Source organism: Lagopus muta, chromosome 1 (genome assembly GCF_023343835.1).
Source record: "Lagopus muta isolate bLagMut1 chromosome 1, bLagMut1 primary, whole genome shotgun sequence".
NCBI classification, from domain to species: Eukaryota; Metazoa; Chordata; class Aves; order Galliformes; family Phasianidae; genus Lagopus; species Lagopus muta.
The window spans coordinates 180,425,718-180,714,075 of record NC_064433.1 but is presented as its reverse complement, the minus strand read 5'-3'; the positions used below and the strand labels follow the sequence as shown (position 1 = coordinate 180,714,075).

At 38.4% G+C, this 288,358-nt stretch overlaps 4 protein-coding genes and 1 long non-coding RNA gene across 14 annotated transcripts; 1 reads left to right on the top strand and 4 right to left on the bottom strand.

Annotated features, from left to right (window-relative positions):
* Window positions 1–7,161: 7,161 nt before the first annotated feature.
* LOC125695535 (stromelysin-1-like) lies at window positions 7,162–13,514 on the bottom strand. Its single transcript, XM_048950160.1, has 10 exons — window positions 13,380–13,514; window positions 12,982–13,226; window positions 12,399–12,547; window positions 12,172–12,303; window positions 11,179–11,340; window positions 10,399–10,609; window positions 9,183–9,316; window positions 8,492–8,651; window positions 7,562–7,665; window positions 7,162–7,366 (listed from the first exon to the last, which is right to left on the bottom strand). Exons 1-10 carry the CDS (start codon window positions 13,482–13,484, stop codon window positions 7,266–7,268), a joined length of 1,503 nt encoding a protein of 500 aa, XP_048806117.1. The 5' UTR covers window positions 13,485–13,514; the 3' UTR covers window positions 7,162–7,265.
* A 27,916-nt stretch (window positions 13,515–41,430) lies between these two features.
* On the bottom strand, window positions 41,431–52,154 carry LOC125695520 (collagenase 3-like). Of its 4 annotated transcripts, none has more exons than XM_048950100.1 (13): window positions 52,067–52,154; window positions 50,254–50,874; window positions 49,689–49,833; window positions 48,553–48,879; window positions 48,219–48,460; window positions 47,111–47,259; window positions 46,891–47,016; window positions 44,889–45,050; window positions 44,165–44,282; window positions 43,596–43,729; window positions 43,083–43,242; window positions 42,245–42,348; window positions 41,431–41,951 (listed from the first exon to the last, which is right to left on the bottom strand). In XM_048950100.1, exons 4-13 carry the CDS (start codon window positions 48,661–48,663, stop codon window positions 41,851–41,853), a joined length of 1,407 nt encoding a protein of 468 aa, XP_048806057.1. In that variant the 5' UTR covers window positions 48,664–48,879; window positions 49,689–49,833; window positions 50,254–50,874; window positions 52,067–52,154; the 3' UTR covers window positions 41,431–41,850. The 4 variants fall into 4 exon arrangements, with proteins under 4 accessions (XP_048806057.1, XP_048806066.1, XP_048806047.1 ...); XM_048950109.1 differs by having other exon boundaries at window positions 50,809–50,874; XM_048950090.1 differs by having other exon boundaries at window positions 49,689–50,874.
* An 11-nt stretch (window positions 52,155–52,165) lies between these two features.
* Window positions 52,166–64,560, bottom strand: LOC125695537 (uncharacterized). 2 transcript variants are annotated; one of them, XR_007377985.1, is made up of 5 exons: window positions 64,323–64,560; window positions 64,089–64,158; window positions 56,482–56,610; window positions 55,647–55,763; window positions 52,166–52,217 (listed from the first exon to the last, which is right to left on the bottom strand). It is a non-coding gene; the product is annotated as an uncharacterized LOC125695537 (long non-coding RNA). The 2 variants fall into 2 exon arrangements; XR_007377982.1 differs by lacking the exon at window positions 56,482–56,610.
* Window positions 64,561–88,079: 23,519 nt separating this feature from the next.
* Window positions 88,080–103,773, bottom strand: DCUN1D5 (defective in cullin neddylation 1 domain containing 5). 2 transcript variants are annotated; one of them, XM_048950134.1, is made up of 8 exons: window positions 103,393–103,773; window positions 100,435–100,526; window positions 98,296–98,366; window positions 98,014–98,105; window positions 92,222–92,330; window positions 92,025–92,129; window positions 91,109–91,211; window positions 88,080–90,337 (listed from the first exon to the last, which is right to left on the bottom strand). In XM_048950134.1, the coding sequence occupies exons 1-8, from the start codon at window positions 103,470–103,472 to the stop codon at window positions 90,282–90,284; spliced, it is 708 nt and encodes a 235-aa protein (XP_048806091.1). In that variant the 5' UTR covers window positions 103,473–103,773; the 3' UTR covers window positions 88,080–90,281. The 2 variants fall into 2 exon arrangements, with proteins under 2 accessions (XP_048806091.1, XP_048806101.1); XM_048950144.1 differs by lacking the exons at window positions 98,014–98,105; window positions 98,296–98,366; window positions 100,435–100,526.
* Window positions 103,774–103,880: 107 nt separating this feature from the next.
* On the top strand, window positions 103,881–241,427 carry DYNC2H1 (dynein cytoplasmic 2 heavy chain 1). 5 transcript variants are annotated; one of them, XM_048936129.1, is made up of 89 exons: window positions 103,881–104,140; window positions 106,126–106,296; window positions 106,853–106,988; window positions 107,378–107,496; window positions 108,012–108,156; window positions 109,491–109,723; window positions 110,008–110,142; window positions 110,238–110,351; window positions 110,503–110,614; window positions 110,787–110,911; window positions 111,706–111,881; window positions 114,099–114,294; window positions 114,765–114,860; window positions 115,505–115,657; window positions 115,754–115,852; window positions 118,231–118,370; window positions 118,477–118,705; window positions 119,469–119,596; window positions 120,879–120,994; window positions 121,875–122,002; window positions 123,169–123,318; window positions 124,502–124,707; window positions 125,523–125,678; window positions 125,771–125,885; window positions 126,250–126,420; window positions 126,640–127,022; window positions 127,320–127,452; window positions 127,544–127,661; window positions 127,831–127,943; window positions 128,052–128,171; window positions 129,171–129,321; window positions 130,554–130,756; window positions 131,254–131,436; window positions 131,652–131,834; window positions 131,962–132,185; window positions 132,936–133,051; window positions 133,372–133,571; window positions 134,230–134,494; window positions 134,869–135,076; window positions 135,437–135,566; window positions 136,220–136,375; window positions 137,418–137,677; window positions 138,335–138,581; window positions 139,417–139,568; window positions 140,466–140,610; window positions 141,333–141,435; window positions 142,452–142,598; window positions 142,728–142,852; window positions 143,982–144,230; window positions 144,837–144,945; window positions 145,436–145,549; window positions 146,367–146,509; window positions 148,583–148,661; window positions 150,659–150,813; window positions 152,621–152,758; window positions 155,113–155,226; window positions 156,390–156,550; window positions 156,704–156,827; window positions 157,315–157,436; window positions 158,157–158,243; window positions 159,236–159,362; window positions 160,766–160,907; window positions 161,261–161,370; window positions 162,967–163,065; window positions 164,264–164,387; window positions 166,162–166,325; window positions 167,175–167,294; window positions 171,321–171,455; window positions 172,223–172,366; window positions 174,127–174,216; window positions 175,220–175,285; window positions 179,269–179,319; window positions 182,167–182,244; window positions 183,296–183,427; window positions 184,693–184,765; window positions 186,141–186,301; window positions 187,734–187,859; window positions 189,829–189,939; window positions 190,773–190,928; window positions 192,471–192,546; window positions 193,642–193,853; window positions 195,708–195,812; window positions 207,753–207,869; window positions 214,994–215,203; window positions 218,236–218,325; window positions 232,500–232,609; window positions 232,920–233,001; window positions 237,041–237,157; window positions 240,773–241,427. In XM_048936129.1, exons 1-89 carry the CDS (start codon window positions 103,952–103,954, stop codon window positions 240,929–240,931), a joined length of 12,885 nt encoding a protein of 4,294 aa, XP_048792086.1. In that variant the 5' UTR covers window positions 103,881–103,951; the 3' UTR covers window positions 240,932–241,427. The 5 variants fall into 5 exon arrangements, with proteins under 5 accessions (XP_048792086.1, XP_048792075.1, XP_048792097.1 ...); XM_048936118.1 differs by having other exon boundaries at window positions 142,431–142,598; XM_048936140.1 differs by lacking the exons at window positions 232,500–232,609; window positions 232,920–233,001; window positions 237,041–237,157; window positions 240,773–241,427 and adding an exon at window positions 220,396–222,329 and having other exon boundaries at window positions 142,431–142,598.
* The last annotated feature ends 46,931 nt before the right edge of the window (window positions 241,428–288,358 follow it).

Here is a 288,358-nt window from a genome sequence, read left to right as displayed (position 1 = left end):
CGTATTTGCCTTCTCCTCCTTGGCAGCACAGTGATCTCCCTGATGCAGAATCACAGAATTGTAGGGGCTGGAAGGGACCTCTCGAGACGATCGATTTTTGCCAAAGCAGGCTCCGTAGACCAGGTTGCACAGGTTGGCGTCCAGGCAGGTCTTGGACATCTCCAGACAAGGAGACTCCACAGCCTCCCTTGGCAGGAGTTCCAGTGCTCTGTCGTCCTCTCTGTGAGGAGTTTCTTCTGCACGTTTGTGCAGGACTTCCTACTTTGGCCATTGTCCTATCAGCACGCACGGCTGCAAAGAGCTTGGCCTTGTATTTTGGCCGCCGTCACCCCATAGGTACAGACATTGATCAGGTCCCCTCCGAGTCTTCTTTTCTCAAGGCTGAACAGAGCCAGGTCGCTCAGCCTTTCCTCGTAAGAGAGGTGCTCCAGGCCCTTGATCATCTTCGTGGCCCTCCGCTGGACTCTTTCCAGGAGATGGCGGCCTTTTCTTGTACCGGGGAGCCCAGAACCGGACGCCATAGTCCTGGTGAGGCCTGACCAGGGCAGAGTGGAGGGAGAGGATCACCTCCCTTGACCTGCCGGCCACGCTCCTTTTAATGCCCTGTGGGATCCCACTGGCCTTCTTGGCCACCAGGGCACCCTGCTGGCTCATGGCCAACCTGTTGTCCACCTGGAGCCCCCGGTTCCTCACCGCAGAGCTCCTCTCCAGCAGGTCGGGTCCCAGCCTGTACTGATACTTGCGGCTGTTCCTTCCGAGGTGCAAGACTCTGCGCTTGCTTTTGGCAAACCTCATCTGTGTTCTTAATCTTGCATCCCGCTGGCATACTCAGAAAATTAGTGTACTCAGAAAATCATTGTTTTCTCCCTTAGCTCGTTCCCGTTGTTTTGTTGTTAGGCCCATCTCCCTACCTTTTCACCCCCTCCCTTGCCCCTTTCCTGGTTCGTGGGTTCGCTTGTCCCTCCACCCCATTAGTCACAGCGCAGGGCTGGAGCCGTGACAGCGCGCCAGTGCCCCAAAGTCCCGTTTGACAGCCCACAGGCTTCTCTCAGCAACTTCATGGCTGCCGGCCTGAGCTACCAGTCAGCAGTAATAAGCAGAAGGACGAAACGGGCCAGGGAGTCTGAGCCGCCGTGCCGCAGGGCCTCCCTCCCTTCCCCAGCAGATCGTGCTGTGGTGCTTTGCCGCCGTTTTCCCTTTCTGGGAAGGCTCCCTTGCTGCGAGCCTCCTCTGTGAAGGTGATGCGCACGGGATCCTGGCAGAACTGGCCCAGCTGAGGATTCCCAGTGTGCTCTGGATGCTTCCTAGCCTGCTGGAGACTCACGGGACCTCCCCGTGCACTCTGGGGGACGCTGCATGACCCCACTGGGACGTAGGTTCCCGCTCAATATGTGCTGTCTCCCCTGGGGCATGGCTGTCTCTGGACACTTCACAGCCACCGATGCCTCTTTTATCCCTGGCCCACCGCCCTTCCTCCCGCCTAGGAACATGCCCCCAGTCCCCGAACAGCAGCGCTGTCCTGCACCAATGCCTTTAGTGCTGCCGCTGTCCCGGACGCACTGCCACCACAATGACACAGGCTGTGGAAATGATGATGTTATTTATTTGATGACTGATGGAAAATGGAGGTGATGATCTGGGGGAGGTTGGTGTGCCCCCAGTAGAAGATGTTGTTGTCATCGCAGGTGCCTTCAGCGCCACCTTTGGTCACCATTTGACCCACAGGCTGCCAGATGGACAGAAGCGCCTTGTGGAAATCACTCTGTTCGCGTTCTGAAGCTGAGGCCGTTTGTTCCGTTCCCTGGAAATGACAGAGCATGAGCGCAGAGAAAGGGATGCAGGCTCGTTTTGCAGAGCATCGCCCTGCAGGGCTCTGATTCTTGCGCCGCTTTTCCAGCGTCCCAGGACAGCTCGGGGCAGCCCGTGGGGCCCACGGCACCTCCGGCAGGCCCCGTTTTGCATGGGAGTCTCGGCTGGCTGTCAGCCCTAGGGCCGGGCAAGTCTCTGGGGAGAGCTGATGGACCTCTGGAGGTCTGCTTTGCTTGGAAGCCCTCACAGACCAGACCTTTGCGGTTCCCTGCTCCCCACCCTCAGACCCTTCTGTGCAGTATGAATCCCGAGGCTTACGTGTGCCTGATGTCTTCACATATCTCTCCAGAGCTGGTAGGCAACCCACAGCAGCCGGAACAGATAGCAGTTTCCCCACAAATCCAGAATGACGCAGATTATCAGGGCTGGCGTTATTAAGTCCTTGAAGTTGCTGAGGATGTCAGGCACGCTGAAGGCGTCTTGCTCGGTGTCCTACTGTCCCTTGTTCCCACTGTCCACACTCGTAAATAGACGCAAACAGAGGTCCGGTGCTCCCCTCCCATGCTTTTGAGCCCTTCACTCCAACAGCAATGAATATTGGATTAATTTCCTTTATTTATACGTCGGAAAGAAAATAAAAGAATAGATGATAGCAACCTACGTATTTCCAGCATTTACTGAACTTGTCTCTTCCTGCAGGGCATTGTGGAGAGCATTCTGAAAAACAGAATGCAAATGGAATGCAGACAGATCCTGGACTGGGTGGAAGCAAGAGGGCAGCTTGTGGGGCTCAGCAGGGGAGACTGGTCACTGAGGGCTGAATTCCTGCCCTGACAGCAGACACCTAATTGGAACGTTCACATCAGTGTCAAAGACCTCCTACTCAGTCCTGGGAGGAGATGGACATAGTCTGGATATGACGCTGAACTGGGACTACTGAGCTGCATTTGGGCAGAGAACCACAAGAGATCTTGTATCTTTTGGCATCTTTTGATAATTCTGCTCTTATTCTGCTAGGTGTGTCTCACTGGGTGGGTGAGATGAGTCTATAAATTGAGTGTGATGTTCTCCTGTGCAGCTTACACGCCCACGATATCACTTGTAGAAATAGCTTCTTGTACTTGCAAACTAACTCACTGAAGCCTTGCAACTTTTTTTCACTTCCCACATGAGATGCAACTTCTTACCAAGTGTTCAGTGTGTCTCTGTGTGCATGGTGTCCCATGGCCCCAGCGCACAGAAGTAACTTTCTGACCTGTAAAACTTGGACAAATATTCCTCACTATTCTTTCTATCTAATGGGCGGGCTGCTAGAGGAGGTTGAGATGATCTGGAGGGGTATTGGTGAAATTTACGCAATCTTCTGTTTGGCATCCTTCTCAAATACATCCTGTTGCTATTCTGACAACATTTTCTCACTCTTCACCATTTCCCACAAAAGATCTATCACCAAATCAAACATTTTTTAATTATCTAGAATAGGTCTTATGAAGAAAAATCCACACCAATCTCCTTTGAAGGTGTCTTTTGAGGCGACTTCATCCAGAAGTAGTACAACATATGAAGAAAATCATGTATTCTGGCTTAAAGAAGTGAGTGTGAAAGTTATGTTCTCTTCCTTTTAACACTTCAAAAAGGACAGTCTTTCAAGATTGGCCCTTTTTTCCCCTCTTTCAGAGTCAGTTTTCTGCCTAGGATGGTTCTAATCTGCCTCAGCCCCTGCTGATGTTGAGCAGTGCTTACCTCCTGCCTAGCTCTGCTGCAAACCCTGTGCTGTCTCAAAAATAACATATTACTGGTAAAGATGCATGTGAGACCAGCTTCTGCTTTATATATATATATATATATATATATATATATATATTACAGTCACCTGTTTTTATCACAGTAATGCTGATTCACCAGCAGGACTCCTCCTGTCACGGTCAGCTTTCACACAGGTCACCCTTCCTGTCCAGTGCTGAGTCAGAGCCTCCTTACTGCATAATTCAACTTCATTTTCTCCATGATTTTAGCAGTGCTGTCTGTATGTGAGTCGAGACTTGCTTTATATGGAAAACCTGCCCAGGAAGATCTCAAATCCTAGCCACAGAGAACAGCATTAGACAGATATTTCCATACTCCCCACTGCAACCATAACAACAATGTTGAAAATCAAACTTCCTCAAGAAGGGAAAAAGCAGTTCTGCCGTGGGAAGATCCTTGTCACAACATCTCCAAAGACTTCTGTGTGACAGAGTCTTTTCCCTTCCCCAAAAGCAACATATGGCAGCTACTGCTGGTAACACTAAACCAATCCACCAGCTGTAGACTAAGTCCGTGTGAGAGAGCTGCCTGATGTCTGGGACTGGAGCCCACTGCTTTCCTGTAGCATTTACCACTTGTTCTTTTTGTGTCAGTGTGCACTGTTATTGGCTCGTTCACCTCATCCTGTTTAAGAGCCTTATAAAGTTGCCACTAAAGTCATTAAGATATTTTTGCATGAGTTTTGATGTGCAATAGGTTGTGTCTGGGATGACAGTTGTACAGTCAAGAATTTGAGAGATGATGTTTCTGTGCATCTCTGTTTTTACATGCCTGTTCTCAGACTCCAGAGAAAGTCCATACACTTAGAAATTCTTATTGAAATTATATTTATGAGCAAATTTTGTATGCTGGCATTAATGCCCTTAACTCTAGTAACCATTTATGAGTTATAAAGAAATCATAGCAACAAGAAAGTTCCACTTGGTCAGTAAGTGCCAACAGGCAGTTTCGGTGCTCCTGTTTCCAAAACAATCAGAGTTACTTATTATTATATCATTTTCCAGGAATTTTCTTGCTTTGCTCAATTCAATTTTTTTTTTGGCCAAAATTTAGGACATTGAGAAAGCAGAAATATGGATGGAAAATCCACAGTTAACACTACTGACCAGCTCCTGTGTAAGGGTAAAATTCATTCCTTGTCTTCTTCCATTTGTAGTCTTGATCAGATGAAAAACCAGAGAACTTTCTGGATTACATTTACAGCAAAGTAATTACCATTCATTTTTCAGATGCAAGCAGTTTAAGCTAACAGCTGAGGCCAGTATTTTACTTTCAGTTAGCTGTCTTGTTGAGGTGATAACTCAGTACCAGTCTTATCTTAAAGCATTTTCTGTATGTTATATACATTATTCGTATATAATGGTAACGGTGAGTCAACACTATCCGTGCTCTGTCCCACCATTGCTGATGTGCTCTTTTTGGTTTCCCTTTCATCGCTTTCAGTACTCAGCCAACAAACAGGGCCTAAAGGCCTGATTCCTGAAGGTAACCTGGGCATGCAAGTAGGCGTCTCATTAGGATATCAAAGTGTGTAGGCATTTTCAAAATGAAAGGGAGTGCACAAGAAGCATTCATGAGAGCCCTACTTCACCCTGGAGGCACCTAATGTCCTTGGACAGAAGTTTCTTGTGTACAGGCTGTGTACACAGCACGAACGTTTGAGGAAGGTAATGAGAGACGTTGAGGCAGCATCAGCTGCACTGTGTCTCTGCCCTCCCTAGGCTCCTGCCAGGTGAGCTCACCCACTTGTCAGCTCATGACTTCACTCTGGTGCACCACAGCCTTTGTGGGGATGCTGAGCCAGTCAGTCCCTAATAGGCTTTTAAAGCAGGCTGAGATTAACAGCTCAGTTTCTCCCCTGGCATATTTTATTGTCCTGTGCAGCACTGCTCACTTAGCATTACGCATTGCTCGCACAGGGAGCAGAACATGGCAGATGAGAGATTTTGAGCAGCAACAACTGGAAAAATGTCCTCATCAGCCATTCCCGTCCACTCCTGCTGCCTTTGCCAGCGCTGTGAGAGGAAAAGGAGCAGAAAAGGAGCAGTTCAGAAGAGTTGACTTCCTCACACAATCATGCAATCAGATCAGTGTTAGAGGAGATGAGATCAAATCCCTTCAAGAGGAAGATGAATATCAGCCAAGCTTTCTTACAGTCAAACAGGTATTCTAGCCACTGAGATATCACTCAACAGCAATGTGTGTATATTATGATATGCTCAGTTATATAATGAGGCCTTTAGCACAGCTCCACTACTGTGCTGAGGCCTATTGTATGTCAGGGATGTCTTTCTTCAGCAAGCTGGATTTTCACAGTCTCACTCAGTGATGCAGAGGAATCAGGCTGACCTGATGGCTCTTTACACAGCGCGGATTCAGGACACGAGGGGAAAAATGGCATAATAGCACTGGTTTCTTGCTGGCTGATTGAATAGCCCAGTACCTTACTAGTTTGGACTGGCAGAGGGGGAGGGTTATGACTCTTGCATTAACTCTGAGAATTAAGGAAATTTGCAGTCTGACTTGACTGTTTCACTTGTACGTACACTGCAAATTGATCACAGTACGTGTTCATGGGTGTCAGTGTATTTGCCAAGGGAATGCATGTCGTGACATGATGGACTGCATAGTGCAGGAGACTACGAGGAGGTGCATGCTGCAGCCCAAACAAGAGGAGGAAGTGCGTGTGCTTTTGTTTGTGCCTTACTGCTCTTCCTCCAGAGGAGTCATCTGCAGTGGTTACATGGAAACCCTGTTTTTTGTCTTATAACTTCGACTTTTTTGCTATGGGAAGTGGTTATTGCAGTGGTTCCTGTCCAGCCTGGGAGCATAGCACATGGTCACAACTCAGCAGGAATAATCCCCTTGCTCCCTAGTGATTACCCCGTGACAATACTACCATCTCTTCTCATCCTGTCTGCAGGCTGTCTCTATTCCCAAACATGTTACCCAGCTCTTCTCTCCAGTTACTTTAATCCTGCCATACCAACCTCCCAACTCTGCCCACCCCAAAGAGGCACAAAAGCATGTGTCCTCTTAACTCATTGTCATGTTCCCCTTCCACCAGTAGGGATCCATCTCCATTCCTGCCCTCACCTCTTTTCCTTCATGCTGTGAGATCAAGGTAGGTGAGGACATAGCTACCAGAATCTTTACCAGTGCTGCTGCTTGGATTCTCCTTCTGTAGGATCTGTTTCTCCTTCTGTCCCCCACGACTTTCCTGAGTGCATTCCTTTCCCCTGTCTGTCCCTCAGATCATTTCTCATGCCTCAAAACAGCCCAGAAGCTTCAGATTCTATTTAACTTCCCTGCTACAGACACTGAGCACTTCTGAAAATGGCAGTGGGGTCCTGGCTCTGTTCAGGTTTGTGTGCATTGTCACCAGAGAAATGAACCAGAACACACAAGCGCTACTATTCTCCAGCAAAATACTTTTATTACTCAAAACTAGTTAGATTAATAAATACTTGGAAAAATAAATTAAAACTGTACATTAAGTTTTACATTATTAAAATTTTAAATTAGATTCTTCAAAGACCGTAATTGCAGTCTCAAATGCACAGTAACAGCTGAGTGATATTGGTTAAGCCAAGGAACATGAGAAAAACATTTCTGGAGCAAATGCAAACTTGCATTATTGTTTGAGATTTCTAGCAATCAAACCAGCTGTTGCTCTTCATTTTACGAACAAGTTTCTTGTTCTTGATGTCAACCTCATACTGGTTGGATCCACGGAAAAAGTAGAAATGTCCTGGAATTAGGACAAAGTAATAGCAAATTAGTATTTAATTTTTGTTTACTTATTGATCTGTAATTTCTATTTTCCTGGATGATTAAAAAAAATGTTTCATATCCATATATATTTGAAACATACATATATATACTTTTTGTTGTTTGCATCAGTTGATGGTCTATTCTGTTTTTACTTCCATTTTTATTTACTTACCATTTTTCTGAAGGGCAGCATCAACAGTGTGACCAATCCCTTGGAAGTCAGCTGCTATTTTTCTTGGATATCCTCTTTCCATTGATTGGGTATTTTCATCAAAACTGCATAAAGAAATTAATGAAAAGAAGAAAGTGTAATATATAATGGTAAAAACAGGTGAATTTTTTACTAGATAAGCCTACTCTTATGAAGAATTAATCGAACATATTTGTATAGAGAACTCACTGAACTGTATAAATCCTGTGTAAAATTCCTATCTTTACTGTCATGAGCAAGGCTGTTTTCAGAGCATCAGACTAAACAGTTCAACTCTACTCCCCGAGTTTGACAACAAGGCAGGTCAGTGTCCATACTGAGTAATAAGCTTTATTCATTTGATTAATTCACTTCTACAGTATCCGCCTAAAGAACTGACTTCATGATTGGATGTAAATTTTGGTGTAAGGGTAAATATTACTGCTTCACTGAACCGTTTCTTTAAAAATTCAATATTTTGATCTCCTTTCATAGCTTTCTTGATAGGTCCTTTGCTTACAAATTTCAGAGAGTGCATCCTTACAAGATCCTGAGTGAAAGAAATGATGTCAAAGCCTACTCATGTTGGCTTGTTGTACTAAATTTTGTACTAATTTCATGTAAATAAAACTGTACATTAATTAATTTCATGTAATAATGCTTTTTAACAGATAAATAGTGCTATTGCTTGTGTTTCTTAATCACACATTGACAACAGCAAATTGATGTCTACTTTATCTTTGCAAACTTTTTGCTATAATATATATGAATAATTGCTTTTGATTTTGGCACTATATTGGCTAAAAAGAATGATAAGAGGCCACAGATTTACTATACAAGTTCTTATGTAGTTTGATTGTTAAAAAACAGCTGAATTGATTATCTGCTGCACAAGATAGGAATTAGCCTTACCTCCAGTACTTCTTGCCTACAAAGATATAGGTTTTCTTGGTATTTTGATCATGAACAGCAGCATCTATTTTCCTAACACCTCTGGGAAAGCCCAGGTTCTGAATAGGCTTGGGGAAACCTGGCTCTATTCTGTAGCCACTGACAGCCCAGTACTGGTTGTCTGTCAAGAAAAACAGAAAATATTAGTAGGAATCCCTGAAGAGGCTGAATTTTCATCAGAGTCCCAGAACATCCCATCAGAGTTTTCTGAGTAGTGAAGCAACACACATATCTAGATGAGAAGATGTCCTTTTAGAACAAACACAACTTTGAATTATTCAGATACTGAATGTTGCATTTTTCATTTTTAACACTCATTATGACATTATAACACTCAGTGGCTAAAGTTCAGCATGTTTTTAGGTGTATTAGGCACCTTTAAAAATATATTTAAGTAGCAATGCAGGTAATGAGTTTTGTCTCAGTTCTGATCTCTCTCAGTAGCAACAGTAATATCACATTGTAAAGGGCTGCTGGGATGACATTAATAACATTTAGAAAGTGAAAGTGGGTTTAAATATTAAGAATATATATTGTTATTATTGTATTACTTCCATTATTATCTTATAACATACACAAATATACAGGCTACTAGTACTACAACAACTTTATTAATTCATAAAAAGAACAGAAGGAAATGTAAGAGAAATACCTTTAAAAAAGATCACTCGATCCTTCTTGTCAATCTCATAAGCGGCGTCAAAGCCAGCTGCCAGTGATGGCCAGAATGTGGAGACGGTGTCGTGCTCGATTTGTGAGAAGTAGGGACTTTTGCGCCAGACGTAGCTGATAGAAACAAGATCAGCAGTGTTTCACTGTCCATATTTCACTATGAGATCAGTGGCACAGAATTATATTTAACATGCTACTGTCTGGATGCTGAAGCCAGTTCTCACTACTGGGCAATGCCATCACCCTTCTGGGATGGAATGCTTCACTTAGCCCTGCTCTCTCAGACATTTCCCCTTCACTACTGGTTACTCTGGTATCACAGAATGGTTAAGTGAAGGAATGTCTGGAGGTGGTCTTGTACAACATCTTTGCTCAAACAGTGCCACTTAGAGCTGCTTGCACTACAGACTACCACACCAAGACTCCAATGGCTCAGCCATCAACACATGATGCCTGTAGTAATGCTGATGACTACAGCTTTGTCTTCACCATGTACCACATGGGCTGGCACAGCTCTGTTCTTAATTTCAATTTGGTTACCAAGATTCAATAAACATCCTTGGAAAATACATTAAAATTCAAAGTAAGGAGGAATTCTCCCTTCCTCTCCTTCCCTAGAATGTTTTTAAGCTACAATTCTTCATCACATGCTTTAGAAGATGAATCAGACCAATTTCATCAAAGGAAGTTTATTCAATTAAAACACAGTCACCAACTCGAGAAATGAATGAAAACCTAGGTCTGACATGCTGTCCCCTTTCTCTAGAGTGGAAGCACACTGCCAACCCCCTGTTACAGTGCTGTGTCAGAACATACAGAAACAGCAGGGCATCTGCTGCCAAAAGACACCAGTAGCAATTCCCACAGCTCCATGACCCACACCTGGACTGGTGTGCTGAGCAAAGTGCTGTATATGACCTAGCTGCAGGCTGAGGAGTGATGCTGAGATTATTCAGCCTTGCACAACTGTAACAGTGATGATGGATGATGGCTTGCCACAGTTTACTCACCTGTCAGTAAACCGTGTTACTCACCCAACTCTTGCTGGACTAGTAAAAATTTGCAAAGCTGTCTTAATACTTCCAGAAAGAAATATTTTTCCTTGTAATCAAAGGAAGATAAATTCCTTGAAATAGCATTATGTTCTACCTTTGTGAGCCTCAGAAGCAGGTGCTGGTAGAAATGAAATCACTTACCTGCCTTTGAAGAACAGAATTTCCCCACGGAGAGTAGTGATAGCATCAAAAGTCAAATGAGGGTCACAGTCTTCTGGTCTCTGTGTAGGTGCCATTTCTGTTGGTTTTTCCCAGGGTGACATTTGAGTTGGTTCTTCCGTAGGTGACATTTCAGTTGGTTCTTGTGGGAGAAATGCTTTTGTTGGAAATGCAGGAGATTCCCTTGGGGGTCCTTTGGGAAACAGATAAGTGTGAAATTGGATGGTGGAATAGAGTTTTGCATTGCAGAGCTTCAGAGTGTACCCTACTGAGCATAATGCACAGGTGAGTTTATAACTCAGCTGGTAAGCTAATGCCAGTGGAAATTGGGCAATTTAAGTTGGCTGCCTGTGTTGATTAGTCTCTTGCATGGCTTTACTTTGACAAGTTATTGCTAGCTCAAACTGCATTTGCTCAGGGATTAATGTAGAGCAAAACCAATTTTCAAATAGCAGTCGTGCAAATGAACATCCTTTTATGGATGGTAAGAGAATTAATACTACCATTACAGGCTGTAACTTCTTCCTCTGGTAGCTTTAAGGATGTTTTACTGGCATGGACACAGCCCACAGATTTCATGTTGCAAATTTTGTCTTATAGCCACAAAGAGACTGAGAGATTTGCACAAAATGTAATCAGGAAATTAAATCTTAATATCCTTCCTGAAGTAGAAATAAGTACTTTTTAGCTTGTACTTTAGTTGAGTAAAATTTATTGTAAATTCTTTTCCATTGGCTAACAAAAATTATGCTTCTTGCTTACCATAGAGGGCCTGAATGCCATTGATATCATCCTGATGAAGCCTGTAGTTTCTTGTATCCTTGGCCATATATATGGGATACATCAAAGCACCAAAGACATTGGAATGAGCAAGACCCAGTGAGTGGCCCAACTCATGAGCAGCAACAAGGAATAAATTGTACCCTAAAACACAGCACAGAGAACAAACACTAAAAATTTCTTCTTGACAGTGGGATGCACATTTTAACTTCTCATTATATATTATTCATGTGTTAATAAAACAGGAAATTTTAACTGTCCCAGTTAAGAGGTTCTCTAAAATCTTGGAAAAGAAATGAGTTTCCAATTATAAATGTTTGTTGCTCGCAGGGGAGCCAGTTGGGGAACTTTGCTTGCTCATGCTGCAGAAATTTTCCTGCCAACAAAGAATCAAGGATTCTTTAATGTTAACAAAGACTGAAAATCAGATAAGAATGTTTTAATAATCTGGTTGTATTTTAGGCATCGCAAGTGGCATGGAATTCAGTTGGTGACTACTGCAGGAGGGCTGATAGCATGTGAGCTCTGATATCACCCCCGAACATTGCTGGACACCAGAAAATCTCAAAATTATGCTTACCAACAAATTCATGGCCCTTTTATTTCTTTGCAGAATTTAAATGTTTAAATAATTTTATTTAAAAAAAAAAAAAAGAGCTTACTATTAAAAATTTTAAGGTCATTTCTGATGGCCAAAATTCCCTGCTTTACAATGTCATGTTTACCCAATTGCTATTTCTTGTTAATCTCATCTTCTTCACTGGAGCTGCAGTTACAGTGTATGAATTAACTCCTGAGAACTGTCATGTCTGCAGCACAGATCAGAATATGCACAATCATTTTACTAAGTTACTCTGACATTTTACATCTCAGCAAATGTGGGAATTTTTGCCACTGTACCTTTTACTTCTCAGTGTCTTCAAGACCAACACTATCTAACAAAAAACAAGCAATGCAATTTTTAAGGCAACTTGCCACTATAGGTGGTAAACTTGGTCCAGTTTTCATCTTCATCAAAGTGGGCATCTCCTCCTATCCCTCTGTTGGGGGGGTAGGCATGAGCCAGCGTTCCTCCTGGACCGTCGAAGGAATAGAAGTCACCATGAACTAAAATAAAGAAGTAAAAACAAGTGAAACTTTCCATCAGCTCGGCAAGAAAAATTGACAATTAATTATCATTCCCCAGCAAGGGGGTCCCTTACATCCAGAAGCAAAGGAGATCATTATATCTGCATCACCGCTGTATAGCCTGGTGAACCTCAAAGGGGTGACGCTGCTCCAGAGCTGGAATGCTTTTGCAATTGCTTCGTCCACATCAGTTTGCAGCATGTCAGGAGTGTAGTTCAAAATCCTGTAAAACAAGGCAGAAGGGATTAAAAGCAACCAGAACTATGTCTAGGGCACATAGTACTGAGGTCAAATATTTTAAGCACTGATTGTTATTATTTATATGTTGGGTTGTTTATTTTCCAGTTATCTGCTTATTTAATAGGAGAAGATTTCAAAGTTTTCTCTCAGACCTTTCAGAAATCCCAGCAGTTACTCTCAGTATACCTCCACTAATTAAATTATTTAGTATGCTCTCAATAAACCAATGTAGGCTCCTATTCTGGTCTCTTTTATTAGTATTTGGAGGTCTAATGCAAAAGACACAAATGCTCCCTGCCACCCTGAAAGAGGTTCTTGCAAGAATGCGGGAGTAAGTAGTAAAGAATCTGCTGGCATTATATCTGCCTGGCAGACACAAAACTGATGTGCAGGGAAAAGTGCTTTAATGTATGTTACCGATACGTCACATCTTCCTTCCTCCATCTAGGGTTCTGTGGGAAGGTGCTGTATGAGCGGACATCTGGTATTCCGCATCTGGGCTGCTTCATCATGTCCAACGTCTTACGGTTCAGCTCCCCGGTCACCTCCAGCCCAAAGAACGACTGCATTTCTCGGATTTTCTCAGCCATGTGAGCGTGATTTGTTGATCTAAATAAAGATCTTTTATCTTCTTTAAAATCATAAAAGTTTTCCAGATATTTCTGTTGGGAAGGAAACATAACAGTTTAGAGCATAAATATTTCTTTTCAAAGGCAAAGAGTTGTTAGAGAAATATTCTGCATCACTAACACAGCATCATTATCTTCATTTTTTTCTTAGTAAATTGTTTTCTACATTTTGTCTATAGAATTTACCTGAGCAAATTGCATATCTTCATTTTCAGTTTCTGGAGCCACTGGAAAAGCATAAGAGCATGAAACACACAGTAAACCCAGGAAAGCAAGCATCTTCCTTTCCATCTCTGCCTCTCTGTCCTTGGACAGAGCCCTCTTAAGAAGACCTCTCAACCACTTCTTCTGTCCAAGGCTCACTGGTGCTTCTCTATTTATATCATTTGCTTGCTTGCTAAAGTCAACAGCTGCATGACTCAGTTAATAACATCCTCTGATTTCCCACAGAAACACAGAAAACAAATTTCATTTTGGAAGCAGGCTAACACATGACCGTTTACCTTCCCTGAAAGCCCATGATTTTGCAATCATATTACCGGACAGTATTCTTCTTTTCCATTCATTCCTAAGCTGGACCAGTATTTTAAGCCTGCAAGTATCTATCTCTATAACTGATCACCTGGATAAAAGTTACCTCGTTTTTCAGAGGTGCTGAAGGGACCTGGTCTTTGTGAGGGACACCAGTCTATGATTCCTTGGGGCACCTGACAGGAAACCTACAGAAAACAGCCTTCACCTTTCACAGTGTGGGACCTGTGCAGTACCTGAGCACCTCAGGAATGAACCCCTTCCTTTAGCCTCATAATTATAGTGATATAGTTGATAATACAAATGATCCATTTATTTTCACCTCTTGAGCAGCCCTAGCACTCCAGCACAGTAGCAGAATCATCACCTGTGCTGCTGCCTGGCCCATGGAATCACAATTTTATGGCTGCCTTCTTTTTCTCCCATATTCACCCTGGTAAACCCACACATCACAATGTAAAGGTCTCAGTAAAGCAGCCCAGATCATATCTGGGTTCATGCAGAACATCAGCCAAGGGTATTCTCACACCACAGAAGAAATGGTGGAAATTGCCCTAGAGACTACTTGGGGGTACGTAGTCTTCAAAAAAAAAAAAAAAAAAAAGAAAGAAAAAAAGAAAAAAATGTAATGCATCTCCAAAATTAAATGGAAGATGACAATGATTTTAATTATATATTTCAAGTTCTCAGATTTGCTGGAAGTTCTACTTTTTTTTTCTCAGTTCTTTTTCTGGATGTGGTGCATTACACTTTATACAGATGCAGCAGAACAGCCATCACACAGTGACTTCTTTCTCACTGTCTTTTGAAGCAAAAGTCCCGTGTGTTGACTTAGTGCCTAAATGTAAGTTCAAAAGGAGAAAACTGACCTAAAAATAATCTGCTTGGTTTTGATCATGAGAAAAAGAAGGTTAAAAAAGCCCACTTTTCCAGCAAAAGCAAACTTATTGGAAGCTTCAAAAACCAACCGTGGCACCGCAGCAGCTGAGCTCTGCAGTCTGCGAGGTGGCCCAGGGAGAGGGCATGGCCTCCTTCCAAAGGCAACTGGAGCTGAACTGATGGGCTGGAGAAGGCTGCACTGCATGCCTGACCCAGGTCAAAGCCCTGAACTGCTGAGCCAAGGCACCGATGTTTGTGTCTGAGGCTGCAGTGGGATGAGTGCGGCTCTGCCAAGAGCCCACCGCTGTTGTAAAGGTGTGCTCCTGCTCCTCCCATCCTGGCCAGCATTCCTGCTCTTTCCCCATGCCCTCTCACATCAAGTGAACCCTTGGGGCAACTGGTTCAAAGGGCTGAAGCCACAGAAAAGTACCCCACAAAAATGAATTGTATTTGTTTTCTTTTGGTTTCCTATGGCATGAGCAGAGCACCAGTACAAAGGAGGGCTGGGACAGCACAGATGGGAATGGGGAAGCAGGGAGTCAGCCAGGCATGAAGATGGGATGCTGGACCCTCTCCTATTGGCAGCAACAAGCTAAACATTTGTCTCAGTTTGTTGTGGGACAGCACCCCAAACTGCATTTGTAGCGTGCAGTGTTTGTATTTCTGAAAAGAAATTCAGATGTGAAGCATGAACATTGTAAATGCAATGTTTGTATCTCTTTGCACCTAGCAGCAGCAGTTAGCATATGGAAGTTATCCTCTTTGATTTCAGCTACATGTTTTGTCAACATTCTGCTTGCTGCACCCAAGAGATCTGGAATGAAGCACTTAGATGTAGCAAACTCAAACTCAAACCTTTTAGTAAGCCCCCTCTAATATTTAGCAAACTATTTTTTCTTGCTGACTTTTGCAGGGCTGCTGATGGGTAGGTTTGCTACAGCTCCTCTGTAGCTGTTGTGCTGTTTCCATGCTTGAGCTGACATTTTTGGAGTGGCATTTGAGCGCCGGGGAAGGGCTGGCTGTTGCCTTCTCAGTGCATTTGGCAGCACAAGCGGGGAAAATTCACAGTGAGGCATCCTGCATGACTGAGGCGTGTGAGCAAGCCTTTGCTTTTCCCCTGCATGCAGATCCAGGAAAGGACCTGCCTTCTTTGTGCTGCCCCCAGAGACCTTTGTAGCTTTAGGGTTCAAATGAAGGAGAGCTCTTAGGTACCACAGAATGTGAGTAGGAACTGTTTTCTGGCTTTAATCAAAAGCTTAGTATGCTTGACAATCACATGGCCATTGGACATGGTGGAGATACATCAACAAAGGCACATCTGTGACTTACATGGGGTGATCTGAACTGAAGAAATGACCTCCCACAGTGCTTTCTGCCCTGCATGGGTTCTTGAGATCCCAGAACCTCTTTACTCTTGACAAGGCTGAGCAAGTCAGTGCCTTTTTCATGTGCTGGCCCTACAGTAAAACCCAATGAGACACGGACCTTGCCCTCTGCCCTCAGAGGCAGCTTCCTTTGGTGAGCTTGGAGGTGGCTGTTGCCCACTGACTGCCCTGGAGATCACACAGTGGTGATGCTTACACAGCAGCAAAGCAGCCAGGATGAATTCGAGAACACTGCTCATTTCTTCCCTCACCCCATCTGCTCTCAGACTCATACATCACCTATCACCAGTGCGTGCCTTAATCATTGCATTAAGGGACTTGTGTGGGTACTTTCCCAGGAAGACCACTGCAGTGGGACTGAGCATTTGCCGCCACAGAACTGCTTGTTCTCTGACAGCATAATTCACATCATCTTATGAGGGCTAGCCCAAGTGCCAGGATTTTAGTAGATCTGTCAAAATTTTAGCTGGGAATTTTGCCACTTCTTATTTTTATGTGGTTGAAATTCCACTCAGAGGTGTCATGCCAGTTTTGTTTGGCAGTTTTTACTTGTGGAAAGAAGTGGAAGTACACTTAAAGAACTCATACACACAGTTGCCATTAACTGTATAAACAACGGCCCATTAAATCAAAGGAAGCTTGAAGAAACTAGACATATATACACTATGATTTCACCCCTTACATTTATTGAAGGAACTGTAGATATCTTCTCTCCCACCTCTTCCTCCCTCATACTGCTTCTAAACTCTCCCCAGCTAGTGCCAAAAAAGCAGGATAGACTACGAAGATCTTGGATGTATTCAGGCATGAAAGAAGGATTTTCACTGCATCCTTCAGGATGCTGCTTTTTTTTTTCCACGTGAAGAGATCTGCAAGATAAATCCACAGGAGAGGTTCTGAGGTTTGAGGAGCAATAACTTAGCAAGGAATGACAAAAACCCTTTGTATCATTATATAAGCCACAGTGTTAGCTAGGTAACAACTGGAAAAAAGCAAGGAAGTGATTGGGGTAGGTACACAAACAGAAAATTTAACAGAGCCTCGCATGTTCATTTAGATATTCCCAAAGAGTAATTGCTTGTGTTGTAAATGAGGTTCAGTAAATAGTTTTACAGAAATTGAATATATTCTGAATAACTCAAGGACATTGTGCTCTACCTTCTGGGTTTTCTAACTTACTCATTGGGTTTGTGTTATCTTACTTCTTAAAATAGTTTGGGGAATTACATTTTAGAAATGACTGGGGTTTCTGTCTTTGCCATGTGGAAACAAAAGAAATAGGTTTGCTATTAAAAGTCAGTGAAATCAAAGAACACTGACTGAAAAATGAAATACTTTGTCTCTGGATGACAGTATTTTGAGACTACTGAAAATAAGCCTGAAGTAAGTATTGAGTTGAATAGCACAGTTTTGTCTGGTATTTGTTTATCTCCTATACTTCTGTTCATTAGCTGAGATTTTTCATCCTAGTTTTATTACATCCAACATTTTTTTTTCTTCAGCTGGGCATTTTGTCCAGATTTCATTGGAAACTGAGAGACAGCACGTAGAGATAATTTTTATTATTTTAATTAACTGATTTTAATTAACTGATTTTAATTAACTAGGAATTCAGATATATTTTTGTATTGGTATTCTGTCCGTAAGTATCATGTACAATAACAAAACTGAAATCATTTACGCATTTCTATTTAACTTATTTATATAAACAAGCATCGTAAGCTGCATGTCATTTCCTCTCACTGAATTCTGGCTTATTTTTTCATGAAGATATTCACAAAGTGATTGGGATTCACTGATGTTATGTCATCAGTCATTAAACAAGAAGTCCAGAATGCCACATAATTTTGAGGTTTGCAGTAAAAAATTGGAATAAAAATTTTGAAATTTGGCACCTTATATGTGACCTCTCATTTCATAAGTGGCGATTTACTAGGGCTATAATCTGAAGTTAGATGTGGCCTTGAGCAATGGGTGAGGCAGGAAGCACTGTGGTTGTGAGACACAATTAATTCACTGTTTCCTCTTTGCCATGCTGGCTGCTAATAGCTTCAGACTGTGCCAGTGTCCCAGCACAGCAAGCCTTAGAAGAAACTGAAATGTGTTCATGATCATTTACCTTCTTGCTGAAAAGGTTGGTAAATGCACCCCTTTCCTCTCCCACAACACTCACTTTCATGGATAAGGAACCAGCTTGTTTGATTCTTATTCCATTATTAAGTCTATCAGCAAGCTACCACATCTTTAGGGGGGCAGTTAAGGTGATGATCATTTAGCCCCTAGAAAGTATACTAAAGCTTCTTGTTTTTTTAGGACAGAAGACAAATCCATATTGTATGGTTGATCATCATATCTCTTAACAACAGCTAAAGTATTTGACTTGTTCAATTAGATGATTTGATAAATCATGTCATTAATATTATTCTGTTATTTCATCCACTGTAATGAATATCAGTATTACAACGGAGTGATTAAGAAGAGGTAGAGAAGAAGAGGGAGAGGTGAAGAGCATGGTCCTTCAAAGAGTCTCTAAGTTCTGAAATTCTTTTTTGTGCTGACTGGAAAAAGCATACAGCTTTGGTAATTTGACTTTGATATTCAGCCAACATAGTATACCACACTGAAGCTCAAGGCACCTCTTTTAGAAGCCTGAGCTTTCTGATTCTTTTGGATATGAACAGGGAGAGCAGGGATGTACTCTGGGAAGCTGCTTGTCATTCTGATGTAATTGTTGTATGTAATTGTTACCATTTGAAAATTTAGGCAATCAGCAGTAGGCAGTCTTGGTCTTCATTTCATGTTACATGCTATCTTTCACGTGTAGATCACGTGTAAAACATGGTTTCTGAATCAATTCTTCTTAAGAAGAAAATATTTTGGATGCAGATGACTTGTGGCAGGTGCGATGTATTTAGCTATTCAGGTGCAGAGACTTGAATAACAATTTTAAACACTGTAATGCACTTGGCCTGTGATTGACACAGCCTTAAGCTCTATGTGACTGTGGTGGTAGCAGTCCATTTTTTGGAGGTGTTTGACATTAATAAACTTGGAGTTCTTTGACATCTTTATATTTTCTTGTCCTTTCTATTTATCTATATATGACCACCACTTTTTGTAGCAATTTACAATGACCGTTAGCCAGCTATTATGACTTGACTAAGGGCAAATAGTGCCTGAAAAACGTGGTGGCCTTTACAAGCGAATTACATCAAAGGAACACAAGGGTACTCTTAGTCACTAAGCATGCCTCGAGTACAGGAAAGACATTGAGCCCTGGAGCGTGTCCAGAGAAGGGCAAAAGAAACTGGTGAGGAGTCTGGAGCACAAGACTTATGAAGAGTGGCTGAGGGAGCTGGGATTGTTCAGTGTGGAGAAGAGGAGGCTCAGGGGAGACCTCATTGCTCTCTATAACTTCCTGAAGGGAGGTTGTGGTGAAGAGGGGTTTGGCCTCTTCTCCCAGGCAACGAACAGAACCTGGGGAAATGGCCACAAGTTGTATCAGAGGAGATTTAGGTTGGATATTAGGAGACACTTTTTCTCTCAGAGAGTGGTCAGGCACTGGAATGGCTGCCCAGGGAGGTGGTGGAGTCGCCGTCCCTGGCAGTGTTCAAGAGGTGTCTGGATGAGGAGCTGCGAGATATGGCTTAGTGCTTGTGGTGGCAACGGTGATGAGGAAACGGTTGGATGATTCTATGATTCTATGCCAGGGAGGCATCAGCTACAGAACAGAGGAACTGTTAAGTAACTGTTAAGCAGCAGTTTCTTAAGCTGGCACTACTGGTTCAATAATAAGAAATAACAATTTTTTTTTTTCAGGTATTATTTTTTTTCATGCTAAATATCAGAGTCATGACTTGTTTGGAAGGGATTATTTGGTGCTTTATTTACTGATAGTAGCCTACAGCTAATCGAAAAAACATGAAGCAAGCTCATCAGGATGTTGCTTCACTGTAGTTTTGTAAGATTTGATCACAGTATTTTCTCACCAAAACCTTTTGGAATGATACTTCAGATACTAGAGACCTCATAAACTGTTCTCAGAGTTGTTAAAAGAAGTTCGGCTGAAAGTGGACAGGACAAAGTTCTGTGGGTATTCACAGAGTTTGAGGAATGAAACAATAGGTAGCTGTGTAGTTCTTAAGGACTCATTTTTCCCTGGATTGTGCCTTTACAATACGCATAAAGTTTGTCAGCACATGTTCTCTGTCTACCATAATCACCTCCTAATAAAATCATTCTGACCTCCAGTCCTACATGTCTTTCTGGAAATGAAATACATCATCCACTGTACCACACTCTCTCAATGGCTGTGTAGCATGAACTCTTTCAAAGATGAACTGGAAGCAGTCACATGGCTGTGCTGGATACCAAAAACCACAGATTCAACTTACTAGTATGGTACTAGGGAAAATTTTATTTCCCCACAGAAATAATGACTAGCCTTACCTGTTTCTTATTAATTATTAAATTGTTATAAATGATTTGACTGATCTTTGGATTTGCAGTGCGAAGCATGGGCTTATGACTATCTCAGGCAATACAGGAATATCCTTTCTTGATGCCCGTATTCTTAAATAGGTTCACTGCAGGGAATTGCGAAGAAAAAATAAAGTGCTAAGCTCAGGTGCTTATCTCTCATAGTGTATCTTCATCAGAACTACATCTGTAATTCTGGTGAAGATACACTATGAGAGATAAGCACAGAGAGTAGACCATGTACAGATGGGAGAACACCCCACAGAAGAAGCTCAGTGCACATACTCTGTTTCTCATACTGCTCTCCAACAGAGGCTATCATGGCAGTCTGGAGATGGAACTGGGTCTTGTTCTCGTTCAGTGCAGCGCTTTTGGTCTTCCTACTAGGAAGCTCCTGTCACAGGATCACAAAGGTGGAGGCTGGTAGGGATCTCTGTGTCCACGTGGCCCAATGCCTGCGTCAGCAGGGACACCCAGAGCAGGGTGCCCAGGGCCACGTCCAGGCGGCTTTGGGAGATCTCCAAGGAAACTCCACAGCCTCTGGGCTGTTCTCAGCATTCTTTTCAATGTTCCTCCCTCTCTTAATTCATTAACTAATGATGTTCTTTCCTTTTTACACTGGTCTTCTTATCTTCAGTTCTATGTCTTGTGAGGAGGTAAAATATGCTTTTGTTAGGACTATTTGTGTGAACTTTAGATTCACTCCAAGAAGGTCTCTGTTGCCTTATTTGTATATCATCTTATTACTGACTTACACAAAAAGATTGAAATGTACTTGAAACTAAAAGTAAATGGAAAAGGACTCTTTTGACAAAAGCTTCTTCATAAATTCTAGGGGGAAATAATATTGTGCATTTTGATGTTATACTGAGGGACATGGTTTAGTGGGAAATGTTGGTGATAAGTGGACAGTTGGACTGGATGATCTTGGAGGTCTTTTCCAACCATGGTGATTCTATAATTCTATGATTCTTTGATCCATTAGAGCAGGGGAGCAATGCATAAAGCTTAATGCATGTGGTTTCATTCTATAATAGCTAGCAGAAAGAACTTAAACACAATCTGATGGGACAGACTGTGAGGAAGAAGAGTTGGACTACTACAATAATTACTTACATAGCTTGGCTTATTCTGTCTGTCCTAAATCTTCCTCAAAAGGAATTTAATGGGATTGATGGATGTCTCTTGACTTTGGAGAGGAGATAATTTTGATAATTTTCAGGTGAAGGGAGCAGAACAGGTAGTACAGTACAGTACAGTACAGTACAGTACAGTAGTAGAGCTTGAAGGAAGAAGAACACAAAGGGATATCTTTATGCAGACAAACTTCTTTAGAGGACTAGAAATAGTCATTAGAGCTGTGCATTAGTGCTAAAAATCCAGAAGATTAAGGATGGAGTTAACCTAAAAGCTATTATTTCTAAAAAGACGTGAGTCTATTTTTTTAATAGTTTAGTTCCCGTTACTGTAAAAACTGTAAGAGGAGTCTAGGGAGAGCAATTTAATCAAACTGCCTGAAATAACTCCTTTAACAAGGAGCTAACCAACTCCTGATTTCCTCAGTTTCTTCATTACCATAGAGAGAAATCCTTCCACAAGAGACAACATTTTAGTGCAGCTGTACAAATATTTCTGTATTTTTCCTTTTAGTAAAAGCGCCAAAACCAACTGGCTGTCATGTTAACTGCTGAATCACTAGTATGGAGAATGGCAAACATGGACAGGAGCATGTTCTGCTCACAAGCAATTTAGGGGAGACTCAATCTGCTCAATTAAAATTAATGGTATTTTTATTGTTACAGATAGTGAAAAGAAAATGAAAAGACTGTTGGATGGTGCTGTTTAACAAAGATATTTGCAGAAACAGCAAAGATACATGCAGAAAGTGCAGTGGGATTTTCATCATCCTGTATCATCCTATTCCTATGACAATAAAAGAAACACATTTAGTTAATTTTTCTGGGAAGTTTTCTAGAAAAAATCTCCAGCGCTACGGAATTGGGCAGAGTACGCCAATGAGGGAGACATTTCAGGAATAAAGAACATATCCTTAGCTGTACTGCAGGAAAAGGAGTTTGACTCAGTAATTCATATCAGTTTTCTTGGATTATTTCTTTCTTAAGAGCATCAAAATGATGCATGACTCAAGTGTTTACAGATTATTTAGCAGAATGATTCAATTATTAGTATCTGCTTGAGGCCTAATTCCTGAGCAAAGAGTGCTGGAAGTATTTGCATCTCACTGCGGGAATCACGTAGCCACTTCTGTACCTGCAGAATTATTCAGATAGGGTCTGAACATATGTCCAGAAGATACAAGTCTATAAGAATGGGAAAGCAAATTAAGATGAAGGAATATTCTGAAAAATCACATGTATTTAATGAAAAGTTAGACACTGATCCTTCCTGAGTAGTGTCTGAGACCAACAGTGGTTGCAAGGAATTTCCTTGAAAAAATTCAGATGAGAGATCCCCCAATCCAAGGTACATCTTCGTGTTTGAATAATGACATTGGTACCAGTGCAGGTGAGACAGCATAGACCTTACTGGCAGAAATCCACTTGGTGCATCATTTAGACAAAGTCTCTGACACCCAGTATGTAAAGAGGTTCAAGAACTGGTCCTGGAGAGCATGGTGCGACTCATACTACCCTGCTTGCTCTCTTTATCCCTTATCTTTTCTTGACGCTGATGACAGGAGTGCGTGGACGTGCACAGAAGCATTGCTTGGAGGATGCTAAGTAGCACAGGTTTGAACCCCAAGAAAAAACCCCACCTGTCCAGCAGTCCATACTGGTCCCACCACACTCAGCACTATCCCCTTCTTCTCCTCAGGCCATGCCTGAACATGGGAGTTAGACCCAGAAACTAATGTGGGGGTTACTGATGTCTCATAATCTGGCACAGAATATTTTACCAGTGGATTTGAGCATCTTTTTATTTAGCAGGCACTTCTGTAGAAGAAGCACCAATCCTAAGGCCAACATGTAATAAACATGAAATAAAAGCTGCCAATTACCTATTTGTAAATATGAATTTATTCCACATGCAACACCTATCTGTTTCGGCTGATTCACTGCTTTGTAACAGCAATAGCTATGATGATAGAGATGGAATTGAATAATCCCTTTCCAAGACCTGCCTTTCCTTTTTAGCTCCCTGGATACCAACAACAAGCAAGAATTTGGCTTTCTTCTGTCTTTTCTCACACTCTTACGTTATGTGTCCAAGGGTGTTAGTGACCACAGAGGCTTCCTGAATCTTTCTATATCAACTTTTTTCTGTGCTCAAATACAGTTTGCAAACATACATACAAGGGAGATTTTCTTACTCAATCAAGTGCTTACAAGTAAACATTTCTTCCTTTTGATTATTTTACTTTATTTATCTTATTCTTTCTCACCAACTCTTCTGTTTAACTTTTTGTCTGTGTGTGTGTCTGTGTCCGTGTGGAGCACTTTTGAATTTTAACTCTGAATCTTGTAACTCAGTTCATCTTTAATTCTGGCTATAAAGAGAAGCATTTAAATGCTGAACACTTTTAAATATGATAGATAGTATCTCAGAACAAGAATGCAAGGACAACTAGCAATAACATGACAGAACAATAAGGGTGAGTAGTACATAATTACTGAAACATGTGCACTGTGGGTGGAAGGGAAAAGGAGGAAAAAGAGGTCAATTAGACATAGCATTATGATGAGATCAGGTGAAAAATAGTGAGTTATTTCAAATAAGAAAATATCTTTCTGATTGAAAATTACACACGGCTGAGTACCTGACTGAGACCCTGGGTATATTCGGAAGATACTATTTGTGATGCTTTTAAAGAAATGAACAGGAGTGAAATGAATTTCTCTTAATGTTGGATGTCTGCCTTTAAAGGGTATCTGTATGGAGAATATGATTCATTTCATCCTAAAGGTAGACACTTACATTGATCACACGTATAAGGCTTAAAAAGAAAACTGTATCTTTTCTTTAACTATAACATGGGACTAAAAATGATGATCACAGGTTTAAAATTTTTCACCAGCTGGGTCTCAACTTCCTAACAAATACTATTAGCAGTTTCATGGACCAGATGAACATAATATTATAATCGACTGTGTTTACTCATAGTCATTGACTCCATATGAAGTACTGCTATTTTGGCCTTGGCTTTGCTAAGAACAAGGATATTATGGAAAAGCTGACTACTACAATTGCATTGACAGACAAGAAATAGTGTCATGACTTACAAATCAAAGGAATCAGATAGAAGGCAGCTGGAGTAAAAAACTGAAGGCACTTGGATGAGAAGAGATCCACAGTTTCTGTGAGTCAAATGAAAAAAAATATTTCACCAAGCAAAAAAAAAAGCTTTTTTTTTTTTTTTTTTTTTTTTTTTTTTTTTTTTCAGAAAGCTTTTCAGCATATTACAGTAATAATTTAATTTAAAATAAAAGTAAAGGTGATAAATGCAAGGGCTAGAGAACAGGTCAAATCTAAGATAAATCTGTCATAAATGTAGATTCTTAATTAATTTATCTAAGTTAAGAACGTAGTCATTCAGTTTCCTTATTATGGTAAAGGGAGAAAAACAGATGTCTTTACACAAAAGTTAATAGTGGGTCAAGGCACTTTCTGGTGCCTCTCTCAATCCATTGAGGATATGAGAAGCAGAGAATAATTGTACATCTGGCTTAGCATTTCATTTGGAGGCCTGAAGCTTAGGGAAAGAATACAGTCATTTAAAAAGGCTCTAATTTAGAGATTAGGAAATGTAGGGATAAAGTGAAAGCTGTCAAATGAAATTAGAACATGAAATGAAAACTTAATAGCAAGAAAGCTGTCAATTGCGCACAGAGATTGAAAAAAGTAGAAAAGAGCAAGACATTGTGTGTATATGGGTTGAGTTTTAAGATATTCTAGGAATGGCTTAGAAGCAAAATTGATGCCTTGCTATTCATAGGAGCACTGGCACAGAATGTGTGATCAAATATCAGATGAAAACCACATTTTCAAGCTGAAGTGTAATTCAGAGCAAAACATATTAACTAAAATCTCTGAAAAAAGTCAGTAAGCTCGTCTGGAAGAAGTTTGTTGAAAAGGAATGGCATAAAATTGCTAAAATTAAGTAAATGTAAGGCCCATATTGGATGTGGTGGAACACTGATTCAGAGAGGAGAAAGCTTGTTAATCCAAGCATACTAAGCATGTAAAACAGTAAGTAAATTTGAAGATAAGGAAATCCAGCATGGAATCTAATAGAATATGAGATACATATGGCACAGACTAAATAAATTAATATGATAAATGAACTTACTGTCTACCTTTGCTTGAGGAAATGCTTTACTAGGCAATGAAAATGGGTTAGATCATGTTTTCTTTGGTTTCCCTAAAGCTTTTGAAGCAATATCAAAGGAAAAATAGTTAAACATAGAATATGATGATTAGAAGTAAACCAGTACAGAGAACAAAGAATTAACTATAAAGAATATAGCTACGTAATATGCTTAGAGAGGAATAGAAGAGCTTCAGAGACCTACTTTAGAAGTTTAACTAAAAGTTTGGACTCAAAAAAAATAACATTGAGTTGGGAGGAAAATCAACCTTGTATTTCACAGACCTCATAAAAAATGATCACACAAACATCCTTTGTGAATCGAAAATATTTTCTTGCTTTTTCCAAGCCAGCCACTGAGCAGAACAAAACGTTCTGGTCAAGTTGTTCTCATAGGGAAAATACGCTAAGCTCAAAATGATAATGTCTGGGGAAAGAGTAAAGTGAATCTCCCTTCCTAACAATCCAACTAGCCTCTACTTCCAGAAACTGATTATTAAGCCACTGAATTTTTCATGCATATTAACAATTATTGTAAAACAGTTCATTCTTTAACCAGAATTGCTTACATTTTTTACTACAGAGTAATTCATTTTTTTTCCAAAGTTAGTTGGTTCTTCTTGCAAGACACATCACATCTTAAACACTGACTGAAATGAGGTGCATGATGTCTCTGTTATTTGAACTTAATAAACCCTGGTTCATTTAATAAAATTTAAAAAAGAGAGAGAGCATTAATTCAGAATTGATTAGAGGAACAGAAGATTTATTGACTATTAGAAGTAATTACTCTAATGTGCTTCCTCTGCCATTTGTCTCACACTTAAGTTCATAAAAAGGAGTTCTACAATTCACCTTGCAGTTCTGTGGTACTTTGCTTATCTCTGTTATATACATATGTTATTTGATTAATTTTTCCGTAACACAACAGAAGCATTTCATCTATTCTACAGAAACAATTTTCTTATATAAGTGCATGTTGTTTTCTGTGTTTGTCCTTTCTTGTACAGCCCTGAAGGTTATCCTGTATCTTCCTTCATTGAACAAATTCTGTTTTGCAACCACCTTTTCCAGGAAATGAGTGTCTTCTGCTTCAATCATCTGCTGTCACATGTTTAGACCTGTTCACTGTCAGATAGTTTAGGGCCAAGACTGTAACTGAGAAATGTTTTATAACATCCCAGGACATTATACTGTATCTCCTCACCTGCAGGGTGTTTTCCACTGGATAATACTTGAATACTATAACTTTGAAATTGAACAACATGAAAGACTTCAAGGCTTCAGGGCTGTGAGGAAGGGAGAGAGGAATAAAATGAGATGCTTAATTCATGTTTCTGACGCGACAGCAGTGTCCAGGGGATCTAGCCAGGATGGGCATCCTGCTTGCTTGGATGACATCCCAATGGCTACAAAAGTCTTATACAAGCACTTTAGTGGGATGTGGTGAAGAGTTGTTCTTTCAACTCTAAATCAAACCCTATTAACTTTCACACAAGTCCTAGCAAGAACAATTTCCTGTCACATAACGCACCACAGCCGTGCACATTTGTTATTTGCAGAATGTATGAAGTCTCACCATATCTCAGCTCTCTGAGTGCCTGACACAAAAAATGAGAAGAAACTGTGCTAACACAAGGACATGAGAGCCAAACTGAAACTGTGCAAGATGTTTGATGGAAATATCTCATGATTCAAAGCGAGGAAGCAGACTAGTCGCCTGGATTGTTCTAGACAAGTGCTACACCTACACATCAGACCAGGGATATTCCCAATTAAAAAAAGTAACAACAGTGGCTTATGATGATCTCCAGTATCAGAAACAACTGGAAGTCTTGCCTGAGCAACATACAACAATAAGTCATTTTCTCAGGTCTCCCCAGAAAATTATTTTGAATTTGAATACGTTCAGTGCCACTACGAATGGATCCATTGGCCCCCACTGAAAGGTGATACCCCTAAACTTATCCCATGATTATCATTATCTTTTTGCTGACTTAATACTTTACTTATACTACTTATACAATGGAATTTCCCAAGAAAATACCTTTGTGATAAACTCAGGAATCTGGTAATTACAGCTCTCTCTCTAGGAAATGGTTTGTAAGTGTTCAGATTTCTTAGGAAAAAGAAAGGGATTTTGAACCTGGATGTTTTGTATTACGCATAAGCAATCTGACAGAAATCAAGTGAGATAAATGCTGTCCCTCATCAGCCTTTATGGGTTTTCTCTGAGGACTGACTTGTCTAGACCACAGCTACTACATAAGGAGACAAAGTCAATTGTGTTGAGGAATGTGTGGCACAACCGGTGAGTGTCGTAAGGTGCAGTAAGCTGCTTGCATGGCTCACCCCTTATGCAGTTCTGGCCGTACTTGGCATCAAAAATATCAAGTGCCTTGGACTTGCAGAGTGAGCTGGGAGCACTGAAAGTGCAGCTGACATTTAAATGCACAATCACCACTTAAAATCACTTAGCTGCCACTTAAACATAGTCCCAGATGCTTTAGAAATGTAGTATTTTTGTGTCATTAAAAGCTGTGGGTGTAATTGCAGTGATTCTGCCTGTAAGCACGCATCTCTGGCATTTCTATGCTACCACTGATACATGTATTCTCTCTTTGCTCACTTATCACAGTACTCAGAAGGGCAGAAAATAATGTGACAACCCCAAGCAGCTTCTTATTTGACCGTACTTGAGGGATCCCTTGACATTACTGAGTAGCAAAAAAAATTGGCTTTTTTTTTTAAAAGATGTCATTTCAAACTTAACACAAAGTCCCAGTAAATCTCTGCCTTCAATAAAGCAGGGAATGCAGGATTTGGTAAAACAACTCGTGGAAAATATTTACTGTTTACATAAAAACAAACCATCCTTCTTCCTCTGACTCTTCAAACAGGAAGAGTTCAGCCTGACTCCAAAACAATCCTGAGTGAATAAACAGGCAGGCTTGCAAGCCTTATGTCTGCCCAATGCTGGGTATGTCTATTGTTTTCTTAACTAAAGACCCGGTACAGACCAATCTCTAAAAGAGCTCTTCCATCAAGAACTGACAATGTTTAAATATAATATAGATAAAATGTTGAGCCACGCCATTGTGATCAGCAGGTCATAGGAGGTGATCCTGCCCCTCTGCTCTGTGCTGGTGAGACTTTACCTGGAGTACTGTGTCCACATGTGGAGTCCTCAGTACAGGAGAGACATGGACCTGTTGGAGTGCATTCAGAGGAGGGCCACAAAAATGATCCAAGGGTTGGAGCACTCCTCTTACATGAATGCTCTGGGGAGACTGGTAGCAGACTTTCAGTACCTAAAAGGAGCTACAAGAAAGAAGTGGACAGACTCTTCAGAATCTGCTGCAACAGAAGAAGGGGAAATGGTTTCAAACTAAAATGAGAGATTTTGATATCAGACAAAGTTTTTTATGATAAGGGTGATGAAGCATTGGCACAGGTTATCCAGAGATGTGATGGACGTCCTATCCTTGGGGACACTCAAGGTCAGACTGAATGGGGCTCTGAGCAATGTGACTGAGCTGTAGGTGTCCCTGATCATTGCAGGCAAGTTGGATTAGATGACCTTTAAAGGTCCCTTCCAACTCAAATGATTCTATGATTCTGTGTTTCATTCAATGTCTTCTGAAAGAAATTCAGGGCATTGAAGTGCCCTCTCTGGATGTGGACAATGGGATCTGGGAGTCCATCCCAGCTCATGGGCCTCAGTGTGCTCCTCCCTGGCATCATTTCAGTTCCCGATGGGAAGCAGGTCAAGAAAAAGCGATCAACCCTATGCTCTGGATTCCACAGAATGAAACCAGGTGGCAAAGAACCAGTGTGTCCCCACTGAGTTACAGCACTGACCTGCCTCACAGGCCAGAGTTCGTCTGCAACAATCATTCCACATACCCTTTACACTTCCCCTCCTCATCTCTCCCATTTTCTTTGCTTCTTTCCAGGTCCTCTCTGCAGCTGTCCTTCTCTCTTCTTTTTAATGCTGTTTAATGGCTGCTCCAGCTGGAAAATCATCACTTCATTGTGGGGAAAACAAACAAACCATGGTGGGCTCTGGTACCCTCAGAGCAGGACTCTGCTCACACATGGCCATGGATACACCTTCCCACTCGTGTGCATTGTACTTACCTGACACATAAGCTCTTTGGAGGAGGAGTTGATCCTCATCCCAAAAAGGAGTTATGAAGACTACTCTCATCTGATCCACAAACAGTGCTTGTACCAAAACAAAGCATTTCACCTTAAGCTGTTTGACCTCCTACATCTTGCCTCTGTTTCTTTCCCAGTATTTCAGAAGAAGTGTGAATCCCCTGGATCATTCTCAATGTGAGTAATTAGTGGTACAGTAAGTCTCATATCATATAACTATACAGTTTCTGTCCTGACTAGGTAGGTATGCAGCATGTTGTAGTTTAGTCATCAAACAAAGAGGAAGTGAGGCTAATTATGTCATTGCAACATTTTTAAAAATAGACAGTTTACATGTGCACTATTTTCAGTAACAAGTTACATTATTGGAAATACAAGAGTTGTTTTGGTTATATCATCTCACCAAAACCTAGTCTTACCTGGTCTGAGCCTAAACACATCTGTGCCACCTCCACAGCTGCAGCTGTGATAATGTCAGGGGAAAGAGGGTGTAACTACACCTCCACAAATCTGTAGCCTGGTCTGCAATGATGCATGATTTAATCTCCCTGTGTATTTCCATATGTGATCCAATGTGTGGGTTTCACATATTTATCAAAGTTGGCTTGACAGTTCTTGCACCTGGAAGTTTTGCCTTTATGCATATTGCCTTTTAAGGACTGCCAGCATTGGCAGAATTTACTGGTAATGACAACTTTCTCCTTTTCCTGATATCTCTGTTCTAGGTCTGCACCCCAAAGTTCGCACTTCACACATTCATTAGACTTGTCTCCTTTCATAAACTAGATCTCTGACTTCAGAAAAGAGTTTTTGCAGGCTGAATTTCTTTCATTTTGCTGTTTTTTTTGAACCTACTCCCTAAAACATGGCATCATAAGATTGGCACAATAATCTGATCTCTAAGCACCCTGACAGGAGTTTATCCACAGTTTGTCTTACATCAGAGGAAGTAAAACAAACTGTGGTTTCATGCAAGTTCCTGGTGCTGTCTAAGCTAATATGTATCCATTACCATGGTCCTGAGTGGTTCCGTTATAACAGGGTGGCTGGGTTTTTTTGTGATTCATTATTCGCAGCAACTGTTGGCTCATAGTGTGTTTGCAGTTTATTCTGTTTGTTTGTGATCTTTTTGAGTAGCTTACACAAATCCTCTTATCTTTAATAAGCACAGAGTAAATGGTAAATTGTAGATAGCTAATCACTGATGATGCCCTTCAAGTTTCCTTTTTTGTTCATTATTTTCTTTGGATTCTTGAGCTTGTCTTCACTTAATGGTAATTCTGATAAGAGAATGGTAGTTCTGATAACAGCAGTTGAAGTAAATATCTTAAAATGTACCTGTCTATAAAGAACTAGGTAAAGAACAAGGAAGTTTAAAGTAAGATACTTGAGAAAGAGATTGATTCACTTTGACCAGAGCATTGTGCCTAGTTCTGGTCATATGAAATTACAAAGCAGTAACCAAAAATAAAAGTCTGCCAAAATTGCCAGGGGGATTAAACAACACTGTTCACATCAAAGGGCAGAAAATGGTCACACCGGTTTAACAACTGAAATAAGATATCTGCTAAGGACACTAGAGAAGCATCTTACAGAAAGTAGGTTGTCTTACTTATTTTTCCTTAACATAAGAACAATGACATGTTCAGTGATGTAGGACAATAGTTTACAATTAGGTAATAGGGAAGTACTCTTTCTTATGGAGTGCAAAAAAATCCCTGAGGTTTACTGTACTATTTTAAATCTGAGATTTTAGTGAGAATGCAGATATTAAGAACATCTGTATCTATGCAAGACAGAACTAAAGAAAAGCAATGTAAAAATCACTAAACAGGAACAAAGAAGAGATCTTTGCTCTGAGTAACAGCTCCTGAAATAGTCCATGATGGTATTTTGTTTACTCCTCATTACCATTAGGGATAGACAGAAATAGGGCAGTCCAAAAGGATGTCTGATTTGGTCAGCTGAGCCATTCTGATGTTCTGCAACTGTAATCATTACATCTAAGAGAAACTTCACACGTTAAGCATACAGCAATATTACACAAGTCGTTCCTTGGAGTGCCATGAAAAATCCAATGCAGAGAGCTATGAGCAGAGCAAGAGGATCCATAAAAAATAACATTTCCAATGTTTACGTAAGGCTGCATGCACAGTACTGCGTGTGTGAGCCTGAACTTCCTACAAGTAAGTGTTCACCCTCCGGAGCTGATGCTTGTGCAGCCCCACACAGGGGCAGTGAGCCCACATCCGATATTTACTTTGCGCATCAAGTGACTCAGTTTCAGAGCGTGTAACTCATACTCTAAGTCCCATGAACATAATTTGGGAAAATTCCCGAATGTGAAGGCCTGAGCTGTGTGCTTCCTGCTTGGCACCCAGAAGAAAGCTGCCACAGGGCTTTGGCTTTCAACTGGCAGAAACGCTTGCATGGCACCAAGGTCAGGTGTTCATCCAACACCATGCACGGATGTTTGCATTTTCTTTCAAGTCACTGTTTGTGCAGAAGGAATAAATCTTCCACGTAGTGCCTGCGCAGCAGCTGTTATCTGGGCAATTGCTTCCTGAACCAAAGCCAAGTGAAGTCAGTACTGAGTCTTCTGTTATGTTGATTGAATTGAACTTGATTAATTGAACTGAGAGTAGGAACTAGATGATCTTTGAATTCCCTTCCAACTCAAGACATTCTATTATTCTACGCATTTTGATTCAAATCTTTATGATTCCATTAATTCTGATTCAAATCCAAGCAACTCTCCTTATTAATTCTGTACTCACACTCTAGGTACTCATAGTAGTTGTAGAAGTTAAGTAATTGTAAATAAAGTGATGTTATCACTTCCTTTGCATTTCCTAACATACCATGATTCTACTGTTATACCTCTTCCTTTTGTATTACTACCCTGTTGTTTCACCATTTTGCATCACCATAGATAGAGCTGATTGCATATGATTTTTTTAAAAAATGCTGGGATCCCATCTTTTACTACTGGTTGAAGTGAATTTGCACCAAGATTTCCAACCAAGTTGTAAACAGGATACTTTGGGGCTGCAAATGGCAGCTTCATTTCATTTTGCTTCTCCTCATTTGGAAATCCATCCACATAAACATAATAATTTTTGGATTGATGAACATATTTAAGCTTTTCTTTTATTTTGGAACAGAATCTCCACACTGAAGCTGAGAAATATTCTCAAAGCATATTGTCAATAAAATTTCCTGCAAAATAATTAGCGTGGCACAAGCTAATATTCCATGAGAAAGGTTCTAAAGATGATTCCAAGAAACTGCAGCTGGACTCATGATTGGAATTTGAAAACTGAAAATTTTAGTGAAGTAGGAAAAGTGCCCTACCGTAAAAGCATCATCTTATAGTTCTGAAATCCACACTCATTTTCTTGCACTGTCATGGATGTTCTGGATTACTTGGGTTAAATCTTTGAGCGCTAAAACATCTGAGGGACTGAAACTGATCATCCAGCTCAGCTCCTTGAAGCATCCAGTTGCACAGTTAGAGCGTAAAGGTATTTGTGCCCTGCCTTGTCATCAGCTAAGTTTCTGCTGGTATGGACTATGTGGGGGCACAAACTAATCTACCACCTTGCTTCTAAGCTTTGTCAGAATCATAAAAGTACAGATTTTCTTTACAACTTTGTAGGATCATATGTAGCAGACTAATAGATCAAAGCATGGAAGGGGAGCACGCATTTTACCAAGGAAATGGGTTGGTTTTTCCAGTTGCTTGACCACATCCTCACCATCTTGCTGAGTCACATCACTGGGTGATTCCTTGTTTGAAGCTGCACTCCACAGCACTGCAGACATGTGCTGATTGTTTGGGGGTACCTGTACTGCAGTCTGCTTACTGTACCCTCAGATATCTTATTTCATGGGCATTTGCAGCTTTCCATGACAAATTTTTTCTGTCATTTGTCTTACTCCAACTTCTCTTCACCATTGAGGTCTTTTGACCCCCTCTTGCAGCTCTGTATGATTCACTTGCTGTTATCCACACATGTACTATAGCAGAACAGATGGTTTGGACCAGAGGTAAGACTTCTGATTTACCAGCTTACTATGGCCAGCACATGTGCCAGAACATGGAGGCCTGTGTAAGGTTAGAGATTTGATTTCAAATCTCTCAGACTAGGCCTCAGTGAGTGGTGACATCTCCTCTTCAGAACTCTGTGGCCCAAGCTTCACAGTGTGCTTCAGTTCTTCTGTGATACTTCTGTGACCCTTGCCCAAAGGCCTGCATACCTTCTTTTACTGAAGTACTCTGTAGGCCCAGGCCAAAATAGCTGAGCTCAAGAATACTCAGCCACAGCCAGTGGTAAACGTGTGAAGAAAGATTATTCTTTGGCTAGAATGAAAGGAGAAGAAGAGAAGCCTTCTGGAACTAAGTCCCGTGGATCAGTAGTCATAATGCAAACAGCACACTTTCAATCATTTTCATTTCAAATGTAAACTGTACCAGTAATGTTAGCATACCATTGCTCTTAGTATGAAGAATAAGCCCCAGTCATCTGTGTAAGGAAGAGCACTTCCTGCACTTTCAAGTCCCTGCTAGAAGGGACTTTATCTCTTCATCTGCTTAGGAAAACCCTGAAATTGTGCATTTAATGTATATGCATAGTAGACTAATAGATCAAAGCATGGAAGGGGAGCACGCATTTTACCAAGGAAATGGGTTGGTTTTTCCAGTTGCTTGACCACATCCTCACCATCTTGCTGAGTCACATCATTGGGTGATGCAGACCCCCAGCCTTGCCTGCTGGGGTCTGCATGATGGTTGTCTGCTGAATCCACCTACGTTACCTTGATTCCTCCACCGACTCCACTGACTCCACTGAATCCACTAGCCATAGCTGCAGCCAGCAGTGTCCTCCTGCCTGAGACTCAGGGATGTCGGCGTGAATCACCTGGGGGGCACCAATGAGCTACACAGGCAAAAGCACACCCAGAAATGGGGGGTGCTTCATACTACTCACTGTTTCTAGTATTACCTAACTGTAGCTGCATGCTGTTCCTGCATGGCAGACATTAATAGCCCTTGGACTATTTATCCTCTCAAAATGGGGCACTGTGGGGGACATGGCTTTGGTGACAGCCTAGCACATGTCTGAAAAGTTTCTTTTTTTGAGTAAATACATAGAAAGGATGCTGTGAACTCCAAACCCTTCTGATCCAAGTGGTTCCTGAAGGTTCCCCAGGTTCCTCAGAGGACTGCAGGTCATTACAGTCATTTTATTTTCCTGTGAAAACTATATTCAGATGATGTAAGCTTTGGTTAGAAAAGGAAGTTTTCTTCTTTAAGAGCAGAACAAGACCATGTGATGTCCATTGCAGACTACACAGTATAAATGAGATAATTCTCAGGATGCTACTCCATGAAGCAGATCCTACCACTTGGCAGCAGGCTCTCAGAGCAGTTCATACAGAGGTAAAGATACAACCTGAGTGGTTCACTCACATGCACACAGAACTGCATCATGCGTTGCTACTATGGCAGTAACATGTTTATTATGAAAGTGAGAAGGCAGTATCTATTTCTCTACTGCTAGAAAGATATTTCTTAGACGATAATGCTCCCTCTTTCAGTTTCTCTGAGAAAGACAGAGCGGGGCAGACAGCACAGTACACAGGAGATAAGGGCACATGACATTACAGAGGTACCTATTGTGAGTGCCAGAGGCATTCCTGAACAATGCTGGCTGGAAATGCATACTGTAGTATGCAGTTGAAGAGCTGTGAGCAAAAAGGATGTTCCAGCCACAGAACAATGGTGTCGTGTGGGAAAGGGGAAGTTGCCAGTGCAGAATGCAGTCTCTGTGAGCTTTGAACCGCTGTCAGGGAGAACTGCTGGGATCATCTCTTGAAATGCTGTTTTCCCCTACAAGCAGTAGATTCATCTCATCAAACCCCAAAATTTGTGTGGACTTACAGTGTGTGTAGTCAGACCATCTTGTATAAAGAAAAGAATCATGACTGACATCATGGCTTGATCTTACATTCCATGAGCTTTCTGATCAGTAGCAGCCATTTTTTCCAAAGAGTGCTGTATTGTATTTGAAGAGCAAACACCTTCAGCAAAAAAAATGTAAATAAACTCACCACATCATAAGTGATCATGCAGCTCTTTCATCTAGAAGACTGAAGATTGAGGTCCAGACCTTTTTTTAAATTAGGCTGAGAAATGGCTCTGGTGAGACTGCACTTCAAGTACTGTGCCCAGTTTTGGGCCCCTCACTGCAAGAAAGACATTGAGGCCCTGGAGCAGGTTCAAAGGAGGGCAACAAAGCTGGTGAGGGGTCTGGAACACAGGGCTTATGAGGAGTGCCTGAAGGAGCTGGGAATGTTCAGCCTGGAGAAGAGGAGGCTCAGGGGAGACCTCACTGCTCTCTATAACTACCTGAAGGGAGGTTGTAGTGAGCTGGGGGTCGGCCTCTTCTCTTGTGTAACTGGTGATAGGAGTAGAAGGAATGGCTTCAAGCTGCGCCAGGGGAGATTCAGGCTGGATGTTAGCAAATACTGCTTCTCTGAAAGAGTGGTCAGGCAGTGGAATGGGCTGCCCAGGGAGGTGGTGGAGTCACCGACCCTGGAGATGTTTAAGGAATGTTTGGATTTTGTGTTGAAGGACATGGTGTAGTGAGAACTATTGATGATATGTGGATGGTTGAACTGGGTGATCTTGTAGGTCTTTCCCAACCTTGGTGTTTCTGTGATTTCAGTGATTCTATCAAATCGAGAGCTTGTGGGTTAAAATCAAGGATCAGTCCAGTAAAGGGCATCTGGTGGTTGGGGTCTGCTACAGGCCACCTGATCAGGGGGAGCCTGTTGATGAGACCTTCTTGCTTCAGCTTCAGGAGGTGTCGTGCTCTTGTCCTGATGGGGGATTTCAACCACCTGCTGGGTTATCTGCTGGGATAGCAGCATGGTGGGTGGTAGACAGTACAGGAGATTCCTGGAGTTTGTTGATGAGATGGATTTGATCTACCTGGACTTCTGCAAAGCCTTTGACATGGTCCCTCACCACATCATTCTCTCTAAATTGGAGAGTCATGAATTTGGAGGATGGACTGTTTGATGGATTAGGAATTGGCTGTCTGGATGCAGCCAAAGGGTTGTGATTAATGGTTCTGTGTCAGGGTGGAGGCCGGTCACAAGCGGTGTCCTTCAGGGGTTGGTCTAGGGACTGGTGCTCTTCAACATCTTCATCAGTGACATAGATGATGGCATGGAGTGCACCCTCAGCAAGTTTGTGGATGACACCAAGCTGAGCGGTGCAGTCGATGCACTGAAAGGAAGGGAAGCTATCCAGAGGGACCTGGACAGGCTGGAGAAGTGGGCCCATGAAAACCTAATGAGGTTCAACAAGAAACTTGGCCTTCCAAGTGCAAGGTGTTGCACCTGGGCTGGGGCAATGCCAGGTATTTATACAAACTGGGGAAGATCTCCTTGAGAGCAGCCCTGCAGAGAAGGACTTGGGGATACTCATGGACGACAAGCTGGACATGAGACAGCAATGCGTGCTTGCAGCCCTGAAGGGCTGTGTTCTGGGCTGCATTAAAAAAGGGGTGGCCAGCAGGGAGAGGGAGGTGATTGTCCCCCTCTACTCGGCTCTTGTGAGGCCCCATCTGCAGAACTGTGTCCAGGCCTGGGGCCCCCAGTACAAGAAGGACGTGGAGCTCTTGGAGCGTGTCCAGAGGAGGGCCACCAAGATGATCAGAGGGCTGGAGCACCTCTCCTATGAGGAAAGGTTGAGGGAACCGGGCTTGTTTAGCATGGAAAAGAGAAGGCTCGGGGCAGACCTCAGTGTGGCCTTCCAGTACTTGAAGGGAGAGTATAAACAAGAGGGGGAATGGCTTTTTACAAGGGTGGGTAGTGATAGGACAAGGGGAAATGGTCTTAAACTGACGGGGAGGTTTAGGTTAGATAGTAGGAGGAAGTTTTTCACACAGAGGGTGGTGACGCACTGGAACAGATTGCCCAAGGAGGCTGTGGATGCCCCATCCCAGGAGGCATTCAAGGCCAGGCTGGATGTGGCTCTGGGCAGCCTGGTCTGGTGATTGGCGACCCTGCACATAGCAGGGAGATTGAAACTAGATGATAAATTGTGGTCCTTTTCAACAAAATATAATCATTTTATTCTATTTATTGGTGCTGTTTGTTTGATATATTTTCACTAACTGTAAGACTTTGCCATAAGTAGCTGTAGCTTCCTCACCCATCCTATTATTTTTGTCCTGCCCCCTGTGGCTGAGGGTTTCTGCACTGGTCCTGCAGGGAGCAAATCTGTCACTGCCATCTAGTGTTCTTGCAGAAGGTTTCTGGAGACTATAGCAAAATAAAAACTGAACACTAACATTGATTTTCTTTGTCAGTTTCCCAGCTAGTAGCAAATCTTATGTAATTACAGAACCTCTTACAGTGTTTGTTACCTTTCCAGTGTATCATTCAGTTTTGTGGACAGCTGCCTTGTTTCTCACTTTGGAAAGTTTAGAGTTCTTTTCTTATTTTGTCTCTTCTAAGAGACATTGTGTAAGTCCTGCTTCTTTGGCATCGTGCAGTCAGCACAGAAACCGGTACTGAGGAGCATGCAGCAGATTCTTGTGGTCCCTTCCAGGACCTGGAATGCCAGGAACTGACAAGCTGGTATTTCTCTCAGCTGGGGTAGAGCTGACCGCAGAGCCGCGTGTCTCTCACCAGGGACACAGACACATGAGCTGGAGCCGTGTTGGACCTGTGCCGAAGGCTGCTTCCAGGCAGCCAAGCAGTAAACAGGAATCTGAATGTTTGGGCTGGGGAGCAGCTGGGTATGATCATGCTGAAGACTCTAAAAGGCCCAGCTTCCCATGCAGTACCTGTTCCTCTGCCAAATGTTCAGAAACGTGAATTAATTGGTGCTCATGGAAGCTTCTTTACTATTTTGACTATAGAAAATATTTTGCTGATCTTTGTACTAAAAATAATGAAAACTAACGTGAAATGTCCAGGCCCTTACATCCCTGAAGAGAGATTAAACGTAACTGCATTCCAGTGTCAAGCACTACTCAGGCAAGTGTCTATCAACAATTACACTGATATAGAAATGAATGGTTTTCTGTTTATTAGATATAGAGAATCATACTGACATTTTTCTAGCAGTTTTATCAATATAATATTGTGGAACAGGATTCCGATTTTATAAGTTTTCCTATTTGTAGTTTTCCCTTGCATGTCTTTTAAGCATTTTAAGGTCTGACATTCACTTTACCATTTTACATTCAGAATAGGCCACAATAGATGATAGGCAACATCATCTGACCATCCGCATCATGTGAATTACAGAATCAAACTCACCTAGCCTGTTCCTGTGTAAACCTGGCCATTTGTGCAGGTTCAATGGGCTTTGCTTGGGAGGCTGACATACTGAGGTGGGGGCAGGTTTTAAAGACAAAAAATACAACAAGATTGTTAGTTTAAATTAGTTATTAATATTCAAATTAGTGTGGAATTGAATTTCATAGTATTTTTTAATCATTTATGATACTTACTGTAACAATAAGAGCTAATTACAACTTCATTCTTATTCTGGAAATTTATCATAGAATCACAGAATGGTTTGGGTTGATGGGACCTTTAAGATCCAACCCCCATGCTGTACACAGACACCTCCCTCTAGACCAGTTTGCTCAAAGCTCCATCCAGCCTGGCTTTATGCTTCCAGGATATCCGTAACCATTCTGGGCAACCTGTTCCAGTGTCTCACCACTCTAACAGTAAAGAATTTCTTCCTAGTATCTAGTCTAAATTTAGCCTCTTGCAACTTAAAGCCATTTCCTCCCGTCCTGCCACTGTCTGACCTTACAAAAAGTCCCTCCCCAGCTTTCCTATAGGCCCCCTTCAGGTACTGGAAGGCCGCTATAAGGCCTTCCCCCAGGAGCCTTCCCTTCTCCAGGCTGAAGGGCCCCAAATCTCAGCCTATCCTCATATGGGAGGTGCTCCAGTCCTCTGATCATCTTCGTGGCCCTCCTCTGGACATACTCCCACAGCCCCATGTCCTTCTTGTGTTGGGGTCTCCAGAACTGGACACAGTACTCCAGGTGGGGTCACACGAGAGCAGAGCAGAGGGGCAGAATCACCTCCCTCGCCCTGCTGGTCATGTTTTTCTTGGTGCAACCCAGGATACAGTTGGCCTTCTGGGCTGCAAGCACACATTGCTGGCACATGTTGAGTCTTTCATCAACTGACACTCCCAAATCCTTCTCCTCAGAGCTGCTCTCATGCCATTCTCTTCCCAACCTGTACCTGTGCTGGGGATTGCCCTTACCCAGCATTTGGCCTTGTTGAACTTCATGAGGTTGGCTTGGGGTTGGTGATTATTTTGTATTTTCCCTCTTCCTGTCTTTTCTATAAAATCAATTATGTTAAAACAAAAAAACAAAACCCAAAACTTTAGTAAAAACTCCTCAAGATAAGAATGTACTAGAATTTTGAGGTGAAAAAATTGACGAATAAAATGCACAGTATAGCTTTCTCAGTTTTTCAGTCCATAGCTCTATCTTGCTTTTATGACATGCAGTGAAGGGTATCTTAACTGAAACAATTCCACAGTGTCACTTTATTCCTCCAGTTTATTTAAAACTACTTTCTTAAACTGAGAAATAATCACAGTCCCATTTCATTTTCAGTGATTGAAAACAAAACAAAACAAACAAACAACAACAAAAATCACAAAAGAAGCCCCCAGAATTTCTATGGTACCAAAACAATTGCTATAAATACTGAAAAGGTGACAAACATGAAAAGGTTTTATTTTGAATATTTTGATTTGAACGTTTGAGTTCTCTGCCAGCACAGATAGGCATAACCTCTTTGAATGTCACTTGAATCACTTCACAGCAGCTGGAAACACGGGCTGTGTTACCAGATGAAAGGCTTCAACCTGTGTGATTCCCTTCGTATTGCTTTCTGTCTTCCCCCAGTGTCGTACAAACTGATGATTTCTGCAGGGAATACTGTTCCTTTTTCCTGCTTTTCTGTCTGCTTTGAGATGCTGCCTTGCTGCCTCTATGCATTCAGTTTCTTTCACATATAACATGGACATCCCTTTCTAGGGAGACATTCCCATTTAGATGGGGATACATTTAAATAACTTTGGGTTCCCTAACTTCAGTGTTGCAGCCTGGTGTTATCTTGCTCAGGGAAACACCATGCTGTCCTGACTTATTTCTTACAGATCTGGATCCCCAGTACTTTAGAAATTCTTTCTTTCTTTACTAGGAGAGTGGTTAGGCCCTGGAACGGGCTGCCCAGGGAGGTTGTGGATGCCCCGTCCTTGGACGTGTTCAAGGCCAGGTTGGACGGGGTCCTGGGTAACCTGATCTAAATGTGTATGTTTGGTGGCCCTGCTAGGCAGGGGGGTTGGAACTACATGATACTTGGGGTCCCTTCCAACCTGGGTGATTCTGTGATTCTGTGATTCTGTGAAATAATTTTGCGAAGAGCACAAGGATTAATTTTAAAATAAAACATTCCAGGGAGTATTAGCTCTATTTCTTCAGAAATACTACAAAGTTCTAAGAAGTTGCTAGATTGCTGGGACTTAGTCATGCTTACGATCATGAAGAATGTATCCATCTCCTCACTTTAATGCTAGACAAACTTTAAATGGTGTAATGCCCCTTAAAATGAGTATCATTTCTTTCCTGTTTTCCTATTAATTTAATGCAGTTCCAGACTGACATAGAGCTGTATAGTTCCATATATACAGTATATGAGTATACGTTTGGTTCTAGGTAGCCAGTGCTTTTTCACAGAACTCTGCTTTCTTCTAATAAACTTGTATGCCTGAATTATTATTTCCGCGTACTAAAAGCTGCTCTGCAGCTTGTAGCATGGCACTCATCTGTACTTAGCACCAAAATAAGGAGTTAGTATGCAGGATGCGGACAATTCTTTTACTCCAGATGCTGTATTCAAACTGCAGTGGTCCATTGAAGAAGTACAGGTAACCTGAGGAAAAAGAAAGTTGAAATGAATTTAAATTGAAAAATCTATTTCTATTACTATTACTATTATTACTACTACTGTTACTATCTACTTTGACTCTGAAGATATACATCTCCATATTTTATAATAATATAATTGTCAAAGAATAATTGAGATCAGAAACCTGATCTAGGCAAGAACAGAAGTATTGATGTCAAAAAAGTCAGAATTACAAATGACAGAATATCCTACAGAACATTAATGTCAAGCTTCAGCCACAACTAATAGTAATAAAGCTTCATTGTCAGGTTACCTACCATTTCTTTGGTAGACTGCATCCACTCTATCACCAATTCCTGCAAATTCATCTTCTATGAACTTGGGGTAGCCCGTGTCCATAACCTCTGTCTCTTCATCGTAACTACATTAAGCATAAAAGAAAATAAAAATTCAGAGAACTTAGCCTGGTCTGTTCCCTTGCATGCTTTGAAGTTACCCACACCAAGAGAAGCCAGCAGCCATTAGATCTCTTATGATCAGTGCAATAATAAAACTCAAGGCAATAAGTAGAGCACCATTACACCAGAACACACTCTCAATAATCACAAAACCAGTAAAGTCACATTTTCAGAAGTGCATAAACTACCTAAACTACCCATTATAGGGAAATGATTGTACATCAGCTTATCAGCAGTGTGATTCTGCCCTCAGGCTGCTTGACATGGAGATTATTGGAAGGGATGGTAATATATTTTCCAAATATGTGAGAGACCTGGCTGCAAGCCCCCCTCCTGGCCAAGAAAAACAGCCATTGTCAAGTAAGCTAGATGTCCTGCTCCCACAGGAGCCATATGAACAACTTTAGGGAGCAAGATAAAACTTTATCTAGAAGATTCATCCATGTTATAGACTCTCATGGATAGGGCAATTTGTTCTTTCCTTTCTTTCACTCTTTCAGTTTTTACAAGCTGTGCTCATATTTATAAAAATCCTGCATGCACTTTCATGATATATTCTAGACAAATGTCACACCTGTGAAAACCATAGACTGACAACATCTGAAGCATAACGCGAAATATTTGCTGATCTTTTGACACTTCTGCACACGTTATGAAAAGGGCATTGAAAAGAAGCACCAGTCTGTTTGCAGCTTACCTCCAGTACTTATTCCCTGTAAAAAAGAGAGTCTTGCCAGTGTCATCAATATGGACCACTGCATCTATCCTTTTCATTTCTTTTGGGAATCCCATTTCATATATCTTTTTAGGAAAGCCTTCAACTATGTCATAGCCATTCAGAGCCCAAACCTTCTTTCCTGAAAATAGGAATAAAGCATGTATTATTCTTTTCTAAAGGCTGAGCTTTGAGAGAATGATAAAATGAAGACGGTACGATCCTTGTTTTCATATATCAAACAGATTCTTAGGCCACATACTCCATGGGTATTAAACTATTCATGCTAAAAGTAATCCTAGGCATAGGAGCTTGATTGTACAGCTCCTAAGTTAATGAAAGTTATGTAGGTTTACATGGGGTGGAGCCTGCATTCATTGTATTTTGTGTAAGGAAGATAGAATGTTATGTACATCCATTCATTACCTCTCTGTCTCTCATTGAACTTGAGTGAATATGTAGATTTTCCTGCCAACAACAAAACAAAAAACTCACCTTTAAACATGAAGACAAGATCTTTAATGGGGTTTTCATAAGCTGCATCTATTTTGTTTGGAAGCTCTGGCCAAAAGGATTTAATTAAAACAAGTTCTGCTTCAACCATCTGAGGGTGCAGTCTCCAGAAAAACCTAGTTCAGAAAAAAAGAATAACAGAGAAGTTGGGGTGCTCTTTGTTTTTTTTTTTTTTTTGTATGTCTGGTTGGTTGTTTTTTTTCATTCAGAATAAGAGAAACAATTGCACTCAATGTAAGGTTTCTGAATCTAGTATAACTTCATCAAAATAAATGCGAGTAGATTTATGTGCATTGACAAAAGCCCTGTGAAATGAAAAATATGAAGAAATAGTGCAGCCTTCAGCCATATCAGCTGCATTTCACATTGTTGGGCAGTCTGGGATGTAATTGCACTGCAAGTCCTGCCTAAAAACACATGTGATATAACTTCTTAAAAACATCAATGCTGATTTGGGAATTTTTATATTTACATAGATCTTCAGTGAAAAACTCCAATGGCTCTCAAATTTTATCAAGTAGCCACTGTCCATTACACAACAGACTCTTTACCTGTCCTTGAAGACCAGCATTTCTCCACGAAGTTTTGTTATGGCATCAATTGATAAATCTGCAGCACATTGCTCTGGTGTTTTGGGATGTTTTGGGTTGGGATCTCTGTCTCCAGGACCTGGAACGATATAATATGATAACAGTTTGTCAGCTTTCCTGTTCTATGGCTCATAATATTGCATAGGATATGGAAATGTCCCCAAAAACCACCATGAATAAAAGCAGAATGGCAAATGATTTGTACCAGAGAAAGTCTGTTTCCTCTTTCTCTCCTTTAGCCAAATGCATTATAGACTTTGTAGTTCAGCTGCAAAGATACTAAATGGACTAATTTCCTTTATCCTAATTCTGAAGATCCTCTAAAAGTTTTATTCTTTCCATGACTGAAACCTGAATATTTTTGTTCTCCCTTCTATATCTGCCTATTTTACATTCTCAGGCAAAAAAATAAAAGGAATCTGCGTGCTCTCTTTTTCCACCTCATCAAAGAAACAGCACAGCTACCAACAGTCCTCTGCAGTATTACTTTCTTTTTTATCCCCTCGAACTACTAAATCTAAGCATCTTTTGTCCTTTAGTCGGATTGCCATGAGTTCAGTGATTAGGACTTAATCAATCATGAGTGTTGCTACTGAACATCTGAAGGCCTTTAGTAACTGTGCAGCATATCTGTAACAGGTTATAATGACACAGGCAATACATATTTTACATTATACAGACTTACCATAGAGCTCTTGGATCCCTTGCACATCATCATCAGGAAGCACAAAACCAGATTTTCCAGTATAAGTGTAAATTGGGAACATCAGTGCTCCAGGGTCTCTGGAGTGTTCAAGTCCCAGCGAATGGCCAAATTCATGAGCAGCAACAAGAAACAAGTTATATCCTATAACAAATGACAACAGAAGTAAATGTATACCTCCCCATACAGCCAAGGTGCACTGGACTACTCAGCCTTAACACTGTGATTTAATGTGAGGTAACGAAGGAGAGAGAAATGGAAGAATTATATATAATTTCTTGACTTTTTCCATCTACTAGAACGTTTGTTTTAAGAAGGGCTTAATCAACTGCCTCATAGCTGGTCTTCAACTATCTCTTATTTGACACTGTTCTGTAGGCAGCTTTGATTCCTTGATGGATTCCTTGAAATTTCTTAGTGATGCTGAAAGATCTAGGATGAAGTCTTAGTGATACTTAAATAAAGAAAAAAAATTTTGTTGGGAATTCACTTCCAGTGGAAAGTCTGCATTGTTTTTGTATGGCAATAATTCTAGAAAGGTGAAATAGCACTACAAAAAATTAATGTTTTGTTCTATTAAAGCTCTCTGCTGAATAGACAAGGAGAGGAATTTTCAAATTAGTTATGAGTAGTTGACTTCCAGCTGTGCAAAGTATATCATAGAATCATAGAATTGCAAGGTTGGAAATGACCTGCAGGATCATCTAGTCCAACTGTCCTCCCATCACCATTGCTAGCTCAAATGCTAAACTGTAGCTCCTCATCCAGACCCCTCTTGAACACTGCCAGGGACGGCGACTCCACCACCTCCCTGGGCAGCCATTCCAGTGCCTGACCACCCTCTGAGAGAAAAAGTTTTTCCTCATGTCCAACCTAAACCTCCTCTGGTACAACTTGTGGCCATTTCCCCGGGTCCTGTTTGTTCCTGGGAGAAAAAGCCAAACCCCTCTTCACCACAGCCTCCCTTCAGGAAGTTGTAGAGTGCAATGAGGTCTCCCCTGAGCCTCCTCTTCTCCAGACTGAACAATCCCAGCTCCTTCAGCCGCTCCTCATAAGACTTGTGCTCCAGACCCCTCAGCAGTTTCGTTGCCCTTCTCTGGACACGCTCCAGGGCCTCAATGTCTTTTTTGTGGTGAGGGCCCAAAACTGAACACAGTACTCGAGGTGTGGCCTCACCAGTGCTGAGTACAGGGGGATGATCACCTCCCTGCTCCTGCTGGCCACACTATTTCTAATGCAGGCCAGGATGCCGTTGGCCCTCTTGGCCACCTGGGCACACTGTCGGCTCATGTTCAGCTGAGCATCAACCAACACCCCCAGGTCCCTTTCCTCCTCACAGCCGTCATCCAGCCACTCATCCCCAAGCCTATAGCACTGCAGAGCTTATTGTGGCCAAAATGCAGGACCCGATACTTGGCCTTCTTGAACCTCATCCCATTCACCTCAGCCCAGTGATCCAGCTTATCTAGATCCCTCTGAAGGGCCTCCCTACCCTCAGGCAGATCAACACTACTTCCCAACTTGGTGTCAACTGAAAACTTACTGAGGGTGCACCCAATCTCTTCATCTAGGTCTGAATAAAGATATTAAATAAGATGGGCCCCAATACAGACCCCTGGGGGACACAACTTGTAACAGGTTGCCAGCTGGACTTCACTCAATTAGCCACTACATATGTTTTTTCCAAAAGATGCAGTGAGGTCATTCCTGACTAGTTGTCCATGAGCTGTAAGTAAAATGCCAAGCTGACAGAGCACATTAAATATGCATTTTTAAAAATTGCTCCACATAAGATATGTATATCTTAAAATTTATGGTTTGCATATGTTATATTCCCATTTATGATTAGCAATTAAATCCACTTTCCAAGGAGTAGACAGTGAACATATGACCTAAAGAACAGTAAACAGAAAAAAACAGACTGAAACAAAACCATTTACAATTGTCCATCACCATTTAAAATAATCTCAGGAACCTCTCTTACCTTTAGAATCATTTGACCAAGTTTCATCATCATCAAAATGGGCATCTCCTCCATAGTCTGGACCAGGAGGGAAGGCATGAGCCAGTAATCCAGAGGGTCCATCAAAGGGGTAAAAGTCACCATGTTCTATAAAATAGCACTCAAACCAATTAAATCAATTATATCTCATCAAATTGGCAACAATATAACTATAATGTAAGAAGAACATGCTTTGTCTTACCTTTAGTGCCAAAGGAGATCATGATATCAGCAGTGCCACTTCGTATTCTGGTGAAGTTAAGGGGTGTCACATCAGACCAAACCTTGAATGCTTTTTTGAAGGCTCTCTCTACTTCAGCGCGTCTCAGATCGTGAGTGTAACTCACAATTCTATCAAACAGAATAATGTCTCTGGTTTAATTATGCAGATTGAAGAAAGTATTTAATACACTTTCATCTGTCTGTACACTGCATTAAAAAGTTTTGCTTGTTACCTCCCTGTGTTCTTATCTGAACATAAAGACCTGAACAGTTGCATACAATATTCCAAGAAATAAAAATAACCATTTCCATTTTCACTGTGGTTACTCAGATTCAACAGATCTCTATAATTGGTTTTACCTGAGTATTTAGAAAAAGACATATATTCATTAAGCCATATCATTAACTTAAAACTATTTTAATGCCATTTAAAATGTCTAATGACCCTCGTTTTCTGCAGAGGCTAAGCATGATCCAAAGAGGCTTTGTGGGCCAGCATCACCGGCATTAAAGTAATATTTTTTACCAGATACTGGACTGATATCTCTGAAAGAATTCAGTGATTTTATACTGGCTGCAGCTAACTGAAACACCATACCGATGGCACTGGTATTTAGGAAAATGAAGCCATCATGCTGTGGGAGAGCTCCCTCTCTGGCAGATTTGTCTAGGACAGGTCTAGAGGGAGCAGATGCCAAACCAGAGACAAGAGAGATCTAATGATTGAGCTCTGTGAGGATCAGAGGTGAGATGCGTGATTCCTATCCCTCTTTCATTTAGAACTGTGGATGTGCTCAGTGTCTACATGGAGGCCAGCTCACTTCAGCTTGCTTAGTAGCTCACCAGTAGCTCACCAGCTCTACTACATGAAAAAGCACAATGGAAGAAAATTTTTATTTCCTCCCTTGGACTGTAAGACAGGTCTAGGGGACCTTACTAAAACTCTCTAAGGGACTCAAAGAATTTTAAATAGCAATAAAAATTCTGTCAAACTTGAATACACTCTTTTCCCATCAACTTTGTATACTGAGCAACCTAAGTGACAAGTTATCTAGAATGACGGAACACTCAAAATGCCGTTCATTTACCTGTATGTTAAATTAGTTTTTGACCATTTGAGTTTTCGAGGGAAAAAGTTATATTCCCCCACATCTGGAACACCACATCTTGGTTTCTGCATGAGCTCGTATGTTTCTTCATCTAATTTTCCTGTCACCTCTAAACCAAAAAAAGCTTGCATTTCTCGAAGTTTAGAGGCCATTGTGTTGGCACTCTTCTTCATAACACCAGTGGGATTTGGACGGAGATCATAGTGAGTTCTGAGGTAGCGCTAAGAAAGGAAAAAAAAGTCATAAGCCTAGTTTCCATGCATTTCTAACTACACAACTATTTATAAAACATGCAGATTAATTTATACTGTACCTCTGCAAACCGGAGGTCTTCCTCTGTGAATTCATGGCTATCATCAAGAGGAATAGGGACCGTCAGACAAAATGACAGACCCAGCAAGAAGAAGAAGACAGCTGAAAGCATTATGTTGGATTTGTGATGTCTGATGTGTTGGAGAGCAGCTACCTTCACATTTATAGCCCTGTTCCGATGAGTCACCACTTAGGGACAAGTTAGAACTTCCTTGTCCCTGAAAGTAAACATGCTTAGACGGCCACTATTTCTTTCCTCCCCTGCACTGTGGTTTAGGCATCTGTTGTTCCACTGAGGTCTCTGAAACTGCATCTTCATATAAACAGTCTCAGGATATTTACAAAGGTTGTGGGAAGAAATCAGGAGAAGAAAATGGCACTTTTTGATTATTTTGCAATAACTTACACTGGCTTATTTCTGCTCTCTGCTAGAGTAATTATTTGTTTTCTATTTGACAGAAAATAAAAAATATATAATCAGCTTTTTTTACTTTCAAAATAAATTCTACAACTTTTCAATACTTAGATGCATCAATTCTTAATTGTTGGAATAGACCAGAAATGTTTCAGTTGTTTTTAAATGCAGCTTTGAGTAATAAGAAATGATGTTATAGATATGACATGTAATAGGACATGACATTTCCTTGTTTTTGTAAAGAAATACAACTCTAAAGCATTAACAGAAGTTTTACTTCAGGAATCCTTAAAATGGCTTTCTGTCAATCTTTCAGACTAATTTACAGCTTGAGACATACCTAAAAGCAGAAATGTTAAGTGTCAGGAAACAGTTTTGAATATCTAACAGTGTTTTTACTAGTAGCTAAGCAGATCATGCAGAGGGGCTGCTTCATACAATCTCTCTTCTTTAATAACTTAAATTTACTTTGTGAGGAGAGAACAGCTATAGATCAGTGAAACACCTACTCTAAGAGAGGCAAACTGCTACAGGCAGGCAATGAATTTGTGTATCTAGAATGACAGAAACGTGTGTTTTTCTTCTGAGGTGGAAAATAGGATGAATCAGGTGTTTTGACAGACATAGGCAATAGGCATTACTATGTTCGAAAGCTGAGCAGTGACTTCTGTCTCCCCAGGGTCACTCCAACCTCATCTGCTGCCCAGGCTTGTATCACTTACCATGCCCAGAAGTCTGGGTCCTGTTTTATCTGAATCCACCTTTCTCTTCTGTGGAGTCTATTCTCACATGGAAAACCTCAAGCAGCTTTCTGGTAGACACCAATGCATGCTTTCTAATACACACGCCCTTGCACGCTGGTGTTGCCTTGTTGACAGAACAGGAAGCAGACAAAAATCAGTGTAGCTGAATGTGACAAAGCTCAATTTTATGTAAACAGTATTAGCCTTTTATCTTACACGGTTAACAGCTAAAGAAAACAAACCTGGGAGGAATTTGCTATTTAGGCTATTTTTACCTCTCCACCCACCTCATTCAGTGCTAAATATGACTAAATCAATTAGGGATAGACAGCCTCTGTTTAGACTGTTTGCATATCCTCCTTTACATTGCCTATTACCGGTGCTGAGACTGTTTAGCAGTGGTGGCATAAAGACTAGTAATTACCTCATCTTCTTAAAAAGTGCTTCAAGGACAGCATATTGTTGATGTAATCGCCATTCTGCACTCCTTGCAGGCATTGCCATTCCTACCAGCTTATCACTAGGAGCTATGCATGCATCTTACCTGTTCCTTTCCAGCACCTCCGTATTGATATTTGCTGCACTGCGTTCATTGGTGTAGGGGTATTTGGTCACGGGGTCTGTACTTGGCTCTGGTGAGGCTGCACCTCTAGTGCTGTGTTCACTTTTGGATCCCTCACTGCAAGAACGACACTGAGGCCCTGAAGCATGTTCAGAGAAGGGCAGTGAAGGACCTGGACAAATCTTATGGGGAATGGCTGAGGGAACTGAGATTGTCTGGAGAAGGGGAGGCTCAAGGGAGACCTTATTGCTCTTTACAACTGCCTGAAAGTAGGTTGTAGTGCGGTGGGGTTCGGCCTCTTCTTCCATATAACTGATAGGACAAGAAGTGGTGGCATTTTATTGTGCCTATTAGGAAAAATTTCTTCTCAGAAAAAAATGGTAATGCATTGGAACAGTCTGTCCAGGGACGTGGTTGAGTCATCATCCCTGGGGGTGTTCAAGAAATGTGTAGATGTGGCACTGAGGGCCATGGTTTAGTGGGTATGGTGGTGATGGGTTGATGGTCAGACTAGATGGTCGTAGGTTTTTTTCCAACCTTAATGATTCTGGGATTCTGGGATTCTGTATGGAATCATTGCTCACATTCAAGCGATGCCAGAGCCTGAGTTAAAAATAAATAAATAAATAAATAAATAAATAAATTAAAAACTGTGAAGAGAGACATAAATGCAGATAAAAGCAGTCAGAAGTGGTTTGTAGACATTGTGCTGATCCCACTGCAAACAAGCAAGCTTGGAAAGCTACATTTTGTAAGCACTGACACTCACAGAACTGCTGAACAGTGAGAATTCAACAAGCACTGCAAAATTTCTGCAGTTCTGGCGTCTTGTGGGTGTGGGCAAAGTTAGCTGGACTGATGGCAGTTTTCATAGGCACAACAGAGACTGGAATGAGCATGCTGGTTTTTTTCCCTCAAGAGTAAGTGAATACAGAAGAATGGGAGAAGTGGTGAGAAGTGTCTGAAACCAGCATTATTTGAAAACAAGAACTGTGCCAACAATATTGCTTCAACATATATTTTGTGGAAAGGTGTCATGTTTTGATTTACTCCCTGTGTGTGGTGACCAAAATAGCCCTGCACAGAGAATGTGGTGAATGCTCTTTAACTCTCAAACTGCACACTCTTTACTTAAGGCAAATAAAGTCAGTAGGTCGATTTGTAAATGCACCTTAGCACAAGTTGTATTTCAAGTTGGAACATCTCCAGCGCCTACAGTCACCTAATCACATAGAGGTTGGCTTCCTATGGGAAGATATTCTGAGGCTCATGGTACAGATGGATAAATGAAGTCCCAGCATGGTTAAGATAAAAATCCAGCCATGCATCTGCAGGTGGGGATGGAGATGGAAATGATTCACATGAGCAGGTCTTCAGCAGCAATGGTAAAGTATGTTACACCCACTTGACTCCTCTAAGGTAATAGCACTCCTGTACCATTTACTGGACAAGAGATGCAATTGGAAGTGTTTTGCAAGGTCCAGGGCTGGAGTCAAGAATTATAAGCATGTTTTGTAAAGGCAATGGTTCTTGTACAAGTGGGTTCCTGCAGACCTTGTTGGCCACTATGTCATACAGAGACAAAGTGGCTGCCTTTTTGTTTGCCTACAGAGCAAGACAACTTACAGCACAACACACTTATGAGTGTGACAGTACCCATGAATAACTGTTGTTATATAAGAGCTTCTGACAGCTTTTTTCTGCTTCAGAATGAATGCAGGATCCTAACCTGTTTGTGATCCTTTCTCAGATGTCACCTTTAGTTCTTGTACATAAGCAGTGGTATCTCACTGACCTGCTCAAGAAATGGTCCATCTGTTGTGCTTCTCTTTGCAATCAGGATAGCACTCCCATATCCAAGCTGTACGAACAATTTGAGGAAGATTACATTTTACAGCATTTGCTGTAATTGAATTTTATTGTTTCTTGAAATAAATAGATGGAACCTGTAAAAAAATACTATTTTGAAGAATGACTGCAGTTATTGAGTTCTACAATAGTAAAATTATTTTATTCTCCCCTTATATTACTTTATTACTTCATAAAATGTGGTACCCAGTTATCAAAGTTCAATAGCCTCTGACCGGGCTCTTTCAGATGTTTCACACATTAAGAATTTAATATGTAAAACAAAGTCTCCTTACGTGAAGATGTTTGACGGTACACAGCAATTTGATTTAGCAGAGTGATGGGCAATGTGCTTAATTCACAGTGTAAATATAATGCATTTCAAAGAGTGCAATTGCAAGATGCAGCTGAATCACAGTACGTTTGTGATCCTTATTACCAGTCTCAGTAATGTGCTTACTGTAATGACACTGGGTGTCCCCAGTCCCCAGATAGTAATATACAGGTTGAAACCAAATCAAGCCCTTTGCTCTCTCCAGATCTCTTATTTATTTTGTTTCTCTGCAGCACTAATTTATTTTTTATACTTACTGAGAGGCTAAAGGATGTATGCACTCCCCATGTTCATCTGAGTAGCAAAGGAATACGTTTTGCACTCTTACTTACTCGGGGACAGTCATTTACACAGCTGGTTGATCCACTGATTTAGCCAGCTCATCCAGCATGGTGGATGTCACCTCCAGTCCCATCTGTGTGAAGTTTATAATTCTTTGCAACACCCCTGTCAATCAGTCACACCGTATGTTCCTCATGAGTATACCCCCCTTGCCCACGTCCTCAGAGCTTCTTCCACTGTAGAGGTTCATTGACTTGTCACACCAATACCAAGTACTAAATATCCTGCTATCTCTATTGCTGGCAAACTGGGAAGCAACTCGGAGGTTTTGTCTAGCCAACATAATTTTGCTCATAATGGGAAGAAACTGGTTAGAAGTAGAAAAAAAAGTGGAAAACAAAAACCCAAGAATCCAGTTCAAAAGTAAAAATGCAATTTGTTTTTTGAGACATCAACAACCTTATTTTTCTGTTTTTTAAATCCTGATGTTTACATTCACAAATGTAAAATCTATTTAAAGATTACCTCTGTAGCACTGTGGCTCTCTAACATACGTGATTGGATCTTTGTATGTTTTGAGATATTTTTTCCTTGCGTCAACCAAGAAATACAAATAATATGCATTTAAAACATTTTAATTTTAGTTCTTCCATCATAGCAAAATATTTTCCCTGTCTGTAAGCTGTTTTATGTGTGACTTAATATGCAATATTATTCTTAAATCTTAACCAATCCATATAAGGATACCTGTTTTCCATAGAAATACATGCTTCACTGTAGGTCTAAAAATTAACATAAGGAAGAAACAAATGACTTCATTTATTCATGCAGTGATTCAACAGTTCCTTTCAGAAGCTTGGACACTTCATAATGAAACACAAATTTTGCATGTTTAATATCTAAGTAGAGTTTGAACTTCTGGATACCTTCTACACCTTCAGGAGGAACAGATGATTCTTTTAAGGATGTGAAATTAAAACTAATGTCATCAGCCCCTAAAACATTTTTATTCACAATACTTATTTGTAAAAATTGGAGAAAGGAGCTTAACAGAAACACACACCTTCTTCTACCTTCATGTGCTCTTTACTTTAATGTGTTTCTATTAGTAATGAGGGCTACTCACGATTTCTGTTTTAATTTTCTCTTGATTACCAATTAAGAAGAGCACTGTACTTCCTATATCTTTCAAGTAATAACAAATCAGAATACGTACAAGCACTACTGAGTCCAAATATTTCAAACCAGTGCTGTCTCTAGCACCTAAATGCCATGGACACCTTTGTCATCTTTGGTATTCCAAGAAGAAATGTCACAGGTAGTGATGTGAATTTTGAGAAGGGGAGAGAAATCCTCTCCTTAGGGCCAGCTAAATATATGAGAGTTGTGGGCACTCTCATATGTAGTTGTGGACACAAAATAATGATCTCTCCAGATGGAGGTATTAGCAGGCACTTTCAGAGACATCAGTGAATAAAAGTACAGTCTAGTTGAACTAAATTCTAATTCTGATTTCTATTCAGGATAAGAGCTTCCCACGTATATACACAAGTAATTGAAGATAGTGCCAAATAAATGGGAAAAAAGTGCACTGAAATTAGCAGAAGAGACAGTAACACAAATGCTAAGGACAACTGTTTGTCCTCCACAGAAGTGCACAGAAGACTCTTTACAAGTGAAGCTTACAGTACACTTTTTATTTGTAAGTAGTTGTGAGAGTAAAACCATATGTTTTAAAAACATTTAGGAAAGGAAGTATGATTTTAAAGCCCTGGCTTTTTCTTGCCAACCACACTCATGCTATTTATGCAGCTGAGCTTGTTAAAAAGCATTTTCTCATCTCTATTGCAAAGTCTTGAGAAGAAGTGGGAAAATCTAGATGTCTGATGCATACAGTTTCATAGGGAGTGCTACTAGCAAGTGATAAGGTTGATCTTAAGTTTTGAACTAACAATAAAACTACTAGATTTTAAGAATATCTTAGTGAAACCTAGCAAAGTGCATGTTTTCCAGTGTTAAATTATCTGACACAGAAACAAACATGCCATTTTTCTGTTTCAAAGAAATACAACGTAAAAGTGTCTTGCAAAAAAGTTACTGCTCCATACGCACTGAATTCATGAGGCCACTGGGAGAGCTGGAGCACTTGCCCTCTTAAGGAGAAGCTTGGGAATCAGGAGCAGAGAGAGCTCTGGGACAATATACCAATCAGCCACCAACGTGCATGGAAAGGTCATGGAGGAGCTGGAGCCAGGCTTCTCACTGCAGTGGAGGTCAGGAAAGAAATGGCAATGGGTATTAACTGGAACAAGAGAGGTTGAGCCTGAATATAAGGAAAAGCATTTTTTCTCCATGAAGATAGTGAGGCAGTACCACAGGCTACCCAGAAAGGTTGTGCAGTGTCTGTCTTTGGGGGTTTTCAGTCTCAAGAGGGTGAAGCCCTGAGCAGCTGAGTCTGATCTTATTTCAAATCTATCTTTAGTGGATTATCATGCATTTATTTTGGGTTTTCTCAATCACATTCAAATTTATTTATGACTGTTTTCACAGTATCAGTTGATCTTCAGTTACTGTGAAATACTAGCCAGAAACTGATACAGAAATAATAACCAGCTAATACATTTTGCAAATGCAAATGAATTTTAAGGGGATTCAGACTTAACATCTCTGGATAGTTTTAACAATTCAAACATACATTCAATATACTAGGCCAGGTTGGATGGGGCCCTGGGCAGCCTGCTCTAGTATTAAATGGGGAGGTTGGTGGCCCTGCATGTGGCAGGGGTTTGAAGATTCATAATCCTTGAGGTCCTTTCCAACCCTGGCCATTCTGTGATTGTACCATGATATATTTTGTACACTGCAGTGCTTTATATGAACATTAACAGCATTTTCAGCAGTTAGTACAGACCTCATTTCCTCTGCCATTCTCTGTCATTCTTTTCATGCTTGCTTCTGTTCTATAGATGTCCTCTTGTATCCACTTCCACAAAAACAGAACAGCTTCTATTCCTCTTTCTCACAAGATCTGCAGACACAGTAATACAAACACATGAGGGCCAGCATTCAACTGCAAATATATGGGATAGATTACAAAGATTACTCCCACAGAATCCCTCATAAAAGTACTCAGTCTCAGTGTCATCTGACTCTAAACACCAAGCCCTGCTAACATGGCAGCCGTGGGAAGAAATGAGAATAAAACAGATCTTTAGAAAATAATTTCTCAGTATATCTATCTCTGCTTTTATATCTCTGAAAATCATGTTTTTCTTGGTATTCGACATTTTCTGTACCAGTAAATACCAAGAAGTGACATTTTTGTCTTACTTGTTCTTCTTTCCTCTGCAGGCAGTATGCTCTGATTCACTGCAGTGATAAAGAGCATCTGCTATTAACTTGAGTTGGTTAGTGAGGTTAAAGTTTTATAGAAAAGTAAAATTAGAAATGTATCAATTAACAGGAGAAGATTGACCAGGGTTGTGACTTTGATTCAAAATGCTTGCTCATTTTGGCACTGAAACAATATTACTGAAATAATATCAGTATCAGAGACTATGCCCATGTTACACTGTGTCGTGTGGAGGCTTGACACAGTCAAATTTATAAAAGCAGTCAAGCAGAAGCTGCAAAACAGTAAAAGCCAATCAAGTGGGAAAAGCAGCTCAGCTTACATTTGTGAGTAGGCAAAGATGTAGCTTTCAGCATCCTAATCTAGCACTCCCACATACTTTTCCTTAAGATACCTCCTGTTTCACTGCTGCTTCAGGCTGAGGTGTTCCTGGTCAGCAGCAAGAACAGAAGCAGTCATTGGAAAGTTCAGTGTGGGTATCTTCCTGACCTTCTCAATTTCTTTGCATCCTATCACTCGTCACCTGAGAAAAGAGATCAACACCTTCCTCACTACAACCTCCTTTAAGGTAGTTTTAGAGAGCGATGAGGTCTGCCCTCAGCCTCCTTTTCTCAAGACTAAACAATTCCAGTTCCCTCAGCTGTTTCTCGTATGTCTTGTTTCCTAGCTCCTTCAACAGCTTCATTTCTCTTTTCTGAACATATTCCAACAACTTTCTTCTTTTAGTGAGGGGCCCAAAATGGAACACAGTACTTGAGGTGGAGTCTCACCAGTGCTGAGTACCAAAGGGCAATCACCTCCCTATTCCTTTCGGTCACACGACTTCTGAACCCTCTTGGCCTCATAAGCATACTGCTGGCTCATATTCAGCTGGCTATCAGACAGCACCCTCAGCTCCTTTCTCCTGGTCAAGTTTCCAGTCACCTTTTCCCTGAGTCTGTAACACTTAATGGGGTTGTTGTGACACAAGTGCAGCACCCAGCATTTATCCTTACTGAGTGCGATCCAATTGGATGCAGCCCATGGAACTAGCCTATCCAGATCCCTTTGCAGAGCCTTCCTTCCCTCAAGCAGGTCAACACTAACACACAGCTTGGTGTCATCTGCAAACTTACTCAGTGTGCACTTAATCCATTCACCAAGATCACTAATAAAAGCATTAAACAAAATTGTCCTCAATAAAGAGCCCTGGTGAACCACATTTAAATCCATTCATGACTCCCTGTGCCAGGCCATTCAGACAGCTTTTTACCTAACAAATAGTACATTAGTCCAAATGATAAACAGCCAGTTTCTCCAGGAGAAAGCTGTGGGAAGTAGGGATGCTGAAACAACTGACAAAGTAACTTGACATGCCAATGAGTTAAATGAATAAAATGCATTGGAACCTTGGATGAAACTACTAGTTTGATATTGATCTAGTTTTGTACCCAGAATGTTCTCATTATTGAGATGGCAGAGATCCATTGTAGTAGAATACCTGTGGGACTGAAATAAAAACTATGTTCAATACCTGCTTTTTCAGTTGTAGCCACATTTTTCCACAAAACGGTAAATAGACGTTGGAACAATGGAACAATGGAACAAAAACTAGTGACTCTTTCCCAAAGGCCCTACATCATATGAGAAAAGAACACAATGGACATATACACAGGTGAGTTCAAGAAAGAAAATGATACTTGGTATTGCTGCTAACGGGTACATGAATGGCCTAATTCTTGTTGTTTTTTTTTTTTGTCAGCTGAAGCCAAGAAAACCAACAAAGTAACTTGACATGCCAATGAGTTTTGTCAAGCAGGAGTTCCCTTTATTACAGCTCTGGGTGCATGGGGATCATTCCCACCAACGTGCACATCAAGAAAAGAAGTGACTACATATTTAAAGACATAGCATCTACATATTCATTACATTCCAAGGACACGGGCAGAAATAACATCCCTGGTGGTCGTGGGATGAAGGATGAAGTCATTTGCACTGTAAGTTTCCACCCTTTTAAGGGCAGTAGCCCAAACTGGTTCCCACGGATGTTATGTTGAGCTAAGGCACCTGTTTTGCCCTCTTATCTTCAACACCAGGACATCGATTCTGCTTCCTTATCTTCACTTGACCACAACCTCCGTGGCTCTTCTGCATTCTGTTCTGGAGCTTGCACTTACACAAGCCTCCATCCTTCAGTTTATATCTGCTCATGTTGTGCAAAAGGCTGTTCTCACAATATAGAAAAGTGGTTCTCATGATTCAGTAGTACCAAATGTTTTGTTGAAGTCCAAGTTAATGACATCGACAGCCTTTCCCTTGTCCTTCCTGTGGGTCACCTTATCACAGAATAAAATCGGGTTAATAAAGGTATAAACAGAAGGGATGAATCAGTTCTGTTTGCCTTTGTTTCTATGAGAAGGAATTATTTGAGTTTTTAACTATCTCCTGGATTACCTAACTGCCAGAGCACAAACTCTGAATGTACTGTTAAGCATACTTTCATTTGGTTTTGGTGAATTGCTTCATTTTGTCCATTTAATATATAAACGCAAAAAGGGTCAATCCAGCTCAGTATTACACCTTTTAGGAATGATAATAGGAGATTACATCTAGGGAGAACAAGAGTCTGATGAGTTTTTGACTGATGGTGCCTGCTTTAACGATCTTATGCAATAGCAAGTTCCAGATGTTCAGTAACCACTCTGTCAGAGATGTTTTCATTTCCATGTTTTAAATCAGACTCCTACAAGCCTGACTGAATGCCCTTTAGTTCTAATACTGTACAGTTTGGTACATAAGAGTTATGCAAGATTAGCCTTCAAGATATTGCAAATTTTAGTTTTATCAGGTTCTTGATCTCCTGTTCTCCAAATTTCTCATTTGATAGCTGGCCATTTATTTAATCATTTTGACTGCCCTTCTGCTTTCTTTCCCTAGTGACATTACATCCTTTCTGTGGATGTGGAGAACAAAATTGTATGAAGTACTCAAGAATTGAATGCAAGAATGTTTTGTACACTGCCAAAATCATGTCCTCCACTGTGTTCTCAATATGTATCCTGATGATGCCTAGCACTTTGTTGACTTCTTTTGGCTGCCAGAGTATGCTGAGCCTGTGATTTAAGATCTATTCTTGTGGAATTCACTCTTACTCTTATAGAATACCCCATTTACTTCCAACTCCAAACGGCAAAAAGAATGTGAACTTAGAGAAATAAATCTGACATGTTTGTAGATTTTTGCCCCCGCTGTCTTAGTGGTAGTGAAAAAAGTACTTTAGAAGTGCATACTGTCCTCTAACATTATCAAAATACAAGGATTGATTTATCTTATTGTGCAATTTTAGTTGCACTGTTTCTTTTTCACTTACAGGAAAGGAATAATAACAGGAAGATCAATTTCCCATTCAAAGCTAACATGACAAAAAACCCCATAACCATGTGGCTAAATAAGATACAAGTTAAATTATAGTGTATATGATGTGCTGTCCACAAGATAGATGTGTGGATTTTTTTTTTTTTTAATAAAGCTGTGTGAATAACTGATACTTCTGTGTAGTCAGAACAAGAAAAATATGAAAAAAAAAAAAAATTGACCTGAAGATTTCTGTATTTGTCTTTCTTACTAAAGGAAAAAATAAAAGTAAAAAAAAAACAAACAATAAAACCACAACATATCTCAGGTACTTTTAAAAGAGAGCTAAACAAAGAGAATCTAAACAAATCCATTTAAAAATCTTTGGCTTTGGTAAGATGGTTATTATCAGTCCAGTAGGTTGTTGGAAAGTCTTTCAGAAGGAATCTATTATGCTCTGAGGTGCTGACAATGCAGTGCACTGATCGTCTTCACCTGATATTTTTGGCTTTAGTTAGAATTATATGTCTTCTGCTCACTGAATTGAAACCATATTTTTCACTGAAGAAGATATTTGTCTAAACATTTGCTTAGCTCTGAGTTTTCTCAGATTTCACAGTAATAAGTCAAGAAGAAAATTCTAAACATTAGTCTTGTATGTTCAAAATGCTTCAAAAGCAAAGCAAATTAATACTTACATATTTCTAGTATCTAACTAAGCAGTTTTGCTTGCAGGGTTTATAGTAACATTTTCAAATATTTATCCCAAATTTGAAAGTCATTTGTCAATTTCAGTGCATTCATTTCCAGTAGTTTGTTAAACACAATAATTTAGTCCTCAAATGCAATGCAATGAAAAATCATTGGTATAAAGGAATATAAAATTATTAGTGAAATCATCAGTCGATATTAAAGATCAGTAATGTCAGCAAGCTCATTAAAAATAGTCACAGATTTGAAAGACAAAATTGTCTTTCAATATTTCTCATGCATGAAGCGCAGCTGAAGTTTGTAAATTAATTCTTCAGACAATGTATGTGACAAAATAGTAACCACTGCTAATTGTCTCCCAATCCAATCTCTGTGTAATGACAGTTGGTATCCCTGCTCCAATCAAATATCAGTAGGCCACCCAAAATGCATACAACAATAGTAGGTTTCTCCCTTTAAATTCCATGCCAGACACTATTGATTAAAACTGTGAATGAGTGAGCACAGTGTTTATGAGAGTTATCTGTGAAAATAAAGTGAGCAGTTATGCTGAAATTGTGCAGTAATTATTATCATCTCGCCCACTTCATTCTTAGAGAATTGAAACTGGTTGAATGCTATTGACTAAGGTCTATGACTCAAGCCTGGCTCTGAAACTCAGACGGTGTTTTTAGGTTATTAAAAAATTGAAAGACAATTGAGACAGGGAACTCCCATGTCCTGTTTACCTAGGCAATAAGAGTAAGGTGTTTCACAGACATTCAAAAGCAGAAAAGACTTTTCAGTGAGTCATGGGTGGATTTTCCACAACTGCTGATAAATAATAGTTTGAAGCACAAAACAACCTGCAGAACTCTTAAATGAGCTGTATGCCAAAGGAGCTTCAAATTAGTGATTTTAAGTTCACAGTCATTCTGTTTGAAGCATACAAAGCTAAACTTTGCCCAGACACAACAATGTGTTGGTATTTTCTCACTGTAAATCCTTTAGACAAGTGATTTAATTTACATATGTTACATTATGCTAGAGCCTTCTTTATCAAGGGTCTGTATGCAAGTAGACACTTCTCTGACCAATTTCTAAATCTCTTTGAAAAGAGTCACTAAATGGTTTAAAAAAAGAAAGTTTGGAAGATATTGTTCATTTATTTATGTTAGTATTTTCAAACAACATATACTGTTAAATATGCAACCACTTACCTCTCTGCTTACTAGAATTGCTCTAGAATGCCAAGACTAGATAAGTATATTTTTCTGATTAAATAAAAGGTGTGTTTTCAAATACAGTCCTATATGATTAGATATATTGTCAGAGCTAGCCTGATAAGAATGTTGGATACTTCTCTTTCTCTCATTGGACTAGGCTTTGCAGACATTGAAGATGTATCAGGGGGAAAATCCTGCTCAGTTAGCCCCAACCCCTTCTATTTTTCCTTGGAGCATTCTGTTTACAGAAAACATTTTCTGTTTCTATAACAGGTTATGACTGGAATCTGGTGATTCATCTGATTACTTTAATCCAGATCATCTAATTTGTAGGTGATACCACAGAATTAGCATTCTTTGCTGATAGCAATGAAGCCACAGAGATGCTAGTATTTCTAAGTAGGTGCTAAGTATCAGAAGATATTTGTTAAAAATGTTTGAGTATTGTCTGACTCAGACTGAAAGCAAACCAAGCCAGACCAAATCAAACAAAGTCCTCGTAAGGGGCAACTTTACTTGTCAGTCAGCTTTATAGAACAGCTTTATATTCTGCTTTATAGTCAGCTTTATAGGCTGTTGAATTCCTGTATCTTGATTAACAAAGGACAGTCTTCAGTGTTAAAATATTGAACCTCTACAGATCTAGGTTATATCCCAAATTTGAGCTTCCAGAACAGATACACCTACAGTTAAACGAAGAAGAAAACATAAGCTGAATTATTTATTCTAACTCAAGCTGAGTTTGTTACATTTTCAACAGGGAGGATCAGTCTTGCTTTTTTTATAAGAAAAGTCTTATCTTTATAAGGAAAACGCAATAGATACTAACAGTTGCAGAGAAGATCGGATTGCAAAATAAATAAAATTGTTGGAGTGTTTTCCTTAATGCCTCACTTCTATCATCAGTGCAGACATGGTCTTTACTGTTCCTATAATTCACCTGAGCCTCAGGATTTCTAGTATGAATGATATATTTTTACTGGGAAAGCATTCCTTGGTTCTACCCTTCCTATTTTTCAATAGGAATTCTATTCCAAGATTCCAATTCTATTCCAAGAATTAGGCCATTCATGTACCTGTTAGCAGCAATACCAAGTATCATCTTCTTTCTTGAACTCACCTGTGTATATGTCCATTGTGCTCTTTTCTCATATGATGTAGGGCCTTTGGGAAAGAGTCACTAGTTTTTGTTCCATTGTTCCAACGTCTATTTACCGTTTTGTGGAAAAATGTGGCTACAACTGAAAAAGCAGGTATTGAACATAGTTTTTATTTCAGTCCCACAGGTATTCTACTACAATGGATCTCTGCCATTGTATATCATCTCAATAATGAGAGCATTCTGGGTACAAAAGTAGACCAATATCAAACTAGTAGTTTCATCCAAGGTTCCAGTGCATTTTATTCAAGTAATTTTTAAACTTCATACGAAAACTGTCTGTCAGGGAAGTTTTGGTATAGTGCAGAAGAGATAAGTTAACAGAAACAGGCTAGGGAATAACTGCCTTTTCTACCTGGGAAAAGAACTGAAAGAGAAAAGGAAACATGGTTGAAGTCAGCCTTCTAAAAAGTGACCATTAAAACAAAGGTGAGCCATCTGTTAAATAGAGTTACTCAGAATGCACATTTTTTTATGGAAAAAAGTCCTTATATTGTAAGGTCCAACTAAGTAGTTAGTTGGGGAGACAAGGGCATTTCTATTATACATTCATCTGCTTTCCACATAAAGTCCGTAAACAAAAAAAGTGCTCTAACACTGAACAAAAATTTTCAAGATTTACACATTTTACACAAGGTGGGATGCTAGAGAGGCCTGCAGTAAGAAATGTGCAGAGCTAGAACAGGAGGGAGTATGTTTTCTAACTAGGCAATGTCCTATGACCTGGGCATTAAGAACACAGGGCAAAGAGAAGATGAGACACTGTAAAGCAAAGATGAGATAACAACGTGCTCCATTCATAAATGGGATTTGATTAATTCATATGGGAGGATGATTCTCTTGAGGCTAAGAGAGAAAGATCTGATGGAATTAATTATTTTTTCTCCTTACTGGAACAATGCTAGAGGGTGTCACAAAATACAAGCATAGCCACAGATGAGCAGAATCAATACAGCAGTCTTACTCGTTGATGTATGTATGTATGTATGTATTTTTCTCTTTCCCACAAAAGGAACACAAAGAAGGAAAGTTGATTTGTGGCTTGAAATCTTTTCCCCATGTGTTTATAATTTCCCCTCTGCATTTGTCTCGAAGGACTGGTTCTAGTTATATGGAATCATGTATGTTCTAATTGTAACTCATGGCAGAGGAGCATGTTAAAAGCAAGACTTTCTTTCAGAAATATATATCTCAAGAAAGTCTGCTTAGTTAGATACATTACAATAGTTTCCTAATTTATTTCTGCCGTAAAATAACTACAACAAAAACAATCAGGACAAAATACAGTGTAATTGTATTTTCTATTTGTAGCCTCCATGAAGATAACAAATAAAGTTTAAGAGTGGGAAACCATTACAATTAAAGGAGAAGCAAAATGATATGAGAGGAGACTACAGCCCCAAATTTGGAAAGGTGATATATCTGTAATCCCAGATGTTCTGGAGCTGGTCCATATCATGTCACAAAATGAAATGAAAAGTCTGGTAAGCACAACACATGATTCATATCCTGGTACTGGACTTGAAACACACACAAATAAATAGAATAAACAGAAACATTTTGTAAAACATTGGACCCTGCTTTATGAGGTACCTTGAATTTGCTTTGTTGTGTCCTCCACTGGAATGAGGTTTTGCATTCCAAGGATGAATATAATTACTGTCTGTTGGAAAGCAAGAACATTTTTAATAGGTGAATATCAAACTCACATCACCAGCTGCCGCAAATTAATGATAAAGAAAGGAAGAATAGCAGCCAATTTTAAAGCAGCAGAGCAGCTGTTGAACTCTACATAGCAGTTCCTACATTGTCAAGCTAGCTACTTACCTCAGCACACGTTGCAAATAGTTTTAAGTCCAGCAAGTGCTCTCTTCAGGTCTACACTTTGTGAGTAAGCTTGGAAAACAAGTGCGGATTCAACTCAGGACACAGCCCAGAGTTCAAATCCAAGTATCCAAGATTGAGTGCTCATGGAAAACAATTTACCTATATAGGCATTTGAGCAGTGTAAATACTGCCCGCAGGGATGAGAATGTGTGGCCAGAGGTAATATTAAACTACTGACTCAAGGCTGTGTGCTGTCCTCTGCCTGTGGGAGCTGGGCCACAAGTACAGGTTAATCATCCCACAGTGACTCTGGCTAACAGAAGCGTACATTTTTGATAAGTCAGAACTTCTTTCCTGAGGTTACAAAGATTCCAGGATGAATCCTCATGGCCAATCATCAACTCAGAGATACAGCGTTTCAAAAATCTGCTTCAAATGCAGAATTCAAGATTTGATGGAGTTGAAAAACTATATTAGATACTAATAACTATTACAAAGCCTTAGAATGAGTGATACTAGAAATAGCAGAGATTACAAAGATTTCTTTTGTTTTCTATTTGATTACTTGATGATATAAATCTATGTTATAGTTTTATTTTGAGTCTCTGTAGTACAATTAATGGTGGCTGTAGATGACATTTAAAGATTCTGGATAAAAAGCGATACTTCTTTTAAGAGAAAACTGATGCCTGAATATAATATTACTAATATTTTTGCTGTTCTTAGTCCTGAACAGAAGGCCATAAAGGATTAAACACATCTAGTGTTAATGTTAATTCCCCCATACATCAGCATTACAGGGTAAGATCTAGACGATTTCAAAGGGTATCATGAAAATTTGAAAGTGGAAAAGGACAAAAATCTGAAATAGGAGGAAGATTTTTCAGAGTTTCAGTAGTTCTGTAGAGAGCTGGAGTTTACAGCTGCACAAGAGGGCTTTTATTGGTTATTAAATACTTTTTCTTTAGTTCAGAATTTTGCTTGTTCATCTTAAAAAAATATATATAAGTATATATTTTATATAGAAGTAATCCTAAATTTGTGTAATATCACAGTTCACAACTATAAGAAATATATTTAAAGGTACTAGAGGCACATGATCTTTCTTGACTAATACAGTTTATCAGTCATTAATTTTCCATCACATTTGAAATAGGATTGAGAACTGCATTTGCTAGATGAAGAAGATATAAGATTAACAGACCATGTATAAACTTGTTTGCATGAATTTTGTAAGAAATTTGTAACAACTACTTCAGAATTGTAACAGGATCTTTCCTATCACAGACTGGAGAGTTATTTTTCTAGAAGAAAGAGAATGACTGTGACTGTAAACCCTGAAGAAAGGAATTATAGGATTTTTAGGGCACATTCACTCCCATGGGTTGCCACCAAGTGGGATCACTGTGGGTCTCCTCATCTCTGTTGATGGTTTTACTGTTTACGGATGTGGAGTGTGGTGAGAATGGAAAGCAGATTCCTGGCTTTCCTATTAATTCAGACTTCATTTGGGGAAGGAAGAAATGAGCAAACTTCATTTTTAATGTTTCTTAGTAGGGTTAGGAAGGAAGGATGTAATATTTAGACACATACATAAATCTTTTTTAAAATCTGCACCAGAGGGCAGTGGGCATGGAACAGCCTGCCCAGGGCAGTGGGCACAGCCCCGAGCTGCTGGAGCTCAGGGAGTCTTTGGACAGTCATACTGTCTGATTTTTGGGTAGTCCTGTGTAGAACCACGAGCTGGATTCAGTGATCTTTAAGGGTTCCTCCCAACTTGGTATATTCCATGATTAACAGAAAAATTAGGAAAGCCGTAATTACTGAGCACCGTGGACTTCTCTCCATGCTATCCTTTGGATGTGGAAAGCTTAGTAGTTTTATTAAGTCTCTCGTAAATAAAATACTTGCCTAATTCATGCAGTAAAAAAAACAATAATAGCCTTGTTCTGACAGGAAGGAGACAATTCAGCAGCTACGTGCCCCCGCTAGAAAGGAAGGCTAAAATTAAGTCCAGTTGCAGGGAAACTCAGGCCTGTGCATCCAGAAGGCTTTCATCTGGATCAAGCTACCTTTTCAGTCTGTTCAGCTGCACTTGTAAAAAATTAGAAGTGGGGAAAGATAACGGTCTGAGAATGGAAGGGAGCATTTTCAGCAGGGCAGGGGCACACTTGGCCAAGACCAACAGACTTTTGACACCAATTGCTCTGCAAAGGGCACTTCATGCAGGATACCAGCAGTTTTGCACATGCAAGCAAAAGAGGCAGATCTCCCTGTTACCCACAGGGGTCAGGAATGGAGATGGAGCCTGCAGGGCAGCAGGAGCGACTGGGATGGTCTCAGACCCCACAGCAGGGCAGGTCAGGGGGGCTCAGGACGGCTCTGATTTATGGGCTGTCTGGAGAGGAGGGTTGGGGTGGCTCAGCTCCTGGCAGGCCCCACAGGAACTCACAGAAGCTTCCAGAAGGTGCTGCAGCCAAACCCAAACCAAACCACAGCTATGTGAACTGCTTCCCAACTGGCCTGTGTGGAAGTCTGTGACCTACTTACAACACCACGGCACAGAAACTCACCTCCTACCTGATTTATTTCCAAGAATCATGCCTTGGCATTTTGCTTCTTGTAAAGAGTGAGAGACAGCTCATGTCCTGGACAAGCTGTGATGAGGGAGCAGCCCACAGCTGGGCAGAGCTCAGTGCTGGGTCTGCAGCAAAACCCCACAGCTGGGGCTCCTAAGCTGCAGCCCTTTATGGACAGGTGCGTTTTGAAACAAAGCTTCATCAGCTGCAGGGAGAACACTGTCCAAAGATCTGTGCATACAGTATGGCACAGCATGAACCCCACTAAAAGCTATGCAAAATAATAATATGAAAGCATGAGCACCAATTTTTCTTGTAGAGAAGCAGGGGAAAGGTAGTAAAGGAGGGAAATCAATATCCCATGCAGTCTTAGTATGTTCTTTTTTATTTTCTCTCTATATCCATTTTTAAAATATCTTCTGCTTTTGAACATGAGTTGCTTTCTGCTGCCTCCTCTGAGAGTATCATATTTTTGCTGAGGCCTCTACTCGGGTTTGTGGCTTCTGAGCATGATTTGTTTCTCAACAGCAGTGTCTGCAGTTCCAGCTGAAGCCAACTTCTGATTATGCATTTTACCAGATAATTTACTCAAGAGAATAAAACCACCATAAATATTGCCTTGGAGGTTCCTCTCGTCACCAGAATCACAATTACAGTTAGGTCCTGCATGATGTGGAGTAACCATTAGCAAAGGCCTAAGCATAATTGCTGGGTGCTGAAGCTCAGGCAGTGCACATACAGGTACGGATGATGGATGAGCCTGGTGAAGCTGTGCGGTGGGCATGCCAGTGTTATGTGCTGCTCAGTAGCAGAGCAGCAGACGTGCCATTCCAGGCTGTGTTAGTGGAGGAGGATGTGTCTCATGTGTTTTCTCTGTCTTTTAGAAGCAGACTTCAGAGGGATGCTCCAAAAGTAATGCCTCCTATTTTATTATACTGACCTACAATGTCAAAGGCTGATGTTAGTGGTATGACAGTAGAGATGGAACCTTCCTGCCACTGTTCCACTATGTTTTGTTGCTGTGTGACAGATGGCAGCAGAGGGGCAGTCTGACAAGATGGTGTCTGATCTATTACTTGATGTAGTGATTGGCAATCCTGCCCATGGCAGGGGTTGGAACTTGATGATCTTTGAGGTACCTTCCAATCCAACCCTGTCTATGATTCTATATGTTTCCATGATTCTATGATTCTATAGATGTGGAAGTGTTCAGGAAGCAAAAGTGTGTATTCGTGTATTCCTCCACATGGAAAAAGTTACACCCCTTGACATTCACTGACTCTTGGTGAAACTTAATGGAGGCCAAACAAGGGATGTTGGCACACTGAAAGTTGGTCAGTGTGGGCAGCATTCTCCTAGCAACAGTGCCATCCTAACAGCTGTGAAAAAACTCCACACGTGCAGATTTTTATGAGCACAGCATCCAGGCTAAAACACATAGCTAATGGTGGAGATTAAGCTGAAAAATACTGCTTTATAGCTGGGAATTTGCTCTCTTCTATCAAATAGTGTTATGCTCTTTGTATCTTTTGTAGTTTCCATGGAAATAAATAGGAGGTGTTATTTTGGAGTGACCTATGTAAGGCTGCATAGCAGACATGTAACAGAGATATTGTCTGGAATCATGCATTCTCAATGTCTCAAGTTGTGCCAGGGAGGTTTAAGTTGGATATTAGGAAGAATTCCTTTATGGAAAGAGTGCTCAAGAGGTGCTCAAGCATTGGAACAGAGAGTGATGGAATCTCCAACCTAGATGGGATTTCCCTGTGGACATGGCATTAAGAGATATGGTTTACTGATGGGACTTTGTAGGCCAGGTTAATGGTTGGACTTTATGATCCTGACGGTCTTTTTCAGCATGAATGATTCTATAACGTACAGGGATTCTTCTGAAAAGAATGGGAGAGGTAAACAGTAATGACTGTGGGTTTGAGAAGGCTGGCTTGAGGAAAACAGCATGGGATGGAAGGAAATGCAGTGGCAGTAATGAAAAGAAATGCAGTTGCAGAGTGCTTCGGCCTGATACCAGTGACATCTTTCATAATCTGCTGTCTCAAAGGAATTTCATATCAGGTTCTAAGCCATCTGCCTGCCCTGAGCCTGGGCCATAACTGTTCAATGAATAAAGTTTGAGAATCCTATCCCATGCTCTTCCTTGTCTCACTTCTAACTGAACTCTCAAAATCTTGTTCCATGCTCTGCAGTCAGTACTACAGCTCCCCGCAGCATCAGTTCCTGGTCTGTACAGAGTAGCTAAAAACTCATTTTTATGCTGAGTTAGCAGAGAGGGGGATGGAGCAGAGTCCTGGCACTAAGCCGCATAAATATTTTTCTCTTACATTAGGCCCTATAAATCTTGTTTGTCTTCTTAGGAATTGCATAATGCATCAGCAGATTTTTGAGGGACGGTATTTCTGCCCTGGTCTAAAATCTATACAATATGGAAGTCTGAGTTGCTGCCACTGCTCTTTCCCATTTTCCAAGCAAAGAGGATTTTGTTCCTGGAAGCACTGTTTTTTTGCTAAGAATGATAACCACAAAATTGCTGTTTACATCATGGATTTGTAGGGAGCAGACAGCAAGTCTCTTTCTTGTCAGTGTGGAGAAGAAGCTTGAGCCCCAGGTTACTTCAGTGGGAGGTGGCTGGCCATCTGAGCTGGTGTGGGAAGCATCCACCACTGGAATATGACACCAGCAGTGGTTTTGCTGTACCAGGAAGGGCTGCAGAGTGCCACAGAAGACTGAATTTCTTGGCGTTGTTTTGTTATACATTAAGCTTTGCCTGAAGTTTGTGCTCTCTCCTGCTGTCCCTCAAGAAACTTTTCCAGTTTGAGCATCAGAGATTAGAAAGAACAGAGCTGACAGTACTGACAGTAATCCAAACCAATAAAGAAGCTCTGTAGAAAGAAAAAGCCAGACGCCTCATCTGATTGCTACGTTCCAAGAAGTTCCGTGTGTGTGGATTTTGTCCTTTTAATATTTTGAATCTGCTATTTAGCGTTCAGTGGAAGCTTTAGTGTTCTGTAAAAGGAATTCAGTTATTTAATATAAATCACTAGTGTCTTTTCAAATGAGGTAGAAAGTGTCCCTCTTTGCTTTTCATACAGATTTAAGTAAATACATATTTGTCTGAATCTCAAATGTATTAATTCCACACAACTCTCATGGTTTTACCCCTGCTAAATTTTGCAGGGTTCTGCTGTAAACGTTTTAAGAGATCCTTGGATGTAAAAATAAAACACCATGATTGTAGCTGTCAGGAGAAATTAATTATATACACTGCGTTTTCCACTTGTGCTTAACTGAACATGAATATGAAATAAAACCTTCAGATTAAAAAAAAAGCTATAGAATTACTCAGTTCTTACTTTGCAGCCATAACAACACTGTACTGCTTGCCACAGTTTATGTTTCTCTTCACCGTATCAATAACAAGTCTGCTTTTGGAAAGATAGAGTAGATGCGAGCAGTTGGAGTAAGAATAATTGGTTTCAGGAAAGCAGACCACAGCAAAATCAGGCAAGTGGTAGAATGCTACTTTTGAGAAAATAATCTAAGAAAGTCTAGGAGTGTAGGACAGAGTACCCCTAGGAGAAGCAAAGTACCTAATCTATGTAAAGGCAATCTCATGAGCAAGAGAAAGCTCAATAAAGATACCACTATACTTGAAGTTATGTGAGAATGTGAAGGATTTGAATAAAAAGTGGAAATGTTATGAAGTAGGAATGTAAAATATCAGCAGTATCATGGACATTGAACAAGAAACCATGAAATCACTTAATTTTTAAAGGGCGCACAGAGCAGTAAGTGCATATTGGCTTTATGGTGATTATACACATCCTACATAGCTTCATCTATCAGAGCTTCTACATTTGGCAACATCTAATAACCAAAGATGAGCAGGCCGTAGAAGCAGCAGTGTTGTTACTTCTGTTCTTGGAAAATGCTGTCTTTCTGTTTTTCTAAGATAGAACCTAAAATACATTTGTTGCAGTTTTCATTAATATGGAGGTTAACATAAGCAAGGTACTGTATGATCACCGGTCAATAAGTGACAGCACATATCTAACGAGAAAAGCAATCATCAAACAAATTTTAGCTTTAAAGGTGACTGTATGCTTTGAACACCAGCTCAGTCAGGCTCACAAAGTACCTATATTCAGATGATAAAACGTGAGTTAGATACAAAGCACAGAGCCACTGAACAGAGAACAGGTGTGTAGTAGGTCACTCAAGTTAAGAGCAGCACTGGAACACTGATGGGTGGCCATAGACAGGAGGGTGTCCTCTGGGCACTGCTGCCACCACAAATCGCAAGCCCACCAGTGTCACTGACCGAGCAGAGATGTGCTGTGTGCCTTCTTGCCAGAGGGACTTCTGTTTAACTAGTAAGCAGCTGCTCGTTCCCCTCCTTCAGTACTCTACAGATGATGAAAATTTCCCTTATTTTGCAATTCATGAGTATTCCAAAAGGGATTTTGAGGGAGTATTTTGAAATAATGTACAGATAGACTTTGATTTCTTGGATTTCTCACATCTTCACCCATCTAGAGCGCTGCACATGTTCCTTAAGATCATAAGCTCTCCCTTCAGTCCGGAATATGCGGTTACTTTTTGTGCCAGAATAAACTAATGACCACATTGGATGGTTGCACTCAGAAAGTCCCAGTCGAATGGATGAAATGAAGACATGTTGTGTCCAGCACCTTTGTGTTTGTAGAAGCAGTTGCTGGCTTCTGTTTTCTGGCATGCGGAGTAGCATTTGCAAGTCAGCTCTATTACACGATGATTTCAGCTTTCTCTTTTGTGCTATGGAAGTTGCTCATGCTCAGTTTTCATTTCTAGTTTCATAGATATTTTATTATAGCTAGTATACAAGAAAGAAATAGTGAAACTTCCTTTCACAATCAATTTCTTTGCCTGGATAAAACAGAAAAGGAAAATATTTATATGATTCTAACTAGTAACACTGAAGCTCTGATTTTCTTACAAGTTTTGGGTCAAAAATATATCACTAAGAAAAGTGCTGACTGAGTCTAGGATTTCAGGTCACTTGGTACTCATAATTCACAGGCACTAGTTCAGAAATATGAGATTATCAAACTGACAAACATTCTGCTCAGACGAAGGATTGAGAAGGCACAGATTTGTGCAGTAGCTTTGCCTTTTACCCTTATGGCGTATTTTGTGATGCATGCTGCATACCTGATATAACATAGGCCAATACTTAATTCATTCTTCTTAAGCTCACTGAGATTCAAAGTAACAAATACCAAGGGCAAAAGCTCCTCGGTTACAACCTATTTCACTTCTCAGTAAATGAGGATCATAGCAGACACTTCAGTTTTAGCAGTAGGTATTGCAAACAGGTTTTCCATTAGCTCCAGCTCATCTGGTCTAAAAGCTTCTGTTGTCCTGCCCTTTCTCTGGAATCTTTCCTCACTGCATACACTCGGAACCAGTTCAGGGTCTGTATTAGAAAACATTCACTAAATCTCAATCTATGAATAACTATAAAAATATTAAAACGTGTGTTTATCAGTGTCTTCAGAGCTGCCCAATGGTGCTGCTGTTAGTTAACCCTGCTCTGCTTTGGAAATCCTTCAGTGGGAGCCCCTGTTGCCTATGCACAGGATCCATCTATTTGGCTGTGATACTTTAAGATGAAAGCAAAGAATATGATTTTGGTTACAGTTCTGTCTGCAGGATTACTTTGTTTTGGATCAAGGAGGTAGAGCTTGATGCAACGTCAACCTCTGAGAACAAAAAAATATTATTGTGTTTTCTCAAAAGAGAGGAGTGTCAGCATCACTGTGTGGTCATGCTGAAGGATGTGCTCCCTCTTTCTGAGCTTCCCAGGTTTAACATCTGATCCTGCAATTCATGGTAGTTGGAGAACCCACACTGGTATGATTTGCAGTTCCACATCCAAAAAGGATAAAGGGCAAAGGATGAGGAGACAGCATATACTGCAAGGTAATGAAGGAGTTAAATAAATAGCTTATTCTCTACGTCCAATGCAGGTAAAAAGTAATGCGACGTCACATCCCAGAATAAAAGGGAATGAGGAGTCAAACGAGCAGTAAATCTTGAATTCTAACTGCTGATCTCTAAACGCAGAGCTGTGACTTTGTTAGTCCGTGGAACTCAGAAGTGTTATTCCAGTTAGACATCCAAAACAGTTACTAAGCACTGCTATAAATGTTCTGCATTGAGTTGCTGAACACCAACTACCTTTGAAACTGAAAAGTTATTAGATGGCTATGTGCCAAATTGAACAATAGAAAACAAGAATTATTTTTACCCAAATAGTGGTTTAGGCCTCAATACTTAACACAGAATTGTAACAGAACAATTCGACTGTAGTTCTTCTGCAGTACAGAGCTATTATTTTCTGTTGGTTGCTTTGTTCTGTGCTCCAGATTGCTACTGGCTCTAACAGCAGAGAGAAACCATGAGCTGCAGTGGTTGCAGTTCAGGAGAGCTCTGGGCTGAGTGACTGTGAGTAGTAAACATGGGGCCAGACAGAAACTCCCTGGCTGCAGACCAAACCCAGCGCTGCTCTTGCCAGCAGTGGGTGAGCAGTTTTGGTTTTACTTCCCTTTGCTTTTGCCAAACCATTCTGTTCAAAAAAGTACCTGGAGGTACAGGAATTTTGAGCCAGTACTCTGCACACAGCGCTCTACTATACCAACAAAAACAGTGCCTTCTGCAACAGAAATAATGAAAATCATAAAAATAAGATACAGGCAGGCTTATTGTCACACTTAATTTGATCATTGTTCCTGCCAACACAAGATAATTAATTACTGGGCCCAAACAAGAGTTTTGTCACAAGTCATTTTTAGGAAGCCTGAGCTTCAGGTTTGTATTTATCTCTGAAAAAATGCCAATGAAAAAATGCCATACATATTTACCTTCTGAGCTTAAGCTTTCAACATTGCAATGCCACTGTCAATTCATCTTAGGCCAATTGCTTGTGGAATGACCAAATACCTGCAATCTTCTCAACACTATTAAAATATGCTTCTGAAGAAGTGATTATCCAGCTCTGACCAAAGCTTGTGCACTTGGTTGGATGCTCCAGGACCCAAGGTACACAGCTAAGAAGATTACGAGTAAGCAGTAATATTTGTATTAAGAACTTTGGTTTCTTGGGAAGTATAGGACTTACAGCTCAGTTTCCTTTGTTTGCTTGTTTAGGGAATTAATCACCTTTGCAAATATATGTAGCAATTCAGACATGCATTGAACTAGATTTTCAAAAATACTAATAAAAATAAGGAGTGCTGGGTACTCAGATTCTCTATATGTTTAATGCTATGCCACAAGGTAAGCACTGGCATATTTTTAAGAAATGATAAAATCCTGTATGGTTCAAATCATAGGGGAAAAGACACAATGATTATAGCTGTTCTATTATGACATATATATAGAGTATCCAAAGACTTAATACATATTTATGCATATATGTATATATATAAGGGAATGGGGGATGAAGTGGGAAAAATATTCTTGATGTGAAATGTTGAACACGTCCTGCTACTTGTCCAGTTAGATGGAAATTGGAAGCTTTGAGTATTGTTCAGAAACTACACTGAAACACAAAACTGAGGATTTCTCATGTGTTTCCCAATTCCAATAGGAATCAGTTGCATCTCCATAACGAACTGCATGGCTCAGCGTTGATGTCAGAAAGGAAATCAAAAGTGTTCATTTTCCTTCAAAATTCTGCCTACTGCAGTTTGGTTTGACTGATTCCATTCACAAAATCAGTGCATTACAGAATGTCTTCTAAACCAGTAAAGTCTCTAAATGACATCCCTACTCAGCTTGGAACTTCACTGAAATGCTGGAAATTTAAAGTATCAAGATGATAATATTTTACTTTGATGATAATTTTGCAACAAAAATAGGATAAAAGCAGGAAGATTGGCTATCTGGACAGAAATAGAAAAGTAATTTAAATTATCTGTCAAACTTTTTGTTTCTTACTTCAGCCCATAGTTCTGTGGAACAGCATGCACCGACTACATGACATATTCAGATTCACTGATTTTATTATTACATTATTTTAACAGCTATAGTAGAATTCCACAAGAAACTTAGGACCTTAACATGAGATATTTAAGATTCATGAATATGGGATTTATTTGTTTGTTTGTTTGTTTGTTTGTTTTTGTAGTAGTCTACTGCACCTTTATATTCCATATGGGAAAATGTGAAAGAATAGAATGTTTTTAAGTTTTGAGCATTTCAAGTACCCACTTGAAGCGAGCCCCAGTTCACTGGTACAAGAATCTACTGTTTGTCTCAGCAAAGCAAACAAAAACAAACAAACAAACAAAAAACCCACAAAACCAACAAGAAAAGTATAATTTTTATTCATTCTTACATGGCTATCATTAAGTTACAGGAAAAATTAGGATTCAATTCCATTATGTCTTAATTTGACTTTATCATGCAATACCAAGATTTGTGTTTTAAGGAGCTAGATGCCGAGCTGCTTTGAGAAACATCCATTTGTGTTGTGTTGCGTTGCTCAAAGTACTTTGTATCACTGAAGACTGCTTTCCATTGACTTTCAGCTTGCACTCCCATCAGCTGCAATGCACAGGATAATCCTTAGGGATCCCTTCCCACTTGTGATACTCTTCTGTGATTGCCCACAAACTTGAGTAACTGTTAAAAGCCATAAAGCTGGCTGATCTAGTGAGAGCTATCATAATCAGATGCTTTGATATGTTTTTTAATTGCATGTGTCTATGTCACATTTCAAAATGAGTCTTACTCCAGCAATTTACTGAAGTGTTGCAGCAATGCTTATCCAATGGATAAACATTATTTAAAGGTCTGGTTTTATTCATTTTGTTCTCATGATGAAATAAATGTGCCAAGAAATATTCGCATAAATAGGTAGACTTGCAGCCTTGCTGTGCCTAGGCTTGCTGTGCTTAGTTCCTGTGTTTACTAGAATTATAAGGAAAAAAAAAAACAAAAAACAAAAAACGAAAAAACTGATGGCTTGCTAAGAAATAAGGTTGGTTGTGCTCGCTGACGCCATCTCCAGGCACTGAAAGGGTTCGGTTTGGGCTGAATTACGCGGTAGTCGAATTTGGGCTGCTCTCTAGGCTCGAGTTTGAACTCTGAAGTCAAGGAGACCCCTAGTGGTAACATCTTTGTTAGAGTGTTTGCTAACGGAACGATTTGCTGCTCCGAGATCCTTGCGCACGTCTGCGCTTTAGGGTGGGGAAGAATAAGGCTGATTTGTTTCTTTGGTAGAGCACGATTTTCCACTGTTATAAAAGGAAAAATGAATTTTTTGAAAGTGTTCACGGGACTTCAACACTGCTCCAGTACCACAAATCTGACATCAGACACTGCTTTTGGAGAAGTAGGTAAAATAATAATTACTGGCACCGAAACCATTAAGTTTTGCTGTGTCCCACTGTCATAGACAAGATATGGCTATTTCTATGGTTAAACAAGATCCTGAAGGTAAACAAGCTTACCAACTTAGTCTGTATCCTTTGGGTTCAGTGGAAGAGTTTCATATACGTTAAGTCTTTCTCAATTCAAATAAGGATTTAAAACAGATGAAAGCAGCCAGGAGATAATTTTAGGCACACAGGATTGGAAGGAGGCTCTGAAACTTTGGTAGAAAACGTATGTCAGAGTAGATTATGGTAGATCTAAGTGTAGTGGCATGCCTTGGCTTTTTGTTTTCAAACAAAATGGCCAAAATGATATATGATGGTTCTCTCTATATATTAGTTCTGCATTTGTTTATGTTTGCAACTGTATGCATTAATACTACTCTTCAAACAATAAAATTATTTAAAACATTTCAATGAAATTATATGAAATATTTAGGAGATTTAAAGGATAATGCTCAGTAACAAATCACAGTCTTGTTACTGACTGTAATATTGCAAGTGTAGCTGGGCTTTCTTAAAACAATGCTCTTATAACTGAGCTGTATGCAGAAATTGTCCTTTCCTGAGTGGAAAAAGTTTGCAGCAGTCACAAGAGTAATAAAAGCAGGCAGCACCCAAGCAAGTAAGAAGTGCAGCACTTATTGCATTCATAGATACAGGGAAGGGCCAATGTTGTTTCAGTTTGAATTGCATGGCCCGCATGATGGTACATTGTGACTTCTGAATCAGAGCGTCAATTCATAACAAGTAATCAAAAAACATGTTTTTCTCACAGGAGATGTATATTACATAACAGAGAACACAGATTAGAAAATTAAAAGAGCATATTTTTAAATGATACGTTTGGCAGTGTTTGCTATAGATGTCTCTGTTCACCCACAGCCTTCTGACTTTTCTGGGCTCCTCTAGGGAACTGTTGCACTATAAACATTTAAACAACACCTGCCATTACTTAATGCTTAGATGAAAAAACTTACACGGACTCTCCTTCCCCTATAGCTGTCACAATGACTCTGACCGACCTGGGCAGAGATGCTGACCTACCTGGCTGCAACCCATGGCCCATGCACAACAATTCCTTTAACAATGAGAAAAACTCACATTCCAAACAGAAAAGGACTTTCTAATAACAACATTCATTTGGAAAGAGAAATCTGCATGAGATAAAGCAACTACAGTTATTTTAGAAGACAAATTATTCATAATTTTTATGTACTGGGGAGCCTCACAAGTGAAATGTTCCTTACGTTTCTCATCTGACATCGGGAGAAGCAATGAATGTAAGATCAGGATTTTCTTGAAATGCTCTTTTCTTAGAAATCAGATGAAGTGTAAGAACACTTAACATTTTCTCCTACATACACAGCAAGTAAAATTCACACTTAAGTAACATGCATACTGCAGCAAAGAGTTATTGAGACACATAGCCCAGCTCAAAATAGGGCACTCAGTAGTGAAAGTGGGCTAGCTGCAGAGGTGTGATTCTTCAAGAATAGTAATTTCTCCTGCTTTTGGTCCACTCCATTTGTCTACAAATTATAGACAAAATTAATACAATTTCTTAAAAGTCTTCCCATGCCTGTATCTTTCCTAAATGTAGGAACAACTTACAAGGGACAAAAATTATTAATGGAAAAGGAAATGCGTTTGATCCTTTTACTGTTCTTAAAAGCATCGTGTCCTTCCTGATGGTCTAGGCTGACAGTTTATTCTCCTACCTTATACAATTCCTTTATTCTGTTAATTTCACCTTCATTATAGTTTCTGATTTTTTACTGGACTTGGACACTCATTTTATGAGCAGCATTGATTTGAGATGGTCTGGGCCAGATCTCCAGGTAAATTCCAACTGCTGAAGCAAGCAGTTGTAGTAACACTTTCTTCTGTATCCTGTATAGCTGATCCTGTATCTCCTGCTTAGTTTTGGAAGCAGAATAGTTACTATACCACCTTTCACAGGAAATCACCAGTGTCCTACCTGCTGTAGCTTCCAACAGTCCGATGAAGTAACTCATTTAGTGTCTCTGACTCACCATCAACCTCTTTATTCAGCTGGTAGACTACACTGGAAGTGATCAGTTCTTCTACTGAACTGGACTAATAACAGAGTTAAAAGTGATTTTAAGAGAATTTGGAGAGCTGATTTACGTGGTGCCTGTATTTCCTGTGGCCCTCAAATGAAACCCATATCCTACTTAATTGAAATATTTCAGTTTATAATGTTTATCAGAGCTTTCCTAAAAGACACATAAGCTTTCTAGGCTACTGGACAAAAGGAAGACTGGCTTCTCTTTCATTAATGTCTTTTGTCTGTGGCTCAAATAATCAGGTATAATTGGCACAGTCTTCCCAGGGAGGTGGTGGAGTCACTGGCCCTGAGGATTCCAAGAAAAGTAGAAATATGGCACTAAGGCAGACATGACCTAGTGGGTATGGTGGTTATGGTTGGACGTGATGTTCTTAGAGGCCTTTTCCATCCTTAATTATTCTATGATCTTATACCTCTCCTCTTCTGTCCACATGCAAAATAGATGCCAGGTCTCTGAATTGCCATAGAGCTTAGGCACTACCTAGGCACCTGCTTGCTCAGAGCTGCTTTAGCTTAGGAAGAGATGTTTGGACACCTTGGGAACAATCAGAAGCCTGGGCCCATTAGAGATACAGATGTTGCACCTGTGTATCCCAAGTCTTTGGGCTCTAGATGCTCGCTTCTAATCTTGTTCCAGATGGTAATGTCAGCTGAGAGAGTTGTGTTCCTGGACCGCCTCAATGTACCTTGTACAAAACTGACTATGGAAAGAAAGAAGAACTTGATTTCATAGATACACAGAGAGTTTTAAGGTCAAATTGAAGAGCCAAAAGATGAACTAGATTGCTTTTGTCCTACCCCATCGTTCTGCAGATCTGTCTCCATCCAGTACCTCCAGTTCTGCAGGACTCTAATAAATTCTACCTATTGAAAGAGTAAAATCCCATGCTTGTAAATAGTATAGTATAGAAGAGGCATTTCTTTTTATTATTTTAAAGAATTTCTATGTGGGTAGTGCCCACATATCTTCTCTTTCTCAATAGTAACCTCACTCTTTGCAGAAGCATTTTCTTAGGTTAGCAGCAGGCTGTGCTTTTTGCATGTGTTCTCCTAACAGATTTCGAAGTAGACTTTTAGAATATTGCCCCCAGTGTAATCCTGTATCTGTCATTTTAGGTATTCCTCCTTGTTTATGACACCTAAAGACAGCATGCCCAGATCTCTTATGAAAATGACATTTAAGTTTTAGCACTGCAGAGCAGCCTCTAACTGTGGCTTGTTGGTTTTGTAGCAGGACTATGTCAGCCATCACCTATTTTCTAGGAAGTTTTTTGCAAAGAGACAATCCTAAGAACTCTTGTCCCCTAAAGAGATTATGTGGATCAGAATTTGGATGTGAATCTGATTGTTAATGAAATTAATCTTAATTTAAAAAATGGAGACAGATAAATTCTGATGCTGCACTGCAGCAAGTGCATGTGTGTTAAATGCACATTTAGTCAGCCAATGAGTATTTACTGTAACTTCTCTGGTTAGAATTACCTAGAAGTCAGCTTGCTAAGTTGCACTGTTTAAAAGTTCCAAGTCCTCTCTCGTGGTTAAAACTGAAAAGAACCTGCTGTATTTTCATATTCCAAAGCATAGCACATTTTTCTGGGAAGTAAAAAATAGGAAAGAGTAGGGAGATGGTGGCTTCTAATTTGGTCACAACAGTGGGTTGCACTTATCTCAGAAATAATAAAGCCTGTCGTAGAAGGCAGGACCTACTTAGGCTCCCTTTTAATACACTGAGAAAAAAAAAACCAACAACTTTCTTTTCATGAGGGTTGCACTCCTAGTTTAAAAAGAAGGAAAATCATTATTTCAGAACAAAAATTTCCATACTTCAACATCTCCCATTTCATTTTTTGAAAATAATTTTGAAACGATTGCCAAAGTGAAATTAATGCCGCAGGTGGAAGCCTGAAATACTCTAAAACATTTATAATGTAGAGAATTAATGGAAAAAAAGTGGGATTTTTTTTTTTTTTTTTTTTAACTTGCTTTAACTAGAAAGCAATTTCTTCAATATTCCTCCAACTACTAATTAATACCGCTTCTGGTCTCAGACTCGTGTGTGAACTAACTTGAATTGTGTCGATAAGATTTTCATGGTTAGATTTAATCATGCTACTAAATGCAGTGGTTTCTCATCTGTTCTTGTCTTTTCACGACATTTTTCTTGGATTCCTTATGCAGGGAGGAACTGGGGAAGACCAGGTGCCATGCTAATGGAACAGAAACATTCAATTCTAAATTGGATTGCAGAATTAAAACAGTTCGAAGGATGATTGATCCACAGATGCCTTTTACTAGGAGGAAAACGTGGTTTTAATGTTAACTATGAGCAGTCTGATCCAGTGGAAAATGTCCCTTCCCACAGCAGGTGTGTTGGAATTGATGATCTGGAAGATCCCTTCCTGCCCAAACCATTCTAACTAAAACATCAGCTTCTCCAAGATGTTTATAATGCTCCACGATGCTATGTATTGAAATACTGTGGCTCCAGTTCATCGCACATTGGTTTTGAAGGTTAGCTTCAAATTATGTGATTTTCCCTCTAAATTACTCAGAAAAATGATAAATGAAGTAAAACTTTCCAGCCACAGTCACTTGTCTTTATTTCAGCATTCTGACATTTCCTGCAGGATTTTTTCCATTCTAGAGATGCTGTACACCAGAGATACAGAGCTGTGGGGCTGTGAGGGTGGGGTGGAGAAGAGGATAGGGAAGGAGAAGATAGAGGATTTCTTGTTGTCTGCACATAAATTTATGTTTGTAAAAAGAAATGGTTTTGATTTCTGGTCTTTATTTTTTGAAATATTGCTAATCCACTCTGATTTAGCTACAAAGAGAAAGCACTGACAATGTTCACACCAATAGTGAATATTTAGTAAGTACATACATATTTGTCAATGTGTTTTGAAATTTAAAGGCCCCCTCAGCCTGTTGAGAAGGTAAGTTGATAAACACAAATTTCTAAGGAAATAATGCTTCTCCATTCTATTCCCTTAGGTACATTTATATGGAGTGGTGATGAAAGCTATAGAATGGATAGATACACATACCTGGAACTAACTCCACCTGTGCAGCTGGATCAACATCCATTCATTTCTTCTTCCTGCAATCATAAAGCCAACAGAAACTTTGGCAAGATTGTAAGGGTGAGTAAAGCAGGTGAGAGTCAAAGATCCTGACACATCAGTGAGTTGCCCTGTGAATTCTGGCATAGCAATCTGTTAAGCAGAAAATAATTTGGTATGTACATTACTGTTAACAGTGAAGTTTCACTCACCGTTGGCTACAAAGAGCTTTCGGATCAGTGCATGACAGCCATTCATTCTGTAAGTGCTCATCAAAGTCCGAAATATGCTAATTTGAACAGAAAGCTGCTCTATATTCTTCTGTGCATATAAGGTGGTAGCTTATGAAATACGCATTTAGCTGATGGAACACACCTCATCTCACTGCGTAGTAGAAGTATAGCATCTTTGTATTGGCTGTAATCAGTGAATTTGTTTAGTGTCAGGCTTTCCATCAGCATTTCTTCTGATATTTGATGTACCTAGTGTTTTTATCAAGTTTCAAAAGTAATCTACTGAATAACTTTGCAGTAATAACAGAAGAGAGAGATAAAGATATCCATGTTTTCACAGTAACTAATTGGTAAATCCTTTTGAAGTGGAAACTATTAAGGCATCTCTGGGCTGCCTGTGATTGTAACAAACTCAAATTATTTTCCAGAAAAGGGCTCAGAGATCTTTAGCTGTTTAGCTGTGTTAGCTCCCTGGAGGTGTTCAAGGCCAGACCGCAGGGGGCCCTGGGCAGCCTGGTCTAGTATTAAATGGGGAGGTTGGTGGCCCTGCTTGTGGCTGGAGGGTTGGGGATTCGTGATCCTTGAAGTCCCTTCCAACCCAGGCCATTCTGTGATTAGCTGTGATGGGCTGCACCTCTGCACACCACACAGCCCATGCTAGTCGCTGGCAGCACAGTGCTGTTGCTCAGCCTGCAGTTAGCTCTGCACTGCTGCCCTGCTCACACAGTGCTACCATTAGTGCTGGCAATACATTAACAATGGAAATGCAGGACAAAACATCTGTGAATTCCTATGTCCATTTTTATACTGCTGCTCTAAATTTTTAGTTATTATCAATTGTTTACCTCCTGTGCATTGGTGGAACGTGACACATTGACTCACTGACTTCACAGAACCCTCTCGCACGCCTCCCGTCCATTCTGATGAGCAATACTAAATTGAATATACTGGTGTAGAAAAGCCTTCTAAAATCAGATTAGCAATGTTCAATGAAGCAACCACGTAAGCTGCACTCTGACAACAGAAGTTCTGGAGATAAAACACAATCCCTCTCTTCTCCAGCAACTCGTTTTATTGGCAGTACATGACTGTGGAAAACTGTGATGAAGCTCTTGTTTATGAGACATGCTATATATCACATGGGAATATTTCCAGTTGAAAACCTGTAGAGCTAACTCTGCAAAAACAAAGTAACTTGTGACTCGCTAGGCTGCAAAAATACAAAAGGCAAAGTTTGACCAATAAATTTGTGGCACTTGGCTGGAATCATTGGTGGGGTTAAACTATGCGAGCATCAATATAAGCTTTGAGGCAAAGAACTCTAAAAATCTGTGAACAAAGCGATACGTTTGAATGGAATGATTTTCTATCTTGAATTGATAAAGCTAACACTGTAAAATAAGTTCTTGGTTTAATGCTTACATTGTTAAGGAATATTGAGCAATTACAGAGGAAAAAAGTTAATAATATGTCCTTATATGGAAAAAAATTAATATTATGAGGAACATTGTAGTTAAAAGACAAGCACCATGCAAAGGATGAGCACAGCATTTATTTGTAAGACAGTGATGTCCTTAGATAGAACCACAGCTCTAACAACGCAGTGTCTAGTGCAATGAAACTAGAGCCTTGACAGGTATGCTAGCTGCCCCCCAAACTATCAAATTAATAGAAACATGATAATCTTTTATGAAACAAGGATTAGGAACATGTTCCCTAATGAAAGGAGATACTCTAGAAAATTACAATGAATATAAAAAAAATAACATAGTAAGTGAAAATATATTTTGAAGCTTAAGCACTGTTTACTAACTGACCCTTCAGATTCCTTCCTGTGGTTTTAGCTATCAGTGGGTCTTTGAGCTGTGTTACCATATGGCAAAAGTACATGAAAAAGCTCTACAAACTGCCATCCTGTATCTTTAAAGCTATGAACATTCCATTTAAAATTGTACATCCTAATTAACTTCAGTATATAGTATACTCAGTGGTAAAGCACAGGCACAACAATAACCTTGCAAAATTTAATATGTGGCCCAAAATCACAGTTCCATAAACAATCTGAACCAGAAAAACTGGCTAAGGGTAGATCTTGGCACATCAGCATGCTGGTTGTTCACTCACGTGTCAGTAACAATTACAACAAACATTGTTAGGTTTGGCATCTCCAATTCTATGAGGACACTTTTCCACGGCAGAAGATCCATTCCTTATGTCACTAATCACTATCACAGGGTGAAAATGGGACTGGAATAAGGCTACTGAAGATTGAGGAAGGGTGTAGCATTTCACTGTCCAAATTTTAAGCTAGCTCTGAGAACAGCCCCAATCAGATGGGAGGAAACCACCATTGTGGCAGATTGGTGATTTGCGAAGGTCAGAAAGTTGACTGGCCCCCATCCAGCAGCCCCCAGAAGTACATGTGGAAAAGCATGGGGAGCACTGAGCCTTCCTAGTTCTCCTTTCACCAGCTGGAAGAACAGATGTAACACCTTTTTCCTTATATAAAAACATCTGCACATGTGTAGACAGGCTAAAACTCTGCAGCAGGAACAACGCATCACACGGTTTAAACAAATAGAAATGGAAACGATTAGAAAACTGATGGACTTTGATCATGTTATATTGGCAAATATCGCCTATTCTTATGTGTCAGAAAGACCCACTTTTTACATCAAAAATCAGTGCTATGGCTCATGCCCAGCCCACAGCACTCCAGCACCAATGTGTTTGGTATTACTACTGCATTCCTTATGCTAAAGCAAAATGCATGTGAGGAAACAAGCCATACCTCAAACCTCCACGCAACAGAATTACTCAGAAGCAAGTGCCAGATGCACTGAGGACCCACTCCTTACAGAATTAGCGTTACTCCTTCTGTTGTGACTGCAATCTGCAATTTCCTTAAGTGAATACATTCCTCATAGATTAATAATAACTAATTTCAGATGCGTTCTGAATTATTCATGTGCCTTGGCCAACGATTTTACACTTTCAAATAGAAGTATTTTGGCCAAATAGATGAGGACTCAGTATTAGCTGTAATCTTGATTACAGCTTGTAATATTATGTAATATTAATCTTGTAATATTATCATAATCTTATTTGTTTTAAAACTAATTATTTAGGGGCATTTCATCATAGCATATTTCATCGTTTGTAAATTGACTTGGAGATAAGTTTGAATGTAAAAAAGAATTCCACAATTAGTCCATAATAGCAGGGCCATAAATCATAACTACCATTTCATTTTACTGCCATTTAAATTACTTCAGTAGATTCATTAAACCTTTATGAAACATTCTAATGTTCAGAAAGAAAGTGAAAAAGAATAACCTTACTACTAAATCAGAAATAACTTAAACGAGTTGGAATACTATATTGAAACCCAGTAATTAATTATCATAAGATGCACAGTGAAAACAAAACTCATCTGAAAACCACACATGAAGAATGAAGTTCTATGTTACGTAGAATTTAAATAAGCCAAAAACACTTTTAAGTGATTTTATTATCAGCATTAATTTACTACAAAGCTGATAAAATATATAGGTCAGTAAGAATCCTGAAATGCATAGCAATTTTTTCTGAAGTTGAGAAAATAAATGAAGAAGTTGAAGATGAAAAATAGTTTTTTAAAGAATCTTTATTAAAGTTATAGTTTCTAGAAGAAAGGGACACAGTCACAGTATTTTAATAAACTATAAAATAATAAGGTTATTCAACAGAAACTGTTGGAACCACTGCAGGTCAGGAAATAGTAGCCAGATTTTGAGATTATGTTCTGTCCAATGTAGCATCTATAAAGGATTCATTCATACACACCTTCTGCCGTTGTCATAATGGTGAGTTACTACTGAAGAGCAATTCCTTTTAGGAAAGAGAAAGGCATTCACGCAAAAGAAATGCAGAATGTACAACAGAGAAGAAAAGGGTAAAGAGAGAAGCAATGGAAGTGTTGCCATCTCTCCCAGCTACAGATGAGATACCTGGATTGCGTGCACTTAAACATCCCTCAGACTTGGGAGGGACTTCAGTGTCAGAAGTGGATAGAAGCGGCTCTGTAGAGACAACAAAGTGGACTTTCCTGAGGTCAGAGAGAGAGAGATGATCCTCAAGGAAGAAAAGGTGTCCTAAGGCTGGAATGGCACGGGAACTCAATAATGAGAAAGCACCAAGTAACGGAGCAAGGGGTATGTGCAAGGAAATAATGGCACTAACACACACACACACACGCACATGGCAGGACACTGGCTTTCATCCTTTTGTAATATGCTCTAAAAATCCCTATGGAAGAATACTCTAAGAAACAGCCAGATAAATCACATGAGAGTTGAGGATGGGAGGCATCTCGGTGTCTCTCAGGCCCAAGCCCTGCTTCATCGGGGACACCCAGAGCTGGGGGCCCAGGGCCACATGGAAGATCTCCAAGGAGGAAATCCCACAGCCTCTGGGCAGCCTGTGCCAGTGCTCCATCACCTGCACAGCACAGCACAGCAGTGCTCCTGCTGTTCAGAGAGAACCTCCTGTATGCCAGTTTGTGCCCGCTGTCTGTTGTCTTGGTAATGGGCACAAATCATAAATGCATAATTGCCCAAAAACAAATACATGAGGGAGGAGGAAGAAAAAGCTTGAATCTCTCCCCATTCATATGCTTTGCAACAGGTGTTGGAATAAGGCTGACTGAATGCATAATTCAGGACAGTTAACTACCAGGTTTGCTGCCTTATGTAAACAACTACCAACATGACTGAGATCAAAGATGATGTTTGCTACAGCTCTTAGTTAAGATTACGTTCTGTTACTGGTGGGAACACACAGTAGTAAAGAAATCATTGAGACTTAGGCTAGAAATGAAATTGACCCACTTTGCTGAAAGTAAGTCCTTCAGTGATTAATAACAGTTATACGCTCACAAAACAAACAAAAACCTAAAAAAGGCAGCATGACAAAAAAGATTTGTTCTGCCCTATTACATAACACTTTTATTCGTCATACTCTACAAAGCTAAACCTGTACAAGTTTGTACACATTGCATTGAAAGAACTGTTCACCAGCTATAAGAATAATGAACAAAACATTAGAAACATTAAACTTATGGTCCCTTTTTTTTTTTTTTTTTTTTTTGTGGTCAGTATCAATGTATCAGCTCAAAGCTTTCAAAGATAGGAAAAAATACCTTAACAACCAAAATATAGACTAGTGTCCCCTTCAGGGGAGGGGAATGAAAATCTGTGAATCGGTACCAAATTTGTATCTAAACGCAAAATTCAAGTTCCACTATATAGAAATGTGAAATTACAGCCATCAGTAAAGAATTATATGGTTAAACAGTAAAGATAAATGTGATTAAAAGTACAGATACAGTTAAAGAACATAGGTAAACATACATGACTGTTTAATTCAAAAATCACATTTTTACATAGAAGAAATATTACATTCCAATCTACCAGTATGGCTTTTTCCATGAACAGGTGGGTGCTTCCAGATTAAAAACCCAAAACTTTGTTGTTCAAGAACTGAGAAAAATTTAGCTATGTGAAGAGAATTAATGTAAAGAAATTAAAAGTGAGACCAAAGCAAAGTTTATAATACCAAGACAGACATCACTGTGATTTAGTTGTGGAAGACATTTTACCTTTGCTTTTATTATTTGTCATAGCTATGGCAGCATATTTCACTTGTGAACTTTCACCGTAAGATACGGCAGAAAAGGTGTCACTTCCTCATTTGAGAGATTAAAATGCACCTGAGCAAAGCAAAACTAAAATGTAAAGGTTAATGAAAGCATTCAGCTGAACTCAGTTTTGGCTTGTGGATGTGCACAAAACAGAACAAAAAATAAATAAACAACTTTTGGCACTTATCCACAGAAAGATGTAAGGTGATTTAATTAAAAAAAAAAAAGACAGCTAGGAAAAGTGACCAGCTCACAATGAAACTGTACAAGCCATTAGTTCACATTTAAACAATAAATCTGATTGCAGTTTAGAGCACAAAAACATAACTTAAAGTCCTATTTTATTCAAATTTGAAAAACTATATTGATTTTAAGTCGTTTAAATACATTCATTCCCAGTCAAAGTTTTACAGTAACTGATGATTTTCCATCACGCACACAACCAAGTTATAAATCCCTGAAATGTGGATTTATTAGAGGAATACTGATAAAACCTTAACAGAGATACAAATGATACATCACACAGCATCTTACACCTTAACTGTAAGTACTTGACTGTCTTGGATGGTAGATGCATCACTCCTACTGTTAGACACTAACACCAGCCTCTAAGACCAACTGGTTTAACTTGAATTCAGAACAGCTTGCAATTACCTAAAAAAGTGTGGGTTTTTTCCTTTTTCTTTATTTACCCCCAACCACACTAGAAAATGTTCAACTTCTACCTGTAATTCAAAACTCCTGGAAAGAGAATTTTCCAGTTATAACTGGGTCTAAATATACTAAGCTAGAAGAGTCACTGAAGTGAATTTTAGAAAGTCATTTCAGAATCAGTGCCCTTGCAGAGATTCAATATACAGCAGTACTTCCCTAGATCTAATTGGTGTATCTTTATCCTGTGCACCTCAGAAATTCAATTCACTGTTTTTGGGACTCTTGAAGTTACTCTCATTCTGGCACTGAGTTTCTGTATGGAAGGGCAATTTCCAAACAAAAGGCACTCTGTTACGGGAGAAATCAGAATCATCAGCAAACAGACAACCTGAAACCTATTTAAGAGAACTGCTGGAGTCTTTGCAAGGTCTGAAATTAAGTACTTTCCTTAAGAAAGGTGGAAAAATGGACCAGCTGCAGTGCATGGGTCTGCATGCACACAGACACTAGCCACTGTATGAGCACAGCGATCTGCCAGTATCTCAGCTTCTTCTTCGTTCCAAAGCTTTTTTGGCTTGGGCAGAACCATACCTCTAAGGCTCAGCTGCACTATCAGGTGACTTGCGGAAAGGCCCAGGGAACACCACTGACTGACAATGCCATCTGCAGCCCCAGCAGCAAGCAGCTTCAGAGAGTGGCAAGTAGCAAAGGTGTTCCTTTAAAAGAATGAGAGCATGGGCACGCTTCTATTTTGTTCCACTTCCTACTGCTATTTCTTCCTCTCTTCACCCTTCCCTCCCACTCTTCTCCCACCACTGAATAAAAATAAAAAAAAAATAATCCACTGTCTTGGGAATGAAGCTTTCCTTAATGATAGAAAAACTCACACTTAGTCTGAATAAGGGATGTGCAAAACAGAAGTAATTTCCCTGAGGCAAAGATCTTCAAGTCATGCCTAGCTTACATTGTCTATTCTCATTTCAAGCTGTTGATGTATTTGGCACAATGAGGCCTTGATCTGGAGTCTCATGGCATTATCACAGTCTAAATAATATAATTATATAATGAAGTAGAAGTTACAAATGCTTCATTCTCTCATTCCATTTTGTTTTCTTATATTTACTCATTAAAATCCTGTTTCTTCTCAAAGATGGCATTCAGATTCCTGGGCAGAAAGATGGAGTGACAACCTTTAAATAAAGTTGAAGTTTGTCACAAAAACTGCCTAAACAGGCAATCACAGTAATTATTGTTCTCAACACATGAATAACAGGGTAAAAATTAATAGCCTGTTACATACGGGTCAAAAACAGATGATTTAAGTCTTTCTTACATCACAGAAAAACTTCAAGAGAGGTAAAAGAAAGTCATGCTGTGAATGCTTCCAGTCTAAAACATGAAAGAAGCAAAGCTTGAAGGCAGGTCTTTCCAGCTTTCCCTTTTTATATATAAATTGCACTTCTTAAGTTCCAAAGCAACTCAAAGTCTAAGTTGTAATAGAAATTTGGAACTGCAGTACGGTATCAGAGTACCTTTGTTTGACATCTGAAGTACAGGTAACTAGTTTCCAGCTACCCTGCATCCACAGCCACACGTGAGCTCCACACCTTTCTGCTTAACAAAGCATCTGCCATTAAATGCCATGCCACTGGGTGAGTACAGAACAGAACAAAACAGAGCTTAAGGCCTTTATCTCCAGAAGGAGCTGAAAAGTGTGGCACAACCCATGACCAATACTTAATACTCAAATTAACACACCCCCACCCAGGGCTCAAATAATTAGTCACTCTTTCTAACGTTTCTTTCACAAGACAATCATACTGCCAGCAAGCAACAGTGCCAGGTAAGCATTTTTAAGGTCTCAATAAATCATAACAAAGGGCACTTCTGAGAAAGATCATTTTAAAGATTTGGTTCTAGAAATAGACACCACACTCACATTCAAGGGACATTCTTCACTTTTAGGCCTTTGTCACAAATCTGAATCTTTATTGTTCTGAAAGAAATGCTATAAATGTAAGACTCAAAACAAGAACTCCAACTTTCAGTCTCGGAAGAGGTGTGGTTCAAATGCCCATATCACATGTAACAAGAAAACTTCCTTAGAAAAGGAAAAAAATTACTGTAAAGTCTTTCATAAAAATGAAAATGCAATCCGATGTTTTTCTCATTAGTTTGTGTACAGGCGGGCACCAAAAAAACTTGCATTTTCTTTTGAATTCTTGCTATGACGCTTGACGAACTTTCTGCCATTCGACAAACTCATCCAGAAGTACAGGCCCTGCAAAAGGAAGAAACTCAGAGTAACATCTACCAGAGTCCTTCAAACATTTTCTCTTAACATACAGAGGTTAAAACTGAGCCTAGGCAACATGCACGTTAACCCTTACAGCCAAACACTTATGAAGACATGAGATGACTACAATCACTTCAATCCAAGGGTGGAATGAATAACACTACACACTGAACTACAAAAAAAGGTATTCTTAACACGCATAATAGGTGTGCTGAACTGAATGGAAAGCAGCAGAGTATATTCTAAAATGGGGCAAGTGACTCCTTCTTGCTGGAACTTCCAGAATTACACAATTAGAAACGCAGAATAAAATGGGAGATAACCACTGCAATTCAGTTATAGTAGGCCTGACTATCAGCTAAGTGTAGACTTCAAGCTCCCTAAAGCATTTCTCAAGTACCAGCAGCTAGGCTACTTTATAATTTAACTAGAATTCATCACGTGTAAGTGTAAAAGAAGAGTTTGCTATTTACAGTTTAGCTTGCAAATAGTGTTTTCCTGTAGTAAGCAGCTTTACTAGATCCTTAAGTGGATATAAGTTGGCTTAGGTACATCGTCATGCCACAGACTTGCTTCTAAAATTAGTACCTGCAGTTCAGAAACGAGTGGCTGTTAGGACAGTTATCTATGTGTTTCTGGAAAATAATTAGTTTTCCCTTCAAAGTACTGCTTCTGCTATTTAATGTACTCATGTTTTATGCCAATTAAAAATGCTAACAATAATAGCTGAATTAATGAAATGTTACGATTACTTACATGCACCATCTTCATCATAGTTGCTAAGATCTGCATGGACAGTTCTGCTGAACTCTAGCACATTGTACCACTGGTCCTTGTTCATGACTCTATACTTCGATTGCTAGGAAAAGAGTTTAATTTCAAAACATTAAAATGCCAACATTAAAATGCTGCACGTTCTTTCCAGTTTTCTCTCATTTGTAATCTTCACTCAGTTCCTAAAAAACAATTCAGTGGGCAACAACAGCTACTCTCTCCCTTGGTTTTCCACTTTTTAGAAGACTATGCAGCACATATTCTATAGCTCTAAAATTACAGAAAATAGTTTCTTGAAAGAAGATCAGAGCAAAACTGAAATAAGTTCACTGTATTCTGAAGCCTCAAAAACCTGTTTTTATCTTGCCCTCAAGTGAGGCATGCTTAGCACAGGTGCATTTCCAGAATGAACAGCTGCAGGAATCTTTTCTCCAAGATGTAAAGTAGCATTACTGTAAGGACACATACTTTCCTCCAACTTATCACTGATTTTATGTCCCAAGCCTAGTATGCTGAGCAGCATATATACATTTACACTACTAAATTGCCTGTGGCTAAGAAGAATCTTCCAGAGGCAGTCAGAGCTTAAGGTACCTACACATCATTATCTACAGAAGGCAGATTTGAAATTAACACGTGTAGCTAAAGAGACAGGCTCTACTAATTTTACCTTTATTGCCTAATTAAGATGGAATTTTGTTGCCTTCGATTGGAGAAGGGGAGAGAGGAAAAGTGATCTGTGATGTATATAAGAACATCACTGTTTCAGAAGGAGCCTGAGGAAGGGAAAAGGAGAAACCTGGATACATTCTTGACCCAAACACCACAAATCCTGAAATCTTCTCATGAAACAGCCCAACTAGCATTCTATCATTCTAAAACTCAAGGAAACGCCTACCTCCAGGTACTGATAAAATACTGAAAACAGTGGCCAAGTTCTTCCAAGCAGAAGCGCTAACATGGATTTTGCAGTATCAATATCAAGACTTCGCTGGTCTTTGTCCTAGAGTTACATAAAGAAAGCACAAGAACACTGAAGTACAAACTCACTGAACAACTCAAATTATAACTTCTCTAAGATGCCAGTAGCCTTACCCTTGCAAAATCAAAGGCATATCTGTAGATATTCTTAAAGGATGAGATGTCATTCAACTGTGACCGCAAGAAGTCAAATTTACTCTGTAACTTTTCTGTACAGTCACACCTTAAAATAAAGGAGAACAAATGGTGTTAGAAGTTCAAAACAAAACATTTAGACCATGAAAAATGCCAAGAAGAGTAAAAAAAAATAAAAATAAAAGTAACTACAATCAGCAAATTACAGAATCACAGAACTGTAGGGGTTGGAAGGGACCTCCAGAGATCATCGAGTCCAACCCCCTGCAAAGCAGGTTCCCTACAGCAGGTCGCACAGGTAGGCATCCAGGCAGGTCTTGAACATCTCCAGAGAAGGAGACTCCACCACCTCCCTGGGCAGCCTGTTCCAGTGCTCCGTCACCTCACCGTAAAGAAGTTCTTGCGCATGTTTGTGCAGAACTTCCTATGCTGCAGTTTCCGGCCGTTTCCCCTTGTCCTGTCTCCACTCACCACTGAAAACAGTCCAGCCTCGCCATTCTGCCCCCCACACCTTAGATACTTATAGACCTGGATCAGGTCCCCTCTCAGTCATCTTTTCTCAAGGCTGAACAGACCCAGTTCACTCAGCCTTTCTTCATAGGGGAGATGCTCCAGGCCCTTCACCATCTTCGTGGCCCTCCGCTGGACTCTTTCCAAGAGATCCCTGTCTTTTTTGTACTGGGGAACCCAGAACTGGATGCAGTACTCCAGATGAGGCCTTCCCAGGGCAGAGTAGAGGGGGAGGATCACCTCCCTCGACCTGCTGGCCACGCTCTTTTTAATGCATCCCAGGATGCCATTGGCCCTCTTGGCCACAAGGGCACACTGCTGGCTCATGGCCAACCTGTCGTCCACCAGGACACCCAGGTCCCTCTCCACAGAGCTCCCCTCCAGCATTCATAATGCTGTGGAGGTGATGTGAACACTGGACATGCTCAGAAATTTGCAGCTGACGACTGCTGAGGTTCTGTAAACAAGATTTTTTTTTTTAAAGTATCAGCAATATCAGCTTTTTAAAAATCCATCAACTGTACTTCTAAAAAAAGTCCTTCCATGCCATACCCATCATTTCCTTACCTTTCAATCATTCTTAACTTTGTAGACAACAGTACTCAACGTGCACTGAAGTGATACAGCCCTTACTTATAGCTAGATTCTGTTCCATACACCTTTGGGAAAAAAACCAAAAACTAAAAAACACTTCCAAGTCCATACCTGTGCAAGCAGCAGGATTCAACAGGTGCTTAGCAAAACTTAGTGAGGTCTGGGAGTGTTTTATGACTGATAAACACAAGCTCTGATAAGCCCGTATCACCTGGACTAGTCAGTAGCTATTGAACCGAAAACTCACAAGTTGAGCAAGGATTTACCAGTCTGTTAGTTGGTATGAAAACCCTTTGGTAAAAACCCTCTCTATTACTAATCCCAGGAAGGGAAGTCTTCCTGTACTTTACCTAGCAATCACTTCTTTCATAATAAAAAATTGGTTCGCTTCACCAACACTGGCACTGGAGAATGTAATTTACTCGTGTAAATCCTGTGGAAAAGGCTCACTCTAAAAGAACAGTTGTTACATTATAATCACATTTTATTTTTATAAAAATAACAGCTGTGTTGGGTTAAAAAAATCCACCTTCTTCTGTTCTCTGTTTGACAGAAGCAGTACTTTCATAAACACAGAGATATATGCATAAATACTTCCTCTGGGGTACCCGTCTGCCTCCTGGCAGCCTGCCTCTCAGAGAACATATTCTTTAAGGACTTGCACCAGAAGCCCTCAGCAAAGGGCATTTCAGGAGTCCTGCAGCACACTGCCAAGATGCTGCACCTTGATGGGGAACTTTCCCTGCAGCTGATATTCCTGTTCATCAGTTCTGCTAGTACATGCAAGCACACATGCAGGTCTGTCTCTATCAGAACAGCTGCAATGAGAAACATGTAATGATTCCAGCTAGTGAAGCCTTTTTGCTCAGTGGAACGCTTTTGTTATTGTCTCCAGCAGCATGTAGGTAAAGCAGGGCAAAGTCCAAGCTAAGTTTAGTGCTAAATAAACAATTACCTAATTATGTTCCGTATTTAAATTATAAGATATGATGTTTATATTATTAACAAAATAAACAACTTAAAACTCAACTGAGATTATCTATCATAAAATACACACAAACGTCAGCATACCTACGTCTCCTACAAAACACTTTGTTAAAGTTGCTCAAATATAAGTGTAAACACAAAGTGAAACTGCTATTATTGTCTATTCTGTAATTGGTAATATCAATCAGTACTGGTACCAGTGCTAACTGACATCTTGGTCAGCAACATGGACACTGGGTTTGAATGTGCCTTCACAGCAAGTCAGCCCACGACACAAAGCTGAGTGGTGCTGTCAACATGCTGAGGGAAAGTGACACCACACAGAGACCTGTACAGGCTGGAGAGAGATGCCCATGTGAACGTCATGCAGTTCAGCGCTATCAAATGCAAAGTTTTGCACCTAGGTTGGGGCAATCCCTAAGCACAAACTCAGGCTGGGCAGAAAACAGATTGAGAGCAGCATTGATGAGAAGGGCTTCAGGATGTTGGTTGATGAAAAGCTCAGCAAGAGCTGGCAATGTGTGTTTGCAGCTCAGAAGACCATATCATAGCTTCATCAAATGAAGCACAGCCAGTAGACCAAGGGAGGTGATCCTACCCCTCCACTTTGCTCTTGTGAGCCCCTACCTGCAGTATCACAAGTGGGCCCCCAGCACAAGGACACAGACTTGCTAGAGGAGGTCCAGAGGAAGGTCACGAGGATGCTTAGAGGGCTGGAACACCTCTCCGATGAAGACAGGCTGAGAGCTGGTGTTACTGGGGTTATTTAGGCTAGACAAGTTCTGAGGATACACTATAGAGGCCTTCGGATACTCACAAGTGGCTTGCAGAGTAATTGGGGGAGGAACTCTTTGTCATGGAATACAGGGATAACAGTTTAAAACTTGAAGAGGGGAGATTCTGGTTAGATGTTAGGAAGAAATTCTTTACTCAGAGTGAGGTGAAGCACTGGCACAACATTCTCAGAGACATTATGGGTGCCCCATCCCTGGAGATGTTCAAGGCATGGTTGGACGGGGCCCTGGGCAGCCTGATCTAGCAGGTGGCAGAACTGCCCACAGCAGGGGAGTTGGAACTACGTGGTCTTTAATGTTCCTTCCAATCCAAACCATTCCATGATTCACTCATACATACTATAACACAAAAGTAATTTCCTTAAAAAAAATTTAAGGAATAAATGAAAGCACGCTACATTTCAAGATGCTACTGCGGAGCTATTGTCAACCTATTTAAAACCCAGCAGTTTAATCGATCACATTCAGACACACTGCTCTGAGGTCTGATACAGGGACATATCATTTAAAGCCACTTCCACACTCAGTCAGTGATTCTGTTCACACTGGTGCACTAAGTAGTTTCCAAACCACTCTTTTATAAACACAGCTGTTTCTGTGTCTGCATCATGAAGATGACTGAGATCAGTGGGAATCAAGTTTTCATATTAAAAAAAAAAAAGTGCCAAGACAGTCCTTTATTAACAGCAAGTGCAGTGACAGCCTTCATATTGCAACTAGATGTTTTACTTTGTGGGTATGTGGAGCCCACAGCTGACAAACACACAAATCTCCTTCTCCACTATTTGTCATATACCTAGAGTTCAATGCTCGAGTTATTCAGTCTCCAAAAACTTGAAAGCAAAATGTAAGTAAGCAGTCACTTGCTAAGGGCTACTCAATTCATCCTAACGAGGCATCTAAAAGAGCTGAAATAAGTTGTGCAGCTGAGGCGCTCTGCTGACAATGAGAAGAGTTTCAGACATTCAGATGATTAGTGTAGATTCAGGGAACCAGCTTTCATATATATGTAAATGTCATGGACCACCCCACCAACATGACATACTAGAATCCTTGCTTCCATAACTTAAGTATGATCAACTTCCATTTAATGCATGATCCACCTTAATTTTGACAGTAAATACCATAACACATAGCTATTTTTCTCCTCTGTAAGAAGAAATTTCATCAGTGTATCACAAAGCCACAGATTAAAAGAAACAATCCTGCAAATGAAGAATGCTACTTCAAGATTCAGGCATTCAAATGTTGGCATTTAATTGCAGCCAAAAGCTTAGATTTTGATGTCTTCAGCTTTATGTGCTGCCATTCATAGAGCTCTAGCCAACCAACCCACAAGAGTAATTCAGCTGACCAAACCGGCCAGCACACCAGGCTTTGGTGTACACTGAACGCCACCTTACGTTCCAATGCATTCACCAGATCTAGAGAAACTGCAGTAAGAGCATAAGAAATCCAGCTGTTGCACATTAACCACACATTTAGATGTCTTGACCTGAATTCCACCCAGTGCTGACGATGCAATTACGTGACAAGGTATTCCACGCATTTTGAAATAAAGATTCTGTAGTACAGTTCAGACTTAAGACACATGCTGGGCTTTTAATACTTGCAATGTTATTTCTCCACGCAAAACTGTAATAATGCTGTACAAGAATATAATGATCCTGCTGGTCTAATAGCGTAAATCCTTCTCTTTCAAAACTTCTGTCAAACCTTTAACAAGAACCTGGAGTCCCCTGATCCCTGTAGAGCCCACTATTATGATCCCCCATTCCCAGAAAGCACAAAGAACACAAGTCTACAGATTTCTGCTTTTTTAAGCCATTGAGCCTTCAGTTCTTTCATATGAGTGTCACAGGTTGACCAGATGCTTAGCCTACAGCCTGGTGCCATAGCACTGTTTTGCTCCCCCCAAGTAACTGTTTTAGGCTTAGGTAGGTGCTTCAATTATGTCTGTTTATATAGAGATGCATAAAAGTAAAATATATATTTTGTCTTAAATACATTACATCTACAGGATGATGAGCTCTATTCTTAAAATGAATATTTAATTCTTAATTACACTAGATTATTACAGACAGAAATTAAGTCTACAGTATTGGCTCTGAAGAGTTGCCATACGCCATGCATGTCTGTGCACACAATCAGCTAGACTGGCTGATTTTTGAAGCCTTCTAGTTGGTATAAAAATTAAGTTCCTTATAGAATTGACTTATATTTATTTACTACAGTACATAAAATGAATACAGTTTAACTGAATGTGGTATCATAACAAGTCACCCTTGAAACATTAATGAATCCTAAGGTTCATAAATAACAAAACAACAGCTGAGCCTAGCCTCACCAAAAGCTAACAGTTATACAAACAGGCATCTCTTTAGCATTTAAAAAAAAAAAAAAATCCTACTCACAGGAGGATTTGAGAAATCTACTTATAAACTGAAAAAGCATCATTCAACTTAAGCAATTAAAAATGGCTTCTGACCTGCATCTAGTAGATAATAACAATAAACAGTAGATTATAGAAAATAGGCCTCATCTCTAAAGCTTGGATATCAGTAACCAGATTCTCAGAATACCAGTGCTGAGATAGAAGCAGATCTGAGATGTTCTTGAACACGTATCTGATAACTGGTATTTTAACATGCCATCAAAACCTGATTAAGATTAGACAAACTTTTAGTGAAGCCATCAGATTCCCAATCTGATGAAATACAATAGCTACTTCAGCTGGTGACTGAAACCAGACCTAAAAACCAAGAGCTTCTGTGTCTCATTGCCAACATACAAGAAATAGTGGGCAAGATTCATTAAGGTACAGGTATAAAAATTTAATAGAACATTCAAATTTGATATGTGAAAAACAAACAAAAACCCTCTTACTGTAATGAGGTCATCCCCTTTAACCATTCTTCCTTGGTAAAAAATCCCATGCTTTCAGCCTCTAGCTTCCAGGCTAAAACTAACATAATAATCTGGTGGAAACAAACAAGGGGAAAAAAAACGGAGTTAGTATGTAAGAAAAAATTGATTTCTAGACTTCTTTTGAAGAAAACTCCAAACATTCAAACAAGATATGCAACTCTGCTTACTGAAACGAAGAGCTGTACATGGAACTAAGTCTAATCCAGTAAAAGTGTGATTAGTATTGTGAAAGAAACCTACATTTTCAGGTTCGACACCAATGTCTTCACAGAACTTTTCCATTCCTTCAGGCCCCACAACATCGTCAGGACCTTCGGAACCAAAAACAAACCAAAATGAAATAGAAGTAACATTTAATGAATGTAAATTACATTTGAATTATCACATTCCAAGGTAGAATTAGACAATGTTTTATACTTATACAATGTTTTATAGCTTATATAAAAGCTATCTTTAAGAACACCGCATTACTTTATTAATTAGATTTTGTATTACAGCCATTGTATCAGCTGCAACATGCAGACAGGTATGAAATGCTTGTTAATGACATAGCTGTAAGGACCAAAAGCAAAAGGCATGCAGAACTGCTGTGAATTGCCTTCCCAGAACAGCGTACAACTATTTTATTTCACTTATGTGGGTTTTCAGAAGCATCCACTGAGCTTCACACAGACACAGCTAAACTCAGCGAATGCCATCTCTGCCCTATGAATAATGTTCTCCAAATAGTTATTTTACCAGCACAAAAACCCCTACATCTGTCTGACCTACCTGTTGGCATTATGGGTTTGCTCTAACATTGCAGATGACGATTCTTATAATAAATATTAACCCTTTATGAACAAAGCAGTATAATAAATCTGAAAAAAATGCTGGGCAAAAAGTAATAAAAGCCTTGGCTACAATGAAAAGAACTGAGATCAGAACACTTAATATTATGTTGTTACCTTTCACTTATAACACAAAGAATGCCTAAAAAAGCAGCAATAGATTGTATTTAGAGAGCATATACAGATACTGCAAAATGGATTGTTTCCCTGAGCCCCTCTGGTTTCAGCTATTTCTGCTAAGCCTGTTCCAAAAACTTCCAGGCAACCCAATATTATCAGGGGGCTTTCTGACATGCTGTTTTGTACACATTTGAGATCTTGATGTTAACACTGCTTTAATGAACATGAGCCCATGTAAACGGCAAAGGCTGTGTGCTCAAGAACAAAATACCACAGAATGTTTGAGAAATGTTGCTACTTTAAAAAAGAAAAAGAAAAAAAGCTGTTCTGTTTCTCTGTTTAAATTATGAAAAGATACAAGATATGGCATATTTAGATTACTGGTTAACTAACAATTATGACTCCCTACAATGAATTCTTGATTGAACAACAATAAAATATATAAGCCTTAAAAGATTAAAGGCACTTGAGTTACTTGCATTGTAAGAAGAAAATAAACAGAACAGAGAGGAAATTTTCCACAGGAAAGACTTCAAAACAATACAGCTCAAATCTAATTGAGAATGCAGATTACTAGAATCAAGAGTAGTTCATTACTCTGGAAACACTGTCAGTAAGGGACTGGTTTTGAATCATAGCCTCAAACCAATCCCTGTAAGATAAAACACCAGTTCATTTCATATTGAGAACTGAGGCAATAAAGAATTTTAGTCACCACTTAGCTAAGATGGACTTTAGTTAGTGACTACGTAAGAAAAGAAACTGATCATAGTTTACAGATGCAGAATTTCTAATCATACTGCAGTTTATTTACTAATTATAATTGTTCAGTGAGTGCTGCAATATACATTAGACATTTTCTCAAGGCAGCTACTACTTGGGTAGTGAGTTAATTTATTCACAAGAGGGTACTTCCAGCACTTGTGAACAAGACCTTGGTTATTTATGACATAAAACATGTTAGGACAGATTCTCAGCAGAACCAGTATAAACATCTATCAACCTTTTTCTAAAAGATGAAAACATGGAGCTGAGATCATTAATTGTTATTTCATTATCATTCCAATTTGATTACAAACAAGAACACTGGAGAAATAAATTTCTATCTAAATGCTCATGGTCCCAACTTCTACTTGTCCTTTCCTAATGAGCAGCAGAATCCCTCAGTTCAACACTGCATACCATGAAACATCAGTCATTTTATTTTGACAAATGCCATGTAAAATTATGAAGCACAGAGGAAGAAGAGAAAAACAAGAAGACAAAGACAAGAAGAGAATGTGCTAGTAAAAGCCAAATGAATTCAAGTGTATATGGACATACTTACATCTCCATGAGGACACAAAGCAAAAATGCAAATAATATCTGACGTATTTATTTGTTTTAAACAAAGCCATGCCATTTTAAATAAGAATATACTGCATATTACCTGCATATTCATGAAACCATGCTAGGCACTTCTTGCTTGAAAAATGTTCCTCTCCGCTTATTACTTTACCAGATGCTTGTGACCTGCAATAGCTTATAGAAACAGAAGGACAAGAAGTGTCATTTTAATGTGAGAAATGGGAAACCAGTTACATTCTGTTTATTTTTTACCTCAAATTAAGCCAACTGTTTAATGAAGTCAATATACACAAAAAAGCTGAATTTAAGAGGCAATTGTCAGTCGTCCTATTTCAACACTCACTGGAACAAGGAATTACCTCGGAAAACAACCTTACCTTAGTCTGATTTATTCCAACTATGACTTTTATTGATATGCTGAAATACTGCTACCTGATAGATGTTAAACCAAAAATCCACATGCAGGTGTTCAAAACGTCACCTCTTAGTAACTCAAATGCCTTAGCTACTCACATACACACACACACACACACACACACACACACAAATATATGTAAGACTTTAATGTTGGTCTCTAATAAACAGCATGATCTTCAATCAAGGGTGCTGAATATGCACAGATCCAATTTAGGTCATCAGGAGCTGCAGTTTGACATATTTAAAAGTCAGGCTATTTATATTTAGGCACCCAAATTTGGGAAGAAAACTCGGTCAGCTTGTTTATATTAAGCATGTAACTAAATCTCTAAGTTCTATGGCTGTTTGGTGCACATACAAGAATAGTATTATACAGCCTATGGAAAGACCCAAACAGCTGTGCACAAGCAGCTCCCACTCCCTACATTACCTTCCTTATGTGCCACAATATCCTTTTCATCTAGGAAGCCAATTTTTGTAACTTAGCATTCTTCAAAAGAATGCACAACATAACGGATTGTTTCCAGTAAAAACATGACTACATGAAAACATCTTTATTCAGTAAGAAGCACCTTTACAAAGCATTCTCCTCTCAAACAGAGTACTTCTAGAATGTGCTATGATTACTTCTAAGAACTTGGTGAAAGTAGTTGGAGCTGCATAATTTTAAATCCCCTCATACCAAGACTGCCATTTTAAAAATAAAAATGTCAAACAAAAAAAGAATGGCTCAATTCTAAAGGTGCTGGTCAATTTCAGCTCCTACATATTGCTTTAAGCTTCCCTAGGAGAAAAAGCAGCACTAAGATGAAGCCTTAAGTTCTGAAAGCTACAATTCAAGGTATACAACACAAATAGCCAAAGGCCCTTAACAACACTAGTCACTACGAAGGAAGAGCCATACTACTGTGTGTTGGTTTCAGTCACGTTAGCATATAGCTATTTCTATAGACATATAGATGTTTCATTAAATAATATTAGCAATATATTGCTGCATTTAAACACTCCATTAGAAATGCTCCTATCTTCACCATTTTGTGACCAGCTAATACAAATATTCATTTTTGGTTATCAGTGTTCAAGAACTGAAACTGGAACAGCTGCAGAGAATGGCTATGATAGGCAAGGAAACTGAAAATCTGTCATACAAACCAGAAGAATTTAGACTGCTTCACAAAGTAAAGCATCAGAAAAGACAAATGCTCACTCCGAATGCCCTAAGAGGTGGAACCAAGAGAAAGAAGCACTACATAAAGCATGACTCAACTATCCCTTCCAACTCAGGCTGTTCTATGATTCCATTACAATGTTAGCAGAACGGTTATTAAGTAGTGGCTCTGAATAAGTCCAGACTGAAAATAAAAGATCATCAACACCCGCAATAAGTGGCCTCTGGAGCAGTTATCCACAGTAAATAGTCATAACAAAATAGAAGCTGAGGTGCTTCTGCTCTAAGTTCAAGTTTGGTCGACCTAAGAGGAAGAGCCTACGCCGCAATTTCTTGCAAAAGCCATTCCCGTAGCACTGATTTCAGAAGTCTGTTGTTGTACTCTAATGTCTTCAGGATGTTTATTGTAACTGCTACGTTACTATTATGCTTGGAAAGTTCTCAGAGATAGAGAACCCCTGCGGTTTCTTACAGAAAGCCACATGGGATGCTCCTGCTGCTACGCTGTAGCATTCTAATGGCCATTTTCAGGCACCATGGCTCAAGCGGCCTCTTTATGCATGTCAATCAACAAAACTCTTTTGGATCTGGACAGTGAGATCACATCTGGAACACTGTACAGTTCTGGGCTCCTCATTTCAAGAAAGACATGGAACTCGAGCGAGTCCAGCAGAAGGCCACAAAGACGATGAGGGGCCTGGAGCATCTCCAGCATGAGGAAAGGCTGAGAGACCTGGGGCTGCTGAGCCTGGAGGAGACTGACGAGGATCTTATCACTGTTGATAAACATCTAAAGTACAATCACTGTTTATAAATAGCTAGAGTACAAGGCTCAAGTCGATAGGACTAGGCTCTATCCAGCAACATGCAGCAACAGAACTAGGAGCAACAGGCAAAGCCTGGAACACAGGAAGTTGGGTACAAACATGAGGAAGAACTTCTTTACTGCCAGTGTGACAGAGCACTGGAACGGGCTGCCCATAGAGACTGGGGAGTCTCCTTCCAGCCGGGTGCTTTCCTGTGCAACCTATTGCAGGGAACCTACTTTAACGGGTTTTATTACCTGCCTTTATTAATGAAACCGTTCCCGATTTTGCTTAGGGGCACACTGACCATTTCAGCGCCGGCCCTCCGACTACAGCCAACGGCACGAAAGAGGAGAGCAGCCCGCAGTAGGCGAGAGCTCAGGGCGAGGCAGAAGACAGGCTGCACTCGAACCCCACGCTACAGCGGCAGGCAAAGCCCGCACGGGACACGAGCAGCTCCGCAGCGCTCCTCCTGCGGCTCTCAGCGGCCGCCGCCAGCACCGCCGCGGTCGGGCAGACGGGCGGGGGGGGGGCGGAAGGGGGGGGGGTGGCGAGGGGGGGCGATCCCCGCTCCCCGCCCGCCTACCGGCGCGAGACCCGCAACCGGTAACAGCCGCCGGAGGCCCGGCCCGCCGGCCGCAGACGCTACCTGCCGAGTTTACACTTCTTGAGGCCGGTCTCGTCCGCCGCCGCCGGCCCCGAGGATTTTCTCTTCTTCTTCACCGGCATCGTTCTGCTCCGGCCGGGAGCCGCCCCGGTGCCGGGGCTCGCCGCCTGGGCCCCCCGGGCTCAGCGCTCCTGCCGCTGCTGTCGGGCGAGAGCGGAGGCGAGAGCGGCCCCGTCTCACCCCGCTGCTGCTGGTCCCCTCCCCGCTGGGCTCGGCCGGGTCTAGTTGGGTCAGGCCGGGCCGGGCCAGGCCGGGGCCCGCCGCCGCCGCCGCGCCGGTCCGAGCAGTGAGCTTCGCGCCCGGGGCGGGAACGGGGAACCGGGCGGCAGCGGCTGCGGAGGGAACGGCGGCGACCCGGACGCAGACGGCACGGACACGGAAGTGACAGCGCCGCGGGGGGGCGGGGCGTCCGCGGAGACCGCGCCCACGGGGGAGGGGCGGTGCCGGCCGCGCGCTTCCCTCCTCTCGGGGACCGCCGCCATTTGCGGTCGCCATAGAAACGGGGCCCGGCGACGCCGGGACGGCTGCGGGCTCCGGAGTCATGGCCGCGGAGGCGGACCCGAGGAAGCGCTTCATCTCGGCCACGGCCGCGAACTACTTCGGGCTGGACCCGGCCGCGGCTCCCGCCGCCCTCCGCGCCCGACCCGAGCTGAGCGGTTTCCTCGACGACGGCAGCGAGTTCCTGCTGGTCGTGCAGCGCTCGGGCGGCGGGCTCAGCGCCTCCAACAAGGTACGGCCGTGCGCCGCCTGCCCTCGGCGGCCCGGGCCGTGTGTGACGAGCGCCGTGTGACGAGCCCGCTCGGCGGGCTGCCGTGAGCGGAGCGAGGTTTGGCGGTGTGCGGCGCCCTGCTGAGCGCCTCGTCCCGGCGCTGCGGGGTCGGTGTGCGGCCAGCGAGCTGAAGAGCGGCGGCAGCTAGGGGCGAAGCGGGGTTCGTGTGGCCTCTCGTGCTGTTGTGCCGGTGGGCTGCGGTGCCCGATGTGTCGGTGCGGCTCTTGGTGCACTGATGGGTAGCGCTGTGAGCTGTGAACTCATGGGCTGGGATCTACGTAGAATCATACAGTGCTTTGGGCTGGAAGGAAGGAACCTCAAAGAGCGTCCCGTTTACAACTCCCTGCCATAGGCACGTTGCCACCCACCAGGTCAGGCTGTCCAGTGTCCCATCCAACCTAGCCTCAAGCCCCTCTGGGGATAGGGCGCTACAGCTTCTCTGGGCAGCTTGTGCTGCGGCCTCATCACTCTCCAAATGTAAAAATTTCCACCTAATTTCTGATCTAAATCTCCTCTCTTTTTAGTTCAAAGCCATTTGCCTTAACCTGTTGATGGCAGACCATGTAAAAAGCCAGTCTCCTTTCTGTTTCTGTTGAGCTCCGCTCAAGTCCTGGAAGGCCATAATGAGGTTTCCCCAGAGCATTCTCTTTTGTAGGCTGAACAAGCCCAGCTCCCGCAGCCTTTCCTCCTAAGAGGACGATCCTCTAGTCATCTTCTTGGCCCTCCTCTGGACCTGATCAACAGCTCCCTCTTTCCTGAGCTGGGCGTCCCACGCCTGTATGCAGGACTCCAAGTAGAGCCTCATGAGGGTAGAGTAGAGGGAACCATCACCTTCTTGTCCCAGGTAGGAGACGGCCACCCCTCCGTTGATGCAGCCCAGGACACAGTTGGCCTTCCATGCTGCAGGAGCACACTGCTGGCTCTGGCTCATGTCCAGCTTCTCCTACACCAGGACCCCCGAGTCTCTGTCCATAGGACTGTTCTCAATGAGTTCTTCACCACATCTGGTGGTGCAGACTGTCAAGCCCAGTGCATTAAATATTTAAGAACATTCTTTTGTTTTATGGATTCTTTTTTTGCCACAGATTTCAGTACATATTTTGAGGTAATGTTTAGAATTGTGACCATAAGTGGAAATGTGAAAGTGACAAGAGCTGTGGAACAACTTAATGATTTTACTGATGAAGAGGCATGCCTTTATTTGAATTATTCATAAATTACAGTAGAATTCTATAACTGCAGACTTGGGCAGTCAATACTGAGTATTTAGAACAGTGTTTTCAAAGTTATGCAGTGTAAAAATGTGACAAAAAAAAAACCAAACAAACAGATAAGGGTTTAAATCCTTCTTGTTCAATCTTCTCTACACACAAACGAGAGTGAGTTTCTATTTTGTCCACAGAAAATGGTAAGTGAAGCTTTCAAAATGAAAAATAGGTATTTGTGGATATTTTATGATGAAAAAGTGTTGGAATTTACATTTCACGTTCTTGCCAACTCAGGTAGGACTATAATAAAAATTTTGATTTTCTGTGCAAATTAAATACTACCAGGGTGTTATGGTACTGGAACAGCACCAGCAGTACCAGGTGCTGGAACAGGCTGCCCAGAGAGGTTGTGGATGCTCCAACCCTGGAGGTGTTGAAGGCCAGGTTGGATGGGGCGCTGGGCAGCGTGGTCTGGTATTAAACGGGGAGGTTGGTGGCCCTGCATGTGGCAGGGATTTGGAGATACATGATCCTTGAGGTCCCTTCCAACCCTGGCCATTCTGTGATTCTCTTTATCAGAACCTGTATGGAATAATGTGGTATTTTATGTTATTTTCCTTGATGTAAAACATTTATTTAAAGAGTAATCTAGTATAACATGCAGTCAGGGAGAGTTTTCTAAACAAATGCTGTTTTTTTTTTTTTGTCTGTGTGCTTTTTTTCCTTTCACTATTACAGATTGAAACTACTGATTCAAAGAATAATGTGCTGGTGTTCTTCAAGCTGCGACCTGATGTAATTACAGAAGATAATCTTCACAGTAATATCCTTGTGTCATCTATGCTGGATTCACCAATTAACAGCCTTTATCAAGCTGTTAGACAAGTTTTTGCACCGGTATTGCTAAAGGTGAAAAATACACTGATTTAAACAGTCTGTAGATTTAAATTGAAAAATCAGAAATCCACAGCATATCTTAACTATTCTGACATATATTTTTGAGTGTAAGATATTTATATATTTTAAGAGGTTGAGTAATGAAAGATAGTTCTAATTTCTGAGTTAAAAAAAGACACTTTTGCCATAGCACTCTGGGTAATGGGAAGATTCTTTCTGGTCATGTGTGTGCCTGACTAGAAATGTGGAATCCACAGGACTTTGTTTACTGTAGCTGGGGGCAGAAACAGAAGATGCTGTTCCTTGACATTAATTGTAGTGTCTCATTATGTGGGCAGCTGAGTCGCCATCCTTGGATGTGTTTAAAAACTGTTTGGATGTGGTGCTCTGGGACATGATTTAGCAGAAGGTTGTTAGAGTTGGGGTAGTATGGTTAGGTTGCAGTTGGATTGACGATCTGTGAGGCCTTTTCTAACCTGAGTAATTCCACGATTCTATGATTCTATTTTGATTAAGGGGAAATAGCAGTAATTCTTCCGAGTCACATCTTGTGACATTTTTACTGTAGGATGAAAAATGGAGTAAAACATTGGATCCCAAACTCCAGAAACTTCTAAGCGAGCTCGAAGCAGGTTTGAGTACTGTGCTCAGAAGATCAGATCCTAATTGTACAGGAACAGAATTCACTGAAGATGATGTGCAAGGTTTGTTTGGCAATTATGCTTTTTATAATTAGTTATCATGCTATTAATACCACTAATTTTGTAGTAATCAACATTATTAATTATATTGCTATAATAAATGCAGCTGACTTCAAATTGGGAGTAAATCGTTGATAGACTGAATTTTCAGTCTTCATAATCCCAGTGCCAGCAGAATTGTGCAGCATCTTGTCATCTGTAGTTTGGAACTGGTGGTGGTCAGCTCTGGTCTCTTGGTATGAACTTGATGCTGCATTTCATTTGAATCAGAAGTTGAAGGGTAATCAGGGAATTCTAAGGCAAAAATTTACTTTATAAGTATGTTCTGACTGACAGTATTTAGTGAACATTCGTTTATTCTATATTTAAACACACTCTGTTCTTATCTGCAGCTATCCTTACACCAATAGATGAATTTCAGTTCTGGAAAGAATGTGCTCAGCATGGAAATAAATTGCATGGTAAAGAGAGAGCTTCTCATTTCAAAGACCTATTTGAAGACCTTGCAAAAGTATGTTCTCTTTTATATAATCAGTGATATTTTTTTAGACATAGTTGAAAAGAGATCTTATGAAACGCAAGGCAGTGCATATTATAATTTGTTCAAAGATATGACTATATGGCTATTTAGTTAATTTTTCTTAGGCAAAAAACTTGACTTAAAATGTCATTTATGTAGTACCAAGTGACAGTGGTGCAGGGGAATGCCCAAAGTTAACGGGGAGGAGATCTGACCATTAAATCCTAACAGCTGCTGTGGAGATATAAGAATGCTACAGTTTGTTCATGCTAACTGATTGTATTGTGCAAAATTTTAGGAGAGCACTTGGTTGAACTGAGCTGCTGTTATCAAATCGTTCCTTACATGAATAAGCTTAAACTAATATTTAATGTTTTTTTGAGAGGATTCTTCCATATCCTATTATGCAGCAGACTACAGGAAATTATAGCAATTACTAGCTGCTGTAAAGTATAAATGTTTCTATGACATTATTTGCAAAGTGATTATATTTATTTTTTTCCTAGCATTATTACAACTTAGATAGTCTCTCATTACTTGAAGTTGTGGATTTAGTGGAAACCACTAAGGATACTGTTGACAATGTATGGAGGCAAACAGAACATGATCCTTATCCACAGCCACGCATGCGTAATCTCCTGGATGTAATAGGTAAATCCTTATGCAGTTTTTATTAAATAATAATTTGAGGAAAAAGTAAAATGAATCTTTGAGCACACATCTTCCTCCTTTTAAAGACCCCGCTGCTAGCTTACAGTGTTAAGATGCTTGCACGTTGTAATTAAGATCCATCAATATTATTTGCTTTGTGGTGTCCAGTAATTAAACCAGTTGTGGTTGATATTTTCAGGTAATTGGGAAGACAATAAATAATATCAACATGGAGATTTATACCTTCCAGCCTGTGGATTATGTTTGTCTTGCCTCTGTTAGGGTTAGGAGCTAACCAACTGGAGAGGAACTCTGCAGAGAAGGACCTGGGTGTTCTGGTGGACTGCAGGCTGGCTGTGAGCCAGCAGTGTGCCCTTGGGGCCAAGAAGGACAATGGTATCCTGGGGTGCATTATAAAGAACATGTCCAGCAGTCCAGGGAGGCGATCTCCCCCTCTACTTTGCCCTGGTGAGGCCACATCTGGAGTACTTTGTCCAGTTCTGGGCTCTCCAGTTCAAGAAAGGCAGGGAGTTTCTGGAGAGAGTCCAGTGCAATGCCACAAAGATGATGAGAGGTCTGGAGCATCTCTGCTACAAGGAGAGGCTGAGACCTGGAACTGGAGCCTGGAAAAGACTGAGAGGGCACCTTAACAATACTTTATTAATATCTAAGTGGTGGGAGCCAAGTGGATGGGGCCAGGCTCTTTGCAGTGGTGCCTGCTGACACAACAAGGGGAAAGGGCACAAACTGGAACACAGGAAGTTCCACAGAAACAAGAGGAAAAACTTCTTCACTTTGAGGGTGACAGGTCTGGAATAAGCTGCACAAAGAGATTATGCAGTCTCCTCTGGAGATATTCAAAACCCACCTGTAGGATTTCCCGTGTAACCTACTGTAGGAAACTTGCTTTAGAATCATAGAATCATTTCAGCTGAAGGGAGCATTGAAGGTCATCTAGTCCAGCATCCCTGCAGTGAGCATGTACATATACATCAAGCAGAGGGTTGGATGAGCTGGTCTTCAGAGATCCTTTCCAGCCACTATGATTCTAGGTTTGACTCCTTGTCTTTTTTTTCCCAGAGGGTAAAATTTAATTGCATAAAAACTCAAAAGTGGATTCAGTTTGTATGGAAGTGAGGGCAGGACGTGCAGAGAGGTTGCTTTCCTCATTGTCATGACAGCAGTCCCACATCTTTGCGCCACTGTAAGATACTGAACTTTCCTGATGCTGTTTGCGTGTGTAGGGAGGAGTTACTGTAGTTGGAGCTCGTTGTGAGTTTAAAGGAATTATTTTGGATAAAGAGTATATTGCTTTTGCCTACTTTGTGTTCCAGGTAGCTGTCTGGGTAGATATGTTCAGAGAAAACTAACAACTTTGAATCTGTGGGAGGATGCTTTTCACATTGTTAAAGAAAATACAAAGGCTGGCATCTTAATTTGTGAGCAGTGGGTGTCAGCTTGTGAGTACTTAACTGGACAGCTATGGCAACGTTGTACTCTGCATCAATGGAAAAATGAGAAGTATATCCCTGAATCATTAATTGAACTCTGCAAGCGCCTTGATGAGGTAATGCTCATTCTTTTTTATTTTTAATTTATCACTTATTACCATGTAAGACTACTTATTATAATCTATTTCACTGGACACAATTAAATGCTGTGGTTTTAAGTTAAAAAAGGAAAATAAACCACTTCTTATAGCCTTTTCAGAGCAAGCATTCTGTAAAAAAGCTTGTATATGCCTTTAAAAACTTACTATAAAAGGTAGAGGGACATCATGCTGCTTATGTGCTTTTGCTTTAAATGTAAGTTTTATGTATGTCGAATGTATAATTTATTTTCCTGTTGCAGGTGTTAACTGTTAGAACACTGCATGAAAAACTGACATACTTTTTGCCATCTGGAGAACAAAATGATCTACACCTTGCTCACGTGTTCGAGCCCTTTGCTGGCCTAAATCCTGTACACTGCAATCCTTATACAGAGGTATATTGCTTGTTTTTAATTTATAATCAAACTTTGTCTTTTTTATTTATTTATTTGAATGCTCTTAAACTAACACGTATACTTGTTACCTGTAGCCATTATGGAAAGCTGCTGTCTCTCAATTTGAGAGAATTATTGCACCCGCAGAACAAAAAATGGCAATCAAACTGAAGAAATTTATTTCAGAAATTCAAGACAGTCCTCAACAGGTACAGTTATTTTTGCAATCTGAAAACCTCCCTACAGACAAAGTTGCTGTATTCAGAAGCAGTAAGTTTTAAGCAAAGGAATAAATACTTACAGCCAAAGATTGTATTTATAAACAGCCATAAGCCAACTCTTTAAAATTTCATATTTCAGCTTCTTCAAACATTTCAGAAATATAAGGAACTGATAAAGCATCCAAATACAAGCAAAGAACTGCTTTTTGAAAGGGAAACATTGCTAGCAAGACTTCAAGATTATGTCAAAGGTAAAAGTTATCTAACAGTCTTAAATTGCATTAATATTTTTGCAAGTAATAGAATTCTTTATTTACTAATGAACTATGTAAATTTATCCAGTATGTTTCTGTAACTGCAGTAATAAATTCAAGCTTGTTCTGTTAAGTTTCTGGTCTAACATGAATCATCTGCTTGTGTTAGACTATCAGACAGACTTTGAAACTCGATGCCACGGTGTTCCTGGCGATGTTTCTGGACCTCTGTCAGGCAAAAACCTTTCTGAGGTTGTCAATAACATCGTATGGGTACGGCAACTGGAGATGAAGGTAACAGCTTCCATTGCAATCTGATTGCATTACAGTTTAGGTGCAGTATTATTGTGTGAACATATATAAGAATATATAGATTCTGAGATCTTAATACTCATTGATCTGTACAGTGTTCACTTGAAGTCCAAAGGGATTTCTTGATATTACTTCTCTGAGTCATTGACATATTTCAATGAGAATGATTGATTGATATATCCCTCCCAAAGTAATGATTAGCCCAGATTTTTGGATTCACTTGAGTTTTGTGTGACCCATTTCAGCTCCGTATGACAGAGGGTGGAGGTCTGAAAGATGTTACTTTTCTGTAGGTCCTCCAGAAGGAAAAGCAGCAGATGAGATTTCACAATGATTTCTCCTGCTTGCTCTGCTGAAAAAAGTAATGCAAGTGATATGAAGAATAATCTCACAGATGGTGTTGACTAAAGTCTTGATTAACTTGTCCATGCATGGGTCTGGAATCTCATTTGAAGTGCCCTTGAGAATTGACATGGACAGTAAAGAAGGACATGGGAGATTTGTACTTTTATGGAATGTAAACATGAATATGATCAGATGGGATACCCTAGGGTATCTACTATTCCTGTTGTGGACAACTTAGTCAAATCAACTTCTCAATTCACTCTAATGGGAATTTGAACACCTGGGACACAATTCAGGATTCATACTTTTTTTGTTATCTGTTTTTGGCACTTAATTGGATCTTTCCTAATACTAATTTGTATTGTGATGATTCCTATTTTCTAATTTAATACCATGAAATTAAGCTTGCTTTCTTTGTGGTTGTGTTCAAGGTGGATGATGCTATAAAGCTGTCAGAGGCTGTTCTGTCTGATTTGTCTGGGTTTCAAACTTTTCACCGGAGTGCAAGTTCCTTTCTGGAACAGTTACAAGTATATGAACAAGAACAATTTGATGATTGGTCTAGGAATATCCAGTCAGAAGTATCAAATCCCAAATCAGGACTTTGGTAAATACATTTTCATTAAAATGATGCTAACATCTGTAGTGATATGTAACTAACAGAACCTGCTTTAGGAATTAGAAATTTCACAGAAATAAAAATGAACTGAGAAAGGGAATGAAAAAGTTTGTTATCATTTCACCATTCTGCCAGGATAGGTTGTTAGGATGTAGTTTACTGGACTATGCTAGTACCTGGTTCTGACATATATATTTGTTTTGCTTGCTGTTAATACTTATGTAATAATTTCTGGAACTCAGATGAGTATAATAGTGATTAATAGATGACACAATATGTAGTTATAAATAATTGATATTCACAAGAAATTCTGCGGTCCAAATAGAGCAGATGGAAGAAGGTGTATAAATCAGTTTAAACTCATAACCTGCATTCACAAAAATATAGAAATAACTGTTTATTTATTTATTAATTTATTGGCTTGGCCTTAAAGCTTCTGATTGTGTCTGGCGTCTGCGTGTTGCCAGCTTTCTCTGAGAATAGTGAGAGTTCTGCAATGCCAAATGTTGATACTCCTTTTTAAAGATGTCAGAGAAGAGGAGGGCTATCACCTTCTTTGGCCTGTTGGCCACTCTTCTCCTCTTATGATGCAGCCCAAGATACTGTTGTTGACCTGGATAGGCTGGAGAGCTGGGCAGAAAAAAAACGGATGAGGTTTAACAAAAGCAAGTGTAGAGTCTTGCATCTGGGGAGGAATAATTGCATGCACCGGTACAGGTTGGGGGATGAGCTGCTGGAGAGGAGCTCTGTGGAGAGGGACCTGGGTGTCCTGGTGGATGACAGGTTGGCCATGAGCCAGCAGTGTGCCCTTGTGGCCAAGAGGGCCAATGGCATCCTGGGATGCATTAAAAAGAACGTGGCAAGCAGGTCTGGGGAGGTGATCCTCCCCCTCTACTCTGCCCTGGTAAGACCTCATCTGGAGTACTGCGTCCAGTTCTGGGCTCGCCAGTACAAAAAAAGACAGGGATCTCTTGGAAAGAGTCCAGCGGAGGGCCACGAAGATGGTGAAGGGCCTGGAGCATCTCTCCTATGAGGAAAGGCTGAGTGAACTAGGTCTGTTCAGCCTTGAGAAAAGACTGAGAGGGGACCTGATCCAGGTCTATAAGTATCTAAGGTGTGGGGGGCAGAATGGCGAGGCTGGACTGTTTTCAGTGGTGAGTGGAGACAGGACAAGGGGAAACGGCCGGAAACTGCAGCATAGGAAGTTCTGCACAAACATGCGCAAGAACTTCTTTCTGATGAGGTGACAGAGCACTGGAACAGGCTGCCCAGGGAGGTGGTGGAGTCTCCTTCTCTGGAGATGTTCAAGACCTGCCTGGATGCCTGCCTGTGTGACCTGTGTAGGGAACCTGCTTTGGCAGGGGGGTTGGACTCGATGATCTCTGGAGGTCCCTTCCAACCCCTACAATTCTGTGATTCTGTGATTCTGTGACTGTTGACCTTTAGAGCTGCAAGTACACACTGCTGGCTCACTCCAGCTTTTTGTCTATCAGGACCCCAACTTCTCCTTATGTTGCTCTCAATGAGTTCTTCTCCCAATCAGTAAACATCTGAGTTTGCCCTGGCCCAAGTACAATGCATAGCACTTGTCCTTGTTGAACCTCTTTAGGTTCTCATGGACTCACTTTTTGAGCCTGTCCAGGTCCCTCTGGGTGGCTTCCCTTCTTTCTATGGTGTCAGCTGCACCACTCAGCTCAGTGTCATCTGTCATTGTTATTGACAATAACCCTCTGGCTATGACCATCCAACCAATTCTTTACACACCTAATAGTCCTGCCTTCAAAACCATATTTCCCTAATGCAGAGATAAGGATGTGGTGTGTGACCATGTCAGAGGCCTTGCAAAAGTCCAGATAGACAACATCACTCTACCAATGCTGTAACTCTATCATAGAGGGCTACCAGATTGTTCAGGCATGATCTGCCCTTGGTGAAGCCATGCTGGCTGTCTCTAATCACCTCCTCATCTCATATGTGCCGTAACATCTCTTCCAGGATGTTCTGCCTCATGATCATCTTCACAGGCTTTGAATTAAGAGAAAGGTTATTAGAATAACATCTGAGTAATTTAAAATGCTAATAAACATATAAAAATATAATAGAATTACATCAAGCTTTTCAAAATTATTACTTTATTATAAAAAGCACCTAAGGAACTAATAGGAAAATTTATTTACTGATGTGTTTAATTTGATTTTGTTTTAGCATCCAAGCTAATAGTCCAGTAATGGAGTTGGATCATGTTTTTGGAACATTAAATATACTTTATTCAGACCGTTTGGTGACTCTCCTAAGAGAAGTACGTCAGCTGTCAGCACTTGGTTTTGTTATACCAGCTAAAATACAGCATGTTGCAAACACTGCACAGAAGTTCTCCAAGCAAGCGGTCATCCTCAAACAGGTAAAGGTTAAATGTCATAATAACTTCCTGTTCTGATTTTCCATTTTTAGTAGTAGAACACTTCCAGATTATTATCTTTTCCGCTTGAATGTGTTGTTAAGCTTTCTGCTTATTGTAGGGCATTTCAGTCCAATTGGGAAGGAAGTAGGTTGTTTTTAGGTCTTGTGTCATGTCCTGGAAGATGTCTTGAAAGCATCTAAAGTACTACTAGACGTAATTAAGGTGATGTATAATTATCTCAAGCATGTGTAAGTGGCAGTCCTTTTTACTATCAGAATTAATCACTCGAAGAAGACATCACATTACCACAGTATATATAATTTATTCTTATGAGTGTTATACTACTTCAGTTAATTCTAATTTCTAAGTAGCACTGATTGCACAATACATTCAGAAATATACTGTAAATATTAGGAGTACTGAGATATAAATAATCTGTTCTTGGTAATTTAATCTCTTCATTTCTACAGGTGGCACATTTTTATAATTCTATTGATCAGCAAATGATTGAGAGTCAGAAGCCAATGATGTTGCAGTCTGCCCTAGCATTTGAACAGATAATTAAGGTGAGAGGACTCTCCTCTCCTGTATATACAATTTCAGTGTAATCTGCCTATCCTGTGGTACTTCTCTGTTTTTACTGGACATTTTAAGTGCAGTCTTACAATGTAAGCAACACCATCTTGTTCATTAACATTTATTAAAACTAGCAGTGCTTTCTTTTTTTGATATTTTGATTGACTTACTGACAAATGAATTATAACATGCCCACAAACAGTACTTTTAGTCTGCCATTAAGTTTCCCCAGTGCATTACTGTAGCTATAATGATATGCCCATGTTTTTGTGGTTTGCCAGCTTGTTATTTCTCTGGCACAGTGGAGTGGTGTAGTTAGAATCATAAAATCATAGCACCACAAGGTTGGAAATGACTTACAAGATCATCTAGTCCAACCGTCTCCTCATCACCATTGCCACCACAAGCACTAAGCCATATCTTGCAGCACGTCATCCAGACACCTCTTGAACACTGCCAGGGACGGCGACTCCACCACCTCTCTGGGCAGCCATTCCAGTGCCTGACCACTCTCTGACAGAAAAAGTTGCACTTTGTACTCAAAGAGATCTTTCTCATCTCATCAGTCTCTGTATAGTAGGTGATAATCTACTCTATTTGTTATTAAACCTTACAAAGTTTGTGTGGTTTTAAGCATTCAAAGTCTGGTCCTGGAGGAAATGCTCAAATAACATGGGATAATCCCAGGGAGCTGGAAGCTTACATACAAAAACTCCAAGCTGCTGCTGAACGTCTTTCCACTGAAAACAGAAAACTAAGGAAGTGGCACACAAACTTCATTGAAAAGGTATATTTTCAGGTGAAATCGAAATTGTGTTTTTTAAGCATTACTTTACTCTCTCTTTCATTTATATATAGTTATCTTTTAAAATTCTTTTAACAGGTTATATCTCTTATGAATATTGATCTACTTCGGCAGCAGCAGCGTTGGAGAGATGGACTCCAGGAGCTCAGAACTGGTTTTGCCAGCCTCGAGTCACAGGCAGGGTTTCATTATCATATTGCAGGGGTTGAACGTTTGACTTCTAATGCTAATCAAAATTAAGACTCAAACATACTCTCATTTAATTAATTTTGATTAACGAGTTAATTGCTTAATAATGAGGACAGGTGTTTTTTTTTTCCAGTTGTGCTAATGGCTAATGGGAGAAGTAAAACACTTGTTCAATTAATTGGTCTTAGATGAATAAATAGAAAGACCTTCAGTCTTCTGCAACGGGTGGGTCTGCACCATTAGCATGTTGAAATACAGAAATGGCTAGAGCTATAAAGGATCTCAAGTCAGAATAGAATGAATGTATAAAATTTGGATTTAGAGTGCGTTTGGAATGCATTTTTGACTGAAATAGTGAAGAAGCTACGTTTTTATTTGTTCATCTACCAGCTGCCAATTCTTGGTTAAGAATATCATACTATGAACTGTAAATGATATCACCTAAGCCACTTTCAGGAACCATTAGTCAGTTTCTTATTTCTTGTTGCCTTTAACAATAATGGGTCTATAATCTTGGATGGATGGATGGATGTGGTGTTCTTGGCCTTTCTAATACAAATGTGAATCACTTTAATTGGTACATATTTACTAGTCAAAAGTGCAGTAGTTCTACTGTATTTTTCCTATAAAATTTGCCATTTTCTAAAAGTAATGTAAATAATTAATAAGTGATTATTTAGCCTTTTTTTTTTTAAAATTAGAAATGATAAAAGTGAGCAAAATATATCCTGTTTTACAAATTATAAGCTTACTATACCTTGCAAATACACATGATTGCTCTTGTCATCAAGCTGTTAAAATTCTGTAGTAGCTGACGAGGATTTCAGGGCTCTGTTTGCAGAACATATAGCAGTGACTGGAAAATCAGCATCTGAATTCATTCATATAAGAATTATGAAGAGGTTTGTGTTTACTCTTTAAGAGCATTATTTGGAAGAAAGGAGCTAGAAGTAAATAAATAACCTGTAGTAATCCATGAGGGAACGTTACAATGTAAGTAAGTCTCTCCAAAAGTAAAGCCTCCTGTTTATTTCTGTGAAAACTATAACAGATGCAGAGAGCACAACAATACTGTTTCCTAGAGCAAATTCTCAGTGAAAAACAACGCAGTCATTACCAGTGGCTATGCATTTTCACCAGCAACAAAAAAGAGCCTGCTTGCTGTACTCATAAAAGCCTGCACGGCTGTCTGGAATGTGGCTTGTCTTTCACATCCCTGTCGCCACTGCTGAAATGTATCACCCATTGCCTCACTGTGCTCACACGCACTGTTTTGTCTCTATAAATGTTCAGCAAATGTTAATGAATGTCAATGGTGCCATTTTTTCCACATGGAGGAATTCAGTTGCACACCTTAGCTTCATATGCACTTCCAGTCAGACACCATTTGTCAGACTGCTGCCATCTGTCCCACTACAATAATGAAATGCTACAGTAATGGAATACTGATTGGAAGGTTCAGTCTCCGCTGCCATACCACCACTGTCTGTTTCTGATGTTGCTGGTCAACATAATAAAACTGGAGGCATTACTTTTGGAGCAGCCATCGCACTATCTGACGTAGTCCATGAAGTTGTTCAAGTGTCAATTTCCAACAGTTCCACACTTTTCTTTAAAACTTTGTTTATCACTGTCTTAAAATTTAATTGAAGAAACGTCATTTTTCTTCATCTTAGGAATTCTTCTTTTGGAAGATTTCTCGTGTGTGCTGTCTTGAATTCTAGGATAGAGCTTAACTGTGTTGCTTCTTGTAGCAGCCTTACACTTCCCCTAAGAACTGGAAATCAATACCTGATTAAATAAGAAGGGATGCTATTAAGCTACAAGAAGTTTCTTATTTCTTTTTTGACTTTCACTGCCCTTCTGAAAATGCTTTGATGGCTTACAAGTGACCACTTACAGACTTTTGGGCTTTAAATATTCTCATTGCTCACATTCCAATGAAATTTCTAATTCTCTAATATAGAATCTTATATCTGCTTATTAGTTGGTACTAATTAGGCAAGGAATTTCTGAAATACAGTAGATGTATTGTAGGAGAGTAAAAGCTGTGTCGTGTTTAGATCTCTCATTCAGCAATCCCCATACCTTATTTTTAGCTGAGTCCTCTGTTTTAGAAAAGCCATGTGAAATTCTTAACCTGAAGTGCAGTAGAGACTGTTTTGATTTGGATTTTGTTTCTTATTTCTGTGTTTTAAGATAAGAAGATCTAGAATTACTATGCTTAATATTGAATCATGCAATATTTCTTTGAGCTTTTTCCAAGATCAATACCTCCAGGCATTCCACTGTGCTGAGCTTTGCATAATGATGTTTTGAGAAGACAAGTGGAGTAAAATAACAAAATAAACATTTTTACATTTTAGGGTTTCAAATCAAGTGATATGAAGGCTTGGAGACAACACTGGAATCATCAACTGTACAAAGCTCTGGAGCATCAGTATCAAATAGGTTTAGAAGCACTTAATGAGAATTTACCAGAAATAAATATTGATTTAACATTCAAGTAAGATTTTTCTTTTTTTTTTTTTTTTTTGTACAAAGAAAATGTTTTGGCTCAAATTGTATTCAAAAATTTAGGTTTTGTATTTTGTATCTGTTCCACATTTTAGGCAAGGCCGGTTGCAATTCAGACCTCCTTTTGAAGAAGTACGAGCTAGATATTACAGAGAAATGAAGAGATTCATTTCCATTCCAAATCAGTTTAGGGGAGTAAGTGAAACAGAGGAAGAGTCTATCTTCACTGTTATGACTGAGAGAAATGCAAATGGATTTCTGACTGCTTTTAGTAAAGCAGAAGATTTGTTCAGAAGGCTGGCAGAAGTTTGTAATCAATTCAAGGTATTTTCAGTATTTGATTCATGCTTTTTGATTTGTACCTCTTTGGGCTTTAGATCTTCTAGAACGAGCTGTGCTATGAAATTTGTGCATATTGTCCTTTCCTACAAGGCATGTAAGCCAACCACTTAAGCACATGTGGCTTGAAGCATGTGTACAGTTCCCATTGAAATTTCTATTACAGCAATCTTTCTGCCCTTGCTCAAGACCTGTTTTTATCATCCTTTCAATACATAAAGGGAGCTTATAAATTGAAAGGAGACTGATTTCCCCTGCCCCCTCCTCCCCCCAGAAAAAAGAATAAGGGGAAATAACTTTAAACTAAAAGAAGGAACATGTAGTTTAGAGATTTGGAGGAAATTCTTTAGACAGAGGATGGCGAGGCTGTGGCACAGACTGCTCCGAGAAGTTGTGGATGCCCCATCACTGAAGGTGTTCAAGGCCAGGTTGGATGGGGCCTGGGCAGCCAGGTGTGGTTAGCCTGCCTGTGTTAGGGAGGGCTGGAACTGTATATTCTCTAAAGTTCCCTGCCAACACAAGCCATTCTGTGATTCTGTATTCCTTAAAAGCATGGATATGTCAAACCAGGAAGTACATCCTGATTTTTGCACGAAGAGAATCAGTATGTAGTTGAAGGAGCATAAAAGTTACAGAAAATGTAGCTTTAAGGTATTATTGAAATATTGTAATATTATTGAGAAACGAAGTATTCTTACTCTACTAAATATTTGTTTTCCATGAAATTAAAAAAAACTACGTTGAGAAGGAATGGATTGTAATTGGCCAAGTAGATATGGAAACTCTGGCAAAGACGCACCTTTCTGGCAAACAGGACTGGGAAAAAAACTTCAAAGCATTAAAAGTGAGAGGCAAAGAAGCAGAACGTCTTCCCAGGTATAGTGCTACTGTGTTCCTTTGTTTGAATAAGGAATTCCTTCAGGTACTTTAAAGGCAATAGTAAAAAAGAATTATTTTTCATATGGAGTTATAAATACAATTTAAAGTGTTTTTTAAAAACTACCATAATTTTGACAGATTTGGATTTTGTTTTTCAGTTTTAATTTTAGACACCCCCTTTTCTCCATGGAACCCTCTCAGAATGCTTTTAATGACTTCTTTTCATGTGATGGGAACCTTCCTCAAAATTCAGGGTTGATTCTGAGATAGTAAAAGGCACTGCAGTATTTTAACAATTATTTTAGCTAAGTCATGTACACCTGGATTATATATGGCATTGGAAATAGGCTTAAAAATATTTATATGTTAAATAATTCATGTATTTAAGCACTTGATTACATCCTTAAATTTATACTTTAAGATACAGTAATTTAGGCTTTTATTCTTACAGGCATTCGTGTAGGATGCTGTGTATTGCATGGATAGAGTTACTAAATGGAATTGGTGGGAACCACCTTCAGAGCAAATAGAAAGAGGTCACATTTCATGCAGGAGAATGGGGCTGGTGGAATTGCTGGCTAATTGTTACTTTCAGTAGTAGAGATTTCCAGGTGTTTGAGGACAGACTGAGAGAGCAGAAGACAAATCAGCTGATGGATCTTGAAGCCAGAAACCACGAGTGGATACACAGTGTCACAAGTTGAAAATAGTTGGTTTTCAGGCAGGATACTCAGGAAGATTTTAAAATAGGATAGCCCTTTTCACAGTGTTCTTTAGGCATCTCCTTAAAGTCACTGTCAGAAATAGGGAACGGGGTCCTTATATGACTCACTGTGGCTTTTTTAATATTCTTTGCACTATGAAGACCTGGGCTAGTAAATTCTCATGGAAGTTAGAGACCTAAGGACATTATTGCAGAAATAATATTTTTGTTGCACCAATAATATTTTTCTTCTTGAGTATTAACATTTTGAATTTTGAATTCAGTGTCGTGTATAAAATCAAGTGATTTACTCATTATTGGAACAATCAGAGTGTTAGACCTTAGTCACCATAATGTTGAGTATATATGCTTGACATTTGTTATATGTCTTTCAGTGCTACGAGTAGCACAATTATTTATCCAAGAAAGTAAAATTTGTATTTGTAGAATGATGTGAGATTTTTTCTTACTAGGCTATAAAATCAGGTTAAACTACAGACTTGCCTACATGATAGAACTGTATTGGGACTTGTACATATTACTGAATACTTGCTGTTCTTGATATTTTCCTTGAAGCACCATCAAGATAGATTGCATAACTGTTAACTGCAACCCTGTGAAAACTGTAATTGATGATTTTATCCAGAAGTTGTATGATGTTCTTGTCATTTCTTTGAGAAAATCTATACAAGGTAAATAACTTCACTGAATAGTAGTTTTTTATTTCTGTTGCACTTGTTTGCACTGTTACTGTCTTTGTTGAAGACTTCTTTTATTTAACAAATATTTTACTTTAAGACATAGTAAATTGCAGAAATCACAGTGAAGCAAAAGTAATGTTACTTGATTTCCACTGGAGGCCTAAGCTATGACCTCTTGATCTCCATGTGCGTTTTTTCCATTCATTTGTTTTGGCAACATCTGTTTCAAATGCAGCAGAATACACCTAGACAAGAAACTCAGAACAAGGATCATGCAGAGGGTGAATTACTTTCCTAGCCTGACAACTGAATTGCTTTCTGGATGATGCATTATTTCCTGGAGTTGTGAAGAAAATATATTAAAAAATAGACATACATAGATAGCATAGCATAACAATTGTGCTTTATAGCATAGCTTTGCTTTTCTTTGTGAATATTTTCACTCTGCAAGGAGGTGGCTTTATTTATTTAATTTCTTCTAAAACAAAATAAAACAAAACTCCCACTCCCCCTCCAAAAAATTTCACATCTGTTTTTCTCCTATTACCGTAAAAAAACATACAGATTTTGAAAATATACAAATAAATGCACTAAGTCTGTATGTTCAGTTCTCAGAAGGGACTGATACTTACATTTTAAGTAATACACTGCAAGTAACATATTAAATTTAGAAGTCTATATGTAAACACGAGCATCCAGCCTTTGTTGAAGAGGCATTTAATATTGGAGTCTGCAGTTTTTAAGCAAATACCTTATGTACAAAGCTATGTCTTATGCTGGTGTTGTACCACAGCACATTTGTCTGACTTTGTTATTTATTACTACAAATACTTTTCCATAACAGCTCTGTTTTCTACATTTCTTTATGTAGCTCACCTTTCTGATGTTTCTTCATTTCTTAATGATGCCATGGAAACATTAGTTGTTAGACCTCAAACTGTAGAAGAAATATCAGAAGACAATTTAAAATATTTAAATCTACATGAGCAAAAAGGAGAGGTAAGATACAATTTTATCATATCCAAGACAAAAACTATATAAAAAAACCCAAACAACTGCATTCTGGTAGCAAAACTTACATTGAATGTAACTAATTTAGAATAGGCAGTGACATTGTAGAGTCAGGGCAGAGGTCCATGTAACCATGTAAAGTATTTTCTTTCTAGCAGGTGTATAAAGGTGAATAAAGTGGCAGCATAGCGAAAGAATATAAAATCACAATATTGTATTTGATGTTTCCCACAGTTCTAGCCTCTAACCAGAACCTTTATGGTAACATGTTAGAATGACCAGGGTTGAGCTTTATGTAGTTCTTCTCCATATAGTAAGACTGGCTTTCTTTTCTGCAGCCTTAGCTAGTCTCCTCTTAGGGCAAATATACCTTTGAAATTTATATTATCTTCTGGTAAAGTGTAGCTTGGTCACTCATTACAAGTAGGACACTTTTATTATTTTTTACACCTCCCGTCTATTAACTTCATACCATTTATGTCTTATTTTGGAAAGAAAAAAGTTTATGGAAAAGATAGCTAACCTCCCAAAATCTCCATCTGCCCTGTTCTGTTGCTGCACAGGATGTTATATGGTATGGAATATTATGTGGTTAGTTTGAGTCATCTGCCTGGTTGTGTCTCCTCTGAGCTGCTTTGACACTCCCAGGATATTAAACAGGAAGGCAGTTAGCAACATCTTGATACTGAGCAAACACTGTTCTGCACTACCTGAAACATCAGTGTGTTGTCTGCATTGTTTTGGTGACATAATATAACACATCTGCTGTGGTGAAAATTAACTCCTTCCCAGCCAGGCCCACGACACATTTAGGTCATGTATATACCAATCTTCAGTTGCTTTGATACTGTTTCGGAATCTGGCTGATTGGGTATCTACAATAAGTAGGGAGCCATTTACCTGTTTCTCAATAAGCATTAACTCCTGTATATTTCATTTCAGGATCAAGATTTAGATTTTTTCTAAATACCTCAGATGCTATTTTTCTTGTATTTTACTTTTTATGTAAGCAGTATTAAAAATGCAAATGCATGTAGACACATAATCTATGGATACACCAGTGGTGATTCTTATATATTTATTTATTGTTTGGGTAAGCAGGATTTACTGAATTTTTACATACACACATGTATTTTTAATCCACTTGAATTTAGATTTTTCTCCTGTTTCAAGAAGCTGAGGATAAAAACAAACTTTTGCGAACTGTGGCTGGCGTGGGTTTGGACACAGTCAGTAACCTGAGAGCTACGTGGGATAAATTTGAGTTAATGATGGAAAGCCACCAGCTTATGATAACAGAGCAGGTAACAATGTTTAATCATGGAATCATAGAATGGCTTGGGTTGGAAGAGACTTTACTAATCATCTAATTCCTACCCCCCCTGCCATGAGCAGTGTTTCTACCCACTCGATCAGGCTGCCCAGGGTCCTTTCACAGAATTCCAGAACCACAGAGGTTGAAAAGGACCTCCCAAGATCATCTAGTCCTCTCTGCCATAGCAACACCTCCAGCAGTGGGATGTTGATGGCATCTTTGGGCAGCCCATTCCAGTGCCTCACAAGTCTCTAACAAGTTTCCTCCAAGTATAAAATCTAAATTTCCTCTGTTTTATTTTAAAACCATTCCCCCTTGACCTGTTACTATCTGCCTCTGTAAAAAGTAGGTCTCCCTTTTGTTTATAAGCTCCCTTTAAGTGCTGGAAGGCTACAATGAGGTCTCCCTGGAGCCTTCTTCAGTCAACTCTTTTTTTGTAAGAGAGGTGCTCCAGTCTTCTGATCATCTTTGTGGCTCTCCTCTGGACCCGCTCCAGCAGCTCCTAAAGCACTGAAGTCTGGAGAAATACTTTTTCATGAATTATATCAAATCCATACCTTTTCCTTGTTCAGTATTAACACAAACTTTGATGACAGTCTGTAAGGAGATACTGCTTTTTAACCAGTAACTAGGTGAAATATCTGTAGAACTGATTCTGAAATTAATGTTGTTCTTCTGTCTCAGAGACCTGCCTAAAGACAGAGATGGCTTAATATAAATCAGCAGTTCCCTGAAGAAAACAGAACAGTTAAAATATATTGTTTATTTTATTGTGTTCTTAGCACTGATGCTGGGGTGGTTTCTTTTCTTTTTTTTTTTTTTTCTTTTTTTTTTCCAACAACTTGGCTAAACTACGTGCATTCCTCTAATTGCCAGGCCACTGAGACGTTCTTGAACTCTTTTTCATTATTGCTGAAGATACTAATGTGTCATACAAATAGCAGTTCTTCTGTGTGCAGGCTAAGTGGGTAGCATAGGCCAAAAAATAAATCTTACCTACCAGCATAAAGTTAGTACCCCTTGTTTTGAAATGAAACCAGAAGACTAAAGATGAACAATTTCTTAGGGTGTTCCATATGAAGTTGAAACAATGTGATTACTTCACTTTTGCTGGATAGTAGTTGTAGTTGTGATCCATTAAAGGAATCTCGTTTTTAACTCTTACTTTACAGATTGAAGTGATGAAGGGAAATGTGATGTCACGTATTGATATATATCTTCAAGACCTGGAAAAATTTAAAGTTCGTTGGGATCAGCTGAAGCCAAGTGATGATGTAATTGAAACAGGTGATCAAGATGTGCTTGAGAAAAGTGCTCAGATCATAAAAGAGAAGAAAGAGGAATTTGATGAACTTGAAACCATGAAGGAAAAACTCATGTATGTTTATTTCCCTTTGCATTGTACTCATTAACATATGGATCCTTTGCAGTAAAAATATTTTTGAAAATATTACATTTTATCTCACAGTTAATATTGCTAATTCAGTTTTCTTCATATTAAATGACTTTCATTCATTATTTTTCAAGGTTATTTTTGTTCATTTTACATTATGTGACTTTCTCGTGCTGAAGTTTTTATGAAATAAAAGGTCAAGGACTCAGGCCTCTAAGGAAAAGAATGTATAAACAAAAAAGCAGATGTTCTGACTTTTGAACTCACTCAGTCAGCTGGTAACTTAAGTGGGCTAGAGCTCACCTCTCTCATTTCCTGAGTAAGTGTCCTATCTGTTAGACTGTTGTGTTGAAGGAAAGAATTTTTTCCTCTAAATACCTACTTTAGGTAAACTCATTACTGCATATCCTGAGCAGACAAAATTTTTTATTTCAATTCTTAGCTTGGCATGTAATTATGGTAGTAAATAAAACCAGCATGATTCTTCTACCTATAATGAAAAAACAAGTCAATTTGAACTTTATTTCACACCTCATTTCGGGTAATACCAAGTTCAAAATTCACTCTGTGAAAAAAAGATAAATGAAAGTTTAGGGCAAATACAGTTACTCCTGTTATTCCTTTATTATTTCTGCTTGGGAAGGAGACAGTAATGAAATTGCAGTTGGCAAAAATGCTCTTCAGTAAAGCCAGTGGCTTTTCTTAATTAAAGGAGGTCTATTTTAATGTAATTGCTTCTCTTAAATCATTAATGTGTAGTTGAATAACTTGGTGTATAATGCGGTTATCTTTTTATTCAGTGAAGAATGCCATCATTTTAAATTGGAAGAGCCTGACTTCTCATTGTCAAAAGTTGTATCTCAGGATATTAAGTGTTGTGCAGAAGTCTGGGCATTGTATGAAGAGTTTTATCAAGGTTTTCAGGAGAAAGCCAAAGAAGACTGGATTACTTTTAGGTAAGATTTTCTTGCTTTATTTTTTGTGGACGTGTATGCATGGCTATAGTTCTGTGTTGTTACGACCTTTTCTATATTTGATTTTCATACAGGAGTAAAACATACCTATTTGAGGAATTTTTGTTTAACTGGCATGATAAAATTAGGAAGATGGAAGGACACACTGTAATGACAGTAAAGTTGCAAAAAGAAGTGGACAAATACAAAGTAAGATGCTACTTATAGCAAGGTGTTTAAAATAAAAAATCCAATAATATTATTTACTATGTTACTCATTGTTCATTTTTCACCAAAAAAATCAGAGTTTCAGAAAGTATCTCCTGGTGCTGTTTTGAACATTTAATTTATTTGTAAGAATCTTTTAGTGCCTTATAGTGAACAAGGAGAGCATTACAATTTACTTAAATGTACTTCACAATGAGTTTTCCTGAGAAAGTTCTTAAACATTAAATCCAGCATTCTAAAAAAAAAGCATTTTAAGAATGTTAATTTTTTGTAGCAGCTTCTCTGTAAACAAACAGATACAATTTGCAGAAATATTAGGTAGATTCATGTAATTTTTTTCCCATAGATGATAATTCCACTCCTAAAATACGTTAGAGGAGAACATCTTTCTCCAGACCACTGGCTCGATCTCTTTCGTCTTCTGGGTCTTCCCCGAGGCACCACTCTTCAGGGTTTGCTATTTGGAGATCTGCTTAAAGTGACTGATGCCATTATAGAAAAAGCCACAGAACTTAAGGTATGAATAATGACTTATAATTGTATTTTTATTCTGATATTTATTTATCTAGTGTTCTTTTGTAAATGCAACAGTGTCTTTCCATAGAATATTTTGTTCTGCATGCATATTTATATTTTTATCTTAATATAGAAATGTAATTAGTCTTTGATTCTTGAAGAAAAAGTATTACCACAAGGCCTGTAGTTTTAAATGAAATCTATTTCTGCCTTTAAATAGGATTTGAATTGTCGGGCTCAAGGTGAGGTTACAATCAGAGAAGCATTACGTGAACTTGAACTCTGGGGAGTTGGGGCTGTCTTCACATTAACAGATTATGAAGATAGCCAAGGCAAGACTGTCATGCTTATTAAAGACTGGAAAGACATTGTCAACCAAGTTGGAGATCATCGCTGCCTTCTACAGTCCCTCAGAGACTCTCCATATTACAAAGGTTTTGAAGATAAAGTGTCCATTTGGGAAAAAAAACTGGCTGAGTTGGATGAGTTTTTGCAAAATTTAAACCTAATACAGAGGAAATGGGTCTATTTAGAACCCATATTTGGCCGTGGAGCTCTGCCCAAAGACCATGCACGGTTTACCAGAGTTGATGAAGATTTTAGGTTAGTGATATGGAATCTAATATATTTTCTGTACCATCTTTGAACTGTGTGCTACATTGTTATTAATAGTGGAAATATGAGGCACAACTATTCCAAAGAAGTTGTTAAATCATGCTGGAGATATGTTGATGTAAATTCTGAAATATTTCATCATAGATTTTTAAAACTGAGTTATAAATCAGATACTTATACAACTCATATGTGCTTTAATTTTTAATTAAATGGCTACAAATGTTTAATATTGAGAAAAAAACTGTAATGGTAATTTTATGAATTATTCCTTTTTTTTCTGTCAAGGTCTGTTTTGTCAGATATCAAAAGGGATAACAGAATAACTTCACTGAATGCCCGGGCAGGAACAAGAAATACCTTAATTGCCATACTTGATCAGCTTCAGAGATGTCAGAGATCTTTGAATGAGTTTTTGGAGGTACAAGAGAAATTAATATAGTTTTCTATAAAGAAAGTAAATAAGTTTGAATTAAAGTAAATAATAATAAAAATATTTTCTTTTTATACAGGAAAAGCGCTCAGCATTTCCAAGATTTTATTTCATTGGAGATGATGACTTATTAGAAATTTTAGGACAATCCACAAATCCTTTGGTTATTCAGACTCATCTTAAGAAACTTTTTGCTGGTAATGCATTAGTTTTCATTTGGGAAGAATATTTATTCAGAAATAAGTATATTTAAAGCTAAATTGTCTGTTGCACATTTTTTTTTTCTCCTTTTCTGCTGCTAGACATGGGGGAATTAATCTTTAAGACTAACAGTATCTGACTTCATTGTCATTTTCTGATTAATAGGCATTCATAGTGTGAGCTTTGATGAAGAATTTAAACACATAGTTGCCATGAAGTCAGTAGAAGGAGAAACTGTGCCACTTAGGAATAAAGTTCTTCTGTCCAATGATGTGGAGGTAAAAAAAACAAAAAAAAACAAAAAAAAACCACATACAAATATATTTCCAGAAAGTTTTGAGAAAATAATTTGCAATATATCTGAAGTTTTTTCTTCTTTTGGGCAGGTGTGGCTAAGCAGTTTGGCTTTGGAGATGAAGGAAACTCTGAAGAAGATGTTAATTGATTGTGTTGATGCTGGAAAAAAATCAGAAGGTTCCATCGATCCAACGCTATTTCCTTCCCAGGTAGTAGATGATTCAGTAGCACCACTGTGGAGTTTGAAATACACCAAATGAGTTACTTTTAAAGGCTCACAAAGTATGCACATGAATTTGCAAGAAATCTCCAGACAAATCCCAGAAAAATCCTCATTATATATTATAGAGAAATTCTTTAAAATGTTTTTTTTTCTTATAATTCTTATGTAAACATTAAAAGTACTAAGGTATTTTACATGCTGCCTGATCTTACATAAAATATATTTAATATGATACAATTCTTGATCTTAGCTGATAGACAATAATAGATGTGGGGCTGCTAAAACTTTGTGACATTGAAAAAAAAAAAAAAAGACACTTTTTGAATGTGATTAATCTGTAAATTTCCCCTGTGAACAGAAATAGTGAACAGAAATAGTAATAAAGATAAAATTGATTTTTGCAATTTGAACCAGTAGCACAAATGGCCTAGTTAAACTTACAAATCTTCAGGTTGGTATAATTGGTGGAATTTTTTGATCCCGTTCTTTCTGGTTCCAAATTTGACTGAATCTTTGTAGCTCTAACAGTATTTTTCCAGTGAACTTAAATGACTTAAAACATAAGGGGTATATAGAAATCCGAATACAAAATGCTATGTTAGTGGGTCAGTAGTGGAACAAGTCAAAGATGTGATCTGAGCTCTTTGGCTGCAGACTCAGTGGGCCTAAAATGTTTGTGTATTACAACTCTGTTAATAAGAAAAGACGCTTCTAACAGTTTTGGTACTACATGTTTTAGAGCAGCTAATGTATTTGCTGTATTGGATTGCATTACAGGTTTTTGCTAAATGTTATCAGTTTTTAAAAGGTGGCTGTATTTAAGTGCTTAGCAAATGTTTGATGTCGTTTACGTTTACAGTAAAATAATTTAAACATTGATAACATTTTCTTAGTGACCAATGGTAAATGATTGTTTTCCTTTATCTTCGGTATTTTTAAAATGTAATTTGAACTTCTTAACTTTTTTTAAATTTTTTTATTTAAGATTCTTTCCTTGGCAGAACAAATTCAGTTCACTGAAGATGTTGAAAATGCTATCAAAAACCATAACCTGCAACAGTTAGAATTAGAACTGATGGCTAAACTGGAACGTTATACTAGCATTGATACTAGTATGGAAGATACTGGCAGTACAGGTACAAAAATGAGCCCTAATATGTAAGACCTTATTTTGCAACTGTATAGTATTTAACATTCTCTTTGTTTAAGTAGGAAACTACAAATTAGATACCTACTATTATCAACATTAGTGTATTTAATGTTTCAGTGAATAACTGACTTTTATTTAGGAGAGCTTATGTATTTGGAAACGTACGTAATTCATGTATCTACAAAATAAATGAATATATATGTATCATCACATAGTTTTATACAAAATGGCTATAACTGTATGTAGAGAAATCCTCCCATTTTCCTTCTCCCTTTATTCTTAGTTAAAATCTCCAGAGCATATACAGTATGATTTCAGATCCTCATAGAATCATAGAATCACCAAGGTTGGAAAAGACCTAAAAGATCACCCAGTCCAACCGTTCACCTATTCCCAATAGCTCCCACTAAACCATGTCCCTCAACGCAACATCCAGTCTTTCCTTGAACACCCCCAGGGTCGGTGATTCCACCACCTCCCTGGGCAGTCCATTCCAGTGCCTGACCACCCTTTCTGAAAAGTAATACTTCCTCATGTCCAGCCTGAATCTCCCCTGGCGTAGCTTGAAACCATTCCCCCTGGTCCTATCACTAATGACACAAGAGAAGAGGCCGACCCCCAGCTCACTACAACCTCCCTTCAGGAAGTTATAGAGATCAGTGAGGTCTCCCCTGAGCCTCCTCTTCTCCAGGCTGAACATTTCCAGCTCCTTCAGCCTCTCCTCATAAGCCCTGTGCTCTAGACCCCTCACCAGCTTTGTTGCCCTTCTTTGAACACGCTCCAGGGCCTCAATGTCTTTCTTGCAGTGAGGGGCCCAAAACTGGACACAGTACTCGAGGTGCGGCCTCACCAGTGCTGAGTATAGGGGAACAATCACATCAGTTGAGAATTTGTGCCTCACTTACCAAGTGGATATAGCTGTAAACACATTTGGAATAATGGCTGTAAACACGTTTAGAATAATTTGTTTCTGAAAAAAACCTCTCTCTCACTCTCTTGAGAGTAGGGGCAGATAACATCACATGCATTAGGCTAGTCGCCCATCTTTCCAATGGCTGAAATTACATGATGACTTACTACCTCTGTCAGGACCTCATTTTATGCTGATCTGTAAATACATATAATTGTCTCAGTAAAATCAAATGATAATAGAAAGTAACCCAGTGAATGTCAGAATTGCTAACATTGTGATTTTTTTATTTTTTTCATTGTATGCAGAATCAGGAATTCTTGAGCTCAAGCTTAAAGCTTTGATTCTTGATATTATTCATAACATTGATTTAGTGAAGCAGCTAAATCAAGCTCAGATTCACAGTGCTGAAGACTGGGCTTGGAAGAAACAGTTGAGATTTTATATGAAAGACCAAAAATGTTATGTTCAGATGGTAGATGCTGAACTTCAGTACACTTATGAATATCAGGTATGATATTTTTAATTTGTGCTTGGTGGCTTTTAAATACGTATCAAACTTTTTTTCATTCTTCACATGCTGCTAGTTGCCTTCCAAACATTGCTGCTGTTTTCCAAATTTGTTTTGTCGTTTTTGTTCTATTTCATAGAAAGTATTAAAAAGTTGAATACTTATTTTTAGTTCTTGATTTTGATAATGTAAATGTAATGGTTGGATGGAAAGCAGCTACAGTATGGATACATAATACTTAATATGGATACAGATTGATCTGATTTCAGTGCTTTTTTCATTTCCTTTAAAGTTTTTCTTTTTTTTTTTTTTGTAATACAAAAAAAAATTAGGGAGATTTCATTATTTTCAACAAATTCATATACTTAAAGAGATAATAATCTTAGTCATTGCTTTATCTTCTCTTTTTAAATTTATTAATTTATGAATGCAAGTAATGAAATTATATCTTAACTAATTTTTGTGTACTAAACTATATAATTATTTTGTTTCTGCAGGGCAATTCCCCTAAACTTGTTTATACACCTTTGACAGATAAGTGTTACCTAACTCTTACTCAGGCTATGAAGATGGGCCTTGGAGGAAATCCCTATGGTCCAGCTGGCACTGGCAAGACCGAATCAGTAAAAGCCTTAGGTGGACTTCTTGGAAGACAAGTATTAGTCTTTAATTGTGATGAGGTGTGCATGGTTCCTCGTAATTTATTTTAAAAAATTCAAGAATATATTCTCACATACTTCATAAAGAAGTATTACATTCTAAACATAGTCTTAGTAATTTTTCAGGTTCCCTTCTTAGACATTTGTGGTTATTTAAAGTAATGTATTGTTTTTAATAGGTAGGAAGATAGTCTTCTATTACTTCCTTGCTATTTGTGTTTCTTTTTAATTTTAAGGGCATTGATGTGAAGTCGATGGGACGCATATTTGTGGGCTTGGTGAAATGTGGAGCCTGGGGCTGTTTTGATGAATTTAATAGACTTGAGGAAGCTGTGTTGTCTGCAGTGTCCATGCAGATTCAGACTATTCAACATGCTTTGAAGAAACATAGTTCTTCATGTGAATTACTTGGTAAAAAGGTACGACAAAACGGACTTAAGGTTTTCTTACACAAATAGTACTGAAAGAACTGGATCTCTACCAATTTGAAGAATGGCTACTGTAACTACCAACAATATACTATTACCCTTGCATTTCTAATTCCAGATTGAAATGGATCATAATTCTGGAATTTTTATCACTATGAATCCTGCTGGAAAAGATTATGGAGGAAGACAAAAACTGCCTGATAACCTCAAACAACTTTTTAGGCCAGTTGCTATGACTCATCCAGACAATGAACTTATTGCAGAAGTGATTTTGTATTCAGAAGGCTTTAAGTGTGCTAAAACACTTGGTGGAAAATTAGTGGCTATTTTCAATCTAGCAAGGTAAGCATATTTAAAAATAAAATTCTTAGCATGTTTTTGTTTTGTGGATGGTGACATTGATCCTTGTGGTTATCTCACGTTTTTTCTCTATGTAGTATTTGCCATGTACTTTTTGTTAATCTTCTGAAATACTGTATGAATTGAAAATTGCACAAAGCTGTATTTTGGAAACCAAAGTAGCCATAGAACAGTAGGTTTGGAATCGTCTGAACTTTTACTTTCAATAAAAAAAAAAAAAGTGACTAATTTAACATAAGTTAAAAATAAAAATATTGCAGTATATTGGGAGCTTCAGGTATGAAAATAGGTGGAATGCAGTTAAAATCTCAAGGTGGCAAAGTACTGCACCCCTGTTAGCCTCATTAAATATGAATGTAAGCATATGACTGTGTGATTAAATGTGTATTTTGACTCCCGAAGTAGTTTTAATGGAAATGGAATTTGATTATAGATATGCCAGATAAATGAATGCAATTATAAACTGTCAGACGTTAAATTCACTAGTTAAATTTAGTTAAATTCACTAGGGATGATGATATAAATATTAGCTGTTGAGTGTCATTGCTTATACCTCTGAAAAGCATTACGCATGCTACTAGAGAAACTCTTCTGCTTCTGTTTTGCCCCAAGCCATATTGTAAGCTGAAAAAAAATAAATTAGAAAACCTGGCAATGTTGCCTAAAATTTATTTCAACACAGTTGAACAGTTCAACAGGTTTTTTTTGTTGTTGTTTTCTGTTTTCATTTAGGGAGCTTTTAACACCACAGCAGCACTATGATTGGGGTTTACGAGCATTAAAGACTGTTCTGAAAGGCTGTGGCAGTCTTCTTCGTCAGCTGAAGAGAAGTGCAGAAAAGCAAGAAAGTAAGATTGATCATGTCAAACTTCTTATTGTTTAGAGTACTGTACAGATATCATTCTCTACGTTGTCTTCAGTACAGTTATGAGAAGCCATAGTTTGGATTAGAGACTACTTAGCAAAGAAAAAGTTATCCAAGAATAGGCCCAAGAGTAGTCTCCCTTATAATTCCACTTCCATAGTCTTATAATATGGATTCAAGCAGTGGTACGTTCTGAGCTAAAAACAAATAATAATAATAAAAAAACAACAAAAACCAACACAAAACAAAAAACAACCAAAACCAGAACACAAATTAATCTGTCTTCTTTGTTATTACTTCCAGTTAATGAAAGTCACTTGGTGGTTCAAGCTTTGCGGCTTAATACCATGTCAAAGCTTACATTTGCAGACTGTGCACGATTTGATGCATTGGTTAAAGATGTCTTCCCTGGCATTGACTTCAAAGATGTGGAGTATGCCAAGTTAACTACAGCTTTACAGGAAGCCTTTGAAGAGGCACGCTTGGAAATTATAAACACTCAGGTAAACACTGATTAGAATAGCAAAACAAAATGAATTGTTCTTAGTTAGGACTAGTTGATAGTACCTTTGACTCATTTCCTTCTACTTTTGAGTGAAATATTTTATAAAAAAGTGGAAAAAAAACCACCTAAATGTTAGATTATGATTGTTCCTATATATACAGATGTGTATGGCGGAAGAGTGGGAGGTTGATCGTGTAATTCAATGAAAAATTGTGCAAGAAGGCTTAAGATGTGAGCATGTGATACGCAGTTCTTTTCAAGCTGGGTACAAATTCCTCTGAATGTTTTGGACAGTGAAGGAATTAATATGTAAACATTTACTTTTATTGAGCAATTCTGTGTCTCAGGCATATTCATATATTTTTTGAGCTTGTTTTTTGACTAAACATTCATGAATGTTTCTGGAAAAATCAATGTTCAGAGATCACTGATATCTTTGTTTTAGTAATACAATGAAATGCTTCTAATATGCAAAATAAGTTTCTTGCTACTCTTTCACATCTGAATTTTAACTGATCTTCTAAATGCCTGTTATTTCATAATTATAGAGACAAGAGTACTGCATGCAAACTAGATTGCAAAAAGCATGAAAAAAGAGAACATGAGTGCTTTAGCTCCATGACTTCATCTATCCTCTGTTTCTTTTTATTATTTAGGTCAAGAAAGCTTTGGAATTGTATGAACAACTACGTCAAAGAATGGGTGTAGTTATTGTAGGTCCAAGTGGTGCAGGGAAGTCAACACTTTGGCACATGTTAAAGGCAGCACTTGGTAAAACTGGCAAAGTAGTCAAACAGTACACTATGAATCCCAAAGCAATGCCTCGTCATCAGTTGCTTGGCCATATTGACATGGATACCAGAGAATGGTCTGATGGTGTGCTTACAAATAGTGCTCGGCAAGTGGTACGAGAACCCCAAGGTGCGTTTAGGAGAGAGTAGTTGTACTGTTTTGTTTAATTTGCTGAAATTGTTTATTTTCAGCTTAAATTTTTACAATATTTTGTTATTAGTTTGTGGTTAGGATAAGGTAAATGAAACTTCTGGTGCCAGTCATATTGAAGAACACAGATTGGCACTTTCCAGCTTTTCTGTACTTAAGAGAACAAAAGCAGACATCAGAAGATAAAAGATGAAGAATGTCCCTAAAGAGCTTATTAAAGTTACAATGAAGGAAGGATAAGAAATAGTATTCAATTAGTTCAGGAGTTATATCCTTTAAGTGTTTTTCTTGGGTTTGATATTTTATAATTTATAATTTTACATTTATAATGTATAATTGTGTCTGGAAAATAGATACTACTTCTTGGATAATTTGTGATGGTGATATTGATCCTGAATGGATTGAATCCTTGAATTCTGTTTTGGATGACAACAGACTGTTGACTATGCCTAGTGGAGAAAGAATTCAGTTTGCCTCAAATGTCAACTTTATTTTTGAAACTCATGACCTTAGCTGTGCATCTCCTGCTACAATATCTCGAATGGGAATGATCTTTCTGAGGTAAGTCAGAGAGTATTATCATTTCTTAAACAAAGCAAATCTTCCTGTTTTCTAGAAAGGTGGTCTAAACTGTGCAGAGTGGTTGAATTAGTTGAGCACACTTGAAATGCAAATCAGTGAGAGTTAAGTTTTGTGCGTCTTCAGAGCTGTCTTGCTATAACCTTTTGGCAATGTATTTCCTAGTTTTTCAGAGACATACTGCATTATTTTGTGTATGACCAATAGAGCCAAAATATTGACTAAATATTCTTATGCAAAAGTCACTGGACATTTCTTAGAATTTTGTTCCATTTTAACTCATCTGTGTGAAGATATGGAAATCTGTTAATTTGAATCTTGATTTCTTTTGCTTTAACTTAGTGATGAAGATACAGATCTTAATTCTCTGATAAAATCTTGGCTAAGAAGTCAGCCTGAAGAATGCAGATACAACCTTGAAAATTGGATTGGGGACTACTTTGAAAAGGCTTTAAACTGGGTTGTCAAGCAGGTTGGTAATTGAATACTTGATCACTTCTCAGCTTCTATTAAGGAGATACATTTTTCTAGTTTTGGTAACTGTTCTTTTTAATAAGAGTAATACTGGAACCATTTGAGTCACTGTGAGTTTCTAAAACTTGATTGCTCTATTTGAAGTTTTGAAACATATACTACAAATCTCCACTGCTGTGGCCAACAAACTAATAATGGAACACCTGCATTACCTCCCCTTTGGGAAGGTGCCCCACAGATGATCGCTTTGTATTTTTAATGCTATTTCCCCTGTTGTTTCTTTCACCCTTGGATATTTTTCTACTTTTGAAGTATCTTCATCTGGATGCTAAAGAAAGGCATGACACTGGTCTTGAATATCATCCTTTGATGGTAAAGAGCAAAATTCATAAATAATCTATTTCTGAGAGAGATTCTAGTGTATACTTACACTGGTTTCTTACCAATTCTCAGAATACTCAAGAAAAGTTCTGATTGCTAAATTACATCAATTCATAATTAAACATGGAATTAAATACAAGTTTAAGACCTTCAAATCAATGTTTTATGATAATTTCACATCAAGTGGAAGAGCCAAAGAATACGCTGCTAGCAATACATTGCATGTATTATTGGCATGTGATTAAATGTACTCTGACTTGCAATTTACAGAATGACTTTGTGGTAGAAACAAGTTTAGTTGGAACTGTGATGAATGGACTTTCGCATCTTCGTGGCTGTACTGACCGTGGACAGTTTATCATTAACTTGCTCCGGGGTCTTGGTGCCAATCTTAATATGAGCTCACGACTAGAATTTGCAAAGCAGGTAATCTTTTTCATCATGTTCATAAAACATTTCTCCATTTAGAAGGCGATTTTTTTCCCTCTTCTCTCAATGAAGATTCACAGTAGTGGAATATCTGTGATCTTATTTATTTGCAGTCTGTGCTGCATACAGGGAAGTAGCTAAAGTAGCTTAGAAGTAAATAAATGTTTCACGTGTCCCTGATACATTGCTAGGTTCATCCAGCCCAGGCAGCAGTTCTTTTGTTCTGCAACAAGTGATACAGAACAGCCTCTGTTCATACTGTTCTATGCAATGAACCTCTACAGAGAATATTTTGTGCTTACTGCATCTCTAACACATTTATTATTTGTGTTGCGTGGAATAATAGCACTGTACAGGCTTTGAACCTTACCAGGAAAGTGTTCTTTGAAGTTTTGAAGTTATGTATTTTATATTCTGGGGTGTGGTTTTATCTTTGTGTAAATACTTGAAGACACAAAGATAACAAAACAGTGCTGGGAAATTAAGTGGCTTGCTTGTCCATAGTGCCTGCATACGGCTGTCCCTGGAGAGAGTTATCTCCATTGTCACCCTTGGGTTTTCTCTTGAAGAGAAGAAAATAGTTCCTTCTAAAAGACAGTCTGGAGCTATAACATATTCAGGGTAGATGGTCAAAGATCAAACTCAACTTCTGGATATTAGCCACTGATGAAGGGGAATGAGTTACATTGGCCTTTTGTAAATGTTGTCTAATATTTAAAAAGTTTATATAAAGGTCTACTAAATGCAGTTTAATTCTTATTCTTTGATTTCTTTGAGTTTAATTCTTTATATTTCTGAAAATAATGTTATGTGGAAGAGTAATACATTATTGTTTCATTCAGGATTTCATCATAAAGCATATGTATAACATGATCAAATTTGGTTTCAAAGCAAGCTACAAAATTATAAAATGGAGGAATTGCTTCTTTTTGCAAAGTTACTCTGAACATTCTTTATGTATAAATTAATAATTAAAATAGTAGGCCTTGCCATTAGGGATATGGATTTAACAGAAATTTTATTTTGTTTTTTTTTAAAGATCTTCACTTGGGCACAAGAATCTCCACCAGATCCAAGGAGGCCCCTGGACACGTATTATGACATGGACAGCGGACAGTTAATGCTATATCGGCTGAAAAAGCCTGAAAATCTAACAGCTGATAACTTCAGTAATCTGCAAACACTTCCTGTCATCCAAACCCCTGACATGCAGAGAGGCTTAGATTACTTTAGACCCTGGCTAGACTTTAACAATAAGGAGCCATTTCTTCTTGTGGGTCCTGAAGGATGTGGAAAGGGGTAAAAAAGCACATTTGCTATTTTAAGCAAAGTATACTTCTGTCTACTTGAAAAAGTTAATAATGATTTGTATTAATGATTTTATCTCGTGATTTTCTCATTTTTACTTACAGAATATAGTATGTTTACATTACTAACAAAGCAAACCTTCTAGAGTGGCAAGTAAGAAAATACAGGGAAAGTTCAAGCTGACACTTTCCCTGAATTTTCTTACTTGCCACTATAGAAGGCATCTGAGACATCTGTATGGGGCTTTTAGTTGTGAAACAGGATGTTTGAAGCACCTGTACTGTCATCGAGGCAACAGCTGAAAGGCACTTCAGATACCTGGTCTTGGTTTCATCCTGGATACCTTTGTTCAGACAGCTGAATTAAAATCATCCTGTTGATTATTTTAGGTTCCTTATTTAGGAGGGTTGGTTCAATACATACAAGGTATTGAAGATAGGTCTTTATTTTATGTAGGTGTACACCACACTTTAATTGAATGTCTTGAATGGAAAATGGTAAATTCAGCAAACCTCATGCAACACCTCATATTACTACAGTATTCAGTGTGTGCATTTTAATCCAAAAGCTATAAAATATCTTGGATACCCAGAATTTGAATGTGTTTTTATCTTATTTATACTTATGTGTACACTTTTGCTTTTTTAGGATGCTGCTTCGTTATGCATTTTCTCAACTTCGATCCACTCAGATTGCTGCCATTCACTGCAGTGCACAAACTACCTCTCAACATGTTATACAGAAATTAAGTCAAACTTGCATTGTAATAAGTACAAACACTGGGCGAGTATTTAGGCCAAAAGACTGTGAAAGACTTGTTTTGTACTTAAAGGATATAAATCTACCCAAACCTGATAAATGGGGAACAAGCACTCTCATTGCTTTTCTTCAGCAGGTAAACGCCTGTTTACAGAGACTTCAATACCCTGGAAATAGTTCAGTGTCTGTACCTACATTGATAATTTTCATAGTTAGAATCCTGTACCTGAATTGATATTATTGTTGTTTGTACTTGAATAGAATATATAGCTATTAGCTATTAGCTATTTAGCTAATATTAGCTAATTAGCTATTATTATTATAAAGTACCATTTTTGTTGAGCTTATATTTTTAAATGATAAAGACAGTACTTGACAATGTAAGTTAATGATGTGACACAATACTTTTCTCAGTGTAGATATATGTATACTATCCTTCTCAGTGTAGGCTGGAATTCAAAATGAAATATTTGCAAACAATTTTCTCTACATTTTTATACCTCTTCCTGCTGATGATATTCTTTCTCTACATTTCTTTGAATGGCTGCTACGGAGTAATCCATATATGTCATCTATTTCCTTTTTGGATTTGTTTCTTTTTAGTATGCTTTTAGACACAAAGTCTTCTAACACTGATCATCTGCTCGGAGTAAGATATCACTGATGAAATGTCTAACCTCCCATTTAATGCTAGATGCTTTTCTCTAGGAAGAATTACCAGCTAGTTATGGATAATTCTAGCCAACTCTGTCTTTTCCCTTGATATCTCATCATATAATACTGATTTTTCTACATTGGATTTTACAGTTTTTAAGAATTTGCATTTGAGACCATTAGGGAAAAAGACACCAGTACTGAGTGAACCACTGACAGTCAAGGAAATAGTAATGATGCTGTATCTGTCACTAATATGTTTTTGTAAAACACACTGCTAATGTTCGTTTAATAAAATGTTTATGTAATTATTAAAGGTTCTGACATACCAAGGATTCTATGATGAAAATCTGGAGTGGGTTGGTTTAGAAAATATCCAGATTGTGGCATCTATGACTGCTGGAGGAACATTAGGAAGGCATAAACTTACTTCCAGATTTACTTCTATTGTTCGTCTTTGTGCAGTTGAGTAAGTATGTGAAAGTGACATTTGACATTCAGAACTCAGATTCTGCTTGTTTATAGAGCCCTTGCTGACTTTACTCTTCAAAAAAATGTGGCTATTCTCATCCTTTTTTCTAACAGTTCTGGGATCTTCACATTTTGAAGGTTGTGATTTCCCTCCTTTCCTCCCCCCCCAACCCCCCAATCTGTTTTGCTCTCTTGAGACCCCACCAGGGGTAATTCATTCACCTATGGGGCTTGCAGCATGGGAGGCAGAGACGTATTGAACTGGGTCCAGAGGAGGGCCCAAAAGGTGAACGAAGGGCTGGAGCATCTCTCCTGTGAGATAGGCTGAGACAGCGAGGAAATGTAGTGACAGACAAGGGGGTGGTGGTCTTAAGCTAAAAAAGGATAGGTTCCAATTAGATACTATGAGGATGGTGAGGCACTAGAACAAATTGTCCAGGGGGATTGTGGATGTTGTCTCCCTGGAAGTACAGGAAGTACTCATGGCCAGGAGGATGGCATTATTGCCTGTGGCAGCAGAGTTGCAACTAAATAGTCTTTAAGGGCCCTTTCAACCCAAGCCATTCGATTATTCTACTGTTTGGTGTTGTTTGGCAACTCTTGGCACTGGAAACCACTTGAGTAATCTCTAGGTGTTGGTAGTGGTGTTTTGTTTGTCCGTGTGTTTGTTTTGTATCTTTTTTTAAATTTTAAAACATATTTAGTAGTGATTACAAACTGAGAGTGTTCACAGTAAAACAATAATGGCAGCGACACAATGTTACTTAGCTGCTAGAAATCCTATTAATTGAAATTTCTCAGTAGTTGTCAGTATAACTTAGTATAAATTTGAATCTTTTTAACAGAAATTAAGAATGAGAGTCCATAATAATTTTTATTTTTTTTTCCTGTGAAGCTATCCAGAAAGAGACCAACTGCAAACTATTTGTAGTGCCTACTTGGAACCTGTACTACAGAAAAACCTAAAGAATCACCCTGTTTGGGGTTCCTTACCAAAAATACATCAGCTAGCAGGATCTATGGTTCAAGTATATGAGCAGGTGTGGAAATTTAACTTACTGTTTTCGGGGAGATGGGCAGTTCAGAAATATATATATTTTAATGTTTAGCTTTTGTATCAAGCTTTTCTTGATATTTACAAGAAAATAAAAAGGCTTACCAGTATTAAATTTCACATTCATGTACTTTTCAGAATGTTGGTATCTGATTTGAAAAGATTTCTAGATATTAGAAGTAAAGTGAATAAGTAGTAAGGGCTTTTGCTTTGCTACAGATTTAGCGTATGATTTCGGCAGTCATCTTAACCTGTCCACACTTTAAGTTCCTGAATGATAGTAGTATTTTCCAGCTTACTGAATGAGGAGATAGTGGACATCATCACCTGAGCATATAGCAATCTATGGATGTTGTAAGGAAAACAGATGGGAGGGTGGAGTTCCTTGCACACATTAAGTGTGTCTGTTAGAATTTTACACAGTTAAAACAGATGTTTAGACGCACAAGCTCATTTTATCCTCCCACTTAAAATTTAAGAAACCTCTGGCTAGTGTGTCAAATATTTTAATTATGAGAAAATCTTTTGCATTCACAAAACAGGACAATTAATCAATGCACTTTTGAAAACAACTAGAGTGTGTATAAGGAATAATATGTAAATTTGGGACCTTAATTAAACTAATGGTATTTTGGGGAAAATGACAGCTGTTATTTCCATTTTAAAACACCCTTTTAATTTTTTTTCTTTTTTTCTACTTTTTTTAAGGTACGAGCAAAATTCACAGTTGATGATCATGGTCATTACCTTTTTACACCATGTATTCTTACTCAGTGGGTTCTTGGTTTATTCAGATACAAGTTATCAGATGGTAAGTCACTTACTTAGTTTTCATTGATAAAGCAGTTCTGAAATGACATAAAATATTAGTGATGACTTCATGTGCAACTTGCTGTTCCATCTGTGGTACTTTTTTGATTTGGAAGGATATTCAATTTTGTATACTTTTTCTTTTAGATAGTTTAGACATCTTTCAAGACTAATTTTTATCTTGTGAAATAACTATTATTGCTAGGTCGTGAGCAATTACTCCTTATTGCACTTTTAGCTCTTAAATTAATTAGAGAAACTGTTTACATAAGAGGCATACGTAAGTAATACAAAAGTGTTAAGTATGTTAGATTAGCATTGTTTCTTTTCTTGGATCATCAGATGGTATAAAATTAGCTTGAATGAGGTCAGAGAAGCTACACTGACAGTCAATGAATGGGTAACCTCAGCATATTTAAGAACTCAATTTTTGTGTTTAATGGTGACATATTTAGGCTTTTTTAGTGATGAACAATATGGCATGTCATTTACTAGCCCTTGAAACTCATCTCACTTCCTTTCTTACATCTGTGTAGAATATTGTATCATTGTATTCTCCTGTGGCACTTTTGTAATACAGACTGTTTGGGGGATTTATTATTATTTTAGTATTTATTATCAGTCTTTCTCTTCCCCTTTGAAAGTTTCCTGTTTTTTTTTTTGTTGTTGTTGTTCATTTTAATTGCTTGGAATTTTATATTTCTGTTTTTACTTAGTGTGCAATACCTTGTTCATTTTCATTAGAATGCTGGCTACACTGAAGAACTACTTTTCATAGAATATTTTTTGCTTTATCTTGCTGTGACACATAAGGATATTAAAAAGCACTTCATAACATATTTGCTTTTTCTCTTACTTCTTCCTTACTGATGCTCTCCTGCTGGTATGTAATTTCACTTACTCATTTTCAATTTCATATTTTAAATGAGAAATTTCAGAAAAGTAGAACTAATTGAAAAATATAAACTTTAATCTCTCCTATGTAATTGTTTTCAGGACCATCAAAACAAACTGCAGACCACGTACTGGAAATAGTTGCTTATGAAGCATGTCGTTTGTTCCGTGATAAAATCGTTGGCATGAAGGATCTCCATGTATTTGATAATATTTTGATGAAAGTGTTTGAAAGTGACTGGGGCTCAGATGTTCTGGGCAATATGGAAGGTAAAGCATTTGAGGCTTATTACATAAATTTGAAATATTTGAATAGGAATTGCTTAATAGCATCAAATTAATCAAGCCAGATAGTGCATTAGGACCTAAATGTCTAACTATTTAATTTTATTTTTGCAGATATCTTCTATGTAACTTGGGGAGCTTATCAAGAGGCATTCACTACTCCAGGGCAGGCATTACCACCACATGGGAAGCCACTTGGCAAGCTAAACTCAACAGACTTTATAGATACTATTAAAAAGGTGAGACAGGATTAATTAAAGAAAATACATAGCAAGAATTCGTACCAGTGACTGCAAGACTTTTTTTTTCTTTTTTTTATTTGACTAAGTGACATACAAGCACCAGGTTTAGATCACAGTGTGCTGCTAGATTAAGGAATCATCTCCTACATCTGGTCAAGTGAAGATCTGTGGTGCTATATGGCAGACAGTAGGAAGTATTGTGTAGTGAGGTGCTTTTAATAAAAGCATGTCAGTTACATTTGCTGGAGATGTATAACAGCCCAGTGGGCTGTGTTTGAGAAACACTGATGTACATCTACATTTGTGAAATATGAAAAATGACACTGAGGAGGAAATGCAAATGCTAACTCTGCTAGGCAGGCTACTTGATGAGAACCTTGATGTCTGCCTCGTAATAGTAGTGTTTAGTGGACTGGTGATCTGGATGGTTCCTATCCTTAATTGCCAACTTGTGACCAATAGGTAAATGATGAAGTTTAGTAGCTAAGTAATTAGTTTTACTTTTTTTTTTTTTTTTTAAACATTCTTTTTAAAATCTGACTGCAATTAAATTGGACCTTAAATTCAAGGTTTTGTTGAATATAATAAAGCAGAATTTAATCTTAGAATCTGCTCTTGTTTGTATTTGAATAGAAAATTCCATAATCTGCAATTACACAGCAATTAACTACCTGAACCACTGTTCAATATTGTGCCAATATTAATTAATAGATCAGACTTTTATCTGGCTCATTATTTAGTTCTAATTATTTCAGTGGTATATTTCTATTCCAATAAATGAAAGAATACCAATATATTGCAGTGCTGAGGATATTGCATGCTGCCTTTACTAAGGAAATGTACTAAGTAAATTTATTCATTTCTTCATTAAGTAAATGTACTAAGTAAATTTTAGTAAGTATTAAGTAAATGTACTAAGGAAATTTATTCATTTCTGGTAAAAGGCAAGCAGTGTATTGAAATTTTGTCACGTAAATAATTTATTTGTAATGAAGACCAGTGTGGCCTCTTGGACTTTCATTTGTGAATTTTTAAATGTTGGATGCTTCCATATCTTATTAGTTGTTTTTATTATCGGTGAATGTATTGGTTATTGTTTTCTTTGTTGTTGTTGTTTCTTCAATAGGGTGTTATTCATTATGGACGAGACAAAAAAGAAATAGAGATACTACTGTTCCAGGAAGTCCTCAATTATGTGTCTAGAGTGGACAGAGTACTGAGTTTTCCTGGAGGATCACTTCTTTTGGCAGGACGGAGTGGTGTAGGTCGTCGAACAGTTACCTCCTTAGTTAGTCATATGCATGGAGCTTCTCTAATTACTCCCAAAATTTCCAGAGGCTATGAGCTGAAGCAGTTCAGAAATGATCTTAAGCATGTAAGTAACTCAGTGTTCTGCAGTCTCATGTCTATGCACGTGCATCTAAAAAAAGAAGACTTTTTTTTTTAAAAAAAAGACTTTTTTTCCGAGTGTTGTGGACTTAAAATGCATTTCAAGATTATATGAATGTTGGAAACATTTTTTCGTATGTATGTTCACATATTCTATCTCTACTATGGTCTGCTTGCTCATAGGATAGTAGTTCAATCAGGTTAACTTTTAGTGATTGGTGAAATAATACGCTTTATTCAAAAATGCAGACTTAAGTCAGCAGCTCTTTATACCTTCAGAACTGCTAATGAAAATTTTACAGCATAGTCTGCAGAAGGAACGATGCAACACCAGCACTGAGTCACATCTGGAGCATAAATGCACTCTACGAAATAGTCTGCTGTAATTATTTTCTGATTACTAAGTTGTACATCTAGGTAGAATGTTCTCTATTTCTTATCTTGTATAACTGAATCACCTGGTAGTCTTTTCAAAATGTATCACAATTCATACACTGTGGAAAAAAAAGAGTATATTGTCATGAGTAGATTATTGTTCTCTTATGAACAACAGACATTCATTCTATACTGAGATTATCTTAACTCTTTCTAGGTGATGGAGCTAGCTGGCATTGAAGCACAGCAGGTGGTACTGCTGCTTGAAGACTATCAGTTTATTCATCCTACTTTCCTTGAGATGATCAACAGTTTGCTGTCTTCAGGTGAGATGAATCCAAAAAGATTATGGTACTACTCTTATGATACAGAAGTTACAGAAGTGGTTCAGTGAGGAAGTATTAGCTGTTTACTAACTTTATTTCCATACCAGAACTGCCAATTACCTTTCTGTTTTTGGTTGGTTTTTTTTTTGTTTGTTTTTCTTGGAGTACCTGTACACAAAGCAATCTGTTTTGATTTGTTTCATATATAGTATTGGATCACTGTTTTTGCTTATGCTAAAATGAGTTGTTAAGGCCTATTTCTGTAATGTAAACAAAGTAGAATGTTTATTTTAAATAGAATCACTAACATGATTTGTCAATTTCATGATATGAAAAGAAGGATGAAATTCATGTAATGAAACTCATGAAGGTTTGGAGGGAAGTACTGTGAGTGCTGAATTCAAACTGTATATACAGGCTGCACAAATTAATTTGAATAATTGTGGTGTGGTGCATTTAATCTAAAATTTTAAATTCATTTATCAAATAGGAGAAGTTCCTGGACTGTATAGAACAGAAGAATTAGAACCACTTCTGTCTCCTCTAAAGGATCAAGCTTCACAAGATGGATTTACAGGACCAATTTTCAACTATTTCACATACAGTAAGTGAAGAAGATTTTAAGTTATAATTTATTTCAAGGTTACAAAAAAAGGGTACCAAAAATATGGGTAAATAATTAGTAAGCCCCATTCTGTATGTAATTTGAACATAAAAGTAGGTTTTTTTAGATAACAGGCAAGAATAACAATTAGAATATGATATTCGGAGGCACAAAACTCTCGGCTTAAAATTAACTCCTCTATCTGAAATACTGTACCCATGAATGTTCCAAAAAGGTATTGTAAATTCTGTTAAGAGTAATTAGAAGGAAGAAAACACGTGTCTTAATTGTTTTCTGGTTTGTTTAGCTTATATACGCTTTAATAGATTTTTTTCTTTTATTGTATCTTAGCTACAACTCAGTTTAGATTCTGAGTACTAGGAGCAAGTTTACAGATTTAAAAAAAAAAAAAAAAAGAATTGTTTCTTCTTGGCCAACAAGAAGAAAAAAGTATTTTATAAATAATTACTGCAAGTGAAAAAACACAGAAATTTGCAGTCACACTCAAAGGCCCTGGAACTACTATTAATTGTTTCTTTATTGATTGAAATATACACCAGCAATATCCATTTTAAATACTGTCAGCTTTTCTCAATTAAAAAATACATTATATATAATGAGAGTCCTTGATATTATTTAAACTTAGAGTTTAATTTGTAAGCATTTGTACCCTGCTGTATCATAGTATAATAGTGTCTTTTCTCAAAAATTATTCTTTGATAAATATTTGAAAGGACAGTAAGTTATGTTGTATTTGTAGTAAATCTATTTTTGTATAGAGTGATTGTTATCTACAGTGTATATTGCAATTCCTTAGGGATCCAACAGAATCTGCATGTTGTCTTGATCATGGATTCCACCAATATAAATTTCACAATAAATTGTGAAAGTAATCCAGCACTGTACAAGAAATGTCAGGTCTTGTGGATGGAAACCTGGTCTGAAAACAGTATGAAAAAGGTAAATTGCTTTAATTAAAAGGTATGATGTGCTTAAATGATTGTCTACATAAATAACTGAATTTTGATGAATAAAACTTGAGTAATGAAGGAATAATTGTCATTATGCTTGGCTAACCCATTTCTGCTGTGTCCTAAAGATAGAAAATTCTACTGAACAGTTAATTAATATTTTTTATTCGTCCAGTAATTCTGTTTTGCTCTTTTTGTGGGCTGAGTTGAACAGAATACTACTTACTCTGACTCTAAAACAATATTTGTGAACAAAATACTGTTAGACTACAAGCAAAGTGATAAAGCCAACTATGGTTGATGATGGTATCCACTGTTATTACTATGTTTAGCAGCTAGTTTAAGCGTAATTTTGTTAAAATTAGCTGCTACTGATACGTGTTTGCACTGTAAACCTTATGTTATTCTTGAATCTTTGTGAAGCATTCTGCTTGATGGAGCAGGCAATGTTTTCTTCTTAGGATCAAAATCTGCATAGTTTAGGATATTTTCAATCTAAATATAAGATATATATTCTTTCCATATATTAGGTGACTTCCAAATTCATTTCCCTAACGGGGACAAGGCTGCTGGAGCTGCACATCTCCAACTTGAACCAGTAGTGGGGCTGATTGTGTATTCCCAGTAGGTGCACGAACACCCACATACAGTGCACATGTACACCACTGGCCACACAGAACACTGCCAGCAGAAGCACACACAACAAACAACGCCAATGGTCTCATCCTCTTTCCCTTTGTCAGTGATCATAATGAAGTGTGTAATAATGCAAAATATGTACATATGCCTGATGTAGATCCCCTACCAGCTAGGCTTTAAAACACAGTATTTCTACTCGTTGGCTCGGGATCCCTCATATTCCCAGCTACTGGCATGCAGACATATGAGCTGTTGAGATCACTGCCCCACCTCAGCAGTGGCCTCACGAGCTCATGTGCGTACACACACACCTATACAGACACACACACATTTATGTACACTCTCACACACACTCTTCTGGTAACTGGGCTTAATCTCCCAGGCCATCTAGTAGCTGATCTTGGATCTATTATCTACCATTTTGTTCTTGGGATGACACAATGACTAAGGTACACATGTGCATGCACACACTCAGCCACATACATGTATGTTGACCCCAGGACCCTACAGTCTATCAGGTGCTTGGCCTTGGGCCCTCTTACTCCTCTGGCAGCCAGTTCTTCCAGGTGCCTCACATAGTAAATCGTGTGCTAACCTGGTATGCTCTTCTGCTGAATCTCATAATGTTTTCCATACCTCTGATGCAGAAACCCCTTCAATCTAGTCTGCAAGGTAGTCTGGTTACTTCCATTGTCTCACAATGATGAATTTCACAATCTGGATCGTTACGTTTGTCACCTGAGACAGCCGTGGGAGGAGCTAATGCACAGTATGCATTTCTAACTGGGTTATGAGATCTCCCCTATCATTGCACCTCAGGTTCAACAGCAGGTTTTACTGGAAGTTGTTTTTGGCAAAAATGTTTGGACCAACTCTGTCCACTAGTAAAAACAACCTAAAAATATTTTACTTCCAGAGGATTTTTTTTTTGAGAGGCGTATGAGCAGTGATTAGATGTTTGTGATTTAGTTATATGCCAGAATTTTGAAAATGCTTTCATTATTTTTATTTTTGTACGTTTTGTAGTCAAGAACGTATGAAGATGAACACATACTCCATCTTAGAACATGACAGAAGCTTTAGACATTTGGACTTAGACATTATTTAATTTTGATGTTACAGCCACTCAGTTGTATTTAAACTGCCTTCTGATTTCTGTTGAGTTCTGTATCTTTTCACATCTTTGACATTTGTGTTATCGTGGAAGTGTTTTAGGACTTTGTTTTGTGTTCATAAAGCCAACAAAAGCTCCTCTGCCTGAGAGAACAAGAAGTCATTAGTTCTAGAGAACGGCAGAATCGATCTATTCAATGCTGTATTTTACAAATCCTTTATTCTCAATTTTAGTCTTTTCAGATTAGCTACTAAATTATTTTTTAATCCCAACTCAAATTTGAGTTTTAACCATCTTGATTTGTTTTAGATACCTGAAATGCTTTTATATGATGATGGAGAAGACAAGACTGAAAAAACACACAAAGAATTTAAGAAAAAGCATTCAGGTAATATTTTGGTGTAGCAGCTGGTTGTTACAACTTTTCATTAAACACCTGTGTCCTGTGTTGGGCATAGATGACGGCGTGGGTAATTCAAGTAGGTTTTTGCTAGCATATTAATGAACTTAAGTATTGTCCACATGGGAGGTATTTTTCATTTGGAAGCATTAGTCTGGAAAATATATCCTGGGTCACCAGACCCAATCTCCTACTGATTACACTGATATATTCCAACATAGAATGCCCTTTGATAGCCTCATTCCCTTCTGCGAGAGCTCTTGCATCAGGAATGCTTCATTTTCATCAACTGAACTTCAGGTTGTTAGATGCCATTTAGACACTGTCTTATCTGACAAAAAGAGATTAAGGGCCAAGTTACAATCAACAGACATATTTAAGAGGCTTATTGGTGTCCTTCCCATGAGAGAGTCCCAGCTTCCTGATAGAATGCGAAGTTTGTCTTATAACTGGGACAGACTCTTCCTTCAGTTATCCTTCATTTTATCTGAACGTTCCAATGAAGGGAGCTATCTGATTACTTACATCCTTTGCTACAGGAATAGAAGGCAGTTTCATTCCTTACACTTACATTTGTTTTTATGTAGTTTTGAGGGTAGGATTTGCTTTCATACTCAAATCAGATTTCTCCCAAAAGTATTCCTCAGTTTCACTGAAATCAATCTGTGTTTTTTTTTCTTAAGGTTTGTAAGTCTAACACTGCTATCAAGAATGATTTCCTACTTTTATCTGCAAAAAGAGGCTGTACTTTATGTGCAAAAGGAGGAGGTACTTGAGTACCTTCATCTGATGTCTTTCATGCTAACAACTGAGATATAGTTATGCAAAGTATCTTTCATGCAAAGACTTTCACATGGTATTCCATATCATGTGACTACAACACATGATTTTAGCTCCTGTTGTAACATTTGAGACTTGAGATTTTATTGAGAAAATTCTGTGCGCCTGACTTATTGTAGAATGTATTTCTGGAATTTCATCATGTTAAGTCAGATCCCACAGTACAAGGGGAGAATCCCAAAATGTTCCTGTGCTTGTCAGAATAGTTCCAAATTTGTTTTTTGTGTGAAAGTCCCTAAGAATCACCACAGAATCACAGAATTGTAGGGGTTGGAAGAGATCTCCAGAGATCATCGAGTCCAACCCCCCTGCCAAAGCAGGTTCCCTACAGCAGGTCGCACAGGTAGGCATCCAGGCAGGTCTTGAACATCTCCAGAGAAGGAGACTCCACCACCTCCCTGGGCAGCCTGTTCCAGTGCTCCGTCACCTCATGTAAAGAAGTTCTTGCGCACATTTGCGCAGAACTTCCTATGCTGCAGTCCAGCTGATGGATCAGATCCATACCAGATCCATACCATTACTTTTTGGGCTTGCTTTTCTGCATCAGTGCATAAATGGATTAACAGGAAAGATACAAAAAATGAGTTACTTCATAGTTGTTTGACAAATGCAATTTACTCATACTTATTATTTCTTGTTTTGGTTTACCCTTCTCAGTTCTTTCCCTGCCAGTTACAGTTACATGCAATTGGAATTCTTTGGTTTACTGGGGTTGAATTGAGGTAATCCATCTTAGATATCTAATATTGGACTAAGTAGGAGGAAAGGTAGAATATGAATGTGCCTATGTTTGATACTTAACAGAAAGAAGTTTGGTTTTTAATGCTAAAGTAGTTGTGAATACCAAGTAACTTCAGTTTATTGTAAGTAAAAGCTCACTTTTGAAATAATATGAGTTTATAATAAAACTTCAATTGTAACCATTTTAAAAATAAGGAGCAGAGCATAATCTAGGGGAACCTTCAAACACCCAACTTGGTAACAGTACTTTTGGCAACTTTTTCTAAAATATTGGTCTAATTATCACTGCAAAGTGTCAGAGCCAACAGGAATATAAAATGATAAGTTGTTTATTTGGGGTTTCTTTTTTCGAAATGATTTTCCTAAATGATTTTATTATCTATGTAACAAATTTTATTGTACAGACAATTCAGATTTTTGGAAGTCATTTCTGGTAATCCACGAGTCGTGTAAAATATATGGAGCGACGCCTAGCAGATACATGACATTCCTTAATGTATACAGTTCAATTAACAACAGTAAAAGAACAGAGCTGATAAAAAGGCAGAACCACTTGCAGGTATGTATTTAAAAACATTTTTAACACACAGCTTTTCAAAATGCTCTCACATTTGGAAATGCTTTGTATGCTATTTCAAGCTCTAGGTTAGATACAAGGAAAAAATCTTTTACAGTGAGGATGGTGAGGCACTGGCACAGGTTGCCCAGAGATGTGGTGGATGCCTCATCCCTGGAGACTTTAAAGGGGAGGCTGGATCAGGTCCTGATCAGCCTTTGTATGTGTTCCCTGTTCATTGCTGGGGAGCTAAACCACGTGGCCCTAAAGTCTCTGTTATTCTATTAGGAGCTGTAGCTGCTAACATGGCTGTGTAGGATATCCTGCCTGCAATAACTAATGCTGTGATTTCAGATCAGGAATAGTTTGAATCTTAATGTACATCTCTGTTTAAAAACCTTAGGGCTAAGGGTGGTACCTTCTTTTTCATTCATATTTTAGCTCTATTAGAATGGGCATGTCTTCTTTTAAAAGCAAAAAGTATTTGCAAAGGCTTTAGGTTTTTGGTTTTTTTGACATTATTCATGTAATGGAGTTGTGTTGCAAATGAGGCATCATCTTTTGATTATTTAAGTTCTGTCTCTGATTGTATATTAATATATAAATCTTTATGTCTATACAGCAACTTTCTATTTTGTGTGATTCTTGCATCCTTATATAGTTCAACAAGCTGTAAACTCCTTAGCCTCATGGTTACTTCTGTTGCCTTGGTCAGAATTCCCTTTTTTGTGGCTTTGCCTCACTTAATGTTTCAGACTTTTTCACACATTGAACCTGTATGCAATTAGTCTCACAGATGTGGCTTTGTTCCTGTTCTCTATGTGTACCACACTACTTTTGAAACATGCTGGCTTTCCATGAGTGCCTCCTTCTCTTCACAATGTATTTTTCTTAAAGAAGAGTCCCTGTAGGTCAAAGCTTTTCCCTTTTAGTCTTTTTACTTTCACCTTCTTTTCTCAGTCACTCGTGCTATTTGTTCTGAAAGCACACTTGCAATGCTTTCAGCTTTGCTTAAGAAGTGGTTCTTCTTAAAACATCTCTCTGAAACAAGTTACCTCTTTGCCTTAAATTCTGTGTTCTTTCTAATCATCTTGTTAATAGTTTTCCATCTCTGTAGTAAGTGATTTACAAAGGATTTAAGTTTGCAATGTCAGAAACTGCTTACTTACTTAGGTAGTAGCTCTGATTTGTTTGTGACAAACGCTCATTTACTTCTTGAATTCTTTGGGTAAAGAAAAGTAAACATTTACAAGAAAATGATGCATATGTATCCTGGATAAAACATTCATTTTGCCTTTAATACATTTTTCAGAAGTGTTGAATTCTGTCTTCTTGATAATATGAATAATTTAGAAATTGTGAATAAAGAAATGGGAAAGATAATTGAGGCTTTGTTTTATGTACATCCAGGTTCTTTAGAGAAGGCACGAATATGTAGAAATAGGATAACCTAGTTTGATTCCATTTAATTTTTGTTGATTTGCTATTAGAGGAAATAGAATTACAGGGAATTAGTGTCAGTTAACTGAAATGTTACTGAATTAAATAGAAAAAAGATTATGAGGATTTCATATTCAGGTTTTTGATGTAGTGAAACACCTTATATGAACACAAAAGAGGTTTCAGCTCTCATTTTTGAGTTGAAATCTACAGGGGAGTGCTAAGAAATATGCATTATATTTTAATAAATTAAAAATGAATAATATTAGTCTGCATCACTGTTAGTCTGTGTGTACTGTTTGTAACCAATCTTCATTTAAATCTATATAAAATTCCATGCTAAACAATTGCTTCTTACAAACTTTTTTAGGCAGGTGTTTCAAAGCTGAACGAAGCTAAAGCCCTTGTGGATGAACTGAATAAAAAAGCTGGAGAACAAAGCATTTTACTCAAAACTAAGCAGGATGAAGCTGATGCTGCCCTTCAGGAAATTACAACATCTATGCAGGTAAATCATCTATGCAGATCAAATCAAAAATGGAGGAAAAAAAAAAAAAAAGACAAAAAACTCCATGGCTGCCTGTACTTTGTGTTGTTTTCAAGGAGAGCTAAACCTGATGATTTTACAGTAAGTTGCCTAAGGAAACATGTGAGTCTTGGGGCTTGAATAAATTTGTTGCAGAAAAGAGGATTTGGTAACTTAAACCATGTCTGAACTGATTAAGAAGAGATCAGAACCACTTTGGTACCAGAGTAGCATTTACTACTTGAGGTTAGTCTGTAAGTTTTCCTAGGAGTTCATAATCTAAATTGATCTGGTTTTACATTACTTTTAACAATATGAATAAAATACTAACAAGTAGCAGTATTTTAGGTTACAAATCCTATTAATTGAATTTGTGGACCCTTAAAAAATGTGTCTTATGATGTTTAATCCTCTGAAGTTGACTTCAGATAAAACTGATTGTTCAGTGTTTATCACTCCCTGAAATATCCATCTTTCAGCTCAGAGGTGGATCTGTTTTTTGAAGAGGTAATTTTCGTTAGTAGTATTTTCTCAGTTAAATAAAATAACTGTTCAGAACAGAGATCTCTGCAGAAATCATTAATATGGGATAAATTATAACAAATCTGCTCTCACTGCACTGTTTTAGCACTGTGCTAGTCTGATCAGTCTGAAAAGAGCTTAAGTAAATAATCTCAAGGAAGAGAGATTTTTCTGTATGCATTAAAGTAGATACATGTTCTTTCAAAGCATTTGGTTCACAATTGCTTTCCATTTTTATAAGCCCACTTGATATTAGCAATTTTTTTTTGTATTTTTAGTGTCTATCTACTTACTTTATATTGTATTTGAATAATTATCATTGGCTTGATAAATTCATTGCTGGCTTCAAAGAATTTTTGTATCGTTTCCCTTGATCTTTTAAATCTATGCCTGCTATTGTCCAGTAGTTAACTGCTACCAAAGCAACATGTGTTACATTGTAGGACAAGGGCAAAGAGTAGGTAAAAAAAAAAAAAAAGGAAACATGTTGAGTCTGTGAATATCAGAAGGATTATGATAGAATTCTGATTTAGGTTAGCACAAAGTGCAGGTGCCCTCTAACATTTTAATGTCACTTCAAATGTTCCAGTTTATGTAAGAGAGAGGATTGTAATGCATGGACTCCCTTTATCTTCCTTCTGAGCAAGGCTTTTGACCTACAGCTGAACTTTAAGGTTTTCTTATTCAGAGCCATCAGACAGTACTCATACATTTCCATGAAATATCTGAGCCAGTTTTATGTAGTTAATATTTTATAGATTTGAGTGACATGCTTTTGTGGACTTCAGTGACACACAACTACAGCTTACGTTAATTACTCAGAAAGATTATTAAGATTTTCTCTGCTTCTACACTTCCATTTTTCCTACGGGTTCAACTCAGCTCAACAATTGCTGGTTATAATAATGTGTTGAATACTGGGAAATGTATAAAAATATAAACTCTGACCTTTGTTACCTTGGATCTTTTAGATGAATTGAGCCTAGAATATTATACACTTATTTTCTGCATTTATCCTCCATTACTTGTTTTGTGACTGTTTCTCATAGTTCCTGCTTTTTCCATTAACTTCACATAGTACAGAGTGTCTTATTGTAATTTTATATGTCACCTATTTATTGTTGTATTGAAGTGCTCAGGAGATGACCACTCTGTGGTAAGCAGAATGAAAACTCTGGAAAAAAAATGTGAAGCTTTTCAGTTCACCTTGTGCTCTGTGTGTAGGTTGTTAGAGAGGTGGGTGCAGCTTAACAGGTAAATCTTGTAAAAGTATTTTTAGGATAACAGTTTGTAATTTAAACACAACTGTATCTTCTAGAATCATTGAAAAGGTGAGTTTCAGTGCTGACATGAAAGAAATAGAAATGTGAGCAGCTTGCATTTCACAAAGACAAAGATAGGGAGATATTGCTTTCAAGTGTATGAAGTATGTTAGAGGCTGTCAGCCTTGTCCTTATCAAGGAGGTCTGACATCTTCATGCAGGAGGGAGTATCAGTCATAGGTAAGGAGAGAAAAGTTTCTAATGAGCTTAGAAAACAGAGATACTGAGCTTGTCTGTGATACACCAAACAAAGGGAAAGAGGCACAATAATATAAAAAGATGCTTAGTCATGTAATTCAATTACATGAACATAAACTTCAGACTAATGCTTATGTTTGTTTTTTTTTTTTTAAAACGACCTCTAGTATGAAAAGTGGTTTTTTTGTGCTTGTTGTCAACAGCAAATTATATTATGATGAAGACTGTAAGGAATAAATGACCTGAAAATAAAATTGATGTAAATTTGAAAATGAAAGATATTCTTCTTTACAGAGTGCCAGTGAGCAAAAAACAGAGATGGAAAAAATAAAACAAAGAATAGCAGAAGAAGCTGCAGAAATAGAAGAAAGAAAAAGAAAAATTGAGGATGAACTGAAGGAGGTTCAGGTAAAAACTACTAAGGAAAAATTTTGTTTTGTGGTGTGATTTGGCTTATTGAAGGTTCTGCCACACAAAGTGTTTTTGTAGAATTTGTCCTATTCCTATTTCTTAATTTTTCTTCAAATTGTTTAAATATTAAAACCTTATTGTGTTATAAAGCAGTTAATTCTGTTTCCCAGATTTATGTTGGCATTTGGACATTGAATCTGTATTCTGTTTGGTCTTCACTGCAGAAAGGCTTTTCAAATAACATCCACCCTCTAGTTGCTATTTCTGTGCTGTCATGGTTTACTGAGTTCCACAGACTTTGTGGAATATTTTTGAGTTATTAATAACTTCTATAGACCAGCTACAGTATTCCTTGATGAAACTGGAACAGAGTTTGTACTATAAGCTGGAGGGAAATAGTTTAATGAGATGATTTCCAGTTATTGCTTAATTCTGGAAGCTGTGTATCCTGATGGCACTATGGCATACTGCTTTGTTTGAGACACTTTGCAGCCTTTAAGTATCATTTCTGGGGGGGAGGAGGTATGTCTTGAATCATTTCTTCTATAGTCTGTATTTTTCTTGCCTTGGCAGTCATGTAGAACTACAAGCTTAAGTTAATACCTTTTCTGTGGTCATTGATAAATATACAAGATGTGTAAAGTGTGCACACCCTTAAATAATTCTTTAACTTCATTGCCTCTTTTTTTTTCTTTTTCTGTTTTGTCAGTATGGATGATGTCTTTCTGGACTTGGTTAGAAACTGTAGAAAGAAAACTTTTATGACCTCTGTTTCTTCACAACTTTACTACATAGATATCCTTAAGCCTAGATGTAAATAGCAGTTGACACCGTTATTAAAACATGCCCATATCACAGCGAACGTAGAAGAAGTGAAAGAGCAAATATGGTCGATACTGTTATCTGCATGAAGTTCATAAATTGTAATGCTGACTGGAAAGTTAGAGAATGTCAAGATAGCAATGGTTTTCTATGGAAACACACTGATCGCTTATAGTTGTTTTTTTAGTAACTTGTGCATATGAATACACATCAGTAGTGGCTGTTTAGACAATAAAGTGTTTAATGCTGAAAGAAGGAAGATACATGGAAGCCAAAATGGCAAATTTTCAGTTTCTAATATTCTCATGTCTATTTTGATTATGTTTTTATTTTCTAAGCCCCTGGTTAATGAAGCTAAATTAGCAGTTGGAAATATAAAACCAGAGTCGTTGTCAGAAATTCGGTCCCTTCGGATGCCCCCTGACATTATCAGAGACATCCTAGAAGGAGTTTTGCGGCTTATGGGGATTTTTGATACATCATGGGTGAGCATGAAGAGGTGAGGATTTTATTTCAGATCTCACCTTAAGACAATAATTTACGATATGAAATGCTTTCTGCTATCGTCAGGAATGATGTGTGTGCAGAATTCTTTAGTTTCGTATGGAAATAACTTCTAACATTTGCATTCTCTTTCTTTATTTTTTTACAGTTTCTTGGCCAAAAGAGGAGTGAAGGAGGACATTGCAACCTTTGATGCCCGTAACATTCCAAAAGAAATACGAGAGAGCGTTGAAGAACTTCTTTCAAGAAACAGAACATCTTTTGATCCTAAAGTAATTTGTGATGCTGTTACATGAAATAAATAAAAAATAGCAAAATAAAACCAACACCAAAAAAAACCCCATTACATGCAATTAAAAAAGGGGAACTAATGATTATTAAATACATTAGTGATCTTTAAGACCTAATTTGGCAGTAGCTAGTAGAATTCTTAGATACTGGTTTGTTAGTTTTAAAGGGAAATTTGTGATTGTCTGGAAAAGAACAGAATGATGATTCTTAAATTCATTTAGAACTTCATAATGCCTATGGAGCTTCCTAGTTGTAAATCCTTTATTTTCTTTGCTAACCTACAATATAAACTCTCAGTAACAATATGAAAATAGCATTTCATTAGAGAAGTTGGCTAATTGGTAAATTTGATAACTGGCAAATCCGTTGCAGTTAACTTATCCTGTATTTCTCTCATTTGCATTATATTTCGAGGATTTTCTTGTAACTGTTACTGATTTTTATTCTATTATTATTATTATTTTTTAGAATGCTAAACGAGCCAGTGCTGCAGCTGCTCCACTGGCTGCTTGGGTAACTGCTAATGTCCAGTATTCTCATGTTCTGGAACGAATTCAACCTTTGGAAAAAGAAAAGGCTGTCTTGGAAGCGTAAGTTAGACACTGTTATAAAATAATCATGCTTAATTCCAGCGATGTCAGAAGAGACTAAGAGAACTTGAAGATTGTTAAGAACAGAAGAAATAAGAAACTATAGCTCATTATAAAGTATTCTTATTAAGTATTTCTGTCTCATGCTGAGGCAGAATCATGTCTTTAAGTAAAATTGTGTCAGTATGTAAGAAAAAAAAAATGTAATTTTATTTTTCCTGGAAGCTATGCTTTAGATATCTTTCTGCCAGTCACCAGTTACCAGTCTCTGCTGAAATGTGTCTAGGAGCAACAAACATCATTGATATGCATAAAATCTATTCTGTTGGTGATTAACTCATGCAATTATATAGAAAGTGTGATTCCTCTTTTTTTAGGCATATGCGATCCTTATAATCGCAATGATATGAAGTAGTCTTATGAACACCCATAATCCGAGGAATCTGTACTGGTTGTTTTGCTAGATCTTAAAATGACATATTGGAAGAATTTTATTTGATCTCGAAAAATGCACTTCAATGTGATGCATTTGTTCTGCACTTTTAAAGATACGTGGTGAGAAACATTAAAACATTTTAAATGTGAAAGTGAATTTTTGCTGATACAGATCACAAGAAGGAATTGTCTCTGGACTGTCTCCATATGAATTATTGTTATGTCACTGTGACTATTTTTTTTCCTTTGGATCCATTGTCTTAAAATAAGTGTTACATTTTTTAGTAATCTCAAGAGAACTGAAGGCAGAAAACGGAAGTTGGAAGATCTTCTGAACTCTGTTGGTCAGAAAGTATCAGAACTGAAAGATAAGTATGTTGGTTTTGTTTATTTCAAGAGATAAATAAAAGCATTGATGAACAGTATTAATATTGAAATTAACGTGACCAAGAATACCTCCCTGCCCTGTGAGACTTGTACCTCATTTGAAGCCATAATTAGGCTATCTATACAATCAGTAGTAGTTAATAGATACTATTAGCATGCTTTTCATCTTGCTGATCAGATGAAATGCTCCTTCAAGTACCTTCTCACTAATGAATGACCAAGTTGGAAACCTTCATTCTAGAAGACAGCAGATGTTAAAAATGAAGTGTGTATCTCACAGTATAAGTCTAAGAAAACTTCTTGTAAGGGCTAGACTTGTTAGTCTAGAAAAGAAGGGGCTGTATGGAGGCCTTATAGAATCTTTCCAGTACTTAAAGCAGGCCTAGAAGAAAGCTGGGGAGAGACTGTGTATCAGGGAGTGTAGTGATAAGGCAAGGGATAAGGACTTCAAATTCTATGGGTGTTACACATTAAAAAATAATTTCTAAACTTTGTTGCATTGGGCATATTTCTATTTTGCAATAGTTCACAAAATAGAGTATTGAACTGTAAATTTAAAGGTTAAGCAATAACTTACCAATATTCTTCTTTAAAGACTTTAACGATAAAATTTACCAAAAAGAATTACAAATTCATAGCATGGTGTTGAACTTGCTGCTGGCTTGACTAGGTGCAGAGCAAAACTTAACATCAACCGCTAAAGTGAAGTCAATGCTGCATAAGTATGGAGAGGAACGATTTTCAGACATATTATATATGTATACTAGAAATGTGTTTTTCGGTCTCTTTTGTGTTTCTTAATTCTGTTAATGGCTTGTCTATCATGAGAAGGAAGCAGAAAGTATAAAAGAGAATTGCTGTTGTGTTCTTCATGAATAATTAATATGACAATTTCAGTTAATTAAGCTACCTTTGAAGTAACTGTTCATAATTTTAGTAGTTCATGATAGCAATTATAAACAATAATTGTTTTACAGGTTTCAGAGTAGAACAACAGAAGCAGCCAAACTTGAAGCAGAGCTAAGTAAAGCTCAGAAAACGTTGAAAGCTGCAGAGGTACTGATTAGTCAACTTGACAGAGAACACAAAAGATGGAGCACCCAGGTTAGTGAAAATTTTCATAAAATACTTCTGATTGCTGATATTATAAAAAGTCTTTGCACTATTTTGAAGATATGAGATAAGAAGCCAGTCTGTTAAGTATACATTCGTTTGATTTCTCATCAGAAATAATTTCAAAGTGTTTAAACTGAGATGCATCAAGTGCAGCATTGCCAACTCGTCAAAGGAAATGTCTGTCCCACTCTACAGTGCACTGTTGTAGCCTCGCTTTGAGTTCTGTGTGCAGTTTTGGATGCCACAGTACAAAAAGTGGATATCAGGAAAACATTCTTCACAAGTTGGGTGGTCAGTCATCAGAACAGGCTCTGCAGGGAAGTAGCCATGGCACTGTGCTTGCCAGCATTCAAGAAGCATCTGGAAAAGACTCTCAGACATATGGTGTGATTTCTGAGTGGTGCTGTGTAAAGCCAGGAGTTGGACTTGATTATCCTTATGGGTCTCTTCCAATTCAGAATATTCTGTGTTTCTGAAGTTAGGGTTGAGTATTATGGAAAGAAATGGAAGATTTTCCTTTGCAAGTAGCTTTTCAGGTACTCAACCTGCAATAGTAGGGCTGGGCAGATTTGAACCTTTGTGTAAAGACCTCTAAGAATGACTCTTCATGGTTCTTCACTCTGGTATGTTACCCCTCTCTTTAGAAAGTTACCTTACTGTTGATGGTGTGGGATAGGTAGATATATTAGTATACCTAACAAACTAGCAGTTACATTAGCCAGGAACTCATAGTCTTGACGATAGTTTTTAATTTAGGGGTAAAAAAGCTGTATTCATTTCCCTTTAAAGTAAAGAGAAAGTAGTAAAACGTTGCTTTTGTGAGCACGTTTTTTTAAAAATCAGTTTGATTAAATAAAAATGTGGCAGTGCTTACAAAGTGCAGATAGATTGTTCAAAGATATGTGATAAATGTATTTTGTGTGTTGTCAGTGAATCACATTTCTGATTATAATAAATACCTACAGTGTTTGCTATCAGAATCTCTATTTTGACATTGACTAACTGATACTATAAGGGCACATATTTCTTATTTTCCTTAAATTAATATGACTTATCCAGTAGCTTGTAATTGACATACTGAAGGGTTCATAAGATTGAGTTTTTTAGGATCCAAATTCTCAGGAGTATCTGTCCATATGCTATAGCTCAGAGCTAAAAAAAAAAAAAAAAAAAAAAAGTTTTTTCCACATTTTCAAGTATGTTTTGCTGTGAGCTACATATGGTTATGTGAAATGCAAGGGGAGTGACTGTTTCACCTGTATTCTTAATGGCAGCCAAATTTAATTCAGACTATTTGATAACTTATGAGAAATATTAACATAGTTTTTTTTTTTTTTTTTTTTTTCAAATGTAATACACCTATCCATTATGTACTCTTCTTTTCTTTAAAGGTTTCAGAGATAAGAGATGAACTGGCCACACTGCCTAAAAGAGCTCAGTTAGCAGCTGCATTTATTACTTATCTTTCTGCTGCTCCGGAGGATCAGAGGAAAATAAGACTGGATGAATGGACCAAATCAGCAGGCCTTGAAAGTAATTTGTGTGTGTGTGTAATTAGGCTTGATCAAGGAAGTCTTGGTGTCCCCAAATGAAAAGTGACTGTATTCATTCTTCTTCAATATGCAGTTGTATATAGAGATTGGAATTGGAATTCCAATTGGAAGGAAGGGATTTGTCTGTATTAATAGCACCATTTTTGTATAACATCAGCTAGATATTAGCATTAAGTTCAAGAAATAAAATAAGGAAAATGTACAGACTTGCACTACATTAAGACCGAATCTTCACTGTATACAAAGTGGAGACTTTAAAATGTACAGACTATAAATATTAATATTAATTTAATAATTAATATTATTAAAATATTACAATCTTTCTTTTAACAGAGTTTGATTTACGGCGGTTCCTGTGTACAGAAAGCGAGGAGTTAGTTTGGAAAAGTGAAGGCTTACCTTCAGATGATCTTTCAATAGAAAATGCTCTTGTTATCTTGCAGGTAAACTTATTTTTGAATATTGGAAGTGTTTCAGCTTCTGCAGATTTCAGTAACTTCATATCTTTCTGGAATTATGAACAATTTAATTTTCATAGTTTTATTACCATAAGGCATGCAAAGATAAAAGAGAAACAAGTATTTATGCATCAAAATGAAGCAAAATAAACCAAACAGTTGAGGGACATAGGGATGTGCTTCTTCTGTATTATGGTTTTCTTCCAGATGTCGAAGAGATGAAACCTTCTATCAGTCTATTAGTCATCATTAACAACAATATAAATGGAAGACTATGTCCTATAAACATGCATTTGGCATGTTCTAATACTGTTTTTGTTTTGAAAACAGGAAAGGAAATATGCAGATGTTGTTCAAAATATCTGGATGTGAAGTCCTTAAGTGTTCTATGTGACATAGGACAAAAAATGCCATTCATTTAAACAAGTAGCTAATACCTGAGAAAAGAATTATAATAAATTATATTTAGGTCACTGTGACAGTAGTGCCTCCTATTTATTTCCATGGAAACTACAACATTCTTGACCCATTCTTGCTGTCACCACTGCTGAAGCACACCACTGTGCTCACATCCCCTGTTGGTCAAGCAAGCAACAATAAATGTCAATAGATGCAGTTTTTTCCACAAGGAGGAATTCAGTTCCACATCTGTGCTTCATCTGCACTTCCACGTCAGATGTCATTTTGTCATGCTGCCTCTCTGCTGCCATCTGTCCCATGGCAACAAAATGTAATGGAATATTGGTGGGAAGGTTCAGCCTTTATTGCCTTACCACCAACATCTGCACCCCTACATTGTGGGCCAATGTAAGAAAATAGAAGGCATTACTTTAAGAGCAGCCCACAAATTAATATATTCATGATTATTATAACATAATTGCATATGAATATGTGACAGTAAATGTACATTATGCAGTTGTGCACTCATACAATACTGTAGTTATAATGTAGTTATTACATCTGCTGGAAAATAAAGATTTAATGCTGTTCAAGAGAGGAGAATTAACATTTGCCGCACATACTTTGCCTGAATGATTGATGGTTCTCAGAAACCAGTTACAGCCTCTTCACCAATTTAATTCTGATTCATCATCTTTATATGAGATCCAGCTATTCCTTTCTCACTTCGATTACAAAGTTCTTCAGCAAATATGATTTTGTATTCTCAAATGTACTTAAATGTTGTAACTGAATTTTTTTTTAAGTTAAATATATTTCTCTGTGTGTAAAGAGCTTTCATCAAGCCATTCCTCAGCTCGAATTGTTTTCTTGTGCACGTGCTTTATTCAGCATCCTTTTAAAACTGGTAATGAACATGATATTTTAGTTACATCCTTCATAGAACAGTCATCCAACTGTTCAAAAGAACGATAAGACAACAGTGTTCTACTGCATGATTTCATTTTTTATTATTGTTATTATCGTTATGGTTATTATTGTTAATGTAACAATATAGTAAAATTAAGTATATAGCAAAACATCCTTAATATCACTGTAGAGAAAGGAGACTAAATTTGATGATTTTTCTTTTCCCATTCAATTTAATTCTTAAATCATATTTTCTAATTTTTTTTTTCTTAGAGTAAAGTTTGCCCTTTTTTGATTGACCCTTCATTCCGCGCTACGGAATGGTTGAAGACACATTTGAAGGAATCACGTTTGGAAGTTGTTAACCAGCAGGTTCAGTATTTTCTTCTGTTCTTCTGGTCTTACAATTCTGTTCTTCTTGAGAACACTCAGTTCCAGATTTCATAGGGAAGTTCATTAAGTGTTGTGTTGACTGTCAATAATAAATAGGTCGTATTTAGATAACGGTGATTCTTACTTGGTGCTGGTAATTTCTTTACTTTGGGAGAATATCAGAGTATTTAAAATTGAGACTCAACATTATTGTAGTATTACTTCTTGAAACTTGTCTCTTTTTGTGTCCTCTCCAAGAATACAGTATTGCTAAGAAGAAGGGAGATAATACAAGATTTTAAAAAGGAGGGGATTTCTTTTTTGTATTCTCGGTTGCTCTTCTTTGGATTTCAGGAGTACATATACGCTTTTTCCCTAGGATTTTTATGTTGTGTTTTTATCTACATTGGAAATATTAGGTTAAATTCCAGTTTGAGATAAAGACACCATGTCAGTTAACATGGGTGGATAGGCTTGTTTCATTTGCACAAATGTTGGCAGGCTTATGGTGCTATTTAGAAGTCTCTTGTTGCATTGCACCTGGCCTCAGGGCACTGCATCAAATGAATGATGGTAGGTCTTACAGAGATCCCTACAATCCACATGGAGGTGTTTTGTTTGCTTTCAAATGGTACTTTAATAGCAACTGAATACTTAATTACTCAGATTGGCTTTGTTACCCTTAGGATTCTGCATTGTTTTGGATCTCCAGTGACTGGAGATGAAATGGAATCTTAAAAACCAAGTGTATGTTTAGATGCATGCAGACAAAAGCCTACGATTTGATATCTTAAAAGATGAATGTGAATCCTGGCTTTAAGTCTTGATTCAGTTTGTCAACATAGCTACCTATTGATGCTCTAACTAGTCAGAACTTCCAGATACACCAGACAGACATGACACAAGAACTGTGGTAGGTCTGTGGTTGCTAGGCATGTTAAATAGGTTGATTGTGTGTCAGTAGCTGAATCATTCCTTTACCAGAAAACTCATTCAAACGATATACTTCTGGCTGCTATGTGATGCTTGTATTAGAACTGAATAGCTGTACTACTGATGTATAGATTCAGATTTCTGTATGGTGCCTTTCTATTCATTCCTAAAGTGTTTTAAAAATAGTAAAATGTTTACTTCTTAAAACTATCATCAAAGCTCTAAAAATAACATTACTCAGAGGAATTTGATTTCATTTGCCCAGGATACCAACTTCCTAACAACCCTTGAGCTGGCAGTGAGGTTTGGGAAAACTCTTATTATACAGGAAATGGATGGAATGGAACCTGTTCTTTACCCATTGTTAAGAAAAGATCTTGTTGTCCAAGGTAAGTGACTAAGGTCTTTAAAAATACTTGTTCAAAGCTTTTGAAAGCTAGATCCATATAGATCTTATAAAACCTGTGTTGTTTTTTTTGTTTTTTTTTTTTGTTTTTTTTTGTTTGTTTTTTTCTGAAACCCTGTGTATTGCCTGGCTTTTTCCTCTTTAATGTGCTGCTAACATTTGAAATATGTTGGAGGAATGCTCTTGTTTGCTAAGTTGAAAAATACTGGGAAATATTTAAAAATATTTAAAAAGTTTTTTCAGCTGGAATTAGAATTGTTTCCGTAAACTCTTGTACAATTGAAATTTTAGGTTAATTTCTAGTGGTAATTTCAAACACATGGTTTTGGTAGGTCTGTGCAAGTCCAAATGGAAAGGTCTTTTTGAAGAGGGAGAACTGGTGGCTTTTTGAGTCATTTCCGTCACTTGACTATCAAGTACACATCTCCTGTTGTGAGAATGTGGAGATGGTAGTGAGGACTTGTCTGCATCATTTGCTTGTGATGGCTGTACATCTTTTCACTGCGTGGAATGAAATGAATTTAGAAAAAATGTGACTTTGTATGCTACAGTAACTTTGTCCTTGTACGGATTCCATTTTCAACTTGACATTTTTACAACATAAGCCTACAATTTATTCTGATCCTTGGCACAGAAGCAAAATTGATATGTGATTTTCATCTGTACCAGTGTTTTTAGCAAGAGATTTATACTTGCAGCGTTCCTCATCTTTCACTCCTACTGCTAAGAATAGGGAAGCAACTAACTGTGCCACTTTAGAAAATTCTCTGGAAGAGAAGTTTTCACTTTGAAACTTTTCCTTCTTATTTTATTATCAGGAGGCAAAAATCTTTCTCTAGTCATGCCTGTTAGAGTCTTTTCTGACAAGGCTAGAATGGAAACCAGCCCGCAGTGTAATTCTATGAGAAGCACACTGAGAAATGTAAAAGAAGTATCAGTATAATATAAATTGAAACTGTGACAGCTGGAATTAAAGTGTTTATTTCCTCCTGGATTATAGGAAATGAGTTTGCAGTAAAAAAAAAATTATGAGATATTTCTTAATGGAATATTTCTCTTTTCATCTAATAAGTATATATTCAAGGATCTGTAGTTTTATACTCTTTCTCCATAAGAGTGTCACAGAAAATAATATTTTAATGGAATTATGATTACACAGCAGCATCAAACTTGTAAAAGAAATGTAACAGATTGAGAGATAACCTAATGCTTTGATATCACTCTCAGAAAATACTGAACCTTCTCATTTAGCCAGTGTGTGTGTATGGCAGAAATGATTTTATAGAGTGGTACACCTGTGTGGGAAAGTAAATATGTTTAAATTATGACAGTATTCTTAGACAAAAGAAGAATTATCCAGTGTGTCTTCTGTAAGGCTTTATCTCCTATCATCATTAGAAGATTTCAAATACTTGTTTGTAGTAGCTTTACATAAAGGTGTTTGTTTGTTTGTTTGTTTGTTTTTTACCATTTATGCTTTATTACTGGGTAATAATAATTAAATGAACCTGGTCAATTAAGTATTTTCATCATGTAACTTTCACATGCTATGCTACACTATTCCATTTTTCTGTCTGACAGTGCAGAATAGGTTATGTTCCATCAGTTTTTACTTATTAGTCTTTATAAAAATCATTTATAAATTGCTTGTAAGTTATCTTTTAATCTATTGGTCATAACAAATAATACAAATGCTTACATTTACTCTGTGACCAATCTATAATTATCTGAAAATAATAAGTATTTTTAATTTACAGGACCCCGCTATGCAATACAAATAGGTGAAAAAATGATAGATTATAATGAAGAGTTCCGTCTTTTTCTATCAACAAGGAACCCAAATCCCCTCATCCCACCCGATGCTTCTTCTGTTGTTATGGAAGTCAACTTTACCACAACAGGAAGTGGCTTAAGAGGACAGGTAGGCAATTAAAACAATATCTATGTATGTTTATATATATATATAGATAATGAACATTCACAGGTACCTCTAGCTTTCGGTAGAAGCTGCATGGTACCAGTTGTGTTAATGGGCATGGAGATATTTTCTAGCATGTAAATAGAACTGGTAAAATCAATGATGATATTAAATTGAAGGTTTAGAATCTTGTTTTTATACACTCTAGGAGCGGGTCCAGTAGAGGGTCACTAAGATGGTCAGAGGGCTGGAGCACCTCTCCTATGAGGAAAGGTTGAGGGAACTGGGCCTTCCAGTACTTGAAGGGAGCATATAAACAGGAGAAGGAATGGCTGTTTATGAAGGTGGATCGAGATAGGACAAGGGGGAATGATTTTAATCTGAGACAGGAGAGGTTTAGGTTAGATTTTAGGAGGAAGTTTTTCACACAGACGGTGGTGACGCACTGGAACAGGTTGCCCAAGGAGGCTGTGGATGCCCCATCCCTGGAGGCATTCAAGGCCAGGCTGGATGTGGCTCTGGGCAGCCTGGTCTGGTGGTTGGCAGCCCTGAACGTAGGAGGGGGTTGAAACTAGGTGATCATTGTGATCCTTTTCAACCAGGCCAGTCTATAATTCTATGATATAAGTAGTAAGTCCAATAAAGAAAACAGAAACTGTCTCACTGACTTCAGTTACAAGAGATTAATCACTAAGTTTCTCTTTTCTTACAAACTCTTGGAAGTCCGCTTTCAAAAATATAGACTACACACTGCTATACGGTTGATGTGTATATATTATGCTATATTGCAGTTAATATATATAATGAAATATTCCAACATTCCCTACCAAGTAAAATAATCTTTTTTTTTAGCTTCTGGCTTTAACCATTCAGCATGAAAAGCCTGATTTGGAAGAGCAGAAGACAAAGCTGTTACAACAAGAAGAAGAGAAGAAGATACAACTAGCTAAGCTTGAGGAATCTCTTTTGGAGGTAAAATAATGTTACCTGCTGTATCTGCTAGAATGATAATGTAGTTTTGATATTTTTATATGTTTAAACAAAGAAGGTGAAAGTATTAGAATAAAGATCCCTCTGAATTTTTGTTCTGATAATATAAAAGTGTTATTTGTCTGGGAGAAAAAAGATGATAATTATATATGTCCATCTTGAAGTTGTAAGATTTCAGTACATTAAACAGAGTCAAAGGTTGCCAAATTTCAGGGAGTAACAGATGCCTGAGGAGTTTGCAATAAAAAGTGTACAGTATTAACACCAGGGCTAGTTTCAGATTTGGCATTCCTGATAGCACTAAAATCAGAGTATTCTTTGATATTGAAGGGACTAACCTAAAGCTCAGTAGAAACTGACTGGCACTGCATTGATTTTTTTAAAAAGAATTCAATGGTTGAGTCATTGAGCTAAATTCACATTAATCCTAAAGCAGCATAAAAAATCTTATCTGAAGTACTGTAATGGTTTTCTTCCCAAAACCGCGGGGTAGCAGCATGCATGCTGCGGCATCTCTTAGCTTATTCTGATTCCTTAGTGCAAAATCAAACGCCATGAAGAAACAAATAGTCTTGTCCAAGTCTCCAGCTAGGTAACTACATGAATCTCTACATCTAAATGTCCTGATGTGCTGTTAGGAAATACTGATATGGCTTCTAAGACTTGCCAGTTTTTAAGACTTGCAAACTGGCTGCAAAAAACAGGGTGTCATATTTTGGAAATACTGTTTTTCACTTAAAATACAGTATGCAGTCTTCATTCAGTTGAGCAGATCTGAATCTTTGAAGCATTGTTGCTGGATTATTTGTTCATGACTGAGACAAATGCTTGAAAAGGAAAAATGATTATTTACTGTATAATAATCATTTTAATTTTAAAATGTTAGGTGAGCATTGTAATAAAGTGTGGAAAAATCATATCACAGGAACACCAAGGTTAGAAAAGACCTACAAGATCATTCCAGTCCAACCATCCACCTATCACCAATAGTACTCACTAAACCATGCCCTTCAACACAAAATCCATTCCTTGAGCACCTCCAGTGGTCTGTGTCTCCACCCCCTCCCTGGGCAGTCCATTCCATTGCCTGACCACTCTCTCAGAGATCATGCATCTTTTTGTTCTTTTTCCCCTTGGCTGTCCTTGCAAATCACAGAGTCACAGAATCACCCGGGTTGGAAGGGACCCCAAGGATCATGTAGTTCCAACCCCCCTGCCTAGCAGGGCCACCAAACATACATATTCAGATCAGGTTGCCCAGGACCCCGTCCAACCTGGCCTTAAACACGTCCAAGGACGGGGCATCCACAACCTCCCTGGGCAGCCCGTTCCAGGGCCTAACCACTCTCCTAGTAAAGAACTTCCCCCTAACATCCAACCTAAATCTTCCCTCCTTCAACTTAAAACCATTTCCCCTAGTCCTGCTATTGTCAGCCCTTTTGAAGAGTTTACTCCCCTCCTGGGTGTAGGTTCCCTTCAGGTATTGATAGGCTGCAATGAGGTCACCCCGCAGCCTTCTCTTCTCCAGGCTGAACAAGCCCAACTCCCTCAGCCTGTCCTCATAGGGGAGGTGCTCCAGCCCCCTGATCATCTTAGTCGCCCTCCTCTGGACCCTTTCCAAAATCTCAATGTCTTTCTTGTACTGAGGGCTCCACACCTGGACACAGTACTCCAGATGGGGCCTCACAAGAGCCGAGTAGAGAGGGACAATCACCTCCCTGTCCCTGCTGGCCACCCCTCTCCTGATGGAGCCCAGGATCCCATTTGCCTTTCGAGCTGCCAGAGCGCACTGCTGGCTCATGTTCAGTCTCTCGTCCATCAGGACCCCCAGGTCCTTCTCTGCCGAGCTGCTCTCAAGGACCACTCCTCCCAGCCTGTACAGGTGCCTGGAGTTCTTCCGGCCCAAATGCAAAACCCTGCACTTTGCCGTGTTGAACCTCATCAGGTTCACCCGAGCCCAGCCCTCCAGCCTGTCGAGGTCCCTCTGAATGGCATCCCTTCCTTCCACCGTATCAACCGCACCACTCAGCTTGGTGTCGTCAGCAAACTTGCTGAGGGTGCACTCAATTCCCTCATCGATGTCATTAATAAAGATGTTAAAGAGCACCGGTCCCAAGACAGACCCTTGGGGGACACCACTTGTTACCGGCCTCCACCTGGACATAGAGCCATTGACCACCACCCTCTGTCTGCGGCCTTTCAACCAATTGCTTATCCATCGGGTCGTCCACCCATCAAATCCACTTCCCTCCAATTTGGAGATGAGGATGTGGTGGGGGACCATGTTAAAGGCCTTGCTCAGGTCCAGGTAAATGACATCGGTCGCCTTCCCTTCATCCACCAATGCCGTCACTCCATCATAGAAGGCCACAAGATTAGTTAGGCATGACCTTCCTTTGGTGAAGCCGTGCTGGCTGTCTCGGATCACATGCTCATTCTTTATGTGACCGAGCATGTTGTCCAGGAGGATCTGTTCCATGATCTTCCCAGGCACGGAGGTGAGACTCACCGGCCTGTAGTTCCCCGGGTCCTCCCTGCTCCCCTTCTTGTATATGGGAGTGACGTGACCCTTCCTCCAGTCGTCCGGGACCTCACCTGACAGCCACGACTTCTCAAATATGATGGAGAGCGGCTCGGCAACCACCTCAGCCAGCTCCTTCAGGACCCTGGGATGCACGCCATCCGGCCCCATAGACTTGTATTCATTCAGTCTAAGGAGGCACTCTCGGACTTGCTCTGCCCTTACAGTGGGGAGGGATTTACCTCCTTGGTCCCCACATAGAGGTTTGGTGATGCAGGGTTCAGGGACGTGAAAAAGACTAGAATCCTGGCCACCAGTGAAGACCGAGGTGAAGAACTCATTCAGCACCTCAGCTTTCTCTTCATCTGTTGAAGCCAGTTCTCCTTTTAAATTAACCAAAGTAGGTACGCCCGTTTTGGCCTGTCTCTTCTGGGCAATGTACCTGTAGAAGGTTTTCTTATTGTTTTTCACGTCCCTTGTCAAGTTCAGTTCTGCCTGCGCCTTGGCTTCCCTGATCCCACGTCTGCAAGTCCGGACGGCATTCCTGTACTCTTCCCAGGTGACACAGCCTTGTTTCCAGAGCTTGTACACCCCTTTCTTCGCCCTCAGTTCTCTCAGCAGGTCCTTGCTGAGCCATGCCGGTTTCCTACCTCGCCTGCCCACTTTCTTATTCAAATCATGGTATTAAGGTGTTTTCGTGGCATAATTAATTAATTTAGTTGCATTTATATTTACTGGATAATTTCAGGAAAAAAAAAAGTTGAACTGTCTAATGTGTCAAACCCATTTAGTTTTCCCTTTCAGTTGAAGCATGACAATGAAATGTAACTGACAAGAAGTCAATTTCAGGTTGTTATATGACAAATTGTTCTGAAGTGTATCTACTGAAAACTAAGTTAAAAAAAAAAAAATCAAAACCCAAAACAATTAAATGGTAAGGAATCATTCATTTTCCCTGCCCTTACTAGATATGCAACTGTTTGGAGAGAACTCAGAAAAGAGGAGGGTCAATTATGAGGATGTTGAAGGGATCTCTGATTACAAAACTGAAAATATTCATCATTCATCTCTCAGTTTGTATGGATAGTTCTGTTTTTTGAGGGAGAAAGAATTTGAGTACAGCAAGTAAATGCAAGTAGCCAATTTCAGGTTAAATTGGCAGTAAAATAGAAATTAACAACATTTTTGATTTGTATTTCCTGTAGGGATGTTGGTGCAGAAAAATCTGATAATAGAAATTCTCAGAAGCTTACTGGCAGCTTGTGTTCTGAATTTGGCAGTCTGGATTTTGAGTTTGGTCTTAGGTTGTATTTTCTGTCCTTCATTGGTACAACATGCCAGTTCTTGAGTAAACTACCTGTACCCTTAGTGCAATCAGGGCTTCAGAAGTGTATTTGTCAGCTTTCAAAATGGTTATGTTACAGGTTTTACAGGTGTTTTTATTTTACATAGTGTGTAACGTAGGTGACTTTTTATTTTGTTTGCAGACACTGGCAACATCACAAGGCAATATACTAGAAAATAAAGATCTGATTGAATCTTTGAATCAGACTAAAGCAAGTAGTGCACTCATCCAAGAAGCACTTGCTGAATCTCATAGACTTCAGAGTTCCCTTGATCAGGTAGAAAAAACATTTAGTTTTTCTATTGCTTTTTTTTCTCTGCTAAAAATAGCAATCTTGTGTATATATAGATTACAGGAGAATAAAATCAGTGCCACACTGAATTTGTCCTGTGACGTAAGAGATGCAGAAATGCAGAAAGCATTTTCAATACTTAAAATTCCTTTGTTTTACATGTGGTCAATATCTGTACAATTAAAAGTCTGCCTGTTTGAATTCAAGAAATTTTTCCCAAAGGCCCATTGGCTGTCACTGGATTTTTATTTTATTTCTTTTTTTGCCACTGGCTTCTGCGAATATGACTGACTTTCAAGGCTCGTGTGGACATTCTTATTTAATGAATCTCTCAGTACTGCAAAAATGTAGTTAATTGGTGGTACAATACTTGTACTTGGTACAAGTGTTTTTCCTGTTACATTTTTCTCCTGTTTGCTCTGTTTTGTATTTGTTACTAAGCTTTGGGAAGGGCTCTCTGGTGGATGGGGAACCTCAGTGCCCCTAGATTAATTTCCAAGACATTCTTCACAACTTAAAGAACTTTCTAGAAAAATGTTTTTTGATATGTTTAGAAGCTAAAAGACAGCGCAGAAGTCTCGAGTGCCAAGTAAAGACAGTGTGCCTCGGCTTGAAAAGTCAGAAAGTATTGTTTTCTCAAGCAGTGAATCATATGGATGTTTCTTCAGTAGCACCAATAAATGTGTATGTAATAGCCAATAGATGGCAGTAATGTACTGTTTTTATGATATCTGTATTTTTTTTATCCACAGGAGAGGAATGCATATCTCCCTTTAGCTGAGAGTGCTAGCAAGATGTACTTCATTATCTCTGACTTGTCCAAAATTAATAATATGTACCGTTTTAGTTTGGCGGCGTTCCTCCAGCTTTTCCAAAGAGCACTGCAAAGTGAACAGGTTTGTTCTCTTTTCCTAAAGCTTTGTGTGCTGCAGATGCATCGATCTGCTTTCATCTTCAGAATTTTTTAGTTGGACAGTTTTAGAGAACAATGTATAATAAGTAGAGATGCTGAACTGTTATGCTTTACGTATTCAGAATAGATGCACAGGAATTTTTTATGGTTATAATTTTATGATTTTTAATGTAGTTTATGTTACATATGAATTGTAAAATTGCTGAGCCTTTTGAGAACAAGCTCTTATTTTAATTTCAGTCTTGCTCTTTGTCTAAGGTGAGTTAGGAATATAACTTCATTTAAACAAAACTTTCAGTAGTGAGCTAATATCTAAATAAAGCTAATTCTGTCTACAAGGGGTAGAATAAGAAAATGTCTGTATCAATGTTCTATATCATCAAATTATTTGAAGGAAGATCTAAACTTTGTGTGTTGTTATATAAATTTTTAGGCATGCATGTCTGACTGAAAATGTCATTTTTACATTTCCTTCTTCTCAAGGCCATTACATTTTTCTTACTGAAGTGCAGAACTGTGGATTCATCCCTCGTCACCTCACTCTTTAGGCCAAAAATGCACACTGATTAATGATTTGCTATGTTCTTATTCAATATCTCCAAAATTCATCTTCTCTTGGTTCCTACTTGAGAACTGCATTTACTGGCCTTTTATCATGTAACTTTTGGGTTCCCCTTTACACTGATGTCTCTGCTTACAACTTCACTTTAGCTACAACCATGAGTAGAGACATGCCTCCAATGATGCACTCTTGCCTTCATTAAAGCTCTCCACCTATTTCTTCTTTTCCCCACCATGAGGTTTCTAATTCCTTGTTCTTTTTTTTCACACGTTTTTGTAATTTCTTTCCTGGTTATTATATTAACCCTTATAATGCTCAGCTTCTGTTTTTGTCAGTCACATCCACCTCCACTTTCTTCCTGTTTTCTTTGCCTCTGTCCACTTCTGCATTTTCCCCCTACAGTCTTCTAGAAATTGGGAAGATGCTAGTCAAAGCAACTTGTGAATCCACATTGCCCCTTCTTTTTGTAAGTACATCTCTTTCAGTTTCAGCAAGGTAGAAAGGAACTTCTTTCAGATGAACCTCACAGTACCTGTAATGCCTCTGTCCCTTTTCTTTTTTTCTTTGCTTCTTCTTTTTTTTTTTTCTTGTTGTAGTTGGTCTTTTAGTCTGTAAGTTTTTATGGAGAGATTATGTTTACTATTTTCTACACTGCTTAGTTAATTTGAGCCAAATATTGGCTGCAAATCTAGTTAATACATTTAATATCAACATACTTGTATAGAAATTGTCTAAAAATATAATACAAATTTTACCAAGAGCCATGAAACATCCAGGATATTGATAAATTAGAGCAAAAGAGATATTTTCTTTTCTTATGTTTACTGTAGGTATAATGTAGAATGACATTCACAGTCAGATAATTCAAGTCTGTCATGGAGTTAACTAGATCAATCTATGCCTGTGACAGGGGGCAGTAGGCCCCTGTGCCACCTGGCCCCCAAAAATGGAAAGGATAAGTGAAAGGGGTAGGGAGATGGGATGTAATTATACACTACTTTATTTCTCAGCATGAACTTTACATTTTGTCATGTTTTACTGGTAGCTACAAGTGAACTCAATAGTATGTTTTTAGAGATTATGAGTGTCACAGAGTCCAGATAATTTATGTCATTCCAACGGAAATTCACTTGTTTTTTTCACTTCCACACGAATTTTAGAAATCAAAACTTTGTTTTTAGGATTCAAGCAATACTGATGAAAGAATCGAGTCACTTATTTACACATTGAAACATACAGTGTATGAATATGTGTGCCGTTGTTTGTTTAAGGTAAGACTGTATTCTTCTGGAAACTTTTCTGTTTCATCTTATTTCTTCTGTTTCCCACATATGAGTGTTTGACCTAGTTATCATTGTAAGGCATTGTGTGCTTGTTTTTATGCTTGTTTGAAAGGAAACAAAAAAAAATACCAAACAAACTCAAACAACAGACATTGTAGTATTCTACTTTCTCTTTTCATCTCTGCCCCAAATCCCTACCTGTTAGCTTGTTTGTTTCCATCTGTTTTCTTGTTTGTCTATATAATGCTCTTAAAGTTGTGTTCACTCAATATCTGCTTCAGATGGCTTTTCTTACTTCTTGGAAAATCTAGGATAGATACACCTCTCACTTTCATTTTTATTTTCAAATGGGGCAATCATAACAGGAGGTGTTTGTGTTATAGTCCTAGGCTGACAAAGACATAATAAATCTGCACAGACCATCTGACCAGTAGTATAAATATTGCAAGTCTGAAGCTTGAGAGGTGAGAATAAAGAGATCTTGGAAGATTTTACTCCTAAAAATCTAACAGCCCTACACTGGGGATGCAGAAGTAGCAGCATTTGTAAGGATTTTGATTGATCAATGTTCAGGTGGAATCTTACGGAATACTGATAATTTAAAGTCTTTATTTGAATTTATGACTGTGAAGCCTTCCAATAAGTCATCAGATCTTTTGAATGCTGAAAGGCACACTATTTGTATATGTCAGAAAAGATGGAATATTTCAAAGCCTGAGTACAGATTGGAGATTTATAATATGGAAGTTTTTCACCTTGGGCGATCGGGCTGGAGGTTGGAAGATGTTGAAAGTGTATAGTTATCATGCAGCTCGACTAATGATCAATCCACTTTAGTTTTCTGATCTGATAGTGGTCTCAGAGAACAAATAAAAGTGATCAGCAATCTGCTGCTAATTCTGCCTGTTATCTGTGTGAGATTTTAATGACAACTGAGGTATAAGGGTGATTTCTGATGAACATGCAATTGTTTTTTTTTCCTTTTATTCAGGCTGATCAGTTAATGTTTGCTCTACATTTTGTACGAGGAATGCACCCTGAACTCTTTCAAGAGAATGTAAGTGCTAGAGAAGAAAATCTGCAAGTGATTAACATGTGATGAAACATTAACATTTACCTAACACGAAATAGGTGGAAGGTTTTTTCAGTATGTATAGGACTCAAAATTTTAGGTTTCTATGTTTCTATTTCTCTATTATAGTTACTTTTAAAAACATCTTGCATGTCAACATTAAATTTATTGGGTTCAAAGTGATGATTACCATTAGAAAGGAAGGTAAACAGTTGCTATTTATATAAGAGACTGAAAATGATGCTTATGGAGAGCTGTTTCAGCTTTTTGTGTGGGTGCTATGTCAGTGCTCCTTCTGTCAAATGGTTATACGTTTATGCATCCTTTCAGTTGAATACAGATATTCCTTCACAAGTACAGGAATGCATACACATCTGCTGTGACTGACCATTGCTTGCACATCCTGCCTTCTGTCAAAATGCAGAAAAGGAGTGCAATACCTAAGGAGAATGTAAAACTCTGATTCTGCAACCTGCTGTTGAAGACACTTTCAGGAAAGCGAAGTAATGATGTTTCAATGTATGCATTTCATCCAATGATTATTAATTGCTTACTGTGTAAGATATCTACAGATTAGAGATCTATTATATTCTCATTTGCCACTAGAACAGGTTCCCCAGGGCAGTAGTCACAGTACCAAGCCTGCTGGAGTTCAAGGGGTGTTCGGACAGTAATCTCAGACACAGGGAATCCCAGATATGTATAAAGACTAGGAGAAGGACTCATTGAGAGCAGCCCTGCTGTGAAGGGACCTGGGGCTTTTGTTGGACAAGAGCCTTTACGTGAGTCAGCTGTTTACACCTGCAGCCTGGAAGACCAACTGTATCCTGGCTGCATCAAAAGAGTGGCCAGCAGGGAGATGGAGTTGATTGTCCCCCTCTACTCTGCCCTCTTGAGGCCCCATCTGGAATTCTCCATCCAGGCCTGGGGCCCCCAGCTACAAGAAGGATGTGGAGCTGTTGGAGCAGGTCCAGAGAACTGCCATGGGAATGAGCACCTGTCCCATGAGAAAGGCTGAGGGAGGTGGGCTTGTGCAGAAGACTCCTGAAAAACCTCATTATAAACAGGAGGGAAATCAACTTTTTTTTATATGGGTAGATAGTGATAGGATAAAAGGAAACAATTTTAAACTAAATTAATGAAGGTACAGGTTAGATGTCAGAGGAATTTTTCTTGGGGAAGGTGGTGAGGTGCTGGAATAGACTGCCCAGAGAAGCTGTGGATGCCTCATCCCTGGAGGTGTTGAAGGCCATGTTGGGTGGGTCCCTGGTCAACCTGACCTGGTACTTGTTTTTGTGATTGGCAACCCAGCCCACAGCAGGGGAATTGGAACTAGGTGATTTTTGAGGTCCCTTCCACCCAAAGCTGTTCTATGATTCTGTGATTCTTAGGGAGGAATGATACTTCATCCTTGAATGTTTTATATTTTGGATACCATACTGGGATCCATTTGGTAAAAATTCAAACCACGTGTACTAAAAATGTCTGTCTATTCAATTTTTAGGCAAAGGTAACATTATTAGCATATTCACAAAAAGATTAGGGATGTCATATGGTGTTTTAATTTATAGCAGTCTGAAAGAGACCTAGTGGAATTCCTCACTTGGGGAAAGTTACTATTCTTTAGAGGGTACCCTTCTCCCATGAAAACTGCAGCAGAGTTTAGGTACTGCTAATTCGTATTTCTATAGAGCAGCCCTTTTCCCAGTATAAGAATATTTCTCTGCTAGGGTGTTAGATTAATTCTGAAGGCTGATTAGTGTGAGTCACCATTTAATTATCTGAACTACCTACAGAATGGTGATACAGAGCCTGCAAGGACATGGTTTTCTGAAGTAGAAGCTGGAGTCCAGAGGAGTGTCAAATTTCAGGAGATGTCAGCTTGCTGGAGAAAATTCCAGTAAAAGGAAGAAGATGAAAATCACAGAATAAATTTGAAGGAAGTAACAGAACTTCACTGTTTAAAAAATGTGAATTTAGTGAACAAGCTTGAAACTTTTTGATGCTATGAATGCAGCGCAGTTTTGTTGGAGATGTATGGATTTACCTATGAAATCCCATTGTCCTTGGGATTCATTTCTGCAATGAAAATACCTGCTGAAAATAACTAACTTACCTTTTTATTAGTAAATCATTTCCTTTTCATTAAGAGAACTTCCCTAACTCATCTACATTACTTATCTTTAGCATCTGAATAAAACCTGTTTTATCTTTCTAATCCTTGAGGGTTACAGAAAGGGTTGCTAAGCACTGGAATAGGCTCCCCAGGGAGCTGGCTGAGTCAGCATCACTGGATGTGTTTAAAAATCGTTTGAATATGGTGCTCAGGGACGTGATTTAGCAGAGGATTGCTAAGAGTTAGGGTAGTATGGTTAGGTGGTGGTTAGACTTGATTATCTTTAAGGTCCTTTCCAGCCTGAGCAATTTTATAATTCTATGATAAACTTATGAAGGTAGCAATCTGCAAGTTTTCTAAACTAAACTAGAGCCTAGCTGGGAGGCTTTTTAAGCATTTGTAAGTATTGATTTTTTTTATTGAATGCTGTTGTTTAGCATACATTTCCACTAGCTGTTAGAGTTCTTTACTAGCTTAACATAACGAGGTTGCATACAAGAAACTTTCCTGCATACTCAAGTATCCAAGTATCTCAGTACTCAAGAATCAAATATCATTAATCCTCTTACTTGATTGAAATAATATTTTTTTCGTTAAATTGCTTCAACAGGAGTGCTTGTGCAAAATGTTTATTGAGGAAAATTAAGCTAAAGAGGTTATTTTTAAATGCTTTATCCGTTAAAACTTTAATGTGGTGAGAGTAGAAGTTGCTGTGCTTCTAGAGAGTTCTGTATTCTTCAGTATTTACCGCAGTAGTGAAAAATTTTATAGTACAATGTTTATGAAGATGCAAGGCATTCTAATGTTAAGACATTTGTCTTTCTTCATTAATATGTATAGGTTTTTCTGAGATAGCTTTACATATCAGCTCTACATCTAACTATTTTTACTTTTCTATGTAAAGACATTATGTAATATTATAAAACTACGGAGGCTTCATGTATTCTTCCTGTATGTGTGTTTTCTTTATTAATAGGAAAATATCATAAATTATAATTGTAAGAGAGGGTTTATTCAATTTGCATCTAGATCGGTGGGTGCAAAAAGATATGCTAGAGTCTATATCAGTAGTTCTAGTTGATTGATGTTTTTATTTGGGATGTTACTACTGTCTGTAAAACAAAAAAAGAAAGTTTATGTGATTTGTAGATGCTGCTGATGCAAATTTTCAATACTCTGAAGATTTATTAATGTATTTTTTTACCATCTCCAAGTGCAGGATTATATTATTTCTGGTATTCTTTTGAAATTTTTAACTAAGATCTTAAAATGATTAAAAACTTCATTCCTGTCTAGAAATACAGGGTCTGAAGGATTTATTACACATAGATGCAAGCAAGATTACCCCTTTCCTAATGCAGCCGAATGTTCGTAATACCAAGCTATAATACTAGATATTCATCTTATTCTACTAACTGTATGGTTTGGACACTATGACATGAAACAATACTGAAAGGTGAACTGATAGTTTTCTGTTCTGTGGGCCTTCTGATACCCAGTCAGGCAATATGTGTGTTACTTATCAGCCACGTTACTTCATGCTGGTCTGCATGTGGATGATGTGGGTGGAAACTGTGGGAGTTAAAAACAGAACAAAAACAAAAACTATATGGCTTTTCCTTTTGTTTATTTTCTTGTAAAGCACTGTAATCACTTAATTTGGATTCTGTGAAAGGTAAATACTGCTAATATTATGTGGAGTTTTAAAAATGTTGTATAATTCTTTCAGAATCTAGGCTTTAATTTGTTTATCCTCTAAATAATTTCTGCTTTGCCTGCGTGGTACTACACACTAATTTTTATTCTTCAAGATGTCTGGTGACTGATCTGAGGTGTTCATTTATTCTTGTAGGAATGGGAGACTTTTACAGGTGTGATCATTGGAGACCCCGTAAGAAAATCAGTAAGCTACTTTAATTTGTGTATTTTGAAATAAGAAACATTTAATCTTGTTGTTATACATGAAAAGAACAGATAAATTTTCACATGAATATTATACAGTTTTTTTGAAAATGGTAGTTTTCTGTGCACATCTTTTTTGCCTTTTTTCTTTTTTTTATCCTGTTACCACAATTGCAATTCATTTTATTTAACAGTATGTTTTAAATGCTTTTAACCTCGCTATTGTGACTAAAATAAGTGTTTTTTAATCTCTTTCCCTCAGTATCATACATGAATTGGAGTTTTTGTATGGATTGATGAAATCATCCATATACATTGCTAAATTTGTAGTACATTTTTTAGCAGCCTTAGAGTTCTGCATCTGGAAATATTCTTGCATGTTTTCCTAAGAGACAGCCTAGATTAAGAAACACCTGTTGCATGTTTTTACTGATCATGCTGTAGTTTATTGGGTGTCCCTCAATTATTCTAAGTGTGCATACTTTCTAAATAACCTTCCAGTACAAAAGGGTAGAGAAAGAAAGTGAGCCCTGCCTTATTCTTAGCCTTTTTAATCATTCTCAGAATCAGATATTTTGGTGTAGGTTTTGAAAGGGATGTTTACAAAACAGCCTCTTCTGCTTCAAATCTATTTTCTTTCATTCAGGACCAGCATAGCTTATTTCCATCAGACTTATCTGCAATTTTCATTATTCTCAATTACTTTTAACCTTTAATCTTGTTTGGACATCTGTCAGGGTACTTCATATATCCAGTGGTACAAAACAATGGCCAGTGCAAGTACCTTATTTTTAGAATGCCCTTGGCATTATGTGTTCACCTGCATTCTGACATAACTGTTAAAAGTATGCTGGATTACTCCCTTTTTCTTACTTACACATCAGGTCAATTGAAACAACTTTACGTTTCCACATTCCTTATCTCTTAGATGACTGCACTACTTTTTATTTCAGCACGAACATAGAAGTCCTTCTTTCACTCGATGCATTCTTTATAACTCAGTAGATGCCAGCCCACATTGTGACTGTCAAGTAATTTGTTGCTGTAAATCATTCTCAAGCTATGGGAGATCTGTCTGTAGAATGGACTTTAACATAACTCTTTTCTCTACCTCACCTAACACACAGCACACAGTTTTTCGCCAGCAGGACAAAGAAGGTGATTGTCCCACTGTGAGGCTCCTTGTGAGGCTCCATCTGCAGTACTGTGTCCGAGCCTGGGGTTCTCAACACAAGAAAGATGTGGAGCTTTTGGAATGAGTCTAGAGGAGTACCACTAAGATGATCAGAGGACTGGAGCACCTCTCCTATAAAGACAGGTTGAGGGAGTAGGGCTGGTTCAGCATGGAGAAGACAAGGCTCTAAGTAGACCTAGTTGTGGCCTTGCAGTATACATAAAAGTTGCTTATATAGAAGAGATAAATGAACTTCTTTTTCACATGAGTAGGTAGTGATAGCACAAGGGACAGCTTTTTTAAAATATAAGAGGAGAGATTCAGGTTATATGGCAGGGGGAAGTTTTTCACTTGTAAGGTGATGAGGCGCTGGCACAGCTGCCCGGAGAGCTGTGGTGCCCCCATCCCTGGAGGTGTTCAGGGCCGGATTGGAAGGAGCCCCAGGCAGCCTCAGCTGGTGGGTGGCAGCTAGCCCACAGCAGGGGGTTGTTAGTTGTGTATAGTCTTCAAGGTCCCTTCCAGCCCAAGCCATTCTATGATTCAGGCATGTCCACGTATCAAGATTTTGTTTCCCACGAATAGTCAGAAACTCATTAAAGAATGTGAAGTCAAGTATATGGTGATGCTCCATCCAAATATTCCCAGGGGATACGCTCCAAGGGATTGGTTATATTTAATAGCCCTTGGTTTTCTCTTCCACTAATTTATCTAATCACTTTTAAGTGTGTATAAGACAGGAGCATTCACAGAATTCTGCAGCAAGGAGTTCCATGTGCATATTAATTTAAGAGCTATCTCCTTTAGTGTTTTTTGTTTGTTTGTTTTAGTCTATCGTTGCTAATCTTATTTTACCGGTTCCTAAATTTGTCTTTAAAAATATACTTATCATCCCTATGTCTAACTTCTAGATACTTTGTATAACCTATTAGCTGTCAGTTTTTTCTAATTGAAGAGGCTGTATTAATTGTTCCATAACTTTCATCATCATTTTCCACTTTTATACGTCTTTTCTAGTTCTGCTGTGTACTTTTGGAGATCTGTGGTAGCGGGGGTATAGTGTTGATTCATATGGTGGCGTTGTCCATTTGTGACTACAGATCTTCGTTATGAGAGAGATACCTCTGGACTTCAGGCGATACTGTTGTTTATCCTTACAATTTTCTGCTTCCATGCAACGTAGAAGCAGAAGCATAAAGCTTTGGCCAAAATCTGCTAGTGCAGTGGTGTCTAGAATGATATTTTGCCTGGTAACTTACCCCAGAACTGCCCTTCATTTAAAAAGCTATCCTCTTTGTGACTGTGATTAAATGAAAAGGAGACTTTTTTTTTTTATGTCAGGTGCTCAGAGTGTGTATGAAAATGGTCATTCTTCTGGTCACTTGTTCTTAATATATAAACAATTCTTAGAGTTGAGGAGTGACATACAGATCAACAGAATGATGAAATATTTTAGGCTCGAGTACTGAAGCAAAGTTGCTGTGGACACTGTATCTCAACTAACTGGTAGTTTTTGTTTTGTTATACCATTTATGAACTCAGCAAAAGAGTAGATGTTGTGTTTCTATTATGAATGCACTTTTTATTAAAAGTGGGTTTTGTTGTCTTTCTATTGAATATGATGTTTCCCCAAAAAATTGTATAGCTTATATATCAAATTTAATTTGTTTCAATAAGGATTCAAAAAGAAGTGTTTATGACCAGATTCCTTCTTGGATAGAACAGGAGCGAGCCTATGCAGTGGCATCTTTGAAGGTTTGTATCACATGGTAGTTTACATTGGACTTAAAAGTGATTGTAATTTGGACTCAAGTACCATCAAGAGGAAGCATTTTGTTATTGTAAAATGTTTATTTTGTGTTCCAGAAAATATGGTCTATTATGGACCCATTTGAAACTGAATTCTGAGTTTTAAATGTATGATCCTAGATTAGTGTATTTTAAGCCTACCCAAGGAATTAAAATTTGTATAAATAGAAATTTTTAGAAAAGAAAAACTGCTAATAATACTAAGTTACAGGTTTCCCTTATATTGTCTCTTTTCAGAAACCGCTTTATGTTGTATTAAAATGGGCCTTTAATTGTGAAACTGATTTTTTACTCAACAGATTTTCATGCAAACAAATATTTCAGAGATTTTAATTGCATAAATCAAGCAATTTCATATTAAGACAACACAACACTTAATTGCTTTGATTAATCCTGATTCTAATCCTGCCAAAGTCTTTAGTGAAGTCTTTTGATTCAAGAACAACTAAATGAAAATAATGGTCTTAGAAATCCTAGTTTAGATTCTTCTCCTCCTCCATGTCGCTCAGCAGCAAGAAGGAAAACCTTGAACAGTCTCTGGCAAGGATTTTTGTTGTTGCTGAAGTGACAGTTGTTTATTTTTAGTTTCTCTTCATCAGGGATCAGGAGCAATTGCAAAAGTGGTGTGGCAAACATGATTGTTAGGGTTAAAGAAAAAAACAGAAGTGTGACAGTTTCCATCGGTATACAGAAGAACCTGGTCATGATCTAAGGAAAAGAATAGCACTGAGTTAAGCCCAGAGTGTAAAAACAGGAGCCTTGAAATTTAAAAACAAAACTATTGCAAATACTGACTTAGCATTTGCAGGAAGCAGATAAACAAGTTTTAAATTCTAACCTTTTATTCTTGAAGTCCAAAATGAAAATTGATGGGATTGTTATGAAACACACAAGTATTTTACAGGTTTTAAAATCATAGTGGTATTTATAAATTGCTGAAAATATACAATGTCCAAATGGTTTCCTTGTTGTTAAATATACATTGTTTGTTTTGTAGACTTCTCTCCCATATCTCTATCAGACTCTTGGTTTAGAAGATGAAGGTTTGTGGCGCACTTTTTCCCAGAGCTCTGTGTGTGAGCAAGACTTCCCATCTGCTATTGTAAAAAGAATTTCCTTATTTCAACAGGTAACATTCTGTATTAAATTATTTAAAATGAATTGTGATTTCAGCATTGCAAATAAGTTTTACATCTAAAGAATTTAGGCTGAGAACCTGGTTGAATTGCAAGCAGGAACAATATCTATTTTGTCTTTGTCTTACAGCTCAGCTAGTTTGTTATGGATTTTTTTTCTGTAATATGTATATAGTTCTATCTGAGTCTTTTTTTGTGTTAGTATATTGGCTGCAGCTGAGAATGGCAAGGTAACAGGTTCTTTATTAATATTCATAGAATAAATTTTCTGAACAGGTGTCAAAATTCCTTCATGCTTGCTTTGTTATTGCAGAATTTCTCAGCTTGCCACGCATATTAATTTAGATCACCATGAAATGCAAAAGCACCTGACTGAAAACGCAGGAAGTGCTGTATCAGCCACTGCTTTCTAGAAAAGCAGCCATGAAATTCTGCTCTTCCTGAAAGCTTGATTAAGGAGCTCACCAGTAATGTTGGACAGTCAGGTTTCTTCCTCACTGATAGGATCCTTCTTCTCAGGAAGACAAAAATGTTATTCCTCTTGCGTGTATGGAAAAGTTGTCATTTCTCCCTTGAGAAAGACACATGTAAATTGAAGATTTTTGGATCTAGGAAATGGATTATGTCTAAGGCAATGCAGTTTCATGTTGGTGGCTATTAGGGGCTCTCTGTTCAGCTGTTTAGAGAATTTATAAAATTTATAAAGAACCATAATGCAAAGGGGTGTTTCTGAGTTACATGTTTGATTTGGTGAAATTCAGAACTATTATTCTGTGTGCAATGTATTGCCATAAATCATACCCATAAGAGAATAAATCTTTAATAATCAGCATATTACGTACCTAATTCTTTACAAAGGAAGTATGAGGAGTGCTTCACAGAATCGCGGAATTGCAGAGGTTGGCAATATATGTATAAAATCATATATTGGCATAGCAGTATAAAGCTAATTTTACTTTCTGTTATTCTGGTGACCCACATGAAAGATTCTGACACATGACAGAAAATGTTTTACCTTAGAAATAGACATTAGGTGTAGTACTATCCTCCCAGTTATATTCAATGAAAAGAGTACTTAAAAAAGAATTACTATATTAGGTTATCTTGGGAAGGAATGATCAAATAGCTGTGTATGTTTAGGGAAAATTGCTGATGAGCAAAGATTAAAAAAAAATGTTTTCTTTGAAAAGTTTTGCTTTGTTGGTTTTTATGTTATACTTTTATAAATTCATTTTCCATGAGTATATTTTATTTTAAGGTACTTGTGGTCCAGGCTCTGAGACCAGACAGGCTGCAGAGTGCTATGGCTCTTTTTGCATGTAAAGCTCTAGGTAAGTTCATTTCTCACTAGAGTGCTTTCACACAACAATTAAATGATTAAGTCTTTTTTTTTATGTCAAATATATATTTTTTACTTTATGGTTCATATGGAATTTCTAAGTTGTAACACTTAAACTCTGTAAATGGATTTTCTGATTTTATTTTCGTAAAGTATTGTTACAAAGTGCTTTTACTGGTTTATGAAGCTCCGTGATTTTAAAATTCTGATGTATTCTTTGAAGGGATTCTTGAACACTGCATTTTCTCAAAACACTCTGCTCAACTTTATAAAATCCAAACTGTTAATAATACTTGCACTGTCTTCATTTTCTTAAGTGATGCATCTCAGAAATACTATAACATATTTGGCTAAGCAGTTACTCATTTGGAATGGCTCTTATTTTAAATTAGCATTGTTAACATCATTAAATTTGTTACTACAAAAACTGAAGTTGCACATGAACATATTCCACTCTGTTGCCCAATCATAGCTTTTTATAGTATTTCTCTGTTAATGGAAGGCCAAGCTGTAGTCACCAGTTAACATATAATTATTTAAAATATCAGCCAATCAGTGTAGCTTCTCAGGAATCTGGGTGCATCTGTTTGCACTGCTGAAGACCAACAGCATTGCCATCAGACGCTGGCTTATTTTGGCTGTGTTTTATTTTACACATCTCAGTAGAAGGTAAGCAGCCTTATGAATAGGAACCTAAGGATGACTGAACAAGTGAAAAAGAGATGTTTGTCTAGCGTCTTGTTTTCAGCAATGATGAATGATATATGTCAAGAAAAGACATAAAAACATCACAAATCTGTACTGAAACAGTGTTTTCTGAAAATGAATCAAAATTTCTTGACTGTGGACATATTGCAAAGGTTTATTTATTTTAATTTATTTGTATTGCTTGCAAGTTATGCAGTTCCTCAATTTAAAGGTTATAGGTGTGATGTACTTTGAAGATTTTAGGCTTTATGTTTTCCTAACTCAGATCCTGACATTTGAATTGTTTGTGTTTGTACCGGTGTACATGACAGTTCAACTATATTTGCAATATGTTATTGACAGAATTTTTTGGTCAGTTTTTTGATCTGTTAACTTGTGGTATTCCAGGACCTATTATAATGTACACTTCAGTGTCATACTACAGTTAAAATTTTCAGTATCCATTTGTAGTGCTGATTTGTGTATACCAAAATTGGCTTTTTCTATGAATTGTAGACCAAATTAAAACAAGAGCAAAAACAGTATCGGTCTTTATGCATTGAAGAAATACTACTTTATCCCAGCAGTTTGCTAGTTGATTTTATTTGAATAATAAGAAAAATCTGAAGAGCACTCCATTCTGTGTAGTCACTTTATTTCCATAATGTTTCTAATTATAGGAATAAAAGAATTGTCTCCATCACCTCTGAATCTGAAACGTCTTTATAAAGAGACTCTGGAAACTGAGCCTATATTGATAATTATTTCTCCTGGTGCTGATCCTTCTCAAGAATTGCAAGAACTTGCCGGCGTTGAAAGAAATACTGAGTGCTACCATCAGGTCAGCCTTAGATGAGCATAATTATTAAAACCACGGTTTGTTATGTTCAGTTTTACATATTTTTTGGTACAATTCAGTAATAAAAACTGACAACTGACAGCTCTAAGTATTATTGCTTTTAGGGTGGAATAATCAAAATATGAAACAAAACCCAGTGTAATCTAGACTTCATAATTAGCTGTTATAGAACATGAACATTTCTTTCTTCAACAGAAAATATAAATAAGATCTTAAGTGTTTATGAGTGTTTTGGTATTTTGAAGAATTTTACAAGTAAATGTTAACTGATAAATTGCTGATGGAAGTTCCTGAACCAAACTCTTTTATTTCATGTTTCATTATTTCACATAAAATAATGTTTAAGGTCAACCATACAGAAAATGGCTTCTAGGAGGGCTTGCACAGGAATCTTCTCAGGCACTAAGTTGAGGCTGACTGGCCTGTAATCAGCTAGTTCTTCCTCCTCCTTATCCTTTTTGAAGATAGCTGTGATGCTTGCCTTTTTATCAGGAAGCACCCCAAATCAGTGTTACTTTTAGATGATTGCAGGTAGCCCTGCAGTGACATTCACTGCTCCTCTCCCCAGCACTCTATAGTGCATTCTATGTATCTTCCCCTGGACTTACATATTTCTAAATGTGTTGTGTGATTCCTGAATCTGTCTTTACATGAGTAATGCTTTACTCCTGCTAGTAGGCCTGGGAAACCTGAGAGGCCTGGGAACGAGCCTTGCCAGTAAAACCTGGGGCTCAAATGACGTTGAGCTCCGCCTTTTCCATGTGCTGTGTCACGAGGTGCCCTTTCCCACTAAGCAATGGGCTCACAAGTGTTGATAGTTTTCCTTTAATGAAGGAAACCTTACAAAACTCAATGAGAAGGAAGAGCAAAGTCCTGCCCCTGGGTATTAAGAACCCCTTGTAGTGCTGCAGGCAGTGAACTCACTGGTTGGGAAGAAGCTCTGCAAAAAACATCTGGAGGGTTTTTGTGGACAAGAATCTGAACGTGAACCAGCCTCTGCCTTGGCAGCAGAGATATCATTAGGTGACGTAATAACAGCCTTTCAGTACCTACAAAGAGGGCAGTGAGAAAAAAGGCCTAGAGGGTGGTGACACACTGGAACAGGTTGCCCAAGGAGGCTGTGGATGCCCCATCTCTGGAGGCATTCAAGGTCAGGCTGGATGTGGCTCTGGGCAGCCTGGTCTGGTGGTTGGTGACCCTGCACATAGCAGGGGGTTGAAAGTGGATGAGCATTGTGGTCTTTTTCTACCCAGGACATTCTATGATTCTATGAAAAAGACTATGGGTGTTATTTCTTAAGATGTTCAGATTACATATGTTGCAAAGAAAAAATTGTATTTTCATGAGTTTTTCCAATTTTGCATTTAAATGAGCATGATGAGTTCCTGATACAAAGAGTTATTTTTCTTTTCAGATTGCAATGGGCCAAGGTCAGGCTGAGCTAGCTATTCAGACTTTGAAAGAATGTGCACGCAACGGAGAATGGCTGTGTTTAAAGAATCTGCATCTTGTCATACCTTGGCTTCCTGTACTGGAAAAGGTAAGGGTAATTAGTCCAGCACTGTCTTTGTGTTGGAAACCTATCAGTCAGTTCTGAAACATCATGCATTTACCTGGTGATGTTTTAAATCGAAAAATAAACCTTAGCAGGTTTCTGATCATGAATAAGGTGAAGAGCTTCAGATCTAAGCAACTTTGTGTGGTTGCTTTGATTTCATACAATGTAGAGTGTTTCTGCCACAGTGACTGAACAAATGTTCTGTTAGAATTTCCTATATATTATGGGATACTGTCCACATTTGCTGAAAAATCAGTACATTGATGCTTTTTTTTTTGTTTAAATAACAACATTGTAAAATAAAAGTTTATAAAAATATTTATTTATATTTTTTGTTCTCCAGCTTTGTTGTTAATTCTTGTTATTTGTTAGGATAGCTTGTGTTTCAACAACTATAAGGTTTATGCTAATTTGAAATTAGAATGAGTTTTTTTTGAAAGAAACATACTGTATCTGAAATTGACTTGCTTAATTGACTTGCTAGCTAGATCAAAACAACTTAACTTGTATGTCACTGTGTCATTCATAAAACAAGCTAACTTGGAAAAAAGAAAAGAAATACTTATTAACAGTTACTTCTGCCTTACTTGTCCTGTTTCTTAGATTAGTTCATGCACGAGGTGTGCTCCATGCACGTAAGCTTGGACTCTATTTCTATCAGATAAGGACCATATGGGATAGATATACCTTTAAGGTTCCTATAATCCAGTTCTTGAAGGGAGCTCATAAACAGGACGGGGGAATGGCTGTTCATGAGGGTGGACAGTGATAGGACAGGAGGGAATGGTCTTAAGCTGAGACAGGGGAGGTTTAGGTTAGATATTAGGAGAAAGTTTTTCACACAGAGGATGGTGATGCACTGGAACAGGCTGCCCAAGGAGGCTGTGGATGCCCCATCCCTGGAGGCATTCAAGGCCAGGCTGGATGTGGCTCTGGGCAGCCTGGTCTGGCAGTTGGTGACCCTGCACATAGCAGGGGGTTGAAACTGGATGATCATTGTGGTCCTTTTCAACCCAGGCCATTCTGTGATTCTATGATCTATTTTGGAAAAATAGAAAGATAAAACAGGTAATACTGATGTGTTTTGTCTACCCTGAACACAGTGGTGAACTGTCAGGAAGTGTTTGTAAGCTTCTAACTAATTATAAGAATAAAACATCAAACCTTGTAAGTGCATGTGGTATGTATCAGAAGTTTCTTATTCTTGTAATTAAGTCTTAGAAATTATCAAAGTGAATGGATTTTAAGGAAATCTGCTAAAGTTTATTGAAGTATAGCTCTCTCAAAGCTCTTACACAGAACAGCTGACTCTGTTCTCAAGGCAATTGTCAAGCAACTTTCCCAGCTTCATACATAAAGCATGTGTGAAAATGTATGCTTTGATACATCAGTAATCACATAATGTCTTTGTATTTGAAATAGCGTTGAACAATGTTTATTTTCTTAAAACTGTTTTTCTATTCAGAGTTTTCTGTGAGACATGATACAGGAAGGATGCATGTAACAACCACACATACAAATAAATAATTAAAAAGAAAAATCCAGCAACAAAAAGAAACCAGAAATTGACATAGCTGTGCAGGTGCTGAAATTCATTGAGTTCTGTTGTTGATACGCAACTCATGGTCCAAGCCTTTTCCTTTTGAGATCTAGTCTTTTGGTGTTCTTTACTTAAGAGGAATAAAGAGCTGCTGTATATTGTTATGCTCTGAGTTTGGAATATGGGAGAGAGCTTTAAGTATTTTGATGCATCCAGGATGAAGCTGAGTATAGCAGACATTAGAAAGTACAGAAACAACACGTATTTTGAGTAAACATACTTACAAAAAGCAACTAAAATTTTTTAGACAAGCATGATTTTTCAATTCAAGGTATCATTTTGTAAATGCTGTTCTGTGTATTAAATAGAAAAATGCAAAATCTACCTCAATATATAACATTTCTTTGGCAGGAACTGAATACGCTGCAGCCTCAACCAAACTTTCGCCTTTGGCTTACTACTGAAGTTCATCCAAAATTTACTCCAATTTTGCTTCAGTCAAGTCTGAAAATAACCTATGAAGTAAGATCTGTTTAGAAAGCCTTTACTGAATGTTTTCAAAGAATCAATTTTGACACTTAGAAACAATTTATTTAGATAGACTAATATGTTGATAGTGTGGACTATTTAAATAACTATTTTCTATTTACATTTCAATCAGCTAATATAATCAACTTTTAGATTATGTAGATTATTACAAGACTTTTACAAACCTTGTTTTATTTACAGTAATCTTGTTAGCAAGCAGTGTTTTATAAAATCTTATAGATATGAAAAACTGGTATCTTTAAAAATTTTATTGTGACATTTGTATTGCATTGTCAGGGTATCCAATTAGTTGTTTTTACTTTTAAATGATCTTTGTTATTATATACAGGCTACCTATTGCTTTTTTTACTGGTTGTAAACACTACTTAAGTCAGAGGACTGATGTTTTATCATACATATCTGCTCTACAGTAACTAAGAATGCTGGCATGGCATGAGGCCAGATGGCTCAGATCACAGAAATAGTAATTGGTAGTTGAGCTTCTAAAAACAGAAGATAAGTTCTTGTACATGGGGGAATAAAATAAAAAATAAAAAATAAAATTAAAAAAAAAAAAGAATTTATTTTATATTTCCTTAGTTGATCAATTAGCATTCATTTCACTAACTTGTTCTCCTGTAGTTTGGTCCTCCTAACAATTGGTTCTGACTATAATTCTCTTAGGCAGACTTTTTTCATGTTAAATATTATTTGCTAAAATACTACTTATAAACTGTAACTTAATTGTATGATGACGTGAAAGTTAAGAAAATAGAACTTGAAAATATCAGTTGTTTAGAACAAAGGGATGTTTTTTTTCTGTGCAGGCACCTCCAGGCCTCAAAAAGAACCTCCTACGAACCTACGAATCTTGGACACCTGAACAAATTAATAAAAAGGGAAATTTGTCTCGAGCCCATTCTCTCTTTTGTTTAGCATGGTTTCATGCTGTATGCCAAGAAAGAAGAAATTACATTCCTCAGGTAATTCTTTTTTGGTCATTTTTAAAAATTTGTACCCGTTTGCTTTTAGCTTTTATACTTAGAATTGTTTTTCATCAGATATGTACTGGATCACATTCAGAGATGACAAAAACTTTGACACCTCTGGTGCCTACCTTTATGGCTTTCTTTGAATTAATTTAAAAATAAAATCTTGGTAGCCTAAATTCTTGTCCCTTTAAAAATTGCCAGTCTCTGTGTGGAGATATTGTGTGATCTGTGTGCTAACGATGCAGGAGTGAGGTCCCATGGAGAATATCTTTTGAATTCTTTTTGTTTAGGATAGGAAAAAAAAACTGTTTAGGATTGTGTGAAAGTCATAAAGAAGCACTTCAGTAAAAAGGAGAGTGTAATATTTACTGTTCTTTCTGCATAGCAATCCCATTCAGAGAGAGGAATTTACTTGTTTCTTGAGAGGATTATAATGGTTTTCAGAGACTGTAACATGTTTTTTCCTTAGATAAGTTTTTGTTTAAAGGAAATTTGTGTTTTTTCTGGCTACGGATGCTTAAACTAAGCAGGAAAAAGAGGAGAAAATAAACCCGACAAACTATTTTGTGTCTGGTTTATTTTAATTAGACTTGTGGTGAAATTAACCTATCATCCAACAGATTTGTTCTGACAGAGCCTGGAATGTTTAAGACTTCTTTTGTTAGTTTTGACTTTATGAATTACAGAATTGTTTCCCTCTAACTGGAACGAACTTTGAATATGCTGTTCAAGAAGAAGAATAGTTGAAAATCATTGAAGTACCAATTAAATATATGGTCTCCCATTTGCCTTTGTTCAGATTACCATTAATTTGCCAATAACTTTCAAACAGACACAGGACAGGGTTAGTGCCGTTCTCCTTACTTCTACTATAACTATTTATCTTACATAGATTTAGTGGTGATTCTATGATCCTGACATTGCTGAACTGCAGTTAATCCCAGCCAATAAGCTCTTCAGTCTATAAGCAGATCTTTCAAAACAGGCATTTTAAAACTGTTGAGAGACTGCAGCATCTTGCCTGTTTGTGACCTTCAAGGTGACTGACTGATACCTTGATTGTGATCTGTGGGGCAGCTGCAGCCTTAATCTGAAAATACACTAATCTCACATGCACTTATTATTAAGATTTCATTCATATGCAAAGGTACAGCCATAAGAAGTTACATCACTAGGGGACTGATGTCTGGATTTCCTTCATCACGTACCGGTATTTATTTGTATGTACATATTTACACTGAAAGGCTTTTGTGAGACCTGCACAGTATGCTTTCATGCTGTGCAAAGACTAATGCCACCAAGAACAGAATGGAAGTACAAAATGACTGGTCAAAGCATGCATGTCAGCATTCTGCTGAAATAGTACCAGAAATTGTTTTTCTCATTATATTTTTTTTTTCTGACAGTAAAGAAGTGACATGAAATAAGGAGTGAATTGATAATTAGTATAAAGAGGCTGTATTTGGATAATCAAACCTATTTATTAAAATGTTGTAACTAATTGAGTTCTTGACATTTCTTTTAAAATGTCAGGGTTGGACCAAGTTTTATGAATTTTCTTTATCTGATCTCCGTGCTGGTTTTGACATTATTGATGGACTCTTTGAGGGTAAGTTGCTTCTGAAGGAATGTTCTTTATTTCTGTAGCCTAACACTTCTTAAGGTTTCTCATTTAGAATTCTTTATCATATTAAAAACTTTCACAGTAATTTTTATAGATCACTTATTTTGCATGATTGTTTGTAGTGGAGTCATTCTGCTTAAAATATACTTTGTACATGTTTAAACGTTACATTTGAATCTTCACTGGAACAGTTGTGGACGGCTCTCACAAATGTAAACACATGACTGCCAAAACTATTCTGCTTTACTTCCCAAGTTAAGAGGAAATATGAGAAATACAGGAATGCCTGGAAGCTTCATCTGTCTCCATCCCTTCCCAGTATGGACTCTTCCCTTTGTTGAATGAATAAATGGAGCATGTTCTCTTTTGTAATGAAATTCATAGAGTCATAGAGTTGTTTGAATTGGAAGGGTCCTTGAAAGTCATCTAGTCCAACCTCCCTGCAATGAGCCACCCCCTACAGCTACATCAGGTTGCTCAGAACCCCTTTCAGAGGAGGCCTCTCTGGGCATTGTTAAGATGTAAAACGCTCCATTGTTCTGTTACGTAGCTTAGTACTTTCTTAGTCATACTTGATAGAAAAGTATGTATATATAATTGTTTCCATTTTATATAATTTCAAAGTAAAGTTAGGAACTGATGTTTAGGAACAGTTTGTGATCTTTGACTTAAATGAGATTTTACACTTCTGGAACTGGACGCAAACTTGAAACATACAGTGATACAAAGAGAATATTGCTAAGCCAGAAAAATGGAAGTTGAAAAGCAACTTGACCAGGAAGCTTAACTGTAACATGCTTAGTTTTAAGTACTGTGAGATGTGATGTTTATAATTCTTTAAAAAGTATCTATCTTGAACCATTTTTGTTTGGAAGTTGATGTTTCCAGTGAAGTGTTCAGTGCATGATTTGATTTTGGTTCTATCAGTTTTTTTTTATGTATGAGACTGCAAGCAATGATTAGAAATGAATTATTTGATGTTTTTGTAATTTTCCTTTTCACTTAAGAACTGTGGTGATTAGAAGAAATGCTTGTGATGCAGTGGTAACTGATGGAAAACTAATACTGATATATTTATAGGATCCAAAGATTTTCAATGGGAATTTGTGCATGGCTTGTTTGAAAATGCAATTTACGGAGGCCGCATCGATAATTACTTTGATATGAAGGTTCTTCGGTCCTACTTGGAGCAGCTTTTCAATTCAAGTGTCATTGGCAGTTTAAATGCTAGAGGCAGGAAGAGGACTAGTTTCCTGCAGTCAATCTCTTTACCAAATTCTTGCAGTATTTTGGTAAGTATACATCTTCAGTTATATGATACGCAGACTGAAGTATGTTATTTAGAAGAATCATTATATCCACAAAGAAATCCAGAGATACAATATAAAGATATCTTTATTTACGTGAGACTTCTGTTGCACAGGACGGGTGATGCCTAAGTTTTCAGAATTGTTCTGTCTCACTATTTTATGATACCTGGATGGACTTTGGTGCACAGCTATGAAGAACTGAATGAAAGAAATTGTGTCATTTTATGGCAAGAACATTATTAAATTTTTGCATTACTTAGTTTATTAACATAATAGCAGAATGTTGTTTTATCTCCTAATTTGCAAAATTTGTCAGTGCTCTCACATAATTTGTTACCATGCTGTTGATGCTGCATGACATTTTATTTGGGGATAGAAATAAATTCTAATTCTCACTTAGTATTCAGGAGGGAATTCAATAGATTCTGAAGAGTTGATATCTCCCTGTCCTTTCACTTACTGCTGTTGTTATTGTTATTAAGATTCATTTGCATTTTAATGTTTCACTCCATGCTAGATCACCACATGATATGATTTGATATAAACAGCATTATTCCAGTGAAAATAAATTACTATTGTTTGACATTCTCTTCCTGGATTCTGACTGCTTAGATTTTGAGGTTTTTTATTTGTTTATTTTAAATATAATATTTTCTATGGGAGTGCTGATTTAACATTGTAAAGACTGAGGAAATAAATGAGGCTGGTCTCTGTTGTGGTAGGTAACATGGTCAAACAGATGAACCTTTCTTTTTACCTGCGCTGCATTTAATAGTTCTAAATTTTTTATATGGTTATTTGTGTAAGAATTCTATACTTTAAAGATCTTAAGTATCTTAATGTATTTTAATATCTTAAATAATTTTCTTCAAGTAGCTTTGATTAATGGAAAAATACTGTCATGGTTCTATGTTTTTTGGTTTTTTTTGGGTTTCAATATTCCACATAGAACCATGACAAATAATAATGAAGTTTTAAAAATAAGTTTTTTTACTTCAGATAATTGGAATAATAATGTTACTAAAATAGTGGTTCCTGGGTGTTCAGTGGACAGATCTGCCACTACTGAAATCTTGGTTTAGAGACAACATAAAATTATAAAATTTTATAAAATATAAATTATAAAACAGTAAATCACACCCGCTTTAGACCTGATCCTGCAAGCACTCACTGAAATTCCTTGCATTGATAAAGTGGAGCATATGTTTGGATGTGTTCAGTATCCAGTACAAATGCAGATGATGCAATGCAATGGGATGCAGGCAGACTTTAAACACCAAGTATTTTTTTGTGTTTAGGGTGGCAGAGAGAGATATCTGCCATCATTAGTCTGCCTTTGGCTACAAGGCCTCTTTCTGTTTTGTGTGAGAAGTGTCACTAGTGATTATGAGTGGAACCTCTGTGGACGCTATTTTTCATATCCAGTGATTATGCAAACCCATTTTTATCTTTTTATCACTTTTTATGAGTGATAATAAAATCCTCATAGAGCTTTATACAAAAGCCTGCTCTTTATTATAAAAAATCTGTTTGCTGTCTACTGTACACATTTCAAATGCTGGAATCTTTTTTTTGTTTTATATTGTTATTAATCTTGCTTTTAATTGCTCTTTGTTCTTTTAGAGTGGAAACATTGTTAAAAAATATGTAATGTTACTAAATAAAAAGAAAAAAATTATAAATGAAACTACTAAGATACCTGTACTATATACATACTGTATACATTTTAATCAGTACCATACAGTGCACTTAATTAAATTCTTTTCACAGTTATTTTTGTGAACTAAACAAAAATTTCTCTCAGTTATGTGCATTATATGTTTTCTTTAAATGCAGGATTATCGTCATATTATTGAAAGCCTTCCAGAAGATGATAAACCTGACTTTTTTGGTCTGCCTGCTAATATTGCTCGTTCATCACAACGCATGATCAGTTCCCAGGTAAAAATATATTTTTCATTTACTTCCAAATATTTTCTGTCACTAATACAAGCTGTAGACTCCAATCAGCTTTCCATAAATTAGAATTTCCATAAGACTGACAGGCTAAATGGCAGGATTTTTAGACTGTTGATTCCTATTTGTAGAATGTTTTTTCATAGTAACCACTACAATTTTATAACATAAAAGAAGCTTCTAAAATAAACTCTATAGGTATCTTGCATATAGATTAGAATTGTATGGAAGGGTCAATAGCAAGACATTCTTAAATATTTCTTTCAAATGAAATTGTTTGCTTATTTATTGTAAATCTGTATTACTATATAAACGTTATGAGCCTACATATGAATACGTCAAAGCAGACTCCTTAGAAACTCTTTTGTCATGATGGAAAAAGCCTTTCATTTTAACTTCAAGTGGTCGGCAAGGCAGAAATGCTTTATGAAATGGATTTTATGCTTTTTATATATTTATAAAAAATATACTATTTATTATAAAGTGCTTAAAAAAACAGAAGAAACATATCATACAGGCATTTGCTAATCAATGAGATTGCTCCATACCAGCATGTTTCACTATCCTTCGTTTATGCTTAAACTGTGCTGTGCATTCCCATGATGGATCTCTGGGATATACTGAGCTTCAGAACAAAATATTCAATGTTTATTCAATATTTGAATTCTGATTCAATAGATTAAGTTAGTGCACTTCCTGCAGTTTTATATCGGTGGGATCATCTTTATTAGTAAAGAGACGTTTCATTTATATATCTTTGTCGTACCAGCCAGTTCTTTCCTTAACCTGGGGTTTATTAAGCTTCAGTCTATTCCGAGTGAGTTGACCTAAATCTTCAGAGAGGAAAGTATAACCATTCATGACGTTTGTGGAGCATACGTCTTAGACAGAACATAGTAGCTGAAAGGAAATAATGAGTTTAGATGTGTCCTCTGTCAAAAAGAAATCAAGTGAATTTTGATTTGATCTTGGACTTTTACATGCATTATACATTTGACCAGTTGAGTACACGTGAATTAGGAGTATTTCAATAAACTTCTAGGTTTCTCTTTTTAGGATATGTTTGCTGACTTCTGAGTATGATACATATTTTCCAGCTATTTATCTCTACTTTACATGTAGAATCTGTGTTTGGATATGTGTAGCCCAGCACCTTATCAAGTATCCTTGCTTACAGCTTAGCAAAGGTCGTGTTAGCATTATTACTGAAATAAATAGTCTGAGCTGTTTCAGATGCTTATTTTCAAAGCAAATGATTTAGGATTAAATAAACAACAAATTCTTGAGTTTACAATGATTTACAACGATTTAATTCAGTTCAGTGTTCACTTACATAAATAATTTCACTGGTCTTACATAGGTTGTTTATCTAGTTCATGTCAGTGAGATAGTTTTTTTGCAACAACTGCTGTTTAGCACACGTTAAAGTTTTAGTTTTAGTCAGCAAATTCCAATGCAGTCGTTCAGCAGAAAGAATATGGGTAACGATTTGATTTTTCTGACAGAGAGCACTTCCAAAGAATTCTGCCAGTAGCCAGAAGTCTATCTTTCTGATTAGAAATATGAAAGTTTGAAGGGGAGGGTGGGGGGACGAGCATAGTGAAAAGTAAGTTCTGAGGACTTTGTAGGTCTTAGTTTCAAAAAGTCTTTCAAATATCCCTGCTATTGCTGTAGCAGTAAGATAAAGAGATCTCTATATCATATTAATGAGTTGTCAGCTATCATTTAATTTCAGTTTAGTCCAGATATGAATAGTAGTGTAAATTATGAGAATTTAATTATCTTAATGCCTGAATGACAGGCAATGATGATCAAAAATTTTTCACCTATATTTTAGAGTTGTATCTAGATCTCCAGCTTGGGTGAATGAGCCAGGTCATCCATTTTGCTGGCTGGTATTAATGAAACAGCAAACAAATACTCTTAGACAACTAGTCTTACCAACTTTTGTGGACCATGAAAATACTGAGTGCCTCTTTTGTTTTCATCGTAACTTCTTGGTTTAGGAATGGAAAATATGAGGTGATCTATATTTAAGACATATACTAAGAGCTCCCAGATATGACACAGGACCCAAGGGAATACATTTTTTTTGTAGCAGCAATGGGAAGTCAGACCCAAAATGACAGTAGCCAGGATTCACGCAACTGATTCCCATTGCTAGCATACCCTGATGCAGTAGAACATTGATCTCCTGGAGGTCCTACTTTGTATCTGCCTGTCTATAACGTTATTTAGCCTTTAGGCTTGGAGGAGTTCAGCTGAGAAGTGTCTTTACCTCAGCCTGAGTGAAAATTAGGCAGCTGAAAGTAAGTTCATCCACCTCTTGTTTCTTTCAGTAATTTGAGCTCTAGTATTTTCTCTAAATTGCACTATTCAATTCAAAGAGTGCACTATTACTATGTTAGTGCAGTTAAGCAGGTACAGATCTTTAGTGATTAGAACCATTTATTTGACTGGTGAATTAATTGTGTCAGGTAACATAAAAATTGATTGGATTGTGAAACTAATGTTTGAGCTGTGAAGTGACCTAGTCTGTATATCAAGAATCCTATTAATTTTCTGAAAAGCCTCTAGCATGCTCTTTTATAAGGAATAGTTACAGGGAAATTAATAAGAATTAAGTAAATTGGAACCCCCATTCCATTTCTGTTCAGTTAGGTAGTTTTAGATCCACAGATGATTCCGTAGTTCATAATGTCAGATAACAGGAATGCCTTCCATATGCTGAGTTTGTTTTGTTTTGTTTAATTGTCATATATGCTGTAGCAAGCCAAAGCAGAAAAGTGTTGAATGAATATGGAAGAAAGAAAGAAATTGCAACCACCTCAGTCACTATGTCACTAGCAGTGGAAAGACTAAATCTGGTAACTTGGTCCAGTGGTTCACAGAGTCTGTGCTAAACATGTGGTATATTCTCTTCTAAATGCTTATCTACTATCCCATATGTTTCTCATCTACTAGACATTATTCTTTCTCAGTCTATACTTTTATTGACAACTTATTTCTTATGCAGAGCTGTACTGTCTAGTCCACCAAGTTCAGGATTAGAGGAAGAAGTTTTCTTAAAACATGCATAATATGATGTCACTTTCTTTAAACCAACTCACAGAAATTTTTACTTTCCTCATCTGAGTGATTATTTTAAATCTCTGAAACCATTCATATATCCATTGATCTTAAGTCTATTCTGAAACCTTTTATTGTTTCAAAATCTTTCAAGATAAATATTAAAAATAGATCAATACTGTGATCTATTTTACTAACTGTGAAGTTAAACTAATGTAATTATTTTAAAATAAATCTCATTTTGTTTTATCAATTTATTCCACTACTTAAGGCAGAACACTTAGATAACAGAAATGTATATTTCTTATAGACTTTCCATGAATAGCATTTATTTTTCATAGAATCATAGAATGGCCTGGGTGGAAAAGGACCACAATGATCATCTAGTTTAAATCCCCCTGCTATGTGCAGGGTTGCCAACCACCAGACCAGGCTGCCCAGAGCCACATCCAGCCTGGCCTTGAATGCCTGCAGGGATGGGGCATCCACAACTTCTCTTCGTGTATAGGAATGATAGTTTGTGTTGCTGTAGCATTCCATTTTTCTGCTGTAGTAGAAATTTGCTGCAGCACAGTGCAGCATTTTGCAGTTATGCAGAATTGTCTTCTGTAACCTTCTACTGCGCTGGTAATAGTGTTTGGGTAAGGCTAAAATGCAGCAGTGAAAACAAACAGGCTGTTTTCAGTGAGCATGCAAATACTGAACATATTCACAGCTTGTTTTTGTTTTTTTTTTAATTCCCCAGCAGGGATCTTCAGTTCTAATTTAAGAGTTGAATAGTGCTAACGGTATGATTTTAATATTAATCATTACTAACAGAATTGTTAGAAGCTGTCTTATGATGTTCTGTAGTACAATTCAGTGTTAATGGTGTATGCATACTGCTAACAGTGATCATCATTTTAAGAAAGTATTTGATTTAAGTATGTATGTGATCTTTCCAACATACAGTATTTTTCTGGGTTTCATTTTCAGTTGCTTTGTGTAGATAGAGCAATTGGATTTCTAGAGTTCACTGTGGTTCTGCCTCACCTGTTATTACAACATGCCTTTAACACAACTTCTCTTAGCTTGGACATGACTGAATAATCTCATGTCTCTTGCTATGTTTCCTCTGCAAAACAGTGCAGTCAAAGTAGAAAGCAACTCAGCTGACAGTTCAGCTACAAGTCATCATAGCTCATTGTTTGTTTTATGCCAGGTAGAGATTGTGTGCACAGCTGTAACTCTGCTTTCCTCACGCTTAACAAATGTCTTTACCTGTAAGTTACTGTCATACTGTTGGATCTTTCTCTAGTCACCCTTCTAAAGAGAAGTCTCTTGATTCCATGGTGTTCTATTATTTTCAGGACTATTTGTCTGTATTATGAATACTTATGAACTTATTTCAACCTTTATTGTAATTTTAATAAAATAATAATGAAATGTCTTCAACAAAACAGTGTTTATCATATTTCCACCCTGAAGTATTCAGGCCCCTCTGTATATATTTTACACCCTGGAAAAGCGATTAAGAGCTGTCTTGTTCAGCGCAGGACTTGCAGCATACCTGCAAATTTTTGTGAATTATTGCCAATAATCACCCCAGAAAGAAGAAATGAAATTGAATGATGTTGGAATAATCTCATGTGATCTATTTTATTTTTAATGTTTAGATTCTTTGACAGAAAACTATGATAACCCTGATCCAAAGCCAGATCTTCAATTGTTATTATTTGTTCTGTTTTTCTAAAAAAAAGAAAAGAAAAAAGTGCATGTTCAATTCATAACGCATAAATAATCACATAACTAATATTAGCCACCTCATCTTAATTTGTGTGAGGTTTTGTGTGCTCCTGGAGAAAGACAAGCAGGTACAGGAAATAGTTTGTGCCATTCTAGAAAAGCACCTAAAATATAGGTGTGAATCATTGGAAGTATGTATTTCTTTAGAGGAAGCTCTGTGGTATGTGAACAGTATTTGTAAGAATAGCATAATGAGCATTTTAATGGCCATTTCAGAGCACTGCTGTAACTAGCAGGGTGTTTGTTATGCAGAAATGGGATGCTGGACTGTTTGAAGAACTAGATGATATTAATCAGACACAAATTGAAACACAGTTGTTACTCTATTTCTCCACTGAGAGTTGTAACAATCCAAGTACAGTTATATTAATTTCATTTCATATGTAAGTATTTAATTTAAAATTGAAGGGTTTATGAAGAGAAAGTGAAAATTCAGTCATCTTAAAGCATGTGTTTGTCTTACAGGCATTGATATTTTCTTAATATAAGCTAAGAAACGTAAAAGGAATTTTATTAATTGCCTCCTGCCCTCCTCCTGTGCTGATCTTGGGGGCTGCAGGGCCGCTTCTGCCCCATCTCTCTCCCCTCTCTCCCAGCTGTAGTTGCACAGCACTGGTTCCCTGCCTCCAATCCACTCTCCCAGACATGCACCCAGCGTTGCTCACAGCTCAGCTCTGCCCAGTGGTCCCTGTGGGAGCAGCTGGAGCTGCTCTGCTCTGACATGGGGCAGCGCTGGGTGCTGCCCACAGAGCCACCCCTGCAGCCTCTGCGCTGCTGCTTCAACCTTGCCACATAAACTTAATACAAGTAGCTCACTGTACCTTAGCACCACTGCTAAATGAAGTGCTTATTTAAAATACTTACAATTGCTATTTTGCCTGTGCTTGAAAATTGGATATTTTTGTGGAAAAACTCTATTACCTTTTGTTACTGCTCTTTTTTATTTTGTGGAGTATGCTTGCAGAGTTAAAATGAATAGCAGGCTACTAGTGGAAAACAGTGCAGAAGCAATCAAGGCAAGCAAATGTGAACCAAGGTCAGAAAACATGAAGTGTATCTTGCCTCATTAAATGTAATTGCAATAATCCCATTGACTTCAGTAAAACAGCATCTTATCCTTTGGTTCTTATATTCAACTTTTTTGAAGAAAACCTTTAACCATTTCCATTTTCAGCAAGTCAGAGCTGGATTCCATACCTCTTCTCAGTTTCTTGCAGATCTTGTTTGCAGTCTAATAGCACAGTTCCAGTTCTGGCTTTTACCTTGCCAGTGACAGCAACAGAGACAAGATGTTCCAGGTGTACAAGGACACCTGCAACTGTGAGACTGCTGAAGCATACTTGAGCTTATACACCTGGTCTGCACTGCTTGTACTACCCAAGTCAGCTAATACCACATCGCACTATTTTACTATGTAGAGATTAGTGGGGCTGTGGTTTGCAATTATTTACTGAAGTTCAATTGTAATTAAGTAATAGCTGTAGCTTCTCATTCTTTCTTCAATAGATTTTCCTTTTCAAACTCTAGATCCTTAAAGGCATTGTGAACATTAGTACCTAATTCTATATCTATCTACCACTTCCCCATAATTTTAGTCATAGTAATATGGGCATGATTACTGAAAAGGATGCAATTGAAATTTTTCTGAACTTGTTGCATTATTGAAATTGATGTCAGGATGAACATAAAGCTGTTTTTTAGAAATAATTTTAAACTTTTCTCTTGTGTTAACTGTGCAGAGCACATTATTACTGACATTTATTAAATGCATCTCGCATCAGAAATATATGACTAATAGGCTTTAGGAGAAATAGATGAGTAAGGGCAAATTGTATTTATTATTACCATGTAATTGAGCAATTTGAGTACCAAAAAGAATTTTTTGAAATATGGGAACCAGTTTGCACATACCTATCGTGCTGCATGAAAGACATTCTTTGCCACAGAACAAAGGAACTCACAGTGTAAAACAACCCTCTGCCTTCGCATTGAATCAGTGCAGAACTACCACATGAAAACTTAGCAATTCCCATAGACTTAGCACTGAGGCTGTACTGGTGCTCTGTATGTGAGAATGGTGTTCTGTTGTAAGAACAAGCTGCATTTTTCTAGATTTCTTACATTTTTCAGAGTGTATAATGAGCCTACATCTTTCTGGCCTTCCTTTTAGCATGGTGTTCTCCAGGTAATATGGTTCCAGGTAATATGGGGACCTCTACAAAGCAAAATCCCCCAGCTGTTCTTTTGGAGAAGGTGCAGCTGCAAAACTGGCTAGGTCAGTAGTGGACTTGTGTAGCTCATCTGTAGAGTAATTCTGATTTTCTTTTCCTCCTGTATTGAGTCTCTTTCTTTACAGAAGTATCTCGTGAATGTCTAAAGTATATGGTCCTCTTTATTTAAAACAATATGTTGGTAATGTCAGTGTCTTACTGTCTTTCACTTTGTATTTTGATTTTAAAAAAACGTAGCTCTAAAAATCATCCAGTCTTAATTGAAATCATTTCTGAGTGAATTAACAATACTGAGGTGACCTAAAGAGAAGAGAAGACTGATCACATACCTGTGGTGTTGCTAATGCTGTTAAATGGCCCTCATCCAAACAACCTCCAGGGACTGTGCAGAGAAACAAGCAGTACACCAAGTCTGAAAATTGGGAGAGCTTTGTTAGCAGCTCAGTCTTAGGTTACTTATACAGTGCTGTGGGTAACTGCAGTCGGATTACAAGGAACAATGTGGAAGTGTTAGCTCTGTCAGGAGGCGTATCAGACTGAGATCTGTTCCCTGCTTTGACAGACTGCGGTCAAGAAAGAAAGGCCACAGTGCCCTGAGTTACTACTTTGCCCATGTTTACCAAGATGACTACGTTACCACTTACTTTTTTGGTTTAAAACGTAAAGTCTTATAAAAACAGAAATATTTCTTTGAACAGCTCTGTAAAGGGATATATTTTTTCACTCAAAGAAATGAAATGTAGTTTCTGTGCTAAGACCAAAGCCTTTTAAAACCGGTAGATGGCAGTAGTGTACCTGCTTTGATGTTTCCTATAGATTTACTGAGAAAAGTTGGTTACCTGTCTTTTCAGAAATAAAAATCCTTTTATCTGCTCCATAGTTGTGGGGAGGAAAAAAATAAATAAATAGATCTTGGCAAATCTGTTCTGTTTTTTATTCCTAGAACAATTATCATACTTAGTTCAGGAATTATTTATCCTAGATTTTTTTTTCCAGTTGAGTGACAGAGAATTTCAAAATACATTGTAGGCTTTATTTCATTCCTCTTTTTCAAATTATAATTCCACATGTGAAGTTTGACTTTGTTGTATAATGTTTATAGTAGATTCTTTATGAAATAAGTACAACGCTTAGATATATGTCTGTTTTTATTATATATTGTGTTTGTGAAGTACCAACTCTTCTTGTTGCTGTGAATTACCAAAGGCAAGATTTTCTTCATGTTCTAGGTCAGTAGAAAACAGAAATTGATTTTGTGGTCCTGGAATTATGTTTTTATCACACTTCCAGAGGAGGAAATGTTAAAATCTTGGCATTTCTTGATTTTTATTTTTACTTTTTTCCTTCCTTTTTTCTTCCATTTTCAAATCTAACATGACCTTCTAGTCATTCCATGCGAAGCCACGTGGGTTCACTCATTATCTTTATTGTTATCTATAGTTTTCATTCTCTCTTTTAATTTCTCTAAATATTTTTTTCTTGTACTATAATGCAGTAGTCAATAATATAACAGCATATATCCAGAGAAACCCTTGAAGCATGAAATAGATGAAAAGGCTGAGGTACTCGATTAATTTTAATACCAGGGCAAACAAATATTGACATTTTAATCTCGACAACCCCACCTTTACTACTATATACAATTTACATTCTCCTAAGATAACAACGCAAGAAAAGCATACAATATATGAATTTTCCACTAAGGAGGAACAAAAGGATTTGGTGATAGTTTCTGTGTACTGTCCATAGTTTTTAGGTGCTCTATCAATTTTTCTCTAAATAGTTTGATGATTATTTTCTCTTACTTAAAATAGACAGTTCCTACAAAGATTTGTCGTTTTGAATAACCTTCTCACCCATCCATGACCAAACAATTTCTGATTGCTTTTATATTTTGATTGCTTCTATTTCCATCCTCTCATATTTCTGTGGTATATATCCTTTTTTATGGTAATTTTTCCCCAATTTCTCTCATATTCAAAATATTTAGATGTGTATTCGAACTGTATCTGTACAACATACAAGGGTTTTTAAGAATATATGTATTAAAAGAATACATTGGGATTATAAAGGTAAGCGTTCAAAGGTTAGGTATTGTAAAAATATTGTGATTCTGATTATCGTTTTTGATACAAATATGATCAGATTTTCAGATTGCTTAGTATTGTAACTATATCTGTCTGCTTTGTACCTTTCCAAAATAGATTGCAAAAGATCTACATGCATCTGGGTCTGTTCACTTCCAGGGCTCTCTTTGTGGTCATAGAACCGTCATGTTTAAGGCATGATGGATTTCATTGTAGAGTAGGTAACTGATTGTAAGACGACCTGTTGATAGCACCTCACATATTGTAATATAGTGAGAGGAGCTGACTATTCCTTGAGGAGTAAAATTAGGTTTTCAGAAAATAAAAAACTTCAATCTAAATTCTACAACATAGACCTGTCTGCACGAAGTATTCACACAATAGGCAGGAGTTCTGAAGAACAGCGTAGCCCGCTTAAGATCTGTCTGTTGGATATGTAGGAAGGAAAAGGTAGCGATCTTAGTGATTTACATGCTTTAAGTAAATGCTTAAAGGTATCTGTGATGTTTTTGCACTTGTGTATGGCAACTGCTGAGTCACGGCCTGAACCTCTGATTGATCACCTGAGGTGAGCCATGAGTCAGCCAGAGGAGCACAGGTGAAGGCAATTCACCTGTGCTACCGGAAGGGGTGGAGCCAGGCTCCACCCCTCCTGGACCTATTTAAGAGCTGGCTACCAGAGGGGAAGGATCTCTTCTGGAGATCCTCCTCTTTGATGTCTTCTAGTGAGCTCAACCCAAGGGTAAGCTCTTCTACTTATTCTCTTTTGTGATCCCTATTTGCTTTGCCGTACTCTTTTGCTTATATTGCAATTATAACATCTTGGTTATACACTTTGCCTTACTCTTTTGATTATATTGCAATTATAACATCTTGGTTATACACACTTGTCAGTGGTAAATTCAATTTAAGTGACTGTGCACAGTGGCCTCCCTCACTCCAAAAGGTACTTTTTGTCCTTAAATTCAGATGGCTAATCACATTCCCTTTTTCATCTGTGTCAAGGTCTCACTCCATGCACACGTTTCTGCCCTGCCACATCTTGGGCCTGTTTTTGTCCTTTCTATGACTCCCATGAAAATCAAATTTGTTATGTATAAACTTATTTGCTTTGCCTAGAGATGAGTACAGCTCCCATGGAGCGAACTGTTCATCTTCTCTGAGATCTGGAAGAATCACAGACTTTGCAGAATTCTCTAGGAGAACAGATCATGTTTTCATTTCTGATGGAACTAAAAAATGCTTTTTTTTTTTTTTTTTTTTCAGAATTACCTTATTATTTATCAGTACTATTTTAGCTTGTCTAAAAGCATCTTTAAACATATTATTCTAAAAATAGGTTTATATATTATATTGATATTTTATATATACTCAGAGGGTGTACCCAGGGTGACGGAGCACTGGAACAGGCTGCCCAGGGAGGTGGTGGAGTCTCCTTCTCTGGAGATGTTCAAGACCTGCCTGGATGCCTACCTGTGCGACCTGCTGTAGGGAACCTGCTTTGGCAGGGGGGTTGGACTCGATGATCTCTGGAGGTCCCTTCCAACCCCTACAATTCTGTGATTCTGTGATTCTGTGACTTGTAGTTTATAACACATTCATCTTAATATCTGGATTTGTGTCTTGTGAGATGTTTAACATAAATATAAATTACAGTAACTGTTATAAATGTTAGATTATATATAATGTTAGAGTTTAGTGTAGAACCATCTTGTAGAGCTTCATATTGAGGCTAGTTAAAAAAAAAAAAAGCTGATGTTTGCTTCAGCAAAATAAAACTTATCAGGAAAACAAAAGGATGTGGTACTTTCCTGTGTATGTTTCAACAAAAGAAAGTAAGTCAAAACTCAGCAGATGCATCTTGATTTAATATGCTACCAATAAAATAATCCAATTCTTTTGACCAGTTAACAAAATTTATATTATCAAGCTTAGTACTTTGAAGTCAAGTAAAAGAGAGTAAGTCTTTCTATAACACGTCTTGCAAAAACATTCTGTGAAAAGTAACTGAAATTTACTTAACGTACTTCAAATATCCTTGCTTAAGGGTCACACTGCTTTTTCTCTGTGTAAGTTTAATTGCAGTATCTCCTTAAGAACACATGCATGTGTTTTATCAATTTGGAGTTTCCAGGATTGCTAGTAAGAAGAATCAGCTGGATTTCATAAACTGAGAGCTCCCCTTCTTTCTGAGAATTTGGTAGTTATTCTTTTAATTACTTAAAAGTGTATTCACTCATTTAAAAAGAGAAATAATGTTTTCTAAGTGAGTAAATACACATTTAACTAATCTGAGGTAGCAAGAAGGACAAAGAAAGAGATCCAGAGGAGATGAGAATGAATTTATTATAATTCTCTTGGAGTCTTATTGCCTGATACATACTGTATATGTTTAGTATGTACTCTGTTGTGTTATTGATATTTTTTTAGCTCAAGCTTTTTTCTGTAGATTATGTGGAAAAGAGGATTTTGATTGAATTATTCACCTCATTAGTTTTTAAATTAGTTGAACACAGGCAGTGAATATGATAAGAAAAATAAAGAAGGAAGGTTTTTGATTTGAGCTTAATCTGAATGAGGCTCAGGTATATGGTTGTATATGGATATTGCCTGTGATTTAATAGATGATGATTAGTAATAAAGTATGCAGAAAAGTGTAGTCCATAGATAAATTAGAAAGTATTTGCTCCTTGCATTTTTGTACATTTTTATTTATCCTTCTTCATGATCTGCCTTTGTTTTCCAATGCTCAGGTCATTTCACAGCTTCGGATACTGAGCAGATCAGTAAGTGCTGGCTGCAAATTTGACAGAGAAATATGGACAGCTGAACTTTCACCTATTCTCAGCCTATGGAAGAAACTTAATCAGGTAAGAAAGTAGCTCTGAAAAGACAACTTTCTTTTTTTTTCTTCCCAGTAACTACATTAAAAGTTTAACAAATTGTTGTGGATAGTGAAACATAAGGAGCTTAGCAGTAAATGAAATGCATTTGAGGTGGGAAGTAATGTTATATGTATGTAATTAGCTATGAAGTCTGCATGTGGTATAATAGCCTCTCTCTTTCTCCTTCATATGGAATCGAGACCACGCTCATAAGACATGATTAACATCTTTTTTTGCATTCACAAAATGTTTTTCTTATACGGCATTGAAATATGCTCACTAGCTTTAAGCTGCTGATTCATTTATTTCCCTTCTACAAAGCTTTCAATATTACTTCCTTTTTGTTTGACTGGGTTCAGCTTGGTGGCTGGTTTTTTCATGCGTGATACAAACCTTGGTTTCCAGTCATTTTTTGTTGGTCTTCATTTAGCTGTAATGTGTGCACATTGTCTTAGAAATGCAGGTACTAGGCATGCTAGGGGAAGATTTTTCTCACCAAACGTCAGATGCCTACTTAGACAGGAGGCCATATTTTCTCCTCAGTTCTAAGAAATAGAGCAGAGACATCAAAGCCTAAAAATACATCTTGTACATACGAACACTGGTATGAGAAAAACCTTTCCCTTACTTAGATAATAGCATACAAAAGAGTGACATGAGGTATACATTAGAATTCACAATTACATTTTGAAATGTCTCAGATCCATTTCTTACACATACTAAGTGTATGATAAATCAAATTTTTGTCAAAATAATCTCTTGCTACTAAATAATTCATGATGAAATCTGCCAGTCCTGAAACGGACTGTTGTTAATCAGGTCTGTGATCCTATAAAGAATAGCAGTATATTTCAGTGTGACACCTTCCATTATACCTTGCTAACGGGAGGTTGGTTCTTTACATACCTTTATGCCTGCAATCCTTCTGTTCCAGAGTTCTGATGAAACAGTTCCATACATACATATGTACACATATACAATCAGAAAATTAGATATTTTGATAGCAATGTTTGGTAGGCTGGTAAATGAGGCAGTTTTAAACTCTACTACATTAATACTTGCAGCTAGCAATTAGTCCTTTTGCATTATTAATCATTAGTACTACACATACAAAGCACTTACTCTTTAAAACTTGTATCATGAATTAGTTGTATCTATACAGCATCATGAATAAGGAAGCATGTATTTTTTTTGCTGTGGCCCTTGATGATCTTAGTTACCCAGGTGAAGGTAATCAAGCCTTAGAGCTCCATGTCAGGGAAAGCAGGACTCAAATGAGGTCTTGCCTATTGCCCTCACATTTGAGATCCTCTTTTATAAGAGTTTTCAGTTGCAAAATGTGTCTTAATCCTTTATCCCTTTATCTTTAACGGTGCAATGCTTTGGTGGAGTGTTGTTTTTTTGTTGTTGTTGTTGTTGTTGTTGTTTGTTTGTTTTTTTGTGCTGTAGCAGGTAACTTACTTAATCACTTAGCTATTTTTCTTTACTTGTATCATCTTGTCATAAAGCAGAAGCAGTCTTTCCAGATCTTAACATTGCCCTTCAACAGTGACCAGCAGATGACCATTGGCTAGTTTTGTTCATAGTTAGCACAGTTCTCTTTTTAGCCTGTAACTTTTAAAGCCTTTACTGTCCCATACTTAACACCAGGAGACACCTGGTGAATTCCTTGTCAAAAAACAAGTTGTCTTCACAGATTGATTGCAAGCTTAGAAGATCATTCCTGGGACCTCATAGTAATGGTCTAGCTAGTATGTCCTTTTCCTAGCGGTAGCAGTTTTACCACTGACCATCTTTCATTTTCCCCATGAGTTACCAGATAGTTTGTAAAGTATAGAGAACTGAGCAGCTAGTTTCTTTCAAAGATTTTGGTTTGTGGATGTGAAAGTAGGTATTCTTGACGCACTATTCCTGAAAACTTCCTTAGAGATGCAAAATGTTCTTTTTGATCTGTGTTGTAATAAGGGCTCAGTTTAGTCACCTTAAACAGTACTTTGCTTACTGTATCAGAAATCATTACAGATTCATGACCAGGTATAACACAGAAGCTGCAGGAGACCTGTGATCTGTTGGGTAGGATGCAAAGTGAGACATCTCAAATGTCACTAGATGCACACCTGAACCAAGATCATGGTGCCTATCTATACTTCTGCTTCATTCTAAATAGAGGAAAAAGTATCACTGTGCATCTAGAAAGAAATCCATATTAGATTTACATTTTTACTGCAGTGTATGGGGGGAAAAAAAAAGCGAACAAAAAGATTATTCAACTTTGTTTGGCTTTCTAACATTTTTCTGCTATTAATAGGTTCTTTTTTTTTTTTTTTTGTCATTTGTAGATCTCCCTTAGAATAGGATGATGTCTAGCCTGATGTAGTTTTTTTTGGTGAGAATGTCTGCATAAGTTTCAAAACATACATATATATATATATATATATATATATATATGCCTTTCATCAGTACTTGCTTTAATAATAGACTGCTTGCTTTACATTCTGAAAAGGCTTAAACATCTAAAAAAAATTTACATACATTGCTACATTATGATTCTTTATTCGTTGTTCAATGTTGGTTTTCAGAAGTTTTAAATAAAGATCTGGAAATTCAAATAAAGAAAATAGTTGAATTGCTGCTCAAGTTAAGATCCACACATGATTTTCTTGCGTGAATGAACACAGCATAGTAGCTAAAGTGATCGCCTGATTACAAAGAAGTAAAATCCCAAAAAACTGTTTAATCCTGTGCCTGTGAAGTTTCTTTAATTTATTCTCAGTTCTGGAAGCATATCTTTTTTGTGTAGCTGCAGGCTACCATTATCTTTTTTTTTCTTTTATCTGTTGGATACAGGTATTAGTAAAGTAGAAGCAGATGGGATAGATGCTAACAAGACCTTCAGTATCTCTTACAGGAAGTGTCTTCTTCCTGTCAAATGTCAAACTCCCAGTGGTAGTTGGAAATACTGGTTTACTGTTTCAAACTGTCTGAGTCTCAGGAAGTATAGATCCATATAGATCTGTAATCTAGTACAGGTCTTAATTGATTCTAGTTAACATAATTTTAAAGCTGTTTTTAAAATAACTTTTTATTCCAAAGGCAGAAGTGCAGCAGAGGCTCATTATAGAGCTTCATATGTAGACAAACGTTAACTGTGTTTTTCAAACATTTTTATTCCAGCTCTGAGTATGTAAATCAAGGATTAACTCAAGAAAGACTATCTTACAAGTGCCATGAAAATAGTTATTCAGCATCTAAGTGCTGATGATTCTGAAGCATGAGAAAATTTACAACTTTACTTAGATGTGACTTATATAATGTCTACTGAAATAATTTATCATAATCTTCAAATGTGCATATATGTTTTTCTGTGCTCTGTCAATACAGTATTTTTGTGAGTGTTCGAGTTCAGATAAAACAATAAATAGCAACTGACTACATGTTTCTCTGAACTGAATGTCAATATTTAAACCAATAAAATTAGTATGGAGCACATAATCAGTGGTAGAATTTAAGTAGACAAAGAATTTGAGAAATCAACAATAAAACACGTTTTACCTGATACTGGCCAATATGGTGGTTTTACACTGATGGCTAGTTAAAATCCACCGTGCTGCTGTGATACAGAATCTTTTCACACTACCATTTATGTTAGCTTCCTTTGAAAATACTCATTTTTATTCTTAGTGTTAGAGAGCACCTTTGTAATAAATACTGACCTAAAACTGTTGCAGTGCCTCTCATAGTGATTTAGTAATAGCTTAACTCTAATCAAATTAATTAAACTCTCATGAACCTGCCCTTAAGTTAAAAAAGGAAAAAAAAGGAACCTACCACACAAGCCACTTATGCTCAGTATAAGCTTGCATACAAGATTATTTACCAATGGAAATGAAGGCTCTACTAAATAACTTGTCAAACAATTGTTACACAAGATTTTAGATGTGTCTTCCTTGATGTCAGTTGATGCCCCTTTTGGTCGAACAGCACCATCAGGCTAATCCAGTCTCGTTGTGTTCTGTTGTATTTCCTCCTCTCACGCTACCTTCTGCCATGACAGCCTAGACCAGGTCCCATAAAAGAACGTGATTGTTCCATAGTGATGTACAGCACTGTCCAAAATAATGCAGGCATTGCCCATCATACGATAGTTTTCAGGGAAGTGCAAACATTGCAGGCTGCAATTGCAGGCTGTAGCTGGAGCTGCATAAGTATTCTGCCATGTCCAAATGACGGCCTGCTGCAAACAGAGACAAGAGTAAGTGCTGATTTTGTTTGCAGGATGGATGCATTTTTTTGCCTTGCTTAGGGGAAACTCTTTAATACTTCTATCAAAGTTAAAAGGCCCACTCATACTAAAAATTCTGAAACTTTCAAAGCAGCATTAGCTGAATAGAAGATCATAAGCTGTCATGGCTGACAAAATCATGCGCTCTGTCTTCTGCTGTATTTGTAAACTGAAGGTTAACTAATTGTTTTTATAATGTTGCAAAATGCTACAAGACAATTGAAAATCAGTGCGTTGCTGCTCTTTAATCTGAAGGATAGAAACCTCAGCTTTAAGAAAAGAGCATTACTTTTTTAACCAAGGAAAATCAATGGAATAGGCAGCCATTCTTTCATGTCTTTTCAGCAAAGAAATAATTGTATAATACATAGTAAAACCTTTATATCTAAACAAATAGCCAGAGAAACAGGAGGGCCGAATAAGTACATCAAAAGACCAATGAAAGATTCCAAGAAGCACCACAAAAGAAACTGAATTTAGAATCAAATGCAGAACTAATCAAATGCAGAAAATATATTTTCGTTATAGCTGTTACATTTCTGAGGATACGGCTTTCAGAACATACAAGGGGTTGAAAAAGCTGAGTTCCAGAAGATTGTGCAGGAAAGCTTTGAGCAGCTTAGGTGAGACTGTAAAAAATCTTACATTGTACAGAGATAGGAACAAATATAGAACGGAGCGAGGGAAAATGATGAAAGTCTCAAAATACATCTAATTTAATATTGGTAGTATTATATAGCATTTAATGCTAAAGATTAGAACCTGTTTTCAAATTTCTTATCATTAGGAAAGAGCGCTCAATGCTTCAGAAGTTCTTCATCTTAATTTCCAAGCAGGTCATGAGAATATTTTTAAAGCTGATGTGAGTTATATACATAATAGATTTTAAGGGAATGTAATAGAAGGTTAAACGTATAAGCTGATATTGGTATTCACGTTTAATTTTGCTATAAAAGTGACAGATGGGTTCTTTTAACAAATTCCCAGGAGAAAGCATTACAAAATGAATGCATGGCATAGGAGACAGTTATATAATGGACAGCATGGAGGAACTTGGAGGCCTCCTACTTCATGAAATTTGTCGTGAATGGAGATGGGATATGTGAAAGACTGAGCAAAGCAGTGTCTTTTTTTCTATCCCTTTTTGCAATTAAATACTCCAACAAGAAATGATCAATTGGACTGTGCTGCAGAACCAAGAAGTATTTTATATCAAATATGATCTGGAGCACAAATCACATAACTATATTCTTACTATTGAATGAACTATCACCTTAGAAGAACCGAAGTAAAAGTCATACTGTGATTTCAGGGTTCATGTAAAGACAAAATTCAAAACTTGACTTTTATAAATGCTGTATGTTTTTTACACTTTGAACAGTGAGTTTGTTGTATACCATTTTCATGGTGTGGGGAGGACCTTATCCATCATTTTACAATCAGTCATAATGTTAAGTTTATTAGTCTTTTCAGTTAGCATTATGTTATGCTTAGTAGTTGAGCGTTCCGATAGAGTTCCTGGGAAAGGTTATGGAGGCAAACATCCGGTGTGTTTTGGGTAGCAAGATGCCATTACTGATTTAGAGAAAGAGACACCCTTGTCCAGGCAATTAGTTCTTTACAGAGAGCCATCAGCCCTATAGGTGCAACCGTGTGAGTTACATAGGAGCTGTATTCATTTAAGCTTTTTCTGCATCCCTTGTGTCCCTGGGTTGTTTTATGGTTTAATTTTGTTTTTTTCCTCTTTTGTTATTGCTCAAAGAACAACTTCCTAGACAGCTTTTCTTAGAATTGCTCAGTAGTTGATATCAGTGGCTCTGGTTTTGTCTCATGGGAAGGGATTCTTCTTGCAGTGTAACAGAAGTTTCCACTGTTGATCTGCAGACATGCAGTAACTGTCAGCTTGAAACACACTACTATTACTGGACAATTTAACAAAGCAAACTCTGTTGCTGTTTAATATTCACTCCACTGTGAATAGATACCATGTGGAACTGGGCAAGGTTTATAAATACTGGTAACAAATATGTTTGTGTTGTACTTAGTATGTGGTTATTCTTTGTGATACACAAAAATTAAAACTGTGTGCTTAGTTTTTGAAATGTATTGTACTCTGAAATGCAGTTTGTTTCTTAATAGAACAGTCCCACTATCTATACTGTTAATTATAAAACAGATTGCTTCAATTTTCCTGTTACTAAATGTAATTCCTTAAGTAAGACATCTTATTCTATATCAAGATAATAAATACCAGGCGTCGGAAATAAATGAATGTGATAAGAAAAAGAGATGTATAGAATTGCATCTATCTAAAATCAAGTTCTGTATGACTGTATCTATCTTGTATCTAAGAGATACAGTGATCCTGCTAATCAGTTTTTTTGGGATGAAGTGTATGAACTCTCTGCTTTGCCTGTCATAATTTATGAAATAACTGTGTTGTCTGACCAGAGCAAAAGCTGTATCTGCAACGTGGTGCATACTGACCAACGCAGTCTTGTTATGCAGAGTATGCTACTGATTATTATATTGGCATATTAGCATAAATACCATTAACAGTGATTTAGATAAATAATTTTAAGGAATTCCAGTGCTTTTAAACTAAGGAGGTGAACAGAGTTGCCTGAGGTTGGTGCCTTCACTGAGTATCACAGGGATAATAGTGAAAGTGGTGTATTTTTGATTCAGTCTCCAGAAGAAGGGAATGTCTGAACTACTTCACAGATACCAAGGTCTTTTGAGGTATCGAAAATTAAACAAAGAATACGTGCTATAACAACATAGTCTCCCTCAGTCTATTAACTGGATGTCATGTGTTCTGTTTTAGAATTCTAACCTGATTCATCAGAAGGTGACTCCTCCTGTGGAGCAACAAGGATCTCCAATCTTATCATTCATTACTCTGGAACAATTCAGTGCTATTCGCCTTGTGCAAAGTGTCCATCAGTCACTTGCTTCTTTAAGTAAAGTCATTAGAGGTACCTCATTACTGAGTTCTGAAGTACAAAGGCTTGCAAGTGCTCTGATAAATCAGAAGGTAAGTACTCTTTCATAAGTTTATATTTAAAGCGATGAAAATGAAAACTCAGTGATATTCTGGTACATATATTTATGTCACTACTTATTCTAAGCTTTTTTTTATTAACAGTTACTCTAAAATGGATCAGTGAGTTCCAGAGATTCTTAAACATTCTTTTGGGAGGTGATTATACTTAAGAGTTCAAAATGGATTCTCAGATGTGTCATGGAGGTTCAATACTGTCTGAAGGCCCTGAGTAGAGCAGGTTATTTCTCTCCTTTAACAAACGGCTGTCTATGTTACAAACAGCTATTTTTAAGCCATCACAAGCAACTTCCAGTATTAAAACATAGCCATTTTACATCTTGGAGTTTAAGCACATCTGTGCAGCTCTTATGGTTAACATATTGTTGCTAAATAAGTTATATGTTGTTTGGAGATAAGTAAATTCATTATCTGGAAACCTTCCAGATGGCCTTCGGTTTTCAGAATGCCTTTTTGATGTTTCTCTTAGAAAGAAAAAATTATCCGTTGAAAAAGCCTCTGGTTAGCTGTATGTATAAAGGTTGCATATATATGTGTGAGTTATCTATATAAATATTTAATTTACTAATATTTATGGTCTTTAATAACTAACAGAAACATGTTCTTTATAGAATGAAGCCCAGAAAAGTGTTGTTTCAACTGTTTGCAAAAGCTTCTGAGTATATTACATTTTCATTAAGCTTTTTCTTACAGACAAATCCGCTAAGATTAGAAGTTGTTTGATAGTATTTCCATTCCAAATACGAAATCATTCTATACAAGTCAAATATATTAGCCAGTAAAACATGTAAATCTGTCCCCATTCTCCATTTTTAGATTTTCATAAAGTTTTACCGCAGTCATAATCACAGTCTGCAGTCTGCAGCTATTCATTATGGATTACTGCCATACCACACCAGGCATGTACCTATCAGATTAACCTATCATATTGCCCTATATTCTTCATTTATGAGAAAAGTAACTGAAATTAATAGATCTGTTTTATCCATCAAAATGGACTTGTTTATAAACTAGTACAATTAGCGTCTGCGAATTGCCACACACTATCAGTAATAGCTTAATAATTGTATTCCAAAGATAGTTCAAACATTCATGTGAAACTCAGTGCTTTTTTCCACCTGTAGCAATTTATCATTTGTCTTGATGATAATACGTAGATATTGAGACTCCCTCTACAATGGAAAGTAATTCCCAAATATTTGGTTTATCTGCATGTGTGGAACAACTCCTGCTTCAAATCATGTTATGTTATTTATTGATCTGTCAAATTTCTAAATAAAATAAAAATTAGTTAGTCTTTTTAGATTAACAAAACAGCATTTGTGAGCAAAATAGCCATACAATTAGGATAAATGAGCATTTTTATGTAGCAGTCTCATTGTCTTTTTAAACACATTTTGACTGCATGGTTGAAAATGGTGCTGAAGTACAAGTCACAGTAAAGGACACATGCAAAGGACACATGTAATGTATAATGGTCATTTCTTAGTATTTATAGTTACATTTCTTCTCATTGAGCAAGTTTGGGTTCCTTGTGTGCTTGAGTTGCACCCTTAAATTGGAAGCAGCAGGAGCTATGAAGCCAATCACTGGCACAAAAATGTACTTAACAATTCTGTGCATTTTTATCACTCCCAAGCATCAGTTCAGTGCTTCCTGATCTGTTGAATGAAGTATTTCTGGCATTTTTTATGCGTACTTAACCATTTACCTTGACACAGATCACTTTATTGGATTGTGACCATAAAGCAATCTTTTCAGCAGCTCTCCAGAGAGACTAATAGCAGTCTCTTGTAATCACAGCAACTAGATCTCTGTATATTTGTCATCTGAAGTGATTTGCTTAATGCTTTTTCTCTACACTTATGTTTATTTTAATGTGGTTGTGAATTAGCTAATAAAGGAGTATTTAAAAAAAAAACTTACATTTGAAAAGAACAAATTCTTTAGTTTTAAGATTACAGCATGTGAAGAAGCTGCTAGAATACAAAAAAAAAAAAGTGAAAATAAATGTATGACTTCAGTTAGTCTGATTTCAACAATTGATTTCAATAGCTGATTTCAACAATTACTGTTGTTTATGCAAAATTGAAATGTTAATATGCCTCCATACTAACAATTAGCTAACATCTTTCTTTTTGACTTAGATTAATTTAGATTGATATATTATAAGTGTAAGTTGAATGCCTTCTAAATGACAGTGAAGTGAGCTGTCCATAAATGTGTATCTATTAAGAGCCTGAAAAAATTGAAGGATAATGTTTACTCTATTCAAAAAGTAACTAATTATGCAATAAAGCATGCAGCTTTATCTAAAGTACAAATATATAAACTGCTTTATAAACTTGTTCTATAGATAAACAGAATTTGTGTTCAAAGGTCCGAAAACTTTTTTATCTATAAAGTAGACATGATGTATACTTTGAAAGATCACAGAATCACAGAATGGCGAGCGTTGGAAGGGACCTCAAGGATCATGAATCTCCAACCCCCCTGCCATATGCAGGGCCACCAATCTCCCCATTTAATGCTAGACCAGGCTGCCCAGGGCCAAAAGGATACCTTCTTATAAGAAGTCCTGTGATCAAATTGTGAAAATCTGTTCAATGCATAGCAGTTAGATCAGGAACTTCAATGAAAGCCCACCTGCAAATGTTAAACAGTGTAAACTGAGATATTTAATACTAAACTTATGTAGTACTATGCAGTTTTTACCAGATGGTATTTTATGCCAATTCTTTTTTATTTTTTTTTGGAACTTACTGATGTTTCTTGATTGAATAGTAGAGGTTCTTGCAAGTTCTCCATCTTTGTGAGTCCCATAAAGAATTTACAAAACGAAGACCTTCCTATTAGTGGTTATATGCTTTCATTATTATATTACTTGTAGTGCCTTCTTTTGTAGAAATATTTTATTTCCAGGTTATTTCACTTCATTCAGATTACTAGATTAAAATGAAGTAGTTTTGAAATACTTTCTTTCAGTAAGTATCCTTTTATTTCAGTGTCCCCTCACATGGCAAAGCAAGTGGGAAGGTCCAGAAGATCCTTTACAATATATTAGAAGTCTTGTAGCTCGAGCACTTGCCATACAGGTAATTTTAAAGAGTCATTTTAACTCAGTATTTTGGTGTTCAGTGACGCAGTATATCGTATGTATTGCATTATAGTAGTTAGAATTTGTATGATGAAGCTTGTTAAAATGAAAACAGCAGAGAAAGCAATTTGAAGTCTGTAACTTCATAATTAAGTTAAAAATACTGAGTAAAGTTGTTATGTACTTTACAATGGCCTTAGATTCCAATCGGTAGTGTCTTTGTGATGAACTGTGGAGGATAAAAAGACACTCAGATTTATCTAAGTAAAGGCATAACCTTCAATCTGGTGGAGAGACATGTACAAAAGAGTAAGAGAACCAATTTCATAGAGATAATGTAGAAGTTAAAAGACTAGTCTTCAAATACAGAAAATGTCTGCCTCCTCCTGTTTTACAAGGGGATAATTTAGAGGATGCATAGTCTGACAACAGTTTTGTCAATCAAGAAAGAAGAGAAAGTTCAGGATTTAGAATACAGAAGTTGGAAGGAGCTTCAAAGATTGAATGCAACTGCCTGACCACTTCAGAGTTAACCAAAAGTTAAGGCACATTAATAAGAACATTATCAAAATGCTTCTTGAACACTGACAAACATGGACATCAGTCATATGTCTAGGAAGCCAGTTCTGGCCACCCTAACAATATAGGAACACTCCTACCGCCCAGTCTGTCATCCCATGACTCAGCTCTGTGTTGTTCCCATCCTGCCATTGGTTCTGGGAACGGAACGCAGCACCTCTCTCTGCTTCCCCTCCTTGTGCTGCTGCAGAGCATTGAGGTTGCCTCTTGGCCTCATCCAAACTGGACAGCTCAGGTGACATCTACCTGTCCTCACAGGACATGCCCTCCAGCCTTTTTACCAGCTTTGTTGCCTTCCAGTGGATGTTTTCAAATATCTTAATATTTTTAGATTGTGTGCCTAGAACTGCACACAGAAGAGATGAGGTCACACAAACACTAAATATAGCAGGAGTCACCTCTTTTGACTGCCTGGCTATGCTGTGCTTAATGCTCCCCAGAATGCAATTTGCTGCCAGGGCACCCTGTGACTCATGCTGAGCTGCTGTCGCCAGTGCCAATCCCTTACTGCTGAGCTGCTTTACAGACACTCTGGATACTTGTCTCCCAGTAGGTATTTGTGTCTGGCATTGCACTGTCCCAGGTGCAGTACCCAGCATTATCTGTGTTGAGCTTCATGCCACTGTTGACTGCCCATCTGGATCTCTCTGCTCCTGTCCGTCTAGATCTCTCTATTCCCTGCAGAGTTGGCAGCATCTCCCTGCTTAGCATTGCCAGTAAGCTTGCTGAGGCTGTGTTCCATTCCTGCACCCAGACACTGTAAAAGTGCTGAAGTGCACTGTCTCTGGAATTACACGTTGGGGACTGGTGCTTGTGACTTCCAGCCAGGTATAGCCCCATTCACTGCAATCCATTGAGCTCTACTATTCAACCAGTTCATGACCCAGTGTCATGTAAACTTGTTTGGTTGGACAGTTTGTCCAGAAGGAATGCCATGAGGAAGGACAGCATCAAAGACCTTCCTAAAATCCAGGAAGATTACATCCACTACCTTCCCTTTATCTACCAGGAAGGTGACCTTACCGTAGGAGATGAAATTACTTTTCCTTGATGAAACCTCGTTGGCTGTTGTAGTAGAAATGTGAAGTCATGCCTTAAAATAGTGCTTGAGCACGTGGTAGGAAGGCAGGCCAACCCAGGGCAGTGAATGGAATGGGTAGAGCCAGGATCCACCCCTTCCCTGACCTTATTTAAGGGTTACAGTGGAGATGAGTGTATCTCTCTGGAGAATCCTGCATACCTGAGGCCTTCTGAAGGGAAGCAGCTTCTTTTTCTTATTTCTGTGCCTATGACTGTTGTGTTTCAGCAAATCCTCACTCGCTGAAGCCTGGTACCTTGCTACTCTGTCTTGGTTATGCTTTCCATTGTACTGCATTACAGTAGCTTTATCTTTAAACACTTTTCAATGTGCTCCAGGACAATCTTCTCCTTAACATCTTCAGAGACTGAGTTTATGCTAACAAGGTCTTCTCTTATGCCCTTTCTGCAGGTGGGTGTAACTCACAATCTTGCAGTCAGTGGGGACCTCCCCAGAATTCCACAGCCTCTGGTAAATTGTTGAGAAGTGTCCAGATATAAAGTCTGCTCATTCCTTCAGCATTCTGAGGTGAATCCCATCAGGCACTGTGGATTTAGGAGCAGTGAGCTGATACAGCTGGTCCCTTACAATTTCAGCATCCAGACATTTACATTTAGGTAGAAATATCTTTAGTTAAAGTACTTGAATTGACAGGAGAGTTATATTGACAGAGAGATAGAAGTGATGTATTTATCTGCCCACTATAAATTAATATTGAAGGACACAAGTGTAGTGTTTTGAATTTCTGTAGAAAGTTTTTTCAGAAGTGACCAGTCTAATGTTGGCTCCAGACATGAAACAAAGATCATTTGTTTTTGACAGTCTTGTCTGGTGGTATATGACACAAATTTCAACATTAGTGTTGATTTATATTCAGAAAGAAGATTTGAGGAGGAACATGATTTCTAGTCATAAACTTTTCTAGAGAAACTACCCAATGGAAGTTCCTGAAGTATTCATAAGATTCTTGTTATGCAAATCATTTATTTTGGTTAGTGCTTAATTTTACTTAATTGTCTACTGCAGAAATGGCTCAAACTATGAACAAACAAGTCTGAAAATGTATAGTAGCAAGTGATAATGCATATTCAGATGTTATTTGGTCATATTATTAGAGTTGGGCTTAGTTCCCTGTGTCTTTTGACATTATTATAGTCATTAATAAAAAGCATAACTTATGGCTTTCTCCTACTGTGTGTCAGCTTTGCTTATAATCTTCAAGAGTAACAGTTGGTGACTTCTGTCCATTATTTGGTTGTAAGAATTTCCTTACTTCTGTGTTTTCTTAAAATAAGAATTTAAGATTAGAGTACAGGCTTCCTTGTGGAGTACACCTTCCATACAAAGTGGAAATAGTGTAACAGATGAAATTACTGCTAAGTAACAGTAATGTATGGTTTTTAACCAGGCAAATTCAGAAAACATTCCAGAATTTCCATATATTACTCCAGCTAACTATTGACAAATGTGCTGCATTATATCACCATGATAGAAATCTTCCTTTTTCATTGTTCAGACTGTTGACAGTGTTGTGCATTTGATTTATGATTGAATTGTTTACAACGTAGAAAAAATTTTACTGTCCAAGAGGGAAAGCTTATTAAAGCAGACCTTTGCAATAGATATTTAACTGTGTTCTTAGGTTGTAACTTATGTTGGGTTTTTTGTTGTTAGCAAAAACAGAAATCAGTCACAGATGACCAGATAATGATTATTACTTTTGATTATTATTATATTGATTATTATTATTTTGATATAAATTTATGATGTGAAATATATAATACTATTTTGTTTAAAGAAATTCTTGATCAGGCTGTTGTGCTTCTCAAGCTTCTGCTCAAATCTCAAATGAAGCACGTTTTCTGTTTTTACTGTAATATGAATTTTACCGGAAAACATGGATTATATCTTGTTATGCACTTAAGTTAAATCATCTTTTTTCCTTAAGTGTGATTCCAATTTATTTTATGCGTGTTACACAAAGATTTTGATTCACCTTAATAATTTTTTAATTAGCTTTCATTTTCCTCTGACTTTTCATTATTATTTTATAAATACATTTTATAATTCATTGAATATGTCTTTGGTTTCTCAGGGATTTAATAAAGGCAAATAGACATTCTCATCATTCTGAAAATTATCTTCAAACTTATATTGCAGTGAAGGCCCTATTTTTTTTTATTGGTTTAGTTTTATATGAACTCCATTGTGTTTTCCATCATTAATTGTACCTCCCTCTGCTTCTGTCACTGTAAGATAATGACTCCTACCTTCACCATTAGGGAAACTTAGGTTCTGTGTACTTGAAGAGGAAAAAAAAAAAAAAATACACTGAAACTTGAAAGAGGTAAAGAAAGGTTGCTTCTACTAAGGATGCAGTAGACCTGTACTTAGGCTATTAATTAAAGGCTGCCTTGTCAAAGTATTTACTGCCAGTGCAGAAAATAAAAGCAACTTCTTTGTGACTGGAATCGAATGGTGTTGTATTAAAATTTGGGACGCTGTATGGAGAAGCTTCCTTGAAAGCCTTAATTTGTTTAAAGAAAGAAAAAGATTAAAGTGAACATCTTGGAGGCTTTTCTGAAACTCCAACTGATACAGAGATTCCCAGTGGAAGATATTTTGAAATCATTATTTGGTGTATTTGTTATTATTGGATCCATTACTGTCTTCCAAATCTTACAAAAACAGGAACCTAATATTTACTAAACAGCTAAAATAGGATTATAATGTGTACTGTACTGTATCTTTCAACTTATCAGTTGGTCTTCGTGTAGATATTACAGCTGTAAGCTAAAATGTATGGAATGAGTGTCTTCAGCTATCAGCATTTTTTGATTGCATTGTAGTGCCTTACCTATCTGTCTTTTCTGAGGTGATTTGTTATCTCAGACATTTCTATAGCACAGTTTTGCACCGTTCACAGTGGTGTACTGGTCTGATAATGTATTTGTTTATTATGTATACTAGTCTTGCATTTCAGTTCTGGATGCCTTAGATTTTGTGTTACCTACTGAAAAATCTGAGGGAGAGAAAAAAGTGGGCCTGTTTGAACAGCTGTTGTCATAACAGCAAAGCAAAAGTAAAAGAAGGGAAAGCAAGGAAACACTGCTTCAAAATGAAAAGCTATGGCTGAACAGCAATTCATTGCACATGAATAGTATTTCTCTTAATACTTTGATTGTGAGGAGAGACCATGGCTTTAAAAAGGTAACTGAGCTGGAACCCTAGCATGTGGTTCTGGATGTTTCAAAGGATAGCAGAATCCTTTAAATGTGCACTTAAGAAAGCATAATCCAGTGGACTGAAGGGTGTAGTGGATTCCTTCCCTCCTGAGTTCCCTGAGATTATAGGCTGGTGTTTGTCCCCATTTTCCACATCCTGCAAAGCTGAGGCTGAATTCCCGAATAAGCAGCAAACATGTTCCACACAGACACAGCCAGACATGCAGTCTGACAGAGAGAAGTACCTTCACAGGCAGCTACATGATCGCTGGCAGCACGAATACCCTATTGTGTTTCTTTGGTTTTTAGTGCTCAAGAAAAACACCCTCCATGATTCTCTGATTTTTGATCTCTCCACTGGTCTGGTTTCCAATCCCTCAGTCTGCAACAGGCAGCCCAGACCTCTGGCTGATATGGCACGAGGTTTGTGGGAGGATTCTCTCTCCCCACTCTCCCCAGACAGGGAACACATGTGAACAGAAAATAAGTAAAACAGAACTTAAAGGACAGGACAGACTCTGCTGATGCCATTCTTGCTCATCCCTGATCCACTCTGAATCATCCCTTTTCCCAATCTTTGGTACTACCCCTAAATATCCTGCTATATATTCACCCACTCTGGCACTCCATGGAAAGTTTTGTACCCCTTAGAGTTTGCATAGATTTTCAGTTTCTTTTGATAGATTGCCATAGTGGATTTTGGAGCATGAGCAGTAGCTTGATGGTATGTCTCGTGTGATCTTAGGAGTAGCTGATTTGGATGGATTATGTTGGCTGCATTCCCCACTTTACTGTTGCTCTTCCCATCACTCTGTTTTAATATGTATTTGTCCAGGTATGTGTATAATGCAGAATACTTCAGATTTAGTATTTTAATTAAACACAAGGGTTCCTAAAAATATTGTTCTAAATCTATTATTTTAAATCAAAGTTCAAAATGCTATAGAGAATCCACTTTATTCTGAAGAATTCTGTCAAGAATATCAAAACAAAAATACAACTACAGACTACTATGATCTGCTAAGAACCTGAGCATTAATTAGTTATCACAGCTTCCATCTCATTGCGGTATGATTTCACTTTGTACAGAATTTATCAGCCAGGATTCATTCTTTAAATAACTTTTTTTTATCTAAGTGATATCTGCTTTGGAAAAGTAGGGAACAGGGGCACAATAAAAATTTAGATCTTTTCTTTCCCTCCTGGAGAAGGCAAATTTGAAGATATAATAGATTTATTGTTGTATCCTATCCCCCTTTAATCAATTATTCACTTAAATTAAGTAGTGGCTGTATAGAATAGTAGTAACTTGTAAAGATGCACTGTCCAAAGAGGAGTTCTGAAGGCTGTGTTGTAAAATAAAAATATCAGACTATTACAGGTCAGTGAAAGTTGTCCACTGAAATATGGTCTGTTTTCCAAGGAAGCTAAAGCAGAAGGTGAACCTTTTTTATGTTCAGAGAGTTGATGTCCTCTTGTGACTTAGCAGGACACTGTGTTCATGTGTAGGGGCCTGAGGTGGAAGGATTCCTTATTCCTTAAGTTGTTGTTCCTTTTTCCTTTTTTATCTTTAAGCACTAGTTGAAAGCTTTACATTCCAAAAATATTGAAATCATTATTCTTTGAATGAAATAAGTCTTACTTCCACACTGAGTCTGCAAGCTGTGCAGTTTTAAATGGAAGTAATGTCAGTGTTCAGGGATTATCCCTCATTTGGGAAAATAATTTGTTTTACGTGTGGGGAAAACAGGTTTTGAAATGCAGCATTGGGAAAGGAAAGTTATCTCTACCTGCATTCGGTTTGGTTTCATTGTGAATTATTGAAGCTCAATTCCAATGAAATTTAGATCCTCTGCTAAGGGAGGCATCCACAGGTTATGGGTTTTTCCAAAAACTTCAGCCTTATATCTTTTGAAATGTAATTTGTTTCAACAGAATTCAACTCTGTTGATTACATTCTCAATTCTAAGCATGTTTTATGAGTGTAGGTATTTTTTTCATTATTAAACACTACCTTGTAAGCAGAAGTTTGAACAGCATCCTTCATCATACCTCTGAAGAGCTGATGATCTATACGATTGTAGAAAATTGATAGCAGAAGGCAATCACTCATAAAAAGACTTTTATAGTTCATAAAAAAGAAACGAGTTGTTACTGTGCGTATTCTAAAAAATTAAAATGATCATTTTTCTGAATCTCAGTTCAATTTGTGGGGTTTTTTTTAGGCAGATTTGTTTATTTTTTAATGTATGGATGCAAGTTACTCTACATACTCCGTAATGAGTGGAAACTGGGTCATGTGTTTAATGTGTGTATGATTTAATGCTGTAGTTTTACACTTTATTAAATCTAATAAAATAAACATCATTCGCTGATCTTTCTCCTTAAGATCCAAGATGCATTTTCAGAATGTGGAGAGAAAGATGAATGCACACAGTGCTAAATGTAAATGAACTGTATGTATTCAAATTTTTTAAATTTATGATGTTGATTGCCTCATTTTAAATAACTTATTTTTCATTCTTTCTTTATCATGGACAAAACTGTGATGCAAAAGATAAAACAGAGGGGTAAAATGGATAGTCTAGTCTGAATTTTTAATTTAAAAACTTTATATATTTTTTCAAATGTCAGATCTGTTCTAATGAATATATACTGGGTTTGTACCACTGTATTGTAGTATCTCTCTCATAAATGTTAAATATTTAATGTCTAGTTATGCACCCTGAAAGTTTGAGATTTTGCTACATCAGCCAAGAGAGAACATGCACATGCTGAAAAAAAACACTGAATTGAAAGGAAAAAAAGAAATGGTGGTAAGAGTGGTCAGACACCAGACAAATGTGTGCTCCTTAGGAAAGTCTGTGAGATGTTTTCCCTAGGTTATTCCATCTGTCTATCCAGGATACTTGTGAGAACAGGCTTGAATGTGGCATCATGCCATAAAATCACCAACGTTGGAAAAGACCTCTGGGATCATCCTGTCCAACTGTCCACTTAACACAGATATTTCCCTGCTAAACTATGTCCCTTGGAGCAACATCCCAATGCTTCTTGGACACTCCCAGGTCTTTTTCTTCTACACAGTCTTCTAGTCACAATGCTCCAAGCCTGCAGCACTGTTTGGGATTGTGGCCAAAGTGCAGGACCCGGCACTCGGTCTTGTTGAGCTTCATCTCAGTTGGCCTCAGCCCAGCCTGTCCAGATCCCTCTGTAGAGCCTTCCTACCCTCAGGCAGATCAACATTTCCTGCCATCTTGGAGGCATCAACATTTATTCATACCCATTTATTACACCAATTTAAAAAAAATAAATAAATTCTGTGTCTACATAAAGTTATTTCTGGTTGAACAAACTTTTTGATGGTCAGAGCAGTTGTAGCGCTCTCTCAGTGCTGCGTAAGTAGCATTAGCATGAGTCAACATGGAGTGTCCCTGGATTCTGTGTGCCAGGACAGGACCAGGCAGTCATGTAGTTGCTTGGTTCTAGTGCAGCTGCATCAGCTGGAGTTTGTTCTGTGATTTCTTTCTTCCTTGTAGAAAAGTAGAGTTCTTTTTTTTTTTGGCTGTCATGTTTTTTTGGGATATGTATCCTGTACAGTTAAGCAATTCTGATTAGATTGCTATAGTATGTTTGATAAACTTTGCATACGTACATGAGAGTTAGGATGAGGATTGATAGTTGCCGATAGATGAGAGTTCTGTTAAGCAGGCATGGTTGAGAGATTTTCTTTGAATTTTGGCAGTCTCAAGAGAGGATGTTAGCAGAAAACTGCTAAACAGCTAAAAAACCCAAACCCAGGGTTTGACTGATGACTGCAGCACAAGCGGTCATTATCTCTGAAGAGGAACAAGGAGTGTGAGGGATATGTTTGACTGAAAATCTGCATCTCGTGGGATGTTCACCAGAGAAAATGAACCATAGTAAAGGAAGCAGTTCTCTGTTGGCTCCCTTTACCACAATACAGCATTCAAGGTGGTACAGTGGAACACACTGCAGTAAACTGTTTCATCGTTAATTGTGCCTGGAATACTGAGTATTCTTTACCTTGTTCAGCCTTGCTAGCTTCATCACAACTGCATTCCTGCTCCAGAGGTCCACAATGGAATTGACAAACTCACTTTGTCCAAGGATTCGGGTCAGCACTCTCATCTGTTACCCGTAAATAAATATTATACACCATTATTTTCTGTGCCTGGCAACTTCTTATCAGTGGAAGTTGGAAGTAAGACCATAGTTTGTGTTCAGTGATTGTCAAGAAAATAACTGAAAGTAGATGTTTTTGAGATATGTTAATCAGCAGCTTGTTAGAATTTTGTTACGGCTCTTATGTAGTCATCGTTGTGATATTCTTATTAAACGTAGGAACCAGCAACTCAGAAAAGTTCAGTTACTGTTTTGATGAAAATGAATTAATGCAGTAACCAGAATGAAATCAGATTTGTTAGTGCTTCCCTCAGCTGTGCCTTCGTGCACAACCGCTTCTGGCACATTGTTAACTAGCAAGTTGATGCTAATAGACTCAGAATTTGTATGCTCTAACAACGTGCCATTGCATTAACATTCAGACTCCCCAAACAAATACAGAACTTCTGAGGCATATCAAACTGAAATGAAGAAATAGTATTATATTTAAAGCACTAAGCAGCAGTTTTTTCTAAAATAACAGAATGAAATCCAAAATGAAAAATAAACTGAGACTCTAAACCTTTGCATTTACCATTTAAAAGATAGTATGTACCCATATCATACTATGTGAAATATGGCAGTATTCATGTTCATTTTATATAGAGTAACTGCAGTAGCTCAAGAGTTCTCACAGGAAAAAATTGCCCAGAGAGAGCAATTTGCTTTATGGCAGTCACTCCTGAGTGACCACACTTTCCCCCCGTCTGCACTCAGTGCCATAATGAATACCTCTGTCATTTCCTTGCAGTGTAACACAGTTACTTCAGCTGATGATTTCCACCAGGTACGGCAGAGTACCCTTGTGGTGGTCAACTGAATTCTTCCTCTCCTATCAGTGTTTGTTACTTGCCATCATTTGCTGTCAGCCTTTTCTGTTCTTTTCTCTAGTAACTTCGAATGCCTCTGAAACTAGTGTAAAGACAGAACTGTACTACATATGTTTTCTGGCTATGCATATTCATATCGTACTGGATACAATTTTATGCCTATGCTCAAAAGTGAAACAATTTCTGTAGTGATTTAAATGATTTGTTATTTCAATAAAAGATTTCTTCTGGGATTGTAACAAGGGAAAAACATTATAGAAGAGAATATAATCAGGATGAATTAAAACCGGCGAAGGAAAAGTACTTGGTACATTGTAGAGGAGTTCTGTGATCAGCCTAAAATTGTATAAATGATAGCAGGAAAATCTGGCAGCCTCTTTATTCTTTCCACTGTTCGATATGAGGTGCTCAGTTTGCTTTGGGATTATAAAAGATAAGGAAAGCTTCTTCTTCAGAACGGAATAGATGCTTCTTGGATGTTACGATACATGAAAAAAAATATTTAAACCATCTGAGACTGTACTTTCAGATTTATTGTGGGAAAAAGATTGTTTCATTATACAAAATAGAAACTCACCTTATTAAAGCATTGAAATATTCTGCTAGGAATTGCTGTACAAAGTTTTTTGCATATCGCTGATTAGGTACTTACAAGCATCTAATGCTATGTTAATCTACCAGGGACCATTCAAATTTAAATTTATAACTTTAACTAAGCAGTAAATATTCTGTGAAACACTCTGGAAATATTAAGTAATAAGGGTTAAAAAATATATATATTAAAAACCTTTTTGTGTATGTATGTGATGTAAATGATTTTCAGGGTTAAAATCTTCAGACTGAGGATTCATTTAATTTTGTTTCACAGCTAAATGCTGTTTATCAATATTGCTGTGATTTCAACTTTCATATACATTTTCCCAGCAATCATTAACTGTCATAACTAACACAGGGAACTAAAGCTGTGCTGTTAATAATATGCTGGAAACTGTTCTTAGTGAATTTAGATCTTGGCTATTAGTTGTTTTGAAGATGTAAACCTAACTGTGTGTTGCAGCAAACACACCAAGGGCTGTGTGTAATGGTGGGAGTGAGGAGGTAGCTGGGAGAACACTGATCAGGCTGCTGACCTGACCCACAGCGGGATGATTAGCTAGATATTACACCATCTTAGTGCTTTTGGTAGTCCTGTCATTGTAATCCAGATGGCAAGTGACAAATGCATGGATTTTTTTGGCCTACCTGGAAAGAGAAAGGTTTCTAGTAAGCTAGTGGTGGAAGAAGTCACTTCAGACTGAAATGCTGCATGGCCATCTAAGATCAATAAGTCAAACAACTTTGCATCGTCTTGACAAATGAAGTCAATGTGTACTTTTATTGAAGTTAGGGTCGGAGTGGGAAATGAAGAATCACAGTTAATCTGTTGAAAGATTTCTCCTTTTCAAGAAACATCAGTCTTTCCACAGCTCAGCCTGAGGTTCCTCCACTTCCAGACATGACCTTTCCTAGGCATCAAGGGCAGTGGTGGGGGAAGCACTAGTAACAAATGATCCATTTAGGAGTGTTGTCATTTGTTGAGACCGTAGCACTTGACTAACATGCTGTCATGTGATGATATAGGATGGAAAGAATAACTTCATTTTTTACACTTCTATTTTAAAATATATTTTATTATCATTTTTTATTGTGTTTTGCACTGTTTGGGGCTCATATAGAGTCCATTTTCTTTGTAGTAGAAGCTGATACAGTGCTGTGTTTCAGATTTATGATGAAAACGATGATAACACACCGGTCCCTTAGTTGTTGCTGAGCAGTGATTACTCAGAGTCAAGGACTTTTTTGCTTCTCATGCTGCCCTGCCAGTGAGTAGATGGGATGGGAAAAGAGCTGGGACAGCTGGCCCACACTGACCATACCATATCATATTGTGCTCCTCAATAAAAGCTGGAGGAAAGAATGGTCATTGGAGTTACATTCGTATATACAGTCAGAATATACATTCATATATATTCAAATAACATTCAGAGTTGCAGTGTTTATTTTCTGAAGTAACTGTTAAGTGTGATGAGCCCTACTTTGCTAGAAATGACTGGACATCTGCCTACTGATGGGAAGTAGTGAATGAATGCCTTACTTTGCTCTGCCTGCATAGGCAGCTTTTGCTTTACCTGTTAAAATGCCTTTCTCTCACTCAGCCCACTACTTTTCTCACTTTTACCCTTCTGATTCTCTTTTCTGTCTCACTTGGAAGGGGGAGAGTGAGGGGCTGTGTGAGGTTGAGCTGCCTGCAATGTTTAAATCTTCAATATTTAAATATATAAAACTTAAATGTTTATTAAGCAGCGCAAATGAGTTATGTCTTCTGCTTTATTTAGACCAATACAAGTAGCAATTACAAACTTTGCTTTTGTGATCTAATGAAAGTTTTTGCTATTGTGTTTCCTAATGCAATTTAATTATATGAGCTTAGAATTAATATCACCCACACTGATCTTTTAATTGGATGGAACAGAAGCATCTATGTTCCTGACGGTGGTTCTCTTTAGCAATTACATTAAAAGTTTATTTGATGACAGCAGTAGAATGATTACATTAGCTGCAAGTTGAGATGTTTGTGTCTACTTGTATTATACAAAACAATTTACAAAATCTGCCCTAACCTGATTGCAGATTTACTGCAAATATTGTTGTTATGCAAAGTCATTAAAAATTCAGGCAGACAAGGCACACAATAACTGTGTACATTTAGTTAATGAAAATGGGAAGTGAGAATCTCCTAACTAATTCATTATCATTTGGGTTGAGGGCTCATAGTCTGTGATGTGACAGACAAAAAAGGTCACTGATTCAGTTTTTGTGCATGGTGGAAGCATTATGGAGATGTATTTGACACGTTGATGAGGAAAACCGCCCCTCAACAGCAAAAAAAACATGCAAAAAAAGAGATGTGATATTTAGTTGTCTTGTGGATTTTTATTTTTTTTTTCACTCTGAGATGTTTCTATGAAATTAGATGATCAGCATGACAAAGAATACACTAATGTACTTTTAAAATGAAGTACTGATGCCTGGTGGGTGCTTTATGTGAGTGAACTAATATTTTAAAATAATGCTCATCAAGCTGAAATGTAATGATTTGTACTTTGTACAGCAATGTAATGATTTGTACTTTGGTATTTTTTTAGGCCATCTTCTTTTTTGCATTCACACAGGAGTGGACAGATAACATGCCCTTAATGCAAACTCAGAGACACCTTGCATGTTCTTTCACATGAGAGACAGGCATGTAGTTCACCCTGACGAGGACACAATCATTAATGAATAGCGAGCTGTTGACATTCCTCCAACTTTCTGGATTTGTGAAATAATTTTAGATCTGTCTAAAATAAGAGTAGATCTTCAATGTCCCACTTGGTCTAAAAGAAGTCTTCAAAAAAGAGTGTAGCAACCATTGCTTCTTCAGTTTTGAAATTAATAGATTAGTACGAGACTTTTGGGAATTCAGAGTGCATCCTTGATAAGTGATAGAAAAAAGTAGGAGTTAGTTTTGCATGTTTCTTTACTTACTACACATGGTTTATCAAGATTGGAAAGCAAGCTGCAATGTGCTTATCTCTTCTCTTGATGGCAGATAATGCATTGTGTCAATAGGAAGTTCCAGGTATGCTGCTCATAGAGGCAGGCTTCACGTGAGAAAAAGTAGGTTGGGACAACAGAATAAATGAGTATAATTATTCCCTCCACTCCTATAATTTTTGTTCTCTCAGCTCTAAAAGAGGTCAGTTTTTAGATCAGAAATCTAAATTTCTGAATCAGAAATTCTGTGAATTTGTCTTAAATCTTACTTGAACAAAATTCAGTTATTTGTCTGAATTCAGCAAAGCAAAGGCTATGTTGCTAACCATTTTGACAAAGAAAACATGAAATTTCATTTTTGTGAAGATGGAATAGGGTTTCAGAAGAGCATTAGGAATTTGGTATGAGCTTCATCCTACAAAGTGAGCTGCAGTATGCAAGGAGTGGAACAAAAGCTTGTTTGTTTAGATGAGTGAGTCACATTACACATAAACTGCTGGCTTGCTTGCTTTTAAATCGTGTTGACTTTCTGTTTGCCAGTGTGAAGTAATTGAAATTAATGTTCAACTTTGAGATTGCAGTCTATTTATACAATCTTTATTCATTAATTGTATGTATTGACAAATCCACATCAACTTAAAATGTTGAAAAATCAGACAGTAACTTCAGGATTCATTTTTCCTCTTTTTTTTCCTCTTAGAATTGGGTTGAAAAAGCAGAGAAGCAGAAACTACTGTCAGACACCCTGGACCTTTCAGAACTATTTCATCCAGATGCATTTCTCAATGCCTTACGCCAGGAGACTGCAAGGTAAGTGAAAAATAGTCTTCCTATTTATGTGTGTTAATGTGCTATTATTCTCTGTTTGTAAAGATGAATCAACAAATCATGTCAGTTATCGTCAGGAGTCATCTCGTTTTTATTATTTGAGCTGAAGTAGAATAGTTACAAACTACTTGTTTGAATACTGATGTTAAAAAAAAAAAGATAAAATTAATAATGTGTTTTTCTTCAAGGTAAGACTTCCTGTGATAGGGTACGCATTGATTTACACTGTTTTAGGGTTTACATTTCTTTTATTGTTGTTATATGTCTCAAAGAATGTGTGTTTCCCTTGCAGAGTAATGAGCTGTTCAGTGGACAGCCTTAAATTTACAGCATCATGGAAAGGACGAATACAGGAAGGCAAACTCCAAGTTAAGGTACTGTGTTTAGAAGTATTTGTCTGTTCTTCTTGAGTTTCTGTGATAAAAAACGTTGTAGTTATCATAGAATTTTGCTGAGATGTCCAAGTTACCTGTCCACAAACTTTCTGGAAGAGTGATCTATAAATATAGTGTTGGAAATAGAAATGCTGGTTAATTGTATAAAAGTGCAAAAAAACCTGCAGAGTGCTGATTTAAATTTCACATTTCAAATTCTTCTTCTTCCATTACCTTAATCTGCCTCTTAGGTAAAATAGAAGGTGCCGTTTCATTAGGTAATACCTAGCCATTGTCCAGAAGGTCATTAAAAGACTTGTGGCTTATAGAAAGAAGATATACGTATATAAGGCCATCTCTTAGAAACACTAACCTCAAAATGAGATATTTAGGATCTAAGTGAACTATAATAGGATTCATTTTAGATATGACAAAGACACAACAATTTGTTAATAGATGCTTAGGGCTACAGCCAGCAGCTATAAACTCACTACTCATTGTCTAGGGAGCAAGACAGAGTACTTGAATATTTTAGTTTAGCTTCTTAATACTGCAGGTGGTAATGTGATTTTGACTGAATCTGAATCTTTTTGCATCTGTCTTATGCTTAAATTTGTAGAGAATTCACAAAACAAGTTCTGATTCCAGTGAATGTTGTTCCCATGATATTAATGTTCAGTAAGCTGTGTTCAGCACAGAAAGCAGGTGGCAGGGCTCCTTCTTTAGTCTGATAATGCAGGCAGACAAAAGACTGCAGGAAATAACAGTGTCCTAGGTCAGCTTCTGACACTATCCAAAATTACTAATAGAGAGTGGATGAGAATTTCATATTTCTGAAATATTTAGATACCAGAAAAAAAAAAACGACCCTGTAATTATCTAACCTGACCTTTGTCCAGTATAGTCTTCTGAATTTTGTTAAATTAGCTCCTGTTGGCGATGGCAAATATCATTTAGGAAATTAATCAGTCTGGATATTCTAGTAAGAGTTGTTTGCCTCATTTGGTAAGAGGCAAATGGGAGTCTACAACTTAACAATAAATAAACCAAGGAACTTTCAGGGAGTTGTGTCCCTATGTTCTGTCTGTGAGCTTGCAAATCACACATTCTGATGTTCTAGATTCACCCAAGACTTCTAAGTCCAGGGAAACAAGCAAAAACTGTGTTGAACATTTCAGACGACTAGAAGTAATCGTAGACATTTGGGAGGAATTTTGTATGCCAAACCCAGTAAGAAGTGCTAGGACTACAGCTATGGAGGAATGGTCAGTCAGGCCAAGAAAATGCCTTAACATGGATGAATATCAAACCTGATGTTGAATTATCAGTTTTAATTCAGACTGTAGTTTAGAGGCATGATGCAGAGTAGATCCTTCCATGTGATGAATATTTGATTTAGAATCAGCTGTATAAAATTTAACATCACTTGGTGTTGCTTTAACAAAAGGTACTGAAAATGCACATCTGTGCATCCTTTGATGTGCAAATACTTCTCCTATTTGCTGTGTGCACTGGTTGCTCGTCATACAAAATCAGGTATTCTTTGCTTTTGATACTAGAATCTCATTTTCCATTGTTGTGAAAAAGAATGAAAGCAAAGAAGAAACACTGTAAGGTAGTAAATGCTATGAGCTTGGATAGAGGTTAATATAAATAAAGAAAAAATGTGCTGCAAGAATATTGTATTCAAATGCATGACATCAACATTAATATCAAATGCGTGCTTTTTGTAATTGACTGAAATACTATTATAAGATTTTATTTTTTTTTAACACAGTATACCTGCATTGTGGAATATTAATAATTTAATGATGAAAGCCTGTGGTGGTAGTGAAGTGTATATGTATAATTAATTTCATGGGAAACTGGCATTAAATAGCAAGGAAAAATTAACTGTGGAGAATTTGAAAATTTGGAAACAGATACTTTGGACCTTGATGTCAGCACACTTTCAACAAATGTATTTTAAAGAGTCATCGTCTGTATCGTGTAACAACTGTTCAATTTGAAAGTAAACCTAGTACAAATAGACATGAAATTGCAAATGCTTTCTCTTTGTAAGAACTGATGCTCCAGCCAGTACTGTGACCTGAGTTGCAAAAGATACTACATGCGCTGTACAGATACAGTGAAATCCATGTAATATGTAATTCATAGTAGTTGTAATTTCTCTATAACATTTATCATAGAAAAGAGAACACAACCATGGGTGTACTTAGCCAACCAGTATCTGAAAATGCATTGTTCCAGTAGTATATATTTTTCAGTGGCTATTAATATTGAATCAAAGTCAAAGTTTTGGTCTTCATCTTCAAAGGAGATCCTGTGATTGGTTGACATTTTCCAGTTCAGTTGATTTTATTTTACATAACTACAGTGTCAAAGGAACTACCGATATCAAAAGAAAAAACTTATGTGCTGTAGAAAGAGATTTTTCAATAGGTGACCCACTTTCATAGAACTGTCTTTTAGAAGAGACATTCGGGTTGGGCGGACCTTTCAACATACAGCAATAAATTTTAAAAGCTCTTTGTCAGACCAGTCTTTCCTCAATTACTGTTTCAAACACCCAACTCCATAACAAAACTGCCTGCAGAAAGCAGAAAGAGCAGAAGGAAAAACAAGATATGAATCTTTCTAATACTTTTATGACAGGGATAAACAAGAGCTTTAAAGGCAGTCAGAAATGTGGTGGGATGAAGTGCGTGTGATAGGACCTGTGTGTATAGTGAAGTGAAGCCTTAAGTATCAAGATTAAAAGTGGGGAGCGGAAGGAAGTCTGTGGCAAAGCATCAGTGTGATCATTAATAAGCTTTGTTCCTTTTATGCCTTTTGTGGTATTTTTTTCATATATTTTATCTGTGCAAGTCAGATGAGGTGGTACTGGAATGTACATAAGTTATGGTTAAGAATCCATTAAGAATGGATTAGAAAATGGTAGTTCTCTTCATTTTTTTGTCTGATGTTTTGGTTATGCAGTTACTCATCCAGTTTCCAATAGCATTTTCCAACATTTCCTAGTTCCAGTACGACTTAGTGATTTTGTTTTTCATCAACACCTGCCTCAATTTGTTATAGTTAATACAGGGCTTCATATGATAGTAAAGCAGGTAGATGATTTTCACATTCTTCCATTAGACGTGTGCTCCAGTTTTAGAGTTCGCCTTATGAAAAGCTGTATGAAAGTTATTATAAAGTTAATTTTTTTTATTACTAAAATTAAATTTACCACTTCAGCAGGCCATACTGACTACTATTATCATTTTTACTGGCAAATCATTATTATTTGAACTGGCAAAATCAGCAGATACTGAATTTTTCTTGTGGAAGAAGTACAAGGTAGATATCACTGTTGTTGAGTTATTCAGGACTTCAATTAAAAGAAATAATAAAAAATGTATTTTTCAGAGGCTGACAGTACTGGTTTATTAAAAGTAAGCACTTAATGTGTTGAATTTTAAAGCATTGTGAAGTTATTTATATAAATATGTATGTGGTTCTTACTTATTTTTTCCAATCAGTACTTTAACTAAGAAATCTTGAGTTGTGTTAAATATTTTCTCTCATATTATTGCAGTATAATTTATATTTGCCTATCCATAATCTGTGTAATTGTGAATTCAGTTCTTTGAAAGCTATGCTCAGACTTCCAGGCAGAAATATATGCTTATTTCAGGGATAGTTATTTTCATTTTCTTGATGTTGTAATAATTGTGGACTTGGCTGTTTCTATCATCTTTCCATTAATCTAATGCCAGACAACTGGAGTTTCCTAAGTGAAGACATTTACAGGTATTTTTCTCTAGCATTTTGAAAGTTGTGCATCCAAATCAAAGGAAGATGACACAGAAGTATGGCCCAAGTCATGCTTTTAAATCCTGTTTGCTGTTCTCACATATGGCATTGCAACAGTTAGCTTCCTGTTACTTAAAAACTTGGTGACAGTAAAAAGGATCGTTGTTTAACAAAGTCTAATATAATTATTGCTAGCATTTCAAGTCTTTAACACACGTTTCAATATTGTGTATTTCCATGGCAGATCACTGGCTTACTACTGGAAGGCTGCAGTTTTGATGGAAATAGACTTTCAGAAAATCTGCATGACTCTCCCAGCGTGTCATCTGTTCTCCCTTGTTACATGGCCTGGATTCCACAGGTACTAAATTATTAAAAGCTTTAAACTTGCAAGACCCATAATTTGCTTTTTTATCTATGTTGTAGCTCTTCAATATGATGTTGCTGACTTGCTTTTTCCTTCTTTTTTTTATTATCTTTAATAGTAAAACATTATTGTGTGTAAAACAAGATAACTTATTTACCACCTATCACCTTGTGGATCTGTTCTTTTTTATTGTTTAAATTAAGACAAGGGCTTTATTTCAGTCATAATTTTTTTCTTCCCTTTTAAAGTAATGTAAGTATTTCCAAAAATGTATTTCCTAAGTGTGTACTTGAGTTTGGGAGTTCATTCCTAGAGCGTATTTTTCTTACATTTTAAACACTAAGTGAAAATGTAACAGCAATAAAAAGACAGATAACATGGTGTTATCTGTAAGGAAAGAAAACCTTTCCCCAAAACTTGGGGAATTGTGTAAGATGAAGTAATTCAAACAGTAAAAACAGTTACTGCTTTCACTCTCCGATTATAATAGCAATGCTTGAAAAGTAAATGAAAAAGTTACACGGAACTTCTTCAAGGATATCTGGCATTACAAATTCATGCACTTACATGATAGGAAAGTTTTAGAAAGCTTGTAGAATTAATTCCATCTGAATTTACAGAACCATAGCGTAGCTGAGGCTGGATGGAACTCCTGGGTCCCTCTGGCCCATTTGCTGCCCCAGCAGGGACAACCAGAGCAGGGTGCCCAGGGCCACGTCCAGGTGCCTCTAAAAGCTGTCCAAGGAGGAGATTCCACAATGCAACTGCTATCTAACATTTAATTGCCCAGTATATTTCGTTATTTTAGCTCCTTCTCTGGTCTCAGTGAAAGGTAGGCACTTCAGGAAGTTCATCCCATCAGGTAGTAGCTAGGATGAATTTTGTTAGATAAGAAGATTGGGTTTGATTAGAAGAATGTTAAAGAACAAAGTTCACCGGACTCAAGCAGTTGACTTCTCAGTTAGAATTATTTAGTAATTATAATAAGTTATGGTGATGATGAAGTTTATAATGTCTTGTGATAGATACTACCAAAGGAGCTCCACTGCTAACACAGTACTGTATCCCAAAATTTTTTTCATTCTCAATGTTATTTCTAGCTCTGTAAACAAATCATTATGTTGTAGTACAGCATTGGAAGTATAATGGTCTAGATTTAGACAGACAAGTAGGTAACTAGCCAGCATCTGTATTACTGCTTCCAGCTTTGATGTGAAAGAAGATACTAGAAATTGGAAAAAAAAACCAACACCACCAAAATCTATTGATCAGTGATAGATATGTCCTTTCTTTGGTACTTTACAAATGTCTGTAGGCTTCAGAGAAAGAAACAGATTTCTAATTTGCTCAAAAGTTGGTACACGGAATAAATAAAAAATTTTCACACTTCTTGATATATGAGCTCAGTGATGGGAGGGAAAAAGCATCAATTTATTTTAAATGGTTCCACCAAATGTTTCTCTTTTGCACACTGAAGGTAAGGATTAGAAGTGAGCCCATCTTTTTTTTAAAAAAAAGCATTTAGCTTCTTCTCAAGATAAAGCAGATGATTAAAGTTCTGAATGACAGTTTGTATTCTTTAAACTTGAAAGATATTCTGTGATGTCAGCAGCGCGATTTCTCTGTGCAAGCGTGCGATAGTTCAATAATCAGTGAATTAAAACGTTTCCAATGTGTTCTATACTTCAAATGAATAGGAAAGGAAAGTGTTTCTGACTTCCCTGCCCTTCAGCTGTTATACTTTAGGCTTCGCTGTCGAAATTGACCATGATCAAACACCATGTTTTCAAACAGAAGCCAAGGTAGATCTGAGATATTCGGCACTTTCCCTGATCTCATTATCTTCTCTGTAGGAGAATAGTGTGTGAAGTAGAATATTATGTAATAATTCTTTGGGGTTGAATTTATGATCTTTTCCCCACACAAATATCTCTTATAAAATCTAGTGAAAAAAAAATCTGTATGTTTATAATGCAAATGCTTTAGGTCATTTCAACCAAAACAAATAAAATGTACTCTCTGCAGCATTTTCCTTTAACAATGCTCAAAATTCTCAAAATGGAGTGTTTTAAACTCTTAACTTAGTACTTAGTAAATTGTGAAAGCACTTTCTGGTTCTAATTCATGGGATAATTCTAAACTGTAAAGGGTATTGCTGAAGGAGGTAGAACTATGTGTGAGGCAGAGGAGACAAAGACAAATGGAATGTGTGTAAGGGAAGGTCATAAAGATTTGTGGTTTAAAAAGACTCTTAACAGAATGATTTTAACCCTCAAATAATGTGATTCTGTGGGATCACATCAGTGGGATTGAGAACAGTGTGTGAACAGCTATTTCTACACAAAAAAAATAAGGTGTACAAATAGGTCTGTGAAGGCAAATTTGCCTACTTTGGGCTTCCCATCTTTGGCTGTACTTGAAGAGCTTTGGTTGATGTTTTACTCTCAAATTTGCCGGCATTTTTGTCTTCCTCCAAGTGCCCAAGTGATGAATGTGTTCAGTATAATCCTCCTGAGATCAGCTGAGTTCTCTTTACAAACTTCTGAGTATTAAGTTCTTATATCTAACTCTTGCAGGGTTATCAGCAATCCCTTCTGCAGGGATTTAAACACTGGTGTTCAAAAGACAATGGAACTTGATTTTCAAAAAGGAACAGCAAAATTCTTCAGAAATATCTTAACATGCAAGGCAGAGTGCTTCAAACAGTTATGTTTCTGTGTATGGTTCTTCTGCTTTTAGCTGTTTTCTAATGATGGAGCATTACTAACTTGCCTTAGATGTGATTTGCATTAGGAAAAAGCTTGTTTTAAAATTCATTTATGACACATAAGCTGCTGCTTTGTTGCTTGACTCTTGAAAACTTTTGACAGTGTCTTGTTGACAGTAAGGGAGATCTTGAGTGTGAAGAGAAACGTACTTATTGTATCTTAAAAGAACCAAGTCCTGAATTACTTACAAGTATCTCATGTTGAAACCTGAATTACATGCTGTAGAAAGTCTAGTCAGTCTTTAAGCTCAGTTCTCTAAAATCATGCAGAGTTGCAATGACCTATGCAAAACCCTGGGAGGAAATTATGTCCAAGCTCCACACAAGGTCTCTATAGGACAGAAAAGGGGAGAGGAACTGCTGTTGTTCTTAAGAGCATATATACAGACTAAGAGGTAAAGCTGTGGCTCCAACCAGCATCCTTCCCAAAGGAGTGCTTACAGCATAGTAGCAGTCTTTCTAACAGCAGTACTGTTAATGCTGTCCAGTAGTAAAGTAAATGTACAAGAGAATCCAAAATTGTTGATGAACACAGACAAAATGTTCAAATTTGAATACTTAAATTTAACACAGTAATTTTTTGTGAAGGCACTTAATGGAAACAACTCGTTTCCCAGAAGTGCCAAAGAAACCCAGATGCAACTATTGTCACTGTTAGTAGAAAGGAATTTATCCCACCTGCAGGTAACTCAGGAGCAGATCACAGGTGGAGCAGCATTACCAGGGGAGCTGCAGGGCCCAGACTTTATCTTAGGATCCAGTTCTGCAAACCACATCTCTGGAAATTACCCTTTTCATGTGTTATGTTGTCTGAGTGATAACTAAGTGCTCTTTATTGACAGGATGCATGTGGTCCATATTCTCCTGAAGAATGCATATCTCTGCCAGTCTACACCAGCTTGGAGAGAGACCGTGTGGTGACAAATATCGATGTACCTTGTGGAGGAAACCAAGACCAGTGGATTCAATGTGGAGCTGCTTTATTTTTAAAGAATCAGTAATATAAGACTGCGTTAAATTAACTGCTGAATTTCAGAACCGTTTAAACACTTCATTTGTTCCTTGTTAGAAGAGCCCTTCAGTTTAATAGCTCATGTATTTTTAAAGCAATGGTGTATAGATACTTTTTTTTTCCTTTTTTTAAACTATCTAAAAGTAATTCTAGTTAAGTGGAACTCCTGCCATATTCTGCTAAGATAGAGAGAAGTTAATGCAGCAATACTTAGCAAACTGTTACTTTGAGTTATTATTTTTCTAGACTGTAACACAATGTATTTCTTTCTCGGATTTTTCAGATTCTTTCTGTATTGCAATGTGCAGTTTTGCCCAGTGCAAGCCAATAAACATAAAATATAAATGCAAAGCCAGTGTTTTTTTTAACAGACTTTTTCATTATACTTTTTGAACTGTTACTATTCTTAAGTAACTCTTATGACTCTGAAATCACATTTATTTAGTAAAATAAAATGAAAAAACTTACCTGATGTCATTGAGATTGAATGTTTTACTTGAACACAAAATTCAAGATAAATGTTTTAGTCTGTTTTAATGTTGTTTTTCTTGAAATTCCTTTTTTTTTTTTTTTAATTGGCAATAAATAGTAAGAGTATAAATAAATAGTTCATAAACTTCATGTGGAGTTACAATCCAGTCAGACTGCCATCATGGTTGTTTTCTAGAAGTTAATGAAAAAAAGCATTTTAGGAAACAGTACTGCATTCCTATTTGAATTGTATATAAATGCACAAGTTAGACAAACAATTCCTTAGGTCATCAAGAGAGGTTTTCACTCTGTTGCTAGGTGATTAACATAAGGATATAATTATGTTCTTCATTTCTGATGTGAATTATCTGAGGAGTTTTGATTTAGTTCAGGATAGTCAAGTTTGATTTCAGTGATCAATGATTTATCACAGGCCTTTGTTGTACCCTTCACTTGTTAACAAGGGGAATGGTTTTAATTGAGACAGGGGAGGTTTAGGTTAGATATCAGGAGGAAGTTTTTCACATGGAGGGTGGTGACACACTGGAACAGGTTGCCCAGGAAGGTTGTGGATGCCCCATCCCTGGAGGCATTCAAGGCCAGGCTGGATGTGGCTCTGGGCAGCCTGGTCTGCTGGTTGGTGACCCTGCACATAGCAGGGGGTTGAAACTGGATGATCACTGTGGTCTTTTTCAACCCAGGCCATTCTATGGTTCTATGATGATTCTATGATTAACAAAAGCCTAGAAAAAGCAGGAAGTCCAAACTGCAGTAGGAAAAATCTCAACATAAGAATGAAATGTGTATAATTTTTAGCAACAATTACAGACTGACATTGTGAAACACTTTTTAAAGACAATAGCATAAAGGCACTTTATTATTATTCATAGAAAAGAAAATGGTCATCTTGGCTTTGATACCTCTACTAATGTATTTTAATCTGAGGTAGCATTCAAATAGAACTGTATTTCACTTGCAGTATATTTTCATAGATGGTTTTGAAGGAGGGAGATGGAAGGTGGCAGAAGAGTTGGCTGCATCTCCAGGTTAGGTTCTGAAGAAAGTCTTTTCTCTGTTTCATTCTATTGTTCTCTTAAGCTTGATCTTTTTCCTCCTATTTGAAAAATTGTCAATTTTAATTCTGCTAATAAAAATAATTCTATAATAATTTATTGTAAGAGCACATACATTTTAAAAATTGAATGCAGTTTAACAGCAAAAATTGCAGTTTTTCAGATAGTTTCTTCCTTCAAACATTTTAATCCGATCTGATGAATAAAAATGTAGCAATTTAGAAAATGCTTGTGAAGAAAATTTTGGAAGAAAATGATGATTGTTCCAACAGAAGGTGTGTGTACCTACCCAGAGATCTCTGTCATATCAGTTTGTCATGGTAGAACATCACTACCAGAGGAAACAACTTTCACTGAGGGAAACGGTTCTTTCAGTTCTCTTACTTACCTGTAAAGATCTTGTTCTGGCCCTCTGGTTTGGATCCACCATGTTTCCTTTAAGCAGAGTGGATTTGAGGTTTCCTATTTCCATAAGCTGAGGATGTATTTGCTCCTACTCGTTCCAGCTTCTCATTTTTTGACAGATGATGACATACAGCTATTCAGATAACTAGCATACGGTTAAGATGGCTGGAAAAAATAGAAGTCAGTATTTTAACCTGTCTTGCACAGGGAATGGAGAGCAGAAATATAGTAGGTGCTACACTTAGTATCCTACAACCATCTTACATGTTGTAGGAAAGAAAATTTATTGTAATGAGATCTAGAAACACTGAAAGAAAAATGTTAGTATGAAATCGTGAGGATTTAGGTTTTTCTTTTATTTGCTTATTCCTATTTTGCAGGTTTCACAGATGCATTCTACCCTGCCAGCTATAACAGCAATCTGACTTCAAGTGTCCTTATGTATATTTAGTCAGGAAGCCTTTACTGATACTATTAATATACAGATATTGACTTTGTGACATAAAGCAGAGAGATGAGAAGCTCCTACATACATAACACACAATCTTTTCTTGTATTTCAGGATCAGGAACTGATTGTATTTCTTGTCAGAAACTGCCTTGTATCCGAACTCCTTAGAACAGTCATTTCATTTCCTGCTGTATCGACAGGTATCCTCTGCGTGAGGTTTAGAACTGCAGAATGTTTCTCAGCTCACACCAAGAGTTTCCAGAGACAGCCATTGCTGCCTTTCTGCCAGAGAGCTGCTTGCTGTGAGCAGAAAGCACTGTTAGCCTGCTTGATTCAATCTCCTTTTGACTGTTCTACCCCTTGTTTTAGAACCCTTCCGCATTACCCACACTGTCTCCATGCTTCTGCTCTGAGTCCTTCTCATTTACGTAAGTCTCAAGATAATCTGGCAGCTTGAAATCTAATACATTTTTAATGGTATTACCATCACTAAACATTTAGATCTATGTGTTATCTGAATCATATGGCTACAGTGCATTAAGCAGTAGGTTTGACTGATTCGTTAATCTTTCATTCTCAGGATTCTAACTAGAATCCTGATGTTTTGGAAGTCTCCCAAGTGACACAAGGTGAAAAAAAGAGATTATTTATGTGTTTTTTGGTATTTATTGTCCACACACATCATATGATATGATATTTTCTACTTGATGTTGTAATATAAATGAAAGATAATTCTGGTAGCTACTACTACAGTGTGAGGGGGATGGTAATTTTGTAATAGACAAACGGTAGAATGTTTATGACTGCCACAGTGCAGCTGTATTACACGTATAGGCCAGTAGAAGTAGGAATCCAGTAACATCAGAAATAAAAGCATCAGAAATGCCTCCATGATCTCACCAGTGTTCCCACCAGCCTGCTCTGCTTTTCAGTTTCGAGGGTACAGGAACTTGTAAGGCTGAAATAGAGAGATCTGAGCTAACACAAATTACCACTCTGTAAACAGTCTCTTTTGAAGACCTGAAATGGAGGCATATCTTGAGGAAGTGAAAATTGCTATCATTAGGAAACAAAGTTATGAAATGCAAAATGAATAAACCATGAAAACCCTTTGAAAATAAGGGAGGTTTTACTATAATGTTGTCTTTAAAATAAATATTTGTTTTCTTAACAGAAGCATTTCTCTTATATTTGAAAAGAAACTGTTTTCTCCTTGTATACTTCACAGCAGTCAAGTATGTGTCAAGTAGTGGTGCTGTCATGTGTCAGAAGACAAGCTGTTTGGTGCACTTAGTGAGTTAACTGCAAGATGCTGTCACAGGGCATGCTGTGTTCCCTAACAGAACACGTTTGTTGAACAGTCAAACCGTAGTCTTTCTTTGTTGTTTTTTGAGATAGAAACAAGAAAGACATTTTCGTTTTTCTCAAATGCTCTGTTGTCTATAAAAGATGACAAATACTTGTTTTTTGTCATTCATTTCACAGCCTGTACATCTCAACGTTAGTTACTGAATTCCCAGTCAAAATGCTTTAGATCAGGAAAAACAGTATAAATGGATGGCCTGGCAAAAGGCATGCATGCTAAATACATCATTGGAGTGACTCGTGGTTGTGACAGAACACCTTAAACTGCTGTGGTGGTAAGGTTAAACTGTAGCATTGATTTAAAACATTATCCAGAATGTTTTTGGAATTGCCCTGAAATATAAAAGCTGCTGTAAAAGGGAAGTTATGCCAAGAACTGAGCATCTGAATTGGTCTTTTCCCCCTGTTTCTTTATTTCAGCTTTCAGAGAAAAGTGCTCAAAAAAGCCCCGTTTTCTCCCATAACAGCTATATAATTGTTAGAGCTGACAGGGGAAAAACTGGACTCCATGCTCAAAAGCATCACTTATGAATCATTATGCAGCATCTTGAACTGATGTAATATCTTTCATCAATGCAAGTGGGTTTACATAAAGTATCCATTATACTGGTTACCATACTAAAAATACACAGGCTTGTTTAGGGCTAGAAGTTCTTAGATGAAGCTTTCCATTTTTATTTTTAATCCTTATCACTTTCTATATTTTTGATCTTTTAGAAACAACCGCTATGAATGAGAAACTGTGTAAGACTCTGAAGACAAAGCCTGAGTCACAGCTGAGAAAACAACTCTGTGAGCCCTTCAGCTGCATTCTCCTCTGAGGGACACAACGTCATGACTCTGCTTGAGGTCTTCACATGTAAGTGACATTCTTGGAAACTGACACTTGAGAGGCCAACCTCCTTCACCTCAGCTAATGGACTACCATGCATAAGGCTGCATCAATCCACACCCCTTCCTCTGCTATCATTCCATTTTGGCCATCAAAACTGCACATAGGAAAACTCAGCTGATGTGCTTCAAGGAACAATTCTCTTGAAAATCTCAGTTTCTTATTTCCAGTTCTCATGATCATAGAATCATAGAATCATAGAATCACCAAGGTTGGAAAAGACCTTCAAGATCACCCAGTCCAACCGTTCACCTATTCCCAATAGCTCCCACTAAACCACGTCCCTCAACACAACATCCAGCCTTTCCTTGAACACCCCCAGGGTCGGTGACTCCACCACCTCCCTGGGCAGTCCATTCCAGTGCCTGATCACCCTTTCTGAAAAGTAATACTTCCTCATGTCCAGCCTGAATCTCCCCTGCCGTAGCTTGAAGCCATTCCCTCTGGTCCTATCACTAATGGCACGAGAGAAGAGGCTGACCCCCAGCTCACCCCCATGATCTTTACGTAAGATGTCTAGGAAGCAATAGAACCATTGTTTTTTGCCACTTGCAGCAGGTTTGATATAGAAAGCCTTTTTACTAATGTGTTTCAGTAAATGGAGGAATGAAATTGGTGTTACTTATTTAAGCAGCTTCATGACAACCACAGGATCACAGAATAGTTGTGGTTGGCAAGGATGTCTGTGTCCCTCTGGCCCAACTGCTGGTCCATCAGGGAAACCTGGAGCAGAGTGCCCAGAACCATGATCAGGTTCCTTTGGAAGATCTCCAAGGAGGAGTCTGCTCAAATAACCACTGACATTAGCTACTGTTGATTTTGACTGCAGTTTGCCTGAGAAACAGTTCTTATATAAGGGTTTATCTACCATTTAAGTTTTTCTTCCTTTTTAAGTTAATTTACTTGATAATACAAAATAATTGCTATATCCATGGAAGTTTTGCATAGTCTGATTCTTGAGTGGCACTGTAGTATGAAGATGCTATTTGAAGAGACTAGTCAGTGCAAGAAATTCGGATGTTAAGTCATGTTATATACATTGCTACTATATTTTTGGATATCAAACCATCTCATTACCATGTTCATGTTTAATATATAGATAAACTGAGTAAACTGAGAGCTCATATAAATTGAGTGTGGTGTAAAGATACTCTCTAGCATTTATCCTAGTCTGGTGATCTGGAAGTTACCTAAATGGAAGTAACTGGGTGCCTATGATGAGTATCAGACACATATCCTCTGAGAGCTATTTCTAAATGAGAGCATGTTGGAAGTATTTCTTGCTTTGCATCTCAGGAGAAGGCAAATTGTCCTGTAAAAACACATCTTAGGCATGTTCCTTGTGTCTTTTCCCAGTGTTAGATTCACTTATTTTCTGTCATCTTTTCAGAGTAGCAAGCAACTATCTTAATAGATCATCTTTAGGGAAAGTAATTAGTAATTGTGCTTATGAAGTGTACCAGAGAGGTAATTTGATCACCAGAGCTGTCTAACTCAGTCACTGACAAGGTCACTTACACTCTTGCTATCCTATACGATATTATTTCCAAGCTGAAAATAAAGCTTCATATTATCTCTCTTCTGAAATTGCTAAGAGATGACAGCGGTTTAGAGCTCTTTTTTTGTGACGGGTATGGTCGTCGTCAGTGCCTGCCACTAGATGGTACTGTGGCATAGACCCTGGTGAGAGACGGTCGGAAAAGGTAGAGGGGGGTTGGAAGGAAAAGGTAATTTATAGGATATATAGCATTGCATCAACAGTCTGTTCCGAAGGAAGATTTCTTATCAACACTGCAGAATAAGTGGCTATGTCTTAGAAAATGCTTATAGTTAGTAGTGATGTAGTTCTTTGTACTATTAAAAAAAAGAGATTCAGCGGATGAATTTCTCATTGCCAAGGGATGCCTTGATTGTGGAAATACATAAGACACTCTCTGACCACTCTGGTCTGTCACAACTATTTCTGTGGGGCTTCAGCATCCACGTTGCAAGAAGGAACGGTGGGAAGATGTGTGTCTTTGTAGCATAAAAGACCAGCAGCCTCTTTGTTTCCTTGATGCAGAGCGCTGCCTGCAGGCCAAGGGAAGGGGAGGTTACCCTTCTCTGATGCGCCCTGGGGAGACACCTGGAGTGCTTTGCCCTGTGCTGGGCTGCCCAGAACCAGGGAGATGTGGACATACTGGAGAGAGTCCAGAGAAAGGTTACAAACATAATAACAAACAGAAGAGTCTGAAATGAGGAGAGGCTGCAAGAGCTGGGAATGTTCGGGCTGGAAAAGGGAAGGCCTGGGGGGCTTCTGTTGAGAGAAGTCTAACAGATGGAGCCAAGCTCTTCTCATCTTCTCTACTCTATGTTTACTCAGTTGGCTTTGAAATATTTTCCTTGTGATTTTCGTAGCAAAGCAGCATATTAAAAGTAAGAAATCTTAATGAATTTGAATTTAAAAGGATGCTTGAAATCCAGCACATTTTCAATAAAATGAAGAGATTCAGCAAATAGCTCACTTTTCTTGCTTACGGTTTTTTCTCTCTCCTCTTTTTGGAGGATAAGGGTGTTTTACTACAAGCCCTTTTTCTGGGAGTTACTTCACTGGTCTTCCTGAAGCAGCAATCTCCCTAGGTTCTGCCAAAGAAGAGAAATTACGCTTTTCCTTTTGGCATCTGAGTTTAAATGCCATAATTTGTTCTCAATGAAAAGGATATTTGCACTAAAGAAAGATCTTCCCTCAGAGATAACTCCAGTTACCTGTAGGTTGTGTTTTTTTCTGTTAGGGTTCCATGAAAACTAAACATCAGGAACAAGTTTGTGTGTGTGTGTAAATGTGATAATTGTTTTTGTGCCCTTCATAATAAAGAGGAGGCACAAATACATCAGTAATATTGCCTATGGAAGATACTTCCATAGTATTTTTGGTAGTCACACTTAAAAAGTAGTACCCATGATTGAATTGTTTAATTTGATTCAAATAAAAGCGTGAAATATTGACATGGCCACCTCTCAAAGCATTACAAGGATATTAATGAATAGCTAACATCCTGTTTTGACTGCTTCGTTAGAGCTTTTGGAATTTTCATCATCTGCAAACAGGATATGACAGCCCCCACTCCCATTCACATCATGTGGGTTGCACCTACACTTACCCACTAAGCTACATCATACGACAACCCCCTGTCTAAGTTCCTTAGTATCGTTAAAGCTGGAAAAAAACCTTTAAGATCATCTAGTCCAAACATCACCCCATCCCCACCATGCCCACTGATCATGTCTCCCAGTGCCACATCCCCATGTTTCTTGAACACCTCCAGGGATGGTGACTGCACCACCTCCCTGGGCACTCTTTGCCAGTGCCTCACTTCTCTTTCCGAGAGGAAACTTCTCTTTCTATCCAACCTGAACCTCCCCTGATGCAACTTGAAGCCAGTACCTCTCATCCTTGCTCATTTCTGTAGAAATCTGCATGCAAGGGTATTTCTCAGTACTAAGGAATGGTAACGTAAATATAGTAACAAGTGCACGCTCCCAGCAACCCTAATTTAAACACAGATCCAATGGCCATTTTTGTCTAAGATTATGGGATACATAGAAGCTACAGTGGGAGAAAATGAGCACATGAAAATGAGACATGAAAAATTGTGGTTAGCTGTTAAGAGATTGGTAGAAGCCAGCAGTTTGCAGAGGGTACACAGCAGTGCTTAGCCTAAGACTGGACAATTCTGAGTCCTCCGGTACATGAGAGACATTAAAAACTTGAGTCAATTCAGTGGAGGCCACCTAGATGTGTAAGCAACTGGGATGGCTCAGCCTGGAGAAAAGGCAGCTCTGTGGGGAGGGATTTACTAGCAGCTTCTTGTTGTTACAAGGCAGTTTTTCCCAAGGTGCAGCCAGAGCCCGCTCAGTAGCCCATGGCAGGAACACAGGGATTGTTATGACTGAATAGGGAAAAATATTTTCATGACATCAGGCAGTGACACAGTTTGCCCAGAGAATTTGTGCAGTCACCACCCTCAAACCTTGAGAACTTGACCGGATAAAAAGCTGAGCAACCTGGTCTGAGTTCAGAGCTGGTCCTGCACTTGGGGATTTGTCAGGATGCCTTCCACCCTGAGTTATACTGTGCTTCTATCTCTGAAGAAAAGAGTAGCGGGGTAGCTACATGTTCATGATTCCAAGCAAAGTATATATATCACATAAAGTAATGCTGCTCTGCTCTTTCCACCTCATGCTCTATACACAAATGACCTACAAGTCCTTCAGTTTTACTGCTGCTTCATAAGCTATCAACAAGTTCAGGGTTAAATCAATGGGAAACAAAGCAGTTCACAGAATAAATGGATGAGTGAAATGTAAAACCATAACAGGGCAGGCCAAAAACGATTCAGAGAAACTGTTCACTTATGGCATAAAAAATAAATGTTCTGAACACATCTGAAGCAGAATGTGTGCCAGTGAGAATGCTGTGTTATTGGGGAACTGAGGTGTAAAAGGAATACTGGAGAGGAGACCACAATATGAATCTAAAATCTTTACCTCAGTATTAGTTCCAGAAAAGCTGAGAGAGATTCCAACACTGATTTTGTATTTTTATGTTATTTAGCATACATCTCAAATGTTTGATAGACATGGCCATACGGAAAAGAATCCAACAGAGAGTCACTGAGATGATGAGGGAACTTGATGTACTTATGTACCAACTGCTTATGTACTATTACAAGTTGCCTCACTACTCAATGTCATATCTAACCCATCATTTAAGTGGGCTGTGGTTCAAGAGGAATGAAAGGTCCTTTATAGAGCTGTACTTCTGTGTTTGCAAAATGTATTGAAACCATGTTGCATTTATATTAGATACTCAACTATTTTAAAATGAAGAAATAGATTTTAGACAAATAGTTGGCTAACTTCTGAAAAATAGCTTTAAGTTTCTTTGATGTAGTCAAGAAAATCATTCTATAGGTCATAGGATTTGCAAAATGTGGAAGATGTTGGGAAAAAAGAGCTAAACTATAGAACATGAGGGATGAAGTGGTGGTGTGACATTTTACACCAGCTGGGGATCACAATTTTTTTCTTGCTAAAACAGGAATCCTGGGCCAGGATATTATTTGTCTCTCTCAGGCAATGGCATACTTATTCGAGGAGAAGTCTATGTTAATTTTTCTGTTTTAACTTTGTTCAGTCACACTGTCCCCAAGGATGGGTTCTATTTTAACTTATGTACCCTTAGTGCCTCCCTTTTGGCCACTGAGTAATTAATATCCATTTTTTGTGTTGCAGACGCTGCTGTTTTGTCAAATACTCATGTTAATGGTAAGAAGAGAGATCCATGCATTTGTCCATTCCTTCATTTCACCAAGTTCTCTTTTACTCGTTGGCCATTAAGGTAAGTTAAAATGAGGGAAAACTTACCCAAAACAGTCGTTGGGAGAGAATGAAGGATCTTCTGTCATGGCAGTTGTGATGCAGTTCATGCAAAACAATAGCCTGGATCACACCTGCTTCTATGGGATTACTTGAGCAGAAGCAACATTAGAATTAATGTGAATAAAAGTACCCTGACTGAACTTCCTGCATGAATCCTGAAGCAACAAGAAACAGACCTGAAGGTTTTAGGCTGAGCACTTCCTAGTGCAAAGCTGCTTATGAGAGTGAACTGATGAGATGTGAAATTTGTAGTGCCACAGGCAAGTCAGAATTACCCTGTCACGTATTTGTGATGCCAATGTAATTAATTCCAGCAAAGCTCATTTTTAGATAGCTTAAGCTAGATATTTGAAATGCATTTTATTCTGCTATTCATTCTGTTCCATTGAATGGAAATGAGAACATCCAAATTGGTAAAAGTGGAAACAAACCCACAATGAAGTATAAGAAAGCTGATGCACCCTTCAAAAAAGCAAGTGAAAAATGATAATTAACAAAGCAATGAAAAAATGTCTGTAGAGCAGAACTGGGTTAAAAAAACAAAAGGCTAAAAATGAAGTGAAAAAAATGGAATAGTTGCAGAATCCTGAATAAGGATCTGCTGTGCTTGTTGAGGAATGGTAGACAGTGCCTCACTACTTGAACCCGATGCAATAACAATCTGAAGACTCAGGCAACCACTGGCACTGCCCTGAAAACTGGAATTTAATCTGCTGTGTAAAAATATCAACTTTACAAGTATTTGGTGCCTTGCAATATAGAAAACACTCAAGCAGAAGAATTAATGCAAAGAAGGGTAAATGGTTTCAAACTAAGAGGGACATTTACGTTGGATATGAAGGAAAAGTGTTTTACAGTGAGGGTGCTGAGAGGCTGGCACGGTTGCCCAAAGATGTGGTGGATGCTCCATTCCTGGGGACTTTCAAGGCCAGGCTGAACCAGGCTCTGAGCAACCCGGTGGAGCTGGGAACGTCCCTGTTCATTGCAGGGGAGTTGGACTAGATGGTCTTTCAGAAGTTCCTTCTAACTCTAAGGATTCTGTAATTCTATGCGAGTCAAAATAAGGAAGCACCAATCAGGTCTGGAATGGAGGGTAAAAACTGTTTTACATCAGGACTATGTTCCACATAATCCAATATGCTGCCATTACTGGTCAGCAGCCAATATCAAATACTACAGAACAAATTGTGGTAATTTACCCAGAACTAGGCAAAAGTTATACAGTAAATCTAAATTTCCTTCTCTTTGCTATTAATTAGAAGTTGGCTTAGGCTTTTCAGTACAGCGGATTCCAATTCCCTTTTCAAGGCTTTTTCTATTAACTGCTATGTCCCTGAATGTTGTCCCTGTGTTGTCCATTTGTATGTACAAATCTTCTTTGAGTTTTATGAAACTGGGGGCTTATAATTGTGAAAATACAAGTATTTTTCTTTTTATATTCCTTAGTTTATCTGTCTGTGATCTCTTTTCTCAATAATTTCCTAAATAACAGCAGTATTCTCAAACTCTCTTGATAGATGAAAGTTTTTATTTTCCTTCTCATCATCTCCAACTCATTTTGCAAAGTTCTGAAATGTTATTTTCCTTTTTTAAAGATCAGGTGGACACAATATTCTAAATACCAGTGTTTCATATTTTAATTTAATTTGATACCCACACTTTCAAGGAAATTGCTTCCATGCAAGTTTCACACCCTGTTGAACAGCACTATTCCCACTGTTCTCACTCAATTGACAAGACAAGTCAGGTATCATTAGCAGTTGCCCATCATCTTTCATTAGATTAAAGAAGTTAGCCAAGTTCTGTTATGTCAATATGGATATGGCGTTATTTTTAATTGCTGGTGGGTTGTTTTTGTTTTTTTCAATTTTAATTTAAAGCAATGTTGGCTTTTTTTTTATATATATTTTTTCTTAAAAATACCTTTTTGTTCATCTTAAAGCCATTTTTAAGTAGATTGTGTTTCCTTTCCATCTATGGATGGAACTGATTCAAAGGTAGGTGAAGTCATCCATAATTTTTCTGCAACAATACTCAGAATAAAATAAACTTAAAATTCTTCATTATTCTGTGATAGCACTGGGCATCTCAAGAGAATTATCTTTCTTTCAAAACTGGAGGGCTGGGCTTCTCTCTTGGCACTTTATAGGGGCTGCCCTGTTGGTGGTGGTGTTGCAGGTTTCCTGCCCCTTATCTACTGTCTCGTCTTGTTCTCCAAAAAGTCCAGCAGCTACAAATGTTTGGTTATTTCCAAGGCAGAGGATCCCCTCCGCTTTCCAATGGATCCCAGAGCATACAGACAACTTCTTCTACTGCTGCCAGGCCCCAAACTTTGAACAGAACAACAGAAGAGTAGCAGGGAATAAAGACAACCGAGGGATGTAGTTTTTTGCCTGCATTTTCTGCTTTCTTAGTGTAGTATATCATAATTTTTTAACATCACAGAAGGCACTTCCAAAGCATAGCAAGAACATGTAACAGTTGTGGAGGTCCAAGAGGGAAGAGACATCTCTTTTGAAGAACCATCTTTGCTCTCATCTCAAAGAATCTGCGGCTGGTTGTTGCTGGAGATGGAAGATTTTGAGGTGGGGCTTTGACCTGATCTGTTCTGGGCACTGCTTAATCCATGGGTGATTTTACAGTAAACCTCATATCACAGAAATCATTTTTTTGCCATCTCCCAATGTGAAAACATGTCTAGGGGAACATCAGTCACATTAACCATCAGAAGGCGTTGGCCCAGTTAAAGGTCATGGAAAAACTGAGAATAGTTTACGTGGACACTGTCAGCAAGTGTGAATCAACATCTCTCTCTGCCTTCAGGGAGACTGTGCTGCTTCACACAAGCTGACCAAATGCCTCACAGAATTAATTTAACATTAAACAGCTCTGTGTAATGGGGCTGTTGCTGTGTAGAGCAGCAGAAATCATTGGTTGGGGTATATTTTCATGGGGCCAGTTAAGAAATTCATGATTTTTTTCTGCATTTGATAATGACAGCTCATTAGAACCAAGGCTGCTTCTGAGAAGGAAAGTATACTGAAACTAGTCCTAAGTAAAAGAGCAGAAAAGAAAAAAAAAAATAATGCTTTAGAGAGTCTACTAACACTGCTGCAATATTAAGTATTTAATTTAATATTTTATTCCTCAGTTGTAAGGAATTTTCCATTTTGAAGTCTGAATGTATTTCTTCATATTTGAAATTCTGTGCAGTTTTATAAACTCAGTACCAAAATAGAGTGAGTGATGAATGAAGGGTCTTCAAGCAGATAATGATAACAATTTATTTGCTTTGTAAATAAAGACTCAGTTTTACCCAAGGTGCAGAAATACATTTTTGGTGGACTTTGGGGACCCACTGCTGCTGTTTAAGCTTTCGGAGCCTGGGCACTTTCAGTGTATGTAGCATAACCCTTCATGCAGAACATTTTATATTCCTTCTGGAAAGAATGTCTATGTGATTCCAAAGCAGGTGGTATTTGAAACTCTTTGCCCAGACTAGACTAGCATGAGTAGTATCATAAAGTGAAATGGGTTTATGATAGGAGTTTGCATGCAGTGTTTGTTAAGACATGTGGCCTGTTTTCCCATAATATACTGCTCCTACAACGTGTTGTGCCTGTTCTGTGTGCTGGAAGAAAAAATGAAAAAAAATGTATATTTCCAGGCAGAAAAGAAATCCATTCAAATTTTAAATTCAGTCAGCAAGATTCAGTCAGCCTATGATCTCCTACAATATGAGGTTCAGGGAATGATGCTGCAAACCACAGCCCAGGCCTTCAGCAGTGCTCCCTGTGCCACCCAAGCAGAGCCGCAGACGTGGTGCAGTGAGCAACCAGTTTCCAAGAGAACACTTGTAAGAGTTTCTCAAGAAACAGAATAGAAAAATATTTTATCTTTTTTTTTTTTTTTAATTGTCTCACTTCTTATACCTGTAGTTTAAAAATTAGAAATGGACAGAGTTAGATTTCTTTCTAACCAAATATTGCCACCCCTTCATCAGTTCTTTCATTCAGTGATAAAACTAGAACGTAAAGCAAGTGCAATGAACCATCTCATGAATTTATAAATATGTTCCCTCATGAAGTCTTCAGTGATAGGTCCCTCTGCAGACTGCAGAGATGCCTCCTTTCTCTCCAGTTGCTTTCAGTAAATACTGAAGGACCAGCCATGATCTCTTGGCACCTTACTCTCAGAGTAATAATTTACATACAATGAGTCAGATCTATGGTGGTCAAAGACGTTTACTCTTTCAACCAAAACACTTTTGAGAGGACTGCTGCTCAAAGGGAGTGAGTTTTCACCTTAGAGGTGTTTTGAGCCAGGTAGCCAAAGCACTAAGAAATGAGGAAATTGTAGTCTTCTAATGTTTATGCTTTATTAAATAAATATGTAGAATATTGTCACACATAATGTCCTACAAAAATTGCAGAGAGACTTTAAGTAGACAAATACCCAAGTTATTTAAAAGTCTCTAACAAGTTTCAAGATGAAAGAATAGCTTAAAATGATTAAAGTAGGACTGGATGATCAACAGCTGAAGAAAGCTGTCCCCAGAGCTCAGGCTCCACAAACGTGACTGGGCCCTGAAATACACTCTGCTGTAATGGAAAGCACCTTAACAACCACTGAAGTTTGTTGAAAATGCAAGGCTATGCTCAAAAGTACTGAAGCAGAGCCTTCGTTAACACAGAGTGTGAAAGAGTTTTCCTCTTTCTCCTTGTTTTCACTTCTCTTAGTTCAGTTTAATTGTTAATACACTTTGGTAAAGCCACGCTGGCTATTAAGAGCAAATGAATCATTTTGCAGTTTGCTTGGGGAGATGCAGACCTTTTAATGTCTGTTTAATCCCAATGTAGGAAATCTGAATCGTTTTGGAATGTATTTTCTCGAATGCCTATAATCCCCCCAAACCTGGGGGATCCCCATTGCAAGAAAAAAAGATCTCAGCCATGGCTCATTGGTTTCTCCTGGCTCTGCTGGGCACAGGGGGGCCTTCTACCAGAAATATCTGCAAGCACTGTCCCCATAAGGGTATGGGGGAAACTGTTTTCAAAAACCCTCAGTCACGACCAATTCTTCCTAAAGACCTTTTGGGGACTTCCTCAGAAAGGACAGCTTAAGGGATACACAGAAGCAATAAACACCTGCATTTAAGCATTGTAAATACATCAGGCTGAATAACCATACCAGCAAAGCCCCAGTAGCACTTTTGGACCATAAATTTTGATTGGAGTCCTGCATGGCTTAGGAATAATAAACGGTACAGGAGAGGGTGCAGGCAATAAGTGCTGCCACTGCTGTGCACACTAAGAGGGAATAAAACCAGGCTGAGTCTTCTCCGAAACGTGTGCAGGGAGCAATGCAGAACATGGCAGACAAAACCCAGTGCACACTGCTCCCCTTGTCCCTCCCTTTCCAGGACCACCCTTCTGTGAAGATGACTTGCCTTAACAAATTGCCCTGTTGTGATGGTTTATGTTGTATTGAGTTTGATTTTATGCTCTGCTTAACTGAACTAAAATAACAGGTTAGAGATTTCCTGTACACAAAGAGTAACTGAAGGAAATGGCATTCCTACCAATAAAAAACTTCCTAATACCAATGGACAGAGAAGTCTCAAGATACTGCAGTGAAACAATAAATCACCATAATTATTAAATAACACATAGTGCTGGGTGAAATCTGAGTCTCTGTTATCTTGGTGAAAATGTATAAGCAGCTGGGGGTGTGTACTTAAGAACAATGCAGATCAAAACTGTTTATATCTGAGTCAGATAAATGCATCCCTGCAGTTACAAGGATGCATTATGTCAAGCACAGGGAGGTAAAAAGCTGTGGATACAAAGGGTATCGCCTCACCTGTGTGACTGTAAGTTGGCTTAGCTGTCACAGGCAGTGCAATTTGGCTACAAAAATGGCATCAGATGATGGTTCTGAGGAGTTTCAGTACAGTGCATTGAGCCATACGTGAGCTAATACGAGTCAGCTAAACACCACCAGGCTGGTTCTCACCAGCATAGAACCTGACCCACTGAAAATGCCATGAAAAGCAAAGGCTGTAAGAACAGGTCGAGTATTTAGGAAAACAAAACAGCAACCCACAGCGTGACAGCAGAAAATTCAGCAAGCACAGCTTCCCCGTGGAGCCAAATTTGTGTCTTCTTATGTTGACTTTTCTGTTATAGTCTGTCCTCATTTGCACGACCTCGCTTTAATTTATGTGCAAGCAGAGCAGAGCAGGAATTGGATAACCTGTTATGCTTGTCCACAATTAAATTAATGGCTGCTTGGGCACAACTCCAACAAACAGCATTGTTACAACAGGAATGGGATGCACTGTTTGTCTTCTCCTGTGGGTTTGGGAATACAGAATTTGCTTTATATTTGTTTGCCTTGCTCAGGTTGTATCTATTCATCTCTGCATGCAGTGATCTACATGCTGATCTTCCTAGAGATTGTTACGTCCTTATCTGTGTCTGGATGATTCAATTATACTCAAGTTCCCCTTTAAGGCACCAGAAGTTAACTTCTTTTTGCAGAATGGAGGAATTTGATACCTGGGACAGAAATATTCACGAGCACGGCTCCAAACTGATGCGCTTGGCAGGGAAATATTTTTATCTTGTTAAGGAAAATGCATTAATGCAAATGTGAATACAAGAAGTTATAAACATTAAAGGTAATTCAATCTCAAAGCTACACAGAGAGACAGAAAATATTACACGGTATTTATAATGCTCTAAATTATGTCTGGTTTGAACTTCATTTTAAACTGCATCGTGAAAGAGAAATCAGAATTTCCAGTTAAATACAAAAGCTTAAATGAGAATTCAGCACGCAGGAGACAGCAAACTGACAATATACAATCTCACTGAAGCTTGAGTGTGCATAGACTGGCACAGTTAATCAAAAACTCCACTCATCTGCCAATCCTTTATGCATTCATCAAAGCTCAGCAGAGAGTTATCAGCAGAGAAGATTCATATATCAAGGCTTCAGCTCCAGCTTCTTTGACATCCCGAGCAGATTAGTCTGTGACAGATTTCTGTAGCTCAGCAAGCATCCCAACGTGAAGCTACGATGGAGATGACAGCAAATCCTCAGCATCTAATGTCGTGTCCACTTGTTCCATCAAAGCCAACAAGGCTCCACTAAGGTTACTGCAGCCGTGCAGTTTTTGGACTTGCGTTTTGATGTAGACTCTGTGACAGGGCAAGTCCCTGTTGGCTCGGTGCAGAAGCTACCTAGAGATTCTCTTAGAGACCGTATGAATAAATACAGCTCATTCAGTCTCTTTTCAAAACAGCAGTGTGTCTCCCATGCAAACAGACCAAAGGATGGCTGGCTCACAAATAACTTCAGAAACCTTTTTAGCCATAACAAGGTCTCCTGAAGGGAATCACACTGCACATCTCAGTGCTCTGAGAAAGCTGCAGTGCAGCAACCGTTGCCCCACATCTGTGTGCCTCACATAGCTGATGCTGGGCATATTCTGGGTGGGTGTAGATATTCTGATCTGGGTTTGTAGCCATCCGTTAAGAGGCACATTGCTTGGGCTGATCCCATAGTCTATCCACATAGAAAGTCAGGCAGTTGTTTCAGCGTAGGACCAGGGTATGAGGTGAAAGAAAGCATCATTTGGACACAAGGATCTCAGGAGGTTTTGGGAAGGAGCAGGTAAGCCTATAAAGCTCAGTATGTGAAAACCCCCATTCATTTTGCTTCTCTGAGAAAAATCTTAACATTTGAGTCTGCAAAGACACAATCATACCTTGTTACGCTACATCACAGGCACAGAGCCACCATCTCTCCACTGTGAGGGCACACACTTTCACATCTTCAAGTGGCAGCTGCATTATGATGGTGGGGAAACACCTGTGTTTTCTCAGGTTTTCATTATTTGTCTTGTTCAGGTGATGGAAAACTGGCACAGAGGCTGTGGGGTCTCCTCCTGGGAGATCTCCCAAAGCTGCCTGGATGTGGCCCTGGGCACCCTGTACTGGCGGTCCCTGCTGGAGCAGGGCTTGGGCCTGAGGGACCCTGAGGTCCTTTCCCAACTCAGACATTCCATGATTCTGTGATTTACTGAGGTCGTTTGTCCGTTTTCTGTCCCATTTGGAGTATCAGTTTTGGAAAGTACATAATTTCATTCAGATTTCTTAGAGAGGCATAGAACTCCAAGACAGTAAATTTGCAGAAATTTTATCAAAAACATCAGAGATTATTTCTTTGAGTAGGTAAGAGAAATAATATTGTGTGTACCTGTTGGTAGATATATCAAAGCACTGAAGACTCTTTCATCTCCATCTTCTTCTAGATCTGACCAATCTCAACCCAGGTTTTGACCATAGATACTGACCAGTCTCAGAATTTCACTTCCTCTCTCCGTATCTCTACAGGCCATCTGAGTTAACTTTGCCACCAGGACAACTTTAGCTTTTCTCTAAATGAAGAGAGGAAGAACAGAGAGCTGCTGTGATTTCCTCACACACAGAACTTTCTTTTTTGGTATCTGCTTCTCATCTGGGGGGATCTTCCTGGGGCTTCAGCACATCTATTTCCGCTTTTGGGACTACTTTTCCAAACAAATATCCTTTTATTTCTTCGGCATTTGAAACAGCATGTTGAAGAAAAGGGAATTTTAATAAGCAAGTGGTGTGCTTATTCTCTTGGCTTCATCTAATCTTATCTCTCACTGGCAGATACAGAACCAGGTCAGCTTAGGCTGCGTTATAGAGCAGAGCCAGCCTGCATCCATTCGGGCAGGGAAGATCCCTTTTTTGTGGTTTTATTTGGATTTTCTTATCCATTGTAGTCTGGGTGCTGCTCAAAATGATGTATTCATTTAGTATTTTCTTACAAGGCTCATTAAGAGTAATCTCTTAGATAGCTATTAGAAAAGGAAGATAGATCAAGGTATTATAGAAATCTATAAAACCTTAACTTCCCTATGCAGCTGACTGACCAAGCATCAGAGATTCCTATGTCCTGTGACTCCCTGCAATACAGCAATGAAGAAATCTCGATTATGTGAACTGCAGCAGTCACATCAACGTCTCACCTCACTTAACTGTATAAGTAAATTCTCCAGAACTGATGTACAACACAGAATGCAGAAAGAAGCACTTCAGTCCCAGCAAGTTTTTTATCTTCAGCTGATACAAATAAAGTGATCAGTACCTAATCAGTGATTAGCAATGCTTTCTGTGTGTAAAGTAAGATTTTCTGTAAATGCTAGAAATATAAAGAGACAGTTTTCCTTTAAAATGAAAACAGAATAGATAAACTGAACTTTCTAGGTTGCTATGGAATATTTTTAAAGATAACCCTAAAAAATGACAATTTCAGGTAGACATAAATATCCTATAAAAAATCTTGCAAGAACAGGCATAAACCCTCCAGGATTTCAGCAGAATTTGATTTCCTATCAGTACTTCCTATCAGTAATCAAACATTTTTTATGGATGCTTTTTCCTGGAGATACTGTCCTTCAAGGGTCATGGATTTGTTCAAACCGGAATTAAAATGCACTTGTAATTAATGTAGAGAAAATGGTTTCCTGATAGTGATGTGGGTAGATATATTTTGAAAAGATTTCTCCTGGAACCATCTGTATTTGTAAGGAAAAGCCTAATTGCTGCACATATTAACAGGCTCACTAATTCAGTTAAAAATGGAAATGTAACAAGGTCTAGGATTACTTCAATGCCCATTAGGAATGCAAAGTGCCTTAAGAACATATTTTGCTTTCCCAGCTCAAAGGAAGCTGATCCTAAGAAGAGCCACAGCTGTTGAAGCCAGCAATAAATCACAGAAGCCAAGTGTAGAACTCAACTGGGCTGATAATCCGATTACTTGAAACTGCCTTTTAGTGGTCTGAAAACTCATGTAAATTTTCTCTTCCTTTAGGTTTTAGTTCATGCAGTAATGCACATAGTAACCACTGCACAAAATGGGCCAGTGGCAATGCCAAGCATTTCCAAGCCTAAGAGCATGGAGTTTCTGTGAGTTGGATCCTGGCGTCAACTGGCTAAAGAAAAAGGAGGCCTTCTAATTTAGGGAGTTCTTGCTCTGAGTACATAACTTTGTGTATTATCACATCTCCATTGGGGAATATCTTGTTTCACAAGGACTTGGGGGTCCTGATGGACGAGAGACTGAATATGAGCCAGCAGTGCGCTCTGGCAGCTCGAAAGGCAAATGGGATCCTGGGCTCCATCAGGAGAGGGGTGGCCAGCAGGGACAGGGAGGTGATTGTCCCTCTCTACACGGCTCTTGTGAGGCCCCACCTGGAGTCCTGTGTCCAGGTGTGGAGCCCTCAGTACAAGAAAGACATTGAGATTTTGGAAAGGGTCCAGAGGAGGGCGACTAAGATGATCAAGGGGCTGGAGCACCTCCCCTATGAGGACAGGCTGAGGGAGTTGGGCTTGTTCAGCCTGGAGAAGAGAAGGCTGCAGGGTGACCTCATTGCAGCCTATCAATACCTGAAGGGAACCTACACCCAGGAGGGGAGTAAACTCTTCAAAAGGGCTGACAACAGCAGGACTAGGGGAAATGGTTTTAAGTTGAAGGAGGGAAGATTTAGGTTAGATGTTAGGGGGAAGTTCTTTACTAGGAGAGTGGTTAGGCCCTGGAACGGGCTGCCCAGGGAGGTTGTGGATGCCCCGTCCTTGGACGTGTTTAAGGCCAGGTTGGACGGGGTCCTGGGCAACCTGATCTGAATGTGTATGTTTGGTGGCCCTGCTAGGCAGGGGGGTTGGAACTACATGATCCTTGGGGTCCCTTCCAACCCGGGTGATTCTGTGATTCTGTGATTCTGTGATTCTGTGACTTAGTGCACATCTCTTGCAGGCCAGGATAAATCACAGGTGTAGATAAGAGATCTGATAGGACTGGAGAGAGGGAATGGCTTCAAGTTACACCAGGGGAGGTTCAGGTTGGATAGCAGGAAGAATTTCTTCTCAGAGTGATGAGGAATCGACACGGGCTGCCCAGCGAGGTGGTGCAGTCACCATCCCTGGAGTGTTCAGGAACCGTGGAGATGTGGCACTGAGGGATGTGGTCAGCGGGCATGATGGGGGTGGGCTGACAGTTGGACTGGATGATCTTAGATGTCTTTTCCAACCTTAACAATTCTATGATTCTGTGATCTGTTTCCATGACCAAAAGGAAAGCAAAGGGCAGCCAAGTTGATTGAGAGATCTGTGCCTTAGGCAGATAGAATGGGGAGTCCCATGCTCCTTTGACATTATCAGATAAATCAAATGGGAGATGTAAACACCACCTGCTCTTCCAGCCAGCCTGCTTTGCCTTGGGTTGCTCACAGGGGAAGGTTAGATGCAGGTGGAGTGTGGACATTTGTCCCACCTTTGGGCACATAGCCCACCTCACATTTCAAGGAAAGACTGAGCGCTCCTGTAACAAATCTGCACCTGCTCTGGGCTCTTCAGGCAGAGGGCAGGAAGGTAAATTCTTACCACGCACCCAGCTGTGATCACCTGGTGCCTTCAGGAAAAATACTGGTTTCTCAGAGCTTGTCTTCATCCGCCCACCTGAAAAAGCTTAACTCATAGTATTCTCCAGCCTTTCAAAAAAGCTGATTACAGGCAGTGCTCCAGTCGGATCCCAAGCTATGCACAGGTGACTGTGACTATGAAATAGCATCAAACAATTCTATCAGTGGGAATAAATGCATTAAGCTTGTTGTTGTTGTAAATTATCTCTGAATTCAATGCTTTTTACTTATGGTGCAGAATTTGGTCCAGAGCATCTATCTCTGCAGTGCCAAACATCCCATCCCCACATCATCCTAGGAAGGTGGTGTCCCACAGGGACAAGACTTCAGGAAGACTACAAAAAGTCCATTTGTCTGAGGATCTCAAGCCTCAATTTGTACTTAATGATACGGCAGTGTCTTTTACCTCCCAGAATTTTAGATCTCTACAAAGCAGGTTCCCGCACCCGAGCGAAGAAGGAGCACTCAGGAGCAACATGTTGTGGAGAGAGACAGCCCACTGAAGGGCACAGCTCATCGGATGTGTCAGACACACTTCATTTTGGTTTGGCCCTTGCCTTGGTGCTGACTGTCCCTCAGCTGATTAAGATGAAGGCGTCTCATGCAGCAAGTTTAGATGACCATACTTTCTGTCTATCAGACCTGGACTCTCCCAGATTCTTTTGCACCAAAACTCAACTTCAAGTTCCCAGCTTATAGTGTTCTCCCATTTCAGTGTTTTAGCCTAGAGATCGGTAAAGTTTGTAGAGGGCTTTTTTTTTGGCTCCCTCAAATGCATTCTCTCCCAGGTGTTGAGGTAATGGTCTCCCATGTTAAAGCTGAAATGAGTGCACAGTAGATCCTTTTTACTTAATTTTTATATGGCTTCAGGAGAAAATCTAGTGTTTCCTGCTGTCCCTTGGAACTCTGCAGGAATTTTGTTTGCAAGAAAAATTCCCAGTTACGTATAGACTAGTCCAGATTCTCAGAGCACTAAAAATCTCATTTCTAAGGCAGAGATTGGTCTCACTTGTAACCAGGCCAGGTATTTGATTCCACTGGAAGTTTTGGTTCTCTGTTCATCTGCAGACTGTTCCATTAAGGGAGAACAATTCTCCTCCATAATGAATATGCAAAAATGCCAACAAATTCCTTACTGATAACTGTCTCAGCTGGTTAGTTAAAAGCCTCCAATCATGGTATACAAGAACAGGAATAACAGTTTGATTAATCCCTGTCTACTGGTCTAGGCCAAAACCCATGCCATTTTGTTACATTGCAGTGACAGAGCCATCGTAAAACAATACAGCTAGAAATGGATCTTGCAGATTCAGATAACAGCATCCCCACTGGCACAAAATATCTGGAGATATGCTAATTTTTCCTTTGCTGAAATGAACAGGAGACTGATCTTGAGATTTCATTGTTATGAAAATATATTCTGCTAAGAACAATTACATCTGTCTTTTTTTCCCCCCAGTGAAGCATCAGGAATACTTAATATGCTATCCCGATAAAGAGTGTAAGTCTCCTGCTGCTGGAGTAATTTGTCTAGGTAATACATGTATAGAGGATGTGGTGGAAGAGAAACTACAGTGTTTCACTGTTGATCCTGTTATCAGATTCACCTGAAAAAGGGTTGCTTTTCTGCTGGAGGAATCTAAAGGCATGAGTAACACCGGTTTATCACTCCTTTTGGTGCTCAGTATGATGACACTGATGCTCCTCAGTTACCCCATGCTAAGAGCAGATCTCAAACAGTGGGGTAAGAGACAGACCTGGCTGCAAGCTGTATGTGGAAATCTTTAGATCTCCTCCCAGCCTTTCCTTGTTCTTAGGTCATCATATTCAACAAAATGACTTGGGGAAGAGAACTGGATTACTTTGTGTTCAGGATTGTATGAGAAACAGAGCAGTTACTTCACTGGTGACATATTTCTAAGATTTAATACATTTTGGGAGGGCTTTTGTGAAAAATGCATCAGTAACTGCTTCACTGACAATTTTTTGTGCTTATTTTGGCCATCTAATGCAACTGGATTCTGCTGACTTTGCTGCAGCCACTGCTGTTCCCCAGCTCCAGGTTCCCGCTCTGTTTTCCTACTGAGTTCAGCAAGGCAGAAGTATCAGGGCACCCACAGATATTCAGAAAATCTGCTTTAGCTGCTCTGACTTTATTGTTTTGGGTAACATGTTTACTGTCTTAGGGATAAATGTGCACTGCACGCATCGCAAAACAAGAATCAGTTTCTTTTGTGTGGCTTTACATATTCTGTTTTAAGGAGAAGTTCCATTTCTCTTTGAAAAGAAGAGAATACATTGCAAATCTCTTGGGTTTCTAAACAATTTCCATAATTGTCTCTCTAAAATCATGATTGCGGAATGCATATATATGCATAGATAACATTCTCATTTTAGCCTGTGCTGAAGTTCAACATATACCTGTATGTGAAATACTTGTACTACTGCCTTTCCCACCTTAAAACTGTATATTGCATTGTGTTCATCTCTTTACCTTTGACATTATTGTCCTCTCAAATATCTTGTCAGAAATTAAAAGCCCACTGGTCTTCCATTTAAAGAAGAGGGGAGGAGTGCCCTGAGCAAGCATACTCTGTTTACACACAAAAGCCCAGCATTTCTGAATGAGAAAAAGCCAGAACTTTTGGAGGCAAGGAGAAAATAGCATCAAACAAAACTTAATGGAACACACCACAGTAAACTTACTATTGATCTTAGGGGTAAAATTTGCAGATTTTCAGACAGGAGAAATTGGTATGTCACATCTATGTAGGTTTTTGTATCAGATCTATTTCAGTAGCCGATAGCTCACAGACATAGATTAGTTAAACAGAAAAAGGTGGTCATTTTTTAAGAAAATGTGTGGAAATGGCCAGAGGCAGTAAAATGTAGGTCTGAAAAAGGAAGCATCAAGTTGGTGGGAACTTCACAGCAAATTGTTCTAGAGAACAGTTTTAGGACTAATACTTGTTAGGGGCAACAGGAGGGAAGGCTAAGCATGACTGGAGATCTGCACAAACTGCAACCCACAACTGCAAATCGTTCAGTCTGGAGAAGAGGATGCTTGGGGAGACCTTATCACTCTCTACAACTGCCTGAAAGGAGGTTGTGGAGGGGTGGGGGCCTTTTCTCTGGGATAACAGTGACAAGACAAGAGGTAATGGCCCTTTAGTTGCACGAGGGGAGGTTCAGGTTGGGTATAAGGAAATACTTCTCAGAAAGAGTGGTCAGGTATTGGAACAGGCTGCACAGGGAGGTGGTGAAATTTCTGTCCCTGGAGGTTTTCAAGAGACATGTACATGTGGGACTTGGGGACATGGTTTAGTGGGCAGTATTGATGGTAAGTAGACTGCTAGAGTAGATGATCTTAAAAATCTTTTCTAATCTTAATGATTCTATGATTCTATGAACAATTTCTGATACTCTCCAATGGACCCTACCTTTCCTGTTTTAATCTCAGTGCAATAGTTCTTGTTTCTCCCTTCCTGTTTTGATTCAGATGTAGAGCAGATAGCTAAAATGAAAATACATAACTAATGACTTCTGGTGTAGCTTGAAGTTCTTTGAAGTGCATGGTTCTGAAAGTCTGCAGCTTTCTACTCAAAAAGAGGAAAAATCTACACTTTGTTTGAAATATCTCCACAATGAAAGACAAAAGGTTGCATCCTTCTGGATCTATATGTACATTACTGCACTGACAGCAACCTAGATAAATATATTCAGTTTTCATTTTCAAACACTACAGAAATGGTTGGATTTATAAGAATATTCCATGAGCACAGCTCCCACCAGCATTTCTTGCATTCCATGAGCATTTGTTGCTTTTTTGGCCTCATTCATTGTTTCCTGGGGGTGGGGGTCACGATCCAATTAAGGTTAAAAGCACCCTTGGTGCTGATCCCATCAGAGATGAGGTGAGCTTGCTATTCCATCTCCGGTTGTGGACTGAGATAGCCCATACTGTCCCAGTGGATTTATTCTATTTGGTGGTAAAGCACACATACACAACTGTGACCATTTCCTTTCTGCTCTATCCTTCTCCAACTTTCTTTCATCAGTGCCAACAAATTGTGAGTGCTGTGGAGAAACAAAACACGCTGCTGCCTCAGGGCATAGATAGACTCACTGTTTGTTTAGAACAGCTGTGACATACCAGCCCCGTGCCTGCACATGTATGTAGGGTTACTGTACAGTTGTAGCACAGTCTGCAGTGTGCTGTTTCTGCAGCACCAAGAAAGGGTGCTCACAGCTATGGGGATAAACATGGGTGGTAGCAGAAACTCACAGAAGTTTATAATTTAGTCTCTGTTTCTTTGTGGAAGGGAATGGTGATGGCTCAGTGCCTTTGATGTCAACCCTGGTCTCAGCTGCAGCTCTGCCTGCTGTGCTTCCCTCCCTCTGCCTTTTCCCTGTTTAGATCACAAGATCTTAGTGACTCTGCAGCTGCACAGCTAAATGGAGGATGGTCACACTGGTGCCACAGGGAATTTTTGCAGGATGAACCAACCATAACTTGTGCAATACTGAATTCACCACTCAGACCAGCCTGTCCAGAAAGGGCAAGGAACTACAAGAGGGATTTTGCTGTTGGGATAGACTACAGAAGGTACGCCTGCGCACCCAGAACTCATGGGAAGGGTGCTGGCCCTGGTTTTGTGTGAGACTGCTGCAAGGCAGGGAGACACCAGCTAGGGCCTGAAGGAGATACTGTGTACATGTGGTTGTGGGTCCAGGATAGACCTGTCCTACGAAGCCATCCATTGCTGCCTTGATGGATGGCAGTCCCTGTTAGCCAGTGCATAGGGATTATTCTCTGCAGGACTCAAAGGGTTCAATTCATTACAGAAAGGCCTATTTTTTTCCTTTTTCCACTCCAGTGGAGCATAAATGACCTGAATAAATCCTACTTCTTTGGCACATGTAATGCACGGAATGTGTTCCCATTGCTGTATCAGGATTTATCTCTTGGTGCATGTTGTGAACACACATTTCTTTCCAGTCAGTAGAATTGTTATAGCTATAGAGCTTGATTATTGAAAAGGGAGCTGGTTGGTAGAAGGAAGATATATAAATGTGATATACACAGTACACGTCAGCCACACCAGCTGGAAAAATCCATTTATTTCTACTGACTGAATAATTCACTTTTGATTGCAGTTTATACAGGTAGGAACATGATTACTCAATGTCTGTCTCCAGTAATTCACCCAGAGTAGCATTCTGTGTAGCATTTGTGGCTGGAGTCAGATCCTCTCCCAGGTCCTTTACCTCCAATCCCTCAATGTCCATGGGGCACCATGAGTCTATTCAGAAGGTCTGTGATATGCCTGAAATTATTTCCACATCCTCTCATCCTTTTCCCATTCTACCTTTCCTCCCTGACTAAAAAAATGACCTCCAAGTGCCTTTCTCTGTGGAGGTGGGAGGAGGGAGAGAAGTCTCCCAAATGCTAATATCTCTAATCATGGTGATTTCCAGACAGCTGGTCTTCTGCTGAACCCCAGGGAGTGGGATAGAGCATCCATATTTTAACAATGGAAGAGCTTGCACACAGCTTGTAAAAATCTTACTAAGGATTTTCAGCCCAGCAATCACAGGGCCAGGTACCTCGTTACTGTGTATAATAAATGGTATCTCAAGGAGGAAGAAAAGATAAACATATGTCATTCATAATTCCCCCGATTACGGGAAGCATTCACCAACAGGGCATCCAATTAGTCTATGCAGCTTTATATTTTGCCCATCTGTTTTTACTAATCTGGCCTCAAGCGTGCAGTTTAGTGCTGCAAACCCTGGGTCAGGACTGTTTTATTAAACTGTGGCTTGTGGCATCTGCCTCCAGTGAGGAGAATGGTTTTGAAAGCCTTCCAAATTGCAGCACTGGTAGTTTTCTGTGCTCCAAACAAACCCACTTCTGGCCTGTTTTTTTGTGCCTCTGATTCAAGGAGAGGACATCTGCACACATCTGCGTGTTCTCTCAGAAAGAGGGAGAAGGCTTTGTAACTTTTGTGCAGGGGCTCTCTCTGCCCAGCTTTGCCCTGTGTTCCTGTGAGGGCTTGGGGTGGCACATTGATTGGAGCGGCACATTTTGGGGGGATATACCTTAGAGTATGCTAAATATCTTACTTGCTAAATTAAGTCAAGTGGATCAGATCTCTTTTTAAATCACTTCAAAAGATGGAGCTGGTGGCTAAACCCTGGGTCAATGGCAGTCAGCTGGACATGTACCACTGATGCCAGTGAGGGCTACAATTTCCACAACAGCAGTTTTATTGACATAGAGCATGCTGTTCTCTGGACCATACTGCAAAGGCATTGCGTTGATGCCTTTATCTCCTTTCTTTTTTTTTTTTTCCTGATATTTCTGCTGCAATCTGTCTCCAAGCATGATAATACAAAAGATTCTACAAGCTGAGCAACAAAGCTATCATCATTTTTGAAAACTCTTATGACCGTTTTGATCCTTCAATCCAATTTGAAGATTTGCACTAAGGAATTTCACCACTTCACCCCTGTGCTGTGCACACACAGCCCAATTGCCTGATGCTCCCTGCAGCAGAAAGGTTAATGCATGTGTTGCCCCTATCCACCTGCCATGGGTGTAAGCTGTTACTATTCCTTTGCATAGTCACAAGTCCCAGTTAGGAAACGAGCACTGCTGCAAAGCCTTGGATGGTATAGCTGGGTGCTGGGGTCAAACCACTGTTTGGAGCTCAAGGCAGAGGCTGTAGGCTGAGATCAGAGAATCAAGATATGCAGCAATTGAGACAGTAGAAACATAGCTGGAAGCTAAGCCCAGGGTCAGGAAACAAAAATGGCGTGAAGTCTGAGGAGGGGAATAAGAAGCACACAAGATGCTGAAGAAAAGACCACAGGAATAATAAGGTCTACAAAACGCTCATGGGCACAGGACTGTGAAACAGTGACTTTTATCTGCTTGTTAAGCCCTGTTGGAGCAGCTTGTTGTCAGCTGCCTCTGTGTGTCCAGCAGACTGCTGCTGCTGCTCCATCATCTGGCAAGGCCTCGTGAGTTAATTTACCATTTTGCTACCTGCTGTATACAAATCCAGAAGGCAGTGATGATCTGCACGTACAGGCAAATAATGCTGTGAAATAGTGTTGCATACAACGAGGCTGTGAAGCTGTACTGTTCATAATCAACACTGCATAGTCATGCCAATATTTTTATTTTCTTTCTTCTATGGGGATGCTGAGAAGTGTTTGTGACTGTTTAAAGGGACTTACGCGTAATTCTGAGGAAAGACCGAAGGTGATAAAAAATCTAACAGCAGGACAGAGAGAATGTTAATTTGGGCTGTCAGAGGCAGAAACCAACTTCTTGATATGTTGGACATTTTCCTACACTTCTCTGATCTTACAGAGCTTGTGCTCTATGGCAGCAGTCCTTTGCTGTCAAAGTACCCGAGATAGGCCCTCCCACAGGCCTGTTAATTTGGCCAGCTGGGAAGAAAATACTGCACTGATTAGACAAACACTGTTCCTTGCTTTGTAGTGGAAAACCCATTTAGCAGGAGCTCTTCCTCATTTGAAACAGCTTGCTTTCAGATGCAGTTGGGTTATCAGCTTAAACACGTTCATCACAGTCAACTGAATTGCAGAGATGCAGCTGAAATCAGAGACGTCCACTGCTGGAGCATTTCTGGGTTAGAATAGCTCTTCTTCAAGAGACAGAAAGCAGCTGCCTAAGTGAAAAGTGCGCTGCAGAGCTGTATCTATATACAAGCTCTTAGTAGTCTTCATAGCACTTGCATGTCCTCTTTCTTTCTTTTAAGTAATTCAATTTTTTATGATCTACATGATGAAACATAGTGGCACATAAAAGATTTAAAGCCAAATGTATCTTTCTGATCAGGGAGCAGATTAAGAGCTTGAACATTTCTTTCTGGTTATGGTATTGGGCAAGAAATTGGACACAAATGCTGACATCTACCTGGTGGATTACTGGGTAGATGCTCCATTCGAGATTTGTTTCAGGAAAAAAAAAAAACTGCACTGCAGCTTTGCACTAAGAAGAGCATCAGCTTTGTGCTGCTCGTTGGTTCCATCTCAGTGTCAGGGACCAGCAGCAGTTACTGCGACAGCTGGCACAAAAGCAACACGTGTCAGTAAATTGTCTTTATATGGCTCATATTGTCAACAGGCATCAGGAACTTCATGACCTCTAAATGGATGTTTGTGAATAGTACTCTGCAATATTTGCTTCTCCCAGCCTGGACACAGATGTTATGGACATAATTGTCCATGCTGAAATACTCTCCAGTATTCACAATAATTGAGGCAATCGAAAATATTTCTGCACAGAGCAAAGAGGATTATGCCTTATGGCATGTATGCATAACACATGTTCATATGCTTTTATTAGCTGTCACTCGTGCTTAAGGCCAAATGAGGCATGCCATTTTGCTAATGGACACCTGTCTTGGGAGGGAATTGTTCATTCAGAGCTCATGGATGTGAATAAACATCTTAGACCAGCATCTAGGAATGTAAGGGATGAATTGATAGTGCACACAGACAGATGTCAGCTTGTATTACACAGCTGTTCTTGTCTCTGGAACCACTGCAGGCCTGGTGTATTACACACACAGGAGAATTTCGATCTAATGACCTTTATGGTAGCTGTCTATTGAAGAATTAATATTACATACATTATCTCTTCTGTCAATTCGTAATTATTATTTTTGTTGCACTTTTTGATTATATGTTAAAAAAGATTTATTTTTTTCCAATCAATAGTTTCGGTGATATTTTATGATAATAACACACCTAGTAGGTAATAAATACTCAGTCTCTGACAATGTTGTTACGAGGAATAAAGGCAATCACAGTAAGAGAGATGTTTCTGACAGGCACCCCACTCATTTAGTGGCAAAGGCAGCCATTCTACAAGATGAACATTCTGCCATAACAGAAGTTCACTAGCCATGGTGAGGTTGTGGTAGTAGTTGTTTGGCATGATCTGTAAACCCATAGAATATGAGTGCAACCACAGGCTGTGCAGTACAGACCTGCACCTTTTCTGCTCAGGGCACTGGGTCCTTGAATGCATAACTTGGATCTGTTTTAAAACATCTCTGAATGTCCAAGAAGCACCCCAGTGGGGAGCAAAGAGGATTAAGCAAATGGTGTCTACCACTGGGATTCAGAAGAACTCTTAGAATCATGGAAACTTTATTATTACAGCAAAAGACAAGTAGGAACACAATGATACAGATTGTGAACCCTACTGGTTTTTGCTAACTTGAGAGAGAGGTGTAACGGTGGGGATCAATCTAGGGCTACTGATCAAGTCATGTCATGAACTCAATTGCATGAAAGTATACTGTTTCAGTAGAAAGATGCATTTAAGAAAGCTACAGTGACCATTATGACCATATTAATGATAAGAAGCTCAATGCATCTCTCTGGGTGAGACAGATTTCAGCCTGTATCCGAAAGGCTGTCTGCCTTTATCATTTCTGTTAAGTAAGCCCTGCAATTAAAAGTAACTGCCATGTTCACTGCTAAACACTCGTGTAGCATTTGCATATTTACTGTCCGCTTAACCAAATCTTAATGAACACTATAGATCTGACATTTTTGCAATTCTTTTGTTGTGTACTGTTGGAGAAAAAATAGATTCAATTTGTGGACATACAAATGCACTCTCCACTGTCAATTTTAGTAAAAAAATGTTTTTGTAGAAGAGTAGAATAGTCTGACTTATCTTGCCTGGAATATTACAATGTTTGATTAAAGAGAAGATCATGTTAAAGTGACCAGTTCTTTGTCATGAAATAGAACTATTCATGAAAAAGACAACTAGAAATGAGCATTAAAAAAACCAGGATTTGTCAGATTCCCATACTGATTTCCCTCCCAAGACTGAATTCTTTGAAAGATCCTCTCTTGCCCTATTAAGTCTCTTGAGACTGACCAGGAGGAAAAACATTTTTCATAAATGGCCAAAGACTTTGGCATGCTTTGCAATCAGAAACTGAAACACTATTCAAAGATGTCAACTTAAGGCAAGCAATAAAGAACCCAATTTAAAAAAAAAAAAAAAAAAAAAAAAAAGTTCTATCCAGTCAAGTTTCAGAAAGAGCTGATCAGACTTTCATGGAACATACACAGATCTCAGTAGTGTCAGAATGATGCAATTGTTCTGGATTTTAGGTTTTTGACTGATGACTAAATGTTAATGGGATGAGCTCATTAAATGTGCATAAACAGATAATTTAACTGGAGTTGCTGAAGAAAGAACTTTAAGTGATCAGGATATTTTATTCAGAAAGATCTGTATGCTATGGTATTTTGTCCCAGCCAAATAATGTGACTGAGAATTTTCTTTTAATTAATACAAGTAAAACTAGTGAACAGGGAAATTAAATTCTTCCAGAAGTAATTTTACAGACATGTGTAGCTTTAAGTTAAAGCCTCAGCTGAGCAATGAGAAAGCAGAGGAGATCTATTATTGTCCATGCTCTGTGAGAATCTCTATGGAATCCGTATTTACATTTTTATAATAAATTATCTATGTCTAGTTAGCCATGGACCAAGGGGAATGGCTCAGAATAGTCTATGTGAGAGCTGGGCTGCGCTGAGCAGCAAGGCAGGAATCAGAAAGCCTTCAAAACCATGCTTGAAACATTCCTACATGGATCATCAGCAGTTCTGTCACAGTTCCTGTTGAATAAATAAATAAATAAATAAATAATGTCTAGAATTTGAAAAGGAATTATTAGTGCAACATTTGTATCAGTGTTGCAGTATTGGCTGTATTTGCTCCGCCAGTTTGGATTGCTCCACATTTCATTCCAAGATCCTGTCAACCATGGTCTGCATGCTATATTACTGAGAACATTTCCATGAAGATGGAAAAGATAGGTAGGCAAAAGCTGTGTGTGGTTTGGTAGTGGGACTGGGCTCAAGATTGCTCCACCTGGCCGTATGGGAGGTGCTGTACCAAATCCTGGTGCTTTGGCTTAGGCTGTTCTGAGAGTATTCCAGAAAGCCTTTGTTTTCTACACATACTCATGCCATGCTAGCATTTCACCCAAGTGTTGTGCTGTACAGGTAATAAGCATGGCAGGTTGCCCCCAAGGCAGTTCTTTCATTGTTTCATAAAGTAACACAAACTTCTAAAGTGTCTTTTAGGTGCCAACTTGTTTGAAGCTCAAAGAGAAGCCTCAAAAGGGTTGAAATGTGTCTTGTGTTACTTTTGATGAGGGGAAGGATTCCTGGTGGCCAGGGAGAGCCACCTCAGGGCATAGGCAGGAGGTCTCATACTGAGAGGTTCACAGCTTTGAGCTGCGCTGCTTGAGATGAAATAAGGACCACTCTTCTGGAAATCTGGCCTGATGAGGTCAAGCACACGACAGTGGGATTCACTCAGTGCTGTGGATGTGTGGCACATAGTGCAGTGTGATAGCAGTGTAGACAACAAACCACCCTGTACCACTTGGTCCCAAATACAGAACTCTGGAAGTAAATGGCAGTAACAGTACAGAAGGAGCCATCTGTGTCCCTGTCCATCCTTACATTGTCATTTAAGAGGGATTCTGAGCCTGGACTATCCACTCTCTTTTCCCATGCTTCCCAGGACCGTGTCAGGAGATCTTCAGAGATCCTACGTGGAGAAGTTTAACACAGCCCAGATCATTAGGTATTAACACAGCCTAGATCATTAGGGTACCTGATCTGCACTGAGCATGCCACAGTGAACCCTTCTTGCACTCCTCTTAAACGTAGTGTGGATGAGCTTTAAGCCTGACCTACGCAGTGCAAAATGAGCATATGTGCAGAGAACATATGGACCCAAGTGTAAAGTCACAATTTGGCCCAAGGATCATCTAGTAACACGGGATGGTAAAAAGACATTGCCCAGAAGTTATCAGGAGTAAGAATTCATCTTGCACATCTCTTCTTATTAGTGGACAGGACTATCCCATGTGCTATGCTGTTCAACAGAAGCACTTACCAGTGCTTCTGTTGATGCTGAGATGCTAGCATAAATATGTACTTCACAGTTGACCTATATTCCTAACTCAGCTGAGGTTTCCAAACAGCTGGCACCTTGGGCTATGGGTCATCGACAGAGAAGGGGAAGAATGGGGCAGAACACTGCTACTAAAGATGAACTACTAAGAAAAGCAGTGTAGCAGGAAGTTGTGCAAAAGGAGAATCACATGAGCCTTCCCAAGAGGTCCATCCATATAGGAGGGTCATAACTTCTATTTGCTTCCACTTAGGACTGCCTCTGGCTAGTTCATCCATCATCTTAGCCTGTAGAATACTCTGTGACAAGATTCAAACCTAGTTTTTTTTCTACAATTACAGAATCATAAATCATACAGGTTGCAAGATAACACAAGCAGGATATAGTCCTATCTTAGTGTTACATAAAATGGAGGAGTTTGGGGATCTTGTTTCTTTCTGGCAGCTATGTCTGTTTATATCTGGTAACTACACTTTTTTTTTTTTTTTTTTTTTTTTTAATGCTTAGGCTTTTTTTTTTATTCAGACATGAGTCATCAAATAGACCATAAGGATTCGGGTCTGATGTTGACATCACTATTTTAGTATTGACCTATATTTAAGAAGAAAAATAGTGAAATAATTTCTTCATTTCACCACTGCTAAATTTCAAAGTTTGTTAAATAATAAGCACAGTAATCTAAATATATCTGAAGTCATCACTTTCAAGATGGTAAATATTCTGTTGTAATTCTATATTGGCTTTTATCTCAAAAGGTGCAATAAACTGTATGACATTTCTGTTCAGACACAAATGTATTGACAGCATCAATTTAGGGGGAATGACACAAGCTATTTGAGAACTGGTCATGCCCACAAGCTAATAGGAGAGGTGTAGCAGAAAAATTGACCAACATCAGTTTTTCTCTTGAATTTCCTGCCAGATGGAGTCATCTTAGAGCTTTCTGGTCACAGAATCACAGAATCACAGAACTGTAGGGGTTGGAAGGGACCTCCAGAGATCATCGAGTCCAACCCCCCTGCCAAAGCAGGTTCCCTACACCAGGTCGCACAGGTAGGCATCCAGGCAGGTCTTGAACATCTCCAGAGAAGGAGACTCCACCACCTCCCTGGGCAGCCTGTTCCAGTGCTCCGTCACCTCACTGTAAAGAAGTTCTTGCGCACATTTGTGCAGAACTTCCTATGCTGCAGCTTCCAGCCGTTTCCCCTTGTCCTGTCTCCACTCACCACTGAAAAGAGTCCGGCCTCGCCATTCTGCCCCCCACACCTTAGATATTTATAGACCTGGATCAGGTCCCCTCTCAGTCTCCTTTTCTCAAGGCTGAACAGACCCAGTTCACTCAGCCTTTCTTCATAGGGGAGATGCTCCAGGCCCTTCACCGTCTTCGTGGCCCTCCACTGGACTCTTTCCAAGAGATCCCTGTCTTTTTTGTACTGGGGAGCCCAGAACTGGACGCAGTACTCCAGATGAGGTCTTACCAGGGCAGAGTAGAGGGGGAGGATCACCTCCTTTGACCTGCTGGCCACGCTCTTTTTAATGCACCCCAGTAAGCCATTGGCCTTTTTGGCCACAAGGGCACACTGCTGGCTCATGGCCAACCTGTCATCCACCAGGACACCCAGGTCCCTTTCCGCAGAGCTTCCCTCCAGCAGCTCATCCCCCAACCTGTACTGGTGCATGGAATTATTCCTCCCCAGATGCAAGACTCTACACTTGCTTTTGTTAAACCTCATCCGTTTTTTTTCTGCCCAGCTCTCCAGCCTATCCAGGTCTTGCTGAATGGCAGCACAGCCTTCAGGCGTGTCAGCCAATCCTCCCAACTTCGTATAATCGGCAAACTTGCTGAGGGTGGCCATTATCTTCATCAAGGTCATTGATGAAGATGTTGAACAAGACCGGACCCAGCACCGACCCCTGAGGAACACTGCTGGTTACAGGCCTCCAACCGGACTCTGCACCACCAACAACGACCCTCTGCGCTCTGCCAGTCAGCCAGTTCTCAACCCACCTCACTGTCCACTCATCTATCCCACACTTCCTCAGCTTTGTTATAAGGATGTCGTGGGGGACAGTATCAAATGCCTTGCTGAAATCAAGGTAGACTACATCCACTGCTCTCCCCCTATCCACCCAGCCAGAGACAACATCATAGAAGGCTACCAGGTTGGTCAAGCAGGACCTCCCCCTTGTGAACCCGTGCTGACTACTCCTGATAACCTCCTCTTCTTCCAGTTGTCTGGAGATGACATCCAGTACAAGCTGTTCCATCACCTTTCCAGGGACAGAGGTGAGGCTGACTGGCCTATAATTGCCTGGGTCTTCCTTCTTGCCTTTTTTGAAGATCGGGGTGACGTTGGCTATCTTCCAGTCTTCAGGCACCTTCCCCGTCTTCCAGGACTTCTCAAAGATGACAGAAAGCAGTTCAGCAATCACCTCTGCCAGCTCCTTCAGCACCAGCACTGGTCATTATGTTAAAGGCTGGGTTATGGACCACATCAGGCTTGCTAAGCTGATGGATCGGTTGATGTTACTAATTGTTACTGGATGGGGATAGAGAAGATCAAATCTTGCAGAATTTCTTAGTTCGTGTTCTTTTCATATCACAGAATCACAGAATGGCCAGGGTTGGAAGGGACCTCAAGGATCATGAATCTCCAACCCCCTGCCACAGGCAGGGCCACCAACCTCCCCATTTAATACTAGACCAGGCTGCCCAGGGCCCCATCCAACCTGGCCTTGAACACCTCCAGGGATGGATGGGGCATCCACAACCTCTCTGGGCAGCCTGTTCCAGCACCTCACCACTCTCTCTGTAAAGAATTTCCCCCTGACATCCAACCTAAATCTCCCCTCCCTCAACTTAAAACCATTTCCCCTCATCCTGCAGTTATCAACCCTTTCAAAGAGTTGATTCCCCTCCTGTTTGTAGGCTCCCTTTAGGTATTGAAAGGCTGCAATGAGGTCACCCCGCAGCCTTCTTTTCTCCATGTTGAACAAGCCCAACTCCCTCAGCCTGTCTTCACAGGGGACGTGTTCCTGTCCCCTGATCATCTTCGTGGCTCTACTCTGGACCCTTTCCAACAGCTCCCTGTCCTTCTTGTACTGGGAACTCCATATTTGGACGCAGTATTCCAGATGGGGCCTCAAAAGAGCAGAGTAGAGGGGGACAATCACCTCCCTGTCTCTGCTGGCCACCTCTCTTCTGATGGAGCCCAGGATACCATTTGCCTTCTGAGCCACAAGGGCACACTGCTGGCTCATGTTAAGCTTTTCATCTATCAAGACTCCAGGTCCTTCTCTACCGGGCTGCTCTCAAGGACCGCTCCTTCCAGTCTGTATGGATGTCTAAAATTCCTCTGGCCCAAGTGCAAAACTCTGCACTTTGCTTTGTTGAACCTCATCAGGTTCACTCAGGCCCACCTTTCAAGCCTGTTGAGGTTCCTCTGAATGGCATCCCTTCCTTCCACCGTGTCAACCGCACCACTCAGCTTGGTGTCATCAGCAAACTTGCTGAGGGTGCACTCGATTCCGTCATCAATGTCATTGATAAAGATGTTAAAGTGCACTGGTCCAAAGACAGACCCCTGGGGAACACCGCTCGTTACCAGCCTCCCCCTGGACATAGAGCCATTGATCACCACCTTGTGTCTGCAGCCTTTCAACCAGTTTCTTATCCATTGAGTGGTCCACCCATCAAATCCACATCCCTCCAGTTTGGAGATAAGGATGTGGTGGGGGACCATGTCAAGGCCTTGCTCAAGTCCAGTAAATGACATCAGTCGCCTTTCCTTTGTCCACCAATGCTGTCACTCCATCATAGAAGGCCACTAGGTTGGTCAAGATGACCTCCCCCTGGTGAAGCCATTCTGGCTGTCTCGGATCACATGCCCATTCCTCGTGTGATCAGACATGTCATCCAGGATGATCTGTTCCATGATCTTCCCAGGTACAGAGGTGAGACTCACCGGCCTGTAGTTCCCCGGGTCCTCCTTGCTCCCCTTCTTGTAAATGGGAGTGACGTGACCCTTCCTTCAGTCATCCAGGACCTCACCTGACAGCCACGACTTTTCAAATATGATGGAGAGTGGCTCAGCATCCACCTCAGCCAGCTCCTTCAGAACCCTGGGATGCACGCCATCCAGCCCCATAGACTTGTACACATTCAGTCTCATGAGGTGGTCTCGGACTTGCTCTGTCCTCTCTGTGGGGGGGGATTTACCACCCCAGTCCGCACCTAGAGGTTTAGGGATGCACTCACTTTGGCCTGTCTCTTCCAGCCAATGTACCTGTAGAAAATCTTGGCTTTCCTGATCCCAGTATAACATGTTTAGTTTGTTTCTTTTCATGTCTTTCAGGCTGTTGAATAAAGGGTTTTAGAACTGTGAAGCAGCACACCCAGAAATTACGACAGTGAGTTCAGAAATACTCATAACTGTCAGCAGCAAAAAGGAAACTTGGCCTTGCTGCTATGTGTGAGTGGCAGGGTAGTTAAGCAGCACCTGTAGGAAACTACAATATCTAAGGAGCAAGTGCTGCTCACCTTTGCTTCCAGGGGTTAAGACCTTGGAGAAGCACACCTGTGGCCTCTATTCTGCATAGAGATGTCATTTGTGTTTTAAAAAGCCTTTGTGTGGGAAGCAAACATTATTCTGAGAGGAGGAAACTGATCAGAGGAAAAGCAAGGAAAAATTAAAGGAAAGGGAGACAGAACACTACTCAGTTCTATTTCCACAAGGATAACAATTCCCAAAGGGCATTTCTCCTAGAAATGCAGTATTGTTCATGTGAGGGCCCCTGTTAGGTGCACTCCTGGCAGTATTTCCCAGGGCAGACAGTCCACCGGTGCCCTGTCCATTGCCTTTTCCTCCTGTCCAACCCTAGCACTCCTGCTCCAGCCCCAGTTTCTGACCTGTGAGACATAGTTCTCCCTGGTGGCACATGCTCTTGGCACAACCCGCTGTTTTGGGGGGAAATAGATCAACTTTACGTTTATTTTTTCCCCAAGACAACGTCAGGAACACCTCAGCTCCTCCCAAACTTTATTTGTTCAGATGTTTCCCACATTGCTAGCTGTGGTCTTCCTCTTGACCAGCACTCATGCTTCTGCCTTGTTTTTGCCTCATCTGCTTGATATCCACATCTAAATCAATTGATGTTATTATTACACCTTAACATTGATCTGGAAGGAGCCACTAGCAGACTGAGTCCATTAAACTGTATGACTTGGGAGGAATTGTGTAAACAAGTTTGTCTTTAGTTTTCCTGATTCACCCACTCATACAGACAGGCTGATGTAGATGCATTATTTGAAGGTTAATTCCCAGAGAAGTAGTGTAGTATTTTTTTTTTTAATTAAAATATATTTTTGTGATTTAGAAGTATTTTCTAGTAAGACAGACAGAATGTTGTTATAGTTCATAATTTATGCCATGTAATCTTTAAAACAAGATTTTTTTCCTAAAACTTTCTTATTATTGACTCTTCAAAAAATTATCTCAGCTCTTCATTTCCCTTTATCCAAGAAAGATCATGAGGAGCACTTCTCACTTTATTTCAAAAGGATGCATGCCTGAGGACATTTTGTCTTACATAATTATTATAAGACTTTTCAGGGTCTGAATCTTTCTTTGATAGACAAAATGTTGGAGACCTCAGCAGGTGTAAAATAATGAGGCAGTCCATGCAAATGAGTCTTTCATGTGCTCTATAGCATTGTTCTTGCTGTGTTAGAAGAAAAATGTATGTATGTAGTATTTCTAAAGTGAATCTTCCTTCTGCACCAGCAGATTGCGTGTAAGTTATTAGTATCAAAAAACTGTGCTCTATTAAAAAACTCATTTAATATTTTCTTGCAAGCCCAGCAGTCCTACAGGTGACTTACGCTGTTTGTTTTCATGAAGATCTCTCCAAAGTAGAATAGTCATGCTCTGAACTTTTTTTGCTTCTGAAAGGATGTTCTCAAATGTAAATGGTTTCTATCAGTCTGTTCAAATTCTTATGTGCATTCATCTTCTTTGCCAAAAACCATAAACATGAAAAATTATGGATGCCAAAGTCCAATTGTATTAACTTCTTCAGCTCTTGAAACCATGACTAAGATTCCTGGTTCACTTAGATGGCTGAATGAGAACTTGAAATAACTTGAAATGTTGCTGTTGCTGGAGGCTATGCCTGAAATGGGTCTACTGTCTGCCCCTACTGGCAGAACTTCAGGGAACTGCCTCTCCTAGCAGAAAAAATACCTACACATTTCAAGAGGCCTGAAAGACAGTGAAACAGCAAGCAGGGTGCCCCTGGGGTCTTCAGCGCCTCTCAATTTCTCCCAAATCATTTCTGAGGAATGCTTAATCTCAGTCCTCCTCAAGGCCTTACTAAGGCACGTGGAAAATAAAGATGGGTGGTAACCAATACAAGTTCGCCAAGGGCAAATCGAGCCTGACAAACTTGGTGGCTTTTTATGGTGAAGTTACAGTGTCAGTGAATAAAGGAAGAGCAACTGATATCACCTGCCTGGATTTGTGCAAAGCATTTGACACTGTCATATGGTTCTGGGTTCCAAGTTTGAGAAAAATGGATTTGATGGATGGAAAACATTCTGGATAAGGAACTGGCTAGATGGCCACAGTGAGAGAGTTGTGGTCAATGTTTCAGTGTCCAAATGGAGATCAGGGATGAGTGGCATTCCTTAGGGATCAGCATTGGGACCAGTTCTATTTAATGTCTTTGTAGGTGATATGGACAGTGGGATCAAGTACACCCTCAGCAAGTTTGCAGATGACACCAAGCTGAGTGGTGCAGTTGACAGTCTAGAGGAAAGAGATGCCATCCAGAAGGACCTGGACAGGCTTGAGAGGTCAGCCTATGACAATCTCGTGAAGTTCAACAAGGCCAAGTGCAAGGTAAGAGCAATCTGAAGTACAGATACAGATTAGGCAGAGAATGGCTTGAGAGCAGCCCTGAGGAAAAGGATTTGGGAGTGTCAGTTATGAAAGACTCAACGTGAACCAGCAATGTGCGCTTGCAGCCCAGAAGGCCAACTGTATCCCGGGCTGCATCAAGAGAAGCGTGACCAGCAGGGCAAGGGAGGTGATATCGCAGTCTCTTTCAAGTACTGAGTTTTAACATCCATTCTGCAAGGGCCTTTTAATAATGCTTAAGATGCTGACAAGACACACAGAGATCTAGCTTAGCTAACAGAGATCTGCTGGTAAGGCTATCTATTTTTCTTTCTTTAATTATCACATAAATCTGTTGAAACTTAAGAAAATTCAGCTTATTGCTGAAAGTGAAATGCCAGCAATCAGAACTGTGTGATGTTAATTTACTTTCAGACACCAGAATGATATCAGAGTTTCTTAATCAAGAATACTAACACAGATTTTGAATGCCTATCTATAGCAGTATAGTGAAAGGTATAATTTATAATAAACACCAAGTGGCTGGGGCCTGGCTCTTTTCGGAGATGCCCAATGACAGAACAAGGAGTAATGGACACATATGAAGTTCTCATGAATGTCAGAATAAAATCCTTACTGTGAAGGTGACAGAGCACTGGAACAGAGAGGTTGTGCAGTCTGCTCTGGAGATATTCAAGGCCTCCCTAGACACTTTCCTACTATAGGGAACCTGCTTGAGCAGAGGGTGGACTTGATTATCTCCAACGGTCCCTTCCAATCCCTATAATTCCGTGATTCTCACCCTCTACTCTGTTCTGCGAGACCCCCCCTGGAGTACTGTGTCCAGTTCTGAGGCCCCCAACACAAGAAGGACATGGAGCAGTTGGAGTGGCTCCAGAGTAGAACCACAAAGATGATCAGAGGGCTGGAGCTATGGAGACAGGCTGAGAGAGTTGGGGTCTTTCTTTTCTAACTGTTCTTCTAAGTCTCCTTCTTGATAGATTTTGTGTACCAAAAGTGGAAAAACAGAGCAGTGTTCATTTTGCCACGTAACTACAGTATGTAGTCAGTGTTTGGCTTTCAGCTATGGCCTGTACTATGCAGCAAATCACACTATCTAATCAGTTCTCTCCCTTGTGACCTCTAAACTATACAAAAATTATGACAATTAATTTAAAATTCATTACAGCAATTAAGTTAAGGCGATTGCTTCTTATAATATCTATTCAACCCATAAATCTCTGTCTTCTGTGGGCAATGGGTGCACCATAAAGCGTCACAGAGTTACAACAAACCTTACCCAAGCTAGTGTTTAAATTGCAGAGGACAAGTAAATCATGCTTGTCGGGTGTCAGATCTTAGTTTCAGAAATACAGCATATAGAAAAAATGTTGCTGCATTATGCAGGGGTTTTTCTTGTATCGTAAAATAAAATCTGAATATTTCTAACAGCCAGATATTTTACCTTCTATATTATTAACTACTGTACAAAAAAACCTACCACATGAAATACAGATTTGCTATTTCACTTAGACAGTATTGTTCCAAAAGAAAATAATTACATTAGCATTTTCCCCACCTCTACTCTCAATGAAATTCAGTGTCTGCTAGTCACAGATTAAACCAGCATTATCTCCCAGCTCCATGGTTTCCCTGGTTCCACTGAACAACAATTGCAGTACTGCTATGCTGTAAAATAGCCATTTTTTTTTTTTCCTCAAAGTACAAATATTCTGCCAGAAGTTTAAAATCAGGTGTAGTTAACCTTTGTGCACTTCAATATTTCAAATGCCCACCTCCCACTTTTCCTGTAAATGTTCTCTAAGTAAAAATTACTTTCTTTTCATATCATCTTGATTGTTCATTTCATTGAGAAAAAACATGCTGATCGTCACCTGAGAGCTACTACTTTCAGTGCTGAGTGGCTCATAGTAGTTTTTAAGGAAAGTGAAATTTGCTCAGATATACCTTAGGAAAAGAAAGGAGAAATACAACGAGAAAGGTCAGTATTCATGAGGTAGCACTGGTTGTATAGAAATAAGGCTCAGTCATTTACTGTTACAGCAGAGCCTGCAGTAGAATCTTAGCACCACCCCACTAAGAAACACCAGAAGGCAGTAAGGTATTGGCACGGGGTATGTAGGCAGGTGCTGGCTGCTCTCAGTCCCAGCCTAAACACTCTCAGGATGCCGGAGAATAAAACTGGCAATGTCCATGTTCAGCACTTGGTGCTAGACCAGCATGACTTCCCACTCCTTACTAGCAGTGACAACCAAAGATCTTGTGAGGTCTTCAGATGATGTCACCATAATCAAAGCATTTTACTTTCCTAGCAATTTCTTGGTCAATAGGCTGCAGGGCAGGCCTGCTATTCAGAGTGATTTGGATAGTGTGGAGAAATGGTCCGTGCGAACACAATGAAGATCAGAAAGGAGGAATGTCAAGTCTTGCACCTGGAGAGGAATAAGGGAGGATGAAGATTGCCTAGAAGAACTGGAGATACATGGACATACCAGAGAGAGTCTGATGAGGACTGTGAAGATGGTGAAGGTATTGGAACATCTGTTGTACACGGAGAGACTGTGAGAGCTGGGACTGTTCAGGCTGAGAAGGCTCAGGGAGATCTTATTGATGTCTACAACTATCTGACCAGAGGATGCACAGTAGTCAACTGTATTCTGGGCTGCATAAAAAGAAGCATGGCAACCAGGCTGGGGGAGGTGATCCTGCCCCTCTACTCTGTGCTGATGAGACATCACCTGGAGTACTGTGTCCAGATGCAAAGTCCTCAATACAGGAGAGACATGGACCTGTTGAAACATGTCCAGAGGAGGTCCACAAAAATGATCCAAGGGATGGAACACCTCTCCTACAAGGACAGGTTGAGACAGCTGGGGCTCAGCCTGGAGAAGGGAAGGTGGGGAGACAGCTGGGGAGACCTGAGAGCAGCCTTTCAGCATCTAAAGGGGAGCTATGAGAAGATTTTTCAAATTGATGAACCTTTTATAATGCCAGGAGGTTGAGTGATATAACTCAAATCAATCAATATGTTTAGCAGTATGTTCCCTAGAAAGATGTCTTTCGTCTAACAATGTAAACGACATAAACCAGGAAAACATAGTATTTTTATAAATCATTCCTAGATTCACAGCATTGACAAGGAACATACTTCATTGGACCCATCTTGTAATTTGTACCAATGCTATGCCTGTGAACCACAGTAGTTACATAAAGAGATATATTGCATCGTTGGCCTTTGACATGGTCTCTTTTGTTGAAGAGTCCTAAGGATGTCTGCTTGAGTAGAATCTAATTACGTTTTGCTTAGGATCTTTTAATTTTCATGCTGCACTCAGCCTTTCAAGAAATCATACATGTCTTCTTAGTCATAGCTTCACAATATAGTCTCTGTTCAGTGATATGATACATACTTGGGACTGTGCTGACAATAATATGATTTCCTCTAGGCCCTTCTGCCTTCTCATGGCTCTTGACAAACCTCTGTCCCTTTCTGTGCTGCTTTTGAAAATACCAACGTGTTTGTCTTAGCACTGGGATGTGCCTTTGAGACATTTTGTGTCTTCTGGAGAAGGAAAATACACAGGCACTGAGTATTTTTGCCATCTTGCTGAAAGACTCCAGGCTATCATCACCTATTTCTAGGTTTGTTAATCCATTCAGCAATTTAAACCTTCGGTGTATTCTAAATTATTGTACCTAAACACCATGAGCCTTTTTGATAAATACCAGCTTGAAAATAACCATTATCCCTGCTGTATGTGGTCAGCATGCACTTACACTGAGTAAAGCAGACTGCAGTGCTAGCCAATCTCTCATGCAGCTGATTCAATTCTCCATAGCCTATTAATTTCAGATTTTCATTTTGTTTTCATATTATAAGATACTACAGAGAAGCTGCCCATATCAGATTTTCAAGAGAGAATTTAATCAAATCACTCTGTGTTTTGCATCCAATGCCACAGTCAGGATGCTTTAGCGCTGCCGTGACTTAGGATAAAGACTGATGTCTACAAAATACTCCCATCATGCTAATGGCAAAAGGGTTTCTGTGTAACCAGAGGAAAACTAACTGCTGAGAGACATGAAGGGAATTTAAAGTGACAAAATCTTCTTTGAAAATACTGAGGACAAATATGAATCTAAGACGTTTTGTGTGGCTTTTGATTTTAAAGGAAAAGGCCCTCCCTCCCTCCCTCCCTCCCTCCCTCCCTCCCTCCCTTCCTTCCTTCCTTCCTTCCTTCCTTCCTTCCTTCCTTCCTTCCTTCCTTCCTTCCTTCCTTCCTTCCTTCCTTCCTTCCTTCCTTCCTTCCTTCCTTCCTTCCTTCCTTCCTTCCTTCCTTCCTTCCTTCCTTCCTTCCTTCCTTCCTTCCTTCCTTCCTTCCTTCCTTCCTTCCTTCCCTCCCTCCTTCCCTCCCTCCTTCCCTTCCTCCCTTCCTCCCTTCCTCCCTTCCTCCCTTCCTCCCTTCCTCCCTTCCTCCCTTCCTCCCTTCCTCCCTTCCTCCCTTCCTCCCTTCCTTCCTTCCTTCCTTCCTTCCTTCCTTCCTTCCTTCCTTCCTTCCTTCCTTCCTTCCTTCCTTCCTTCCTTCCTTCCTTCCTTCCTTCCTTCCTTCCTTCCTTCCTTCCTTCCTTCCTTCCTTCCTTCCTTCCTCCCTCCCTCCCTCCCTCCCTTCCTCCCTCCCTTCCTCCCTCCCTTCCTTATTTCAAAGTTGAACATTTTACTTACTTAGATTTTATTTTGCTTATGGTCTTAGCCTTACACAAACAACAAGCTAAACAAAACAAATCCCAAAGCATACAGTGTTACATCTCACAGGCAGATGCAATTTACAGAAGCAGTAGGCACACTTCAGTAGTTTGCTGTGGTTTTAGCAGTGTTTCCAATTCCACTCTTAAATCGGGGCTGCAGTAATACCTTGGTAGCCAGAATTAACTTTGCAAGTACATTAACATGATAGAGCAGTAATGCTTAATACAAGCAGCAACTCGGCTGCAGCGAGGTGGAGAGACTCTGCTGAAAGCCTGACACAATAGAAGTTAGAGCCTGTTTTTGTAAAAAATGGAGATTTCATATGAACTCTCCAGAAGAAAAGATCGAGTGTGTCTGTGTGGAGGCATGCATGTATGTGCACATGGAGCATGCATCGCACACTGCCGTCAAGGCATACTGACACTGCACCGTTCACTTCAGAAAACATCATTTTGTGAAACAGACAAATTTTGATAACTGAATAAAAAATATGATGAGGAAAGTAAACAAGGAAAAATTGGAGCCAGCATGTCAAAAATGAGTAAATCGTAGGAGCAAACCTTTCATATGTCAGGTTAAAATTGATTTTCTTACAGCAAATTGAGTACTCTAATTTGAATTGAAAATGCCAACATTTTTAGCCTTGGCATTTCCCATTTTTAACAGGGGTAATCTTCCTTCCATAATATTTCTATATTCTTTATAAACATCCTAGCTCTTTTCAAAATTTCTCACAGAAAGCTTAAGGAAGCAAGACTTTCTGTCCCTGACGCAAAGTACTTTTTCTGGGGTTTTGTAAGATAAGGAATATTTATTTTCTTATGGTGCCAAATCAGAGATGCCTTGTGTGGTGCAAGTCTTACCTATCCTTCCTGAGAAAAGCCTCCATAATGGCTTATCACTGTCCTTCGGAAATTCCTGTTGGCTTAACTTACTGAAGATAACAGAAACCTGAATTTCTTGCAAGATACAAGCAGAGTTTGTAAAAACATGATCTCTTTCCTATTTTGTCATAAACCTGTCTCCTGTGGTCCATTTTCACTTCACTTTGAAGACAACTATCAGTCAGTTGTTCTGCATCAGCTTTGACAATGCCATAAGTCAAAGAGAAGAGATGCAGTCAAAACAGTTGGATTGATCTACCAACAGCTCCATCTCAGTATGATGCCAGCCTGCAGAAACATGCCTTTGAGAGACAGTACACAAATATAAAAGCAATACCAGATGCTCCCAAAGGTAGAGGTGTCCCCTCGTACTGAACCATACTGTGTTTGGAAGGAGGATGAGAGGATGAGGAAGGAACATCCATCTTTGAGTAAGCTTGAGTCCTGCTCTCACAGCACCTATTTTTGCTTAATAATAATAAAAAAAAAAAAAAAAAAAAAAAAGCTGGAAGAATGAAACAAGGGGTAACAAGAGATTCAGATTCATGGAAATTTAATTGTCAGGTCTTTGCTTGTCCCAATAGAAATGATCACTAGCAGAACAAGGCGAAATGGTTTTAAGTTAAGGGAGGGGAGATTTAGGTTGGATGTCAGGGGGAAATTCTTTACAGAGAGAGTGGTGAGGTGCTGGAACTGGCTGCCCAGAGAGGTGGTGGATGCCCCGTCCCTGGAGGTGTTCAAGGCCAGGTTGGATGGGGCCCTGGGCAGCCTAGTCTAGTATTAAATGGGGAGGTTGGTGGCCCTGCATGTGGCAGGGGGTTGGAGATTCATGATCCTTGAGGTCCCTTCCAACCCTGTGATTCTGTGATTCTGTTTCAGAATGTAGAAGTACAAATACAGTCACAACAACAACAGAATGAACAAAAATATTACCTCACAATGAAGTTCTTTCCCATTAAATTGATTACAGGACAAAGACAATGTTCTTTATTCTACTAATGTTGAAGTAAAGATCCACAGTTTCATGAAAAACAAAAGAACATCAGAAAAGAATATTTATTTCCAGGAGTCTAATGAAGTTTTAAATAATTGCAGGCCTACTATAGCCCACAGATATTGTCCTCTTTAACACTGGCACATAGTGGAGATGACCAGTGTTTAATAGCTGTTTTTCTCTCTGTCAAGGATCACACTCAGCACCTGAAATATCAGCCAGTCTTCTGAGAATCCCAACACAGTCAATTTATATCAGAAGAAGAAACAAATGGTAGTTTT

Excerpts from the sequence above, each read along its gene's own strand:
- DCUN1D5 (XM_048950134.1), bottom strand. The coding sequence starts at position 103,472 with ATGCCGGTGAAGAAGAAGAGAAAATCCTCGGGGCCGGCGGCGGCGGAC. Across the intron at positions 92,331-98,013 it reads AAGGGGATGACCTCATTACA|GTGTGACTGTACAGAAAAGT; the intron begins GTAAGAGGGTTT and ends CTTTATTTTAAG. Across the intron at positions 90,338-91,108 it reads CTATGATGAAGATGGTGCAT|GGCCTGTACTTCTGGATGAG; the intron begins GTAAGTAATCGT and ends TTCCTTTTGCAG.
- DYNC2H1 (XM_048936118.1), top strand. The coding sequence starts at position 103,952 with ATGGCCGCGGAGGCGGACCCGAGGAAGCGCTTCATCTCGGCCACGGCC. Across the intron at positions 106,297-106,852 it reads TTGCACCGGTATTGCTAAAG|GATGAAAAATGGAGTAAAAC; the intron begins GTGAAAAATACA and ends TTTTTACTGTAG. Across the intron at positions 186,302-187,733 it reads ATACTGAGTGCTACCATCAG|ATTGCAATGGGCCAAGGTCA; the intron begins GTCAGCCTTAGA and ends TTTTCTTTTCAG.
- LOC125695520 (XM_048950090.1), bottom strand. The coding sequence starts at position 48,663 with ATGCTTTCAGCTGTCTTCTTCTTCTTGCTGGGTCTGTCATTTTGTCTG. Across the intron at positions 44,283-44,888 it reads AGGGATCCAAGAGCTCTATG|GTCCTGGAGACAGAGATCCC; the intron begins GTAAGTCTGTAT and ends ATATCGTTCCAG. Across the intron at positions 43,730-44,164 it reads ATGCTGGTCTTCAAGGACAG|GTTTTTCTGGAGACTGCACC; the intron begins GTAAAGAGTCTG and ends TTTCTGAACTAG.
- LOC125695535 (XM_048950160.1), bottom strand. The coding sequence starts at position 13,484 with ATGGAAAGGAAGATGCTTGCTTTCCTGGGTTTACTGTGTGTTTCATGC. Across the intron at positions 13,227-13,379 it reads AAGATATGCAATTTGCTCAG|AAATATCTGGAAAACTTTTA; the intron begins GTAAATTCTATA and ends CCTTCCCAACAG. Across the intron at positions 7,367-7,561 it reads TGCTGCCCTTCAGAAAAATG|GACATTTCTACTTTTTCCGT; the intron begins GTAAGTAAATAA and ends TCCTAATTCCAG.